This window comes from Microtus oregoni, unplaced genomic scaffold, assembly GCF_018167655.1.
Source record: "Microtus oregoni isolate MIOR12 unplaced genomic scaffold, Mior012 000160F_ref0000428, whole genome shotgun sequence".
Lineage (NCBI taxonomy): Eukaryota > Metazoa > Chordata > Mammalia > Rodentia > Cricetidae > Microtus > Microtus oregoni.
In genome coordinates, this window is record NW_024544815.1 from 433,841 (window position 1) to 713,783 (window position 279,943).

The 279,943-nt window shown below is 41.0% G+C and overlaps 9 protein-coding genes and 1 non-coding gene across 19 annotated transcripts; 4 read left to right on the forward strand and 6 right to left on the reverse strand.

Moving 5' to 3' along the window:
* Positions 1-22,754: 22,754 nt before the first annotated feature.
* LOC121445111 (protein FAM117B) lies at positions 22,755-74,329 on the forward strand. The gene is made up of 8 exons (XM_041647106.1): positions 22,755-23,644; positions 55,087-55,238; positions 56,756-56,848; positions 58,030-58,143; positions 62,604-62,747; positions 64,203-64,428; positions 68,505-68,625; positions 70,500-74,329. Exons 1-8 carry the CDS (start codon positions 23,029-23,031, stop codon positions 70,816-70,818), a joined length of 1,785 nt encoding a protein of 594 aa, XP_041503040.1. The 5' UTR covers positions 22,755-23,028; the 3' UTR covers positions 70,819-74,329.
* Positions 74,330-79,290: 4,961 nt separating this feature from the next.
* On the reverse strand, positions 79,291-127,051 carry LOC121445123 (islet cell autoantigen 1-like protein). 9 transcript variants are annotated; one of them, XM_041647121.1, is made up of 13 exons: positions 126,596-126,907; positions 126,130-126,213; positions 111,157-111,335; positions 107,838-107,910; positions 105,058-105,181; positions 103,378-103,576; positions 101,390-101,515; positions 98,702-98,800; positions 96,241-96,326; positions 93,903-93,946; positions 87,185-87,427; positions 85,264-85,338; positions 79,291-80,378 (listed from the first exon to the last, which is right to left on the reverse strand). In XM_041647121.1, the coding sequence occupies exons 3-13, from the start codon at positions 111,316-111,318 to the stop codon at positions 80,263-80,265; spliced, it is 1,347 nt and encodes a 448-aa protein (XP_041503055.1). In that variant the 5' UTR covers positions 111,319-111,335; positions 126,130-126,213; positions 126,596-126,907; the 3' UTR covers positions 79,291-80,262. The 9 variants fall into 9 exon arrangements, with proteins under 9 accessions (XP_041503055.1, XP_041503059.1, XP_041503062.1 ...); XM_041647125.1 differs by lacking the exons at positions 126,130-126,213; positions 126,596-126,907 and adding an exon at positions 126,998-127,051 and having other exon boundaries at positions 111,157-111,325; XM_041647128.1 differs by lacking the exons at positions 126,130-126,213; positions 126,596-126,907 and adding an exon at positions 126,998-127,051 and having other exon boundaries at positions 107,838-107,892.
* Positions 127,052-130,280: 3,229 nt separating this feature from the next.
* Positions 130,281-152,881, reverse strand: LOC121445124 (ribosome biogenesis protein WDR12). Of its 2 annotated transcripts, none has more exons than XM_041647130.1 (14): positions 152,536-152,881; positions 151,925-152,123; positions 149,569-149,663; positions 147,143-147,237; positions 145,119-145,225; positions 142,761-142,876; positions 141,747-141,901; positions 139,494-139,539; positions 137,526-137,611; positions 134,141-134,281; positions 133,943-134,048; positions 133,698-133,830; positions 132,957-133,029; positions 130,281-130,803 (listed from the first exon to the last, which is right to left on the reverse strand). In XM_041647130.1, exons 2-14 carry the CDS (start codon positions 151,963-151,965, stop codon positions 130,726-130,728), a joined length of 1,272 nt encoding a protein of 423 aa, XP_041503064.1. In that variant the 5' UTR covers positions 151,966-152,123; positions 152,536-152,881; the 3' UTR covers positions 130,281-130,725. The 2 variants fall into 2 exon arrangements, with proteins under 2 accessions (XP_041503064.1, XP_041503065.1); XM_041647131.1 differs by lacking the exon at positions 152,536-152,881 and adding an exon at positions 152,260-152,503.
* Positions 152,882-157,017: 4,136 nt separating this feature from the next.
* LOC121445125 (calcium-responsive transcription factor-like) lies at positions 157,018-187,154 on the forward strand. Its single transcript, XM_041647133.1, has 16 exons — positions 157,018-157,101; positions 158,759-158,861; positions 162,401-162,519; positions 163,701-163,907; positions 164,483-164,603; positions 165,643-165,772; positions 170,394-170,478; positions 171,811-172,000; positions 173,308-173,428; positions 175,586-175,729; positions 177,158-177,385; positions 179,985-180,147; positions 182,221-182,284; positions 182,572-182,687; positions 183,071-183,437; positions 186,397-187,154. The coding sequence occupies exons 3-16, from the start codon at positions 162,445-162,447 to the stop codon at positions 186,513-186,515; spliced, it is 2,130 nt and encodes a 709-aa protein (XP_041503067.1). The 5' UTR covers positions 157,018-157,101; positions 158,759-158,861; positions 162,401-162,444; the 3' UTR covers positions 186,516-187,154.
* Positions 187,155-191,936: 4,782 nt separating this feature from the next.
* On the reverse strand, positions 191,937-206,721 carry LOC121445105 (signal-regulatory protein beta-1-like). Its single transcript, XM_041647101.1, has 4 exons — positions 206,649-206,721; positions 199,324-199,674; positions 197,091-197,205; positions 191,937-192,169 (listed from the first exon to the last, which is right to left on the reverse strand). The coding sequence occupies exons 1-3, from the start codon at positions 206,719-206,721 to the stop codon at positions 197,093-197,095; spliced, it is 537 nt and encodes a 178-aa protein (XP_041503035.1). The 3' UTR covers positions 191,937-192,169; positions 197,091-197,092.
* An 18,693-nt stretch (positions 206,722-225,414) lies between these two features.
* LOC121445158 lies at positions 225,415-225,521 on the forward strand. Its single transcript, XR_005973886.1, has one exon. It is a non-coding gene; the product is annotated as a U6 spliceosomal RNA (small nuclear RNA).
* Positions 225,522-236,658: 11,137 nt separating this feature from the next.
* Positions 236,659-237,498, reverse strand: LOC121445113 (olfactory receptor 8H1-like). Its single transcript, XM_041647110.1, has one exon. The coding sequence runs from the start codon at positions 237,496-237,498 to the stop codon at positions 236,659-236,661; it is 840 nt and encodes a 279-aa protein (XP_041503044.1).
* Positions 237,499-246,932: 9,434 nt separating this feature from the next.
* Positions 246,933-247,859, reverse strand: LOC121445139 (olfactory receptor 8H1-like). Its single transcript, XM_041647146.1, has one exon. It carries the CDS (start codon positions 247,857-247,859, stop codon positions 246,933-246,935), a length of 927 nt encoding a protein of 308 aa, XP_041503080.1.
* A 15,266-nt stretch (positions 247,860-263,125) lies between these two features.
* LOC121445114 (olfactory receptor 1102-like) lies at positions 263,126-264,112 on the forward strand. The gene is given in 1 exon segment (XM_041647111.1): positions 263,126-264,112. A coding segment is annotated over 1 exon segment (987 nt).
* Positions 264,113-272,078: 7,966 nt separating this feature from the next.
* Positions 272,079-273,011, reverse strand: LOC121445148 (olfactory receptor 8I2-like). Its single transcript, XM_041647158.1, has one exon. The coding sequence runs from the start codon at positions 273,009-273,011 to the stop codon at positions 272,079-272,081; it is 933 nt and encodes a 310-aa protein (XP_041503092.1).
* Positions 273,012-279,943: the final 6,932 nt, after the last annotated feature.

The window sequence follows — 279,943 nt, forward strand, 5'->3', positions numbered from 1 at the left end:
GCTGGAATGGGATGGGCTGTACCCGTAAGGTCTCTCAGCAGTAACCCACTTTCTCCACGCAAATGTTGGAACACTTGGGCCTCTAGGGGACAGTTTGCATACAAACTGTGTTACCCCTTAAGAGTCATTCGGGGGCTGGAGAGAGCTCAGCAGTTAACACTGACCACCTTTCCGGAGGACCCGGGTTTGATTCCCAGCACACACAGCAGCTCACAACCATCTGTAGCTGCGGGTCCAGGGGATTGAACACACTCTTCTGAGGACTGCACGTGTGTGGTATGCACACATACATGCAGGCAAAGCGGCCACACACATAAAAATAAGTTGGTTTTTAAGTTGTATCTTTCCACTTCTAGAAAAGTGATTTTGAAAGAACAGCTGTGGCGGCTGCAGGCCTATAATCCTAACACTTGGGAGACTGAAGCAGGGGGATAGCAAGTTTAGGATAACCTGGAAAAATTAGCAAAAGATTTGCTCTCTTAACACCAGATTGAAGCTCAGGGGAACAAGATTCACTTCAGGAATGATGAATTGACTGTAATATCAGCACAGGCAATGTCTGTAGGGTGGTAGGAGGCCTCACCTGTCACCAGCTTGTGAAGAGGAAAAGGCAGGACGGTACCTTTGAGCATCTGAGTGGCTGTGGACATGTCTTCCTGCACAGCCTGTGTGAGTATGTGCCGGCTGAATTGTTTATTTTCTTGAAATGCTACTTTAGCAAAACTACTATGTCTGCAGTAACAAAAAGATACAAAAATATATAAAAACAACATTTATAAAGGGCTAAAATGGGATGATAGACTGCTTACCTAGAATTACGAATTTCTGGGTTCCCCCTCCCTAGTATTGAGGGTGGCGGGGGTAATGGAGATGGTGAGGAGGTGGGGTGATAAAAAAAAAAGATTTTTTTTGTCTATCTTTTTAACTTCTTTTTAAAGCTTTTTTTTTTTTTTTTTTTTTGAGACAGGGTTTCTCTGTGGCTTTGGTTCCTGTCCTGGAACTAGCTCTGTAGACTAGGCTGGTCTCGAACTCACAGAGATCTGCCTGCCTCTGCCTCCCGAGTGCTGGGATTAAAGGCATGCGCCACCACCGCCCGGCTAAAGTTTTTTTTTTTTTTTTTTTTTTAAGATAGGGTTTCTCTGTGTAGCTCTGAACTATATACATACATGCACATGTAAGTCAGCCATAGGTCTTAGGTCTTCTGAGTTTCTCTGAAAGCAACTTGGCTGCACGGCATCTGTGAGGCAGGCTGCAGGATGTGTGCATGTGGAGTTAAGCTGGGCAGAAGGAAGAGCGGGAGGGTGGGGAGTGTGGCTGCACCGCCCTCAGCCTCCATTCAGAAGAGTCTGTTGTCAGGTATTTTACACTTCTCTGTTACCATGCTTTTGCTCATCACCTTTAGTAAAATGAGAAATCATGCAACCTTCACGAATCTCCATGGATGTCGGAAAAGGAGGCTCTTCAGCTTGACGAGGAAATTTTATCAGCCTTGATGACGGGTCAATTGCAATTTTATCATCAGGCCAACACCCAGCCGTGCTCTGCAGAACCAGACGTCACCACTCCTGAGATAACTCATTCAAGCCGCAGTTACCCTGCAGGAGATGGTAACGAGCCAGAGCAGCACGTCCTTGAGCCACCTGGCCCCTAGGTGGCGCTCTGAGTTCATGTTCTAATTGCTGGATCGTTTTTTTTTTTTTTTTCCTTTCAAAGATTTGTCAAATTTTGCTTGTAATGTTTTCTCTGGGGATGGGTGTCCAAAACAGGGTTTCTTCCTTTGTTCCTCCTGGAACCATCTCTGTAGACCAGGCTGTCCTCGAACTCACAGAAACCCGCCTGCCTCTGCCTCTTGAGAGCCGCAACCACCTTTTTTATTATTACATTTATTTGTGAGTGTGCACACAGGTGTCATGCCTGTATATGGAAGTCAACAGACTACGTGTATGAGTTTGTTATTTACTCCTACCATGTGGGTCCCAGGATCCAACCACAGAATTGGAGGCAAGAGCCTTTGCCCCCAACCTTCTTACCGTTGTCCCCTAATGTTTTCATTTTGATTCCCCAGCTAGCAGGGCAGGCCCTGAGAGCACAGTGTACATTAGGTTCAGTGCTTTCCAGTGGCTGAAGGTTGAGCTCGCTGGAAAGTCTACACGGGTTGGCCCTCTCCAGAAGAGCATAGGCTAAAGCCAGATCTCTGGACGTCACTTGAGTTTTGCAAAGAAATGTAAATTACAATTTGTTTGTGTATGGGTGTGTGTACATCTGTGTGTGCTGGGCACATGCATGAAGGATATCGGTCCTTACCTTCCACTTCGAGGCAAGGTCTCGCACCTGCCCTACTACTCCAGGTGAGCTGGCCTTGGGGCTTCCTTTGTCTCTGCCTCCCTTTTTGCCTTGGGCAAACTAGAATTAGAAACAGACGTGTACCACAGAGTCTTGTAGACCAGGCTGGCCTCGAACTCACAGAGATCCGCCTGCCTCTGCCTCCCGAGTGCTGGGATTAAAGGTGTGCGCCACCAATGCCCAGCAAACCAAGACCCTTTAAGTGACAGGGTGTCTCCATTTGTGCCTGGCTCAGCAAACAGTGACCTCTGACCCATAAAGGAGGCTTCCCAAGAGGTTTACAAGGAAATGTTTTCTATTTCCCAACCCAAGGCTGCTTGAAGAATTCAGACAGGCTACCAGAGCTGGGACAGAATTATTTTAGAATTTCTGCAAATCATGTTTGTTCTAGAATCCTCCCCTCAATTACATTCATTTTCTGTGTCGTTTACACATGTGACAATTAAGAGCGAATACTCTCTAGGAAGATAGCAGTGTGGTGAGCACGGGGTGGACTGGCCAGCTGTGTTTTGTTTGGTCTATTTTTATGCGAATGCCTCCTACGTAGGATGGGGACTTTCCCCAGAGCAAGTAATCTTGAGTTACACTCTACAAGATTTATTCACTTATGTTACTTCCATGTCTTTGTAAGCTTTAGTTTGTACCTGCTCCAAGAACCTTTATTCCAGACAAAACACGAATACAAAGTCCGGAGGAAATGCTTGGCATTTTAAGTGCACTGGGGAGGAGAGCCAGCCGCCCACTTTGAAGCAGGACAGCTCGCTTGTTCTTTTCCTCATTAGCTGTGCTTTTCACAGGGTACCACTCTTGCCCTCTTCTCTGCTCTGCATTCTCTACAGCCTACATGTAAACAGGACTCAGTACTCATTCTTGAGAATTGACTACTACCTGTATTATCCTATCCCGAACTGGATTATCTTAAACCAAAATAATAAACATTCAGGCTGGAAATATACGGAGTGACTGTCTGGGAAGCGCAGACCTTGTGTTCGTTCCTAGCACCGTAAACAAGCAACAGAGAAGACTCCGTTCATTATGTGAGCATCACCAGCCATCACCAAGGGGCTCCAGCATTTGGGAGGCAGAGACAGGTGATCTCTGAGTTCGAGGCTAGCCTGGTCTACATAGTGAGTTCTAGAATAGCAAGGGCCACACAGACCCCATCACAAAACAAGCAAAAACCCAGCCCATTTGCAAAGTCCGCTTGGTTATTTTTTAAATTAATTTTATTTTATGTTCATTGGTGTTTTGCCTGCATTTCTGTCTGTGTGAGGGTGTAAGGTTCCCCTGGAACTGGAGGTACAGACAGTTGTGAGCTTCTTTGTAGTTGCTGGGAACTGAACCCAGATCCTCTGAAAGAGCACCTAGTGCTGTTAACCACCGAGCCATCTCACCACCCCCTACTTGGTTATTTTTTATAGAAACTGCTCAAAGTGTTAAAAAAGAAACATGCATAGAGAAAATTGTTCTGTGTTTTACTCTTTTCACTCTTGGGAGGGGCCACCACCTAGCTTCCAAATAAATCACACATGGAGGCTTATTCTTAGCGATGAATGTCCAGCCTTAGCTTGGCTTTTTTCTTGCCCGCTTTTCCTAAATTACCCCAACTGCCTTTCACTTCTGTACTTTTAGCTTTCCCTATTTCTGTCTGTGCACCTTTCTTTCTTCTTACTCTGTGGGTGGCTGCCCCCATGTCCTCTCCTTATTCTCTCTCTATATATATATTCTCTGCCTGACAGCCCCACCTGTCCTTGCTTGTACCTCATTATTGGCCGTTCGTCTCCTTATTAGGACCATCGGGTGTTTTAGGCAGGCCAAGAATCAGAGCTTTACAGTTAATCAAATGCGTCATAAACAAAAGTCACACACCTGAAAATAATAATCCCCTACAGAACATGGTCAAGAAAAGCAGAAAGGGAAGGTTGCTCTGTAGTGGGGAAAATGAGATACAGGGTTTCCAGTCAGCCTGGTGGAGAACCCATCTCTAGGTTAGCCACCGACTTTATGGTAAACCGAGTCACAGCAGTGTGGATCTCTGTGCTGCTGGCCTCCCAGACACTTGGCCTTCACCTTCACAGTTGAGACTCAGTAGTAGGGCTTCTCGCCCACAATTTCTTTCTGGTTGTGTCTCCGTGCTGTCTAGTTTATAGTTGCCTCTGCCAAAGAAAACAGTGACGGTAGGCTATTTTTAAAATTAGGGTGAAATCTCCCATACACTTTACCGTGAAATCCTTCTGTTCAGCCTCATCCTCACACAGGGTTTTTCTACACCGAAGCGTGAGGGGCTCCCGAGGGCGGGTCTTACATCCAGGTGTGCCCCTTTAAATATATCCGCTATCCAAAAACCTTAGCTGTCCACGTGGACACTGACTCTTCACCAATACGTTTAATAGGCTTTTCTGGTACAGATTGTGTCTTTCCACTGGAGCATTTAACATGCAAATAAGCACGCATTGGTGTAATGCGCGAGGGTGAGAAGAAAACTGAGCCACGCAGGGATGTGAGGGCAGCCGACTTCGTAGAAAGCAACAATGTGTCTAATGTCAGCTAATTCCACCACTCTGCCATCCTGCGGCTTTTTTTTTTTTTTTTTTTTTTTTTTGGTTTTTTTCAAGACAGGGTTTCTCTGTGGTTTTGGAGCCTGTCCTGGAACTAGCTCTTGTAGACCAGGCTGGTCTCGAACTCACAGAGATCCGCCTGCCTCTGCCTCCCGAGTGCTGGGCCATCCTGCGGCTTTTTAAAAATGTTTTGTGTCTGTGTCTGTGTGTGGGGTGTGTGTGTGTGTGGTCTGTGTGTCTGTGTGGTCTGAATGTGTGTGTGGTCTGTGTGTGTGCACACGTCCCATTCAGGCTTGTCAGAAAGCACTCTTACTTCTGAACCATCATGCATCTTTATTAATAAATACCGTGCAAGAGTAAAACAGAAAGGGTCCCCTTTATGATCCTGTATAGCCTATTCACCATCTCTCCAAACAGGTAGTGTGCAAACAAAGGAAATTAACTCTACCAGTTAAAAAAGGAAAAATTTACATTCTAATATTCTAGTATTATTTTCCTTTGTGTCCCAGAACTTTTAAAACACTTCAGACTTTGATATCTCTGAGAGAGAGAGAGGTGCCTGAAATTTACGAGGCTCAGAGCCCTGCTCCCCTTTGATTCCCAGAGCAGTCGAAGCTCCTTTTCAGGAACACTGTTACCCAGAGGTTAGAGAGGTAACACATAAGGAACTTACTGTCCAGGACACAGAGCAGGCTACTGTCACAGGGTCAAGGAAGGGGTGGGGTTGGACAGGCTGTCCACTCCATGGAAAACAAACTCTGCCAGACTTTCCCCCGGGGACTCCTCTCAAGGCCCAAGCCCCCATCCCCCAGCAGGCAGCGGTTCTATACCCATGTCTGGCAAGCGTGGGACCCTGCGTTTCTGAGACAAGTGGCTGGTTTCACAGAGTTTATTGGGTTCCCCCCGTGCCCCATCTCAAACCCAGGGCTCTCAGACATGCGATGGTTAACCCTATATCCTAGCCTGAGCGTTTCTAAATTGTTGGTTTGTGATTGTGACCAGGGTTAAACCTTGACTCTGTTACTGTGTTGTGGGTATGTTTGTCTTTAAAAATAAAAAGGAAATGTGTGTGTATGTGTGTGTGTGTGTGTGTGTATGTGTGTGTGTGTGTGTGTGTGAGAGAGAGAGAGAGAGAGAGAGAGAGAATTCATATGAAGTAAAGGACAACTCAAGGGCCTCCTTTTCCATTGTGTGGGTCCTGGGGATCAAACACGGGTCCTCAGGCTTGCTGGCAAGCATCCCGCCCACAGAGCTAGCTCACTGGCCTTAGTTATCCTTCTTGGAAAATACAGAGCTTGTACTACATGAGTTCCAAATGAGTTTCAGCATCATTCCTTCTTGAAATACTATGATTGTACCTTGAGAATTGGAAAGGATTTAACATTTTACCCCTTTAAAGTCAAAGTCACACCTACTGTCCCGTGAAGTTAGCACATCCTTTGGTGTTTGGTGAACGCGGATGAGCCTTTTCTGCTGCTGGACATAAGTGGAATGATTTGGCTTTCATTTCAAAGGTTTCAATGATTGTTTTCCATCTGCCATATGCCCAAGAAGCAATTGGCACAGTGGTTAATTATTGTTTCCCATTGGCCACGCTACCTAAGAAGTTACTGCAGCAAGGCTAAAGGCATTCTGTGACTCAGCTCCTTCAGGGCCCGTCCCAGGTCTCCTCCCTCTTACCGTTCATCTACATCTGATCTTCTTTTCTTCTTAGACAATTGGGAGAAGGGTCACAGGATCCTGAGGATCGGGGATGGGAAGCTGCCTGGAAGGGGGAAGGCTGACAGGGAGTAACTCTGATGAGACAGATGCCAGGGTTAGTTGATACCTCACCATCTCCCCCTGGGGTCCCTAAATTTGCGCTGTCTCTGCCAAGTCCCCTAGACACATCCCGGCAGCCTGTCTTTTCCTGCTTTCCATTGTATATGCCTACACACCCAAGAACGGAGAGTCAGGAGATCTGCTGTCTGGCTCCCACTAAAAGAATGAAGAGAAAGGATGTCTGTCTGTTTGTCAGAGGCAGAAACCTGCCTGGTTCTGAAAAGGACCCTGATGTGCAAATCTGTGGATTTCTGGATTACCTATTACCTGGACTTAAAGGAACATGAGCCAGCGTTGGGTCACTTTGTCCCTATCAGGCTTTTCTCTCGTCCCGTGGTTGCCAACACTCTCGGTCACTCAACAGCATTGTGAAGTACTTGCCTCAAGCATGAAGGGAAGGCTGAAGAGGAAGAAAAACCCTGATCTCTGCTATTAGGAGACTATAGAGTATGGAGAGATACCAAGTGCTATACAAACACACGCAGATTAACAAAATACAGAGGGTTTCCAGACATGTACAGGCATTAAGGGGCATGATCAACCCTTGGGTGGAGTTGTGGAAGATGTGTTGCAAGAATAGCTTCTGCAGATTTAATTGAATATACAAACCTTAGGGAAACAAGGACATTTTTTATTTATTATTATTATTATTAGTTTTTTTTTTTTAAAACAAGGATGCTCTGTGTAGCTTTGCCTGCCCTGGAAATTGCTCGTTAGGCCAGTCTGGCCTTGAACTTGGAGATCTACCTGCCTTTGCCTTCTGTCTGAGTTCTGGGATTAAAAGTGTGGGCCACCACCGCCTAATTTAAGGGCATTTTAAAAAGGCACAGTGAAGTTGAGTACTGTTCTTTCGAGGTCTGTGAGGAATTTTTCTGGAATTTTGATGGGCATTGCATTGAATCTGTAGATTGCTTTTGGTAAGATTGCTTTTGGTAAGATTGCCATTTTTACTATGTTAATTCTGCTGACCCAAGAGCATAAAGTGTCTTTTAGACATAAAGCAAAGAAAGCCTATAATTCACAATCCCAGAGAACATAGACAACAAAGAGGACCCTAAGAGAGACATACATGGATCTAATCTACATGGGAAGTAGAAAAAGACAAGATCTGAGAAAATTGGGAGCATGGGGACCATGGGAGGGGGTTGAAGGGAGAGGAGAGGAAGGGAGGGGAGCAGATAAAAATATATAGCTCAGTAAAAACAATAAAAAAAAATTGGGCTGGAGAAATGGCTCAGAGGTCAAGAGCACTGAGTGTTCTTCCTGAGGTCCTGAGTTCAGTTCCCAGCAACCACATGGTGGCTCACAACCATCTATAATGAGATCTGGTGCCCTCTCTGGTGAGTAGGCATATATGCAGACAAAACACTGTATACATAATAAATAAAAATCTAAAAAAATTAAAAACCCGAAAAAAAAGATGGACAGGCTGAGTTAAAAAAAAAAGGCATAATGATCTAAGAAAATCCTATTATGCCGTAGTCTAGAAAGACAAATGACAGAAACTAAAAAGGTACATGATAAATTAAATATGAAAAGAAAAAAGCCATGAGTGGAAAGAAATGACAAGGCTGACCCGTGGATGCTATGACACACACCCGGCCACAGCTAAGGTTTGTGGACTCGATCCTGGGGGCTCCTGAGCTTGGATGACATGCATTTATCTATGGAAGAGCCCCCTACCTACTGTGTGGAGACCACCAAGGGAAGATCAGCGTCCCAGCCTAAGTCAGAACAGCAGCTGTGGGTATGAAGCAGGGATCCAGGAGGCCTGGACCAGAGAGGCCAACATCACAGAGTGCTTACTCTGTGACAACCTTAACAGAACCCCGTAGGAAGCTGAGTAGCTGGCTCCAGATTGTGTGGTAAGTAAGGCAATGGCGTTGACCCCAGGCACTGTACCCATCTGAAGTCAAAGGGCATGGGTGGAGAGCCACTCGGTGTAGAGGCTGAGAGAGTGACCTCTAGACTCAGGCTTCCTGACAGTTTCTGACGTTTCCTATAAACCTGTGGACAATCCAGTTAAAAATAGACCTCTCCTCTTCCCCATCCATAAAAATGGTAAAGACAGTGGCCTGTGGGATTGCTGTGATGTCCAGGAGTGGAATGCAAGTATCAATAAATGTGAACTACCTGCAGGACGGTCAGTGTCGTCCTGTCTCAGAGGCTGGAGTCCAGGCAGTGTGGTTTTATAACTCAGAAGGGAGCCAGGTGTGGTGGTGCCTGCCTGGGCTCCCAGCACTCAGGAGGCACAAAAGGGCCGGAAGTTCAGGGCCATTCTCAGCTACATGCTGAGTTTGAGAGCAGCCTATGGTATAGGAGACCACCCCGAAACAAACATACCCTAAACATATGCATATATAACATATCTATGTGTTATGTATATTTGTACGTATTTATGTATCCAACAGTAAGATGAGTGATTGACATCATTTCTAGGTCAGAGGACCACAAGGCTTCTACTCCATTGATCTCTCTAAAGAGCTTCAAGATAGGTCTTTTTTTTTTTTTTTTTTGGTTTTTCGAGACAGGGTTTCTCTGTGGTTTTGGAGCTCTCAATGAGCAGCATAAATGGGAGCTAAGGTATACCCTAACCCTAGCTCATCTAGCGGGGCTGCGGTTTGGCACTCTGCCCTTCGAATTCATTCTGCGTTCTGATGAAGTGATATTAAGTGAAGACAATACATGGTCGAGGCATGGTGGCATTCCTTGTCCTCACAGCAGGGGCAGGAAGATCGCTACAAGATCAAGGCCAGCCTGGTCTACATAGCTGGTTCCAAGCCAGCCAGGGCTGCATAGTGAAAGTCTGTCTTTAAAATAATAAATAGTTCTAATCATTATCGATGTAATCACATTAGTGCTCTGAATATCCTCCGCTCACACGTACTTATGATGTGAAGAACACGGTGCATTACAGAAGCTCAAATGTTGAACCGCACATGTGCTAGCACACAGTATTTAACTGCACAGCAAAATTCTTCTGCCATCTACAGGGTAAAAGGATCAGGGAGGAGGGACGAATTAGGTGCTTTGAGCTTGGGTGTGGTTTCTCGCTTCTGCTTCCCACTGTTAAGTGGTCCCAGCTCCCATTAGGCCACGGTGAAACAGTTGCTCTAGCGCAGCAATGACGGGTGTCTGGGAGCTCTCGTTGAGTGGCTGCTACAGAATTTGAAAGGGCAAGGCGTATTTATTCCATAGACTAGTCCTCAGCTATCTCCATCAAACTGTCGCCATAGAGACGGGAAACTTAAAGACTTCCTTCTAATCATTTTGGAAGCGAAATGTCTATTTCTGGCTGAGGCTTGGCCTCTCTGGAGTTTATAAAGAATTTCTTACTGTCTGCTATGTAGTGTGGAATTTAAGACAAATCTGGAGTAACCTTTTGGGGGTGAGATGAGTAGCCGCTTTTAAAAAGGAAAAACCCACTCACTGGTTGGGTGAGGTTGGCCAGGTCAGCTAGGGTGCCTACTGCCCTCTCATGACCTCCAGGGCAGCCGTCGCCCTGAGGGCAATCCCTGTAAACAGGTCAGTCATAAACGCAGATATCAGTTACCAAAGGTCGTGTGGTTTGAGGAACTTTTTTAGTTGTCAATCCCATAGGTTCATACAGATAAATACAACAAAGCACTTCTCTGTAGGTTTCCTTTTTTTAAATTTTTGCCTCTGCCACAGTACCAATGAAATGTCTTTTTGTTCCGATGATAATCTAATGTTTTCTAGAAAGATAAAGAATTTGGCCTTTCAAATAACAGATGCTAACACTAATTTCAAAGCCAAGCAGGATACACGAAGAAACCGAATTTATTTCAGTCAATTTTTGTCTCTTGGAACATTGATTCCGTCCATAAAATAGCACTTCAACTGGGCGGTGGTGGCCCACGTCTTTAATCCCAGCACTTGGGAGGCAGAGGCAGGTGGATCTCTGTGAGTTCGAGACCAGCCTGGTCTATGGAGTGAGTTCCAGGACAGCCAGGGCTACACAGAGAAACCCTGTCTTGAAAAACAAAACAAACAAACAAAGAAAAAAGAGTACTTTATTAAATTATATTAACATTTAAAGCTCAAAAATAGTGTTCTTCTGGTTCTTTTCAACCACACTAAACTTTTCCTGTAGATGCTTCCAAAATTGCGTTGGAACCCACCAGCTTTGAAAACGCATACTCATCCATGGGAGCCACAATTTCATCTCAAGGAATTTCTTCCAGAAAAATATTCACATCAAGTTGAGTCCACCTTGAGGGCTTGAGGGGCTCAGCCTAGTTCCTGCACTCAGTTCCAAGAACACTAGGCAGGAAGTTGGAAGGGAGGCTAAGCACACCTGAGCATTCAGCATAGCGTTCAGCTCTTGTGTGGGAGTCGCTTGACATCTGAGGAATGTGTTTATCAGGGAAGCAGATACCAAAACAAAGGAATTCTGAGAAAGTCCGTGATCTCCACGGCGGGCGTACAGAGGGCAGTGGAACACCAGGAGGATGGCTCCCTGGGGTGGGTAAGGCCACCAAGACTGACGGCCTGCGTTCATTCCCCAGGTCTCTTGTGGTGGAACTGACATGCGCAAACGTGCACACACAATAAGTAAATAAAGAGACAAATGTAACGGCTCCACCCGGTCAAACATTGCAAAAACAAAGTAAATGGGGGTTTTCAGGAGCTGGAGGGAGTGGGATGGGGCGTTTCAGTGTTGCCGGGTTGTTCTGGAGAGGATTGTATAGACAGTCATGGAAAACAGCACTGAACTATGGACAAGGTGTCCCAGCATCAAAGTCAAAGCCCTACACATGCTGGGCAAGCATTCTCTCTCTGAGATATCTCCTTTGCCCTAAGGTAATATATGTTATATTATAAATACATTACAAATATAAATATTACACATATATCGAATATATAACAAATTATAACAAATGTTATATTGTATTGTGTATATATGCATATACATTATATTATAATAATAAATTACATCAATCATATTATATAATTAATTAATAATATAACATTTAATATATTAACACAATGTGATAATTATATTACTATATTAATATATTATATTGTCTGGTGACTAGCGACAAGGAGAAGCCATTGCATCTGAAGGGCCAAAGGGGAAAAGGTCGTGTAGACCGAGTCCAGTCAGAAGGAAGGGGTCGTGTAGACTGAGTCCACTCAGAAAGGGGTCCTGTAAACTGGGTGCAGTCAGAAGGAAGCCTTTGTATTGGCTACAAAATCCCTGACCAGAAGCAATTGAAGGAAGAAAGGGTTTATTTTGACTCGTGACCCAAGGTGACCCCTGCCATCATGGAGGCTGACAGCAGAAGCAGGAAGTGGTTAGCTGCATTGCATCCACAGTCGGGAAGCAAAGGTGATGAACATTACTGCTGATTTTAGCTTTCTCCTTTGGACCCAATGTGTGTGGCGCCACACACATGTTCAGATGCGTCTTCCCACCTCAGTGAACTAAAACTAGGCAATTGTACACGGGCATGCCCAGAGGCTAACCTGATTATATAATCCTCCTCACATTGACAGTCTAGAGCTCCCCAGCCTCTTGCTTTGAGATGAAGCTAGGGCCGGTAGATGTGACCGACACCAGGAAGAAGGGCTGGACTAGTCAGAAAACAGCAGGCAAGGCAGGGGATGTGACAGTCTGTAGTCCACAGGGTCATTTGCAGGACAGGGAAGGGCAGTATGTGACAGGAAATAAATTATCAAGGAATAATACAATAACATTTTCCCACCAGGAAAGCATCTGGTGTTCATCCCAGAAAATTAGCGCAAAGAAAAAGTCATATATAAGGCATAACATACATGTCTAAAAAAAAAGTTAACAAAAGATACTAAAAACTTACAGGGAGGACAAAAAAGATTATACATTGATCAGAAATGGGAACAGCATCAGATTAACCGATAGCAGCTAAGGATTCTGTGTGGCAGGGGAGCCGTTCCTTCAACTGCCTGAGAAACATTATTTCCAAACCAAATCAATCAGCTGCAGGCAGAACAAAGACGTCTGCAAACATTCAGTGCCTTCAAACTTTGACCTGCAAAGTTTGACTTTCTTAGGAATCAATTACGGAACAGAGATGCGAACAGATAGACAGGCAAGGACGGTCCTGGGCTGAGGAAGAACAGGATACAGGCTCAGCCAAGAAACGAAGGGAAGTCCAGGCTGACAGCTGTGCAGATGTCCTAGAACATGGGGTGGGGAGGCTCCGGTAGGACGCCCTGAGGAAAAAACAAACCACTAATCATTTTCAGAAGGTTCAACAATTCTTGAGGGATTTTGAGGGCAATAAAAACAAAGCATATGTCTATTTTTAAAAATTAGCTATCTCCCCCCCCCCTTCCCTTGTGAATGGAGGACATGATCCAGGGTTGCTCGGGTGCCAGGGAAGTGTCCTGCTATTTTCCCACATTCCCAGGCCCAAATCAGCCTTCTAGCTGTATCTGGTTTTCTTTTTTTCTGAAGATTTATTTCTTTTTTTTTTTTTTTTTTTGGATTTTTCGAGACAGGGTTTCTCTGTAGCTTTTGGTTCCTGTCCTGGAACTAGCTCTTGTAGACCAGGCTGGCCTCGAACTCACAGAGATCCGCCTGCCTCTGCCTCCCGAGTGCCAACGCCCGGCTCTGAAGATTTATTTCTGTGTGTGTGTGTGTCTTTGTGTCTGTGTGTGTTGTGTGTGTATGTGTCTGTGTGTGTGTGTATGTGTTGTGTGTGTCTTTGTGTCTGTGTGTGTTGTGTGTGTATGTGTCTCTGTGTGTGTATGTGTTGTGTGTGTCTGTGTGTGTTGTGTGTGTGTGTCTCTGTGTGTGTATGTGTTGTGTGTGTCTGTGTGTGTTGTGTGTGTGTGTCTCTGCGTGTCTGTATGTGTTGTGTGTGTCTGTGTCTCTGTGTGTCCATATGTGTTGTGTGTGTCTGTGTCTCTGCATGTCCATGTGTTGTGTGTGTCTCTGTGTGTCGTGTGTGTCTCTGCGTGTCCGTATGTGTTGTGTGTGTCTGTGTCTCTGCGTGTCCGTGTGTTGTATGTGTCTGTGTGTCCGTATGTGTTGTGTGTGTCTTTGTGTGTCCATGTGTGTGTTGTGTGTCTTTGTGTGTGTATGTGTCTGTGTGTCCGTATGTGTTGTGTGTGTGTCTTTGTGTGTCCATGTGTGTGTTGTGTGTATGTCTTTGTGTGTTGTGTGTATGTCTGTGTGTCCGTATGTGTTGTGTGTCTGTGTGTTGTTGTGTGTGTATGTATCTCTGTGTGTCCGTGTGTGTATGTCTCTGTGCGTCCATATGTGTTGTGTGTGTCTTTGTGTGTCCGTGTGTGTGTTGCGTGTGTGTGTGTCTTGCATGCATGCACACGAGTGAAGGTATTTGTGGAGGTCAGAAGAGCTGGTAGAGTTGCAGAAGGTTGTGAGCCAGACTCTGTTGAGAATCACACTTGCAAGAGTGAAAGCTTGTAAGGAGAGGGCAAAGATTGAATTCAAGTGTCAGGCAAGCCTCCCTCCAGGCCTCAGACATGTTAGGCAAGTATTCTACCCAGAATCACACCCCACCCCCAGTCTTTATTCACAAGGTGGTGATGGTCATGTGCTTGTCTTACCAAGTTTTCAAAAAGTAGCTTTTCTGAACGGGTTACCAGCTCATGGAAAAAACAATTTGGTTTTAGATTCTAACACTTGTGGGTTTGGTGTGAGAAGTCCTTCTGTATATGTGTTGCTTTTATTGGTTAATGAATAAGGAAACTGCTTTCGGCCAGTGGCTTAACAGAATATAGCCAGGCTGGAAAAGATATATACAGAGAGTAGGCAGAGTCAGTGAGACGCCATGGAGCCTCCAGAGGGGAAAGACGTGAGATTCCAGCTGGAACTTGGCTAGTAGGCCATGAGCCTTGTGGTAAAATATAAAATAATGGAAACGGGTTAATTCTAGATGTAAGAGTTAGCTAGCAATATGCTTAAACTATTGGTCAAACAGTATTGCAAATAGTATAGTTTTTATGTGGGGCCAGCCTGGTCTGCAGAGTGAGTTCCAGGGCAGCCCAGTGCTGTTACACAGAGAAACCCTGTCTGGAAAAGACAGACGAGTCTAGGTTGTGATAAGGATGGATAACTTTGAAATATGTCTTGTGATTCATGCAAAGAAATACCCCTTTGTGCTCACACACTTCAGTAAATGTCAGGTTGCTTTTTGTTTCTATTTTTGGTGTCTGTTGTTGCTTTCAAATTAGATATTCTGCTCATTTAGGCAATATTTTGTTACCACAGTATTTGGAATATAATCTGACTTTCTGGCATGTACCTGTAATCCCAGGACTTTGAGGGCTGAATCAGGAGGATTAAGAGTTTTCGAGCAGCAGGCTTAGGAGTTGGCTCAGTAGTTAAAGCCTTTCCCATGCAAATGTGAGGCCTAGAATTTGGATTCCCAGAACCCACTTAAGTACTGGGTGGATGTGTTGACCTGCCTGTAATTCCAGAACCCAGAAGGTGGAGATGAGGGATCCTCGGGACAAACTGGGTAGTTAAACTAGCTTTATCTTGAATTCTCCACTCAGAGATTCTGCCTCAGTGAATAGGTGGAAAGCCGTGGAAAAGACTCCCAACACTTCCTCTTGCCTACACACCTGGGCATAAGCAGACATGAACTCTCACTTGTATTTGCCCACACATCACATATATAAACACAAATGTTTATATACCACATATACATATGCTTTAAAAAGCATAAAAGGAGCTGGGCAGTGGTGGAACACACGCCTTTAATCAAATCTCTGTGAGTTCAAGGCCAGCTTGGTCTACAAGAGCTAGTTCCAGGGCAGGCTCCAAAACTACAGAGAAACCCTGTCTCTAAAAGTCAAAAACAAAAACAAAAAAAACCCAAAAGTACCCCCTTCCAAAAAAGCCTAAAAGCCTGGGTTACCTAGTGAGTTTGAGGCCAACCTAGGCTACATAGCAAGACCCTGTCTCAAATGACAAAGCAAGTATATTAAAGGAGTTAAGTTTGAATTCCTTACTAGGGTATACAAACTTCTTCCGAGTCTTCCCTCTGAAGTACCCTTGCTTTCCAGATGCTGGCCTTCTTCAGCAGCTTCTGCTGCTGCCTCCTCCTCCTCTTCTTCTTTTTTTTTTATAAATTTATTTTATGTTTATTGGTTTTTTTGCCATGGGTGTCAGATCCCCTGGAACTGGAGTTACAGACAGTTGTGAGCTACCATGTGGGTGCTGGGAATTGAACCCAGGTCCTCTGAAAGAGCAGCCATTGTCTCTTAACCGCTGAGTTATTTCTCCAGCAATTCTTTTGTTTTTTTCGAGACAGCGTTTCTCTGAGTAGCCCTGGTTGTCCTAGAACTCACTGGCCCAGGCTGGCCTCAAACTTAGAGATCAATTAAGACTGGACAGGTGACAAGAGAATGGAGCGTCTCCAAGCAGAGGAAACAGTAAGTGTGAAGGGCTCAGATGAAGATACCCGGAATTTGGGGAAATGAAAGAATATCGGTGTGTCTGGAACCTACTGAGGAAGAGTTAGGCAGAGAGGGGCCAGGACAGGTGTGGAAAGCCTTAGCATTGGTCGGCATCTGAAGAGAGACAGAAAGCTGTGCGGTGGAGTGAGCTGGTTTTGTGTGGGTTTTTTCTGCTTGTCACTCTGCTCCTGAAATAGGGAAAGTGCAGGCTGGCTTACAGAGCAGGCTCCTGAACAGTCAAAGCTACACAATAGAGAGACTGCCTCAAACAAACAAAATAAGACAAAGGAAAGGAAGACACACGAACAACGTGGGTAGGTGGAAGGGATAAACTGGGGGGAGGGTAGGAAATTTGGAGAAGCGGGGTGCTTGGAAAAGTAGCCATGTAGAGATTGTCTAGGAAGACTGGCTAGGTGAATTCAGGGTAACAGGTCTATTTAAAGGGGTGGAAGTGTAGAGAATGTTCCTTTCACATGAGTTTCAGGAAGTCAGATAATAAGGCAGAACGGTTTACTGGTTTTCTTGTAGGCTAAGATGACCTCTGGAGTTTTGATTCAGACCACGGAGTGTCATTTACTGCAAGAGGAGCTATCTAACGGCAGGCAAGTGTCCAGGAGTGGATGAGCCCTGTGTGGCCTGGGTTGGAGACAGATACAAGATCTACAGGAGAGGCTGGACAGGCAGCTAAACAGCCGTCAGTGTGATGAACTGTTTGAATCTAGGCACAGATATCACTGTTCCGACTGAGAGGCCCGGTGGACCGGTCCTGAGGTTCTTCCCTTCAGGATCAGAGTACACAAGCCATTGAGCCTTGAGGATCTAAGGTAAACAAGCAGTAGGTTTTCAGTAGAGACCATCGATCAGCAGTTTAAGCTTTGATAACCCTCTTCTTAAATAGGAAATAGAATTCATATTTCTTGGAGAAAATAACACCCAATAAATCCTATCTTAAAAATTTTATTCTATTATCATGTATGTATGTATGTATGTATGTATGTATGTATTTATGTTTTCAAGACAGGGTTTCTCCGTGTGGTCCTGGCTGTCCTGGAATTTGCACTCTTGACCAGGTTGGCTTCGAACTCATAGAGATCCACCTGCCTCTGCCTTCCGAGTGCTGAGACTAAAGGTGTGCGCCACCACCGCCCTACATATCTACTTATTTTTCCTTCTAGTATTTTATGTTCATATTTTGCATTGCTGTATATAATGTAAGACGATTTCCAATTCTTTCATTTTCTTTTATTTTTTTCCCCTTTTATTTATTTCTCCCACTTTAAAATGGAAAGAATTTATGGTCATACTGATCAATTTAGTGGTATATAAGTTCTGTTCAATCACTTTTTAGAAGCACTTGAAGGATGGAAATGGTTCTATTAAAATTAAAGGAGTTTTAAAAAAAAACTACAGAAAAAATAAGACTCATAAAAACCCATTTCAGTCTGACAATTTTTGTAGAGAAACCTAGTATTTTGAGAGTTCCGAGCAACTCTCCCAGGACAGCGTCAGAGGCCCTGGCAACCTCCAGGAGTGGCAAGTGATAACAGCGGCTTCCAGTGGTGGCTTCCACAAGCTATCTTAAGAAGTTCCTATGGGAACGAGCACCTATGCCCCAGCCAGGATACCCTGCTGCCACAGTGACCACTGGAACCTCTCAACCTCACCTATACCTAGAGGAACAACCACCAGAACTGTGGTACTGCCTCAACTTGGAGGAGTGACCGCCGGAGCTGTGGCCCCACATGCACCTCGAGGAGCAACCATCTGAGCCTTGGGCCATCTTGCTCCTGTAGGAGCCATCACTGTTCTGCTTATACCTGAAGGAGCATTCAACAGAGCCACAGCCCCAACTACACCAAGTGGAGAAAGAGGGACTCCCTGAAACACAGGCTCCATCTATACCAATTGGAGGAAGAGATGGGTAGACAACAAGGTAAGAAACACTCAACAACATAAAGAGCGATACGCACCACCGGAAACTAGTGGTTTACAACAAGACCTGAACACCTCAACACAGATGAAGCAGAAGAAAACGACCTTAAAAATAACTTTATGAAGACGATTGAGGCCCTTAAAGAGGAAATGAAACATTCCCTTAAGGAAGTGGAGGAAAAGACAAAGAAAAAATTTGAAGAAATCAACAAATCTCTTAAAGAAAACCAAGAAAAAGCAATCAAACAGGTGAAGGAAATGATTCAAGACTTGAAAACGGAAACAGGAGAGATAAAGAAAACACAAACCCAGGGAATTCTGAAAGTAGAATATTTGGGTAAATGATCAGGTCGCACAAATGCAAGCATAAACATCAGAATACAAGAGATAGAAGACTCTCAGGCATTGAAGATACTGTTGGGACCATTTGGCGTCCTGGCCTCCAGCTGCTCTTCCCTGCCAGAGATCTTTCCTTCTGATTTGAGTTACTTAAAGCTGTGTCTAGTTGTTTACCAGCTCTGCTTCACTAGCTTGTGTTGCCATGGCCTTGAGGATCAGAGGATGAGGTTTTCACCTGTTGGCCCACCTGACTGTGTTGGGTATTTAAGCCTTCAGGGTGGTATTGAATAAGGGGCTTCTTACCAGTGACTAGAGGTCCGTGTCTCTGTCTGTGTGTCTTTGTGTGTTTCAATCTCCAGCCCCTTGCCTGAGGCTCATGAACTGTATGGTAGCGCATACAGCGCAGACGGGTGTTGTGTGCTGCAGATACCATAGAGGAAATAGATTCTTTGGTTAAAGAAAATGTTAAATCCAACAAATGCTTAACACAAAATATCCAGGAAACCTGGGATACCATGAAAAGACCAAACTTAAGAATGATAGGGATAGAAGAAGTCCAACTCAAAGGCACAGAAAATATATTCAGCAAAAAATCATAGGAAAAAAACTTTTCCAACTTAAAGAAGGACATGTCTATGAAGGTACAAGAAGCTTACAGAACACCAAATAGACAGAACCAAAAAAAAAGTTCCCTTGTCACATAATAATCAAAACATTAAACATTCAGGATAAATAAAAAATATTAAGAACTGCAAAGGAAAAAGGCCAACTAACATATAAAGGCAAACCTATTAGAATTATATCCTACTTCTTAATGGAAATAATGAAAAGCCACACATTATGCAGATACTAAGAGACCACGGTTGCCAGCCCAGCAAAACTTACCCAGCAAAACCTTCAATCACCATAGATGGAGAAAATAAGATATTCTATGACAAAACCAGATTTCAACAATACCTATCCACAAAGCCATCCCTAAAGAAAGTGCTAGAAGAAAAACTCCAACCCAATGAAGTTAGCTACATCTACAAAACCTCAGGCAATATATGATCTCACAGCAACAAATCCCAAAGAAGGGAACTAACAGATGCCATGACTCAAATGGACTTAAGAGACATCTATAGAGCATTCCACCCAAACACAAAAGAATATACTATCTTCTCAGTACCTCATGGAGCCTTCTTAAAAATTGACCACAATCCAATCTCTCTCATGAACATTGATGCAAAAAATACAATAAAATACTGGCAAACTGAATCCAAGAACACATCAGAAACATCATCCATTATGATCAAGTAGGCTTCATCTTAGAGATGCAGGGCTGGTTCAACATATGAAAATCTGTCAGTGTAATCCACCATATAAGCCACATGATCATCTCATTAGATGCTGAAAAGCCTTTGGCAAAATACAACATCCCTTCATGATAAAGGTCGTGGAGAAATCAGGGATACAAGGAACATTCCTAAACATAATAAAGGCAATATACAGCAAGTCAACAGCCAACATCAAACTAAATGGAGAAAAACTCAAAATGATTCCGCTGGAATCAGGAACAAGACAAAACTGTCCACTCTCTCCATATCTATTCAATATAGTACTCAAAATCCTAACTAGAGCAATAAGACAACAAAAGGAGATCAGGGGATACAAATTGGAAAGGAATAATTCAAACTTTTTCTATTTGCTGATGATAGGTTAGTTTGCATAAGTGACCCCAAAAGTTTTACAGCAATAAACACCTTCAGTAATGTGGCAGGATACAATATTAACTTGAAAAAAAATCAGTAACTTTCCTTTATACAGATAATAAATGGTCTGAGAAAGAAATCAGAGAAATTTCACCCTTCACAATAACTACAAACAACATAAAAACACAATAACACAAACAACTCCAACTAAACATGTGAAAGATCTGTACGACAAGAATTTTAAGTCTTTGAAGAAAGAAATTGAGCAGGATATCAGAAAATGGAAAAATCTCCCATACATATGGAGAAGTAGGATTAACAGCGTAACAATGGAAATCTTACCAACAGCAATCAATGCAATACCCATCAAAATCCCAGGACAATTCTTCATAGACCTCGAAAGAATAGTACTAAATTTCATATGGAGAAACAAAAAAAATCCAGGATAATCAAAACAATCCTGTACAATAAAGGAACTTCTGGAGGCATCACAATCCCTAACTTCAAGCTCTATTACAGAGCTACAGTAATGGAAATAGCTTGGTATTGGCATAAAAATAGACATGTGGACAAATGGAATCGAATTAACAACCCTGATATTAACCCACACACCTATGCACACCTTATTTTTGACAAAGAAGCTAAAAATATAAAATGGAAGAAAGAAAGCACTTCAACAAGTGGTGCTGGCATTACTGGATGGAGGTCAACATGTAGAAGATTGCAAAGACACCTCACCATAAATCCATCCACACTGAACCCATAGAAGAGAAAGTGGGAAGTAGCCTTGAATGCACTGGCACAGTAGACGACTTCCTAAATATAATACCAGTAGCACAGACACTGAAACAATTAATAAATGGAACCTCCTGAAACTGAGAAGCTTCTGTAAAGCAAGGGACACAGTCAGTAAGACAAAATGTCTGCCTACAGAATGGGAAAAGATCTTCATCAGCCCCGCATCAGACAGAGGATTGATCTCCAAAATATACAAATAATCCAAGAAACTAGACATCAAATTACTAAATAATCCAATTAAAAAATAGGCTACAGATCTAAATAGAGAATTCTGAACAAATGAATCTCAAATGGCCAAAAGACACTTAAGAAAATGCTCAACAGCCTTAGTCATCAGGGAAATGCAAATCAAAACAACTCTGAGATATCATCCTACACCTGTTAGAATGGTTTAGAAAAAAAAACACTGATGAAACAGCTTATGCTGGAGAAGTGGAATAAGGGGAACACTCCTCCATTGCTGGTGGGAATGCAAACTGGTACAGTATGGCGATTTCTCATAAAATTAGGAATCAATCGACCTCAAGACCCAGCAATACCACTTTTGGGTTTATACCCAAAGGAGGCAACCCTCACACCACTAGGACTTGTGCTCAACTACATTCATAGCAGCATTATTTGTAATAGCCAGAACCTGGAAACAACCTAGATTCCCCTCACCCTAAGAATGGATAAAGAAAATGTGGTACATTTACACAATGGAGTACTGCTTAGTGTTAAAAAGCAATGGCGTGCCTGGTGGTGGTGGAGGAAACCTTTAATCCCTGCACTCATGAGGCAGAGGCAGGTGGATCTCTGTGAGTTTGAGGCCAGCCTGGTCTATAAGAACTAGTTCCAGGACAGCTGGGGCTGTTATACAGAGAAACCCTGTCTCGACCCGCCCCCCTCCCCCAACCCAACCAACCAACCAAACAAGAAAAAGACAAAAAACAAAAACCAATGGCATCTTTAAATTTGCAGGCAAATGGATCGAACTAGAAAGCAAATCATAATCAGCTGTCCTCTGACCTCCACATGTGTGCATGCGCGTATACACATACCAAATGCATAAATGTAATAAACAAATAAAACATGGGTGTACCCAGCTCTTTCAAATAGTTTGGAGCAAACAGAGGCCTAAGCACTTTATAAACTTGCAAGCTAATAGCCATCTTTTTCAGGTGTAAGGGAAGCCTGAACTAATTGATTCAATGCTTGATTACTTTAAATCTATATAGGAGGGTAGTTAGCACCATTTGATAACTTCATAGATACCATCTAACGTGTATTCTAATCTGCAAATGTAACCTTTCTGAGATTTGGATCTTTGTACAGTTAAAAAAAAAAAAACCAAAATAAGCAAACAAACCAAAAACAGAAAGGATGTAAAATGCCAGTAAGACTAAATTTCTTTTATTTTCCAGCCCTGCCTATAGGTAGATGGAATTAGGATAGAACAACAAAAAAATTGGGGCCCCCAGAGAGACGTGAATACGTGTTAACTCACAGCTGGAACTGTGGTAAGGAAATGAGTTAGGGGTGGGGGGAAAAGGCTCAGATCAGAGCCGACCATCCCAGGGGACGCCTCGGTCCCGTACAGCCCGTCCCTCTGGCCATATTCCAGCCTCGGGTCCCAGAGGCTTCCTCCAGCGGGAAGCAGGGACGCGCGTGTCCGGGCGCGCGCCTACGCGTGCACTCACGTGTATACACACACACACTCGCACGCACACACACTCGCACGCACGCACGCCCGCCCCGCCACGGCCAGCTTCCTCCGCCGCCCGCCCCCTCGGGGGCGGGGCTCTTTCTCTTTAAAGAGCCGACGCAGCCTCGGGAGCCGAGCGGCGCGCAGCCAATGAGCGAGGCCGAGCGGCTCGAGCGCGCTGACGCCGCACCAATCAGCGGCGGCGGGGGGCGGGGACACCGGAGGCGACACTATTGTTGATGAGGAGCCGCGGCGGCGGCTGCACCACCTCGTCGCTGGCCGCCGCTGCCCGCGCGCCCCCCGTCCCCGAAGTCAGGCTTCGTCAGCCGCCGGCTCAGGCCTTCCCTCGGGCCTCGCGCAGCCGGGCCCCGCAGCCCAACACCCTCCCCACGGCTCTCGCGGGCCGCTTTCTCCGGGGCGGGGGGGGACCATGTCCCAGCGGGTGAGGCGCAATGGGTCTCCCACGCCCGCGGGCGCCCTCGCGGGTGGCGCGGTCGGCCCGGCCGGGGGCCCCGGGAGCCGCCTGCAGCCCATGAGGGCGACCGTGCCGTTCCAGTTGAAGCAGCAGCAGCAACATGGCAGCCCCACGCGGGGTGGTGGCGGCGGCGGTGGCGGCGGCGGTGGCGGCGGCAACAACGGCGGCGGAGGCGCTTCAGGCCCCTCGGGTGGCGGCAGCGGCGCCGGCCTGCGCACCGCCTCGCGCAGCATCAGCCCCACGCGCGGCGGCGGCGGCAGCGGGAGCGCGGCCGCGCGCACCAGCCCCACCGTGGCCACGCAGACGGGCGCGTCCGCGACGTCCACGCGCGGTACCAGCCCCACGCGCGGCACGGCGCCTGCGGCCCGAAGCAGCCCTCCGCGACCGCAGCCGCCGCCGCCCCTGCTGGGCACCGTGTCGTCGCCCAGCTCGTCGCCCACCCACCTGTGGCCCGGCGGCGAGGTGAGTGCGGCCCCACCCCCCGCCCGCGTCCGCCACCGGAGGAGGTCCCCCGAGCAGGGCCGGCCCTCGGCGGAGAAGAGGAGCCCCAGCGCCCCGGTGTGCAAAGCAGGTACGTGGAGGGCAGGGGTCCCGCGGCGCGGAGCAGGGATTGCAGCAGGGCTCCATCGGGGCGGGGCTGGGCGTGCGGTCCGCCACCCCCGCGTCGTGCCAGCGCGGGTAACCGCGGTAGAGGTGGTGCCGCCGCTAACCTTGGGCCTGAGCCCATTTGTGGAAATCATAAACCCTGGGATCTGGCCTTGCGTCGCTCCTGCTCACACTCACTCGAGGGTGAGGCTAGGGCTGGTCTGTCACTTTTGTTTTAGTGACGTGGTTAAGGCTTGCAAATAGCCCACGAGTGCTGCTCAGTGTTTTCTGTTCCAGAAAACAGTTTCGGATCTGGAGGAATGAGTGCCACAGCAAAGGCGGATTTGGATCATTGAAGAGTTGTGGAGCTGGGAGTGGTTTTTGCATTTCATAAGACTTAATGAGTAGCAAGAAGGGAGAAGTTAAGCAAGATTGTTTTGGGGTGTGTGCATAGGTATATGTATATATACGTATGCTCACCTGCAATTACATATATATGTAAATGATAAATAGCTAGCCTGAGGGTCTGGGTGTCTTTCTGAGATAATGGTTTTATTTCTCTCGTATTGTTTGTTTGCTTTTTCCCTTTTTGAAACAGAGTCTCACTTGCCCTGGCTGGCCTGGGACTCGCTGTGGAGCCTCTGCTAGTCTTGACCAGTCGCTCAGTCTGCCTCTGCCTCCCTGCAGCTGGGATTAAAGCTGTACCGGTCATGACCGGCCCCGTCTTGTTGATTGTACCTGACAGTTTTCTTGGGGAAGATTCTGGATGGAGGCATTGGTTTCCAGTGGAGTCAGTTCAGAAAGGGTAATTCAAAGGAATATTTAAAATAATAATTGGGAGTTTCAGGAGATTAATACCCATTTCCTAACTAAGTCAGTAAGAAGAAGTGATTTAAGAAATATAGAATGTGACTCGTTCGTACTTTTTTTCATGAAAGGCTTAAAAGTTTTTATTGTATTTTATTTCGTGTGTGAGCGTGCGTGCATTTCCATGGCCTGTGAGTGGAGGTCAGAGGACAGTTTGGAGGTGTTGGGTCTTTCCTTCCATGATGTGGGGTCCAGGGCATCCGACTCTGGTTTCAGACTTGATGGCAAACACCTTTACCTGATGAGCCATTTCACCAGGCCTGTGAAGGATTTTAGATTTTAGACAATATCTCTTTAAGAAAGATTGCCTAGAAAAATGTTAGGTAGTGTTGTCTACACTACCAGAGAACAGTTCTAAACCTTTTGGGGATACAAAATGCTTCTGGGTCTTTTATTTTTGTTTTTGTTTTTGTAGATAGGCTGGCCTCACCAACTGCCTCTGTCTCCCGAAAGCTGGGATTAAAGGGGGCACTACTTTACCTAGCCACAAATTGTTTTAAAAAAAACATTGTTAAGAGGACTCTAGGTTGCAGCAGTGGGCAGGTGGTTTTCATACAGAACCTCGTTCTAGCTTTCACACTGGCCTCTCTACAGGTTGAGAACAAGTGGTGGCAGGTGAGATTTGACTCAGCTTGCACGCCACAAAGAACATGCCTTCAAATTATATCAGGGAGCTTCTAATACATAAGAGAAGGTCTGGGAAATGCATTGCACACCAAAATTACATGTATGTAGTTAATGAATCTGAACAAGATTCCTGCAGTCTGCTTTTGGGTTTCTGGAGCCAGGATAGCGCATCTTGTGTGTGCTGCTTAAGTGGGCAGTAGACGTGGAGGAAGGGGCAGGGTCCCTCAGTCTGATGACAGAGTGTGTTGCTCTTTAAAAGTGTATCCTGAGTAGAACTCAGGTCAAATAGTCAGAATGTGAAGGAGAGTGCCCCTTTATGTTGATTTCTAGGGTTCCAGGCTCCTTGTGTGCTCATTCTTACTTTCCAAAGCTCTCCGCGCTCCCCCCTCCCCAAAGAACCAAAACCCCAGAAAAACGAGTAGTTAACTCTTTAGGTGTGAGGGGTATTGCTTGTTGTTAGGTCTTTCAGTCTTCCTCAAGCACAGATGTCTGATGGCTTCTTTTTGGGATATATTCTTTTACACTCTAGTTACATCTGTTCAAAGTGGGGAGAATGTTTTCAGTTCAGCTTTTTGTAGCACAGATCCCCTTTTTGATTAGATTCCCACCAGTTTGCAGGCTTCATGAAATGTAAAAGTTTTCACTGTAGAAACGAAGGTGCTTTTTTGTGTAGGTCTGTCACCTCATGTGACTAAGGTGCTTGGGTTCATCTCCATGAGGTTGCTGGTTTCTGGGTGTCTTACGGGTGGGCAGACTGTCCCATCTGCACCAGGGCTCCAGTATTACAGAGTTCCCAAGTTGGAGACCTTGGGATCTCCAGCTGGTTGATTCTCTGGAATATCTGATCAAGAATGTCTTTCTCGCCGGGCGGTGGTGGCGCACGCCTTTAATCCCAGCACTCGGGAGGCAGAGGCAGGCGGATCTCTGTGAGTTCGAGACCAGCCTGGTCTACAAGAGCTAGTTCTAGGACAGGCTCCAAAACCACAGAGAAACCCTGTCTCCAAAAACCAAAAAAAAAAAAAAAAAAAAAAAAAGTCTTTCTCTTGACTATGATGAGGGCACCCAAGCACCCATTGATGGTAGCTATTTAAATGGCCGACTCAGAGCCTGCTGTTTTCTTAGCAAAGCGGTTTGTCTGGGTAGGGTACTTTCAGAAGGTAAGTAGGCAGCGGGGCTAATGTTGAAGTTTTTTTGTGCTTTCCCTTTTACTTGACTTTATCTAATTTAGCATAAGAACCGTCACGATAAGCTTTGGGTAGACTCCGGCTTTTGTGCCTGTGTTCAGTCACTTAACGATCACGTGGTATGGAGAAGCGAGTAACATGTTAGTGATAGCGTCCATGTTGTGTGAAATTTATTTATTTTTACATTGTATATGTGAGTTGTGTGTATACGTTGGTACATACGTGATAGGGTCACGTATGTGATGGTCCAGGTGGCATTCTGCTGGAGTCTGTCCACTTTTTCTACCCTTGGTTCCGGAGGATTGAACTCGGATCATCAGGCATGGTGATTTACCTGCTAGTAGCTTTAGTTATTTAAAAATTGTAATTATATTTTATTTTATTCTGTGTGTGTTCATCCACATGGATGCCAGGGTTCATGTTGCATTTATCTAATTCTTTATGAATAAATAGTCAGGAGTCAGATATTGGGATAAGAACCTGAATGGCTGGAGAAGTCACAGAGAAACTAACTACCTGTGACCTGTGTCTTCAGTTCCTCCATCCAAAAAAGACTGAGATCTCTCTAAGGATTACCTCCTTATTCCTGTCTCTCTGTCCTCAGTCCTCCAAAACCTTTATGGTTAATTTTGCTCAGCTAGTAGCTTCCTCCACCCTTTGATTCAAAGCAAACTTTATTGCCAGAATGCGATCAAAATATCACACAACAGGTTCATGTGTGGAGGTCAGAGGACAGCCTTCAGCCTTCGGGAACTGACTCTCTTTCCACCATGAGGATCTCCGGGATCAAACTCATGTTGTTAGGCTGGGTGGCAGGCACCTTTACCTGCTGAGCCATCTCTGTCCCCCTCTTTTTATTTTTAATTGACTAATAATTGTTTATGAGACATTTGTTTTCTATACATAGATTTTTTTTTTTTTTTTTGTAGCCTGTTCTGGAACTAGCTCCTGAATGCTGGGATTAAAGGCCTGCATCACAGTCTGTTTTGGAAATTTAAGCTTACTGTAGTAGCCGCAGAAGGTGTCTGCTGCATTATCACAGCAATGCAATCATGCCATAGTTAACTGTATGTAGTTAGGATTTAACACTGCATCCTCATTGTTATTTACATTTCTCTTGAGAATAGAGCCATGCTTGGTGTTTGCATGTGTAGGCTTTGACAAATGTTACCTTTTAATATAGGTTTATGTGTGATTTACAGTGGTGATGAAGCAGACTATTGTCACTTTCAGGCAATAGTAAAACATGGGATACACATATTTTATGCATTTATGATATGAGCTAGCATTTAAACTATTTCTAGGCTATGCAGTGTTTCTGCGAGCTTTTTCAAATTTTAGCAGTCTCCACCAAAATCCTTATGTCAATGGACTGGAGCAGTTCAGACCTGTGTTCTTCCGTGTCAGCTGTAGCCACCTATGAATCTGCCATCTGGCTGTGCCTTGTGTCCTTTGTAACAAATTGGTAATACGTGTAAATGAATTTTCTGGGTTCTGTAAACACTCCAGACTATTACTAAACCTTAGAAGGTCTTCTCGGGAACTTGTGATCTGTTGCTGTTTGGTCAGAAGTCCAGGACTTGCATCTGAAGAGGAGGGGGCAGTCTCCTGAGGTCAGGCTCTTCTTATGGCTTAAATGTTAATGTCCCCACATGCTCCTGAACTTTAGGAGGAGGGATCTAGCTGGAGGAGAGTTACCTTGAGGGGGTCATTTGTGTTGTGTCTTACCCTGATCTCCTGTATTCCATTTTCTCTGCTTGTTGGCTGCCATGATACGGAATAATGTGCTCTGTCATGCCCTCCTTGCCATAATTAGGATTGATATCTCTGAAACTGGGAGCTAAAACAAGTATTTCCTTCAGTTGTTTCTGTCAGGTATTTTTTTTTGCTACAATGATAGGAAAAGAAACTTGGACAGCCCTGAAGCTGTGGCTGGTATCTGCCCTAGCTCAGGGTAGTTAGAATCAGAATTGGACTCTTAAATTTCCAATTGGTGACCACAGAATTGGTTGGTGCTTGAAAACACCCCAGGGTGCTTGTTAAAAGTCAGTATTGCTGCCTGCACTCCTTTAATACCAGCACTCGGGAGGCAGAAGCAGGTGGATTTCTGTGAGTTCGAGGCTAGCCTAGTCTACAGAGCAAGTTCCAGGATTGACTCCATAGCTATTGAGAAACCCTGTCTTGAAAAACAAACCCGAAAAACAACAACAACAAAAGAGTCAGTGTCTGGGTCTAATTTTAGGTCTTGAAAGTCCCTCCTAGTAGTGCAGAGCCTTCAAAGACCTGGCTTGAAAACCGTGGGGGGAAAAATCAATTTAGTATTTATGTGATTTTTGTGCTGTGACTGATGTTGTTGATAACAAGATGTGTATTGTTTTGTTTTTTTGTAACAGGATTGTCTATGTATAATCCTGGCTGTCCTGGAACCCTCTGTCTGTAGACCAGGCTGGCCTTGAACTCAGAGATCCCCCTGCCTTTGCTTCCCAAGTACTGGGATTAATGGCATGAACCACTACACTGGGTTTAAACCATTTTTTTAAAAGATGTATTTTCTTTTACGTTATGTGCCTTATATGAATATGGCCATTAATTGGGGTGGGAAAGTGCCAAGAAAAGATGTAGTACATCCTTTAAAAAATGCATATTTTAAATTGTATATGTATGTGTTTAAGCATTCTTGTGTCAACGTGAAGTAGGTGCCTGGGAGGTCTGAATAGGATGTTGGCTCCTCCGGGAGCTGGAGCTACATGTGGGTTGTGAGCAGCATGGTGTTGGGTGCTGGGATCTGAATGCATCTTCTGGGAGGATAATATGTGCTTTTAATCCTGAGCCATCTTTACAGCTCCAGGAGATGCACTTCTTTGAACTGGTAGGCATACTCAAGTAGGGCATCAAAACTCCTTATTTGTGGCAAGTTTGAGGTCTGTTTTGTAGTACTTACTGAAATAACTCTGAAAATCCAGCATCTCTCTAACATTTGGAGGATAGTTGCTGATCTCACACTTTCAGGGGAATCATTTTGGCTTGTAATGTATTTTTTATAATTAAAGATGAAGCATCGTAAAATATTAGTTCTACATTTTGGCTTGTGTAATTTTCACTTAAGTTCAGTTCTGCATATTTGGTTGAACTAACTACTGTTACTGTGCAGTACAAACATATTTTAAAAAAACTAAAATCCTTTACAGACAACAGTTAAAAACAAAACAAAAACCACAGTGCTCCAGAGATTCAAATTAACCAGGCAGGACAGGAGCATGAAACATAAGTATATATGTATAATGATTGCTAGTGTTTAGAGTGAATAATTCTTCAAGCATGGGTATAGAAGTTGTCTCCGAGAAGGTGGCTTTTGATGATTGGAAAGGGAAGAACTGTACTTGGCTGTTGTCTTAGAGCAGTGACAGTACATGCCATGCTTAGTCATGTATCACTTAAAATATACAATCTAGGGGGATATTGGAGTAGGAAAAGAGTAGAAGACGTATTTCAGAATATCCCTGAGTAGAATAATATGAACTACTTCAATTTGGACTAAAATGAATCAGAATATTTTCCATAGTTAATAATACTTGTTCTGGAGCCAGACGGCCATGGTTCACATCTGCCGTTGACATTTACTGACCAGCTCTTAACTTAGGTAAGTTTACTGCTTGCAAAAAGGAATACTCCATAATACTTAACTCTAATAGAAGATTGTCGTTAGAATACAATCCTTGTAATCTGGGTGTGGTGGTGCCAGCAATCAGATCAGACTGGTCTCCATAGGGAGTTCAGGACAGCCAAGGCTACATAGTGAGACTTTGCCTCACAAACAAAAACTTACTAAAAAAAAATCTTTGTTAACTGACAATAGGATATAAGTCTTCTTAGTGTTAAGTATTTCTGTATAATCTTTGCCATCTTATCAAGGTAAATGCTAATTTATTTATATTCTTAGACTAAGGTATGGGTTCTAGTGTAGGTTTACGATGAATGAAGTAAGAATTTTGAGATGGGAGACTATGGAGGTTAGTAATTTACAAAAGTATCAAACACCTGAATTGAGATGTGGGCATGGCACCCGCGGGAATGATCAACGACCTTTTGATGTCATGTATTGGATGTGGGATTGAGAAGAGGAGTTGAGAATGGTAGTGGAATTGATTCTAATTGGTAGACAAGCAAATTTAGAGTAGAGAAACAAGCCGAAATCTTAGACATCTTTTGTGCCTTCTGAAAATCTATGTAATTTTCTATAATATGGCTAATAACACTTTTAGAACTCATGAATGAAGTTTGAAAGGGGGTTAAAAGGGGCTGGAGAGATGACCCAGAGGTTAAGAGTACCGACTGCTCTTCCAGAGGTCCTGAGTGGTGGTGACATGGTGGCCGACAGCCATCTGTAGTGAGATCTGGTGCCCTCTTCTGGCATGCAGGCATACACACAGACAGAACACTGTATACATAACAAATAAATCTTTATAAAAAAGCACTTGGGAGGCAGAGGCAGGTGGATCTCTGAGTTCGAGGCCAGCCTGGTCTACAAGAGCTAGTTCCAGGACAGGCTCCAAAGCTACAGAGAAACCCTGGCTCAAAAAACCAAAAAAAGAAAAAGAAAAGGGGGCAAGAAATTGGGACTCAACTCACCTCAATTCAGAATGCATCTGTTAAACACTTTTTGCTGTTTGTATATGGACACACCTAAAAGGATCAGTTGCTGGAGTGTATGTGATGATGGAGAAAACAAGCGTGTCAGGGTGTTTTGTTTTTGTTTGTGACAGCTTGGTGGAGATTGCAGGTGTGCCAGAGAGGAACTCTGAGAACTCAATAGGAGGAGAAATAGATTGGTACTGAGAAAGTACAAGAAAGCCTGCATTTAAGGGAGGCGGTGTTAAAGATTCGTTTAGATTCTGTGAAGAGAACAGTTAGTCTGAGTTGATAGAACAGGCTTTTGAATTGGCGTGTCTCAGTCAGTTGATGGTGGCTGAAAGTGTGCTATCAGCATGCTGGGCCACAGATCAGACCAGAGTACCGAGGGAGGGAATAGTGTTTGTTATTTTTGTTGTTACCGTGTTGTAATATCACAGCATTTTAAGAACAGGTTTATTTTTGTTTTCTTTTTCTGGTTGTATGATCCCCCCCCCCCCCCCGCTTGTTTTTTGGTTCATAGTTTGAGGGTATGATCCGTTGTGGTGGGGAAATTTTATGGTCTCAGGAGTGTGAGGAAGCTGGTCACATTGTGTAGTCAGGGAACGTAAAGATAGAAGGAAGCACAGACAGGAACACCACTGATGCTCAACCCCTTTTCTCCTTTTTATTCAGTTCAGGATCCCAGCCTATAGAATGATGCTGCTTATATTTACAGTGGGTCTCTCTACTTCAGTTAACTGGGTCTAGAAACTCCCTCATAGACATGCCCAGAGGCTTAATTTCTTGAGTGATTCTAGAGCCAAGTCGACTATGCTGTCATGAATCCACCCCATCAATCTGCCACCCAGAGATCACTTTTAAGATATAATCCCCCACCCCTCGTTTCCATAGACTCTTGGCTATCTCTTAATGTAAAACAAATTCCATCTGACTTCCAGCGTCCCCGTAGTCTTCCAAAAGACTGTCCAGAACTGTCCAGAAGAGTTAAGTGCAGAGCATCTTCTGAGATGCAGCAGACCCCTCTCTCTCTCCCTTCTCCTCCCTCTCTCCATCCATTCATCTATTTATTTATTGACTTTTCTAGACAGGGTTTCTCTTGTGTAGCCTTGGCTGTCCTGGAACTCGTTCTTCTGCCTCTCAAGTGCTGGAATTAAAGGTGTGCACCACCACTACCTGGCTCCCCACACTCATAAATCTTTAATGTCTGCAAAACCAGTAGCATGTTCATGGCACTCTGAGTTCTGCTTGAACCCCCTTGCATTAACTTTTGACCGTATTACAGACTGACTTTGGGGAAACACTTCCCTAGGCACGGTGTTGCTGGCAGCACACCTCTTCTTCAGTGGTATTCTCAGTTTAGGTACTCAAGTGAACGTCACAAGGTGGAACCATCATTAGGTAGAGTCTCCGGCAGGGCACCTTTCCTGATATCCCAGGTGGCTAGCATCATTTCTTTTTAGTGGGGCGTAAGCTCTTCAACAAGACAGCTGCTTTCAAAACTGCCTTGTCTGTAACTTTGTAGGCACACTCTTTTTCTTGCCATATTGTGTATTTTCTTATCTTTCCGCTGTGCCTGTTGCTCCCTTTCACTGTGGACCTGAATAGGGAGTAGTGACAGCTGTGGCCAAAGCCTGAATGCCACTCGGGTTCTTAGGACGTGGGCTGAGTGGAGCCAGGTGTCGGGTTCTTAGGACGTGGGCTGAGTGGAGCCAGGTGTCGGGTTCTTAGGACGTGGGCTGAGTGGAGCCAGGTGTCGGGTTCTTAGGACGTGGGCTGAGTGGAGCCAGGTGTCGGGTTCTTAGGACGTGGGCTGAGTGGAGCCAGGTGTCGGGTTCTTAGGACGTGGGCTGAGTGGAGCCAGGTGTTTTGCCGACACCCCACCTGAACGAACTCTAGCCCAAATCCTAGTAGAGTCCTCTCTCTCCTTTGAAACCTCGTGGGTCAGGCCCTCCTTGCCCATGTTTATCTGAGTATTGTCTTTCGGGTTCCCACCAGAATGGCTGATTGGGGCTTTCTGCTTAGAATTTGGAAGTCTTACGGCCCGAGGTTCTAAACTCTTCCACATTCCTAAGAGCCTGAGTCAGGTTGACCAAGGACCCTCCACAGCCACCCCCAGGCCACCCCTGTCTTTGTGTCACATTCCTGTCTTAGACAGAATCCCTGACAGACGCAGTTTAAGGGTGGGGTTGCTCTGTCTCACAGTCGAGGTACAGTCTGATATGGTGGAGCAGTGCTGGTGGCAGGAGGGTCAAGCGGATGGTGAGATGGGCCTGCTTTAAAGAAGGAGAAAGGTAAGTGCTAGCGTCACTCAGTCCACACCCATGGAATGGTGTGACCCTCAGTTGGGGTCGATCTCTTCCCACCCCAGTTAACCCAGTCTAGACCCTGTCTCATAGCGCGCTCGCTCACTGGCTTGATAACTAACAGTGGGTATTAGCCAATTAACAGTGGGTATTAGCCAATTAACAGTGGGTATTAGCCAGTTAACAGTGGGTATTAGCCAGTTAACAGAGGGTATTAACCAGCTAACAGAGGGTATTAACCAGCTAACAGAGGGTATTAACCAGCTAACAGTGGGTATTAACCAGTTAACAGTGGGCATTAACCAGTTAACAGAGGGTATTAACCAGTTAACAGAGGGTATTAACCAGTTAACAGAGGGTATTAACTAGCTAACAGTGGGTATTAACCAGCTAACAGTGGGTATTAACCAGTTAACAGGGTATTAACCAGCTAACAGAGGGTATTAACCAGCTAACAGAGGGTATTAACCAGTAAACAGAGGGTATTAACCAGTTAACAGAGGGTATTAACCAGCTAACAGTGGGTATTAACCAGCTAACAGAGGGTATTAACCAGCTAACAGAGGGTATTAACTAGCTAACAGTGGGTATTAACCAGTTAACAGGGTATTAACCAGTTAACAGAGGGTGTTAACCGTCTTATGTTGCTGTGATATCAGTGGAAGGAAGCAGGCTGACAAAGCGCTGTGCTAGGAGGGTCCATTTATTCCAGGATGAGGAAGATTTCAGCATGTTTGTTGTTTCAGTAAAACAGGGAAAAGTGCAGGTCATGGGATGATGGCCGTGAAAGATGGACAGGTGTTGGCGCTAGCACCTGGTCTGGAAGTCTCAGAAACCACTGACAACGCCTCTTTTATCTACTAAGGAGGGAAATGGGCTTGGGTGTGGTGCAAGATGACAGATAGCAATAGAAGGGAAGGAAGTTGAGAAAGGCAGCTACTTCTGTCTTTAAACTACTGGGGGAGGGGGAATACCACGCTCGTCTTAATGCTATGTTTTTAAAATTAACTTTTTAATCAGACTACTTGTAAATAATTAAAAATTACAAAAGTGGTATACTTATAATCAAATCTCTTTTATTCTCACTCCTGCAGCCCTTAGAACAGTAATTTTCAACTCTTAGCACTTTTTCTATGTTTAATATTCATATATGCATATAATGTGCTGATCAAATCTGCCTCCCATTTCCTCTTCTTGGGGCTTGTTTTTGGTACTTACTTATTGCTGCTTTAAGGTTTTTTTTCCGCCTCAGTTTTATTTATTGTAATGATTTATTCCTACAGAAAATTCAGGCTTACCAGTGGTCTTAGGGTTTTATTGCTGTGAAGAGACACCATGACCACTGCAACTCTTACAAAGAAAAACGTTTCATTGGGGCTGCCTTATATTTCAGAGGTTTAGTGCATTGTCATCATGGTGGGAAGCATGTCAGCATACAGGCAGACATGGTGCTGGAGAGAAGCTAAGAGTTCTGCATCCGGATCCACAGGCAGCAGGAGAGAGTGCTACACTTGGCTTGAGCATCTGAGACCTCAAAGCCCACCCCCAGTGACACACTTCCTCTAACAACGCCACACCTTCTTATAGTGCAACTCCCTATGAGCCTGTGGGGCCGTTTTCTCTCAAACCATCACACACCAGTAGTTGTTATTCATTGTTAATGTTTAAATCCGATTATGTAAGTACTGTTTGTATCAGATCCTTGTGGTGTGCTATAGTTGTGTTTCCTTCCTTGATAATGTTTTACGTTCCTTTTTGCTTGCTTGCTTTTGAGACAAAATTTCTCTGTAATAGCCTGGCTATCCCAGAACTCACTTTGTAGGCCAGGCTGGCCTCAAACTCACAGAGATCCACCTGCCTCTGCCTCCCAAGTGCTGGGATTAAAGGCATGAGCCACCACCACCCTGATTTTCGTTCTTTTGTTTTAGTTTTATATTCCTTGAGGTGAAAATCACTTTGTTGGTTTTTTTTTTGTCATTTTCTGTGTATTTTAACATAAATTTATTCTGAAACTTTTGATAATAGAAACTTTCAAATATTTAAAAATATATCAGGTTTGCACCTGTCTTAGTCACTGTTCTATTGTGAAGTGACATCATGACCAAGGCAACCTATAAAAGAAAGCATTTAATTTTGGGGCCTTGCTTCCAGTTCAAAGGCTTACTCCATTATCATTGTGTCAGGGAGCATGGCAGCAGGCAAGAGGTAGCTGAGAGCTGCATTTGTTCCACAAGCAGAGTCTGGCGTGGGCTTTTGAAACCTCAGCACCCACTCCCAGACACAGACTTCTTCCAACAAGGCCACACCTTGCAGTCCTCCAATACTGCCGCCTCTGATGATTCAGCATTCAAATGTATGAGCCTGTGGGGGTCATTCTTATTGAAACCACACCAGCACAGCACAGCACAGCACTCATTCTGTTCTAAGCTGACCTGCGGATCTGCTCTGTGCCATGGTTGTTACCCGGAACTTCCCTGAGAACTGTCTTTGTGTATTGTTTCCATACTCTTAAATTTTGGCCAGTACTGCAGTTACACCACTCACGGCTTATATGTTGTTAGGGATCAGACTCAGGCAAGCACTCTCTCAGTTGAGTTACCCTCCGAGCCTTCGAATACTCTTTCACATTAAAGTTTTGCTGTGCATTCATTGAGCTAAATCTCTACCTGTAGCTTATTAAAAGGTGATTTTTTTTTTTTTCGGTTTTTGAGACAGGGCTTCTCTGTAGTCCTGGAACCAGCTCTTGCAAACCAGGCTGGGCTTGAACTCACAGAGATCCGCCTGCCTCTGCCTCCTGAGTGCTAGGATTAAAGGCCTGCGCCACCACTGCCTGGCTAGAAGTGTGATATTTTTAGTTGGCCCATTTTTATTTGTGATCTTAAAGTAATATTTTTGGGTGGGAGGATAAAATGTTTTTGGAGCCCTTGCCTTCAGAGAGCTAACTGTAATTCTGCAGTTTAACTGCTTGGCAAAATGTGTCCTTCTCATTTCTTCTACCCCCTTTCTTCCTTTGCAGTTATATGACTGTGTTAACGTCTAAATAGTAAAGAATACAAGCATTTACTGATGTTTAAGTTCTAGATCATATCATAGAAATCCAGTTGACCATTGTTATAAAAAACAACTTTGTGTATTTCTGCATTTGTATAAATGTGATTGCCACATAAATTTATTACAGACTAAAGATGAAGGTGAACATTTTCATCATTTTCTACCTTCTAATTACAAAATAGGAGTTGCAGTGTAATGTTCTCATACACGCCATCGTATTCACATTTCACCCTTCTCCCAGATAACTTGCCTTCTGCTTTCATGGTGTATGTTTCCCAGTAGCACCCACAGGGTCTCAGCATTCTCTGACCTCAGACTTACTGTATGGTTAAGGATGGTCTTGAACTCCTTATGCTTCCGCCTTCTAGTGCTGGGATTGGGAGGTGTGTGTACTATGTTTATGCACTAGGAAGCCCTTTATCAACCGAGCTACACCTCCAGCCCACTCCCCACTTAAGACAGGTTCTCAAGTAGCCTAGGCTAGCCTTGAGCTTATTAGGTCGCCTTTGCTTCCCAAGTGTGTTTTTTTTTTTAATTTATTATGTATACAGTATTCTCAGTATTCTGTCTGCATGTATGCCTACAGTCCAGAAGAGGGCACGAGATCTCACTACAGATGGTTGTGAGCCACCATGTGGTTGCTGGGAATTGAACTCAGGACCTTTGGAAGAGCAGGCAGTGCTCTTAACCACTGAGCCATCTCTCCAGTTCCCCCCCACCCAAGTGTTGAGAGTACATGCCCAGCATTATTGCCTCTCTTGTGCTCCAGAGCTTTCTCCTTTCTCTCCTTTGTGCTTCTGTGTCGTGTGTGTGTGTGTTCCTTAATGCTCTCAGGCTTGGCTTATTATTTTTTTTAAACCTAGAGGTACATCATTATGTCATTCATTTTTATTACACTGGATTTTTAGTGTAAGGGCTCATAGTAATAAACGTTCCTCTTAGAAGTGTATTAGCTATATTCCAAGGGTTCTGCTAAGATGCACTTGTACTTTTCATTCGATTGTAGGAATTTTAAATTTTTTGTCCTGATTTTCTCAGTAGCCATTGGTCATTCTAAAGTGTACTGTTTAGGCTCTTGAATTAGTTTTATTCTGCTATGGTCCAATACTTGTCCATACTGGGTGTCATGGTCTAAGCTGATGAGGACCACTGAGTGATGACAGAAGACTGGGACCTTGGGTATGACAGTAACAAAGCACCTAGGACTGCCCAGGGTGGGAACACCTGGAGAACTGCCACAGAAGCGCTGCCCGTGATGCTTGAGCATTGCCGGGGCATCAGTGATGATGGTGGTCTAATAAGGTACCAGAAAAGATTTAGATTCTTTTGTATTTGTTAAAACTTACTTTGTTATCTGAGGTGTGGTCTATCTTAGAAAAGTTTCCTTGGGCTACGGAGAAGAGTGCATTCTACTTTCGTTGAGGGAGTACTACATAGTTAGGTTCATTTGATCTGTGGTGAGTTCAACTTTGAAGTTTGTTGATTTCGTTTGTTCGAATACCCAGTTGAAGACGACAGGGGTATCAAAATCATCTATAAATTACTGCATTAGTATCTGTTAGACTTTTAATGCCCATTAGTGTTTGTTATATTTAATTAGGAGCCCTAGTATCTGGCACATGTTAAATTTATATTTTTGTATTAATATACAGTGACCTTTATCTGATTAATTTTGTTTTGAAGTCTGTCTTTTCATATATAAGAATAGTTGTGTCAGTTTCTTCCACCTCCCAAGTGCTGGGATTAAAGGCGTGTGCCACCACTGCCCAGCTAGTTTTTGATCTTGTCAGGCAATCTACATGCTTTATTGATGAGTTAAGACTGTTTGCTTTTTAAGGTTCTTGGGACATAACTACTAATTTCTGTAATTGGGTCTTAGCTGGGTTCTTTTCTTTCTCCCTGATTTGCTTGTACTATGTTGGGCGTGATTATTAGTTCTCACTTGTTTATGTGTTCCTCTCTTTTCTGTGCTCTTCAAGACTGAACAGTATTCCTTCCAGGATCTCCAGCAGTACTGGCTTTCATGGTCACGAACTGCTTTAGCTTGTTCTTGTCATGAAATGTCCTTACTCCCAATTTAAAGATTCATTTATTGTATGCGTCACAGTAAATCAGAGGATAACTTGCAGGAATCTTTCTTTACTTTCATCATAGGGGTGCTAGGGTCAATCTCAGGTTGTCACGTAGGCACCTTAGCCCACCGTGAGCTTTCTCAGCAACTCCCTTCCCTTAATTTTAAAAGACACTTTGCTGGAGGTGAATTGTACAAAGTAAGCAGCCATCTGACCTCACAAGATAGTTTAGGGAATTTAAGTTCAGTTGTCTAGTTTAAAAGATATTCTTGCTGTCATAGCTTGTGTTTAGTTTCTGGAGTATCTGGAGGTAATGACTGGTGACAGCTGAGCCACAGAGAAAGAATATTGGGGGACATTTCATAGTGATTGCATGGAGGGGCAAGTAGAGTGTTGTCAGAAGTAAAATTTCTGTTGTATCTTCATATGTATGTTCACCAAGATGGTTCTGTTTTTTCTTTTGGAGAAACATTATCTATCTTAGGGTTCTCTGAGTTTGAGGCCAGCATGGTCTACAGAGTGAGTTCTAGGATAGCCAGAACTGCAGGAAAGATTGTGTCTCAGAAAATAAAGCACTGCTTACTCTAGCAGGGGTGGGAAATATTTTGTCTTTCAGAAAAAAAAAAAAAGTACTTGTGGTCTTAGGGTTTCTATTACTATGAAGGAAAACCATGACCACGGCAACTCTTAGAAGGAAAACATTTAATTGGGGTGGCTTACAGTTTCAGAGGTTTAGTCCATCATGGTGGAACTTCGTGGGGTGCAGGCAGACATGGTGCTGGAAAAGTAGCTGCGAGTTCTACATCTTGATCCTGTAGGCAGCAGAAGACTGTCCCACACTGGGCATAGCTTGAGCATATATGATCTCAAAATTTGCCCCCACAGTGACACACTTCCTCCAATAAGGCCACATCTCCTAATAGTACCCCTCCCTATGGGCCATGACCTATGGGGTTCTTCTTCTTCAAACCACCACGTCTGCCTTTCCATACCAGTTATGTCATCTGCATGGGTGGGTCTTCATCTTAGTGCCACATAGTGCAGAACTGTTCTGTTTTATTCTCAGGAAATACCTTAAGAAATACTAGCGTCGAAAAAAAACAAGAGGATAAAATTTGCTGCTGCCCAGTGTGTTTCTGGGATAAAAACAAAAGATGTCTTCCTCCTAAATTCTCCAATTTGTTGTTTTCTGGAAGCTATTCTGTTGACCAAATCAATTTGAATTATAAAAAAATTATTCCTGGAGATATTTTGGCAAAAACGGAACATAACTAAGAAAAAAGTTCTTTATATTGTTTTAGATGGAATTTTTAGGTACGTCATTGTGAAAGTATTTCCTTCAATCATCCTCCAGAAAGAAAGAAACCAACCAGCCGACCCCAAACTGGATGAACATTGCCTTTTTGGTAGTTGTAGAGAAGATAGGGTGGGTGTTGGTGGTGTCTAGCTCTGAAGCCCATGCTGGCCTTGACCTCATCATCCTCGTGACTTTCAGGTGAAGGGATCACTAGCGCACGCTGCTTGGTCTGCTTCCCTCCCTCAGTCTTTGAAATCTTTAACCTTTGAAAGCTTTATTGGGCCCCATACCAAAGCAGTGTTAAAGCAATTGCTTCGTGTGATTTTTGATTTTTTTTTTGTTTGTTTGTTTACTAAGGTGGTGGTTCTCCAGGTCTGAGGTATTTGTGTAAACTGTCAAGATGTTCAGTTGTGGTTTCTACAGTGTTTAGTTGTAAAGATTCTACAATGAAAACAATAGACATTTGAGTGTAAATAGAAAATTATATTAAGTATACATTCGTGCTCTAGAAAATATTCCCCTGCTACGACTCAGCTCGTAGATTACTAAGATGATAGGAGAACTGTTAAAAGACAGAAAGCAGCCATGAGTGATACAGCTGTGTCTGCAGTGCCTCCCAAAGGCACATGGGTGACTACATGTGCACATTGTGTGCATACACAAAAGAAATAAATATTATTTTAAAACTTAAAGGGCTAGCAAGATGATTCAGTGGGTAAAGGTGCCAGCCACCAAGCCTGGCAACCTGAGTTTGATCCCCAGGTCGCACATGGTAGGAGGAGAGAAATGACTCCTGCAAGTTTTCCTCTGACCTTCATACATGTGCTGAGGTAAGCATGCTCTCTCATGTGCACACACACAAGTAAATGCATTTAATACTTTTAAGTCCTGTAAAATTTAAACATGATTTGAAACACATGTAAGGTTGTCTATATACACTCTGTAATAGGCAGGTTCCAAACAGCAATCAAATCTAGTGAGTCTTAAGGAAGGAGAAGTACAGACTGCCTGGAAACTCAAGTGTCTTCAAAGCTGAGACTTGAAGAACTGACATGAATGAATTATTTGGGAGGTGAAGCAGAGTGTACCAAAGGGTAGAGGCAGAAAAGAACACCAAATAGATCAGAATATGGGCAGTATGATCATCCTCAGACAGGAGAAATGTACATTCCCATTTTCTGTACCACAGTGCTAACAGTACAGCCATCTACATCTGAGGCCTCTGTACAGACTTCTTTTTATTTCATCGGTGACAAAACCTTTTTCCATTCTATTCACATTGGCCAGGTGTAGTGGTCTTACCTACACTTCCAGCTTTAGGAGCAGAGGCAGTAGAATCAGGAGTGGGAGGCTAGCCTTGGCTGCATAGCAAGCTAGAGGCCAGCATGGTAATCTGTACTTATTTATGACGGCTTTCTTGCTACAAATAGCAGAGGTAGTTATAGAGACGATAAATTAATTAAAATTAAAAATATTTACTGTTGGGGACTGGAAAGATGGCTCCGTGGTTAAGAGCACTGACTGCTGTTTGAGAAGAACCAGGTTCAGTTCCCAGCACCCACATGATTGCTAACAACTGTCTGACTCTTTCACACGGACGTACGTGCAAGCAAAACATTGATAAACATGAAATAAAATAAAATACATTAATTAAAAAATATTTACTATTGAGCTGGAGAGTTGTGGCGCAGGCCTTTACAGGCAAATCTCGGTGAGTTCAAGGCCAGCCTGGCCTACAGAACTAGTTCCAGGACACAGAAAAACTCTGTCTTGGAAAACAAAACAAAAAACCCAAAACAAAAAAGCTCTACTATCATGTCCTTTCCAGGGAAGAGTTTGCTTTTTTTATTTGTTGGCTTTTCAAGACAGTTTCTCTGCTTTCCCCTGACTATCCTGGAATTCATTCTGTAGACTAGGCTAGCCTTAAACTCAGAGATCCAATTTCCTCTGCCTCCTGTGTGCTAAAATTAAAAGCGTTTGCCACTATGCCTGACTGAACTTTTAAAAATTTCAATAGGATGATATACTGTTTACAAAATTGCACACTTTTTGATGAATGTAGGTCCATGTGTTTATGTATAGTTGCATGTTTGTGTTGATGCTCATGTGCATGTGTGGAGGATAGAGGACCTTTCTCCTCTCCCATGCTCCCCATGCTCCCTGTTTACTCAGGAGATCTTGTCTTTTTCTACTTCCCATGTAGATTATATCCATGTAAGTCTGTCTTTGTTATCTAGGTTCTCTGGGGTTGTGGACTGTAGGCTGGTTTTCTTTGTTTTATATCTAAAAGTCACTTATGAGTAAGTACATATATTTGTCTTTCTGGGTCTGGGTTACCTCACTCAATATGATGTTTTCTAGATCCATCCATTTGCCTGCAAATTTCAAGATGTCATTTTTTTTTTGTGTGTGTGTTTTTTTTTTTTTCGCGTTGTAGTACTCCGTTGTGTGAATGTACCACATTTTCCTTATCCATTCTTTGGTTGAGGGGCATTTAGGTTGTTTCCAGGTTCTGGTTATGACAAACAGTGCTGCTATGAACATGGTTGAGCACATGTCCTTGTGGCATGATTGAGCATCCTTTGGATATATACCCCAAAAGTGGTATTGCTGGGTCTTGAGGAAGGTTGTTTCCTAATTTTCTGAGAAATCGCCATACTGATACCCCACATCCTCTCTAGCATAAGTTGTCATCAGTGTTTTTGACCATGCTTTTAGGTGTTAAAGTGGAATCTGAGTTGTTTTGATTTGCATTTCTCTGATGACTAAGGATGTTGAGCATTTCCTTAAGTGTCTTTCAGTCATTTTAGATTCCAGAGGACGTTTCTTCTTGATTGTGCTTAGAAACGCCATCCAGTGTGGCCTACAGCTCAGTAATCAGACTAGCCAATGAGTTAACGATCCTCCTCCCTCTGCCTCCCCAGTGGTTGGATTACAAGCTGTGCCACCATGCTTAGCATTTTTACATGGTTACCTGGGGTCCAGTTTAAGCTCTCATGCCCGTAAGGAAAGCACATTTTTCACCTGAGCTGTCTTCCTGTCCCTCAACTTTAGTTGAGTTTGGAGTGCGGTTTTTTTTTTTTTTTAAACGTAGAGCTCCTTCTTTGGGATGAGTTGTATTTACCCCCCCCCCCCCCCCAAACCCCTCGTGTGTGTTCACAAGCCTGCTTGTGGAAGCCAGAAGTTAATGTCAGGAATCATCCATGAGGCAGGGTTTGTTTATGAAAACCAGAGCTCTCCAATATGGCTAGTCTTGAAACCATGTGCTCTCGGAATTCTGCCTTTACCTTCTGAGGCTGGACTGTGTGGTCATTTACGTGAGTTCTGGGGACGCCAGCTCGTCCTCATGCTTGCATGGCAAGCGCTTTAACCACCGAGTCATCTTCCCAGCCTGTTTTACTTGTTGAGATAATAAACTTATAAGAGCAAACTATTAGTTTTTGATCAAATTATGTTCTCTATATAAGTATCATGATTGAACACTTAAATATATAAGAAAGAGGTGACAAGAGATGAGAGAGGTAATTACTTTTTGTGCTATTGCAGAGACAATTCTAATTTTCTTAAAGATGTTTATTTTATTGCTTATTTGTTTATTATATATGCATATGTCTGTAAGCACCCTCAGGGCGTTGATCCCCTTGGTGACAGACTTACAGGTGATGGTAAATCATCTGATTTGGGTGCTGGGAACCGAGCTCCAGTCCTGAAAGACCAGCATGCCCCTTAACTACTAAGTCATCTCTCATTACCTAATTGTATTTGTGTGTGTGTAGGGGGACATGCCATGGTGTGCTTGTGGAAATGAAAAGACAGTTTTGGAATCTGTTTTCGTCTCCCTTCTTATGGGTTGGAGGGATCAAATAAGTTGTCAGACGTGTGCAACAAATGCCTTGACCTGCTGAGCCATCTCCCCAGCACCTACGTTTTGGTTTAATTCAAATTTTTGCATGGTTGCTCAAAGCTGTACTCTTTTCCAGGACAGTCTGGTCCACTTAGTGAGTTCCAAACTAGCTTGTGCCACAAGGTGAGACCCTGTCTCAGTCAAACAAAAAATCCTAAGAATCCAAAAGAAAGGACTGCTGTAACACTTTCATTTTATAGAGAAGGAAGTTGATAATGCAGAGATAAGCCGCACACCCAAAGCCAAGAACTTGCATTCAGTAATTAGCAGGTTGGGGAATTTTTCTTTTTCTTTCCTCTCCCTTTAATTCTTTTTTTTTTTGGTTATTTTTGATGTCTGTCATGTAGCCTAGATTGGCTTTGAGCTCATTCCTTCTGGCATGTCCTGCTGTACGTAGCCAGCTCAGGATTTTAATTCATCTGGTGGTGGAGCCTGTGTTTGCACCATTGTATTTTACTGCCTGTTTGTGGGCATAACAAGGGGTGAGGTGGGAAAATTGGTCAAGGTTCAGATGCTATATTAACATAAATCACTTTTAAAAAGAGAAATACAGGCCAGGTGGTGGTGGTGCTCACTTTTAATCCCAGCACTTGGAAGGCAGAGGCATGCGGATCTCTGTAAGTTCTGGTCTACAAGAGCTAGTTCTAGGACAGGCCCCAAAGCTATAGAGAAACTCTGTCGAGAGAGAGAGAGAGAGAGAGAGAGAGAGAGAGAGGAAAGAGAAGAGAGAGAGACAGAGAAATAGGTTATTTTCCTATAGTTATTCCACAGCATATAGTTTACAAACTATTTTTGTCAGGAAAAGGTAAAACCTGTAAGAGTAACCCGAGCTGTGAACCTCTGAGCCATCTCTTCAGCCCCACCTTAAATCTTGTTGATTGCCATGGTTGTGGGAAACAAAGTATTAGATGGTGTTTAATATTCCGGGAGTGCCCTCCCTCAGGCTCCTCGGTTCTCTCTCCAGCTCAACCAGTCTTCAGTTACTTCAGCCTCTGTGTGTTCTGCTCCTCAGTCCTTTCAGAGGTTACCTTGTCCAAGCTTCTGCAACATGTTTTGTGTGTTAGCACCGGGGGTATTTGTTGGCTTTGGGTGCCTTACTTGCTCTGTTAAAGCAGCTTTCCAACCTCAGAAACCCTTTTCTCTTCTTCATTTCCGTATCTGTAATAGATGCTCAGTGAATGAAGGCAGCCCTGAAGGGCCAGCTGGGGGGGTTGGTCCAGAAGGAACTCACTTTTTTCGATTATAAGGCAGGCAGTTCTAAATACAGGTCACATAGAAGTAGGAGAGAGACTTGAAGCAAAAGATGTGGGCATCAGCATGCACAGTGTCATGTGTATATTGGCTGCCTAATTCTGAAAGTGCCTTCTGAAGTCTGAAACTTAAAAGTTTGGTTGAAATTGTGTATACCTTTTGTATTTTGTTCCTTTACTATCTCTCTTTGAAAACGAATGTTAATACACAGGTTTTTTTTTTGAATGCTTATGGATCTGCTAATTTTAGTGTGTGAGTGCTTTAAATCTTATTTTTAATTCTTTGTAAGCTAGAACACAGAAAGAGGCCCTGGCATAAACTAGGGTAGTGTACACTCTGATTATATAGTTGGCTGAAGCTGTGCCTGATAGAGGGCTAAGTCCGTACTTCATTGTAAAGCATTTCTTCTTACTATTTGCTTTGCATCTTAATGTAATGAGAAAAGCATTGCCGGTGCTGGTTGTACAGTGATGAATTAAGGGCCAGTCTTTCTAGGTGTGGCATACCGTGGTAGTTTCTTCTATGGCTGAGGCAGGAGGATCACAAGTTTAAGGCCAGTCTGAGCTACGTAGTACCTTGGGAGCTAGCACCAATTTTTTTTTTTTTAAAGTCAGGTTGGGTAGCTTACACCTGTGAAGCCCAGCACTTGAGAAGCTGAGGCTGGAGGATTACAGCAAGTTCCAGGCAAAACCTGGCCTACATGTAAATTTCAGACTAGTCAGAGCCGCATAGCTAGACCATAGGTCCAATATTATATATATATATATACATATATATATACATATATATATACATATACATACATACACATACATGTATATATATAAAACCCACTAAGCCGAAACAGTACAGGGCTGGTCATTGCAGAGTTTTTAAAGGCTTTGCTTCATTTCTTTCTCTTCATAAGCAACCTTAAAAAGATTGTCTTCTTTTTCTTTGCCCTTCAGACTATCTATCCAGTGAGATTTCTACCTGATCACTTTATTTACATTTATCTGGAAAGGAAGTATAATGCTCTCTACATGTTAGGAGTTTCTCATCTATTTGTATGTGCACACATATGTCACATATATACGTGGAACATCTTTTATTTATTCTTTGACAATTTCATACATGTAAACAATACATCTTGGTCATATTCATCCCAACCCCTTTCTCTCCCACTTCATTCCCTCCAGAAACTTCCAGCACACCCTTCCTTTCATGTTCTCTCTCTTTTTTGGGGGTAACTTAGTGAGTGTTGCCTGCTTGTGTGCAGGTAACGACAGCTGTAATGAGTTCATGAGCACAAGGCTGTGTCGTGTCCAGAAGATGGCATTTCACAACACTCCCAATTTCTGCCCCCTCCCCCAGGATGTTCTAGGGTGTGTGTGTTCTTGATACAGACGTCCCAGTTAGGGCTGAACACCCAGGAGTCACTTACTGGGTAACTGGATCTCTCAAGTCTCTCCGTGAGCTGCTGACACTGCAGAATTTTAAAGCCTCCACAAGCTTGAGGATATCTCTAATCTATATTTTGAACCATAAATATTTAGAAGACAGTTTGACAGCTTGTCTATTTAACAACAGCAGAGGAGACAGAAGCTGAGACGCAGTCTGAGGATTTAGCAGACGTAAAAGGTCTCTCTTGTAGCACAACTATTATAAACCCAGAGACAGATATTGGGGCTCAAACTGAACATCAGAAAAGCAGAACAGCCAAGCAACTTGAGAGTTTTAACCTCTACCAAGGCTCAGACAAACAAAGGGGCGATCCTGTCCTCAGTGTGACTGCAAACTGCAATGCTCTCTACCAAACCTCAGACTGCAATGAGCCCTTGTCTCCTCCTGCCTTAAATACCCCTCTGCCCAGCCATATCACTACCATCTCCACCTCCCTGGTGCTGGGATTAAAGGTGTGTGACTTCTGAGTGTTGGATCACCTTTGTGTGAGGTCTATTTCTTTTTTAGACAGCTGCAATCTCGTAGCCCAGGGTGGCCTTGAGTCCTGAAATTAAAGAGGTGTTTGCCACCACTCCCTGGCCTCTAGTGGCTTATCTCTGCACATTGATCTTCAGGCAAGCTTTATTTATTAAAACACAAATAAAATATTACTATACTCTCTAGTGGCTGCCTGCTCTGCTTCTCTGATCTCTCAGCTTTCACCCCCTTAATACCTTACTCTGGGTTTTTATTATTAAGAACAATTAGAATTTGTTCTACAGTTTCTGTTTTGTTTTTGTTTTGTTTTATATAGGGTCTCTGTGTGTAGTCCTGTCTGTCCTGGAATTCACTCTGTAGCCCAGGCTGACCTCAAACTTACAAAGATCCTTTTGCCTCTGCCTCCAAATGCTGGAATTAAAGATGTGAGCCACTGTACCCAGTTTCAAGCAGTTTTTAACTGCGGTTCCCTCTTTACCTGGTGGCTTTAGGTTGTGTCAAGTTGACAATAAAAGCTAAGACAAGAGGTAATCTCTAATTCAAGGTCTCATTGTAAGATTTAAAGGAAGTAATGTATAGAGAACTGTCAGTGCTCAGCAAATGTTAATTGCTCAGTGTTGGTTGTATTCACTATTTGTTTTGCTCTTTATTATATAGTCCTTGACTCAACAAATAAAACAATTCCTGGAGAGATTTGTGTATAATTTCAGGTGACAAATTGTAAGTCAGTTGAAGCTGAAGTATGAGTACGTGGACATGAAGATACTTTTGTTTCTGGTTCTGATGCTAACACTGTCTCTCCTAAGGCAAACGGAGAAAATGGGACAAAAGATAGGAAGCAGCTGTTAGTTTGGGAGTGTACAAAGCAGCTTACTGCAGAGAAAAATGGAGCCTGCTGGGAAGAGACCTCTCTGAAGGGCTGAGAGGTGGTGGTGGTGGTGGCAGTGCCCAGAGAGAGCGTTGTGCCAGCCCACACGCTAGGGTAAGCTTACACGGTTGCTTATCACATAGCAAACGTGTGGGAACGTGATTTCTGACAGACTTCCTGTGTGCACACAGGGGCATCTCAGAACGTGGTGCCTGATTAGATTGGTGGGATAGAAATAGGCGGATAGAAATAGGCTTGAGGGAGGTTGCATTGACCGGAAAGAGTTAGTCCTGGTTTCACAGAGGAAGGATTTACATAAAAAAGACAAAACTTCAGAGTCTCCTTCTGTCTTTGCTTAAAGGAGTTATGTAGAACTTGCTTATCAAGAAGCTCCCTCAAGGCTGGACAAGGAATGACCCGAGAACAGTTTTTAAACAGAACGTGTTTAAACACTGGCCAGACAGAGTGATATTTTGATCTTTCACATGTTTAGTAGAGTCTCTAGAAGGATCATACCTTGATAGTAGGGCTAAATTCTAGAGAAAGGGTTATTCTCATTATTTTTTTTTTCTTAAAGTAAGATCAAAACAAGCTTTAAAGGATCAAGCTGATCTATAGATTTTGTAACTGACTTTCAAAATAAAGCCCAATAATTTTCAAAGGACGATAGAAAAATCCAAGTACTTGAACATTGTCATAGTATCTGGAATCTAATAAAGCAATTTATTCAATGCAAGAATATGTGAACTGTAATGAAGAGATGGTAGAATCCAAGAAATAAGTGAAATTGGCAAGTTTTATTTAGGGTTTGTGTGTGTGTGTGTGAGCGAGAGAATATGAGAAGATTTTGTGTGTGGCCATGTGTGTGGATCTCAGAGGACAACTTTGTGGGGACTGATTTTAGAAATCATTGAACTTGAAAGCATAATGATAGAAACTACCTAAAAAACACAGAATAAAGACTCCAACAATATAGATGGAATTGTACTTCCAGAAATAAAGGTGGAGAAAAGAGAATCTTAAAAAAGACTGTTGAAAATTTTCACCTTTATAAAAATCTAACCTAATTGGTTGAAGTTCAGTTAATCCTGAGAAGAATAAACTCATAGGAGATTATTTAAGGCAGATTGTAACCAAACAACTGAGAACTTGTGTTGGATAAAAATAGCTGAGAAAATGTTATTGAGGAACAACAAAAGAAGAAAGATTTCTTGGCAAAACCAAAGTAAGGCAGAAAACAGAATGGAATATTTTGAAATGGTAGGAGGTAAATTGTAAAACCAATTACCACACACAGCCAAAATGTCCTTTAAAGGCTATATGTACTTTCCATATATGGGAAATTGTCCTACCGGGAGTAAAGGTGGCTCTTTGTGGGGAAGGGAAATGATATCAGATGGAAACTTACCTTTACAAAGGAATCGACGGCACCAGAGGCAGCAGACGAGTGAGATAAACACATTTTTATTATTATTTGATTTCTTTACAGGATGATTGCTTTATTACAGAATTATAACACACTGTGGCTCTATAATGTATGCATAAGATCTGTGACCACAATGATACAAAGGACAGAAGCAGTAGTGGAAATAGTCTTAAGTTGTATGTAAAATGGTATAACCTAATTTGAAGACATGCTATGATACGGTAAATGTGCATATGGTTAAAAGCCCTTAGAATAATTGAGCAAAACTTAAAAGAAAAATATAGTTAGTGTGTCTGTAGATGTTTAACTAGTCAAAGTTTGGAAAAGGGGAGAAAGAACAGACGGTTGGGACAGGGAAGAAATAAATAGCAAGATGGTAGATCGGTGTGATTGCATTGGTTGGTGTAAACATTTCAGTGTGTGGTGATGCACACTTGCTATCCTAGCTCTCAGTAGCTGGAGGCCTGAGGGTGACACAGCTCAAGGCCAGCCACTGTTAGTGAGTTTGAAGGCAGCCAGAACTACAGGACCCTGTCAAAGGAAGGAAAGAACAGACTTTAAGAATATCACTAAGGAGAAAGAGGATCATTTCTGCTGTGTGATCCCCCAAATGCCCTATATTAGGGGTTCAGTCCTAGATCCAGCATGTTTGTTATGTGTGCCACTTGTAGAGAGAGGTCAGAAGAGGGCATTGGGTCCTCTGGGACTGGAGGTAAAGGTGCTTGTGAGCCACCTTGTGGTTGCTGGGAATTGAACCCAGATCCTCTGGAAGAGCAGAAACTACTGAGCTATCACTAGAGGATGGCCTTTTGAAAATTTGTGGGAGTAGGGTGGACTTTGTTAGGTTTGCTTACAGTCTTTTCATTTTTACACTTGAAAAGTTTCCTCCCTTTCCCAATAACTACCTTTTCTACTTGTTGATTTTGTGGATAATAGAAGTTCTACAGGTATGCAGATATAACACAACATAGCAAGGGCCACAGACCTTGTACAAAGGAATATCTAGCGGTCAAGATTTCAGATGCTCTGCTAGTGTCATTGACGTTTACAGAGAACCAGTTTGTCTGGAACTGGGAGTTGGAGCTCTGAATTCCAGAGCTCAAGGCATTGATTGAAAATTTCAGTGTTACGACTTGCTGTGCATAGTCTTTTCATAGACTTTGTTTTTTAAAGAACAAGTTAAGCATGTTTGAGCCATTGTTTGGATTTACTTTGAGCAGAAAAGTGTCTGAATTTATTGCACATACCTGTTAATAGAAGACACACCAGAAGACATTTTCTTCTCTGCATATCAAATCTGCCACATTTGGGATAAGTGATGATTTTTCCTCATAACTAAGGACATTAATGTTTCCCCTGTTGGCCATTTACAGAGACGCTTTTATATATCAGGTATCTTAACAGTGGAACGAAGCAGACTTGCTTTTTACTCTGTTGCTCTGTTTAAGAAGCACGGGACTTTTTCCTTGACTCACTTCTGCCTCAGCACATGGGAGTGGGGAGCTTTTGTTTCTTGGGTATGGGCAGCTGTTGAAGGAAAATTTCTAGAGGAATGACTTCATAAATTAGCCAAACTAAAGAAAGGGATATGAGGGTGATCTAAGCAGAGAAAAACAGACCTGGAGACTTGGCACACACTGGAGACTGCTGTTGACAAGATTCTAGAGGGATTGAGACTGAAGATAATCTGCCAGGTCATAATCTGTCAGCTATCAGGGGCTCTTCCTCGGACTTCTTATAAATACAGCCTTTGTTCACTGAGGCTGGGGATCTTTGAGATTCCCTCCCCACCAACCTCTTCATAATTAATTAAGGCAATAAATTTGTCAGTTTTCAAAACTTGGATTGAAAGAGAATAATGCCAGGGTAGGGGTATAAACTGTTGTGAGCAGGCTGCGACTTACTCTGTTTTCCAGGTTGACCATTGCACTATAGGCTTTAGAAAATGTGTGGTTTAAGGGAAGGGGTGGGGTTCTACAGAAAATGTTCAATATTTTTAAAGTTTTAAAGGAAGATTTATTTTTATCATTTTATCTTATGTATATATTTGTGTGTCTGTGTGAGGAAGATTTATTTTTATCATTTTATATATATATATATATTTGTGTGTGAGGAAGTTATATCTTTATCATTATATATATAAATTTGTGTGTCTGTGTGGGGTCTGTGCACACACATATGTGCAGATTCCTGAGGGTCCAGATCCTCCTAGAGCCAGAGTTAGAGACGCCAGAGGTCCAGGATGTGCTTTTAACTACTGAGCCACCTCTCCAGCCCCTTTTAAAGTTAGTTTTTTTTCATTGTATTTCTTTACGTGTGTGTGTGTGTGTGTGTGTGTGTGTGTGTGTGCGCGCGTGCATGCGTGCATGTCAGTCAGAGGACAGATGGGAGTCAATTCTTGCCTTCTACCTTGTGGGGACTTGGGATCAAACTCAGATCATTAGACTTGGTAGCAAGCGCCTTTACAGGCTGAGTCATCCTTTGGCCACAAGGAAACGTTTAGGATTTTACTTGGGACTGTATGTAACTCTTCCTTTCTCTGAGTCATTATAAAAATAATAGTCCCAACAGTCTGAGGGTGGGGTTGGTAGAGGTTACTTCTTGGGCAATCGGAAGTCCTTGACATGAAATCAGGCCCATTTGTGAGGTTTGTTTGATTAATGTTCTAACAGGAACTGAAGCAGTGACCGTTGTTGTTGGTGAAGTGTGCCAGACAACTTTACCTGTTCAACTTTCCACGAATATGCACAGGTTTGCTTAATTGTGGATGTTCTTTTTGTCCCCAATGAGACGGCTGTCTTGCAGCTATCCCAGGTGGTGATTATTTAGTTAGAACATGTATGATCATGTATATTGCTTTTCATTTCTCACAGTAAATCGGGTACACATTTTCTTGAATTTATGAATTTGACATTTCTATTCTGTTAAATCAAAACATGCTGTATGAAGAAGCTGTAGGTACATGGAGAGATAGGGATAGTTCTTTTGGTTTTTTTTTTGTTCTGTTTTTTGTTTTTCTTTTTTGAGACCAGGTTTCTCTGATAGCTTTTTACAACAGGCATTGCTTTAATGAAATAGTTGCCTTTGTGAAAGCAAATTATTATATGAGACATATGTGTTGAAGTACCTCTTGGGACAAGCACCAACGCAGCTGCTGTGTTATATATAGTCATGTTTTGTTAGTGGATATGAGTCTGGTAACTAAACCTTTTTTTTAAATATTTATTTATTTATTTATTTATTATTCATACAGTATTCTGTGTGTATGCCTGCAGGCCAGCAGAGGGCACCAGACCTCATTACAGATGGTTGTGAGCCACCATGTGGTTGTTGGGAATTGAACTCAGGACCTTTGGAAGAGCAGTCAGTGCTCTTACCCTCTGAGCCATCTCTCCAGCCCCCGGTAACTAAACTTTTATACTTAGTATTCTCACACATACATGGCCTTAAGAAGAGCAAGGTGCTGGCCATTATGTAAATCTAGAATGATAATATTGTTCATACAGTCTTCTTTGTGCCTGTTTGTATGTGTACACACGCACATAAGTGCATATAGGGAGTTATTCTTAGTTACTCTCAACTTATTTTCTGAGACCATGTCTCTCACTGAACCTGGAACCCATTGTTTGGCTAGCTTGGGGCCAGCACTCCACAAAATTCTTCCTGTCTCCTTTGTAGCAGTGGGATTACACGCACACGCTACCATACCAGTTTTTTACGTGGTGATGGAACTCAGGTCTTCATACTGAATGGCAAGTGCTTTACCGACAGCCATCTACCTCACTAGCCCTTTACTTACTGTTTTTTAGCCTGAGTTTGACCTGCATCATTGATCTCAATAGTTGAGAAGCTGAAGCCGGAGGAGGGTAGCTTGAACCAGAAGTTGAGGCCTGCTTGGGCAATATCATAGCAAAAAGAAAAAAATAAAATAAAGCCCATGTTAGAATTAAACTTAAGCATAAATTAACCATGCTTACACTTACCTGACTTCCTTCTCCCCCAAAAATAAAAACAGTGAGTGCGGTTTCTTCTGGTGTGTATAGTGAATGCATTTGTACATGTTTAAGAGTGTGCGTGTGTGTGGCCGGGCAGTGGTGGCGCACGCCTTTAATTAACCAGCACTCAGGAGGCAGAGGCAGGTGGATCTCTGTGAGTTTGAGGCCAGCCTGGTCTACAAAGGGAGTTCCAGGACAGGCTTCAGAGCTACAGAGAAACCCTGTCTCGAAAAACAAAACAAACAAACAAAAAAAAACAAAAACAACAACCAAAAAAAAACAAAAAAAGTGTGTGTGTGTATGTGTGAGTGCCCACACATGCATGCGGAGGCCAGAGGTTGAAATTGGTGTCTTTTTTTTTTTTTTTTGAGACAGGGTTTCTCTGTAGCTTTTGGTTCCTGTCCTGGAACTAGCTCTTGTAGACCAGGCTGGCCTCGAACTCCCAGAGATCCGCCTGCCTCTGCCTCTCGAGTGCTAGGATTAAAGGTGCGCACCACCACTGCCCGGCTTGAAATTGGTGTCTTTGAGAAAGATTTTATTGGGTACCAGGAAAATAATCAGTTCTGTAGAAAACTTCTAGGCTCACTCCCTAGAGATTTCGATTTGGTAGTTTTAGCTTAGGGTCCAGGAATGTGTATTTGTGGAAAGAACCTAAGAAACCTCAATTCAGATCTTAATATTACAGCAGGTAGCTGTCTACTAGGCAACCCCCACTCCCACTCTCTTGTCCCTCTGCCCCATGCCTACCATGGTTTTTCAGATGGGGAGAACGCCTGCTTAACTGGTGATGCATAAATGATACACAGATGTGAAGAAAAAGGGTTTAATGATTAAATTGGGGCTGGATTTCTATAATCCCTTTGATACTCTGATTGCTTTGTATTTACATCTTAAAGTGATATGCTTTCCTTCTCTTTCCTCTTTTAGTAGTTAATGTCTTCCTTCTGTAGTGCTCCTTCCCATTAGCACCTGTGATGTCATTCTTCGGTCTGCCTTCTCCTCGCTCTGGTTATGGAGAGAGCCTTATGATCCTGAAGAAACCCTAGCTTTGGTCACACCATGGTCAAGGGCGTTCAGGAGATAAAAGCAGCTGAGTTGTTGGGGCCAACAAGCATTGGGGGAGATTGACCATGAAGTAGCGTTTGAAGCTGAATATTGGCACGTGCTTACTTGGAGAGCCGGCGACAAGAGTTCAGCTCTCCAGGCTGAATCCCGTGCTTTTCTTCATTCCAGTCACCCCTCATCCTAATTCTCATATTGTCATCTAGTGTTTTGGTTCGATTCTGATTTTAAGATCTCTGAATTAATAGCTGCTGTTGGGTAAATGCCTTTTTTACTGTATCTTGAATTCTAATTGGTCTTAGTAAGAAAAACCTGGAGTCAGATTTAGGGGTAAACCCCTAAACATTAGAGATTCAGAGCAGCTAGCCACTAGAAAGACTTCTTACCTCTACCGAATCCTCAGACTGAATGGGCTAAGCTCTCTCTGCAAGTCCTCAGCCTGGATGCCCTGAGCTCCTGTCTCCTCCCGTCATTCATTCTTCTCTCCGCCCAGCCTGTTTCCACCACTCTAGTGCTGGGATTAAAGGTTTGCGCCACCACTGCCCGGCCTCTGGCAGACTAGCGACTTGGCTGCTAGCGACTTGGCTGCGCACTCTGTTCTTCAGGCAAGCTTCATTTGTTAGACCACAAACAAAATATCCCCGCGTTTTACAAAGCGTACTGCTCAGCAGTTCGCTGCTAAAGAAAAATGCTAGGCTGAAGGGTAAAGGTTCTGATCTAAGAGCATTTACCTATTTTAGAGCATACCCCATAAATGAAATTATAGTATATAGCGATTTGGAGTCAACTGTGAGTTGTGTTATCAATACCTGTTCCTTCTGTTTTTGTGGTAGGGTTTTGGCCTGAGCCTGGGCTTTGCATATTAGTTTGTTCCTGTTTGTTTACTTTTATAAAATGTAACACTTAGTTTCTTCTTTTCCTCCTAAACTTTTTTTTTTTTTTAAGTAAATACTTTTGCTTTATACCTAGGTGACAAAACTCGCCCACCTTCCTCAAGCCCCTCCAGTATTATCCGGCGCACTTCCTCCCTGGATACGCTTGCTGCTCCTTATCTTGCTGGGCACTGGCCCCGAGATAGTCGTGGGCAAGCAGCACCCTGCATGAGGGACAAAGCCACACAGGTAGGTTTCTTTTACTTGTTCTATCTACTCTTAGGCACATCAGAATTTCCTCAGAAGTGTTTCTGAGGTTCAGGTTCCCTGGCTGAGCTTCCAGATACTCTCCTGAATTGTGTTTCCTTGGAATGGAATGTACTTTTCAAGAAGGTTTCAGAAGTAATTCCCTTACAGACAGATAGGTAATGGTGGGTGTACTTTTACCCATTTGTTACTTAGAAGTTAGGGTAGAATTTTACAATATTTTCATATCTGGAATTTGGGTTTGAATATTTGTAATAGTAGGTTTACTCTGCATAGTATTTAACATTTTTGTGTCAAAAACTTCATATACTGGGAAATTGTATTATATCACTAGTACTCTTTAATTATTGTGTGTCTGCATGCCTTTGCCATAGAGTGTGTATGGAGTCAGTTCTCCCTTTCCCCGTTACATGAGCTCTGAGCTTGAAACACAGGTCGTCGGCAGTGCACCTTCATAAGCTCCATCACAGGCCCCATTGCTAACGGATCCATGAGTGTAAACGTCTCAGAAATGGAAGTTCCATACTTTTACATTTATAAAACTGATTAATTAAAGGAATTTTAGAAAGTTCATTCATATAATGATTCATATTCATAGTTAAAGAATTGAAGTTCAATAATGTGCAGGCTTTTCATGATTGCATGCTAGTTTGGAGTTTCTTTTTATAGTATTACCACATTGTAATTAATTAAATATTTGTATAATCCTTTTTTAAAGACTACATAGATTTGTCTGGAGGGAAAGAAAAGATTCCTGTTTTTTTTTTTTTTTTTTTTTTTTTGGTTTTTCGAGACAGGGTTTCTCTGTGGTTTTGGAGCCTATCCTGGCACTCTTGTAGACCAGGCTGGCCTCGAACTCACAGAGATCCGCCTGCCTCTGCCTCCCAAGTGCTGGGATTAAAGGCGTGCGCCACCACCGCCTGGCTTCCTGTTAATTTTGAAGATAAGAAACTATGACAGTGAGAAGTTATATAAGGTACATAGGTTCTCAAGGCTAGGAAGCAGAAAAGTCTTAGAAATAAACTTGACCCCAAAGCCATAACCTTAACCTGGTGCTGGGATTAAAAGTCTGTGCTCCCACACCTCGCCTGAGAGCACAGGAATACTAACTACTGCTACCGTTCCTCTCTATACTCTGCTAACAGCCTACACCATATTAGTAATGGACATGAAAGGGAGGTTAAAGTATTTATAATTAGCTAGTGCTAAGGCACCTTTGGAGAGCTTGTGGCATTTGAAATGTGCTGGAGAAGTGGCTCAGTGCTCAAGATCATTTCTCTTGCACCCGCATGGTGGCTCTCAGTCATCTATAGGCACACAAGGTGTACATACATGCATGCAGGCAAAACATTATACACATAAACAATAAAATGTTAAAAGACTAAAATTTGTTCTAATAATACTTCTGACTTTAGCTACATTATTTAACAGAATAAAGTCCCGATGCTATATTGTTAACTACTTCTTATTAAAGTAACTTTTCTCTCCCCTCTACATAGACCGAGAGTGCGTGGGCTGAAGAATATGCCGAGAAGAAGAAAGGGTCTCATAAGCGCTCAGCGTCCTGGGGCAGCACAGAGCAGCTTAAAGAGGTCAGCAGTGTCCTGTGGCCAGTTCCTCTCCTGGCCAGGGAGGGCACACATGTGTCCGTGCTCATGTGTGAAGGGTGTATGTGTGTCTGTGCATGAACATGTGGAGACCAGAGATCTGTGTCACTCGACCTTTTGAGATAGGTCTTTGACCAAACCTCTTGCTGTACAGTTGTTTTGAGCGGCCCCATCAAATGAGAGTAAAGACTCACACCCAGATTCCTTGGTCAAATAAGCAAGTGTTATTTTCTGTCAGACAGGGCTCTCTCTCCTAAGCAGGGTTTGGGAATATAGCATTGACCATAGAGAAAAGTGGGACTTACATAGCCCTCCAAAATGGCAAGACCTACAGGGTTTTCAAGAGGAATTTCAGAATTGACCAAAAGCAGCTTTTTTTTGTTAGTTTTTTTTAAAGGATTTTCTGGGCTTAAGGTGAAAGAGAGGGAGGAGAGGGAGAGGATGAAAATGGAAGCAGGAACAGGCTTCATATTTCATCAAAACATAGAAAGCCGAGAGGATAGAAAGTGGTGGAGTAAGTTCAAAGCCTCCCCCAGTGATGTATTTCCTCCAGGAAGGCTCACCTCCAAAAGGTTCCCTTCTCCTCAGACAGCATCATCTGGTGGGACCAAGAGTTCAAGCACATGAACCTGTGGAGGACAGTTCTTACTGAAACTAACACCCTTGACTTGATTTGTAAATATCAGTTAATTTTTGTATTGGTTTGAAACTCGTCAAGTGGTGGAGCCTTCTTCCTTTAATCCCAGCTGAGTTTGGGACCAACCTGGTCTACAGTAGAGCGAGTTCCGGGACAGCCATAGCAGTTACACAGAGAAATTCTATCTCAAAAAACAAAACAAAACATTTTTGAAACTCAATAAAGAAATCTAAATAAAAGTTGATAAATGGTAAAGGCAACAAGGGAATAAGTTATTTCTAAGCACAATTTAGAAAACTCTTTAGTACTTGAGAAGCTTCAAGATTAAGAACAGTGTTGAGTACACTTCCGTTTCTCTTTAAAGGAAATATATACATGTATGTGTGAATATATATATTCAATTAGATTTTGTAATATGGTTTAAAATTTCAAAGTGTTAAGGGTGAATTTTACTGGTTCTTATTAAGCAAGAATGTGTTTATTTGGTATGGAAAACACTTTTGATTCTGCCTGTTTTCCTTCTTTTCAGATTGCAAAATTACGCCAGCAATTGCAGAGAAGCAAACACAGCAGTCGTCATCATCGAGATAAAGAGAGGCAGTCTCCATTCCACGGCAACCATGCAGCTATTAACCAGAGCCAGGTAAGGAAAGAAATGGCTTTTCTTGTAAGTGGTTTCCAATTGTTTAGGGCAGAATGTCCAAAGCCATGTGAGTAGTAATGACAGAGACTGATACAGAAAGCCTAAATTACAGTTTGGTCCTTTATATAAAAAAGTTTTCTATTTTGAGTTGATAAATTCTCGTGATTATTAGTTTATATAGGTTGTATGCAATAGAAAATGAGTAAAGGAATATTTTTTGAAATATTTTGAATGTTGTAAACCTATAGTTTGATTCTAGCTCCTAGTAGGTTTTTCCCAAGTATAATACTATACTTAAAAAACGTGATTGAGGGGGTTGTAGTTAAATAGAATTTATTACTCTAGCAGAAGAATGCCCAACTTATATCTCCAGCTCTGGGGAATCCAATTCTTACCCTCTCCCTAGGCATCTGTATTCACATGCACAGACACACACAGATGTACAAATACACAATTAATTACAAAGTAAATCTTAAAAAATAGAAGTATTATTGGATGTTATTGTTTGTGAGAATCTGAAATGTTAACTGTCAACAAAGATATAAACGTTAATATGGAATAACTGTCGTCATTGGAATAGTAACGGAAAATCACCATCTTTCCATTCAAAGGGCTAGAAACTCATGATTTTACTGTTCTCATCCTTTCTAATTAACTCGAATAACTGTTAATTTCTTTAAAAGTAAGACTGCTCTGTATTCCCGATTGTATTTTCTTTCCAGGTCAATTTAGGGTTAAGATTGAATTTTACCAAATTAAATGGTGCATTATAAGAGGTGATCGGGCTTTGAAGTGATTTTTGAATACCATTTTATTAAGCCGGGCGGTGGTGGTGCACACCTTTAATCCCAGCACTCGGGAGGCAGAGACAGGTGGATCTCTGTGAGTTCGAGGCCAGCCTGGTCTACAAGAGCTAGTTCCAGGACAGGCTCCAAAGCTCTACAGAGAAACCCTTTCTCAAAAGAATACCATTTTATTTAATGTGAAAAATTTTAGCTAGGTATACTGACAGAAACCTGTAATCTTAGTATTTGGGGAGGCTGAGACAGTTATATGTAGCAAGAGTTTCTCCTAAAAACCAAAAAGCAACAACAATAACAAAATCATAATTTTTTTTTTTTCTGGGAGACAGGGTCTCTCTAATTTAGTCCTTGCTGTCCTGGAACTCGCTCTGTAGACCAGGCTGGCATTGAACTCTGAGATCCTCCCACCTCTGCCTCCTGAGTGCTGGGTTCAATGAAGTGTACCACCACCATCCAACTAAAAGTTGATTTTTCTTAATAAAAGTTAACCAAGCTTAGTCTTGTAAAATGGCTCAGAGTACAGCATGCTTCCAAGCCTGAAAACACCCATATTTAGTTACAGAGCTCACATGGTAGAAGAAGACAATTGACTCTCTGTAAGTTCTCTCTGCTCTTCACTCGTGAGTGGTGCATGTACGTGCACACCCGACACACACACTATTAAAGAAAAAAGATGAGTTTGGTGGTGCATGCCTTTAATTCCAGCACTCAGGAGGCAAGAGGATATCTGAGGTGGAAGACAGCCAGGCTGTCTAGGGAGTTCCAGACCACCCAGGGTTACATAGTGAGACCTTGTCTCAAAAAGCCACACCCATATAAACCAAAAAAGAAAATTTATCTAGCTTGAGTTTTTATACTTAACAAATAAAATACTTGTCTTGTGTATTAGCTAACCCCAAATCAGGCAAATCCTGACTGTTCTATTGCTCATAATGTTGTTTAATTGAAACTCTCAGACTATAAACATATTAAGTTATTGATACGGTGTTGCTGAGGTAGGTTCTTTCTCTAGAGGAAAAAAAATAATTGAAGCCATTCAAACTTCCGAACAGTTTATTAAATTTGTTGGCATTGTAGTACTCATTAGGAAAAATGGCAGTAAAGAAATAATCTCATTTTGAAGGGATGTAAGTAAATAGTTCATCATAATGCTGACAGGATGAAGTCACCGTGCCAGGGTCTCTCTCTGAACTGACGGTGAGTCCTTCTGAAAGGCGTCTTAGAGAACGTGTTGTCTGGTTGGAGTTAGCCCATCTTCAGAGGTAGATAAAGTCATGGCCACAGTAGGGGTAGCAGCAAAAGATTGGGAGAGGTAGACCAGGAAGCCTGGAAGGTTTCAGACTCGTTATTAGCACAGTGGCTTTGTTCTCCTGTACCAGGGAACATGTTTTCTAGTGTTGGAATAAAGCTCATGATCTCAGGCGCGTTTTGTAGTGACCATTGTAGGCTTGGAGGGCATGGTATGATGGCTCAGGAGAAGACAAACACGCAAGTCGGGAAATCATTAAAGAACTCGTAATGTGAGTAACGTGAACCTGGTCATAGACTAGGAAATTGAGACCCTGAGAGAGCTTACGGGACAAGTTTGGGTTCTAACCTAGACATTCTGACATGAGGTTCTGAGTTTTTATGTTTGCTGACTGATGGCTGCTAAATAGGTAATGATGAGAGATGAATAAAAGATGAAGCCAATTTTAGCCTCTGAAGTACAATTTAAGTCAGGGTCACGTCTACCAAAAAGTTACCTTCTGGGCATGGCATAGGTCTTGGCTTCGGAACTCACTACACTGGTTCTCAGCAGAAAGCCTGCGTGAGGCTGTTGCCCATCAACATTTCGTTATCAGCGTGGAGGGGCCCATGAGGCCCCCATACCTCACTGAGGCTCTATTGGCAATAATGGTGATGGGAGGAAGGGGCAGCATTTCCTTGAGTGGTGTGGCCACTGATTAATAAACTGTGGGTCATACACAAAAGAAAACATGGATTCGGGGATGGGGACTTGCTGAGTAGAAAGGGTTGCAGTGGAGAGGGGAGTGGGTGAGAGGAGAAAATGGGGGTGGCGTGAGAACCTCTAAAATTCATTGTATGAATGTATGAGACCATCAGACAGGGGTGGGAAGCGAGTCAGAATGGATGGGTACCGCGCACCGCACCCCCGTGTCTGCGCTCTGGCACCCAGTTCGCGAGCTTCGGGCATGGGTGCTGGAGGTTAAAATACAGACACACATAGACAGAGAGACAGCGACATGGGTCATCCTTGATATAGAGATAGCCACGCCCCAGCCAAACCCACCAGAAACCACTCTCCTGCCATCAGAACTCCTGAAGGTCTCGTGCTCAGAGCAGCTGTAGGCACTCAGATCAGGGGAAAACAAGAAATTCAGGATCTGAGGTCTCGCTGCTCCCAACAGATGGGAGACCTACAAGAGCCACAGCTGAGAGTGGGTCGAAGAAGCAGGGCCACAGTGCAGTTCTGGGTTAGCTGTGTCTCCCAGAACACAACAGCAGAAGCCACTAATTAGAAGATTTGTTTCATTTACTTTTTTAATCACAATAAGAAAATATGTCTCCCAAGCTGTTTTTTTGTAGTTCTGTTCCTGAGGATCCAAGGAGTACTGTTTGGTGGGAAGAATAAGTGGCTAGGAGCCACTTGAACGTAGATTTCCTGTTTCCCAAGGATTCTTGTACTCTGTTTTGTTTTGTTTTGTTGTTTATGTTAAAGATGATCAGAAGTAAAAGATAAGAAATAAAACCTCATGCTAAGTTTGTGTCAATGAGGTGAATGACTGGAGACCTGCTAGCGTTTGTCTCTTTGGCCACCTCCCTGTCAGACACATCGCTGTCGGGAACTCGGAAGATACCCCCAGGAACTCTGCACTGTGTTCTATTTTGAGCATCTTGTTAGGATGCTAGGCAATATTTTAAATTATTTAATATTCTGTAATTATTTAATGTTACCTATTTTTTAAAAAGTTACACTGTGACAATGAAAATACTACTAGTAAGAGAAAATCAGAAATGAATTTCATAGAAAAGAAAATTTTATTTATTTGTTTATTGGTTTTTAAAGACAGGAGTCTCTGTGTAGCCCTGGCTGTCCTAGAACTAGCTCTTGTAGACCAGGCTGGCCTCAAACTCCCAGAGATCCACCTGCCTCTGCCTCCCGAGTGCTGGGATTAAAGGCATGCGCCACCACCGCCCAACTTGAATTTTATTTGTTTCCTGAGCAGAACATATTAAAGCCTATACAGTATTGGTGTAAAGAAAGTTGTTTGCAGTTATATCCTCCTATTGTATGGACAGATTCTGGAAGGGGCTCTGCCATGCGTATCCTGGGAGTTAAACTTCCTTGTCAGGCTTGGTGGCGAGCACCTTTACACTCAGCCACCTCACTGGCCCATGAAAGTGTTTCTGAGGTTGATGTTATTGCAGTATTTGCCATTTTCATAATGGCCTTTCTAGTGTATGACAGGTGTGGGCAAATCTCTTGAGAGTCGGTCTTCGCTGCCTGGGGGGTTTGAGCTCGAAAGACATCTCATATATCCTAAGATGCAAATCTGGTTGCTTTCAAGTTCTGGAGGTCTGTGGGAGTTGTCTGCACTTGATTCTGAGTTATGGCCCCTTGAAAATTCTTTGTCCCTCTTCACCCTTGCTTAGGCTCCTGCTCCAAAGAGCACGCTTACTCCCGCCGGCCCCATCACCAAGTCGACAGGCTCTCGGTTCCGGAACAGCGTGGAAGGACTGAACCAGGAGATCGAGATCATAATTAAGGAAACCGGGGAGAAGGAAGAGCAGCTTGTTGTAAGTAGTCTTCATCCTCAGAGGGGCCCACTGTGAGCACCAGAGCACTGAGACAGGTGCCATTTTTGCTACACTTTTATGGAGGGTGGGCAAACTGTTTGTAAGAAGCCTTTCTGCTCCCTGATTGTCGTGACTCTCTGGTTTGATTGCTAGTCTGCATCTTCATGAAGTGCACTTAGAAATAATCTACTTGGCCATTTCACACAGAAAAATTGATATTTAAACTTAAAAAAAAAAGTATTAGAATGTATTTATCCCAGCATCTGTTCTTTAGTGAGGAGGGAATTAGTTTGAAGAAATACTTCACTATTGCAGAAAACTATTTTAACTGTGTAAAGATATATTACATTCTTTTATGTTGCATTTGTCTGACTCTGAAGCTGTGTTACTTTGCCTGTCTAAAGCACCTGATTGGTCTAATAAAGAGCTGAACAGCCAATAGCTAGACAGGAGAAAGGATAGGCGGGGCTGCCAGGCAAGGAGAATAGATAGGAGGAAGGCAAATAGAGTGTAGAGCCAGAAGAGGGGATGAGAGTCCTCCAGGTGCCAGCCACCCAGCAAAAGTGGAGTTAGAAGAAAAGAAAGATAATAAAGGTAAAAGCCCAGAGGCAAAATGTAGTTGAAGAGAAAAGGGATCATTTAAGTTAGAAAAGCTGTCTAGAAACAAGCCAAGCTAAGGCCAGGCATCCATAAGCAAGAATAAGTCTGTTTATATTTATTTGTGACCTGGCTGGTGGGCCCCCAATGAGCATATAAAATTCTCCTTGAAGGTGAAGACAGCTGGGTGTGGGTCCCCTGTAGTCCCAGGTACAAGGTTTCCAGCTGGCTTATATAACTGAAATCATATCTCAGACAAACAGAAAGGTAAAAGCTTGAAGTTTGAAAACACTCGACTCCGTGGGATGGAGCAGGCCTCTCCTCACTAACTCCCTCTCACTAGAGAGAACGGCTGTGATTAACCCTTCACTCACGAGGAGGTGGCTTTGGGGGGAACTGGCCAAGGGCCCAGCTAGCGTGGCTGACTGTCAGTTTCACCTTCGCCTCTGCTGGGAACCTTGTGGCACACCGAAATTCCTCCTTTTCTGTGATAAATTTTTATAGTAGTTTTATAAGTGACAGTGCATGATATCATTTGGGGCAGCAGACGTTGCCGTCTTGTGTGCCATGCCCTCAGAAGACAAATATGTCACAGTCGGATCAGCGTGGAAGCCACTAATGAGAAAGGGAAAGGCCCAGTAATAGAAGGGTGGATGCTTGCTTGCTTGTTTTTGAAATGTTGTTTTGCTATGTAGCCCCACTATCCTGAGAATCAAAACCCCCCTGTTTCACCCTCCCAAGTGCTGGGCACATTTGTGGCTTAGAATTTGATTGTTGAGTTTCTGACTGCAGAGGAATGTGACATTGGGTACATTGCTGGTCAATTTCAAAAACATGTATTTTTAAATTTCGTAACAGCCCCAAGACATCCCCGACGGTCACCGTGCTCCTCCGCCCCTCGCCCAGAGGAGCAGCAGCACCCGCAGTATTGACACCCAGACCCCGGGGGGCGCAGACAAGGGGAGCAACAACAGCAGCCGCTCGCAGTCTGTGTCCCCCACATCCTTCCTCACCATCTCTAATGAGGGCAGCGAGGAGAGCCCCTGCTCCGCTGATGACCTGCTTGCTGATCCCAGGGATAAAGGTATGATGGGGTGCAGTTGCCTCGGGGGGTGACAACAGGGTACTTCCTGTCTGAGCCTACGGCTCTGTTGCTTCTCTGCGGGACACACGTGTCATTCTCTGTGGGACACACACGTCATTCTCTGTGGGACACATACATCGCTCTCTGTGGGACACACGTCATTCTCTGTGGTACACACGTCATTCTCTGTGGGACACATACGTCACTGTGGGACACACACGTCACTGTCTGTGGGACACATACGTCATTCTCTCTGCGGGACACACACGTCATTCTCTCTATGGGACACACACGTCATTCTCTCTGTGGGACACACACGTCGCTCTCTATGGGACACATACGTCATTCTCTCTGTGGGAGACACACGTCATTCTCTTTGTGGGACACATACGTCATTCTCTCTGTGGGACACATACGTCATTCTCTCTGTGGGACACACATGTACTCTGTGGGACACACGTCAGGAATTTTGGTCAGCAGGAGCTCAGAACAATTGGAGCACATCTGCCTTCGCTGAGGTGCTCGGATGGTGGTCTAGTTAGACTTTTGTTTGTATCTTTATTTTGCAGAATTTATGGTGAATATGGCTTCCTTATTATTGTGTAGCCCAGTGATTCTCAACCTTCCTAACACTGCGACCCTTTGATACAGTTCCTCGTGCTGTGATGACTCCCAGCCATAAAATTGTAATTTTGCTGCTGTTAGGAGTCGTAATGGAAATATTTTTGGAACTAGAGGTTCATTAGGGGTTGTGACCCTCAGGTTGAGAACTGCTGGACTAGAGGATTATTTTCCTGGAAAGAACTTTGTTCTTGATCATTTGACTCATTGGAATTTTATTACCTTAATATTTTTTAATTAAATGTGAAGCCTTCAATTTAGTGCTTTTTATAGGATACTTCTAGCAAGGATTAACTTGCTTTATCTCAAAACAAAATGTTTAAAGCAAACTGTCAGTCAAGGCTGGAAAGGTGGTCCAGTGGTTCAGAGCCTTGCATGCAGAGGATCACAGTTCAGTTCCCAGCACCTACATCATCTCTAATAACTCCAGTGGCAGGGGATGTAGGTACACAGGCAAGCAATTGGGCAACCCATACGTGTGAGAATTTTAAAAAAAATTTAAAGTAGGAGGTACTAATACATAAAAATAACCTAAAACCAGAAGCAATTTGAATATTAAGTACAAAATCTTACCTTTTAAAAGAAACATGTGTGCTCTTCTAGAGGACCCAGGTTCCATTCCCAGCAAACCACTTGGTGGCTCACAACCATCTGTAGTGAGATCTGGTGCCCTCTTCTGGCCTGCAGGCATGCATACAGGCAGAACACTGTATACATAATTTTAAAAAGGCTCAGTCGATAATGCACCTAGTATACGAACAAGAAAACCCAGTTTGGATCCAGAGCGCCGTGTAAAGGCTGCACCTCTGTTAATATGAACATTCACTTCCCACACACGTGTGCAAGGATCAGCCTTGCTGAATTTCTTCTGTTGAAGATGATGTAAAGCGTTTCCTGCATTTTTGAGAGTTGATTGTTACTCTGAGTATATAATTGTCAATGCTTTGCATAAGAGCATAGTATACAATAGTAGAAGTGTGTGTGTGTGTGGCCATTTCAGAAATAGTGTGAAGTTGGGGCTGGAGAGATGGCTCAGTGGTTAAGAGCACTTGGCTGTTGTTCTAGAGGACCTGGGTTCAGTTCCCAGCATCCACATGGCAGCTCACAGCTGCCTGCAACTCCACTTCCAGAGGATCTAATACCTTTACACTAGTGCACATAAAATAAAGTTAAATAAAATTTTTTTAAAAAGAAATAGTGGGGCTGGAGAGATGGCTCAGAGGTTAAGAGCATTGCCTGCTCTTCCAAAGGTCCTGAGTTCAATTCCCAGCAACCACATGGTGGCTCACAACCATCTGTAATGAGGTCTGGTGCCCTCTTCTGGCCTACAGACATACACACAGACAGAATATTGTATACATAATAAATAAATAAATATTTAAAAAAAAAAAGAAATAGTGGAAGTTTTGTCCTAATCTTCAACCAGTGTCATTTTTTAAAGTGAAACTGAATTCAGAGACACAAACATCACTTTTCAAAATCAAACACTTAAACACAGTACTTAGAGGGGTACTCTTGAATACCGCATCTTGAGGAATTGTAAAATTTGGATGTAAGCATCTTTTCCACAGTAAAAACACTGGCTCATACCTGAGAGTCATGACTCTAAGCTGGAGTGTTCATGTGGTCTGATGGCGTGTGCAATGAGGAGTGCGCGTGTTGTGTGACGGCGTGTGTGCAATGCAGAGTGTGCATGTAGTCTGACGGCGTGTTGTGTGACGGTGTGTGCGCAATGCGGAGTGTGCGTGTAGTCTGACGGCGTGTGTGCAATGCGGAGTGTGCACAATGTGGAGTGTGCATGTAGTCTGACGGCGTGTTGTGTGACGGCGTGTGTGCAATGCGGAGTGTGCGTGTAGTCTGACGGCGTGTGTGCAATGCGGAGTGTGCGTGTGGTCTGATGGCGTGTGCAATGCGGAGTGTGCATGTGGTCTGATGGCGTGTGCAATGCAGAGTGCGTGTGGTCTGATGGCGTGTGCAATGCAGAGTGCGTGTGGTCTGATGGCGTGTGCAATGCAGAGTGTGTGTGGTCTGATGGCGTGTGCAATGCGGAGTGCTGTGGTCTGATGGCGTGTGCAATGCAAAGTGCGTGTGGTCTGATGACGTGTGCAGTGTGGAGTGCGTGTTGTCTGATGATGTGTGCAGTGTGGAGTGCGTGTGGTCTGATGGCGTGTGCAGTGTGGAGTGCGTGCTGTGTTCTAAGCCCAGGCCGCTGTGCTACAGGGTAAGGGACTGCGACTCCTGGGATTCCATATGTGTTTGATGTTTTGGGTTCTGCACTAAGAAACCTTTTATTCTTGCCAGCTTTTCTGTAACCCACATTGAATTATGGGGCACCCTATGGGGTCACAACCCATAGCTTCATCAGTTGAGTTGTAAAACAGGCTGTGATCGCAAACGCCTACAATCTCAGCACTTGGGAGGTGGAAGATAAAGGGCTGTTTTAGGTCATCTTTCGCTATATGGTGAGTTCAAGGCCAGTCTGAAGTATTTGTCAAGAAAAAAAGCAGGCTGGATTTTAAACCACATTTGTAGACTGTTGCTAATTAAGACTTCAAAAAAAAATTGTTAAACTTGATGGTGGTGATGGTGCACGCCTTTGATCCCAGCACTCAGGAGGCAGAGGCACGAGGATCTCTGAGTTTGAGGCCAGCCTGGTCTACACAGAGAAACCCTGTCTCAAAAAAATCTAAAAAAATTTTTTAAAAAATGTTGATTCTATGTTTGATTGATAGTATCTGTTAAAATCTGCCCCTTAAACCCATCCTTTCTTCTTTAGCTGTCCTAGAAATAATTGTGTTTTCTGGTGCCTTTGATTTTTAGAGAAGAGTGACTGATGGCACCTACGAATTTCTTTTATTAAAAAATACGGTCACAGCATTATTTCCAGTCAGAAATTTATAGTTTAGATGACAGGTTGAATTTTAGAATACTTATATAACATACCAAGAAATTTAAATGACTGTGGTATGAACTGAGGACATGAGCACTGAGCACAAGCGTGAACTGGGAGTGAGTTCAGAAAATGAGTAGGATTTATCTCTTGTAGATGATGGCAGGTGTGGGCAGAAGGAAGTGTCTGGTGTACTCTGAGACCTACCAGAGGAAGAGCAAGGTGAGGCTGGGAAATTGGCAGGGCAGGCCAAGAGTTAATAGCAGGCAACCATTGAAGAGTCATTTCAAATACACGTGCTAGGGAAAGTAGATACTGCTTGAGTGTATTCAGAGAGTACATGGCATATAAATCAGGCAGCCAGATGTGTGTGCAGTCCAAGGTGAGTGATGAGGCCTTGTCAGGAATGCAGTAGATGCTAGGGTGGAGTTAGTGGAGAAAGCATTCTCCCTCCCTGCCTTCAGACAGTTCCTGTGCACAAGTCCAGGATTATTACTTACAGTATCAGTATGCATTTTATAATGGTGTCTTTAATAACTCAATGTCTTTTTTTTTTTTTTTACAGAGAATGGAAACAACTCTCCTTTGCCAAAATATGCAACCTCACCAAAACCTAATAACAGTTACATGTTCAAAAGGGAACCTCCAGAGGGCTGCGAAAGGGTCAAAGTCTTTGAGGAGTGCTCGTAAGTACCCCACATAAACACACACACTCGTAAGTTAGAGTTTTCAAACAGGTTGAAAGAGTAGTGTAGCAGTCACAGGTCTGCCACAGATTACATAATTGTTAGCATTCTCTGAAATGTTTGCTGAAAATAGCCCCAGAATTCTAGTAACGTGTGTATTAGCATTCTAAAGAGCGATGCTTAATATCTGCCAGCATTCAGTCATTTCAGTTCTGTGTGTGTGTGTATGTGTGTGCGCGAAGTGAGTGAGAGCTCTCTCCTAGCAGGGGGTCCTGAGGCTTGAGCTCAGGTTGTCAGGCATGGGTGAGCCGGCTCCCCTGACTCCCTAGAGTCCCTTCTGTGACTTTCTGCATCTCAACCCAATCACTTATCTGTTTACTTACGATTTCACCTTCATCCATCTTGTCAGCTGAGAACAGTATTGTTGTGTTGTTATCAACTTTTACAATTTTTAAATTTTTATGGAATATCATCAAGACCAAAAATATTTGTGGGTGGGGGAATAATTTTTGGAAGACCTGGCAACAAGGAAGAATTTTGCTTCAATTATAACTTTAAAGACGAACTGCAAAGATGGTTCAGAGGTTAAGAGCACTGGCTGCTCTTCCAGAGGTTCTGGTTTCAATTCCCAGCACCCACTTGGTGGCTCATAACCATCCGTAATGAGATCTGGTGCCCTCTTCTGGTGTGCAAGCAGAACACTGTGTACATAGTAACTTTTGTTGTTGTTTTTTGAGACAGGGTTTCTCAGTGTAGCCTTGGCTGTCCTGGAACTCACAGAGATCCACCTGCCTCTGCCTCCCTAGTGCTGGGATTAAAGGCACAAATCACTACTGCGCAGCCATAATAGGTCTTGAAAAAGAGAGCACTGACTGACTGCTCTTCCAAATGACCTGGTTCCATTCCCACCATCCATGTAGCAACTCACAACTGTCTATAATTCCAGAGGACCCGACGGCGACACCCATGGCAAAACACCAGTGCACACTTAAAAAACAAACAGGGCTGGAGAGATGGCTCAGAGGTTAAGAGCACTGACTGCTCTTCCAGAGTTCCTGAGTTCAATTCCCAACAAACACATGGTGGCTCACAGCCATCTGTAATGAGATCTGGTACCCTCTTCTGGCCTGCAAACAGACAGACAGAACACTGTATACAAAATAAATAAATAATTCTTTAAAAAAAACTTCAAAGACTGAGATATAGCTAACAGTTTAAGGCTCCTGGGTGGTTCCATCCCCAACATCACAAAAAACTGAAGCAAGCTTTCTGTTGTTTTGATTTCACGTTTTCCTTCTTTTTATCTAAAAATCTTTTTTTTTGGCTTTTCGAGACAGGGTTTCTCTGTGGCTTTGGAGCCTGTCCTGGAACTAGCTCTGTAGACCAGGCTGGTCTCGAACTCACAGAGATCGCCTGCCTCTGCCTCCCGAGTGCTGGGATTAAAGGCGTGCGCCACCATCGCCCGGCTTTATCTAAAAATCTTAATAGTTGGTTCAGAAGAATACCTTTTAAATTTTTAATTATACTTGAAAAAACTGGTGTGGAAGTGCAAGCTTTAACCCTAGCACTGTAGAGGCAGAAACAAAAACCCAGAACCAGCAAGCAAGCAAGCACACTTGGAAACCACTGCTCTTCAAGGGGTAGCCCTGTGGGGTTACACACTCTTGGTGTCGTCGGTGTCTTTGGTGTCTCTCTTCAGAGTCTTGGAACAATTATGTTGGAAAACATATTTGTCTCCTAGCATGTGGCCTTTCTTTTGCTTAAGTAAATGCTTATCTTACGGACCTGTTTTTAAAAAATGTGTCTGTGTCTTAAAAATGATATTATTTCCAGTATTCAGTGGCTTACAGGATTGGTTGTCTGTTTGTATCCAGGCCAAAACAACTTCATGAAATTCCAGCCTTTTACTGTCCTGACAAAAACAAGGTGAATTTCATTCCTAAGAGTGGCTCTGCTTTCTGCCTGGTGAGCATCCTCAAGCCGCTTCTTCCCACACCAGATCTTACCCTCAAGGGCTCTGGCCACAGCCTGACAGTCACCACCGGCATGACGACCACTCTGCTTCAGCCCATCTCCATGGCCTCCCTGTCAGCAAACACAGAGCAGGACAGGGTGTCTCGAGGAACCAGTACAGTCCTGCCCTCGGCCTCCCTCCATGCACCCCCAGAACCCATCGAAGAAGCCGAAGGATAGGTTCTGGGAACTGAGACCCCCGCGGATCATGTGACTGTGATGGTATTGTGTCCTCCCGGTTGGCTGTGAAGTGCTTTGGCTTTCCAGTGATGTGTGACCACGAGGCCACTGGAGAACGCGTCCCCTGTGAGTGCTCTGCCCCACGCATGAAGGCCGCCGACAGTACTCGCCTCTGTTCTGGAAGCACTGGCTGAAACATGGAAGGAACAGATCACATTTTCATTTGTTTTCAAATTAGACTTGTTTAAAAACAAAACAGACATAAAACCTAATCCCTACAAACACGATTTCTGAAGGGAGATGTGATTGATGCTGCAAGAAAACCATCTTTTATATGAAAATGACTATTTTATAATACCAATGTCACATTGTCTGAGTATCAAACAGGACGTTCAAAGGGTTCTTTGGTGGCTTCTGTTTCTTCTTTCCCTTTTCTAGATGTTGCTTTTCTCGGCTGTTTTCAGCGTTGGGACCAAAGGGATTGTTGACGTTTCCCCAGCAATGTCAATCTCTTGACTGTGTTCTTCCAAATAAGAATTGATAGGTAAATGCATTGAACCAAGTATATATAAAAAGATAAAAAGCAATATTCGTACATTATGTGATTTATGTTTTTTGATGTCAGAAGTTTGTGCTTTGGGTGAAGTATTTGTGAAACTGCTGTTTTCTGCACTGTCCTGCTCACATCACCGTGTGTGGTCAGCGAAGTGAGTCTGAAGACAGATGCTTTAACACGAGTCAGCGAGCCAAAAGAAACTGAAGTGTGGATCGTTAGCTAGGAGTGTGGCGCTCTCTGGTCTTCTGTGAACTGTGTGTCACGTGGTTCCCTCCTTTGCCGGGTGTCACTACCTTGAATCAACCCTGTATCATAGCCCCAAGAGACCCTGAAATGGCTGTGCATGGATTTCCTCCTCTGCTTTCGTGGTGGTGTTGTCTTGTGGATTTGGTCAGGGTTAGTAGTTTGCCGGGAGTAATCCATTGAGTAGCATTGGTAGCTGAAGAATCCTGAGGACTGACTTTTTCTTTATGGTGGTTGGCACTGAGATTTGTTTGCCTACACATTTTGCCAGTCTCTTCTCCGACATTCTACACACCGGAGGAATAGACAAGAGGTTTGGCGCTTAAACGGCTGGTACCTTCGGGAAATTTTACACAGTTTTGGATTTAGGCTCCTCTGATAACCATTGCCAGTGTCCTATGACAGTATTTAATTTCTGGGGTGTGGTAATAAAATGAAGGAGTCGCTGTTTGGAAGTGAATCCTGTCAGTGTTGGTGAAGCACGGTTTGAACCCCGTCACACACTACAAAGTTTTAAAGCCTGCAAGAGTGGACTGCCACGTGGAAGGCTAATTCCACACACTGGTCCAGTCTTTCCAGAAAGACCTCGAGGTACTAGCTGTGCATTTCCTGCCAGGTGTCAGTTACCTGGCACTTTGACTAGTCTCTCCTTAATTTTAAATGAGGATATTTTAGGTTAATCAGATAACTTTGAGCATCTATGTGAATCCATCAATTTTTGGTTACGAAGACTGATAAATTTTGTTACTTTTGCCACCCAAAACTTAACTTTCTGGGCATAGCAAATCGTTGTTTCTAAGTCAGAACCTCAGTTGTTTGGGGTATAGACTTTTTGGTTGGTTGGGGTTTGTTTGTTTTGTCATTCCTGTTGACTTTACTATTTTATCAGTATCAGAAGTACAGAAGAAAGGCTCATGGCAGTCAGTTGAGTTGATCTGAACGGAGAATGAGGTGTTTAAAAGCAAGAGCTTTGTTTTATGTAGACCTAGCTGGTCTGGAACTTGCTACGTGGACCAGGTTGACCTGGAACTCAGATCCACCAACCTCTCTGCCTCCCGAGTGCTGGGATTCGAGGTGTGTGCCACCATGCCCTGCTTGTCATCTTTCTGATCCTGTGGGTTTCTCCCACTTGAATTCTATTATATTTATGTTTTATTATTTTGTTGTTGTGCACCACCACTGTCTCAGTTTTCAGAGTGTTAGTGTGTAATCGATTTCTCCCTGCCGTGCCGTGCTTGTTGGGCAGGCGAGCCCTGCAGTCATGCGTACCCTCACGTAACACAGTGGACACAGGTCTCGGGTCAGTCTGCTCTTGGAACTCTGAAGTTTGGCTGGAAGAATATTGTGAATTTACAAGTAAATGAATTGTACGGCAGCCAAACACTTTGAGTTTTAGAGAAATAGAACCTGAGACCTGAAGAAAAAGAAAGGTCTAGGTCCCCCAAAAAACTCTGAACTGCCAGGGCCAAAGGGCTAATTTTTAAGCACATGAGCTTTATTGAAGTCTTAAAATATGTTAACCATAGGTCCACCTAGCTATTTTACTTAATTCTTAATTTCCAGGTGGTTGGTCTTAAAAATGGGTCTACTCTCCATAGAGTTCACAGACCCTACTCCATCATGAGGGTTATTCTGTAGAAACTGTACAGCCGTAGAGACAGTGGAAATACAGTTTTTTCCAGTGCTGGGGATTAAACCCAGGGCCTCGTGCATGCCAAGCAAATGCCGTCACTGGCTTATGTCCCCAGTCCCTAATTTAAATTTTTAACTAAAGAAGTTTACTTCCATTGCAGTAAAAGTGGGTGGCATGTATTCTCCCCCCTTTGGCCAAAGGAGCTGTCCCCTAGTTATTTGTCTATCTACCCACCCTCAAGCAGTTTCTGCCCTGCCATGATAACACAGGTTTACTGCCTCTGAGGTGGTAAGTCTGTTACTTACCATTGCTTTATGGGCAATCGTGTTTATTAAAATAATAGTTTTGCTTTCTTGGGTTAAATATGATAAGAATGTCAAAATTCTTTCTTGAACAGATTCTTCCTTTTGTTTACTGTGTTTCTTAGACCCTAGGACCATAGCCAGACCTGCCTCTGAGAAGATGCTGTTGTTCACTGGGGTGAATCTGGCAACAGGGAAAGGCTGCTTGTCTTTATTTTTTATTGTTTATGTTTTGATTAAAGAAACAGTTGGCTTTTCCTAAAAGTTGTTCTAAAAGAAAATGGCAGAGTGTATAGCCGTCTCTGGGATTAGAACTGAGGCGCTAAGGTTTTCCTTCAAGGAAACTAAATTCAAATTGTCATTACTAAATTTGTAAAGTTGAGATTCATTCCTTAATGTTGGATTTGGGGCATGTCAAAACTGGACCAATGGAAGTGCTGAATTTGCAAAACAAAGCCAAGATACGTAACTGCACTTTAAGGTTTCTGGGTAACTCTGCCTTCATTCGCGACCCGCAGAGCGGCTCTGAACAGTATTTTGTTTATACAGTCCTGTTGGAGATATATAATTTATGTTTTTTAAACTCTGCATCTTTGTCTCTGTTGATGTAAATCTTTTTTAATGCAATTTTTTAAAGTTATAACAAAATTCTCCCCCGAAAACAGCATTTCCAGCTATAATAAGTATTGTTGTGGACTGTGTCCCTGCAGCTGAGCACTTCCTGCTGCCTCACAGGGGATCGAACTCCTATGTCCAAATAAAGTCTGTTGTTCTTGAGTTCCCGTGTGTTTTTATGAATATTGCCACAAACTCACATTTCATTTATTTATTTATTTATTTATTTATTTATTTTTGTGACACATATTCTAATAGTTCTTAATAAGAACCCAGAGTCAGATATCAGGGGGTGAAAGCTGAGAGATCAGAGAAGCAGAGCGGCCAGCCACTAGAGACCTTTTACTCCCTCAGACCAAAAGGGGTGATCCTGTCCTCTGACTGGACTGAACTCCCGTCTCCACCTCCCTAGTGCTGGGATCACCTTTGTGTGAGCTCTGTTTCTCTTTTAGACAGATCCCTCTTGCCTCCTGAGTCTTGGGATTTAAAGGTTTGGCCACCGCTCCTTCATGGCTTAGCTCTGCACTCTGATCTACAGGCAAGTTTTATTTGTTAAACAGTATCACACGTTTTTAGCATTTCTAGCCTGATGGAGCATTTGTGTAGTGTGTTCTCGTCCACAGGTTGGCCGCTTCTCCCGGCTCTGGAAGTGGATGTAACCTATCCTCGTGGTAAGTACAAAGCAGACGTGACCACACACAAGCACACAGACTTGGGTTCAGTCACAAGTAACCCACTAAGTCCATGTTTGCTGCAGCGCATTTAGCTGGGGAAGTCAGTAGTCTGTAGTACATGGAGGAGGCTTTTTCTTTTAATTGCTGCAAGATTGTTTGATCTCAGCAGTGTTGAGTCTGTGTCTACGGAGTAGAGCTGGCCAGGTTCGACCAGTGAAGGAGGAGGCGTGTTTATAAGTGAAAGATTTGTTAAAATTAGTAAAGTACATATTTCTTTTCTTTTTTTTTTTTTTTGGTTTTTCGAGACAGGGTTTCTCTGTGGTTTTGGAGCCTGTCCTGGAACTAGCTCTTGTAGACCAGGCTGGTCTCGAACTCACAGAGATCCGCCTGTCTCTGCCTCCGGAGTGCTGGGATTAAAGGCGTGCGCCACCACCGGCCCGGCCTAAAGTACATATTTCTGAGCCAGGAATGCTGAGGTAGGAGGCTTACAAGTTCAAGGCCAGCCTCTGCTGTGTTTGTGAGATTGTTTCAAAAGAGAAGCCTGGTTGTTAGGAACACTAGCTGCTCTTCCAGAGGGCCTGGGTTGGGTTCCCAGCCCCACATAGTGCAGCTTCCAACCATACTAAAACCTTGTAAACCTATTAAGGACCTCTTACTAAATTCCAGCACTTGGGAGGCAGAGGCAGGTGGATCCCTTGAGTTCGAGGTCAGCCTGGTCTACAGATGGAGTTCCAGGACAGCAAGGGCTACACAGAGAAACCCTATCTTGAGGCAAAACAAAAAGGTAAGTACAAAATAAATGTGCTGTTTGTGTATATTGTATGTACCACACACACATCCACATATACTACCTCTTAACTGTAACTCACCCCACCCCTACCCCTGCTTTTTTGAGACAGTACTTACTCCTAAATTGCCCAAGCTAGCCTCAGACTCATTATGCAGATTAGGCTGACCTCAAACTCATGATCCTTCTGCCTTTGCTTCCTGTATGTTTGGGATTACAGATGTGTGCTGCTACGCCCATGTCAAAATACCGTTTAATTTTCTAATGTGGTGTAATACCATTGGGCCAATGGATAGTCTTTGTATCTCTTTGGTTCAGTGTTTTTAAACAATGGTCTAGACTTGAATTAAATAATTCAGCCTAGCAGAATAGAAAAGTTTTCTCCAGTGTAGACAGTTGAGCTCTGGCTGTGTAGGTGCTAGGGGAGCTGTCTACCACCTCATAAAATAGTTATACCTCATAAAACTGCCAGAGGTACCCAGCAGGGTATAATGCAAAACTGTTTCTTACTGAAGAGTACGATAAAAACAGCAAAAATTACTGCATTAGATGCAACTTCCGTGTGGTTTTTGGGGGTTGCTAATGATAACCGAAAGCATTTAATGGGGGGCTGAGAATGTTGGAGAGGAACAGACGGATCTGGCACTGGCGCATAGTAGCTGAGCGCTTCACGTCCTGATCTGCTGGCCGCAGGCAGATGCTAAACCCACCACAGTGACCCATCTCTGACAAGGTCACACCTCCCAATCCTTCCCAGACTCTGCTACTGCCTTGTGATTAACCACAGTTGGTTTGATTTTAGTCCATTTGAAACACACAGGATTGGAGAAATGGCTCAGTGGTTGAGAGCACTGGCTGTTCTTCTGAGGTCCTGAGTTCAATTCCTAGCACCACATGGTGGCTCACAGTCTCTATGATGAGATCTGGCATCCTTGTCAGGCCTGCAGGCATACACATAGACAAAACACTGTACATAATAAATCTTAAGGAAAAAAGAAAACACATAGTAAAAAGGTTTGTTGTAGCCAAGTGGCGGTGGCACACGCCTTAAATCCCAGCACTCAGGAGGCAGAGTGGATTTCTGTGAGTTCCGAGGTTAGCCTAGTCTTCAGATTGAATTCCCGGTCAGGCTCCAAAAACTACAGAGAAACCATCTTGAAAAACAAAGATTTGTCATGAATGTTCTTATGAGTAAAAACGAGTGTTTGTCTCCACCTGCCTGGGGCAGCCTTGCTGGAGAGGCCTCAGGTGGTCTGGGGGGGTTAGTGCTGCCTCTGCTGTTTAGTGGCCATGGAACTTGGAGCCTGAAGTCACCGTTCTGAACTTAAGGAGCTGCTGTCCCTTGATTAGGTTATTAAGAGACGAGAGAACTGGAAGAGAACATCTTCCCTTTTTTGTCAGGTAAGCGTAATCATAAAGAAGAAGGATGAGGGGTCGGTGATGGAAATGGTCTCAAATTCACTGTAGTGCCCACGGTATAGTCAAAAGACGCAGCCCAGACCTGTTGTCAGACACTGTTACTTCACTCTTTGTGGTCTCCCCAAGAAGCAAGGGACTGATGCGCAGATAACAAAATAGGAATGAAGTAGCCAACCCAGGTCACGCCTGCGAAGTGTCAGTCTCCAGAATTTTCTCTAGAACGAGCAGCCGTGTGGCACTCACCTGTACCGGCAACACTAAGGCATCCGGCAGCGGTTGCCGGTCACAGCCTTGTCCTTGTGGGCTCCGCCAACTCAGCGCACCGAAGGAAGGACGCCGCGGAGATACCAGGTCGTGACCTAAGAAGTTGGTAACACATGCGCTCTGGTTTCTGATTTTGCTACATCTGCAGAAGTGAAAAATGTTTTTCTCTAATCTGGGGAACTTTCCTTTTAGAGAATCTGAAATTAGCTCCCATCGTGTGTAATCTTGTTGAGATACTGCTGCTTGCTGGCACCGTGCTGTGGAGGGGGTGCAGCCCCTGAGCGCTCTAGACAAGTACTCAGCAATATCCCCCAGCACCCGGGAGTTCAAGGACAGCCAGGGCTGTACAGAAATCCAGTTATAATAAACACTTCAAAAGCCTGACTAATGGCATCAAGCAGGTCTTTTACTTTGAGTTAAAAAAAAAAAAAAAGATTTATTTTGTATACAACATTCTGCCTGCAGGCCAGAAGAGGGCACCAGATCTCACTATAGGGTGGTTGCTGGGAATTGAACCTCTGAGCCATCTCTCCAGCCCCGTTTTGACTTTGTGTTTACTCTTTTGGCCAGTGAGTGAGTGGCGGAGTATGTGCTGACTGATGGCTCAGAGGCCCCATCCATGGTGCATGGAGTTTTCACTGCACTTTGTAGCTTTTGGAATGGTGCAGAGGCCACGGAGAGGTATAATCCACTTTAACCTCCATTTTCTCCTCAGCCTGATCATGGCACATTTAAACTCCTGTCTGTGATATGTCTTAATGCATTATTTCTAGTACAATTGGACTAATGTTTTTAGTTTGATTTTCCTCCTAGTTTCTTTATCCCAAGAGCCAAGTCTATTTCAGTGCTCAAAGTGTAGCCCTGCCACTTTACACTTTATCCTTTTATTTTTTATTGAAAAAAGATATATATATATATATATTCCTTGTTCTTTTACTTGTTTTGATTTTCATATTTTGGGAGGTTTTGTTGGTGTTGTTTGATACAGGGTTTGTCTGTGTATCCCTGGCTGTTCTGGAACTCACTCTCTCACTATGTAGAGCAGGTTGGTCTTGAACTCACAGAGATCCACCCGCCTCTGCCTTCCAAGTGTAGGGATTAAAGGCGGAGCCACCACTGCCCAGCTTGTGTTTGGGAATTTCTTTCTGTTCTTGTCTTCAACAGATCAGGCTAAATGCCATGGCATTTCATGGGTTATTATTTCTAGTTCTATTTCAGATTTTGATATTTGATTGAATTCATTATGGAAAACAGATCATTCTTTTCTTGTACCTTGGATTGAGCTCTTCTGTGCAAATTGTTCTTTTTTTTTTATTTGAGACAGGGTTTATCTGTAGCCCTGGCTGTCCTGGAACTTAACTTTGTAGATGGAGTTGGCCTCGAACTCAGAGATCCCCCTCCCACCTCTGCCTCCACACCTGGTTATTCTTTTATTTTTAAGGATTTGTGTATGAGAGACAGACATATGGCAGAAGATTGAGACCAAAGGTCAGCATGGTGTGTCTACCTGTGGTTCTCCATCTTTATTTCACATTGTGTATGTGTGCAGATGTTCGTGGGTTCTGGAAGAGGGTGTCGTGAGTCATCTGACGTGGATGTTATGAGCCAAAATGAAACAGAACCTAACATTGGACCGTCTCTCCAACACCTTTACCTTAATTTTTAAGATGGTGTCTTTCACTGAGCCTAGAGCTCACTGGACTGGCTGGCCAGTGAGTCCCCAGGATTTGCCGTCTCCACATCCAAATGCTGGGTGACTGAACAACCATCACTTCACCCATGAGCCAGCTAGTCCTTAGGGCGTCTGTAGCAGCATCTCATGCTCTTTGGCAGAGGGAGGTCCAGAAGTAAATCTCAGATTTTTTTTTCATATTTATTTATTTATTATGTATACAATATTCTGTCTGTGTATGTGTCTGCAGGCCAGAAGAGGGCACCAGATTTCATTACAGATGGTTGTGAGCCACCATGTGGTTGCCGGGAATTGAACTCAGAACCTTTGGAAGAGCAGGCAATGCTCTTAACCACTGAGCCATCTCTCCAGCCCCCTAAATCTCAGATTTTTAAATAGGAAAATAGTGTGAACTTAGATTGAACACTTTAGAGAACACATTGCTTTATGCCATCTGTAATCTGTATTAAAAGCAGCTCAGAAAGAGAGCACGTTTAAACTGACTTTGTCCTAATACTGTAAGCCTTGTGTATTTCTAGATCTATAAAATAGGGAATATGGCTGGGTGTGGTGGTGCACACCTTTAATCCCAGCGCTCAGGAGGCAGACGCAGGTGGATCTCTGTGAGTTCAAGATGCGGTGTTAGGAACTGCTCCTGTTGGTGATGTGGAAGTTCCTGGAGGTTTCACATCACTGCAGCAGTCTAAAACTGTCGGGTCTGTCTTTGCTCCATTTCCATCCTGCTATTAATGACGGAACGAGGTGTCTCTATGATCGTGTGTGAGCGAACGGAACATCGCATTTATCTTCCAAATGCAGAAAAGCACAAGTTTCTCTAATTTCAGTAAAGCGGACTGAATTCGCTCATTCTACGTTGTAATCAGGGAAAAAGCTTTCTATTCTGTTGCTATTCCCCTGAACAGAAAACACCGCCAGCATCAAAAAACTAACCCCAAATGATCGCCGCTTTATATCCTATTAACCCACTCACAGCAAACTGACTTGAATGTAAAACACTTCCCAAAGAAACACGCCATGCTCCTGAGATTCAGACGTAAGTTTGGTTTCTCAGTATTGCAAACTCGGGAGTTTCTAAAAATTTCCACATACAATCAACAGCTTTCACGTCCAGCACAATAAATACACGGGCTTCTCAGACACCAGACCCTCTGTCCTGTCCTGAACACATGTGTCTGTGTGTGGTGGTAGTGAGACTCCTCTCCACAAAGGCCAGTGCTGCACAGTTGCTGCCTTGAGACCCCTGAACCTGGGGCCCCAATCAGGCATTGAGAAGTCCGTCATCTGAGTGTCCGATGGCGTCTGGGTTGGAGAGCGGATCCAGGTCTGCAAATAGATTGAACCAGGCTGACATGTCTTGGTTACCATTGTTGGGGGCTAGTGAAAAAGAAAGACATTGAAGAGATTCAGCTTTTGGCAATAATATTTTTGTACTACGTTAGTGATTTTTGACGCAGATGCTCCTTAATAATAAAGTTGGCTGACATCGATTCACTGTGTTCCCTTAAAGACAAATTGAAAATGCAGGAAATGTGTGCTTTGCTGAGCCTGAATTCAGTGTCTCGGGGATGGTGACAAGGATCATGTGAGAAACAATCTCAGGTGATTTATAGAAGGCTCTCAGGTAAGGTTGCAAGTTACAGTAACTTCCTCCTGAGAAAACTTGAACTCTGCTAAAGGCCTCTTTATTGGGGCTGGAGTGATGGCTCAGTGGTTAAAAGCACTGGATGCTCTTCCAGAGGAACCAGGTTCAGTTCCAAGGACCCACATGGCAGCTCACAGCTGTCTGTAACTCCAGTTCCAGGTAATCTGACTTCCTCACACAGACATACATGCAGGCAAAACACCAATGCACATAAAATATTTAGCCTTGCGGTGATGGCGCAGGTCTTTAATCCCAGGAGGCAGAGGCAGGTAGATCTGAGTTCAAGGCCAGCTTGATCTACACAGCCAGTTCCAGGACAGCCAGGGCTATACAGATAAGCCTTGTCTCAAAAAAACCTAAATAAATAATGTCATACTTGAAAAATGTTAGACATAAAGGAAAAAAACTCTAATTTTTATTTCTCTTTTGAGGCAGGCTCTTGCTGTGTAGCTCAGGCTGGCTGCAGATTTGTGATCCTCTAGATTACAGGTATGTTCCATCATGCCCAGTGCTTGTCAAAACATTTGCTAGCAAGGGCTGGGGAGATGGCTCAGCAGCTACATACATTACATACATGCCAAGTTTGATCCCCAGGGCGCACATAGTAGAAGGAGAGAAACACACATGTTTTTCCCTCTCTAAAGGTAACTTTAAAAAGGTAAAAAAAAAAAAAAAAGAAACAAAACAAAACGGCTGGGTGGTGGTAGCACATGCCTTTAATCCTAGCACTCAGGAGGCAGAAGCAGGTAGATCTGAGTTTGAGGCCAACCTGATCTACAGAGTGAGTTCCAGGACAGGCTCCAAACCACAGAGAAACCCTGTCTTAACCCCCACCCCCCAAAAAAGTTAACACATTTTGATAAGAACATTTGATAAGAAATCCAAGTGGTTTTCTTGTATGTTTTTGCGTGTGCTAGTTTGAATGTAATTGGCCCCCATAATCTCATTGGAAGTAGCACTATTAGGAGGATGGCTTGGTTGAAGTGTGTATGGCCTTGGTATGGCCTTGTTGGAGGAAGTATGTCACTGTGGCTGGGCTTTGAGGTTTCTTATGCTCAAGATACTACCTAGTGTGTCGGATGACTGCAAGATGTAGGACTCTGAGCTACTCCTCCAGCATGTCAGCCTGCACGCCACAACACTCCCTGCCGTGATGATGGACTGAACTCTGAAACTGGAAGTAAGCTCCCCCCATTAATTTTTTTTTTTTTTATGAGTTGTCATGGTCATAGTGTCTCTTCACAGCAATGGAAACCCTAAGACAGCTTGGTTTTGGTTTTTTGAGACAGGGTTTCTCTGTATAGACTTGGCTGTCCTGGAACTAACTCTGTAGACCTGGCTGGCCTTGAACTCACAAAGATCCGTCTGCCTCTGTCTCCCGAGTGCTGGGATTAAAGGTGTGCACCACCACTGTCCTGCGGTAGGTCATTTCCAAAGGCCCTTGTCTTTGGGGTACTGTATTCAAACACCATGACCAAAAGCAGCTTGGGGAGGAAGTTAGGACAGAGGCTGAAACAGGGCAGGAACCTGGAGGCAGATCTGATGCAGAGGCTGTTTACTGGCTTGTTTCCATGGCCTGCTCCATCTGCTTTCTTATCAGTCCAGAGATGGAACTACCCACAACGGGCTGAGCTATCCCCCATCAATTACTATTTAAGAAAATGCCCTATAGGCTTGCCTACTGCCTGGTCTTAGGGAGGAAATTTCCCAATTGAGTCTCCCTTCTCTTTCATTCTGGCCCATCCTTGTGAATATGGGTATTTTCTTCTCATTGTAGCCACAGTATTGCATTCTTATTTTTTTTTTTATGTGTTTTGTTGGGGCTGTCTTGTTGCTATTTTTGTTTCTGTAACAGTCTTGCTACGCAGCCCAGGCTGGCCTGGCTCATCCTGTTACAATGTTTGAGTACTGGCATCTGGGGATTAGAAGTATGTGTCATGGCTGGTGCACATGTCAGGTTTACATTGTTTCAATTATGTGATAGACTGAGTCCACTCTGTACTTGATGGATGAACACTCTACTTCTCAGCTGTCTCTGGGTCCTGGATTTCAGTTTCAGCTTGCATTTACATTAACACTTAATGAGTTAATTTTTTCTCCCTTTTTGTTTGTTTGAGACAGGGTTTCTCTGGGTAGCCCTGGTGGTCCTAAAACTTGCTCTGTAGACCAGGCTGGATCCGCCTGCCTCTGCCTCCCAAGTAAGTGCTGGGTTTAAAGGTGTGTGCCATCACTGCTTAGCATGAGTTAGTTTTTTTATTTTTTTGGTTTTTTGAGACAGAGTTTCTCTGTAGCTTTGGAGTCTGTCCTGGAACTCGCTCTGTAGACCAGGCTGGCCTCAAGCTCACAAAGATCTGCCTGTCTCTGCCTCCCAAGAGCTGGGATTATAAGCATGCGTCACCACCGCCTGGCTGTGTTAATTTCTAAGTTACAGATTTTTCAGTATTACTATTTACCCAGAGTTGACACCGCCTTTTCCCTACTCTTCCTTCCCTGACAAAGCAAAGCAGCCTCCGACATACAGGTAAACAGTGTCTTTCTCACGACCTCTGCTTGTTTTTGTTTGAGACTGAGACTCACTATATGGCCTAGGCTGGTCTTGAAATCATAAAGATCCACGGGCCTCCACACCCCGAGGGCTGGATTAAAGCCTGTGCCACTATGCCCGGTAGTGTCTTCACTTTTTGTGTTTGGTGAGCCATGACTGTCTTCCACAAGTCCACGGTAGTGTCTTCTTTTTTTAATATTTATTTATTGTGTATACAATATTCTGTCTGTGTATATGCCTGCAGGCCAGAAGAGGGCACCAGACCTCACTGCAGATGGTTGTGAGCCACCATATGATTGCTGGGAATTGAACTCAGGACCTTTGGAAGAGCAGGCAATACTCTTAACCTCTGAGCCATCTCTCCAGCCCCCATGTGTCTTCACTTTTTGTGTTTGGTGAGTCATAACTGTCTGCCACAAGTCCACATGCACTGTTTGTCCTCCGCCATCTGCACTGGAGCAGGCTGAGGAACAGGTACAGCTCCTAGCACGTCCAGGCCAGCACCACACACACAACCTATAGCTACATAACCGGGGGCCACTGGGACTGCAACCTTTGCTCCCTTTTTGGTTATTGGCTTCTGTGAGGTAAACAGGCCTCCTTCAAGTCCCGGCCATGATATACTCTGTTGCCACATGTGCAGAAGCAGTGACCAACTGACCACAGACTAAAGCTCCTAAACCATGAGCCACAATACAGCAGAATGCTAGTGTACAGAGAGAGGAAACAGATCACGGTCCAGGCGCTGAGGATGCAGCGAGCAGGTTGTCTAGCATGTAAGGCCCTAGGTTCTATACCCAGCACCACAGAGGAGGAGGGAGGAGGACCGGGAAGAAGGAAGCAGGGAGAAAAAAATTATGATTCAACAACTATAATAAACATTATGTAAAATTACTAATGATTGATATTATAGGCCTTCACCTATAATCCTAGTTCTCAGGACGTTGAGGCTGGAAAATCAAGAGTTCAAGGCCAGCCTGGCTACACAGTGAGGTCCCTGTCTGCCATTTAAATTATTTCAGTTCAGAGCTGGGTAGTGGTGGCTCATGCCTTTAATCCCAGAATGTGGGAGGCAGAAGCAGGAGGATCTCTGTGAATTCAATGCCAGCCTGGACTACAGAGCGAGTTCCAGGACAGGCTCTTAAAGCTACAGAGAAACCCTGTTTTGAAAAACCAAAACAAAACAAGAAACAACAACAAAAAAATTCAGAACACACAAAATACAGAACCAGGTGTGGTTTGCAGGGATTATGGTTGCCAAGTGTGGCAATGTTCTGAAAAACCAAACACTACATAGGGATACTTTATTTTTTCATTTTTTTAAAAATATTTATTTATTATGTATACAATATTCTGTCTGTGTTTATGCCTGCAGGCCAGAAGAGGGCACCAGACCCCATTACAGATGGCTGTGAGCCACCATGTGGTTGCTGGGAATTGAACTCAGGACCTTTGGAAGAGCAGGCAATGCTCTTAACCTCTGAGCCATCTCTCCAGCCCAATTTTTTTGTTTTTCTATAATGCTAAATTTGTTGAAAAAATTTAAAGTATTGCTATCATAAGAATTTTGAAAGTCTGCCCAACACTTGAACAATTTGAGCAAAAAATGATTAGGTTATAGTGATTATAAACTACAAAAAATAATTCAAATGAATAAGAGATTATGCATGGGAAGAGACAAGCCAGTTTAGAGCAGTGTAGACCAATCGTGTGTTCAGGAGGATACCACCTATCCTTACGTGGCAATCATCAGGCCAAATGATGTGCCCTGTCACCAAAACACAAAGCCTGTCCTTCCAGTGACAATTGGAGCATCTGAAGCAATGAGATCGGCGGATGGGGAAGCTGGATGGCAGCCCATGTCGGTACACAGCGCTAATCCCACAGATTTGAGGTTGTATCCGAGGTGCCTGGGTCATTCCTATCCAAGTCATCTTCTGAGCTGGGTGGCTAAGTGATGGAGCACATGCCTACCACGGATTATGCATGGCTTTTTCACACTATGAGGCAAAGTGGTCCTTTTCTAAATTCTCCTGAATTTTACTATTAATGAATGCAAAGAAATGACTTACATTTTAATTTCTTTGGACGCTGTGAAGGCAGTGGCAGGGTATCTGGGTGTTCTGATCCCTCTTGGGAGCCCCAGCCTTTGGGGGAGGACAGACAGAGAAACAAGGGTCAACAGCGAGATCCTCCTGTCTGTGCCAGAGAAGCTCTTGATTGGCCAAGCCCTCTCCTTAGTGTGTAGCTTAATAGAGAGTGAAGTGTGTTTATAGCTAAGGATATTGAGAGAGGTTTGCAGTTTCTACACTTTTTCTGATTTGTTGGATTACTGTTTTTCCTTCCTTTCCGTATTTGATATTAAGGATTGCTCGTTTACTGTGCTAGACATGATGGGCTAATAATGCCCATTTTTACTTTTAGGATATTAACAAATCCTTTAATCACTTTGCATATGCCTGTGGTTTGCCTTTAGATTCAGTGTGAACAGAAGCGTTTTACTATAAAGCACAGACATTGACTGCTGCTGGATGTAATGGAAGTTTTTCAGGACACAGTATCTGGGGGACGAGATACAAGGATATAAGAGAAACTACACAGCTATGAAAACAGGAACCAAGTCACTTCAGTCCCAGAGGATGTGAACACCACTGCCGTGTGTGTTAGAAAGTTCAAGGATTGGATTAGAAGACGTGAGTCTGAGATCACGTGAAGACCGAACGGGAGCTGAAGGAACAATAGTGGCCTTTTAATCCCAGCACTCTGTGAGTTACAGCCCAGCCTGGTCTACAGAGTGAGTTCCAAGACAGCCAGAGCTACACAGAGAAACCTTGTCTCAAAAATCCAAAAAAGGAGAAGGAGCAGAAGAAAGCAGCTGCTGCCGCCATGGTTCCCTCAGGGATCTGGAAGTACTTGGTGGGGCTGGAGAGATGGCTCAGAGGTTAAGAGCACTGACTGCTCTTCCAGAGGTCCTGAGTTCAAATCCCAGCAACCACTTGGTGGCTCACAACCATCTGTAATGGTCTGCTGCCCTCTTCTGGCCTGCAAGTGTACATGCAAACAGAAAACTGTACACATAATAAATAAAGAAAACATTTTTAAAAAAAGTACTTGGTGGTGGAAAATGGTATTTTGCAGTGAGTTGGAGGTGAGAGAGAAGATGCAGACATATTTATCCCAAAGGCCCCGCTGACACCAGAAGTGTGGAGGGGGAGCTGAGGGGTTGATGATGGATTCTTGCAGCAACACAGGCAACCGTGTGAAGTTCTGAGTGGACTGGAGCCAGACTGGGCTCAGTGTGACAACAACAGCCCAGGTCCAGGGGCAGACGACTCCCAACGTGTGGCCATGGACACAGGGCAGTGGGATTGCTGGTGACTCCTCCTCTAGACAGCCCTCTGCCCATATCCCCACCTACTCCAACTCCAGTGTCCTCCACTCCGGCTGCCCCCACCTCTTTTTCTCATTCTGAATCTTTTTTTTTTATATAGCTCTGCTTGGAGTCTGAGCAGTTATTTATTTTATTTATTATTATGTATACAGTGTTCTGCCTACACACCAGAAGAGGGCGCCAGATCTCATTACAGATGGCTGTGAGCCACCAAGTGGTTGCTGGGAATTGAACTCAGGACCTCTGGATGAGCAGCCAGTGCTCTTAACCTCTGAGCCATCTCTCCAGCTCCTCATTCTGAATCTTGTAGGTAAAAATATACACCAAATTTTTCTAGGGGTGGTGGTGGCATCATCTGACCCAGGAGTGGGGAACACATGGGTTTGGAGGAGGCAGCGAGGACACAGCCCTTGTTTCAGACTTCTTGATAACCACAGTGCTCTTTGGATTTGATGTTTTTTTCCTGTTGACTGCTGTAACTGCAGATTTTATCTTGTAGTGGTGAAGTTAAAATCAATTTCCCTTGATTCTAGCATCAATAACCGCAATAGTTTTGCTTAGCAAACACAAAGCACGCGTCCAAATGTCTCGTCAACACTTACTTTTGGAAGCTCCTTCCGCATGAAGGCCGAGGTCCAAGAGCTGTGAAGGGAGGAACTGGGAGGATCCCACCGGAGGCTCCTGGGCTGTGAGGCCAGCACTGGGGCTCCCGCAGGCTGTCTGGCATTCCTGGGTAAGCTCACTAGCACTCGAAGAAGTGGGGCTCAGGAGGCTGTTCAGAAATGCGAATTCCTTCTCAAAGTCATCTCCTTCCAGCGAGTCTCTAGGCAGAGCTTTTGCCACTGCTGGTTGAGAACAGAAAGAGGAAATGAGAGGAGGATGTAGAAGAACTAATTCTGCTTTTCCCTTATGGCATTAACATGATTTTAAACAACTATATTTGCACGGACGTTGGTGGCTCACTTTTAATCCCAGCATTTGGGAGGCAGAGGCAGGTGAATCTCCGAGTTTGAGGCCAGCCTGGTCTACAGAGAGGGAGTTCCAGAATAACCAGGTCTAAAGTCTCAATAAAACCAACCAAACAAAAACCCTTTCCTATACTCTTCCTCCTTCCTTGATGGCAGTCTCAAATTTGGCTCAGATTGTTCATCCTGTTACCAGTTTATCAAGAGATTTTAAAATTATAGTTGGATTGAGTCTGCGGTCTTTTCCCAGGGGTCACAAACTATGTAACAGTTCCCTTCTTACACCCAATGTGGTTCCTGGGCAATGAACTCAGTCATCAGGTTTGCTGGCAAGAGCCATTCCACCCACCCCCAACCAGACGTTTTGGATGGGTGTTGGGGATCCAAACTCAGGCCCTTGTGGACATCTGCGCAATCCCTGCCTTGTTTTCATATTATTTTATATGTATAGTGTTTTGCCTGCATGTATGTACATGTACCAGTGAGCATGGTTGTTGTCCATAGAGGACAAAGAGGGTGTCAGATCACATGGACCTGGAGTTACAGATGGTTGTGAGCCACCAAGTGGGTACTGGGAATCCAACCTGGGTCCTCTGGAAGAGCAACCAGCATTTTTAACCACTGAGCCATCTTTTCAGCTCCACTATTAATATTTTTTAGAGATTTATTTATTTATGTATATGGGTGCTTTTGTCTGCATGTACATCTGTACACTAGAAGGGGCACTGGAATTCATGAAACTATAATTCTAGAGAGTTGTGAGCCACTATGTGGCTCCTTGGAATTAACTCAGGACCCATTAAACACTGAGCCATCTCTCCAGCCTTCTGCTTGCTGTGGGATAATGTTTTTTGTACACTGTAAAGATTTATCACTCATATTGGTTTAATAAAACATAGATTGGCCAGTAGCCAGGCAGGAAGTATACACGGGGCAACCAAATAGAATTCTGGGAAGTCAGTCACCAGCCAGACACAGAGGAAGCAAGAGAGAATGCCTCACTGATAGAAGGTGCCAAGTCATGTGGATAAACATAGAATTAAGGGTTAACTTAAGTTGTAAGAGCTAGTTAATAAAATGTCTGAGATAGGGCAGGAGAGATAGCTCAGTGGTTAAGAGCATTGCCTGGTCTTCCAAAGGTCCTGAGTTCAATTCCCGACAACCACATGGTGGCTCAAAACCATCTGTACTAAGGCTTGGAGCCCTCTTCTGGCCTGCAGGCATACACAGAGACAGAATATTGTATACATAATAAATTTTTTAAAATGTCTGAGATAATAGGGCAAACAATTTGTAATTAATATAACCTGTGTGCTTTGGGACTGAACAGCAGTAAGACAGAAACCTCCATCTATACTCCTCTTAATATTTTTGTGTGTGTGGTTTCTTTTGTTTCTCAATACAGATTTCCTCTGTGTATCTTTGGCTGTCCTGGAACTCATTTTGTAGACCAGGCTGGTCTCAAACTCAACAGGGATTCACCTACCTCTGCCTCTCAAGTGCTAGGATTAAAGGTGTGCACCACCATGCCCAACCTCCTCTTAATAATTTTAATAAGAGGGGCTGGAGAGATGGCTCAGAGGTTAAGAGCACTGGATGCTCTCCCAGAGGTCCTGAGTTCAATTCCCAGCAACCACATGATGGCTCACAACCATCTCTAATGAGATCTGTCGCTCTCTTCTGACGTGCGGGCATACATGGAGACAATGTTGTATGCATAATAAATAAATAAATCTTTAATAAGAGTGCAATTCTGCTTCTTACTACCTAGCTCTGGAATTCTTTTCTCAAGCCATAAATCTTGGGTTTTCCTGAGTTGAGGTCCCCAAAACATTTAGGGGGCCTGTCTCTTCAGGGTGCTGGAGGTGACAATAGAGTTGTTCTTCTGTCCCTTATCACTGCAGAGAAAATGGTAGTTTCAAGCCAAGAGCACCTAAGGTCCAGCTACCTCTCCTCACAAGCACTCAGTTTCGAAGGGGCCACTCAGAGGTCAACCATCAAACAGAACAGGATTCATAACCCTCTTGCTGTACAGAATTCAACCCTAAGAACATTCTCAGAGATAGAGAAGCTGTGCTAAGAGCCCCAGGAAAAAGTCAGTCTTGCCAGACATATAGGCTAAACCATAGCCAGCTACTTTGCCTGAAAGAACCAGGGGGAAAAGCTCAAGATAGCCTCAAACTGGTGGCAATCCTACTGTTTCAACCTTAGAGTGCTGAGATTTCAGGTGTCAGTCACTGTGCCCCAGGGTGGAAACCTGAGGCAAACGTGGACGCAGGGCGCCATCTAGTGGTGAAGCAGTGGAAGTGTCCACTGGCTCAGAGAAATCACGCGGGGCGCCATCTAGTGGTGAACCAGTGGAAGTGTCCACTGGCTCAGAAATCACGCGGGTCGCCATCTAGTGGTCAACCAGTGGAAGTGTCCACTGGCTCAGAGAAATCACGCGGTGCGCCGTCTAGTGGTGAAACAGTGGAAGTGTCCACTGACTCAGAAATCACGCTGGTCGCCATCTAGTGGTGAAACAGTGGAAGTGTCCACTGGCTCAGAGAAATCACGCTGGTCGCCATCTAGTGGTGAACCAGTGGAAGTGTCCACTGGCTCAGAGAAATCACGCGGGGCGCCATCTAGTGGTGAACCAGTGGAAGTGTCCACTGGCTCAGAGAAATCACTCTGGTCGCCATCTAGTGGTGAAACAGTGGAAGTGTTCACTGGCTCAGAATTCACACGGTGCGCCATCTAGTGGTGAAACAGTGGAAGTGTCCACTGGCCCAGGAAATCAAAACTGACATTTTGGAAGGGCAGCCACAAAGTCTTCAATGTGAAAACACAGTTTGTGGATTAAAAGCCAGGCAACTGGAGTAGAAAATATGAAACTGGGGAAACAAGAAATGCAGCACAGCACTAAGGAGTCAACATCCAGTCATTGTAGTTCAAGAGGGAGGTGAGAAGGTCAAATAACCAGAGACTTCCCAGACCTAGAGGGGGCTATGAAGGCACAGGAAAGTCAGAGGAGGATATTCAGTAAACTCCCCAGTGTTAAAGCAAGTGTACAGGAAAGTCAGAGGAGGATATTCAGTAAACTCCCCAGTGTTAAAGCAAGTGTACATAAAGCCGTCTGGTTCTGCTTGGAGCAGCCTATGCCACAGAATACTCACAGCTCAGGAGATGGTGTGAGGTGTTCACGGTATCCATGGAAACTGGTAGCCAAGAATACCAGACCCAGAAAAGCTGTCTTGTAAAAATGAAAAAGCAAGCGAGGCGCTAGTGGCACACACGCCTTTTATCCCAGTATTCGGGAGGCAGAGGCAGGTGGATTGCTGTGAGTCCGAGGCCAGCCTGGTGTACAGAGCGAGTTCCAGGACATCTAGGACAACACAGAACCCTTGTCTTGAAAAGGGGGAAGGGGAAGCTAGCGAGGAAAGCAGTACACACATAACCCAGAAGGCATAAAACTCACATATTTTACAATTCTGTAATACAAACATGATGCATACGCTATGCGTGCCATTAGCAATGGCCTAACCAACAGATAGTGAAAACAACAGTAACTACATTGTTAAGAGAAAGGTGTAAGATGAGTCCAGCAGATATGGCACTTGCTGCCCAACAGACAAACATTTGATCCTGTGGACAAGCAGTAGGAGAAGGGAGTCAACTCTCACCTCTGCACGTGGACCGCGGCGTGCGAGCATCCACATACACAGTCCCACACTCAAATAAATGTAACTTTTTTTTGTCTTGTTTTTTTTTTTCAGGACAGGGCTTCCCTGTGAAACCCTGACTCCTAGAATTCTCTCTGGAGACTAGGTTGGCCTCAAACTCAGAACTCAGAACTTGGCGGCCTGCCTCTGCCTCCCAAATTCTGGGATTAAAGGCATGCACCACCACCAATTGCAATAAATGCAATTCTAAATAATCAAAAACAAAGACTGAAGCCAGGTACGGTGACATATATATATATATATATATATATATATATATATATATATATATATATATATATATTTAGGTTTTTCGAGACAGGGTTTCTCTGTGGTTTTGGAGCCTGTCCTGGAACTAGCACTTGTAGACCAGGCTGGTCTCGAACTCACAGAGATCCGCCTGCCTCTGCCTCCCGAGTGCTGGGATTAAAGGCGTGTGCCACCACCGCCCGGCCTGACATATACTTTTAATCTCAGCCGGGAAGCAGAGGCTGATGAACTGGATCTCTGAGTTCAAGATCACTCTGGTCCAAAGAGCAAGTTCCAGGACAGCTGGAGCTGTGTACAAGCAAGAACCTGTCTTGAAAACAAAACAAAACCCAAAGGTTGGGCACTATGGTGCACACCTTTGATTCCAGTACTTGGGAGGCAGAGGCTGGTGGATCTGTGCTAGTTTGAGGCCAGCCTGGTCTAAACAGAGATCCTAGCTCAAAAAATTAGGATATAAATTGAGACATCAAAAATTCAAAATAGGCCTGAGGGTGTAGCTCAGTTGATAGTGTCTTGCTGGGCATGTACAAGGCCCTGGGTTCAGACCCTAGAACTACATAAGATAGGTATGTTGGCACACCTCTATAATTTCAGCTCTCTGGAAGCAATGTAAAGAGGATCTTAAGTTCAGTGTCATCTTTAGCCAGTTTGAGGCCATCTTGGGCTACAAGAGATTCCACAAATGTAGACGGTTTTCGATTTTTTTGTTTGTTTGTTTTTCAAGACAGGGTTTCTCTGTGTTGCTCTGGCTGTCCTGGAACTCATTTTGAAAGAGATCTGCCTGCCTCCCTGAGTCCTGGGATTAATTGTGCACCACCACTGCCTGGCTGGGATTTCATATTTTTAATATTTATGTATATGAATGTTTTGCCTAATATGTGTGTGTGCGTGTGTGCATGCGTGCACCATATGTATATCTGGTTCCTTGATCTGTGAGCTGCCATGTTGGGTATTGGAAACCAAACCCAGGTCCTCTGAAAGAATCAGCAAGTGCTCTTAAAACTTCTGAGCCACCTCTCCAGCTTCTAGAAGATTTTTTGAAACTAGTATTTTCACTCTTTGTGATCAGTGTTGAGTTGTGACTATTACAATATTGCATCTTTTAAACATAAGTCTTAAGATAATCCACAACGCAAAGACTGCAGCTGACAAACCAAAACTGAAAGGACTCAAAGCACACTCTGCCCCTCAATGGAAGAATGGATAAAGAAAGTGTAGAACATCTACACATTAGAGTACTACTCAGCGGTAAAAAAAAAAAACAATGACATCTTGAATTTTGCATGCAAATGGATGGAAATAAGAAACGCTATCCTGAGTGAGATAACCCAGACCCAAAAATATGAATATGGTATGTACTCACTCATTAGTGGATTTTAACTATAAACAAAGGACATTGAGCCTATAGTTCACGATCCTAGAAAAGTTAATAGGGTGAACCCAAAGAAAAACATCTATAGATCCTCCTGGAAATTGGAAGCAGACAAGATTGCTGGGCAAAAGTTGGGAGCATGGGAGTGGGTTGGGAGGAAGGGGAGAGAGAAGGGAGAAGAGGAGGGTTGGGGAGAGCTTGCAGGAGTGGGATGGTTGAGACGGAGGAAGGGCGGATATGGGAGCAGGGAAGGAGAGATCTTAATTGACAGAGCCATTTTGGTGTTGGCAAGAGACTTGGCTCTAGAGGGGATCCCAGGTATTCACGGTTATGTCCCCAGCTAGGACCCTGGGCGGTGGAGGAGAGGGTGCCTGAACTGGCCTTGTCCTGTAATCAGACTGATGACTATCTTGAATATCACCATAGAACCTTTGTCCGGCGACAGTTGGAGATAGAGACAGAGACCCACATCAGAGCACTGGACTGAGCTCCCAAGGTCCAGTTGAAGGGCGGAAGGAGGGAGAATATGACCAAGGAAGTTAGGACAACGAGGGTTGATCCACCCACTGAGACAGTGTGCCTGATCTAATGGGAGCTCACCAAATCCAGCTGGACTGGAACTGAACGAGCATGGGATCAAACTGTACTCTCTGAATGTGGCTGACAATTGGGGCAGACTGAGAAGCCAATGATAATGGCACTGGGATTTATCTCTACTGCATGTACTGGCTTTTTCAGATCCTATTCTATTTGGATGCACACCTTCCAAGGCCTGGATGGAGCGGGGAGGGCCTTGGACTTCCCACAGGGCAGGGTATCCTGCCCTCTCTTAGGACTGGAGGGGGAGGGAATGGGGGAACAGGAGGGAAGTGGGAGGAGGGGAGGAAGTAGAAATTTTAAATGGTATTATTTATAAAGTAATAAAAAATAAAACTTTTGGAAAAAGAAAAAGTGACAAATTATTTTGACATTAAAATATAGCCATTTCAGGTGAAGGCGTCTGCCATCTTACCTGGTTCTCTCTCACCGCTTTCTTCCTCTTCTGACAAAGCTACCCTACAGTAAAAACAGAGACATTAGTTAAAATACGTTTGAGGATCATAGCTCTCAGGTTCATGTAATTATAATTTTAATTCAGGAGGTACATAAAACTTGTCTGGTAGGTCAAGTCTGTAACAGAGTATGCCCTATTTCTATAGATTTTATATATCTGTACAGACTGTAAAAAGCTTTATTCTTACCTTCTTTTTCCTTTGTTATGGGGGGGGGATTTCAAGACAGGGTTTCTCTGTAGCCCTGGCTGTCCTTGAACTCACTCTGTAGACCAGGCTGGCCTCAAACTCAGATCCACCTGCCTCTGCTAGGATTAGAGACCCGCACCACCACCGTCTGGCTCCTTGTTCTGGTTTCCTACCCCTTATTTCAGGAAACACTAACTCAGTCTTTATCAGGATTTTAGGCACTGGACCAAAACAAGGCTGAAAATTCCTTATTTGGAAATTTGAACTCCAGAATGTCCACAGCCTTTTGAACACCAAGATGATAGGAGAAATGGAAAACTTCGTTACCACGAGGCTTGTTTTATGAACACACGATTTAAAGGAGAGTAACATTGCCTCAGGTCACACATAACTCACACCAGTTCCTTTCCTGTCTACCATCTCTTCTTTTTAGTAAGGACATCTAAAAGAGCAGGGAACATGTGTAGAATTATGCGGAAATTTCTGGAGTCTTTGCTCTCACTGAAGAAACCACTGCATGCCAGCAAGCTGACTTTACTGTGTTTTAGAGTATTGCCTATAGACTTTGAACCTTATTATTTGAATTAAAATTATCCTAATCAATTAAAAATATATAAGAAAGCATAAATAAATTTTATGTTTAGACTTGGATCCTATACCTAAGATATCTCAGTATGTTTATGCAAATATACCAAAATTCTTTTTTAAAGTCTGAGAGTTGGAACACTTGTACAAACACCTCGGGTAAGCGCCCTTGCTCTGTGTATCCCAGAGCTTCTGGCTGCAGAGCGTGGTGTTCCATTTTAAACCACTGGGGCCTGGGGTGGCCTTTACTTAACTTGTAGGAACTAAAATAGAGGAGACAAACACCCCACTTTGTGGCATTCTACTTTAAATAATAAAGTGATATTTGCCAAAGAAGATAAGACAAGCTAGCTGATGACATCCCTAGTCAATGGTCACTTCAGTAGGTATCTAATATGCTGAGTTAGAACGCCCTGTAACAGGAGTGGAGCATAGAAACAGGAGAGATTGAGCTGTTCTTCCTGGGCATGGCTTTGCAGCTGTCAGTACCGAAGGCTTTTAATACGTCTTAAAAGACACTTAAAGACTAATACAGTAGCAACTTTAAAAAATACTAAGAACAGGGGAGCTGAAGAGATGGCTCAGTGGTTAAGAGCACAGACTGCTCTTCCTGAGGTCCTGAGTTCAATTCCCAGCAACCACATGGTGGCTCACAACCATCTGTAATGAGGTCTGGTGCCCTCTTCTGGCCTGCGGGCATACATGGAGGCTGAACACTGTGTACATAATAAATCTTTAAAAAAATACTAAGAACAAAAACAAAAAAATCCTTTCAAAGTAAATAGAAACTTAGGATTTGGAATGAAGTTTCCAATGATAGTATACATATATGATATGTTTAAACAACTTGGATGAAAATGTTTGGGACTTTGCTTGATTGATAAAAGAATAGCTTTATACTATTGAAGATGCATAAGATTTTCAATAAAGCTTCTCTGTGAGAATAAAAAAACTCCATTCAACTATTTAGTCCTGACTTATTGTTGTTTTGTTTTTGTTTTTTGAGACAGGATCTCACTGTGTAGCTCTGATTGACCTGAAACGCACTCTGTAGGCCATGCTGGTCTCCAACTCACAGAGATCCACCTGCCTCTGCTTCCTGAGTGCTGGGATTAAAGCTATGCACCACTACTTGGCCTCATTCATGATTTCAAATGTCAACATGGAATCAAGGTAAGCTTAAATTATATGTTTTATACATACAGACATTTAGTTTGGATTCCCCAAAGAGAAATAATATGGTTGGGAATCACCACTCAACAGTACCTGTCACTACCAGCAGAGTTTGGCGCTGTCTTGGGCAGCAGAAGAACATGGCCGAGCACAGGGAAGCGGGCAGAGTAAGGCCTTAGCCCCTAGTCTCAGCTGTGTCCTTGGAGATGGGCTTCTCTAAGTGGCTAAGCTGGGCCCTGCCCCTGCTCCTGCTGTCCCTTCCAGGCTCCCCAGTGGAACTCAGTTCTCGGCACAGTGCACAGCCCTCCTCGTGAGAGTCTGGAGTCGTCACCACAGCGTTCGCTGACTTACTTGTTGAGGTTTGCAGTAAGACAGCTGCCTTCTGCGTCTTCTTCCTTGCTGTCTGCAGTGACATTGCCTGGTTTGTCTTGTAGTCGCTAAGGATATAAAATGTAATAAGTAGATTGAAAAAAAAAATCTATTCCTTTTTTCAAACAAAAGGAGCGTAAAAACGTTAGACAACCGTATAAAATAGAAATAGTTCTGAATAGAGAGCCACGAGAATGTGGTTGGTGTAATTTGCACTGAGCCCCTTGCACACCGTTCTTCATCCTGGCAACCTGTGGTGGGTTCAAGGAAAACACACTGCGCTGTTGGCCTGCACTGCAGTCCTCAGCACATAGCTAAACATGTTCCACTTCCATTCTGAGGAGAAATCAGCCACATAATTTTGCCTAAATAACATACTATCAACTGAAGCATTTATTATATAAAAATTTAAAAAGCAACTTTAGCAGGGCAGTGGTGGCGCACGCCTTTAATCCAAGCACTCGGGAGGCAGAAGCAGGCTGATCTCTGTGAGTCTGAGACCAGCCTGGTCGAGCTATTTTCAGGACAGGCTCCAAAAACTACAGAGAAACCCTGTCTTGAAAAATCAAAAAAAAAATTGCAACAAACAAACAAACAACCTTTAATCAAGGGCAGCCTTGGGGCTGAAAGGTGTTATCTTGTCAAAAGACTTTTAAAAATGAGTGGGCTATGGTGGTTTGTGCCTTTAATCCCAGTGTAAGTCCTCTATGAGTTCAAGGCCACAGTAAGACCCTGTCTCAAAAAAGGAAAAACTTAAAAGATGTAGTGACATTTCATTTGTATTTTAATGAATAAAGCGTGCCTGAAGATCAGACAGTAAAACAGCCCCACTGGTCAGCAGTGGTGGCACACACCTTTAATCCCAGTTGCCACACTAGTTTGCCACAGAAGCCAGGCGGTAGTGGTGCACACCCTTAATCCCAGCACTAGAGAGGAATATAAAACAGGAGGAGACAGGTCTCAGACATGGTCTCATTCTGAGATTCCTGGAGGCAGGATCGCCATTCTGGACTGAGGTAAAGGTAAGAGCCAGTGGCTGGCTGCTTTGCTTTTCTGACCTTCAGGCTGAACCCCAATATCTGTCTCTGGTTTTTTATTGATCATGCTAAAAAAGGAGAATGAAGAAATGAATCAGCAGTTCAGAACACATGCTGTCTTTCCAGAGGACCCAAGTTCAATTCCCAGCACCCACATAAGGCGGCTTGCAACCACCTCTAACTCCAGTTCCAGAGTGATCAGACACCTCTAACGTTTGCAGGCACCCGTGTACGCGCATACACATGCATGCGCGCGCACACACAGACACTTCATCCAGCTGAAGCAAGAATGGCAAGTTAAAAGGCACTTAAAGCTGGCCCATCAGAACGGAAGGAGTGACCATCACAGCATGACCTTGTTGAATAGCACACGTGACTGGGCGCTGTGAAATACGGAGAAACTAATCACGTGTGAGCACACTTTTCACATATCCTCTTTTGTTTCTCTGTGAACCTGCAGTGGCACCATGCCAGGGCCACGCTGTGTGATGTGAGCGCCAGGAACCTCAACTGTGACATCAGGGTAAAGGCAAGAAGGAAATCTGCCTTAAACTTCTGAAACTGACAGGCAGGTAACCTGGCCTGCCTTTCTATCCCTTGTTACTTCAATTGTTTTCCTTTTTGTAGATTTTGATAGCCCCTGTGTATTTTCAGTGTTTTGTTTGTTTGTTTGGGTTTTTGACACAGGGTTTTCTCTGTGTAAAGTTGGCTGTCCTGGAACTCGCTCTGTAGGCCAGGCTGGCCTCAAACTCACAGAGATCCACCTGCCTCTGCCTCCCAAGTGTTGGGATTAAAGGCGTGCGCCACCACCGCCCAGCATATTTAATTTTTTTTAGTAAATTTCATTCTATACATCTTTTTAAGAAAGACTTATTCTTAATTGTGTGTGCAGATGCCACAGAGCCTAGAAGAATATGATGTCAGGCCCCAAAGCTGCTGGAGTTATAGGAAGCTGTGAGCCACCCAACATGGATGCTGGGAACCAAACTTGGGTCCTCTGCAAGAGCTGAACTCTTTTCTTTTCTTTTCTTTTCTTTTCTTTTCTTTTCTTTCTTTCCTTCCTTTCTCTCTTTCTTTTCTCTTTTCTTCCCTCCCTTTCTTCTTCTTTCTTTCCTTCCCTCCCTTCCTTCCATATATATATTACTGAGTCACTGCCTCCAGCCCCGCGTCTCCTGTGTTTCTACTCTCCTTCCCTCTCCTGTCACACCAGTACCTCAGCGTGCAAGGTCCCTGTGTATTTTAGTGCAACTGGTGACTTCAGAACCTAGAGGGTACAGATCCTAAAGAGAGGGGAAAATGTTTCCCAAGGTTTCATGAATTTGGAACTTAGCTTAGCTAAGGGCAGTTTCGGTGTTATTACCTAATAAAGTGTGATACAGCTGAAGAAGTGAACCCAGGAGACATACCTTGAGAGCGACGAAGTCATATGGATGAAAGTCAGCATAGGCCTCCTGGATTTGGGACATCATTTGAGCTGTTTTCTCCCAGAACCCAAGCAATGTTCTCTGCGGAAAAAGGAAAGAGAACACTACAGTCCTGCCCCTTCTGAGACTGTTTGAGGCTATAGTGTTCAACAGCAGACAGGAACTGATCAAACTGCCCAAGTATGGGGAACAGAAGGAACTATGGCTCACAGTTCTCCACTAAGGTTAGCACCCGAGTCTGCATAGACATATACCAGAGAAGGACTATAGCTCATAATAAGAGAAAGAAAACCAATGTACTCCAAAGGCATAAGAAAATGAATCTCCATGTGTGTAATCTTTATGTTAGCATATATAAGCATTTATGTGTGTGTGCTTACAGAGGTCAGAGAACACCTTGAGGGAGTTGGTTCTCCCCTACCATGTGGGTCCCAGGGATCAAATTCAGGTCATCATGCCTGAGAGCAAGCATCTTCACATGTTGGGCCATCTTGGCCCATGAGAATCTTTTTTTTTTTGAATGTTTTGTTTTGGTTTGTGAGACAGGGTCTTACTATGTAACCTTGACTGGCCTGGAACTAGCTCTATAGACCAGGCTGGTCTAGAACTCGGAGATCCACCTGCCTCTGTCTCCTGAGGGCTAGTATTAAAGGTGTTTGCCACCTATAAGAATCTTTTCATTACAGAGAATATTTCCTACTGAATTTGGCCTTTCATTAAGGCTTCAAGAAAGACTTGACCCTTCAAAATGTGTTACTTAGCTAACTCAGGTAATTTGTAATCTTTCTTGTTGCTTCAAGATTCCTGTCTCAAGACAAAGGCTGAATAGCGAGAACAGAGAAGCACCGAGCTATTAGCTGTTGAACTACAGATCGTCAAGGCTTTCGTTTCACCTCATCTTTTCTTGAGTCTTGAATTCCACAGCACTAAATGGAATTAAGCATATTGCTTTAAGACAGCAATGAATAACCACCTCCTTCCACTATTCCTTCCTTATTCAAATACAGTTTCTACTTGCTGTTTTCAAATACACAGCAACCTCAGCAACTACTACTTGTAAATAGCCAGCATTCATAGTAGATTATTCACGTGACTTTAGGGCAACATAATTCACGTTGGGGTATTTGTTTAACAATGCAAAGATGTGTTGCATTTGTTTATGTTGTGGAATATTTGTTTAATTATGTAAATATGTCTTGTATTTGCTTAACCATGCAAAGATGTGTTACATTTGTTTATGTTTAGAATATTTGTTTAACTATGTAAAGATGTATTGCATTTGTTTAATATATAAAGATGTGTTACATTTGTTTAACTATATAAAGATGTGTTGCATTTGTTTAACAACCTTGCCTGTCTAAGTCACCTGATTGGTCTAATAAAAAGCACAATGACCAATAGCAAGGGAAGAGATATAGGTGGGACTTCTGGGCAGGGAGAGTAAGTAGGAGGAGTTTAGGCTCAGGGGAAGAAAGAAAAAGAGATGGCAGGGGCCAGACAGACAGACATGGAAGAAGCAGGAAAAGCAGGATATACAGAATGAAAGAAAGGTAAAAGCCCCGAGGCAAAACATAGATGAATAGAAAGAGGTTAAATTAAGTTAAAGGAGCAGGTGGAGCAAGCCTAAAGCTGAGCCTTCCTAATTAATATTAAGTCTCTGTCTTTATTTGGGAGCTGGTTGGCCGCCTAAGGAAAATTTCGCTACAGGTGAGACTTGAGAATTTAGTCACGTCGGACGGCAGATCAAAGGAGTACATGATCTCGACTGGGCTAACTTAGGTTTTTAAGCCCAAATTATCATTTACTTAATTGTCATTGGTTTCATTTTATTTATCTATCTATCTGTTTATTTATTTAGGTTTGTTGAGACAGGGTTTCTCTGTGTAACAGCTCTGGCTGCCCTAGAATTTGCTTTGTGGACCAGGTTAGCTGCAAACTCAGAGATTCGCCTGCCTCTGTCTCCTGAAATTAAAGGCGTGAGCCATCACAAATGAACCTTGCTTCATTTTCTTTACTTGATACAAAAGTTTTCAACCTTTTTGGACTATGGTGTTCTTTTTGCTTTTTTGTTTAGTTTGGTGACGGAGTCTGGATGTGAACCCTCAGTCCTCCTGCCTGTGCTCTGGAACGCTAAGATTACCTGGCTGCCCCTACAGCTGGCTGCACCTACATTATCACTGCCTCAAACAAAAGTATATGTAACCAGAGTTTATGAGCCTTAAATTTCACCTCCTCACCATTTTTCCTTTCTTTTCCTTTTTTAAATTTTTTTTTTAATTTTAATTTAATTTTCTTTTTTTGAGACAGGGTTTCTCTGTGTGGCCCCAGCTGTCCTGGAACTCAATTTATAGACCAGGTTGGTCACTAACTCAGAGATTGGTCTGCCTCTACCTCCCAAGTGCTGGGATTAAAGACTTGCGCCACCACTGCCTGGTTTACCGTGCCCACTTTCGACCTCAGAAAGTCTCTAAGTCTTTCTGCTAGGACCCCAAAGAGGACAGTGTCTCTCGCAGTCAGAGCCTTATGGTTGGTTCTCTGTCTCATTTACAACTGTCACTGGAACCTGACCAATGACATCAATTTTCTTGTACCATTAGAGAACTTGTAAAAAGGAATCCCACTACTTCTCCTCTGCGAGAACGTGCTGACCATGAGTGTGTGGGGGGTTACCTGGTAAGTAGTGAGAGAATGAGACAGCATATTGCAGCGACTGGCTCCAAGCAGATCCACTTTCTGACAGACATCCATCTTTAACTTGTCAAAAGAACCTTTGCTATTTCTCACTTGGATCTGTACCTGCAATCACAAAAATGTCCATTATTACCAGTACCAAAAAATGGAAATCTAATGGGCCTGAAATTAGTTTCTCCAGAACACGGGATTGTAACAGTTTCTTTCTCTGTCATTATCATTCCGTGATTAGTGAGAGAGACTTTAGCTACTTTTTGACAATTGTAGGCAATTCTTTCTTATATTTATCTTTTATATATTTGCTCATTTGTGTAGCAGGGGGCATGTGTGTGTGGAGGTCAGAGAACAGCATGTGGGAGTTTGTTTGTCTCCTTTCACTATGTGGGTTCTGAGGATGGAATTCAAGTTCTCAGACTTGGAGGTGGGCGCTCCAACCCTCAGAGTCACTTCCCTGGCATCCGATAGCTAACTACTGGAAAATCATTTGGTTAAGAAGAAAACAAGTGCCCCAGATAAAAATAGATGCTTGAGATGTTTAGGATATGTACTGTATATAGTAAGAGTAGAAACAAAATTTGGAAGGGCTAAGGAGGTGGCTCAGTGGGTAAACGCACTTGCCACCAAGCCTGGTGACTTGAGTTTGGTCCTCGGGACCCACACAGTAGAAGGAGAGAACCAACTCCCAGTTGTCCTATGTCAATGACATGTATGCTGTGGCATGTGTTCTCACACATACAACATAAATGAATAAATGTAATAAAAAGTTTTAGGGAAAAGCATATTCTAGTGATATATGTGCATTTCACAAGCAATAAATAAAATAATAAATTTAGAAGAAGAAGTAGAAGATATGGTCAAATGTTGGGAGGCATTACTATTTCTAAATCATTGAGGTATTTATAGATTTAAATTGTTTCTTAATAAATGTCATCGGACAACATAAACACTGACTTTGAAATGTTTATTCATTGACTTAACTAAAATTTACAAGTTGTCCAGTATATGAAGCACCATTCTGAAAACTGAGCTTTGGTGACAAACAAAACATGTGTTCACCTCACCGCTGTCAGGCAGGGAGGGGCAGAGAAAAGGGAAATCTCTGCAGGAGGGACTCTGAGCCTGGAAACATACTGAAGACGTGAACAGAATTTGAACGACCATTGAACCACCAGGAAGGCCCTTGGCGAGCTGGGGTAAAGTTTGCACAGGAAGGAGGGGACAGCTACACTAAGACTCTTGGGGCGAGTGGCCCAGGACAAGGGGCAAGGCTCAGAGGAGCAGGGCCTTGGTGAGAGGGGTCAAGTGTCGGAAAGCTGTGCGGGGGATGAAGGGCCAGACCTCTGCAGGATTCGGAAAGGGGACAGACAGGAATCTGTACTTTTGTCTTATGTACATGTAACAGTCTGAAAATACGGAATTCAGCGCTCCAGAGCTTTCTCAGTGCTGTCCAGACACGCTCAGGAACTAAATGCTGTCGTCAAGGGTTACCAGGGAGTAGGACTAGAGGCTGCTCTGGCTGCAGGAGGAGCACTTATTTCACAGGACTGCTGACAGGAGCCAGTGAGCTGTGCTTGCTAGAGTTATGTCATCGTTTACAGCTGAGAACACACCACCACCACCACCACCACCCTATCGCGTGCAGTGTGTACACCTGTAGTCTCGGCTCTCGGGAAACTAGGCAGGAGTGTGCATTCCTGCCCAGCCTGGGTTAGACAATGAGATCTTATTTTTTAAAAAAAGGCTAATATTTTATTATCACTGTTAAATTATTCTGCATTAGTTCTCTATGTTAGTGTCAAGAAAAGGAGGGCTGGAGAGATGGCTGCTCTGCTCTTCTGGAGGCCGCACAGCCATCTCTAATGGGATCCAGTGCCCTCTTCCGGTGTGCAGACACGCAAACAGAAGCACCCACATACAAAAGAGACATGAAGAGACCCAAAAGAAAGGAAAGGGATACATTTTCTTACTTTTCTAAACTTTTCCATTTGTTTTAAGGTGTCTGGGTCGAGCTCCTGGGATGCATCCTTCATCCACAGCAGGGCTCCTCTGTATTCCGTGCGAGCCTGCTCCATACGATTAATGGTCATCAAAGTGTCAGAAACGGCCCTCTGGCTGAACGTTGCTACTTCTTGCTTAAGACGAGACAGGGGAGTGCACAAGGCCAATCTAATAGTAGAGAGGTAAAGATCAGAGGATTGCACATCTGTAAACAAAATTCTAGACACATTGCAACATGTATTTACCACGATGATGAGTCACAAGCATGCCTACAAGATTGAGAAAGCAGACTGAGTTTCTAGGAGAGATGTTCCTACAGGTCCACCCCTTTTAACTTTAGGAAATATGACTTGGTAGCATTGCGGGTGTTGATCCAGATAAATAACCCAGCAGGCACGCTACCATCTAAAAAGAGTTCTGAGACCACAAAGGACTCCTCACAGAGCGCTCAGTTGGCAAGTGTAGGGAGAAGCAGGGCTTTAAAGGTTATATTAAAATGCTAAGAGAACTGAGGAGGATACAGTTCTTGACAGCTGAGGACATGAACACAGGTGTGTAAGGAGCACAAATCAAACCCAGCTATGCTAAGGCTGCTTTCAATACAGTGGCTCAATTCTTTTAAGGAGGATTTCTACACTAATACAGCACTGCAGAATAAAGTTGGGCCAGACATCACACTGCAGAACCCGATGAGGTCAGTGTTCTCATTCTTTCTGTATTACAAGGATTTGAGCTGTATCTAGAGAATGTGTGTGTGTGTGTGTGTGTGTGTGTGTGTGTGTGTGTGTGTATGAGGTAGTCTTTGTAATACAGATCTTTATGCTAAACACAGTGAAATAATAAGTAGAAAGCATATAGTTAAGAAAGAAGAAAAACCAGGCTGGGTTTGGTGGGACAGGTCTTTAATCCAAGCACACGGGGAGGCAGAGGCAGATGAGTATTTATGAGTTCAAGGCTAGCCTGGGATACATAGTGACCTTTTCTAAAAAAAAAAATAATAATTAAATTGAAACTTTTTAAATTTTTTTTTATCATAGATAGTATATGTCAACAAAAGTGACTTGAGGGGCTGGAGAGATGGCTCAGAGGATAAGAGCATTGCCTGCTCTTCCAAAGGTCCTGAGTTCAATTCCCAACATCCACACGGTGGCTCACAACCATCTGTTATGGGGTCTGGTGCCCTCTTCTGGTCTGCAGGCATACACACAGACAGAATATTGTATACATAATAGATATATATATATATTTTTTTAAAAGTGACTTGAGGAAGGTGTAGTGCAAGGTTCCTGTGTCCACTGGGCTGCATGAGGCCCGGGGGTGACTGTCAGCATCCCAGAAAACAGAAAGGGAAAAAACAGTAACACGTATTTTAAATATTAACCATTCTGTGACTCTATTATAGTAAACCATTTGAGAAATAGAAAGGTAGCTCTAAATGCTGCTTTTAGGGATCAGGCAACGAAGAACATTAATTTTTAAGTAATTCTTTTGAGTGCAAATGAATAATTAAAAGCTAGGCATAAAATATATCTCCCCAAACACATTTCTCGTGAATGCCTTATTACAAGCTCTCTTTGCTAACTGTGGGAACTGAGCACACGCGTCACAAGCAGATGCGACGACAGTGAAGGAGGAAAAGCCGGGTGAACCTTTGCTTGGCTGAAGAGCACAGAGCCTTGCCAGCTGCGTTCATCATTTTACCAGCTTGAGTGGTGTCCCGTTCTGCTTGGAACTTTAAAAAGAGCCCGAGTTCATTTTCTTCCTCTGATATAACTAGAGAAAAAAAAATCACAGTTTAGTTCATTGCTTCGTTTCATCGTTTTCTTAAAACATACACTAGGCAGGAGACACGATTCTACAGGTAAAGGGGCCACCAATGCTGACGGCTTGAGTTCAATCCTTGGGACCCACATGTGGAAGGAGAGAACTGACCCTGCACACACGTGCTATGGCAGACACACACACGCGTGCACACACACACATATACACACACACACACACACACACATACACACCACAGGATGGTTGCTTTTTTTATACAAAGTATTTGTTTCTTGTTTGAAATTGAATTGTCTTGGTTCCCACTCTGGTTTTTTTCCCAGTGCTCCCGATCTTAGACCCACAAACATCTACAGTCCTGATGTCACCTGGTGCATTACCACCCAGCATGGACCATGAAGGGATGGTCCAGAGTGTGCTGCTTGATGTGAGAAGAGATGGAGGAAAAACAGACTTTGACTAATCTGACTACTTTCATATCTGTCATAGCTAACAAAAAACAAAAACAGCGGGGCCGGGCTAAGAGTGGGTGGAACTCGAAACATGTGTTCTGCACACGTGAGGCCCCATGTGTACACAGAAGTAAGCTTAGGTTTTGGTTTTTTTGGATTTGTTTTTGCTTTTGAGACAGGGTTTCTCTGTGTAGCCCTGGCTGTCCTGGAACTCACTCTATAGACCTCGTTAGCTTTGAATTCACAGACGTCCGCCTGCTTCTGCCCAGTGAGTGCTAGAAATTAAATGTACACACCACCATCGCCTGGCTCTGAGACAGGGTCTTAGTATGCATAGGATAGCCTTGGCTCCCTGTGTAGCCCAGGTTGGCCTCCAGGTCGTGATCTTCCTGCCTCAGTCTTTTAAGCACTGGGATTGCCTGGCTTGCATGTTGTTTCTAGGAATACATTTTTGTTTGTTTTTGAGACAGTCTCCCCTACAGAACCCTGGCTTTCCTGGAACTCAGAGATCCACCTGCCTCTGCCTCCCAAGTGCTGGAATTAAAGGTGTGCACCACTATACCCAGCCTGGAACTCATTATTATTACACTTTACAAAAGTGTCAGACTACATTGTTCCTCACCACAGAGTGGATCCAGATGTAGAACTCTCAGCTCCCTCTCCAGCACCATACTTTCATGCCACCATACTTTCTGTTTGTTTTTTTTTTCTTTTTTCTTTTTCTTTTTTCTTTCGAGACAGGGTTTCTCCGTAGCTTTTGGTTCCTGCCCTGGAACTATCTCTTGTAGACCAGGCTGGCCTCGAACTCACAGAGATCCGCCTGCCTCTGCCTCCCGAGTGCTGGGATTAAAGGCGTGCGCCACCACTGCCCGGCGCCACCATACTTTCTGCCATGATGGTAATAGACTTAAATTTTGAACTGTAAACCAGTCCCCCCCGCTCCATTTAAACATTTTTTCTTTATAAGAGTTGTCATGGTGTCTCTTCACAGCAATAAAACCCTAAGACAGCATCCAGTGTAGGCAGTACTGCATTATCAGATCCAGCACAGTGGCTCAGTGGGTAATGGCACTTACCACCAAGCCTGTGACCTGAGCTTTGGTCCCCAGAGTCCACATGATGGAAAGAAAGAATTGGCTCTCACAAAGTGTCCTCTGACTGCATGCCCTGACATGTGTATAACATAACCTCAAGCAAGAAGTAATTAGTAAATAATAGGAAAGTTAAAAGAAGAGCACATTCTAGGTGTAAAAAGAAGCAATAGAGAGAATATACAGAATGCTGAATATTATAAGAGCACAGGGGAGTTATAAAGGAGAGGGAATTTGAATTTAGGTATGGGGATTAAGGGAAGGCCTCGTCAAAACGATGGCCTTTGAGGAAAGTCTAAGGAAAGTTAGGGAGCATATGATGCAGATATGCCTGTCGTAAAAGAGAGCGACACAATTCAGTGAAAGGGTTTCAGGACATGAGATCAGAGAGGTAGCCACATCTAGTAAGCCACTATAATTGAAGTAGAGAAAGAAATTCAATGGCCAAGTTCCAATCGGAAGTGGTCGGGGACAGAGAAGAGCCTGCCAAAGGCAGGATGCTGAATGAAGTTGAAGAGGAAGACCACAGCGGGGTGGGCTTGTGGGAGCGGAATAAAGGAGGGGAACTGAGGAGGGGGTAATCAGCCATGGGGATGAGAACTGGCTTTTCCTTCCTGTGACCTTGACAAGAGATGCTGGAGGAGAGGAAAGAGCAGAAGGAAAAAAGACAAGTGCGGGGGGATCTGCCTGGAAACTGAGCGGTCAGGAAGGCGGAGGCAGGAGGATTCCAGGCCAGCTTGGGCTACAGAGCATACAAACAACATTATCAAACGTTCCTGTGAGAGAAAAAAAAGAATGAGGTACTGATTGTAAAATCTACAGGGGCCAAAAGAGGTTTTGAAAGATGGAACAAACCTTAAAGTTCACCAAGAGTAAAACCAGAGTAGAAAGTGAGTCTGGGTTAAGGGATTTAATGAAGTAAAAAGGAAAAGATGGACACTGGGGATTTGAGAACAGGTCACTGTCAGTATTCATATTTTTTTTTAAATAAAACCTCACTAAATAGCTTGATAAACAACTACTTTACCATTAAGTGCTCATTTTCAAAAATGCATACCAACAATCATTATTTTAAATGGGAATTATCGGATAGCTATGATGTCATACCATTGAGTCTTAGCTGATATTTCTCAACTATCTTCAGAAGTTCATTGCATGTCTCCTGGATGGAGTGAAAAACCTTGAAAAATAAATTTTATTAGGACAATTTAAAGAGCAATAAACAAATACAACTTTTAGCACTTCAAAATGAGAACATTTGCATAAAAGTATCTATTGGGTTTACTTCATAAATTATGTCAATTTATCAATATAGAGGCTGTGATGTACCTCTCTTAAACATATGTTAATTATGTCCATTTCATAAATACCATGTCTATTTTTATTGACTGGGATGTACTTCAGGCTTAGTTTTATCATTGATATAGAAAGCACATGGATAAAAAGAGATAAATGTGTGGAATTTATCTATAGAATTTGTTCTCCCTTCTGCTCCCAATTATCTGAACATGAGAAAGTTATATACAATATAAACAATTTCAACAACACAGGAAAAAGAGAGTACTTTAGAAACAGGTGATGCTCAATATGAGGCTTTTTCTAATAGTGTCAAAGCAAAACAGTCCAATAAGTTTATTACAAAAAAAAAAAAAAGATGTAGCCGGGCGATGGTAGTGCACGCCCAGCACTCGGGAGGCAGAGGCAGGCGGATCTCTGTGAGTTCGAGACCAGCCTGGTCTACAGAGCTAGTTCCAGGACAGGCTCCAAAGCCACAGAGAAACCCTGCCTCGGAAAAAAAAAAAAAAGGATGTATTGGGCTGGGCAGTGGTGGCAGATGCTTTTAATCCCAGCACTACAGAGGCAGAGGCAGCCTGGTCTACTGAGTGAGTTCCAGGACAGCCAGGGCAACAAAGAGAAACCCTGTCTCAAAAAAAAAAAAAAAAAAAAAACAACCCAGAAACAAAACGACGGTAACAAAAAGAATGTATGGGACAGGCGTAGTGGTACAGCCTGTGATGGCAGCAGAGGGGGAGGAGCCCTATACTGTGGTCACGCATAGCCACCACACGTAAAGCAGCACATGCAAGTTTATAGAATTCTAAAAGTTTAACTTCTGCTGTGCTTTGAGTCAAGATGACACAATGTGGTATAAATTCTAAAAGTGGCAAGAATTCTGGAAGTTCTCACCGTAAAGAAACACCACATGTTTGAGCTGTGTAACTAAAACATTAACTATCAGATATATGGATTGAAGGTTTCATGGTATCCACTTTATAAAAAGATTTATCTTTATTTTTATGTGTTATGTGTTTTGCCTGAAGGTGTGTCTCTAACCACATGCTTGTCTGGTGCTGCTGCAGGCCACAAGAGGGTGTCTGATCCCGAGACTGTGGGTGCTGGTAATCAAACCTGGGTCCTCTGTAAAGCAGCCGGTGCTCTTAACTGCTGAGTTTTCTCCAGCCCTCTCTCCATTAAACTCTTATGTTTTAATGTATCAGTTAAACTGAGTTAAGAATAAAAAGAATATCATGACACCAAATACAAACTGCTTTTGGAAAAGGCTGGGATGTGGCTTAGTGGTTGAGCACTTGCCTCCCATGCATGGGTTCAACCCAGAACTGCCAAAGAAAATTATTTGAAAATAAATTATTAAAACTACAAAAGCTTGCTTTTGGGTTATTTTTGTTTGGAATTTCCCCTCTTTGCTACTGTAGTTAATCAGAAACAGAAAATTAAGAAAATATCTGGTGAACTCTGACTTCAAAGTTAAGCCCACAAGATGAAGCCATATACCTGGTGCAACTCTTCATACATAAACTTTCCTATGTGGATTTCAGAGTGATCTCCTCTTACCCGGTCTTAAGCTGAAGAAATTCCGTGAACTGTCCAAAGGACCCTGACGTTTCTAGATGGGAAGTTCCACCCTCAGATTATTACGTTCTCAACATCACTAGGGAGCGTCACTGCTAATGTATGATTAAACCTGGGGAGTATTTATAAGAGTCGCTGGAGGAATAATAATAACTTTAGATGTGCTTGATAATGAATTAGATTTGGCATCTGGTCATGGCCATATAAAACTCAGTTTTTGGGGCTGGAGAGATGGCTCAGAGGTTAAGAGCATTGCCTGCTCTTCCAGAGGTCCTGAGTTCAATTCCCAGCAACCACATGGTGGCTCACAACCATCTGTAATGAGGTCTGGTGCCCTCTTCTGGCCTGCAGGCATACACACAGAAAGAATATTGTATACATAATAAATAAATAATAATAATAATAAAAAGCTTTGTAACAAAAACCCTCAGTTTTCAGGGGCTGGAGAGATGGCTCAGCAGTTGAAAACAAATAAAAAAACTGGCTGCTTTTCTAGAGGACCCGGTTCACCTCCCAGCACCATCTGTAACTTCAGTTCCAGGGGATCTGACGCCCTCTTCTGGCTTCCCCAGGCATGTGGTGCAAAGACACACATGGAGGCAAAACACTTACCATACATGTAAACTAAATAAAAAACAAAAATCAAATTTCAATGCATGAAAGATTACAAAATGATACAAACAGACTGCCCATCAAGATGAGGTGATTACGGCAGGAGGTTCCCACAGTCCTGCAAGACTTCCTACTACTGTATGTTATTTTCATGACGAATTTTACTTTTTACTTATGTTTTTTGGAGATGGGGGAGGGGTCTTATGCAGCCCAGGATGGCCTTGAGCTCACTAGATAGCTGAGGATGACCTTAAGTTCCTCATCCTCCTGCCTCCAACTCCCAAGTGCTAGGATTATATATGAGCCATCAAGCCTAGAATTTTTTCAGTTTTTAAGAAAAATAGTATAAATATGGAAGAACATAGCTGATTGCCAATATGTGTAATGGTCAGCATTACAATAAAATGTTATAGAGTGCCTAACCATATAAAACAACACAGAAATAGTTCCTTCTGTGGGATTGTGTGTGTAAACAGTTCTGAGTGTTGCTACAGCGGTCTGCTCACATCCCCACACATGAATCACAAGGATTACTCTGCAACACAAATAAATAGCAAATGCTTCTTTTCATTTCCTGCTTTTTCAAGACAGGACTTCTCCACTGTGGGTGGAGCCATCCCTGGGCTGGCAGTCCTGAATTCTGTAGGAAAGCTGGCTGAGCAAGCTATGGGGAACAAGCCAGTAAGTAGCTCGGCCTGAGGACCCTTCCCTGTCTGGGTTTCTGTTCTGACTTCCTTCAATGACGGACTACAGATGTGGAAGAGAATAACGGAAGTCTAAGTCAAATCTCTCCTCCCCAACTTGCTCTTGGTCATGGTGTTTCATCACAGCAGCAGCAACCCTAAGACGCTCCTTAAACTCCTTGGTGTGCATGTTTGCGATAATCTCCCTTGGAGTCCCAGATAATAACCAGTTCCACACAATACACAGTCTTCACATTTACCTCAAGCTTAGCATCCAGTTCTGCATCAGATGCAACCACATGCTCGTCTTCCTTCTTTCCTGTGGCTTTGATAAAGACCTGTTTAGTCTTCCAGTACTTCTTCTGCATTCTGTTCATCACCGACTGCTTATCTTCTGCTCTGAGCTGCCCACAGGAATCCATGGAGTAACTAAAACACACTAAGATTAAGCTTCTTTTAAAAACTTACCAACAGACTAAAAAATTACATTTAAAAACTTACAAGACTGACACCTAGCTGGCTTGTCAGTATTTAATTGACAAACCAAAATTGATATCAAATATAAACATGATAATGCTTGCTTTATATGATCTAGGTTTTTTCTATAATTACAACTATAGAAAGAGAGAGATAAAAAGATTAATATTACTTGTACTTTTGTTATGAAGCAAAAGTGTTAAAATTGTTATTCTATAGTTATGACTGGAAAGAATTCTATTTAATCAATATCTAATAGCAAACATTTCTTAGTTTATTACTCCCTCTAATTTTTAATTTTTGCAGCATACTGAAGAATGAAATTTGCATACATATATACATTTTAAATATATTTACAAAAGATGTTAGATGAATATAACTTAACATTTTAGATATGTAGAGATTCAGATACATGCACATCTTTAAATATTAAATAAATACTGTAATATCCATAAGACAACAGAAATGAAAACCTTAGATATGGAGGAGACATGTTATTAAGAAAGGGACAGACACTGTAAGCCATCATCATAAACTTGATGGGTGGTTGCTTTAACAGAGATGACACAGCTACATTTAAGAAAATGAAATGTGAAAAGCATTTTGTAAAGATGTTTAAAAGAGAGACAATAATAATTGCTTGATACTAAAGCCCAAAGTATTCCTGTGGGCCGGGGGAACAGAGCGGAGATGTCCGTGACTCAGTCGCTTGTCCTTGTCAGCAAAGAAACAGACTCGCTTCCCTTTCATTTGGAAACACTTACTAATTAAGTTAAAAGTAGTCTAATGTCTAAACTCCCAGGGCCAACAAGAGCAAGAAAGCCTACCACAACACAAAAGCTAGGGAGAAAAGAGGAAGGCAGCCTGACAGACAGCAGACCCCAATTTACTAGAGTAGGATTGCAATATTTAAAATCATATACAGGGGCTGGAGAGAGGGCTCAGTGGTTAAGAGCATTGTCTGCTCTTCCAAAAGTCCTGAGTTCAATTCCCAGCAACCACATGGTGGCTCACAACCATCTGTAAAGAGGTCTGGCGCCTCTTCTGACCTTCAGGCATACAGACAGAATATTGTATACATAATAAATAAATAAATAAATATTAAAAAAAATAAAATCATATACAAACTTCCTTTTAAGCACTAAAAATCCAAAGTCATAAAAAAGGCTAGAACGCAGGGTTAGAGTATTTGCCTGACATGTTTGAGGCCCTGACTTTAATCCCCACTAGTCCAGAATCAAACCCAATTAAAAATAAAGTCCTGAAAAACTAAAAACTACAATCCACAACCCAACCACCCATTTTAGGTGATGTGACATTCTCCTCAAACAAAATGACACAAAAGGTAAAAAAAAAAAATGTGTCAAAAGTAGATCTTACCAATGTATACCAAGAGTTAACATGTGGTATATATCAATAAATCATAGAAAATATTGAAACAAGTCAGAGATTCCAGTTACAAACTTCAAGTAGTCTAATTAAAAATCAACTACATGGGGGCTAAAAAAAATGGCTCAGGAAGAGCACTGGCTACTCTTCCAGAGGACCTAGGTTTAATTCCCAGCACCCACAGGACAGTTCTCAACCATATATAACTCCAGTCCCAGAGGAGTCAATTTCCTCTTCTGGTCTCTGTGGGCACCAGGCATGCACATGGCATACGTGTACACGGACATACATGCTGTCAAAACACCCATACAAATTTTAAAAAAATGAGTAGAGGGGATAGAGAGATTTCCCGGTGGTTAAGAGCACTGGCTGCTCTTCACAGGGTTCAGGTTCAATTCCCAGCATCCACATGGTGGCTCATGATTGCCTGTGTATACCTCCAGTCCCAGGGGAATCTGATGCCCTCTTCTGACCTCCGGGGGCACTAGGCATGTATGTGATGCATATAAAAATATACAGACACACATGGTGCACATAATACGTGCAGGCAAAACATCTACACATAAAATAATAAATATTTAAAACAGGGGTTAGATAGCCAGTGTGGTACACACCTCTATAATCCCAGTACTTGGGAGACTTGGGCAGACCTAGGATACACAGTGAGACTCTGTCTAAATAAAAAGACAGATAAATCTGGCTGAAATCACGTATGGACAGAAGGAATACAACAAAAGTGGACTCAAAATGAAACTATAAAAATGATCAGATTTAAGGAGAGACAAGTAGGTATTGGGAAGAGAAAAGCTATAAGAAAAAGACAAGATAGAGTGGGACAGAAAACACCCAGAGAAATACAATACCCCTCAAACTTGTGGATGACAGTCATGATGTATAAATGCAATGAGCTGGATAAACCTAGGTAGGATAACACAAATAACACAAATAAAATCTTAAGTAGGTACATCATAGACAAGCTGTTTAGATCCAAAGATGGAAAAACACTTTCAAAGCACAGAAAAATGTTTAATCATTCTTATTATTCTTTATTATTATTATTATTATTATTATTATTTTGAGATAGAGATTTTCACTCTAGCTCAGGCTGATCACTAATTGACCAAGTTGGCCTTTAACTCATGGTGATGCTCCTGCCTCAACATCCTGAGTGATGAGATAACAGACAGAAGCCACTGGGCCTGGATAAGAAAATCTATCTTGAGGGCTGGAGAGATGGCTCAGTGGTTAAGAGCACTGCCTGCTTTCTAAAGGTCCTGAATTGAATTCCCGGTAACCACAGGGTGGCTCACACCCATCTGTAATGAGATCTGGTGCCCTCTTCTGGCCTGCAGGCGTGCATGCAGGCAGAATACTGCATAATAAATAAATAAATAAATAAATAAATAAATATTTTAAAGAAAAAAAGAAAATTTATCTTGAAAAACAATGAAACAAAAATACAGATGAGAGCTAAGTTTTCAATAAAATAGCAAATTTAAGTAAAATAGAAAGCTAAACTTAAGATATTTGAAGGAAAAACCACATTGACGCGTAATTCTATATTTACGAAACCATCCATTAAAAATAAGCTATTGTGGGAGTGTATACCGAAATCAAAGAACAAAAGAGGTTGAGGCAGGAATACCATAAGTTCCAGGCTATCCTGGGCTACACAGTGGGACACTATCTTAAAATAAGAAAAAAGCAAAGATGCAAACAAAAATGAAGGCATTTTCAGATACAAAACTCAGAGAATTAATGGTTAAGGTATTTCAGAAATGCCACCATCTGGCTAGATTATAGCTTCAGCGTTTGCCCATCACTCCTGTTGCGTGAGTTCAATCCCCAACATGGCTAACAACAGGAATAGCATATGTTTGGGCACACACGATAGCGCTGGTATTGTTGTCACTTCTGGATGGCGAACTTTGTCATCAGAAATGTATGGTCACGGCGTGATATCTCAGGATAGAGTTCAATTCCAGAACTCACACCCGCCTCCTGAAAGTTGTTCCCCCATCATGGTACATGCATGCACACACCAATAAGTTTAAAAATGTAAAATGCCAATAGTTCAGCCAGGCCAAGTGGCTCAGGCCTTTAATACCAGCACTTGGGAGGCAGAGGCAGAGGTAGGGGGATCTTTTTAACTTTGAGGCCAGCCTGGTCAACAAAGAGAGTTCCAGAAGAGCCAGGGCTATTACACAGAGAAACAAACCCTGCCTTGGAAAAAAAAAAAAAACAAGCAAAGAAACCAAAATGTCATCAGTTCATCGTTAATTGATGGGAAAAGAAAATGTGGCATATTTACGTAATAAATATTACTCAGTCATAAGAGAGTTACTGACAATGTGTCTGGACATGCTGAGTGGAGTAAGTGGGGACCCAGAACACAAAAACAGCAATACAGCACCCTTCAACCTGCTTCTGCCGCCATATTGCCTTCTCTTCCTCCCCTCTCTGCATTTGAAGGATCCTTGTGATTACATCTAAGCTACCCAGACAACCTGTTTCTACCTCATGAGTCCTACCAACCTGAGAAGTCACTTTTGCCACAGAAGGTAACAGCTCTCTGGAATCCAAGACCCTGGTGACTAGATGTTATCCCAAGTTTTTATCCTTGTTTAGCAAAAGAAAAGGCTCAGGTAATTCACTTGGGAAAGGTACCTGGAAGTCTTAAAATGGCTTCGTTCTGATTTCATACAAGAGAACTGGAGAAGGGTCTTTTCCAATGTTTGTAATACTGGTTTATTGATGCCAGTTTTCATGTGAGTCTGTTTATTGTTCCGGAAGGGCAGACTATGTTTTCTAGAGGCTTTCATGGTCGACCCTTTATTTCACAATGATAGCTATAGATTTCCTCTGAGGCAAATTCAGATTACACTTCATTATGTTCATGGAATTTCTTGGCCACAGCTGGGAGGGGTGCAGAGATGGTGTCACCTGAACATCCGAGTGCTGCCAACACTCGGAACTCTCATTCCGTGAATTCTGGGGCCTGTGCTCCTGCGGGAGGGAGGGAGCCAGTGTACCCCATCCTGTGCGTCACAACATTTACAGCAGGGCAGGTCTGCTCTGAGAGCCATCGTCCCATGAGCGAGCCTCAAAGCACTTGTTCACTTCTCTTCTGGCAACTTTGTTACCCTGTTTATTGTGCCTGGTGTGTGTGTGTGGGGGGGGGGGGGAGGGAACACATGGAGGTCAGAAGACAACTTACAGGAGTTGGTTCTCTGTGTTTCTAAGGATGCAATTTAGGTTCTTAGGCTTGGAGTCACACCCCTCCCTGCTGAGTTATCTCTTTTCCCCTTGCCTGAGGGGGACCATCAGCTATTCTTTTGACATGCTATTGGGTGTGTGTAGGAAAGTGACTAATTACCATTATTAGTCCATAGACCTGGGGAAACAGACTACATGACTTACAGCAGCTTGTATGTGAATATTCTACCTGTTCTCTATTTTGCTTTAATGTCCAACATTTTTATTGTTATTTTGTCTTCCAAGAATACTAAGATCCCTCATGTACCCAGAGTGCCTTCTGGTGTTTTGTTGGCCGCACACACACGTGTTGTTTGCTTTGATTATGTGCTTGCCTTAGTATCATCCTAAAGACTAGTAAGGAAGAACGGGAGGCAAAGTGTATTGATCCTGCCATTTTAAAATACAAAGTTTATTATTTATACTTTTGGCAGTTAGTCACCCTCCCCACCGTCCTTCTGGAATGCTTGTGTTACACGTAGGAGCCTTTCTGGTGCATATCCCCAAGCCTTGTCTCATATGCTTTGCTTGTCTTTGGTTCCTTTTCCTATGTCCTCTCCATATGGCGGCTTACAGCAGAACCCACATAAATGCTGGGCTTGGTGGCCTGTACCTGTAACCCCAGATCTGGGGTGGGAACAGGGTAGACTAATCCCAATGGTTCACTAGCCAGCTAGTCTGGTCAAAATGACAAGCTCCAGATTCAGTGAGACCCCTGTCGTGAAAAGGTGGACAGTGGTAGAGGAGGACCCTCAGCTTTGACCTCTGGCTGCCACATATAAACATACAGGCAAGTCAGAGCACACTCACGTGTGTATGCGCGCGCGCACACACACACACACACACAGACACAGACACACACAAAAACACACTCACACTCTCAAACATCAAGAGCAAAACAGTAAGCAATTCACAAAAGAACTTTAAAAGTTCAATGAATATACAAAATTATATTCCACCAATAGCTAAAGAAATACAAACAACCCAGGTAAAAGAGGTGGAATTCCAAGCCAAACAAAGAAATACAGTGTAATCCTGTCTCAAAAGAGAGAGGAGAAAATGTCAGATGAGCTATTACTTCAAAGTACTTAAAGCTTTGGGGAAAAGTGAAATAATAGTTTACATAACTCTTTTCTCTAAAATTAAAATATCTCAGATGCAAAATTCCATATCTTAAAGTTCTGATGTCAATAAATAAATGTCAGATATAATGATGAAATACAATCAATTTTAAGGAGACACTCATGTCCGATAAGCATGTGCTCTAATCTCATATAGATCCATTTTTGGCAACTTGAGTGAGCTCTGAAAAGCTCACTTCTAACTTGCCGAATCCTTGAAGCCAGAGCCAATCACAGGACAGCAGAACAGACAACTGAAAAAATGGGAACATATTTATGGTGGCTACAGTTCTTTACAGTTTTTCTGGGCTTCGCCTGTGAGAACCTGACTGAAGAATTTATAAATGGCCCTCATTCCTCAGTGGTGTAGAACTAATTCAGCAAGACCTAAAGTTGGGGAATCAGTTCTCAGACCTTTAACCACCTTTAGATAGGTGGAAGTCTGGGAGCTCTTCTGTAGATACTTTGTTTGCAGAACTTCCCTAAGGTCTGCATGGAACACAGCACTCAGGAGACCCCTGACACCACACATCAGCACCTCCCTTGACGAGAGAGCTGATTTTTTTTTTAGATTTATTTATTATGTACACAGAGTTCAGCCTCCATGCCTGCAGGCCAGAAGAGGACACCAGATCTCATTACAGATGGTTGTGAGCCACCATGTGGTTGCTGGGAATTGAACTCAGGACCTTTGGAAGAGCAGTCAGTGCTCTTAACCTCTGAGCCATCTCTCCAGCCCGAGAGAGCTGATTTTTAAAATGTCTGTCCTTTGACTTTAACTGCAGGATTAAAAAGGCAAGCAAGGTAGGCGCCCGAAAACCCACAACAGCTTGTGGAACATTAAAAAAAAAATTCTTGCCTAGACACAAGGCATGGTTACGTAGAAAAGAATCAGGGCACACATCAGACTGAAGTAAACCCATCATCCCTCAGCCTTGCTGGCCTCAAGAACCAACGGAAACCGCCGTACAAGCAATCAGTTACAGCAGCACTGAGTTACAGCAGCACTAAGCAGTCAGTTACAGCAGCACTAGTCAGTTACAGCAGCACTAAGTCAGCCAGCTACAGCAGCACTAAGTCAGCCAGCTACAGCAGCACTAAGTCAGCCAGCTACAGCAGCACTAAGTCAGCCAGCTACAGCAGCACTAAGTCAGCCAGCTACAGCAGCACTAAGTCAGTCAGCTACAGCAGCACTAAGCAGTCAGCTACAGCAGCACTAAGTCAGTCAGCTACAGCAGCACTAAGTCAGTCAGCTACAGCAGCACTAAGTCAGTCAGCTACAGCAGCACTAAGTCAGTCAGCTACAGCAGCACTAAGTCAGTCAGCTACAGCAGCACTAAGCAGTCAGCTACAGCAGCACTAAGTCAGTCAGCTACAGCAGCACTAAGTCAGTCAGCTACAGCAGCACTAAGTCAGTCAGCTACAGCAGCACTAAGTCAGTCAGCTACAGCAGCACTAAGTCAGTCAGCTACAGCAGCACTAAGTCAGTCAGCTACAGCAGCACTAAGTCAGTCAGCTACAGCAGCACTAAGTCAGTCAGCTACAGCAGCACTAAGTCAGTCAGCTACAGCAGCACTAAGTCAGTCACAGCAGCACTAAGTCAGTCAGCTACAGCAGCACTAAGTCAGTCAGCTACAGCAGCACTAAGTCAGTCAGCTACAGCAGCACTAAGTCAGTCAGCTACAGCAGCACTAAGTCAGTCAGCTACAGCAGCACTAAGCAGTCAGCTACAGCAGCACTAAGCAGTCAGCTACAGCAGCACTAAGCAGTCAGCTACAGCAGCACTAAGTCAGTCAGCTACAGCAGCACTAAGTCAGTCAGCTACAGCAGCACTAAGTCAGTCACAGCAGCACTAAGTCAGTCAGCTACAGCAGCACTAAGCAGTCAGCTACAGCAGCACTAAGTCAGTCAGTTACAGCAGCACTAAGTCAGTCAGCTACAGCAGCACTAAGCAGTCAGCTAGAGCAGCACTAAGTCAGTCAGCTACAGCAGCACTAAGTCAGTCAGCTACAGCAGCACTAAGCAGTCAGCTACAGCAGCACTAAGCAGTCAGCTACAGCAGCACTAAGTCAGTCAGTCACAGCAGCACTAAGTCAGTCAGCTACAGCAGCACTAAGTCAGTCAGCTACAGCAGCACTAAGTCAGTCAGCTAGAGCAGCACTAAGCAGTCAGCTACAGCAAACCCTCCTAACATCAGCACCCAGAGCCCAAAGACTACAACAGCCAGGTGAACCGGGAGGGCCTATGGTGCTCTGCTTGCATCACTTTCAAGCAAAGATCAGGCTAGAACAGAACAGCTCCATCCAGCAATAACTAATTACAAAACAAATAACAAGGAAGAGCAGCACTCTGTGCAAGAAAAAGGAGAAACTGCCATAACAGAAAAAAAAAAATAGGAAAAAAAAACCCAGTTGAAATTAGTTCCGTAAAACAGAGGTTTGAAAAGCTTTGGAGACAAAAAACAAGATACCCCCATACAACTGATCGTAAGAACTGAAAGCACCAAGAGTTAAGAAAAAACAGCTGGGACTGGAGAGATGGCTCAGAGGTTAAGAGCACTGACTGCTCTTCCAGAGGTCCTGAGTTCAATTCCCAGCAACCACATGGTGGCTCACAGCCATCTATAATGAGATCTGGTGCCCTCTTCTGGTATGCAGGCATACATGGAAAGAATGTCGTATACAAAATAAATAAACCTTTAAAAAATATGTACTGAATTTTGAACTACATTACCAATAACTACAGGCAGAAGGGCTGTCTGGAGCAGCAGTTTGGGGAGATTTAAATATGAAAAGTCCAAGGTGATGTCGCTTGAAACAGCATAGTCAGTCAAAATAAGGATGACTGATCTAATGCATACAGTAATTCTCGACAGAGAAATACTGATACTTGGAATAGCCAAAGTAAGAGGGATGTAAAACTAAAATTAAAAGGCTTTACCATGCTCCCGGAAAAACTAATTATGATCCAGACTGTCTCATGAATATTATTCAAGTTCAAAGGAAAATAGAGTGCTCTCAGCACTTGGACAGAAAAATCGGTGCCACCTCCAAATTAAGTAATTTATACTGGTTCAGACACCCACTCTCAACATAAGGTGGGGAAGTGACAGTTAAGGGTTAACTCTTTGGCATGTCACTGTGAGGATCCAGCACCACAGGGAGAGAAAGTAAGTACTGTGTCAGGTACTGAGGGACAAAGTACCACACGGAATTGTCTACTAGCTAGGATATATAGGAATAGGTACATAACACTCCGTTGTGTGTGTTATTGATGGATATACATTGTTTTCAAACTTGGCATTATCTCAGACAATACGAGGAACATTTAAAAGATATACAAGCATGTTTATTAGATACGTTCCCAGAAGCATAAAGGCATAGGTGTATTTTGAGGTGTTAAGGTTTTGCAACGCTATCCTCCATGTTGTACCAACCAGCACCATTTCCCAACGGCATGGGTTTATGTTGTACTGTGTCACATTTTGGTGAATTTCAGTATTTCAAATTTTTCATTATTGTCTTATGGTATTACGGGATGTTGTTCTTCTTGTCATCAGTACAACTATGATTACCTTACAAGAAATCCTCACAGGATTAGCTCTGCTAATATTCTCTTCTGGAAATGGGGGGCAGCGTTCGACGGGTTCATGAGGCACAGAGACGAACACAGGGGCTCACAAGGCAACACACACACTCGTGAGCCCCCCCCCCCTCCTCAAGGTATAAAAGCAGTTACTTCTGAATGGGAAGCTGCTGTCTGGTGGGTAGTGCCTATAAATAACCTCGGTCAAACTCTGGGTCACTGAGCTAGACTTGGGCCGAATCACTCAGTTTCTGTCATCAGTGTCCTATGTAGGGTGAGTCACACAGCACATGGTGACCTTTGATGCTGTAATTATAAGTAGTTTGGGGGGCAATGACCCCTTACATAGCTAACGGAGTAAATGGACGTGTTCGAACTGCCCAATCCATCAGCTACTCCTCCATTTCATTCCCTTTCCCTGAGGGCAAACACTATTGAAATTAGGTCAGCTGATAACACTGTAGTGGCCTCTACCTGTTTAAGTAAACGAAGAACGGCGTATCTCTCACTTTAAACTAGAAATTAAGGTGGAAAAGCTAAGCTGAGAGCTACAACAGGCTGAAGGACGGATCCCTACATTAAACACGGAGCCTGATTGTGAATGAAAGCGGTATTGGCATTCCATTTGTATTTTAATAAATAAAGTTTGCCTGAGGATCAGAAAAGCAAAGCAGCCAGCCACTGGCTCTTACCTTGACCTCAGTCTGAAAAGGGTGATCCTGCCTCCAGGAATCTCATAATGAGACCGAGAGCTGTCTTTTCCCATTTTATATTCCTCTCTAGTTCTGGGATTAAGGGTGTGCACCACTACTGCCTGGTTTCTATGGCAAGCTAGTGTGGCTACTGGGACTAAATGTGTGTGTCATTGCTGCCTGGTCTGTAAGGCTGGCCAATGTGGTGGTTTTACTTTTCTGGTCCTCAGGCAACCTTTATTTATTAAAATGCAGATGAAATGCCACTACAGAAAGCAGACACTCGAAGTAAAATCAAAGTGCCACCCCAGAACACACGTGTAATGAGGAAGCAAACCAGGATTACAGAAAGATCTGGTGGTTTGGACAGATCATGGCAGCTAAGCATCTAATCCAGAACATCTAATCTCTTCAATTTGATAAAGTTACAATTTATCTGAGAGAGCTACAGGGCAAAGTCTGTAGTTAACAGAGTCTGGGTCATGAGACAGTTTTGTTTAAGTGTGGAGTTTTTGGTGTTTCATTTTTTGAGACAGGGTCTTGCTTTCTTCATTAGCCTGGTTGAAAATTCTCTGGCCTCACTCTACTGGGTACTGGGAACACTGGCGTATGGTATAGCACCCAGCTCTGATTCATGAGGAATAAGGTACAGATATCCATGCCACCTCTATAACACTGCCCTGATTAGTTTCAACTGTAAACTTGATACAACCTAGAGTCACCTGGAAAGAGGGAACTTCAGTTTAAGGACTGCCTCCATCTGCTGGGTATTGTGGCGCACACCTTTAATCCCAGCATTCATGAGGCAGAGGCAGGCAGATCATCCGAGTCTGAGGCCAGCCTGGTCTACAGAGCGTTCCATAAGCAATGTTTCTCTTCTATGGCTTCTGCTTAACTTTTCACTTGTGTTCTGCCCTGGCTTCCTTCAGGGATGAACTGTGACCTGGAAGTGTGAGCCAAAGAAACCCTCCCCTTCCCGGAGTTGCTTTGGTCATGGTGTTTATCGTGGCAACAGGAAGCAACCAGGGCAGGCATGAAGTGCAAGGTGAAACAGGCAGTGCTGGTGCATAAGCCGCAAGCTGCCAGAAGGTCCAGCTGAGACTGTTGAGGAAGTAGACACACACCAAACAACAGGTTTAAAGGGAGCTGAGAAAGCCTTCTGTTGAAGAAGACCCAGCTGGAACTTTCACAGACAGAAGCCAGTGCCCGGCTTTGTCCAAGGACAGGATGACTCCCTTGTTCGGGGCTTAATATGACTGATGACTAAGTTGAAGCCAGTGCTTCTCGGTCATTTAAGAATCAGTCAATAAAAGGCTAGTTCCTGGACAGCTAGGGCTGTTGCTGAGAAACCCTGTCTTGAAAATCAAAAAAAAAAAAAAAAAAATAGAAGTTAAGCTGGGCCGGTGGTGGCACATGCCTTGAGTCCCAGCACTAGGGAGGCAGAGGCAGGTGGATCTTTGAGTTCTAGGACAGCTTGGGCCATGAAGAGAGCCTATCTAGAAACTGCCACCCCCCTCACACATAAGTCAGAGTAATCATCTACTACCTCTGGTTCTTCCAATCTCTCCACTTCTGCAGTGACCCCAGAGCTGAAGTGGTGGATAACTAGAAGGAAAGAGTGTCTTCTGTGCACAGAAGGAGAGTTGCACAAGTGATCTCCCAGAGGTTGTGACAGCATGCACAGCTTCTGCCCAAGCTCACACAAGACAGTCCCAGCATAGAGAGGAGAGATAGGTACAAAGTTGCATCCTCCACGTTCCTGTGGATGGACACACATCCAAGGGCAAACAGGCAGCACAGTAGTATTTCCTGTTGTCTCGGGTGCTGAGGCAGGAGGATTGCTTGAGCCTGAGTAACATGGTGACATACCATGTTATATTTATACTTAAAAAAACTTTTTCTAGGGGGCTGGAGAGATGGCTCAGAGGTTAAGAGCATTGTCTGCTCTTCCAAAGGTCCTGAGTTCAATTCCCAGCAACCACATAGTGGCTCACAACCATCTGTAATGGGGTCTGGTGCCCTCTTCTGGCCTGCAGTCATACACACAGACAGAATACTGTATAAATAAATAAATAAATAAATAAATAAATAAATAAATAAGTAAACCTTTTCTACTGGTCATTGGCAACACACCTAGTCCCCCAAGAGCTCTAATGGAGATTTACAATGAAATTAATGTTGCTTTCATGTCTGCAAATATAGAAGACCCAGGAATCACTTCAACTTTTAAACCTTATTATTAAAGAAATGCACTTTACAAATCTGTAGCATCCATTCCCATTACAGACTGAGGAAATTATGTAATGACATTTTTGAAAGAAGTTGGCACTTTAGATGTTTTGATTCATGATTTATGAGAAGAGATCAAAGTATTAATATTAACAGGTGTCTCAGATGACGTTGAGGGGTTCAAGGCTTCAACAGAAGTGACTGCAGATGTGGTAGAAGCAGCAAGAAAGTGCGGAGCCTAAGGATGTAGCTGGATTACTGTGACCTCGTGATAAAACAGCAGATGAGGAGTGGCTGTTCTGTTTTTTTGGAGACAGGGTTTCTCTATAGCTTTGGAGCCTGTTCTAGAACTCACTCTGTAGACTAGGCTGGCCTCGACTCCCAGAGATCTGCCTGTCTCTGCCTCCTGAGTGCTGGGATTAAAGGCGTGCGCCACCACTGCCTGGCCGAGGAGTGGCTTCTTGAGATACAACCTGTATAGTGACAACGAAAGATTTAGACTATTACAGAAGCTTAGCTGATCCATGGCTGGAAGGGAGCAGCTCCATTGGAAGAAGTGCTATGCTACCAAGCAGTATTAGTATTTCAAGCTACAGACGATCATTCCTAAAAGTTAATCACTGATGTTAAAAACAACAACAAAAAAAAAACAAAATAAAACAAAACTGTTACAGCCACTCCAATCTTCAGCAACTCAGCAAGACTTCTTCCAGGAAAACAGCCACACTGGATAAAGGGGCAGATATAGCACTATTTAGCTTTTAATAATGTATTTTTTAAATAAAAAAATCTATGTAATTCTTTTAGACTTAAGCTACTGCACACTTAACAGAGTATACATTTAAAGAATGTAAAAATAAAAATTTAAAGAAGACAGTGAGTGTTAAAGCAAAAAATGATTTTACTCAATGTATAATTTTTGTTTATTAATTAAGTTTAGATTGGCTGGGGTGTGTGCCTGTAAACCTGGCATTTAGGAGGTAGAGGCAGGAGGATCAGGAGTTCCTGTCTTGGAAACAAAATTTTTATATGCATTGGAAAACTACAGGATTATATATCTCACTTTATTGTGGCAGTTTAAAACTGAATCAACAATATATCTAAACTGCTTGGCCAATGTTGAACTGGGGCCATAATCTCAAATTACAATTCCAAATGCCATTAGCAAGAATGCTGAACTCCTGAAATGTCAGTCCCCAAGGTCTACATGATACAAAAAACATATTTGGAGTGGGTACAAAGCTAGGTATGCGTGGAAGCCAGCACCCTAAATAAGATTTTAAAAAATTAAAAATAGTAAACTGGGAAAAAGGGCAAAATTTAAGTGATAAATAAAAAAGGCCAAACAACAAAAATAAAAATGATATTTAACAAAAGCCACTTCACATAAAGAAAATTAATTTCCAGTTTTAGAAACATTTTAAAGTTCTTTACACATACCATCTGGTTTTTTTTTTTAAATTTTGTTTTGTTTTTCGAGACAGGGTTTCTTTATGGAACCTTGGCTGTCCTGGAATTCACTCTGTAGACCAGGCAGCCTTGAACTCAGAGAGATCTGCCTGCCTCTGTCTCCCAAGTGCTAGGAGTAAAGGTGTGTGCCACCACCGCTTGGCCCCATTTGTTTTAAAGAATATAAAAATAATAAAAATTTAAAGAAGACATAGTATTCGTGTAAAGAAAATATTTTACTCAACGTATATATTATAGAGAACCAGAGTTTGTTATTATTAGTATGAAACATTATAGTATATTATGTTTCACATTTTGATATTTGCTCTTACTTTTGTCACTGAAATTAATTTTTATGACAAACATCTATGTAGTGATATTTTGTTATGTTTTAGCAAATACAGTTTGCCTGAAGATCAGAGTGTTGCGTTAAACCACTAGAGGTCAGGCGGTGGTGGCTCACACTTTTAATCCCAAAATTTGGAAATCCTATGCCTTTAATCCCAGAACTAGGGAGGTGGAGACAGGGCTGTAAGGGCCGAAGAGACAGAGCTTGGTGCGGGCTGAGGTGCAGTCTGAAGCAGTCAAAGGACGCAGTCCGAGTAGGCAGTCCGTCTGAGGACTCCTTAGAGGTAAAAGGTCTCTCTAGTGGCTCACTGCACTGCTTCTCAGATCTCTCAGCTTTCACTCTCTAATATCCTACTCCGGGTTATTATTAAGAACAATTAGAATTCGTACTACACATCTACAATGAAAATACGACTTCCTGCTTTTCCTATCAGTCTCAAGTTTAGAGTTTTGCTGTCTGAACTGGGATCTCAGCACCCTTCTAATTCTAGGATTATAATGATTTACCTAGCAATTACAGCTGCTGGTAATTAGATAGTGCTCTGCCCATAACAGCTTCCAATAGCTACGTAATCAACCATTTTGCACTGTTAAGTAAAAAGAGTTCAAAGAAAACTGGGAATGTTATACACCGATAATAAATATAAGATGATTTTTAAACTTCGGTCATATAAAAATATATACGTACCAGTAGGAGATGTTTGCTTGGCCAATAAATGTGTAACTGTAGTATATAATTAAGTCCCACTGAAGAATGAGGTACCTGTGGCTGCTAATTGTGATGTGGAGACGATTAAAGTAATACCACTTTACAAAACATCGCTTGAGCCAGAATCAAATCAATCAGTACCTGAATACTTAGAACCCAAACCACAGAGAAACATTTCCCCACAAATTATTTCAGGGACCTACAGCTGCCAACAGTTATATGTTTTGTGCATGAAAAACATAGATTACATGAAGCGCCCCCACCCCCCACCCGGGTGGCAAGCCCACAGCCTCACGGGTAGGATGCCAAGCAGGATTATTTTTCCCTTCTCCATCTTTCCTAGAGCATCAGGTTTCGGTCGCCCGCATCGTCGCCCAGGTGAGGTCAGTGGTCAGAGACACCTGGCCTGCTTTCCCCTAGCGGAATCCGAGGCTGGGGTCCCCACCTGGGAGAGGAGGCGACGCGTCTCGCACTTTGCCCTAAAGCACAGCAATGCTCAGGTTCTGCTTTCACCGTGTCCACCGAGCAATGAGGCTGTCAGCAAGGCGTCCCGTAAGGGAACAATAATCAAATCAATTAAGCACGACGTACAAAGGCGGCCAGCGGGACAGGCTGTGAGCAACTGCCCCAGCGGAAGCATCCAGGCCGGCCTCAGGCCGCGGCTTCTCCCGCAGGCGGCGAGGGAGAAGGGGCCGGGTCCGCCCAAGCCGCCGCCTGAGGCCGGCCCGCCGAGAGCGTCGGCACCGGGCGAGCCCCCGCGCCCCCGCCCGCCGTTGTCATGGGAACCAGGTCTGTCCGCCGCCGCCGCCCTAAGGGAGCGGCGGCCCCGAGAGCCCCGGACGCTCACCGCGCCGCCGGAGCCGCGCTGCGCCGCTCCTCGCCGCCCGGGCCGCGCTCTGCCGCTCCGAGCTCCTCCGCGCGCCGCCCCAGCCGCCGCCCGCGAGCTCCCGCCCGCTCGCCCGCCGCGCGGGTGCGCCGAGGTGCGGGCTTCGGCGGCGGGAGATTTAAAGCCACGCCCGGCGAGCTCCGGAGTTATCGGTCTCAGCTGGCGAACTCCGCCCGCCCTGGAGGAGTTCGCGGAGGTGACAGCCACGGTGGGCGCGTGGAAGCCCGGGCCGCCCTCGCCTCCCAGCCCCCGCCTTCCCCGCGCCGCCTGTGCGCCTCGGTCGCCACTCAGTGCTGGTGCTCAGCGCGCGCAAAGGCTTCGCGTGGGACTTTAAACCCTCATTTTTAAAAGGTGTAAAGAGGGGCAACTGTTAATAACTGACTTCAAAAGGCCCTATACAAAATTGTAGTGCCGCGTGTGACAGTGAATGATAAACCAGTTTTCAGAGTAAAAAGCAAATTCTGAGCCTGAAAATCTCAGAAAAGAATGGAAATGAGCGGTGGCGGGGAGGAGGCAGATATCCTTAATAAATAAATAAATTTAAAAAAAAAAGAATGGAAATGAGGCAAAAGGAAAATTGTTTTGATAGGGAATAATAAACTCAAAATGCTCCCCTTTTCAAGTTTGACACCCAAGTTCACCTTTCCTATAGGGTACAGTACACAAGTTCATTGTGTATAAGATACACAGGCTAGCAAGAAAAACACCCAAAGCTTACACTTGGGATAAATAGTCTTGAGGAATTATGGAGAACTACGTGAGGTAAAGGTCCAGGTAAAATATTAATTACGAAGCGCTCGCTGTAAAATCAGAAAAAGAGATACCTTTTCTATAAAAGGCTGATTTGGACCAAAACTTTTCAGTTGAATTGAGATCCTTACCCAGATATTTGAATTTCAAATAATGGGCAAATACTTGAAGCTATATACATTTTTTGCCACCCGCTCCCCCCACCCCCAATGTGTCAGTAGCATTTCTTGCTGTTAAAGTCCAAATCCTTGAAGGATTACGGATTAGCAGGTGGCAGACATAGTTAATTAACTGTATGTCCTCGGATCTTTCCTAGGCCATATAGAGATGGGTAGGTGGGTCCCCAGTTTTTTCTAAGGCTACAAAGAGTTCTAAACAGCCAGGTGCCCAGGGCAAGGAGTTAAAATGGCAGCCATTGCAATCTATTGAATGAATCCAGCTGTCAGCAAAACACAAGGTGAGCAAAATGAAAAAAAGACTCAAGCTGGGCAAAAACTGATGTGGGAGGTCACTTAGTACAACCAAAGCTGTATAGCCCGCAGTGCTGACCATCTGTGTAATGGAGGCCCCTGTGATTTAAGCTAGAAAGGTCCTATGGACAGATGGCCCTGCAGGAAGACTGGAATAACCTACCTCCACCACACCCTTAGCAGCTGCAGGCTGACAAACTCATGGCAGCCTTTTAACTCCCGCAGGATAGGAAAGCAACCCACCCGCTTGATTCAATTTAGGTTGCTCAATGTTCTTCCCCTCCAGCTCCAGGTTAACCCCACTTTAGGCATTAAATTTTGTTTTGAAGACAGGTCTCACTGTGGAGCTCTGGCTGTCCTGGAACTATGTAGAGCAGGCTTGCCTTTGTCTTCCGAGTGTTGGCATTAAAGGCATGGGTTACTAAGCCGGGCTTTCATGCATTATTTGTAGGTACACACACAGATTCAGTCCACGAGGGCTGCCTGGCTCTCTTAACAGAGCAGACAAGGCCTCCAGTTTTGGCATTGTTCTTCAGAGGAAGAGAACTAGACTCTGGTGGAGTCAGCCAGCTCCTATATGCTCTCGAAGAATACTATCTTCAAGGAGACAGACCGTTGGGAGGTTTGCCATGCTCCAGCCTCCAGGACTTGCAGCTGCGAAGAGGAAGGACGTGTGTGTGTGTGTGGTGGTGGTGGTGGGGGGGAAGCACGGAGTGGGAGGATCTGAACCTTTCCTGTCCCAGTCTTTCCATACTTTGGTGGTAGATGGAAATTCATTCTTGCAGCTGCCTCCAATCTGAGACTCCGCCAGCGACTTTTAAGTCTAGCCTCTGATATCTGCCTTAATTTCATTAGTGACCTGCTGTCTGCAGACCGCACAGAGCAGAGCCAGTCCCTCAGTTGACATTCCACTGTCACCAAGACTCTCAATTGCTACTTTCCTGTTTGAATTGTTCCCGCATGGCAATTAAGTTTCCTTTAGGTATACACCCACTCCATTCCAGGGAGGGCAAGACAAGAACTCATAGAACAGACGGTCCCAATATTGTTTGGGATCCCTTCTAACCAGCTTATTTGGCCTCTTAACACCTCGTGTAGGTTTCCTCAGAATTCAAATGTGTCAGTGCAGTGCCTGCAGAGGCACAGGGAGAGGAGTTTGGGCGCTGTCGCTCACGCTGGAGTAGACCTGTCATTGTGTCACCATGCTCCTAAAGTATGTCTGATAAACTCAGGCTTCACTAAGCTGGTGGAATCCTCTTTGGTCCACTGTCTACAGTGAACAGATGTGTTCGTCTCCCCAGGAAGTTACACAGAACATGTGTATCATGTTTATGTACCAGTCTGTTCTTTCCCTTAGATGCTTCACTGTTCCAGTCTCATGTATTTCTGCAGACTTGCCTACTAGCACTTTGCCTAATGCATCATTAGGTCCCTTTATTCCCATCTTTATTCTAATGAATGAAGCAAAACAAAGTTGCCTAACGGTGAGCTGACAGGTATTATAATTTTTTTTCTAGACAGGGTTTCTCTGTATGTATCCCTGGCTATCCTGGAACTGGGCCTAATTTTAAATTTAGGAAGTTGCTGAGTGGTGTTAGTAGTAGTTCATCCTGATTCTGATTTTGAACTAGTTATGAAGCCAGTCATGATTTGGAAGTCCTAAAGCTCTTGCTTCCAGTAAGTACTGGGGTTACAAGCATGTGCAATGATGGTTTTCTGAAACAAGGTTTCTCTGCGTAGCTCTCTGGCTGTTTTGGAGCTCACTTCGTAGACCAGGCTGGCCTCAAACTCAGAGGTTCACCTGCCTCTGCCTCCCGAGTGCTGGGATTAAAGGCGTGTACCACCACTGCCTGGTGCAATATTAGTCTTTTCTAGGTTTTTCTTCAAATAGAAAAAAGAAGGGACAAAGTTACTTACTGTATTTGTAATATATCCTTTTATAACAGTTCAAAGGCAAATTTTAATTTCAAACCAGTATTTTTAAAAGTGTACTTTAAAACTCAATTAAATTTTTGGGGTCTGCATAGGGTAAACAATTCAGACCACACATTTATTGTGTTTTATAAAAAGGAAAGACAAAGAGTAAAATGCAGCTATTATGAAAGATGAACCATTATACACATATTAAAGGGCTGCTTCCTATCTCTGCATTGACAGTGGTATTGGAGGACTAGCCACTGACTTCTTTCTCTTTGAGACACTCATGCAATTCTGGCTGCCTAAGATTAGTTCACTATACAGTGGGGTGTGGATGACCTTGAACTTCTGATTCTCTTGCTGCTAACCTCCCAGGTCCTGGGATTACAGGAATGCCCTACCACACCGACTTTCTTTCCACGTGTTAGAGACAGGACTCAGGGCTGAGCTATATCCCCAGTCCTCTCCAATTTCATTCACAGTCTATGACACAACGGTAAGACACGGAAGACAAAACAAAACCCAACAATGTTTGTGAACAATCCTTCCTGTTCAAGCCCCTACATGGGAAGTAGTAGGTGAGTATCTGTAGGAATACAATTTGTTGTCTGCTCCTCCACTCAGAAGTAGCTGTGTGAAAAGAGAGAAAAGTAAATATAAGTATACAGTAGCTAGACATGATTAAATACGACTTTCATTTTGTTTTTTTTGAGAGAGGATCTGTGTAGCCATAGCTGTTCTAGAACTTACTCTGTATACCAGGCTATCCTCAAACTCACAGAGATCTGCCTGCCTCTGCCTCCAAATGCTGAGATTAAAGGCACATGCCACCACTGCTTGGCAAGACATTGCCCACACGAAGTGTGCATATGAATATATATACAAGATATGTATGTATATGTGTATATATATCTTGTATTCTGACCATATTTTCTATCTATACCCAAACAGTTTTGCTTCTTCTTTGATGTCATATACATAACACAAACGATTTGATGTATGTTAAACTGCACAGCTTGAAACAGTATTTAAGGGGACATATTAAAACAAACATCTCCGCTACTAGGTTGATCATCCCCAAATCAAAGGTCTGCAGTGTAGGTTGGAGATGTAGCTCACAGGTAGAGCACATGCTGATACACACAAGGCTTTGGGCCAATTTCAACGATGTAAAGATGCGTTGCTTTGCCTGCCTAAGGCACCTGGTTGGTCTAATTAAAAAACCAAATGGCCAATAGCTAGGCAGCAGAATCAAAAGGAAGTTCACATTTAGGTTTGGGACCCATTCTAAGATATCTCATAAATGTGCAAATATTCCAAAATCTGAAAAGCTGCACATCCAAAGCATTTCCGATAAGGAACACTCAATCTACATCACTATACAGTGTACAAAATATTAAAAACAATCAATTATTTTGGTTGAGACACATCATGTTATTTTACTTCCAATGAAGTATTTGCCAAGGTATATAATAAACTAAAATAGTTTTAGACTTAAAAAAAAAAAAAAACAACAACAGGGGGCTGGAGAGATGGCTCAGTGGTTAAGAGCATTGCCTGCTCTTCCAAAGGTCCTGAGTTCAATTCCCAGCAACCACATGGTGGCTCACAACCATCTGTAAAGAGGTCTGGCGCCCTCTTCTGGCCTGCAGGCATACAGACAAAATATTGTATACATAATAAATAAATATTAAACAACAACAACAACAACAACAACAAAGGCTCCGTTTGCTTTTTGAAGATAGGTTTTTACACTATAGCCTAAGCTGGCCTCAAATTTGCAGCAATGTTCTTGCTTCAGCCTCCCTAGAACTGAGATTACAGGTGTGAGCTACCACATTTAGAAATAATCACGTTGTAAAAGAGTATATTATTTTCAGGCAAATGTACACTGCAGATTATATCAAGTAGCTCTAGGACCTACATTCTGAAAGAATTCTTGGACAAGAGATAACACATGCACATAAAAATGATTATAAATTTTTTTTTTTTTTTTGTTTTTTGAGACAGGGTTTCTCTGTAGCTTTGGAGCCTGTCCTGGAACTCACTCTGTAGACCAGGCTGGCCTCAAATTCACAGAGATCCTCCTGCCTCTGCCTCCTAAGTGCTGGGGTTAAAGGTGTGCACCACCATTGCATGGCTGATTATAATTCTTGAAGTACATTTTTTAATCCATTTCTATTATGTAGAATTAATTATGTAAACTACACATGCAATTCCAGCACTCGGGAGGATGAGGTAGGGGAGGCTGCTGTTAGCTTGAGGTCAGCCAGGACTACATATCAAGACCTGGTCTCATCACAAAAAACCTTCTAAAACAGGTATTTCAAACTAGAAATACTGTGATACAATCAATTTGAAGTAGTGAATTTATGGACCATATGGGATTTGGATATATAGCCAAGTAGTAGCCCACTTGCCTAGCATAGGTGAACCCCTGGGGGTTCAGTTCCCAGAACTGCCAAAAGAAACAAAATGATATATTAGGTGGGGAAAAAAAGACTTGCTTTAAAACTTCAACTTTTGTTACTCTTAAAGAGCAAATCTGTTTTCAGTTTTTTGGTATGAGATGTAAAAACAATTTTTTTGTAGCACAAGCCTGTAATCCCAGCACTCAGGGGGCAGACACAGGCGGAGCTCAGAGTCTGAAGTCAGCAGTGTCTACACGGGGAGTTCTAGACAGCCAGAGAAAGACCAGATCAGATCAGACCAACCAGAAAGATCCTGTTAACTTTAAGCATAAGGTCTATCCTTTCTTCACCAAGTAATTTGTAAGTTCTTACCCCTGTGTCTGTCCAGTCCACACTTAGAACTTTGTCTTCATGAGCAGCTAGATCATAGAGAGGAGCCTTACAACTAAAGATGAAAATACACACGTTACATGCATGCAGTGTTTCAATACAAACATACAATTAGTAATACTTCTCATTTATTATAACAAACACTCAAGAAAAATGCTATTTAAATACAAAAATTTATTCACAATAAGGTCAATTTCACACTTTTATACTTTATATTTCTATCCCAAATCTTTTCCTTAAGTTTGGTATGTTTATATTCCTAAATACATAAAAGCCAGATGGGCAACAGACACAATCAAATCAAAACTCTCAAATTTCCCTCATAAACCTATTTTTCTAAAATATAAAAACAACCACTTAATTATTTTGTGCATGGGGTTTGCTGTGCACCATACACTCATGCCGTGCCACAGCGGTCAGAGTTCCAGATTTCGGCTCCCATTACCATCCAGTCCTGCAGGGGGATCCAGATAAAGGATAAAGTCCCCAGTGCTAAGACTACCAGCATGCCCAACACCATTCACGTTGTTTATCTAGGTTCCAGGGTCCTCATGTGTGCAAGGCCAATGCTCTACTTACTAAGCTATGCCTACAGCCCAATCCTGGGACTTTTTTTGAGTATTAGTATTTGTCACACGAGGTAGTATGAACCAAACCTGGGTCTTCTGGAAAAACAGCAAGCGCTCTTAATTGCTGAACCATGCTCCAAGTCCCAACATTTACCTTCTTGTGTCCCACAGCTTGACAATGTTATCTAGAGAGCCTGAAATCAGCTGCTGTTCATGGGTAGGAGACCACTTCACTGATGTTACCCAGCCTGTATGTGAGGTGAGGGACAGCGACACCAAAGAACCATCTGGATGAAGACGAAGAAAATGCAGTGGTTTTAGGAAAGAGAAGCAGAAGACACCGAAAGAATTTTCATAGAAACTTATCCTTTTAAATATTCCCCACTGGATACAACATACCTTTAGTTCGGGGATCCCACAGTCTAATATGCCTATCTGTGCTTCCAGAGGCCAAACGTTTACAGAGGGGAGAATAGGAAATACAATTAAACACTTTATTTCCTGTCTGAAAATAAAAGGAAAGAACATTTAACCAAAGAGAAATTTATTACTGACAAGCTCAATGTTAACTAGAGGAACACCAAAATTAAGTCTTACCAAAGTTGACTTAAGGCCACCAGACTCAACATCCCACACTCTAATTGTGTGATCCCAAGATGCACTGCAGATTTCTTCAGTATCGGACCAAAGCACCGAGGAAACTGCTTCAGTGTGGCCAGAGAGGGTCACCAAGGGAGTCTAGAAATAAAAGGCCCCCAGAAGAGAAAAATATCTTCACCACAGAGTAACTGAAACAAGAGTAGATTTTAGGGTCAGGTGTGATGATGTACTCAGGAGGCAGGGGGATCTCTTGTGTTCCAGGCCAGCCAGGGATACATAATGATACCCTGCCAAAATAAAAGAGATGTCAATGTCTAAAGTAGATAGGCCAGATTTTTCCCCAGTGGATTATTGTTTTTATAGTAATTCTCCAAGATAGACATTTCTCTCTTTGTCTTATATATGAAGGGGCTCAGTGGATAAGTGTCAGCTGTCAAGACTGATGAACTAAGTTTAACCAAGGGACCCAAATGGTGGAAGGAGAATCAATTCCCAAAAATTGTTTTCTGACCTTACACATATGACATCACACACAGTAACATATACCACATAAACTAAAAATTGAAAAAGAAAATCTTGAAACTACTGGTTTCTACATATAAACAAGCTAAAAATATGACCAGGGATTTCACAATTCAGTATCAAAGCACTAACTAGGGCTTAAATTATATTCTACTGTATTTAAACAAAAACAAAAGTACAGTGCTACATAATTTCTTGTCTATTTTCAGACAATGTTTCATATAGCCAATGCTGGCCCCAACTCACTATGTAATTGAAGTTGGTCTTGAATTCCCAGTTCTCCTGCCTCTACCTCCCTAGTGCTGGGATCATAGGCATGTGGCAGTATGCCCAGCTCTAAATGATACACTTTATTTAAAGTCAGGGGATAGAAAGATGGCTCAGCAGTTAAGAGCATTGGCTATTCTTCCAGAGGACCTGGATTCAATTCTCAGTCACTCACATGACAGTCCCAGAGGATCTGATGCCTTCTTCTGGCCTCTTCAGGCAACAGAATGCATACAATATAGAGACATACACTCATACTCATAAAAATAAATACATTTTAAAATAAATTTATATATAAGTTAGTACATAGCTAGATGCAGTGAGGCAAGCGCTGTAGTTCTGGGTACTGGAGAGGTTCCAGCAAAAGGACTGGTTGAGCCCAGAAATTTTAGGACAGCTTGGGCTACACAGGAGCTCTTCTTGCTTTCAAAGAGGCATACATTAAGTATGTTAGATAATGTCAGCCAGTTATAGCTCTAAAAAAAAGTCATTATCTCAAGTACTTGTAGGCACGTGGAACCCAAAGTTGGGAAACTTACAACACCTAACATTCAACAACAAGGAACACCTGCACAGCATCTGTCTAGCATACACGAGGCGCTAAATTCAATCCTTTCCTTAAAGTTCTAATTTGTAAGCATGTGTCTTCATTCATAGCTTTTAAAAATGTTTTTATTAATTGATTGATACTTGTTTCTTTAAGACAGGGTTTCTCTGTGTAGCTCTGGCTGTCCTGGAACTCACTCTATAGACCAGGCAGGTTGGCCTTGAACTCTCAGAGATCCACCTGTCTCTGCCTTCCGAGTGCTGGGATTAAAGGCGTGCAGCACCACTGCCCAGTACGCTTAAGCTTCTTAATGTATGTTAAACTTTAATTAAGAGCAAACAAACATAAAACCAAAACTACTGATTTCAGTGAGAAAATCTGTGTATAGGGTTTCTGTCTGCATTGTCACCATGTGCACGCCTGATGCAAGAGGAGGCCAGAAGGGGGCATTAGATCCCCTGGATCTGCAGTTACAGGAAATTGTGAGCTGTCATTCAGAAATGAGAAATCAGCCTGGGTCCTCTGGAGCTAGTGGTCTATTCTGCTGAGTCATTACTCTGTCCCATCTTAGTTTCAACAGTTTTATATTTATGTTAGTGATGACTATAATAACTAATGTATGATCATACGCTCAATGGCACAGCTGACTCACCATTCTCCTTTCCATTAAATAAACAAGGTTAGATAGCATAACAAACACCTTTATATCAAAACGGGATCAAAGTCAAGCTCATACAAGCAGACAGTAGTCATCGCCAGATTTGGTAGAAATGGGAAGATATCAGTCAAAGAGCACAAACTTTGTTATAAAAAACTGAAGAGCTAGTGCACTGTGGGAGGTGATGGACATAGTAATTTGAATATGATAATCACTATGTAAGTGTATCTAATTACATCAAATATATTCAATCACGATTTAAGGTGGAAGAAAAAAAGTCAGGTATAGTGACACATTCTTGAGTCCCAGCAACCAGGAAGCTGGAGAACTACTGTAGTTTGAGACCAGTCCAAGCCAGTGAGTTCCACATTAGCCTAAGCAAGAGTCCGTCTCAAACTAAACAAACTCTGTTTAATGAGATCTAACTGCTAAACAACAGAATTAAACTTCACATTAATGACTTCTAGTGATTCAGGATACAACTAGCAGCTCTAAAATGGATTTTATCTTCAGTATATGAAATAAATAGTATTAGACAGTCAGATAATTACTGCCAATCAAGAGTTAATGATAAAAATGTACCATGATAACCCTATCACTCTGTAAGCTTGATTCAGATGTTACACTATCCAAATTCTCAGAAAAAAAACCAGTACATACTGAAGGAAAGCATAACCATGGTTGAAGCAACAAGATAAAGGAGAATACAGGCAAAACAAGGAGGTGGGTGGAGAGCTAGCTCAGCAGTTAACAGCACTGACTGCTCCTCAGAGGACCAGGGTTCAATTCCCAGGACCCACATGGTGGCTCACAACTGTCTGTAACTATAGTTCCAGGGGATCCAACACCCGTACACAGGCAAAATACCAATGCACATAAAAATAAAAATAATTTAAAAAAAAAAGATTTGCTGAATTATCATAATTTCATCAAACAGACCAAAGCCAAATATAGTCAATGCTCACAAATACTTTAACAGACAGACTATTACAGAAAACGACAATTAGTCAAATGCAGAAAATAACTGATCATGGGATGCCCAGCTCCAATGGATACATCTACAACACAACTTGATTGTTAAAAGCCTGAGGACCATGAAATCTGAGATTGTCTCTCTTAAAAATGACAGGGAAGCTTCATCAATGACAGCCTCAGCAGTAGGGCTGCCTAACTAAGACTGGACAAGGACTCTATCACTAGCCATGCTAACACAGAGGGAGGAAATCTCATGGGGCCTCACACTATGGAACTAAGGATGAGAATGATAGAAATATTTTCTTCCAGAGATGAGCTTCTTAAGGATGTATACATGGAAGGAGTTGGAGGTTGGCTAGGAAAGGGAGAAAATGATGTGATTATTATTTTAATTAAAACAAAAACAAACTTACCCTTGTTAGCCCCAATTGCTCTGTTTTCTGCTTTTTTCTTGGCCGATTTGTGGATTCTTCTATTTCATCTTCTTCATCTGTAGGAACTACATCATAGAAAATAGTATTTAATATTGAAAAATTTAGTTATTATTAATGGTAAACTTCAAGAATGTCCTACATTTTGGGTATACAGTTTTCTTTTTTGACTAATTAGGGAATGTATATTCCTTGTTGTTTTGGTTAACACAAACTGTATATAAACATTCTCTCTGACCACTGGGGACTGTAGCAATGTTAAGCACCTGAGCAGCACACACGCGGTCCTAGACTCAATTCTTAGTAGCAGCAAAAGTAAAAACATTTCCTGGATTGGCAATCAAATATGGAAAAGACTGTTTTTTTTTAAAAAGCATATTAAAAAAACTCAAAATTAAACTGTTTGAAATCTTACTGTTTTTATGCTCATTGTTAAGAATATGGACCATTTTATCAGAATGATGAAAAGCTGCTTCCTGTTCAATTTAGACTAAGTTACTATGGCCATATTATACTTATGCCATGCAGAAAATAACGTAAACACAGGTTAGAAGATGTACTTTAGCCATGCTTAATCTCACTATTTCCTTTTTTAAAAAATAAAAATGCTTCATAGTTGTTTTGTAGTGCTAGAGATCCACGCTAGCGCCAGGCAAGTACTTTATCAATGAGTTATTTATGTCCAGGTCCTTGGATAATTCTTAATTCTTTTTTTATTTGGAAAGATCTTTGTTATAAACATCATTTAGTCAGGGAGAATACTAAGACTGAAAACTATAGATTTTAATATTTTGTAACTTTCATGAATATTGATTTATTTTTCCTAACTAGATTATAAATCCCTTAACAGTAATAGCTGTACCAAACAGTATCTCATTACCTGATACTATCAAAGAATAAGACATTTCATAAAAGGAAAACAATTGAAACTAAACTACATTCTTTTTCAAAAATTGTTTGCTTTAAGTATTTTTATAACATCTACTAATATGTATATTTTCTGCCATATTACACATAATTATTTAAAGTTGATTAAACTGGTTCTGAACTCATTAACTACTTTGAGATTTAATTGGGGTCTGAACTGTAAACAGCAATTCCACCAGAAGTAATGGGGTCTTTTGATCTTTTTACATATACAGCTGTTAGGTCTCAAAGTTTAAGAAGGTGTGTGGGTTTATCCCCATTCCTTTTGTTCCCATCAGCATTTCCTAACTTCTTTTAAGAATCTGTCCTCTCCTTCATCTGTATTTTCAAAATAAGCTGGTATGGTGGTGCATGATTGTAATCCCAGCATGAGGAACACCGAGGCAAGAGGATTACAAGTTTGAAGCCAGGATGTTTTATATGGCGAGTGCCAGGCTTCAGGACAGTGAGGGATCTATAAAAAGATCCTGCCTCAAACAGAAAATTTCAAAGACATTTTTATATGTATGCATGTTTTGTCTGTATTTATGTGTGTATACCACATGTGCCTGGTGCCCAGGAGCCAGAAGAGGGTGTCAGATCCTCTGACACTAGAGTTGAGGATAGCTGTGAGCTGCTATGTGAATGTGTGAGCTAATCTGGGTCCTCTGCAAGAGCAGCAAGTGCTCTTAATCACTAAACCATCTTTTCAGTCACTCAAAACTCATTTTTAAGTGACTTAAGATGAGTTAAAACTACTCAAAAAATAACTTCCAGGTTTTTTTTTTAATTAAGTGCATTCTCAGATATATATATATATATATATATATATATGTAGCAATCAGTGACTTTCAAATAAAAAGGTGGTAGAGTTCAAAAAGAATCAAAAAACTTAAAACAAATATAATTTGTCTTCATACTATACTTCTTTTTGTATATACTAAAATACTTTGGTCTATTTTTACAGCAAATATGAGAAGTAAAAGTTTCACTAAAATTCTAGAAACATGATTAATAAGTCAAAGTACAAAAAAATATTTATACCTGTAGACCAGATCTTTAGCATCTTATCCCAGGAGCCACTGCAAAACTAGATACATATGAAGGAGAAAGCATATGTAATAACTTACATTATTTGCCCCTTGCCCCCATTTTTACTTTCCAAATTTTGCTTTGCCTGTTTCATCTCTGTACACAGGCTCTGTAATCGTTACTACTCGATAATCATACTTGGCTTCCCAGTCTTCTGGAAGCTGTGGCCTTGATCTCCATGATAACCAGCTGCCATGCTTATAAGCGCCCGTGTCCCACACAGCTGCTTAGATCAGAGTGGGCAACTAACCTATACTGAGCACCTTTACAAATAAATCCTGAGAAATAAAGTTGGACATTTTCTAGGGGAAAGAAAACACATTTCCCTGCAAGGGACAAGGGATAAAACTAGAAGTATTTCATGTAGAGAACACCGGAATATGGCTCAAATCGAACACAAGTGACTTGGGAACACACAAAGGGTTGAGGTATGCCCGCTACATTTAGCTCTCATTTCAGAGCTTTGAGGCCCAAATGCATTATCACCTTCTTGTTCTGACTTGTTCGTTCTTTCTTTGGCTATTACAACTTTTCTTTTGTGTTTTTAACAAACTGAAGATGAGTTTCTGCCCATGTATAAGTAAAATATAGGTCTAACTTCCTAGTCAAAAGACAAGAATGGTTAATTCATGTAAATCTGTACTCAACAACATATAATCTCTGTGACTCAAGATAAATCATAAACCTTTATCATTGAGTGCATCAAACATTCTTTGTTACTCAAAGTTGCAGAACACTCATTTATTTATTTATTTGTTTGTTTGTTTATTATTTATACAGTTAGTCAGAAGAGGGTACCAGACCTCATTACAGATGGTTGTGGGCCACCATGTGGTTGCTGGGAATTGAACTCAGACCTTTGGAAGAGCGGGCAATGCTCTTAACCGCTGAGCCATCTCTCCAGCCCTTGCAGAACACTCTTTTTTTTTTTTAAATAAAATATTTCTTTATTTATTATGTATACAATACTGTATATGCCTGCAGGCCAGAAGAGGGCAGCAGATCCCATTACAGATGGTTGTGAGCCACCACGTGGTTGCTGGGAATTGAACTCAGGACCTTTAGAAGAGGAGGCAATGCTCTTAACCTTTGAGCCGTCTCTCCAGCCCCCCGCAGAACACTCTTAAATCTGAGATTCTCCAATGCAGCAAAGGGAACTTTCAAATAAAAGAGGGTCTGTAACCCTTCATAAGGCAATGAGATCATTACTTTTTGGTTTGTATCCATTTTGTTATAATAAAGAATAGGCCAGGCTGGGCAATGGTGGCTCATGCCTGTAATCCCAGTATTCGGAAGGAGGCTGAAGCAGGCCAGTCAAAAGGGATATGAGGCCAGACTGGACCACATAAGTAGAATTCCAGGACAACCTGGGCTACAGTGTTCTTTGATGCAGTGAGAACCTGCATCAAAGAACAAAAACAACAGACTGAGGATTTAGTTTCAGGTCAAGTATAAGATGTATGTTAACACTAATAATAAAATAAGCCGTTAACATTAGCCTTAGTGTGCTAAGGCTTGGGTATCATCTAGATGTTTAATAGATGACAGAGCACTTTAAGAGAATTTGATAAGGGCAGGAGAGATGGCTCAGAAGTTAAGAGCACTGACTGCTTTTCCAGGGATCCTGATTTCAATTCCCAGCAACCACACGGTGGCTCATGAGATCTGGTGCCCTCTTCTGGCCTGCAGGCATACATATAGGCAGAACACTGCACACATAATAAATAAATCTTAAAAAAAAAAAAGAATTTGATAAATTAAAAAAATTGTCAATGACTATTATTTAAGGTTATCTAAAGAAATTACTAGTTTACTTGGTAGGTCTCTCTCTCTCTCTCTTTCTGTAACCCTGGTTGTCCTGAACTCACCCTGTAGACCAGGTTGGCCTCAAACTCTGAGATCTGCCTGCCTCTGCCTCCCGAGTGCTGGGATTAAAGGTGTGTACCAACACCGCCGGGCTTATTCCAATTTTTAAAATGTAACTTATAGAATATAATAAAGACAGATATCTAGAAGAAGTAAATCTAATAAATATATCTATCTTATTGTATTTACTTTAGATATAAAGTCTTGCTATTTTTTAGGCTCTGATTGTTATGGAAGTTAGAAAATCATTAGGACTATATATGTATGTATATATAAAATGTTTACTCAGCTGCTTACATTCTAACTCAACACAATAGTGGCAACACACTGGCTACTCACTTTAGTTCCTGAGCTGTTGACTGCTATGGAGTCCACACTCCCAGCATGACCTCTGCAGCAGTGTAGGGCTTTCACTTTGTTCTTCTCCACATTCCATTCCCATAAGAGAACCGTCTGATCCATTGAGGCACTCAGTAGCAAGCAGGACAAACTGTCTGAAGAAAAGAGAAAACAAGAAACAAGTTAGTACAAAATCTTAACTGCATCTTATTTTGTAATCACTCAGCATCTTTGTGACTGTTTTAATAATAATCAGATGGACTGATTTTGAAAGAGAGTTATCATAGTAAGGAGGAAAATGCACCTGCAATCCCAGCCCTCAGGAGGCCGAGGCAGAAGGGTGGCAGTTCCAGGCCAGCCTGGTCTGTACAGTGAGATCCTGTGACCATACCACCCCCTGCTGTCGCCAAAAAGAAAAGATTCTTTAAAAGTAGGAAAAATGCGTTCAATATACTTAATAACTAGAACATGTACAGATAATTTTAGTAATGATTTACTTCTGTAAATTCCTGGATTTGAAGCTAGTAACAAGCCTCAACAGCAGTGTGCTTGCCCAGCACGCACAAAATCCTGGGTTCAGATTCCAGGATCAGGCAGAAACAAACAGCAATCTATGGATTTAAAAATTATTAATTCTTGCTGGATGGCGGTGATACACGCCTTTAATCCCAGCCCTTAGGAAGTAGGGGCAGGTGGATCTCTGTGAATTTGAGGCCATTCTGGACAGCCAGAGCTACACAAAAAACTAAAACCATAGAAACACACACACAAGTGCTTCTTTTTTTTTTTGGTATTTCTCCTTCCTTCCTTCCTTCCTTCCTTCCTTCCTTCCTTCCTGTGTTGTGTCCCCCTCCCCCCCCCAGGGTTTCTCTGTACACCCAATCACTCTTTAACTAGACTAAAATAAGTTCAATTTTAACTCTTAGGACTCCTTTTACGTATAATCCTACCTTTTTACTAGACTAAAATTAGTTCAATTTTAAGTCTTAGGGTTCCTCTTACGTATAATCCTACCTTTTTTCACCCAAGCCACATCTTTCACAACATCTGTATGTCCCGCAATTGTCATTATTGACTTTCCTTCCAAGGACCAGATCCGAGAGGTCTTATCATAAGAACCAGACAGGATCCTACAATGGGAAGAAATACTATGAAATACAATAAGATGATGACCAATTGTTTCTATGGTAATGGCAAAGTAAACTCCTCTTTAACATGAAGAACAAGATGTCAAAGCAGCAGCTCAGATGTTACACTAATTTTCTGAACCACTGAAACAATGAGATTTCACTTTTATTGTTGAAAATGCTATAAATTTCAAAGCAATACAAACTGCTTGTAAAGCCTAACATTCCTTAATTAACCACTGAATACTATTCAAAAGAAAAACAGGGAGGGCATATAGCTCAGTGGTCAGCACTTGTCCAGTAAGCAGAAGCCTCTCAATCTGATGTCCAGCACCACAGACATACACACCCCCTACAATACCAAAGCAAAAAGGAAAATCATGAAGAATAAAGAAAAACCAAGCCATGCATGGTGGCACACCTTTAATCCCGACACTTGGAAGACAGAAGCAGGAAGATCTCTCTGCTCTTGAGGCCAGCCTGATCTATATAGGAAGACACGCACGCACGCACCCTAAAACAAAACACTTAATAATAAATAAAAATAAAATGGCCCCGAAAAAGGAAAGATGGAAGTAAGGTACTCCTTTGATCAACTCCTAAGGTATTTTTCTTTTTTTTTTTTAAATATTTATTTATTTATTATGTATACAACAGTCTGTCTGCAGGCCAGAAGAGGGCACCAGACCCCATTACAGATGGTTGTGAGCCACCATGTGGTTGCTGGGAATTGAACTTAGGACCTCTGGAAGAGCAGGCAATGCTCTTAACCACTGAGCCATCTCTCCAGCTCTTTAAGGTATTTTTCTTTAAAGCCAGTAGGATTAGGATCAGTAGTAGCCATTTGCTTTAAGACAGTGGTTCTCTGGGCTGTGGTGGCGCACACCTTTAATCCCAGCACTTGGGAGGCAGAGGCAGGCAGATCTCTGTGAGTTCAAGGCCAGCCTGGTCTACAAAGTGAGTTCCAGGACAGGCTCCAAAGCTATAGAAAAACACTGTCTCAAAAAAAACAAAAAAAAAACAAAAAAAAAAGAAAAAGTCTCTCTCTAGTGGCTGGCTGCTCTACTTCTCTGATCTTTCAGCAAGATAGTGGTTCTTGCCAGGTGGTGGTGGTGGGTGGTGGTGCATGCCGTTAATCCCAGCACTCGGGAGGCAGAGGCAGGAGGATCTCTGTGAGTTTGAGGCCAGCCTGGTCTGCAGAGCAAGTTCCAGGACAGGATCCAAAGCTACAGAGAAACTCTGTCTTGAAAAACCAAACCAAACCAAACCAAACCAAACAAACAAACAACCCCCCCCAAAAACAAACAAACAGAAAAGAAAAAAAGACAATGGTTCTTAACCCATGGGTCAAGACTCCTTTGGGGGTCACATATCTGATATTCTGCATATCAGATATTTCCAATTCAAAACACTAATAAAATTACAATTATGAAGTAGCAATGAAATAATTTTATGGTTGGGGTCACCACAACATGAAGAACTATATTAAAGGGTCACAGCATTAGGAAGATTGAGAACCGGTGCTCTAAGACATTCATCCATACCTCCTTGACTTCAGGCTGCCCATGTTAGCCCTACAGTAGCATGCCTGAATCTTCATGGTGGTAGGTTAGGGGGATCTGCAGCCCTAATTTTTTTCTCCTCTATGAAGCAGTGTGTATCTCTGGTCTTAAGTATCAACGACTGCTGACTTATATAAATACAAATATCACAACATTTTGAAACAAAGAAAATCTAATAATAAACACTTTTTTCTTCTTCAATGCACTGACTGCAAATGCCTGTTTGGCATGGTCGCCAATACACACAGCACAAAGTTGCTTTTATGAAAAAAAGGAATCAGAGAGAAACAGTCACATTGTGGATGACAAAGACTGAAGAATGTACATAAGAAAAAAGAATCGGGCTGCAGAGATGGCTCGGGTTAGGAGCACTGATTAGAGGTTAGGCTCACAACCATCTATAATGAGATCTGGTGCCCTCTCCTGACATGCAGGCAGAACACTGTATACATAATCATGAATAAATCTTGAGAGAGAGCCGGGCGGTGGTGGCGCACGCCTTTAATCCCAGCACTCGGGAGGCAGAGGCAGGCGGATCTCTGTGAGTTCGAGACCAGCCTGGTCTACAAGAGCTAGTTCCAGGACAGGCTCCAAAACCACAGAGAAACCCTGTCTCGAAAAAAAACCAAAAAAAAAAAAAAAAATCTTGAGAGAGAAAACAAAAAGCACACCCCCGGGCATACCATTCTTCTGTCCCTTCAATCGAGCTGATCCAGTCATCATGGAACATACACTGCTCTGGCTGGGGTGCGGTGTATTTTTCCACATATTCTAGTTCCACAACCTCTTCCTAGTCACACAGAGAACAGAAAATAAATCAGGGGGCAGTTTCAAAATATTACTTTGAAGACAGAAAATTTGGGAGCCACTTAAAAAGTCAAGGTTTTCTTTGGCCTCAGATTCGGCTAAGAATATAAAAATTAGTAGCCTCAGAAAACTTACGTTGAAAGTGGGAATAAAAGGGGAGCTTTAGAAAACATTTAGTTTTATCTTTAATTATGTGTATGTGCATGGGCACATGTGCATGAGGACGGGTGGAGAAGAGAAGCACTGTATCCCTTTGGAGCTGGAATCAGAGGCAGCTGTCAGCTGCCCAATGTGGGTACTGAACTCAGGTCCCCTGGAAGAACAGCAAGCACTCTTAACCACTGAGCCTTCTCTCTAGCCCCCAAAAGAGAGATTTTATGTAAGAAAATATTTAGATAAACAAAAATAAAAGCATATTTCTCAGTGAGGAGAGAACTCTGTTCAGGATGATGAAAGAGTTCAGGAAATGGGCAGTGGTGATAGTTGCACAGTACCATACTTCACATTACTGAACTGCACACTTAAAAATGGATAAAATGACAAGTTTGCTCTTACATATTTTATAACATTTTGAAGTCACAAAATATAGGAGAACTTACAAATTATATTGTAAACAATTTTATTACATTCATTTATCTTGTGTGAGTGTGCATCCATGCATTCCACAGTGCACACGGAGGTCAGAGGACAACTTGTAGGAATTGGTTCTCTCTTTCCACCAGGTGGGTCCTGGGGATGAACTCAGGTCATCAGGCTTTGTGGCCACTGCCTTTACTCAGTCAGACCATCTTGCTGATTCCAAATATTCCTTTTGTTTTTCTTGTTCCAGACAGGATCTCACTATATAACCCTGGTTAGTTTAGAACTCATATGGAGACCAGGCTAGTGAACTTACAGAGACCTGACTACCTCTGCCTCCTGAGTGCTGGGATTAAAGGTATGCACCATTACTCTTGGCTGTATTCCTTTTGTTTTAGATTTATTTTTATTTTGTATCTTGCCTGCATGTATATGCAGTGCCCAAGCAAGCCAGAAGAGGGAGTTAGATCTCCTGAGACTGAGTTACTGACAGTTGTGAGCCACCATGTGGGTGCTGGGAATTGAACACAGATCCACTGAAGAGTAGTTAGTGCTTTTAACCACTTAGCTATCTGTCCAGCTCCTGGTGATAGTCTTAGTTATAAAAACAACATTAAAGAAAGTTTGCTGGGTGGTGGGGCACACCTTTAATCCCAGCACTTGGGAAGCAGAGGCAGGCAGATCTCTGTGAGTGTGGGACCAGTCTGATCTACAGAGTTAATTCCAAGACAGCCAGGGCTGTCTTGAAAAACAAAACAAAACCAAAACCAACCAAACAAACAAACAAAAAAACAAAAGAAAGTTTAAAAATTATAGGGTATCACAATCACTATAACCTAACCCACATTTTCTGAGATATGTACAATGATGCTGTACTCCTGCACTTGCTAGCAGGCCTGAGGTCGTAAACTCAATCCCTGGGACCCACAGAAGAGCACTGACTCCCACTCTCACACTAACTGTTCTCCACCTTCACATGCAGGCTGTGGCACCTACACACACCATATAATATGTAAATAAGTAAATGTGATTTAAAAACGTTTTCTGAGACACTTAAAAAAAGTCAAAAGGCCAGGTGGTGATGGCGCACGCCTTTAATCACAGAACTCTGGAAGCAGAGGCCAGCCTGGTCTGCAGAGCAAGTTCCGGAATAGACAGGAGTACACAGAGAAGCCCTGTCTTGAAAAACAAACAAAAAACAACCAAAAAAAGAGGGCAAAATAATTTTGGGTGTTGAAAACAATTGAAGCTGATTCTATAAGCAGTTACTTAAAATATTTAGTAATATATTAAATCGAATATAAGCAGTACTTGGATTTACCGATGAAATATTTTCCAGTTCCATGTGTTTGACCAAGGGCATTCGAAGAAACTGGCCCTTGATAAGGAAATCGAACTCGACATGTTTGTGGAGCTCTGCAAAAGAGTAAGGGTTTTAAGAATATCAGCGTCACATGTTTGGGAGCCCCAAAGCAATCACGTCTGCAGTACCCATTGCTGTCCAGTTGTTCCACAACTTCTCAGGGCTCATGTAGCATACCGAATGACTTGTTTTTGTTAAGACAAGGTCTCTCTGTGTAACAGCTCTGGTTGTCTTGGAACTCACTCTGTAGACCAGGCTGGCCTCGAATTCACAGAGATCTGCCTGCCTGTCTCCCGAGCACTGGGATTACAGATGTGCACCACCACTGCCTGGCTGATTTCTGGCTTTTTGAGACAGGGTCTTTGGAACTCACTATGTAGACCTGGCTAGCCTTGAACTCACAGAGGTCCACCTGACTGTGCCATCATGGTGCTGGGATCGAAGGTGCGCACCACCATGCCACTTGGCTACATGATTTCTAAAGAACCAATATACTTTTCTCTTAACTTATACTTGGTTTTAAGGTGGTGTAATTATTTTAGGAGCCTGGGTTCAAACCCAGGTATATGTATGCTAAGCACACGTTCTAACACTCAATTAACTCATCTAACACCCTATTAATCTCATCTTTTTGTTTTAAAAGAATGGTTTATTGAGTACACAAGAGGTCAACAGACTAGAAAATAGCTTGAATACCACCTGAAGCCCATTCTTTGAGTTTTAAAAAGATTCCGTTATACAGAAATGTACAACATACATAAAAATATAAATAACCGTGAACACATACATCCTGCTTTAATACTAAACAACTCATCAATAATTTCTATTCCTGTCTCCATTCTCTTTTAAAGCAACCTCAGAAACCATACCATTTTGTTTGTAAATGGCTTTATTATGTGTCTCTAAAATATAAAAACTTAAAACACAATGTTAAATATTAACTATGGCCAGGCAGTAGTGGCGCACACCTTTAATAACAGCACTTGAGAGGCAGAGGCAGGTGGATCGCAGTCAGTTCGAGGCCAGCCTGGTCTTCTATGAAGAGACTTTCAGGACAGCCAAGACTGTTACACAAAGAAACCCTGTCTCAAAAAACAAAACAAACAGAAATTAGCCATGTTATTATCAAATACTCAGGTCATTATTCATGAGGGTTTTTTTTCTAATTAATGTAACTTATATTTTGAAACTGGGTCTTACTGTGTAGCCCACACTGGTTTCATACATACATAGCCCAGGCTAGCCTCTAGAGGCTAGACAGATAAATAGGGCTATCTCAGACTCATTGTCAGTCTCTAGAGCACTGTAACTGCAGGTGTGTATCATCAGGCACAGCTGTTCATTTTGTGTAGTAGGCTTTTGAAAGCTGGCACCTAACTGGTTAATGTGTTTACTCAATCTTTAAAACTCCCCCTCCTTTTTCTTGTCATTTCCTCACTGAGAAAAGCAGGTCAACATCTTGTATTTCTTACATTCTGGGCTTGGTTAATTACATCTCCAAAGTGTCTTTCTATTTTTTATTTTTATTATTGTGTATGCATGATGTGTGTTTGTGGGCGTGTACGCCATGGCACCCATGTGGTGGTCAGAAGACAACTTCGTGGAGTTGGGTCTCTCCACTTTTACTTGGGTTGTGAGGATTAAACTCAGGTCACCAGGCTTGCACCACTGGACAGCAAGCCTTTAGCTAGCTGAGCTATGTTGTGGCTCTACAGAGTGTCTTGTGTTCCTCTATCCTCTACTATATCATGTAAACCAGTGAGCCTTAAATGATTGGTAAGACTTCAGTTTCAACCACATCAAAACAAAGGCATTAACCAATTGTGTCTTCTTTTTTACATATGTGCGTGTGAGCATACGTTTGAGTGCATGAGTGTGTAAGTTCAAGGCTAATGTTGAATGTCACTCACCACCTTAAATATTAAGGCAAGGTCTCACTGAACCCAGAGCTTGATGTTGGGCTAGTCTGGCTGGCCAGCTCACTATGGAGACCACCTCTACTCCCAGTGTGCTGAGATTATAGGCGGGTTCACACCAGCCTGTCCTAGAGATCTGGACACTGGTCTTCATGCTTCCACAGAAACACTTCCATTCACTGAGCTATCTCTCCAGACCTTATTTTTTTCTTATAATTTATTTTTATTTTGTGTGCATTGGTCTTTTGCCTGTATGTACGTCTGTGTGAGGGTATTGGATTTTGAAATTACATATAGTTATGAGCAGAGATAGGTGAATCTCTTAGTTTGAGGTCAGCCTGGTCTACAGAGCAAGTTCCAGGACAGCCAGGGTTCTACAGGGGAAATCCTGTGTCAAAACAAAATTGTATTTATGTGTAGTTGGTGGCACTGTGTCCTCTCCTAACTTCTTGGAGCATATATACCTACCATTTTTGGTCCCCAGCAATTTATTGATGATGTTACTAAGGTCAGCAACTTCAGAGGCAGCGGGGATTGAGAAAGGAACATCATCTACGGCATAGCTATAAAAGGGAAATGATATGTCAGTATTATGTCTACACATATTTTGGCAAATCTCAATTTCTTCATTCAATAACTATTTACTGGGTCCTTCATGCCAGACATTTGCTACAAGGCAAAACCAAAATGATGTAAAGTGTCTTTATTCTCAAAGAATCAAGCAGGCACTTGGGAGGAAGAAGCAGATGGATCTCTGTGAGTTCAAGCCCAGCCTGGTCCACAGTGGAGTTACAGGACAGCCAGGCCTACACAGAAAAACAAACCAAAGCCGGGGGGTGGTGGCGCACGCCTTTAATCCCTCCCAGAGGCAGACCAAAGGAACTTACTCCTATTTCAGGCAGTGATTTTACTTTAAGAAGTGTTCAAAGATGAGACTAAAGGTACATAGTGTTTTAAATCCCATATACTATGAAATAGTTTTTAATTCTTTGTGTAGGCAACAAGGAACCACTGTAGCAGTCCAAGTTAAAGAATAACAGCAGTACTTTAGTTAGATCTTCATAGCTGTGCAAACTAAATTAGAATAATTTATGACCGGAGGCAGAATAAAAGACCCAAAAAGAAATAACATTTGCAAATCATTTATCTGGTAAGGAATTTGTATGCACAATATATAAAGAACATTCAGTAATGAAGTCTTTTTTAACAGGCAAGGGATTTGAATAGATGGTTTCCTAGTGAAAGAGCAAGGACCAACAGGCACAGAACCAAACCACAATGAATATCACTTTGTACCCATTATTGTGCAAATAAAGTGTTGGTGAAGATACATACAGAGAAAGAGGAACCCTCATTCACTGATGGTGGTAATGTAAAATGGAGTAGTTACTGTGGAAAAGAGTGTGCCAATAGCTCTAAGTTAAATGTGGACTTGCCATTTGACCCCAGAACAACACTCTGGGCATGGTGGCATAGGCCTTTATCCCAGCATTTGGAAGGCTAAGGCCAGTAGATCAGTGGGTAGGCCAGCCTTCGGTCACAGTGAGTTCCAGGCCAGCGAGGGCTGCACATAAAAGTGTACATAAATACTTGCACAGCCACTATTCACAATAGCCAAAAAACTGAAACAGCCTAAATGTCTAACAGGACAATAAGAGAAAACGAGCCATACAATGGGCTATTTAGCCATAAAATAAATGAAGTATTATGATAGTCTGCCTTATGTTTAAACTATAAAAAACACAGTAAGTGAACGATGCCAGCCACAAAAGACCACAGTTTGTATAATCTCATTACACAAAATGTCCAGCATGTACACATACACAGAGATGGGACGGCCTGTGGGTAAGTGGATGACAGAGGTGGGGCGTGTTTAAGGGACTGAGTGGGAACTAAAGAGTGGTGAACTTTTTATAAATGAATTGTGTTGATGGTTGCACAATTCTACTACTATGATGCACCTGAATCTCACCCATGCTCCGTATGTATCACTAGTGAATCTGCCATCTATATGGCTTATTTATATATAAACACATAAATACACACAAATAAACATATACGTGCACACTGTCCTGGTTAGTTTTGTCAATGTGACAGAAGCTACGGTCATCTAAGAGGGAACTTCAATTAAGAAAATGCCTCAATGAGATTGGCCTGAAGGCAAGTCTGTGGGGACATTTTCTAAATTAATGACCAATGTAGGGAGAACCAGCCCACTGTGGGAAGTGCCACTGGGGCACACACACCTAATCAAGTCGGTAACTTCACAGATCCAATTCCTAATATGGTTGAGAAGAGCAAATGAAGCCGTGCTTTCAGAAACCATGAGACACCATTAGCGGACAGCCTGTAAACAGAACTGTCACTATTCACCCCTCAAATTATGAAGTAGTGTGTGCATCATTCCGAAAGCAAACTCGAAGCCCGGTTCCTTCCACACACATTCAAATTATAAAGCGTTCACGAAGGTGGGTGGAAAAACGGAGATCCAGGAAGCCAGCTAAATCGTGTCCACCGCTTCCAAACGGGACGACATAGGGCAGAAGTGAGGGGTACGGGAAGGGGAGGGCGAATGAAGTCTTTTTTATTTTTATTCTATCCGGCACTCAGGTTATCTTATTTGCATTAAATCCTTCTAATTCCGGCCAGATACTTATTAAACTCCTTTCAGCTTTGATTTACTAAACCTTGTCTGTTTCTTTTAACGTATATTCCCAGTCAAAACCGCAAGGACTACCAGTGACTACAGGGTCCAAACCCAACGGGGTCTTAAAGCCAGATCGGCTCCGGGAAGGCAGGGGCAAACGCCGAGACGCATACTTACTTCTTGTTCTCGGTGTAGAACCGTGCCTGGAGTTGTGCCATGGCGGAAAGTGCACACGAGACTCCTCCACAAAGATCTGTGCGTTGACAGTCAGCACGCGGCAAGAGCCTTGGAAGGTAGGATCTGCTACCTTCAGCTTCCTCAGACCATACCACGAGGTTCTCGTTGCGCAGGCGCCCAGCCCGCACACATCAACTACCTATCCCGAGATTCAGGAAACATCGATCAGTCAAGCACAGTCTTGAGAGCAGCCAGTCCCCTAAACACTTCTATGTTTGCGCTATCAGACCCGTAATCGATTAGGAAGACAGACAGGGAAAAGAACTAGCTCGAACCTGATTTTTTTTAGAGGGTGTCTTTAGGCCGGATACTTCGGCCTCAGCGCCCAGATACTACAAACCCCAGAAGGGAGCGCTCTGAACGCCGGGAGTGGAGGTTTTATTTATTTAGCCACACGGAACTCAGGTTCTCTTATTTGCCTTTAAAACTCCCTTCTCCGGTCAGACATTCCATTTCCTGCTCCCTAACCCTGGGTGACAAAGGTCCCCCGGTCTGTTTTTTATGCGTCGTTACAGCAACAGCCGGACTCAGCCCAGACCATGTGTTCTTACCTCAGGCTGCAGAGCGGAAGTGCTGGGCAGGAAAACGACTCGGAAGGGACCGGGGCGACGGTGGCCGAGAAGGGCCCAACCTTAAGGGCCTGAATTGCGCCTCCCGGAGGGGAGCGCGTGCGCAGTGCGCTGGTCTCCATGGCAGGGCCTCGGAGCCAAGACGAGGTTGAGTAAACTCGTTTTGAATTTTCTCCCTTCTGCTCCGGCGGACTCCCCTCTCGCGTTGCGGGGCTCACTGCGGCGGCAGGCTTGGGGGAGCGGGAGGTCTGGCAGAGCTGTCTGCGCCCACGGACCGGACACTCCCTCCCGACCTCCCCTTCTTCCTCCTGCCTCCGCCTCCTCCCATCACCTCCTGAGCCTCCCGGGCGGGGAGCAACCGCCGCCCCCGCCCCCGCCTCCGCCCCCGGCTGCCGCGGCCTCGCTGCCTGTAGTCCCGGCGCCTCGCCGGCCTCCCGGGAGGGGACCCGCGGCCGGGGGGAAGGCAGGCGGCAGCAGGGGGAGGCTAGGTGTCCTGCGGAGGGGGCTGAGTCCGAGAGCACCTGCCGGAGAGGGGCCGCTCCCCTGCTTTCTCAGCCTGAAGTTTAGAAAGGCTTCCTCTGCACCTCTCCCCTGCTTTCGGACTGTTTTTGCTTTTGAATTGAACTCACTCAAAGGCCTGTGTCGGTCTCAATGGTCCTGATTGTTACTTTAATTATTTTCCCGAGTGGAGAATAGATGGGGATACTTTAAGATCCCAAAGTCACATTCTAAGGCATTTGCCCAAAAACCTCCAAGGAGTGCGGCGGGTGGAGCGGTTGGCACTCCGGGACAATAATTGAGAGTCAGGCAGAACTGGATTGCAAAATGTGTGGGCTAAGCGGTATGTGTGCAGGTGAAAACAACGGAAGCCTTTCTTTTTTTTTTAAATATGTTGCCTAATATTTAAATCATCTGTAGAAAATTAGAAGTGATCTAAACAATTAAAGGCAAAAAACAACCATTTGTTAAGTGAGCAATGACAGTAAAAGCATGACAGTTTCAGTGTATCCACCTTACAGAATTGCATGCCCTGTAACAGGAATGCCTGCATTTGATTCTACCTGTGCTACATAACCTTTGTGTCACACTTTGATCAACTGCGAGAATTAAATGTCACATAAGAAGCACTCTAAATGTTAACTATTGACTTCGTAAGAGCTAGCAGTACAAGTTTTAAATAGAAACGTCACTGATGTAGGTGGAGGCATAAAATGAGAAAACCTCTGCCCAAGCTCCAGAAAGAAATCACTTTGATAAGACTTTACATGTAAGCCATTACAATGTTGAGGATTTACATTAAATAATCTGCGACAGCTGAAACTTGAAATTCCTAACTTGAAGTGTGACTATTGAATTCTTACTTACTGATAGCATATGATTGATTAATTAGCCTTTTAAACTTTCTTTAATTTGAACTTTATCAAGTTACCAATAGTTAAAAGTCAATACTTTTTATTTAATGGAGCTATGATTAGGAAGATGTAGAACCTGAATTACTCAAGGAAAAGACGTCAATTTGCAAAGCAGAAATCTTGGATTCACTAAAAGATGTTTTTATTTGGCTAAGATGTTTAGTTAAGGAAAAACTAGTTATTAGTTTTGCAAAATGCAGAATACCCAGCATGATTTTTTTCTTCCGTCAGTAACTTGGATGTCTTCATTGTATCCAGGCAGTGCTTGGGATAGCATCACTAATGCTTTTGTGTCTTGGTTTCCTAAAAGTTTAGTTAATATCAACTGAAAAACCTTTGGGATTCATTTACTTTGGTCCTCATGAAGACTCACTGTTATCTGGAAGACCCCCAACAGGGAAAAATATTTCTTTGTGTTTCAATCTTTTGTTTTGAGACAGGGTCTCAGTCTTTCTATGTAGTCAGGATGGATTTGAATTCACTGTGTTTTCCTAGATTGGCTTTGAACTTGAGATCCCCCTGCCCCTACTTCCTGAATACTAGAATTATATATGCCTGCTACCACACTTGACTGTTGTTTGTTTTGAACCTGAATCTAAAGTTCTGGAATTAGGGTTTTATGTGTTCCAGGCAAGCACTCTCCTCCTAGCTATATCGTAGCTCAAGTTATGGGTTCTTAGGAGAATTACCATAGTTCCCTTTTATTCATGGTTTTGTGTTCCCCAGTCTCAGTTACCTGCTGTCAATATTAAATGGAAGGCCTAGAAATAACTCATGAGTTTTAGATTGTATGTCTTTCTCAGTAAGTAACATAATGTCTTACACTGTGCTATCAGGGATATCATGTCCAGGGACAGTATCCACTCCACTGCCCACCTGTTGGTAATAATAACCTTTTTGGATATTAAGTCAGTAACAATTAATTAATTAATTAAGTCTGTGTTTCAGTAAGTGCAAAGGTGATGACAGTGGCAGCTCACATATGCCAAAGAGAAGTTTTAAAGTGTTCTACGTCAAATGATGGAATTTTTAATTTGGGAAGAAAAGCTGTAGGCTAGTTTAGTAACATCTACAATCAACAAGCTATTTCAGAGACCACATCATGGAAGTTTTACTAAAGTATATCGTTAAGACCTTCTCTCTCTCTCTCTCTCTCTCTCTCTCTCTCTCTCTCTCCTTAATTATAAAATCATTTGTTTGTGCTCGCTTTAGGGATCCTGGTTCCAGGTATTCTCATGGGCTCAGACTGTGCCCCCAAGGATAAGAGGGTGGGCACCACTGTGTTTGGCTTACCCTTAAACAGATAATAAAGTCACTTTGGAATCTGTGTAAAATTAAATTAAATTAAGCTCTCAAAGAGCAAGGAAATAAAAAGGTGTGTGTGTGTGTGTGTGTGTGTGTGTGTGCGCAGGTCAAGAGCTGTAGAAATCACAATTATAGGTAAAAGTGGTAAACATGATCCTTAACTTTTCTACTAGAAAGTAAAATGTTTAAGTTGGAGCTGCCTGCCTCTGCCTCTTCAATACTGAGATTAAAGACATGCACCATCACACCTGGTTTAGGTTATTAGTTTTAAAGGATATGTTTTCATCCAGAAAGGTTAGGGGAGCAATACAAGATTAATGGTGACAGTTTTCCAGGAAGTACACCTGAGAAATTACTCTTAAAGCCTTGGACACATAAACTTGCTGTTGATCAAAGTCGAAGATCCATATCCTAAGTAATAACATTTATAAAGAAACATCCGTGTCTGGACTAGTCTCCAGCCTTCTGCCATGCATTTAGCATGTGTAAACAGTCAAACAGCTGTTAGAAAGTGAAAACACAGAAGCCGTAAGTTTCTTACCAAACTTTATTTTTTTAAAAAATTCATTTTTAGTAGTTTGTATATGTATGTGCCTTGTTTGTAGTTTATAAACTTGAGTACAGACCCACAAGGCCAGAGGAAAGTGTGGCATCCCCATGTGGAGCCACTGCACATGGGTGTTGGGAACTGAACCTTGGTCCTCTGCAAAAGCAGTATGTGTTCTTAACTACTGAACAATCTCTCCAGCCTGGAAACCTATACTTTTGATACAGAATAAAATCCAGTTCTGTAAAGTGATAGGAACATCCTAGAAGGCCATTTCCCAGAAAAAGAAAAGCAAGCTCTCCAAAATTTACTAAAAATAGACTCCAGCCTGGCGGTGGTGGTGCATGCCTTTAATCCCAGCACTTGGGAGGCAGAGGCAGGCGGATCTCTGTGAGTTCGAGACCAGCCTGGTCTACAAGAGCTAGTTCCAGGACAGGCTCCAAAACCACAGAGAAACCCTGTCTCGAACCCCCCCCCCCAAAAAAAAATAAATAAAATAAATAAGTAAAAATAGACTCCATCATTTAAAAAACTAATGTATTTTTACTTAATGTCCAATGGTGTTTTTGTGTGTGTACATTTGTATGACACAAACATGAGCCACCATGTGGATACTAGGAATTGAACCCAGGGCCCCTGGAAGAGCAGCCAGTGCTCTTAACTGCTGAGCCATCTCTCTAACCCCCAAAGATTCTATCTTTAATGCTTCTTTCTGTTCCCTAGTCCTGGTACTTCATGCTTACAAGATACATTTGTCAGCTCTAGGATTGGAGGTTGTAGGTATAGAAACTTTATTTTCAGCTCGTGGCTTCCAAAGATGCTCTACTGGTAATTACTTTCATTGAGGTGAAAAAATATGTGGCTACAGAAATCTTTGTTTCAGTGATTATTATAGAATGTTGGGCCTAAAATAAATGTCTAATTGTAGATAAGGAAGCAGGACAAGGGTTAAGTTGCCTCTTCTAGGACATAAGTGGTGTCAGACTTTAGCTCTTTCAAATGAGCAGAATAATGTTCTACCATGTTAGCCTGTCAATAAACAAAACATATACCGTGAAATGTAGTAGTTTTATTTGTGTGTAGAAGAGTAAAATATACATTGACTATTATTTCCTTGCAGAGAGCATGCTACTGTGAAGACATAATTACAGTTTTCACATGAACAAAGCTAGCACTGTTGTAATTTAGTGCCCCAAAGGAAGACTGTCAATGCCTATAAAAGGACATTTCTGAGGCTAACAGAATGTAGGAATCCGAGCTTGAAACCTGAGCCACTGCCCGAAGGTAATAACTTTTTAAACTTTTTTTTGGTTTTTCGAGACAGGGTTTCTCTGTAGCTTTGGTGCCCGTCCTGGAACTAGCTCTTGTAGACCAGGTTGGCCTCGAACTCCCAGAGATCCGCCTGCCTCTGCCTCCCGAGTGCTGGGATTAAAGGCGTGCGCCACCACCGCAAGGCCTAAACTTTTTTTTTCAATTCATTAGTTGTCTTTTTGTTTTTTACATTTTTTTAAAAAAATATTTATTTATTTATTTATGTGTTATGTATACAATATTCTGTCTGTGTGTATGCCTACAGACCAGAAGAGGGCACCAGACCTCATTACAGATGATTGTGAGCCACCATGTGGTTGCTGGGAATTGAACTCAGGACCTTTGGAAGAGCAGGCAATGCTCTTAACCACTGAGCCATCTCTCCAGCCCGTTTTTTACATTTTTTATGTTTTAATAGTATAAATTACCAAATCCATCCACTGTTCCTGTCCCCTCCCTCCATTCCAACTTCTCACCCCCTGGTCACTCTCAACTTCATGTGCCTTTTTTTTTTTTTAACCCACTGAGTCATCTCAGTGCTGCCAGTGTGTACAGGGGTCATTAATGCGGGGCCATCTACTGGAGCCTGAGTAACCTCTCAAGGTCGAATCCCTGAGGAAAGTAATTGTGCCTCCTCTCACAGGAGCCGTCAGCTGCCAGCTATCCCCAGTTGGGGTGGAACTTCGTGACTCTCACTTCTTTCTGATCCTGTCTTATGTGTGCAGTCATAGCTGCTGTGAATTGATGTATCTGGCAGAGGGCTGGTATCTGGAATACACAAATGACTCAAAAAAATAAACACAAGAAAATAAACCCCAAACAATCCAATTAAACTGTCTCAGAGTGGAACTAAACAGAGCTCACAAGGGAAAAAAATTACTAAGATTTTTTTCTTTTTAATGTTCAACAAGCATCTTGAGCTATCAGGAGATTTTATATTACTCTCGTCAGAATGGTTAAAGTCAAACAAATGCTGGCAGAGATACATGAAAAGGAGAAAGATTATTTGTTTATCGATATTATTTGTCTGAAGTTAAAAATCATTGAAAAATGAGTGTCTATTGCTTAAAGATTAAAGAACACTCTTTGAGTCCTTTGAAACCTAATAGGTATAAGGAAGAGTTTTAGATGGATGAAGGGAGATATCAGCCTGTTTTATCAATATGCAGAAGCTGGAATAAGAATATCTGTTCTATCTGTGGTCACAGTGACCTTACTGTGGGCACCAGAAACTCTAAGTTGAAAATGGTTCCAAGGAATCAGCTAAGTGCTCTTAATTGTTTAGCTGTTTTTTTTTTTCAGCCCAATTTTAGAGATTTTAATATTTAAATTTTTTATTTATTTACTGACTTATTTAGTGTGATCATGCATGTATGTGCACACATGTGCATGCTTGTGCTTATTCAAGCACACACTACTGTGCACATGTGGAAGCCAGAGAACAACTTGCAGGACTTGGCTCTCTCCTTCCACCATCTGGGTTCCAGGACTCAAATATGAACCACGAGGCTTGGCAGCAAGCACCTTTACCAGCTATCTCCTAAGCCCAATCAGAGCAGAGTTTGTTCACTGTGATTATATTTGGGTGTTTTCCATTCATATGCATAATTATGGTTTACTTTTCATTTAGGTATGGTGAGACCAACAGACGAAGAGAAGATAATCTGTTATTCACAGTTCTCAAAAGGAGTGGGCATGCTGTACCCCAGAGAACCACACAGTGTGACCCCGAGGTTGGTGGCAGGAACACGTGGGTGCAGAAGACTGCAGAAGAACCTTGCTTGTGGTTTTTGAGAGAAAAAATGGGCAGAGAAGCCTAAGCAGACTAAGCTGGCTTGAGATCAGGAAGTTTGAACAAACTTATTGGACTATGGCTTGTATTGTATTGTATTGGTCTTAGGGAAGTTAAAGCTGGGTGTGCTGTCCCAGAGGGTCAGAGAGCCTATAATGAAGCTAGCTGTGGGAGCCTAGTATTTGGACTTGTTTGCATAGGGAGATTAGTTTTGCCAGAGCATCTTTTATATCTCTAGTCCTTCCCTGGTCAGTGAGATTCCAAAGATGCTGAAGGGTCATAACAAAAACTAGGAAACATGATTAATATAAAATTGAAATTAGTTTTAAATTTTCTTCCTTTGTGCTCTTTCCTTATAGAAGGAATTAGGAGCAGTCCCTCTTTAGTCTCGAAGAGCTGATGCAAGATTATAGTTGCTTGGTTTCTAAAAATGTCCTTATATAATGTCTTGCCTTGATACTCATTTTGTGGGAAGATTTTTCACTTCCAACGTTTTTAAACATGTATAGGACTGTTCAACCTTTATAGTTCTAGAATTTATTTTGGTAAGTTTTCTTTTTTTCTAGGAACTTCCCATCATGTCTTTGCCTTAATGTCGACTTTAGGTAGTCCCTTTTTTATTCCTGATATTAATTTGATTTGTGTTTTTTCCCTATTCTTTAAAAAATAATTATTAATTAATTAATTTGCTTTTTCGAGGCAGAGTTCCTCAATATAACAGATCTGACTGTCCTGGAACTTTATTTGTAAGTCAGGTTGGTCTCAAACTCACAAAAATCTGCCTTTCTTGCCTCCCTAGTGCTGGGATTAAAGGTGTACACCATCACCACCTGGCAAAAAAATGCTTATTTTTCAATTATATGTATATGGGTGTTTTGGCTACATCTGTACATGTATATTATGGTCATGCTTGGTGCCTATGGAGGTCAGAAGAGGGCGTTGCATCACCTGGAACTGGAGCTACAGTTTGTGAGCTGCCATGTGGGTGCTGGGAACTGAAGTAAGAGCCAAGTGCTCCTAACCATAGAGATCACCTGCCTCCACCTCTACCTCTTGAGTGCTGCGATTAAAGACGTGCACCACCATGTCTGGTTTCTCTCACTCTTTCTTGATGAGTGTTTTCTTTCCCTAGAGAACTACTTGTAATATTGATTTGTTATTGTCTTCACTGTTTATTTTAATAATATTTAGTATGAGTTTAATATATATTTCTTCTATGTTTACCATTTTTAACTTTATTCCTTAGATACTTACTGTTTCCTTTTTCAAAGATTTTTATTCATTGACAAAAATTGTATTTATTTATAAAGGGGAACATATTTGATATGTATACATGGTGTGGTTAAATCAAATGAATGAACATTTTCATGACTTTTACTCTCTCTCTCTCTCTCTCTCTCTCTGTGTGTGTGTGTGTGTGTGTGTGTGTGTGTGTGTGAGACAGATGGGGGGGAGAGAGAGAGAGAGAGAGGAGATATTCTGAAGACTGTTCCAAGAACTTTATGCATGCTAAGCAAGTGTTCTACCACTCACTGAGCCATGCCTCATCCCAATTACCAGTTTGGTTTTTTTGTTAATGGTATATCTTGGCTGGGCGGTGGTGGTGCATGCCTTTAATCCCAGCATTCGGGAGGTAGAGGCAGGTGAGTTTGAGGCCAGCCTGGATTGCAAAGCAAGTTCCAAGACAGCCAAGGCTATACAGAGAAACCCTGTCTCAAAAAAGAAAAAAGAAAAAAAAAACACAAAAGAATGGTATATCTTTTTTAAATTAATTTCATTTTTAATGCTCTCTCTCTCTCTCTCTCTCTATATATATATATATATATATATGTGTGTGTGTGTGTGTGTGTGTGTGTAAAACAACCATATATTTGTGTCAGGAACCCTTAGAGACCAAAGGCATCAGATTCCTTGGAGCTTGTGTTATAGATGGTTGTGGGCCACCCACTGTGGGTGCTGGGAGTCAAAATCAGGTCCTCTGGGAGAGCAGCCATCTCTCCAGTCCTTATCAGTCTTTTCGTTTTAGGGATATTTAAGGGGCCAGAGAGATGAATCAGCAGTTGCGAGCTCTGGCTGCTCTTCCAGAGGACCCAGATTCAGTTCTTAGCACTCACATGGCAGCTCACAACTTATAACTCCAGTTCCAGCACCCTCATAAGACATACATGCAGGCAAAACACCCATGCTCATGAAATAAAGGAGAGAATGCTTAATTAAGATCTACTCTCAACAGCTTTCAGGTATCCAACATTGTAGTCACTGTGAGATACGATAGCTCTTTTGAACTTGTCTATACTGAAATTCTGAGAGCCCCAACATTGCAGTTTTATTCGGTTGCACCTGTGGCCTAAGACTCTGATGTTTGTGCCGACTCACAGCCAGTACCTGTGACCTAAGACTCTGATGTTTATGCCGACTCATGGCCAGTACCTGTGACCTAAGACTCTGATGTTCATGCCAACTCATGGCCAGTACTTGTGACCTAAGACTCTGATGTTCATGCCGACTCACAGCCAGTACCTGTGACCTAAGACTCTGATGTTCATGCCAACTCATGGCCAGTACTTGTGACCTAAGACTCTGATGTTCATGCCGACTCACGGCCAGTACCTGTGACCTAAGACTCTGATGTTCATGCCGACTCACGGCCAGTACCTGTGACCTAAGACTCTGATGTTCATGCCGACTCATGGCCAGTACTTGAAGATCTGGATCTCTAATCATTCGGAGTAGTATTGGTTTTTATTGTTTGTTGTTTTCATTTTTGGTACAGGGTCACATATAACTGAATGTGGCCTTGAATTAATTATGTACTTGAGGCTGATCATGGACCTATCTGTCTCAGCTTCACAAATACTGAGATTATAGGTTTACACCACAATTTCTGGCTGGAATGGAGTTCTAAGTATATCTGTAAATCAAGTTTGCTTGGGGTTTTGTTTTTTTCTTGTTTTCATGTTTGATGACTTGATGTGAGGTAGTATGATGAAGTCTTGCTTTGGGATAATGGCTTTGCCAGTTTGGCTCCAGATTCTATCCAGTTTTTGTAAGTTACTAAGGGAAATTTCAAAATAATAGCAGTTGTATAGCGACACAAAGCCATTTATGAGTGCTTTCATTGCCATCTCCAGGCCGACCTTGTTTTATGTGTAACTCTGTCTGACTGTACTCCTTTCTCTCAGACTTTGAATGTGACATAACTTTATATCACAAATTCAGTTTTAATGAGCCAATATAGAGTGTAATTAAGAACAGAATGAGGGAACTATGTAATCCTAACATTTTTATTTGCCTTAAATATATTATGGTGCCTTGGCAAGTTAATTAATAAAAACAGTAATTTCTATCTATAGAATGGAAATTATTTTGCCTATATTGTGTAAGGTACCATGGTTATGGAAGACGAAAGATTTATTTGGGATTAACACCCCCATCAAAATGTTAGTACTACAGTTGATGACCAGATGTTTACCCTTTCAGCTGTTAACTAATAGGAGAAAAATGAGACTGAATATGAAGCCAGCATGGAACAGCAGCGTTTGTTAGGAGCCAGCTGTAGCGATGGGAAAGAGTCCGAAAGAGGAGCTCAGGAATCCGAGGTAGGGATTCAACTGCAAGGGTTTCTGGTCTTACAAAGAACACCATGCATTTAACAACTTTTCATGCTTGAAAATAGTCTTTTACTCAGTGATACAAGATTTTTAATACACCAAGGATGGTGGTACACACTTGTTTTCCAGGCATCCAAGAGGCACAGCTCAGGGCCAAGAGTTGAAGGTCAGGCCTGGGGTGCGTATTTGAGACTCTGTTTCAAAAAGGTTTTGATACATATCTCTCATATATTTAATTTTTAACATAGAATTTTTAAATAATGCTTAGATATAACCATAAAATTTTTGTACTCTCTCTATATATATTGAATTATATTTAATCATTTCCATATGTATCCCTGGGAAAATAAAAAGTTAAAACATGTGGAAGTCAATGCTTTCACTCAACACAGTGGTTCTCAACCTGAGGGTCATAGCCCTGTTTGGAATTGAGTGACCCTTTTGATAGGGGTCACCTAAGACCATCCAAAACCACAGATATTTATGATTCATAAAAATAGCTAAATTACAGTTACGATGTAGCAATGAAAATAATTTTATGGTTGGGGTTCACCATAACATGAGGAATAGTATTAAAGGGCCGCAGATTTGGGGAAGGTTGAGAACCTTAAGAAATACTTTGGGCTGCAATGTAGCTCAGTGGTAAATTGTTGCCTAGCATGTAGAAGGTCCTGTGTTCAATACCCATCACTAAGAATACCCAAACTCTGCAGGCATAGCGGTGCACATCTTTAATATCAGCACTCAGGAGGGTTTGAGGCCACACACGGTCTACATATCTCCAGAAGAGCCAGGATTATATAGTGAGACCCTGTCTAAAAACAAAACAAAATAAAAACTCTTGTAGTAAAATGAATAATGAACTGAAATATAAATGTCCTTCTATGTTTATTATCAGTCTTTTTAAAAACTGTAAAAATAGACCAAGTAGTGGTGGCACACTCCTTTAAACCTAGCACTAGGGAGGCAGAGACACTGAGTTTGAGGCCAGCCTGGTCCACAGAGCAAGTTCCATGGCCAGGGTGGTTACACAGAGAAAGCCTGTCTCAAAAAATCAAAAACAAAACAAAACAACAATGACAACAAGAAAACCTTTGTAAGAATATGGTATATTTTTCAAAGGCATTGTCATTTTTTAATTAAAAATTTATTTTTTGACTTTTCAAAAGCATATAACCTGTATGGACTCTGGGGATCCTTCCTTTGGACAGAATGAGCCCCCCACCATTTTGCCTGTTACTGCTGAAACAGATGATCCCCTCACATCACAGGATCTTCCAGAGACACTGACTGATACACAGGCCCTTTGTGCAGAGCAGTTCCATCTTTTAGACCCAAATGGGCAGCCTCTTCAATATGACCTCCACTCACAAATGGTGAGTATATTTTATAGCTAATGAGTGTTATGGTATTTAATAATATCTATTAATCATACTAAATGACCTTAGTTTCTTGATACTACTAGCTTATACTTTATATTGAAAATATTCTTTCTATGACTTTTTTTAAATATGGGTATTTTTGCTTTTAGGAGTGCAAAGACTACAAATAGTATTTAAAGCAGTCCTTCCTCTCGTGTCAGGCACACTGGTGTGGTCTATAGCTAGTGCTTAGATACTCAAGTTTGCTTGTAAGTTACTTTTTGTTTTTGGGGACAAGATTTTGTATAGCCTAACCTGTCTTTGCCCTCTCTGTGTTATTATTAAACTTCATGCATGTGCTATCATGATTAAGACCATAGGTGCTTAAGACCATAGGCGATAGTGAAACTGATTGATTTGAATCTTAGCTTCAACACTTGTCCACTATGGGACCTTTGGAGAAATTGGCAGACTCAGTGCTGTGTCTGTGGAGTGAAGTAATAAGGCCATCCTAGAAGTAGGTGTCCGCTTCAGTAACCTAGTAGCCCTGGTAAATCAGAATGGCATATCGTTTCTTTAATGTCTCCAAGACGATCACTACCAGCCCTTCAGAAAATAAACAGGTGCTTCATGTAATCCCACCTACCCAGACAGGAATGGCGCAGGTGACCATACCTCGGGAGCCGCTGGTGGATGCAACTAGTCCCCAAGGTGAGTCAGTATGGGATGGGAGCAGGCATTGACCGTGCTTTAAAGATTAGGGTGATAGTCTAGAAAATTTCCTATGGACATCCATATTAAAGTTCATCTCTTTAGGTAACATTGTGAATTAAGTAATTAGAAAACATTTTTTTTTACTTTTTTTTATTTTTATTTTTTTTTTAGTTTAGCCCTAATAAATCTTAAGTTCGTTTTTGAACTCCTGTCTAGGTTAACTGTCTATTTGATTTTGGAATTCTGTGAAGCTGGTTGACTCTTGCTTCCTCCCAAATAACCAGTGAGCATAAGATAAATTCTTCTTAATTATAGAAACAACAATGAAATTGCAACAATAGCACAAATATAGTACCTAGCGACAGGAGATTTTTATATTTGTATTTTATTGATTTTTTTGCTAGCTTTGTGACCCATTCTTTTTTTTAGTGTGTTATTTGACTCTTCTCCTCCTCCCCCATTCCTTTGTTTCACATTAAGAAGAGAATCAGGCTTCCATTCACCCATTTTTTTTGCCCGTTTGGTAGAATCCCTATTAATTTTTTCCTTCCCTTTGCAATATAGTTGAATCTCTTTTTGACGTCATTGCTACACTATTTTGTTGCTCTTTTATACATAGTTCTTTTTGACTTTATGATTTGTTGTCTTTATTAATAGTCATTAAAAGTTAAAACAAAAACATGATTTACAGGAACATTATAAACACAATGTATAAGTAAGTTTTTGTTTTTGTATTACATGTGAAACTCTTTAATATAACAATTATTTTGGCTATTTCAAAATCATAACTTAAATATAAGTATAAAAAGTTAACTACAAAATTTCATAGCCATGCAATTTAAATTGCATTTTAAAATTTTAAATAAAATGCAATTTAAAAGTAATTAAGTTTATCAGTGACAGTCTCAATAAATTATTTAAAGTTTTTTTAACTTCAGAACAAGTCTTCTTTTTCCTATTTAAGTGATTTAATTTTAGTTAAGTAATCGTCATAATGTTATTCAAGATACTGATGTTTCTTATTTTTGTTGTTAAGATGCCTCTGAAGAGAAACCCATTGACAGAAGCTTACCAACTGTAAGAGCAGATACTCTAGAAGCCAGTGCCAGTAACTGTATTCTTCATTCACAAGCATCCCTTGTGCTACCCAGAAAGTCAGGGACCAGGTGAATCATGGGAAAGAGGAGCTTGTCTTTGGGGTCACGATGGAAGTCTGTTTTTAAGTGATCATATCTAAAGCTGGCAGACAATAGAAAACATCAGAAGTTCACAGAGAGGAGGCATTCATCACATGTGTTTCCCTTTAGTTCACAGAGAGGAAGCGTTCACCACATGTGTCTCCCTTTATTTTAGTGCATCTTGGCAAGGACATATTCCTGTTTTTTTTTTTTTTTTTGAGAAATGTTAAATGCCAATAGTACATTTCAGAATAAAGACATTCATTCTAGTTCCTAAGATTTTTAAATGGTTTAACAGCGTTTATATAGATATAATTCCTATATGGTAAAGTGCAATTTTTTTTTTGATTTTTTTCAAGACAGGGTTTCTCTGTAGTTTTTTGGAGCCTGTCCTGGAACTAGCTCTTATAGACCAGGCTGGCCTTGAACTCACAGAGATCCGAATGCCTCTGCCTCCCAAGTGCTGGGATTAAAGGTGAGCGCCACCACTGCCCGGCTGCAATTTTTTTTATTAGCATTGTGTGTGTGTGTGTGTGTGTGTGTGTGTGTGTGTATGTTAGTTCTGGAAATTGAGCACAGGGTCTTTCTTGGGCATGCTAGGCAAATATTTTCCACACAGTTACAAAAACATAGCCTGTCTTTTGCTAAAATCTATTTGGTTTTATCTTTTTTCCTAAAAATAACATTTTTCATGATGATTCTAGGAAAATATTGATAATATCCCTATTAATTTTCTTCCTTCCGTTTGCAAAACTTCTTGTTTTTGGAATTTATTTTAATTCTATGTGTATGGGTATTTAGCCTGTATGTCTATGCACCATATGTGCAGTGCCCTTGGAGGCCAGAAGAGGGCATTAGGTCCCTGGGACTGGAGTTACAGTTGTTTTTAAATTTATTTTATGTGAATTGGTGTTTTGCCTACATGTATGTCTGTGAGGGGTGTTGGATCCCCTGGAACAGGAGTTATAGACAGTTGTGAGCTGCCATGTGGGTACTGGGAATAGAATCTGGGTCCCCTGGAAGAACAGTCAGAGCCCTTAACCACTGAACCACTTCTCCAGCCCCTCCCTTGAAGTATCGTTTTACGTGTTTATATTGCTTTAATTGTTCTATGAAAATATTTTGGCTGGGTGGTGGTTGTGCACACCTTTAATCCCAGCATTTGGGAGGGAGAGGCAGGTGGATCTCTGTGAGTTAGAGACCAGCCTAGTCTGGCTCCAAAGCTACAGAAAAACCCTGTCTCAAAAGAACAGAACAAAACAAAAACCAAACCAAAACAAAAAAGAAAGAAAGAAAACATGTGAACCATTTGTTTATATTTTTGTTTTTTTTCATCATGTCTAGGAATTTTTTCCTTCTTGATTTCTTCAATGACCCAGTCATCATTCAACAATGTATTGCTTAATCTCCATGAGTTTGTAAATTTTTTGAAGTTTCTATTGCTGTTAATTTCTGGCTTTATGCCAGGCAGTTGTAGCCCATACCTTCAATCCCAGCACTTGGGAAGCAGAGGCAGGAGGATCTCTGTGAGTTCAAGGCCAGCCTGGTCTACAGAGGGAGTTCTAGGAGAGCCGGGGCTACACAGAGAAAACTCTTTTTTTCAAAAACCAAAATATTGAATAATAATAATAACAATTCTGGATTTATTCATCATAATCAGCAAGAATACAGGATGTTGTTTCAACTTTCCTACATTTGTTGAGACTTGCTTTGTGTTTTAATGCATGAGCTATTTTAGAGACAGTTCCATGGGTTGTTGAGAAGAGCGTGTATCCTCCTTGTTTGGGCAGAATGTTTTGTAGCTGTCAGTTGGGCCCGTCAGTTAGTTTGGTCTGTAATGATGTTTAATTTCAGTGTTTCTTTATTCATTTTTTGTGCAGTTGAGTTGTCCAGTAGTGAGAATGGGGTATTGCGGTCACACACTATTACTGTTTGGTGGTTATCTGTGATTTAAAATCTTGTAGTATTTGTTTTACAAAAATACAAAAATGAGTCTGTATTTGGTGGACATGATGCTTTGAGAAAGGTCATCCATGGTTCATCTTTTCTAACACAGTGGTCCCCAGTAGTGTCCTTGTCTGTGGAGATCATAGGACTTTGCAGGAAGAAGTAGTCACTGGGGGCAGGTGTGGAGGGTTTGGAACCTTGCCCCACTTCCTGCTGTCTCTCTCTGCTTCCTGTGTGACTTCTCTGCCATGAGGGACTCTCTCTCTCTGGAACTGTAAGTCAAAGTAAACCCTGTCTTCTATCATTTGCTAAGGTGAGTATAGTTATCGCAGTGGGCATATAGACAAAGTCATACCCTGACCCATAATGCGCAGCACAGGCAAGATGATCTCTGTGGTGGCATGACTTGGGTGGACCTTTGGTACTAGCTAAACAGTCGTGGTGTTTCCAGGAATGAAATAAATAAGAAGCCTACTGTGTTTTTGTTTGATCTGTATAAGCAAACATATTCTCAGACTAATGAAAGTCTACATTGGATGGTGGCAAGAAGGAATCTCAGTCACTAAACCAGTTTTTAGATATGATTAAGTTTGCAGATACAAAACCCCTTGAATGAAAAGAAGAACAGATTCCCCTTAGGAAAGGACCTTGCTAAAATACCTAAGAATTTTGCTATTAGCCTTTCTCCTACATTTCCCCAGAGAGACTTCCCCTGTTTTTTTTTTTTTTTTTTTTTTTTTTTTTTTTTTTTTTTAACCAGGCTAAGTGTACACTGTGGAAGTAATTAGACCTTCCAGGGTCTTTTGGATACTGGTTCTGAATTGATACTGATTCTATTAAATCCCAAGAGCATTGTAGTCCTTCAGTTAAAGGAGGGGCTTCTGGAGGTCAAGTTGATTAATGGAGTTTTAGTGAAGTCTGTCTCACAGTAGAACCAGTGGGTCCCTGAACTCATCCTATGGCTATTTCCCCAGATCTAGAATGTATAATTGGGATGTAAGATAGACTTAGAAGTTGGCAGAATTCCTACAGCTCTTGACTCTGGCTAGCCCCACTGTTTTGCCTGTGCATGACCACCAACTCGACCACTCTTCTGCCAATATGGCTTTTTTTTTTGTTTTTTTTTTTTTGGTTTTTCGAGACAGGGTTTCTCTGTGGCTTTGGAGCCTGTCCTGGAACTAGCTTTGTAGACCAGGCTGGTCTCGAACTCACAGAGATCCACCTGCCTCTGCCTCCCAAGTGCTGGGATTAAAGGCGTGCACCACCACCGCCCGGCTTGCTTCTTTAAAGGAACACTTTACAAATACTTCACGGTTTTAGACGTACGTGTGTCCTTGATGATCTGGGCAGTTCCCTGGGTATTTTAAAAATGAACTCAAGATCTGAGCCTCTTGATTGACACGATTCTGTACGGTTTTCTGAATGAAGAGAGTGGCTTGGATGCACACCTTCCTAGACCTGGATGGAGGGAGGAGGGCCTTGGACTTCCCACAGCGCAGGGCACCCTGACTTCTCTTAGGACTGGAGAGAGAGGGGGAGGATGGGAGGAGGTGGAAATTTTTAATAAATAAATTAAAAAAAGAGAGTGGTGAACATTTTCATAGGTCACCTCTGGCCATATCTAAGAAGAGTTTATTGCTTTATCCTTTAGCCCCATCAGGAACTATAATGTAGATTATCAATAAAAAAGTTACTGTGGCAGGAGAGACTGCTCAGCAATTAAGAGGTCGTTGATATGATCCTTTGTGAAAAGGAAGAAATTGTTTCTAAAGGTTTTATAGAAAAAAAAAAGAGATTCCTAGAATAAACCAGAAAAACATAAATCAATGGCATGGAATACATCTAGCATTAAATACATGTACAGAAATTTTTGTTTGTTTTTAAAAAGGAGTCAGAGGCTGGAGAGATGGTTCTGTGCTTAAGAGTACCTGTTCTTGTAGAGGACCTAGGTATGGTTCCTATCACTCATACAGTGGGTTACAGTTCCCATAATTCCAGTTCCAGGGGATACAATGCCCACTCTGACCCCAGTCACATGTGGTGGTGTGTTAACTTACATGCAGGTTAACTATGAAGATACATAAAATATTTTTTTAAAGATGTGGGGAGATGGCTTAGTTAGTAAAGCATTCGGCACGAAGTACAAGGTTCTGTGTTCAAAACCAGGTGTAGTAGTTCTTGTCTGTGGCCTCTGGGAAGTGGGCCCAAAGGAAGACTGAGCCCTTGAGTTCACTAGCCAGCCAGTTTGCAGAGTTAGTGAGCTCCAGGTTTAGTGAGAAACCCAGTCTTAAACAAGGTGAGCCAGATGGTGTGGTGGTGGCGCACGCCTTTAATCCCAGCGCTTGGGAGGCAGAGGCAGGCGGATCTCTGTGAGTTCAAGTCCATACTGATCTACAGAGCAAGTTCCAGGACAGTCAGGGCTACACAGAGAGACCCTGTCTGAAAACAAAACAAACAAACAAAAAACCTGAAAAGTTAAGGGTGACTATGGAAAATATCTAATGTCAACCTCTGGTTTTGATATACATACGCACACATGTATATGCACATGTGTGCCCATATATTACAGTATCACACACACATTACGAAGTAAAGAAAAACAAAGCAGTTAAATGTTTTGTGTGTGCATGACTGTGTATTTACATCTACTCTTCTCTCCCAGACTGCTCGAGGAATCTTTGCCGTCTCCTCTGCAGCCACTTTCTTCTAACACACCTATATGGGCCTGCCATCTTAGGAGTTGTGAGGTGGGTTTCATTTACCTGGTTATGGCAACATTTCATCCCTGACTGAACATTTTTGCATACAAATAGTAAGTCGCTATCTGTCATATTCTGTATGCATTTATGCTTAATCTAAGCTCGCTTGTTGTTTCATTCTTTAAAGATAAAGGCTCTGGTAAAGCGGGAGTTTTGCCTATTGTGTGGTGCCTGCCTGTACTCCCAGCACTTGGGAGGTGGTGGCCGGAGAATCAAGAGTTTAGAATGTTCCTTGGCTACATGAGTTTGAGACCAGCTTGGGCTACATGAAGCCCTGTCCCTGAAATACAGACTGGAACAAGAGAAAAAGCGGCAGTCATATAAAGCTCTTCTGGCTCTACTCTCATTTCTTCTCTGTGGCTGACTTTCCTTGTTATCATTCCTTTCTACTTTTGCTTTGAATTACCTCCTGCCTCCCTCCCTCCCTCTTTCTCTCTCTGTTTTCATTTGTTTCTTTTTATAGTCTCACTATAACTTCCTCAAGATTTGCTTTTGACCTTGTCTTCACTTTATCTTTTGAAGGATTTTACCTATTTTGTTGACTTTCAACTATAAAATATTTTGTTTGTTTTATTTATTTATTTTTAAATATTTATTTAATTTTATTATGCATACAATATTCTGTCTGTGTGTATGTCTGCAGGCCAGAAGAGGGCACCAGACCTCATAACAGATGGTTGTGAGCCACCATGTGGTTGCCTGGAATTGAACTCATGACCTTTGGAAGAGCAGGCAATGCTCCTAACCGCTGAGCCACCTCTCCAGCCCCCTATAAAATATTTTGCAAACCTGTATCACCAGTTCTGTAATTCTTACTGTTGTCCCAGACCTTCAGCGTCTTTTTGGAAGTTTTATTTAGAGTTTACCTTATATTCACTGCAACCATATCAGTTCTGCTTCCTAAATTCTTTGCCTGTTCCATTAATAAACACCGTTTCCTTAGATATCCAGACTCAAAGTTTTAGACTGATTTCTTTGTTTCATTCAGATACTTAGCTGGCTTTTGTTGTTATTGTTTTGACTGTGTGTTTGTTGGAGATGATCTCACAATGTAGCCATAGCTGGCCTGATACTCACTATGCAGACAAAGCTAGCTTTAAACTTGTATTAGTTGATCTGGGGGTAGAATTTTAGATACCCAAGAGAATGGTATATTACATATTCTTCAAGCTTTCTTTTCTAACTTACATCTGTTTGACGATAGCACTTGAGTTCAGATCAGACCCCACTGGTTGTACAGGCCAGTGGTGAGGAAGTGAACTGATGCTGTTTTATGTTAGGAAACTGTCTTGTTAAACTAACTGTTCCCTCCCTTTACAGAAAATTGGAGACTCCTACCGTGGCTACTGTGTGAGTGAGACTGAATTGGAAAGCATCCTAACTTTTCACAAGCAGCAAACCCAGAGTGTCTGGGGCACACGCCAGTCTCCAAGCCCAGCCAAACCTGCCACGCGCTTGATGTGGAAGTCCCAGTATGTCCCCTATGACGGAATCCCGTTTGTCAATGCAGGTACTTCTCATCAGTTACTTATAGCTCCCCAGCAGCTGTGCTTTTTGTGAACATGTGATTTCTCTGTGACAGGATACATTTCATTTTGGTAGGTAAGAATTTAATTTTATTTGCTGGAAATGAATATTAAACTAAAAAGAAGACAGCAAATATAACTAATTTATGTCATAAAATTAGTTTTACTCTATGACACTGAATAAATAATACTTCATAAATAGAACTTTCAATTGCAAGTAGATCTATAGACAACATTACCTAATCAAAAGCAATTCTTTATAGTCTCACTAACAAAAATAAATCATCTCTCAGATAGATAGATGATAGATATATGGACAGACATATAAAATTTCATTGTTTAGAACAGATTCTACAGCCAGATAAGTTCCAGAAGCTTTGTTTTTTGAGGTTTTTAGGCTTCAGATTTACTCATAAAGAATTGATGTGCTAGGGGGAGAAGAGTGGGGGTGGGAAATGGGAGGCAGGGAGGAGGCGGAAATTTTTAATTAAAAAAAAAAGAGGAAAGAATTGATGTGCTGTGGGGGTTGGGGGGGGCTGGAGAGAAGGCTCAGAGAGAGGTTAAGAGCACTGGCTGTTCTTCCAGAGGTCCTGAGTTCAATTCCCAGCAACTACGTGGTGGCTCACAACCATCTGTAATGAGATCTGGTGCCCTCTTCTGGTGTGTAGGCAGAACACTGTATACATAATAAAAGATAAATTAAAAAAAGAATTAATGTGCTGATTTTTACTTCTGTTGACAATGTTATAAACTTCTCTACATGCAATCCCTGGCTTAGTATTTCCAGACTTTAAAAAAATATCCATGTTAGGCCGGGCATAGTGGCATATACCTTTAATCCCAGCATTCAGAAGGCAGAGATAGGAATATCTCTGAGTTTGAGGCCAGTCTGATTTATGTAGTAAGTTCCAGGACGACCAAGGCTATATATAAACAAAACAAAACAAACAAACAAAAAACTCATTCAGAAGTACTGGGCACAACTTTATAATCCAGCACTCAGGGAAGCAGAGGTAGAAGGCTCTGTAGGAGTTCAAAGCCAGCCAAGGCTACTTAGTGGACCCTGTATCAAAAAAGAAAAAGAAAATTATGGGAATTTTCATATGTATCAAAAATAGAGGTAAGAATATAAAAACTGTCTGCATTTTTAGTAAGAAATACTGATGTTTTGCTCCATAAGATTATGTAATTAATACTATAGATTTTGAAATTGCCACAACCAAGTTGTTAAAGATCTGCCTAGAATATATGAGCACCTAAATTACTGTCATTGGTTGGTTTTGGGCTACAGGTAGTCGAGCTGTGGTAATGGAGTGTCAGTATGGACCAAGGAGAAAAGGTTTCCAGTTACAGAGACTCAGTGAACAAGGAAGCAGGTCTTGTCATCTCTACAGAGCTACGTGCCCAGCCAGGTAAGCTATTTTATCTTACTTTATGTTTTTACATTGAAGTTTTAATTTTGAATAGCAAATAGAAGCATTTCTATTAAGTTTAAACAGTTCAGTTATGTAAGTTGTAAGTTCTTTTTTCCACTACTGTTTTGTATCTTTCTCATTAAAGCTTCAACTCTCTTTTTAAAAGATTTTATTTATTTATTAAGTGTCCAATATTCTGCCTGCACGTGTGCCCACGCCAGAGGAGGGCACCAAATATTACTATAGGTGGTTGTGAGCTACCATGTGGTTGCTGGGAGTTGAACTCAGGAACTCTGGAAGAGCAGCCAGCGCTCTTAACCTCTGAGCCATCTCTCCAGCCCAAAGCCTCAACTCTTAACATTTTTTTTTGTCTCATCTTACAAAGATTTTCTGTATATGGATGTGTATGTGTATGAATATACACATATCCTCTTCTACCCTAAAAGGTCAGTAAAGCCTGCTAATATTTTCTTTCCTTAAACTGAGGTAATAGTATTCCCTCTTTTCTGCTGCCTGAAAAGACTATAGTGAATATTTATCTTAGTTAGGGTTTCTATGGCTATGAGGAGACACCATGACCATGGCAACTTTTTTATCTATCTATCTATCTATCTATCTATCTATCTATCTATCTATCATCTATCTACCTACCTATCTACCTATCTATCTAATTTATTTATCTATATATTTATTTATTTGTTTGTTTGTTCATTCACTCATTTATTTTACATACAGTGTCCTGAGTGCACGAGGGCACCAGATCTCATTACAGATAGCTGTGAGCCACCATGTGGTTGCTGGGAATTGAACTCAGGTCCTCTGGAAGACCATATAGTGCTCTTAACCTCTGAGCCATCTCTCCAACCTGACCATGGCAACTGTTACAAAGGAAAAACATTTAATTGGGTGATTTATAGTTCCGAGGTTCAGTCCATTATCATGGTGGGATGTGGCGGCATGCAGGCAGACGTAGTGCTGGAGAGGGAGCTGAGAGTCTACATCTTGCACAGATGACAAGAAGTAGTCTGAGACACTGGGCATGACTTGAGTATATATGAGACCTCAAAGCAGGCTAGCTTCATATACACTGTGTGGCCAAGGGTGGCCTTGAATTTCTCATCCTCCTGCCTCTGCTTCTTTAATTCTGGGATTTACAGATGTTTACCAATATACCTAGTGACAAACTCTGTATTAGATCAAAACCACAATCAATAACCTCATTTCAGTTTATTAGTAGGATAAATAAGTATAATGGTAATTGTCAGGGAAAGGTTATAATTTTTAAAATGTTGACAAGGAAAAAAAATGCTTCTGAGAGATTTTACCAATTTACACTAATACCAGAAATGTATAAGAGCCATAGTAATTTTTAGGCAGAGGACTAGGTTGTCATTGCTCTGGGTGAGAATAAAAAATATGAATCAATGAAGGATTTTTTCTTAATATTCTATACTCTCTTAGACATTGAAACTGTTCAAAATTATTAGTAAAATGAATAGTGTTAAAGGCATATTGGGCTGGGGGATAGGAAAGTGGTACAGGTAGCCCAGGTGTGTAGCTGTCCTGGAACTTGCTATGTAGATCAGGCTGGCCGTGAACTCATAAAGATCCTCCTCTCTTTGATTAAAGGCATGCATCACCATGAGTGGCTTAATTTATGTGTTGTTGTTGGCCAGGCAGTGGTGCTCACCTTTAATCCCAGTACTGGGGGATTGAGCAGAGGCAGGTGGATTGCTGTGAGTTCAATGTCTCCCTAGTACACAGAATGAGTTCCAGGATAGGCAGAGATATGCAGAGAAACCCTGTCTTGAAAAAAAAGAAAAAAAATTTACACATCTTTGTTGTATGAATGAATTTAGGTAATGAGAGTTTCAAGGCGATCATCTTGGAAGAAGATCCATAAAATAAACCAAATGCAAATTATGGCTTCCAGGACAGGGAAGGAGAAAAAGGTTAAAAAAGTCTATATTTAGATATTTATACTCAGTTTGTGATCATTGTTGATTTTCTAAGCATCATGCACTCAATATGACAGCTTTTGTAAGCTTCTGAATACTAAGTTCAATGTTCTCTAACTTTTCTTTTGAGTTCTTTATTGATGTTAGGTATTTCTTGAGATTATAATGAAGAGTTTCTTCTTTGTATTGCACAAAGGATTTACATTAAAAAGGTACAGAAGTTCCCTGAATATAGAGTGCCTACAGACCCGCAGATGGACAGGAAGATGATCAGAGTGGAACAGGAGAAAGCCTTCAGCATGCTGAAGGAGAACCGGGTGGATGCTGGGGGTGTTCTTCGGTATGATACTCAGACAGTATGTTTTCAGTTGTTTCTTCGAGGACTGGCTTTATAAGTTAGATACCTCACCAGTATTAAACTTATTTACTATTGTATATGTTATTAAGTTTATTACCTAAAAATTGTGTATAACTCAAAGCATACGTTGTTGATTACTATGACAGCCATCTGTGAATTTTAAGCCCTAAGTAAAATTTTATTTTATGCTTCATGTTTTAGATAGAAGGAACTATAATATTTCTGGCTTACTGTTCTTTATTTGTTAATCCAGGTGAAGAATTTATTATTGCATGAGGTCAAATATAAGGAAAACTTTTATATGATCGTTTATAAAAATTTAAAAAATGAAGTCAATAATTAGGCCCTTCAATTTTTAAAATATGCAGCTCTAATATTTTTATTTTAAAAATATCATTAGATTTTAAATTTTTATTTTGTGTTTAAGAGGTTTTCCTGGATGTATATATGTGCATCGTGTACATTTTGATGCCATGGAGGTCAGAAAAGGGCATTGGATCCCCTAGGACATGAGTTAGAGATGGTTGTGAATCACCATGTGTGTGCTGGGAATCAAACCTGGGATCTCTGAAAGTATACCAAATACTCTTAACAACTGAGTTATCTCTCCAGCTCCATACTATACAACTTGCTCTCTTTTGTTCTTATCGGTTTATATCAAGCAGAAGTACAGGGGGTCAGTGGGATAGCTCAGTGAGTTCACTCTCCAGGGTCCACATGATAAAAGGCAAGAACTGACTCCTTCAAGTTGTTCTCTGACCTCTACATATGCATGCTGACACATAGGTGTCCCCACATATACACATACACAAATAATAAATGTAAAAGACTATCCAAGTGCTTCACCAAAAGTTAAATCGCCTCCCTCCCTCCCTCCCTCCCTCCCTCCCTCCCTCTCCTCTCCTCTTCTCTTCTTCTTCTTCTTCTTCTTCTTCTTCTTCTTCTTCTTCTTCTTCTCTCTCTCTCTCTCTCTCTCTCTCTCTCTCTCTCTCTCTCTCTCTGTGTGTATCATGTGCATGCCTGGTACCTATGTAAATTGGAAAAGAGCTTTGGGTCCCTGGAGCTGGAGTTACAGATGTCTGTAAGCTACCATGTGGATCAGCAAGTGCTCTTAACTTCTGAGCAATCTCTCTACCCTCATATATGTGTAAATCCTTGCATTGCCTTAACACAGGGTCATAGTAAAAGTTAATGAAGTTACCTCTTTGAGTATAAAGTCAATCTTAGAGGAGTTGAACATAAGACATTTTAAATTTTGTTCTACATAGCATAATCATATGTGATTTTTGTTTAAAAGATTATTCCTTTTCTTGATGCATATTAGCCTAAGTAATATGATTTCCACTTTTGTCTGAATTATCAAATTTTAATATTTAAATTTTAATAATTTCAAATGTTTTCTCTTATCAGATGGTATGTGCAGTTACCTACACAGCAAGCTCATCAGTATCATGAATTAGAGACTCGTGGCCTCTCTCCATCTCCTTTTCCTATGTCTTCTCTTGAAGAAGAGGAAACTGTAGTCAGAGATGAGAACTGTGCGTTGCCCTCACGTCTCCACCCACAAGTAGCGCATAAGATTCAGGAATTAGTGTCTCAGGGAGTAGGACAAGTGTATGCAGTGAGGAAGCAGCTCAGGTACAGGAGAAGCAGCGTTTTCTTTTACACTGGTTGCCTAGGTGATACACTAAGCATTGATTTTCCAGGACATATGCATCTCATCTGTGAACATTGTTTTCAGCCAATGCTTGGCAAGCTTCATATGGTATTTCTTAATAAATTCTAAATGCTTATTTGAGACACTAAATCTTTGGCAGATTAGACTATTTCTACGTGATGAATTTATTTTATTTTACTAGCTAAGGTCTTCCTGGCCTTTAATTCACTTATAAAGCCCAGGTTGGCTTCCAGTTTTCAGCAATCTCAGGAAACTAAGTGCTGGTATTAGAGGTGTGAGTCACTATTCCTGAAATGAATTGAATTACATGATACATATTTTTGACATAAAAATGTGTAGAATCAGAAAATTAAAAACCTAAATTAAAGTAATTATTTTAGATTATTTGAAATTAAATAGAATTTTATTGTAATGGGGAATGAATATAATCAAAATAGAATATATACATGTATGATGTTCTCAAAAATTAAAATATTTGATTTTTAAAAAGATAAGTTAAACTATTTACTATAACTGTGTTATATTCGATTATAAATATGTATCACAACAACATTAATTAAGTATCTTGAGTACCATTAAAGATACGTCAAAATACTACAAATACAAGTTCCATTAGGCTGGAGGTGATGGCACACACCTTTGATCCCAGCACTCAGGAAGCAGAAGCAAGTGGATCTCTATGAGTTCAAGGCCAGCCTGGTCGTCAGAGCTAGTTCTAGGACAGGCATGGCTACACAGAGAAACCCTGTCTTGAAAAAAGAAAGAAAAGGCTTTTCATTAGATGAATAACTATCCAGATAAACTACAATGATAATTATTGTAATAAGGTGATTGATATATGTATATCACATATTCTGCCAAACCTTTAACTATATCATTTTACACATGAAAAAATAGAAATTAAAAATTGCTAAGTAATTGCCTTGAAAGACAGTGTCAGAACTGAAACCTGGATCTGGCTCTATAGCCTGTGGGTAATGTTATGATACTTTGTTCCTTTTGTTTACTGTGTACTGAAATCTGAATAAGAAAATGAGAATTATAAGAATTAGTTTTTGTTTGTTTGAGATTGGGTCTCACTGTATAGCCCTGGCTAAATTGGAACTCACTATGTAGACCAGGTGTCATAGAGATCTACTGGCCTCTGCATCCTGAGTGCTGGGATTCAAAGTGTGCACAGCTACAGTGAGCAGACACCATATAACCTTTCTGTTTTCAGAAATAAAGATTTGTTTTCATTGAGTTGCCTACAGAACAAAGCCAAAATTTAGTAAAGCCATCCACTATTTACTAAAATTTGGCTTATTCTACTTATTTCAAATTTTTACAATTCTTATTCTACTTATTTAAAAAGAGGTTCAATGAGAAAGAAAAGTAATAAATCTCTGCAGGTCTAATAAATGTAATATATAAAGCACAAATGTATTAAACATGTAATTGTGTAGCAATGCTACTTTTCTTACACCATCTTGCCTTCCGAAATCTTATTTTCTCACAATATTCGAACCATCAAGTTTCATGTAGTATTAATTGGTGCCTTTAGAAGCAGTGTAACATTGTGTTTACATATACAAATTGGAAATAGGTCCATGTTTTCTTACTTATTAAACAGGTATATAATTCAGGGCAACTTCAACTTGTGCAGCCTTCAACTCCCTCATCTGTAAGGTGGAATTGATTCTTGCACCGGGTCACATGGTCACAGTAATAGTTGAAGGAAATATCTGTAGTGTGTTCAGAATTGTGTCTGATATGGTAAGCACTTAAAAACATTATAATGTTCAAATTGAGGATTGTGGTCCAAGTTTAATTCATAAAAATGTCCAAGCTCAGTTGGATGGTGGTGGCACACACTTTTAATCCCAGCGCTTGGAAGGCAGAGGCTGGTGCATCTCTGTGAGTTTGAGCCAGCCTGATTTACAGAGTGAGTTCCAGGACAGCCTGTGCTGTTTACACATAGAAACCCTGTCTTGAAACAAGCAAACAAACAAAATAAAATGCTAAAGCTCTGTAATAGTGTGATTTGAACCAATTAAAATAGCACCTTTTGCTGGGCAGCGGTGGTGTAAGCTTTTAATCCTAGCACTTGGAAGGCAGAGACAGAGAAACTACAGAGAAACCCTGTCTTGAAAAACAAAACAAAACAAAACAAAAAACAAACAAACAAAAAATAGCATCTTTCTTTAACCTTTGGTTTGTTTTTTCTTTTCTTTTCTTTTCTTTTGAGATAGGATTTCTCTCTGTAGTTTTAGAGCCTGTCCTGGAACTCTCTCTGTAGACCAGGCTGACCTCGAACTCACAGAGATCTGCCTGCCTCTGTCTCCTGAGTGCTGGGATTAAAGGCGTGGGCTACCACCACCTGGCAAATTCTATGTTTTAATGAATAGAAAGAAATCTAAAATGGCTAATATTTTATTATTTACAGAATTATTTACATACATATGAATTATTTATAGAAATATGAATCATACTTTATAAAAGCTTATATTGAAAGAGAAACTTTCAGTCAGTCCATAAGGGCATCATTACAGTTATATTTTTATTTTATATCCTCCACAGAAAATTTGTGGAAAGAGAGCTGTTCAAACCTGATGAGGTACCTGAAAGACATAATTTGTCCTTTTTTCCAACTGTAAATGATATAAAAAATCATATCCATGAGGTACGGAAATCCTTGAGGACGGGAGATATGGTATCTAATCCAGAGATTATTCCAGCAACGGTACGATCACACCCATTTCTTTGTTTCATTAGAGTCCTTCCAGCTCCCATTAATGCATTAGCGAGTCTCTAGTTCTGGTAATACTTAATAGAAAAGGCTACTGTTACACCATCTCAATTGCTATGATTTAAGGAAATACATTAGGTAATTTTCTAAAATATGAATTCCACAAGCTCTCAGATAATGACTTAACTGCATATTTCTTACTACCCTCACAAGGAACAGAAACAACAGTAGATTTCCAAATCTAAGTATAACAGAGAAGAATCAATATTTTTTCTTTATGAGAACTACTTTTTATTCAGTTTACAGACATTTATTGAGCACATACTGAGTATATCCCTTGCTCATTTTAAAAAATAGATGGTCAAGGTCAAGTAGTTCAGTTTCAGGTGCACAAAGTGAGCTCTCCATGCCATATATGAATATCAGTGTTTACCTCATATTTTATATCGTCATTTCTCTGTCAATATTAGTAATTTCTGAGATATTTTTACCATAGTTATCCAGAAATTAGTGATTACAGTAGAAGTAGTGACTAATTTAGGAATTAAAATCTGAGTAGCTTTAACTTTTGCCTTCTTGACTTTTTACTTTCCAAGTTTTACTATCTGAACATTTTTGAATTGTACTTATTTCTTATGTATGTGGATGTTTTGCTTGCATGCCTGGGTCCCATGGAGGCCAGAAGAGGGTGTCGGATTCCCTGAACGTGTGGTAATAGGTGGTTGTGAGTCATCATGATGGGCTCTGGGAATCAAACCTAGGTCTTCTGGAAGATCAGCTGGTGCTTCACTGCCGGGCATCTCTTCAGTCCTAGTACTTGGATATTTCAAATGCTAGACCTGCTGGATGGTTTCTCTTTGTTTATTGTGTATCTAAACTTATTATTATTCTACCAAATTCAAGAAATAAAATATTTTCCTTCTACACTTCCTATCCAAATTGCTGATATCTGAGTTCATAGACCCTAACATAGTGGGACATACTTGTGCTTTGAGAATGTAGACAAGTAGAGAGTGATTACAGAAAAAAAACACGAGTGTAGTGAAAATAAAACAGGAAGCTGGGGGAGAGCTCATTCTGTAAAGTGCTTGCTGCACAAACATGCTGGTCTAAGTGGGATCCCCTAGGACTCACATAAAAATGCTGAGCGTGGTAGGCGTGAACTTCCAGTCCCAGTGCTGGGGGGTGGGGGCAGGATGGAACTAGCTGTCTAATTGGTGAGCTCCAGGCCAATAAAAGATGCCATCTCAAAGGAAACAGACTTAGTGCTGTCTTCTGGATCCATATGCATACATGCACAGGCGTGCATGCGCGCGCGCACACACACACACACACACACACACAGTGAGAGAGAGGGAAGAAGGGAGGGAGGGAGAGTAAAAAAAGAAAATAGAGGGCTGTAGAGTTGGCTCAGAGGTTAGGAGTGGCTGTTCTTCTAGAGGTCCTGAGTTCAATTCCCAACAACCACATGGTGGCTCACAACCATCTAAAATGAGATCTGGTTCCTTCTTCTGAAGGCAGAACATTGTATGCATAATAAATAAATACATCCTAAAAAGAAAGAAAAAGAAAGAAAGAAAAGAAAGAAAGAAAGCAGACTGAGCAAGCCATAAAGAGCAAGCCAGTAAGCATCACTCTTCTGTGGCCTCTACATCAGCTCCTGCTTAAAAGAAAAAGAAAAGGAAAATAGAGTTGGCTAGATGATTCAGTAGGTAACAGTGCTTGCCATTTCCAAAAGTTGTTCTCTGTTTTCCACATGTATGCCAAACCATGTGTGTACACGAGACACAAAATAAGTAAAAGAGGCCAGGCGGTGGTGGCGCACGCCTTTAATCCCAGCACTTGGGAGGCAGAGGCAGGTGGGTCTCTGTGAGTTCGAGGCCAACCTGGTCTACAAGAGCTAGTTCCAAGACAGGCTCAAAAACCACAGAGAAACCCTGTCTCGAAAAACCAAAAAAAAAAAAAAGTGTACATTTTTAAAAGAAAATACGATGGTTGTATTAATGTCTTAAGATTATTTTCAGTATAACTCCGTTGCTTTTGCTGAAACAAATGTTCTCACTTCAGCTTCAGTGGACTACAGATAGCGGGAATATTCTCAGAGAGACTGTAACAGTTACATTTGCAGAAGGTAGGTTGTTTCTGGATATTTTTTATAACATAGAAATCAATTGGTGTTATATCTGGAAAGAAGTTAACTATCTCATATAATCATTAAAAAAAAATCTCTGCATGCTCCTGTGTCCCGGTGTGTGTGTGTGTGCTGCTGGTCCTCCTTCGTGCACTGCCAGAGTTCAGGGATATATGCGTTTGCTACCTTGCCTAGCTTACTGATGATTTTTTGAAGTCCTCGATTCTGATAGTAATGATTGTTATAAAATTCAAGAGAAATAACTGTACATCTCCTGTTCAACTCAGGAAATTCACTGGGAGAACCAGTTACCAGCAGAGTGGGGGCAAGTAGGTCCCCAGAGCCGTTCCACTTGCTCTCCCCACTTCCTTCATTTCAGCCCAAAATCTCTTCACACTTACAGGTAGGCACCCATTAAACGCTAAGTTTAATCTTATTCTTCTTTCATGATTCCTCTTTTAAGGACTTCAGAGAATTGCTGTAAAATTACAATAATGGCCATATATTTCTTTATTATTTATTAATTCTTGAATCCTTTATGCCGCGATTGAAGGTGATAATTTGGATATTATGTTCTGAAAAGTTTGAGGGAGACTCTGACTGCAGTACAGTTTGCTGTATTGCTTTTCCTTGGTCCTTGTTTCTGTCTTCATGCATTGTTTGTTATTAACTACATACCTATTACCTTGTGTTCCAATTATTTTTTTTTGTTGTCAAAGAATATCCATGAGTATGTCATACTCAGTAAATCCAAACATTGTGATATAACTCTTTTCTCTTTAGAAGGGTTTGAAGTTACAGCCAAGACTCTCCTCTCTTGATGGATCCCAAGCTCTGGTATCAGAAAATGGCCACCCTTCCTCCGGTCCTTCAGGACTTCTGGATACAGCAGGAAATGCTGTAGTGAATAATCATTCTCTACTGCTTGGTCAGAGTCAGAACCTTCGAACAGACACATGCCTAACGCAAAACAGCAGCGCTGCCTCTGCCATGGGAAACCTCCCAGAGTCAGTTCACAATCTCGAAATGGGTCTGCTGGTGGAAGCTGAAGCTGTTGAGGAAACAGGGAATCTGGAGGGAAGTGTAAACAGGGTTCTGTTGGGAGATGTGCAAACCGTTCCGGTACTTGTTGTAGGCAGCCATCCAGCTCTGAGTAAGTGACCGTCAGTTTACAGTTGCCTGGTATCACCCCACCAAACAAGGGAAAAAGCATTCATTTCTACCCAGTGGGATTATAGTATTGTAAAGTTCAAATAAAATTATGAGAGGAAGATATTTCATTAACCTAATATTTTTTCTTATTATGTCTAATTATTTAATCCCAGTGAAATTATTCGTTGTCTATCCCAGCACTTTAAAGGCTTAGGCAGAAAGATTGCAAGTTCAAGGCCAGCCTGGTCTACAAAACAAGTTCTATATCAGCCTGAGCAACTTATCAAGACCCTGTCTCAAAATAAAAAGAGAGCTGGATGGGAGAGTAATTTATTGCTTAGCAGGTCCTAAGAACTGGGTTCAGTCGTCAGTGCAGACAGGAAAAGAAGGAAAGAGGAAACTATTCATTTTGAATAATTTATTTTTATTTATTTATTTTTTGAAACAGAGTCTCACTGGCTGTCCTGGAACTCACTATATAGACCAGGCTGGCCTCAAACTCATGTGACCACCATGCTTAGCTGGATTTATTTAATTTATTTTGCATACAAGGGTTTTGCCTGTGTGTATGGTATGTATGTGCAGAACATGTGTTCCCGGTGCCCAGGGCCCTAGGGCAGAAGAAGGCCTTGGTTATCCTGGAACTGGAGCTATGGATGGTTGTGGATCATCATATGGGTGCTAGCAACCGAGCCCAGGTGCTCTAACCTCTGAGCTATTTCCCTAGCCTCATAGCTCGTTTCTTGATTACCTGCTTTTCCATGGAAAGTCTATGGTGATGTAAAACTAGCAAAATTATTTTAGAATACATAAAATGTGTTAGAATGCATAGAATGTACTAGAAGCAAGTCATGTAAGGAAAACTACTTTAGGGCAAAGATTATGGAGAGATGACTCAGAGGTTAAGAGCAGTGTCTGTTCTTCCAGAGGTCCTGAGTTCGATTCCCAGCAATCACATGATGGCTCACCACCATCTGTAATGAGATCTGGTACCCCCTCTGGCCTGTAGGCAGGCATGCAGGCAGAACACTGTATATAACATAAATAAATAACATTGATAAATGTACATGGAAAGGATGGGAGTAAGTAGCCAATAAAGAGTTAGTAATAAGAAGTTGGGTTATACACTTAAATATTGAGTTTTGTGGACATTTACAAAAAATCAGTAAGATTTGAGCACATGAGTTTGTTTGAAGACCTTGTTATCTTTTGTTGTTGCTAACCCAGTCGTCATAGTGATAAAGCGTGTTCGCTCCCACCTGACCTCACCACATTACTTTCACACAGTTTCTATGGGAAGAGATCAGTATGCATTTTACTTTGAAGTATAAACATCTTCACGGAAATTATCCTTACAACATGTATTTGCTCTATCTTAATCACCATTCTTTTGGTAAATACAACTGAATAGTTTCTTTTAGAAAGGGTTACAGCCTTTTAAATTTATAGGGAAACACAGTTGTATGAAATTCACAGAAATCTTTTATAACTACAGAGTAACATTACAGGTGAGGAGAAAAATGAGTATATGAAAATATATTGTCGTAACACCATTCGAAAGTTAGCTGTATTCTCATTCTACAGATAGAGAAACCAAGGCTCAGGGAAGTTAATTGCCTAGTGCTCACATTTAGTCAGTGATAGAGGAGAGGACTAAGCCCAACTATTTTAATCCTTACCTCTAAGGCTTGCTTTCTCCCTCTGTGTTGTCACATAGGATTTCTGGGAGCATTAATCCAAACTGCTTTCAAAGAAACCCCTTTTAATCCAAATTTGTATGATTTATCTAGTGAGGTCGTAATCTGGGGGGTTATTTCACCAGGATTGTGGGGTCCTCTTTCCTTCTTGGCTCGTTGGCTGTCAGGCTGAGAGGGGAAAGAGGTTAAGGGTTTGACAGGAAGGTTTGTAGGCGATCCGTGAAAAGTGGATGGAAGGAAGGGGGCACCCATGACACAGACATCGGTGAGAGAGTACAAGGAATATGTAGGACTGGGGAGCCTGGGGACAAACCCTATCAGAAGGCTTATCCTGGGGCAGAACAGCACATCTCTCCTATAGCAGAGCCCCTAGCACGAATCTTCTGAGCAGATAAGGTCAGTCCCCCAACCAGGGACATTCCCCAGACAAAGACAGGTAGAGAGCTGGAAGCTCTGCTGGTGGGAGGGAGCTCCATGCTTCCCAGCTAATGAGAAGATGCCAGGCCATGGCAGACTGCGACCTCTAACTAGCCAGCAATGTATTCCTCCAGGATGTGAGCCGTTGGGTTCCCCATGTTGCTGACTGAACTGCAGTATAAAGTCCAGTATACCTCTAACAATATGCATGTGGCCAGCATATCAGTAAGCAGGTCGCCGTCCCTCTACCCTCTGCTCTCTAAGAGCAACTGAGCAGAGGTTCTTGATAGAGAATGATGATCCGAGGCAAGGTGTGGTGGTGCCTGCCTTTAATCCCAGCACTTGGTCTCTAGGTTCAAGGCCAGCATGGTCTATATAATGTGAACTTGTCCCCAAAACAAAACAAAAGAACAAGTGAAGATGCATTGTATTGGCCAGTTGACAGTGTGCTGGCTCTCCATTCATGTGGTTGTAAGCATGGTGGAAGGTGCTCAGGTGTTCTGAAGTGTTCTAGTTCAGCAGACATAGCTCACACAGCTGAGACAGGGCCATCATTTTAAGATGTGCTGCTGTGTTTTCTAATATGCCAAATATTTTTTTTTCAATTTTACCATGACCCTTTTCTAAACTGTGGTTTATTTGAGTTTATTCTAGGTTCAGATTGTTTTTATTTTTTAAAGATAAAGTCTCATGTATACCTGAATTCCTGATCCTCTGCTTTCAACACTCCAGTGCTGGCATTACAGGTGTACACCATCATGTCTGGCTTTAATTTGTATACTTTTAAAGAGACCACAGTGTAATAAAATATACTAACCATTTTGTGTCTTTTGTTTGGTTTTAAAGTTGAAGAAAGTCTAGAAGATACTCTGTCTGTGAACCAAGTTAAACAAGAACCCAAAGAGTCAACACTGTCTATAGGATCAAAAACTTTTCTGGACTGTAAAAAATTATCTGCTACATAAAATGCTTAAAGCTTTTCAAATTCTACAGCTCTGGTTCTGATGTCTTAAAAGGTGAAGATTGACGGGCATGGCATGTCAATCATTGGACCAGAACACAGTGATGAGCAGCTTTGACTTAAAACTTGAATATTTGTTGTCAATTCCATATTTGTATTTCTCTCAAGAAGTATCTTGCTTTATTTTGTATTCGTATTTTTTTTTTTAATTATCCAGTAAGACAAGTGTTAAAAGATCATCTGAACTTCACAGTAATTTAGTGTGAACAAAAATAGTTATCTCACTCCTGGAAATACCTAGTATTGGTTCTTATAAGACAAAAAAGACCAACAGTCAGAGTGTGTGAGTGTGTGGGGCATGTGTTGTGTGCTCAGAAATTTAAAATTGTGTGGAGAGTTTCGATTAGCTAACAGGTTAGAGAATTTGTTATGTGTCTTATTTGAAAAGATAGAGCAATAGACTTATATGAAAGCACAGAGCTGCCAGTCACATTCCTGTAGATTTGCAAAGTGGCCCCCAGCCACCAATCCCATTCCTATACGTTTGCATAGTAGCCGACAGACACCAGTCACATCCCTGTAGATTTGCATAGTAGCACACAGCCACCAATCACACTTCTGTAGATTTGCATAGTAGCACACAGCCACCAATCACATTTCTGTAGATTTGCATAGTAGCACACAGCCATCAATCACATTTCTGTAGATTTGCATAGTAGCACACAGCTACCAATCACATCCTTGTAGATTTGCATAGTAGCACACAGCTGCCAATCACATCCCTGGACACTGCATTTGTGGTTTATTCTCTAGGCTTTATACCTTTAACTATAAATGAATGGTACTAATGGTCTTCTGTCAGAAAGTTAAATGACTTGGTAAATATTGAAAAGTTTAAGTTGAATTAATCAGATTAATAACACAAATAAATGAATTTTATATGAGATTAGAAGTAAATCCCTATTTAGGAATAGAAAGATGAAAAATTCAGAGAATGGGGGAAATATAATTCTCTACTGTTTACAGATCAGTTAAGGGAGCTTGGTGGTAGCAAAATCTTGTTGTTTTTTAAATATTCAGTTTTTGGCTAGAAAATAATTTAAGTGATATTTACATTTTTCTATACTAGAGTTCTTACTGAATTGATAGTATTACAATGTATATATTTCAAGGTATAAAACTATATATAGTTTAAAATTTAGTCCATATTTAAAACTTGAAAATGTTCAATCTGATATTTGCTTATTAAATATGTATATTTATATCTAGTACCAAATAACTAATAATCAGTACATTCATTATAAGTTCTTTTTTTGAAAGATTGGGTAACTAGTAATTTCAAATATAACTGTCATGAAATTAACTGAGCTAAACGCAGTGGTGCTCATCTGTGATCCCAGCACTCAGGAGGCAGAGACAGGCCAATCTCTGTGAGCTCAAGACCAACCTGGACTACATAGACAGATCCTACTAAGAAAGAAAGAAGGAATCAACCTATATTCATTTATGAGTGTATTTAAATTTTAATTCTTTACTAAAATAAGAATTTCAAGTGGATATTAAAGTTTACTATTCAAAGCATGAACAGTATACTATGAAATTTGACCTCAGTACTTGACATGGGTATCCATCACCTTTGGCTTTTCTGTTGTGTCTCCCATTCTCATTCATGTTTTAGGTACATGGCCTGTATCTAAGTATAAAACACTGTTCTTTAGAAGTAGGTAGAACTCTTAGATTCATTATCTTTACAACTATATCTAGTCAACATAAAGTTTATTATTTATCTTATCGAATGCAAATTTCATATCTAATTATATGTACATTGTTAGTAAGAACTGCTTTTTCTTTCCTAAAAAAATGAAGATATCTAGTGACAGCATTTATAGAGGCAGGTTGCTCAATCTGAATATATTATGCTAAGTTCAACACAATTCATAGTCACTTCAAAACCCGAGTTTCCTTAGTCTGTACTTATGAGGAATGAGATCATATTAGTATGTATTTACAACTGTATGATAGGTAATACTTTTTGTTATCCTTGTTATAGAAACTGTTTTTCCAGAACTAATAGGTTTTCACCTTCCAATGATGATTAAGGTTTATTATTAAATATCTCATTCATTGAGCTGTATTCTTTGGGAGACATTCCTTTTTGATGTTGAATTGTTAGGGAGCGATGCTTGTTAAGAAATAAGCCAGTTTCCTGTGAGGATTCAGAGCTTAATGTTTAATCAGGAACAAACAGTTAAAATATATTTCCAAGTCAGGCAGTGGTGCTGCACACCTTTAATCTCAGTACTCAGAGGCAGAGACAGGCCAATCTCTGTGAGTTCAAGGCCAGCCTGGTCTTGTAGTGAATTCCAGGACAGCCAGAGCTACACAGAGAAAACAACAACAATAACAACAAATATATATATATAGTTGTATATATACACACACACATATATACATATATATTTATATTCCTGTCACTCCATTCTAGCAATGGTGCACATCTCTAATTCCAGTGGATCTCTGTGAGTTCGAGGCCAGCCTGGTCTACATAGCAGGTTTCAGAACAGCTAGAGCTACAAAGTGAGACCCTGTCTTCAAAAAAATAAAAAAAAATATAAAATTTATGCCACTTCATTCTGTATGAATAGGTCTTCTGTTAATATTTTTTATTATTAAATACAAGGAAAGAAGGCTACATATATTCTTCCTGCAACACAAAACAGAAAACTGACCACTTAAATACCCAATTGTATGTCCTTTTTTTTTTTTTAGGAGAAACTGCAACTATTAACATTTTTGTGAGTAGTTATTCCACGAAATGGTCTCTAAATGTGTGTAAAAATCATTTGCCTTCTAAACGCCTGTATAGTTGCAGCATGCCAGTGCTGGCCAGTTCCCATGTTCAAGTGTTTAATTCTCTCTAAATGTACCAGATCTTAAAAACAAGTATAAAAATTTCAGTATCTGTATTTGGCATTCCCTTAACAACTCCACAGCAGAGTTTGGCAAGCGTTCCTTGGATCATGTGTTACAAGGTGTGGCATCTGCAGTAGTAGGCTGGACATTTAAAATAAGCAGTTAGAAACTCACAATCACAGGCTGGCTTCTTTGAAACCTGCAAGCAGACTTTGTATATACAGCAGTAAATTACCGATAAACAGCCACAACACACTTTCTCAGTAGTCATTTTCTGTTAGCAGCTAGTGTGCTTAAACCTTAACATCTTACGCAAACTAAATGTTTCCTAGCCACCACAGAAGTGCTAGGAACATAAGCTTTGGGGCCCACCAGTGTGTGCTTCCTCTTCTTTATATCCTGTCAGACTATGACTTAATCAGTGAGTATGAGACTGTTTTCTTTATAACAGGTTTGTAAAGAGATTTCAAAATGTATGTATATATTGTAACCTAATGTACAGTGCTCCTGTAATAATGTAATTTTTTCATTAAAAATTCTGTTTTTTTCTTATGTGTTAGTTTTTGAAAATATTCTTCTCCTAGAGATAATGAAAATTTTGTTAATCTTAAATAAGATGCTGATAAGTGCTTTAGTACCTGAGAATTTTAAATAGAGATTTATGTCAGTTTGAAGCCTGATAGTTTTTAAGGATTAACTGCCATCAGCATATATGTATATGCTACATATGTATATATATGTATATGCTAGTAGATATATCTGTATCTATGAATATGTATATCTACATATATACTAGTAGATATATCTATATCTATTTATGAATATGTATATCTATGTATATACTAGTAGATGTATCTGTATCTATCTATGAATGTGTATATCTACATATATGCTAGTAGATATATCTATATCTATTTATGAATATGTATATCTACATATATACTACTAGTAGATATATCTGTATCAATCTGTGGATATGTATATCTACATATATACTAGTAGATATATCTATCTATCTATGAATGTGTATATCTACGTATATGCTAGTAGGTATATCTATATCTGTCTATTTATGAAATGACTTGGTGGGTAAAGGTTCAACTGTGATGTCCTGAGTTCAATCCCCCCAAATAGATGTAAAAGTGGAAGAAAGCAAGCCAACTCCACAGTGTTGTCCTATGACCTCCACACATGCATCCCACACAATAATAATTTACAAACAAAAATTTAAAGGCTAGCAATATGACTCAGCAGCTAACTCCACTTGCCATTAAGCCTGATCACACTAATTTAGATTCTTTGACCCAGGAGGGAGAGTACTGACTGCTTCTGGTTGTTCTCTGAGCACCTCTAGCCATGCAGGAGGGGTCAGGGGTCTTCCCTTGGTATGGAGGGCCTAGAGAGTGGGGTGTCATGCCTGGTGGGTGGTCACTTATCTCTTGGTACTCTGTGTAGTAGCAGGCTGTGTGTCAGAGTTCCACTGAGGTTGCCCAAATTTTTATATTGTGGTGTGAGAAAAGATTGATGGCAAAATGGCACTGAGCAGAGATAAAAAAGAAGAGAGAAAATGAACTAGTAAAATATATTGGAAGAAGCAGAAGGGTCATTATATTTAACCTAGTTTTCCATCATATTCTGATAGCTAAAATTGGAGCAGGTAGATGCTGTAGAATCTGTCTTTGATCCTGTGGTAGGGTTGAGGGGCAGAGGACTTGAGTCATGTTCATGTTGTATGCTAAGTGCAGTGGTGTGTAGGTACAGGTTGGCCCAGCCTGTGAGAAATTATTTTCGTTGTCCATCCAGAGTTTAAAATTCTGGTTACTTGAGACTGACCTTGATGAGAGTCATCACATGATGGAATGTCACAAGCACTACAAATCAACCCTTTCTCCCTTTCTCCTCTTTTCAGAGACAAATTTTAAATATTTCTCATCTTAAAGGTAGTCATACTTATTTTAAACTCATCATTGTGTGTAGGTAAGTGAATAAAGAAAAAAGAAAAATGACTCATACTCTGAAATTTCACAGCATTTGTACCATAAACAGAAGGGATAAGAAAAAAAGGTGACTCTGTGTCTAAACTTTTTCTCATTAATTGATATACTATCCATTTCATTCCTAGAATTCTCCCTACTCAGTGTAGTTCCTGCATGCTATGTTGAGTTTCAGTTGGGTCTGTCTATCCCAGGGTGGCCAGATCAGACTTTTCCTTTTTTCTTTTTTTTTTCTGTCTCTTTCATTTGGATTTTGGACACTGGATAAATCTAAGTATAACTTTTCTGATACTTTAGGCTCCTTTACTTTTTCTAGAAATGCCCCATTTTTCATGTGTCAGTTTGTTTATCATATGTCTGACCTCCATACCTGCTTAAATAGCATGAGTGTATTTTTCCCTTTACCTCTCCATTGTCCTCCTCTGTGTGATTGCTGAGTTGCATACTTGCATGAGCTTGAAATATTCCCTCATAACTTGAACAGATTATCTTTGGACTTTCACTTGAGTACATTTTTAAACTTTTTTATTAATGAGATTGAGAACCCCCAAAATATTATCCAATAACGGAAGCATCATAGCTCTGAGCTATCAATACTTGTGCAGAGGAACATTAGGGAATTCTGAGTTGGAGGTGTCCTTTAATGGAGACATTTGTGGCAGATTTTCACAGCTTCTCACCAGTTTTTTCTAGTCTCAGTCTCTCCAAGAAAGGTGATGTCAGACATTCAGGATCCAATGTGGCAGAAGATCTATGGAAAATGACCACTTACACATTGTATCTTAGTGCTGCAATGTCCCTGGTAACTGCTCTCCTCCTGTCCTGAGTTGATGAGGTGCCCATGCCATAACAGTGTTATCTAAACCTAGTCCCTGAGTCATACGGTCTTTCTGAGTCTCTTCTTTATGATCACTGAGAGACCAAAGCAGACACAGTCCTTATTACAGGTCTCTAATTATAAAAATTGGTCCATAACATAGATTACTGTTTCCCGTGATCTTTGCCTTCCACTTTCTATGGTGACCTCCAACAGGAGCAGTGAGACCAGTACCCCACATCCTACCAGAGGCCCCATGTCCTTCACATCCTTTAGGCCTCTTTGAAGACCTTTATTGACCCTGAGTGAACCCTTACTTGGGATGTCTCAAAGGGTTGTAAGAGTTTCCTGAGAAATTCTCAACAACATGTCATCAGCACAGATCCTAAATCTGTTTGGCAAATGCCTTGGCCTTCCTCCTGATCCTGCCTCTAGACTGCAGTTCCCGTGGTGCTTTTAATAAAAAATGCTCACAGACCACTGGGGGGAGAAGGTGAGCAGTAGTGAGGGTGGCCACACCAGCCTGCTGAGAGGAAATGCTTAAGCAGCAAAGCTACAGGCTGGACAAGGCCAGACCACAGGAAGGAGAATCATGAGAAACAGCTAGCTGAGCCAAGCTAGGATGCTGGGAGGAGAAGTATAAGCAGCAATGTAACAGGCTAGTCCAGGCCAGGCTGCTGGGAGGAAAAACGTGAGCAGTAGCACAGAGGGCCAAGCCAGGCCAGGCCAGGCTGCTGGGAGGAGAAACACGAGCAGTAGCAGAGAGGGTCAGGCCAGGTTGCTGGGAGGAGAAGAATGAGCATAGTGTGTTGTACTGGGACAGACCACTGGGAAGAAAAGTGGGAGCAACAATGCAGTGGGCCATGATGGTAGCAGTGGCCTCCAGACATTATCTGACCACTGAGCTTCAGCATCAACCCTGCCAACACCAGGAGGAATGATCATCTGAGCCTCGGGCCCATAGGCACCTGGAGGAGCAATGACCAAAGGCTTTCTTCTGCCCACTCCTGAAGAAGCAATCAACAGAGCAACCCCCCAACTATACCATTTGGATAAAATGGACCCCCTGAAACACAGACTCTACCTGTTCTGATTGGAGGAAGAGATGTGTAGACAACAGGGTAAGAATACACTCAACAACATAAAGAGCAAGACAACACCACTGTACACTAGTAGTTCTACAACAGCAAGGCCTGAACATCACAATGCAGATGAAGCAGAAGAAAATTACCTTAAAAATAACTTTATGAAGATGATTGAGGTCTTTAAAGAGGAAATAAAAATTAAAGAAATGGAGGAAAAGACAAACAAAAAATTGGAAGAAATCAACAAATTCCTTAAAGAAAACCAAGAAAAAGCAGTCAAAGAAGTGAAAGAAATAGTTCACGACTTGAAAACTGAAATAGAGTCAATAAAAAATAAACACAATTTAAAGGAAAATGGAGATAGAAAATCTGAATAAATGATCAGAAACTACAAATGTAAGCGTAAACAACAGAATAGAAAAGATAGAAGAGAGAATCATAGGCCTTGAAGACATGATAGAGGAAAGAGATTCATAAGTCAAAGAAAAATGCTAAATCCAACAAATTCTTAAGACAAAATACCAGGAAATATGGGACACCATAAAAAGAATAAGGAATTGAATAAAAAAGAATAAAAATAATAGGAATTGAAGAAAATTCAGCTCAAAGGCACAGAAAATATATTCAACAAAGTCAAATGAAAAAGTGTTCATAACCAAAAAGGGTCAAACCTATAAAAATGCAAGAAGCTTACAGAACATCAAATAGACTGAACCAAAAAAGAAATTCCCCTCACCTCATAATAAAAACACTAAAAATACAGAATAAAGAAAGAATATTAAGAGCTACAAAGAAAAAAAAAAAGCCAAGTAACATATAAAGGACGACCTATCAGTATTACTCCTGACTGCTCAGTAGATACAATATAAGTCAGAAGGTGAGGCTAAAAGATCGTGGATGCCATCCAGACTAATATTCCCAGCTAATCTTTCATTCAACATAGATAGAGAAAACAATATATTCCATGATGAAACCAGATTTAATCAATACCTCTCCACAAATCCAGCCCTACAAAATGTACTAGAAGGAAATACAAGAAGAGATACAAGGAACATACCTAAACATAAAAAAGGAATATACAGAAAATCAACAGCCAACCTCAAACTAAATGGCAAGAAACTCAAAGTGATCCTTCTTAAATCAGAAACAAGAAAGGACTCTCTCCATATCTATTCAGTATAGTACTTGAAGTTATAGGTTATCGCTACAGCAATATGACAAAAAATGAAGATCAAGGAATTCAAATTACAAAAGAAAAAGTCAAACTTTCATTGTTTGCTGATGATATTATACATAAGTGACCCCGAAAATAACACCAGGGAACTCCTACAATTGATAAGCACCTTAATTAGTAGCCCTCCTATATATAGATGATAAGTGGTCTGAGAGAGAAATCAGAGAAACATCATCTTTTTTTGTTTGTTTGTTTGGTTTTCTTTTGTTTTGTTTTTTGTTTTTCGAGACAGGGTTTCTCTGTAGCTTTGGAGCCTGTCCTGGAACTAGCTCTTGTAGACCAGGCTGGCCTAGAACTCACAGAGATCCGCCTGCCTCTGCCTCCCGAGTGCTGGGATTAAAGGCATGTACCACCACCGCCTGGCTAAACATCATCTTTTTAATAGCTACAAATGACATAAATTATCTTGGGGTAACTTTAAGAAAACAAGTGAAAAACCTGTATGACGAGAACTTTACATCTTTGAAGAAAGAAATTGAGAACACACCAGAAAATGGAAAAATCTCCCATGTTCTTAAATAGGTAAAATTAAATAGCAAAAATGGCAATCCTGCCGGTGGTGGCACATGCCTTTAATCCCAGTACTTGGGAGGCAGAGGCAGAGGCAGAGGATCTCTGTGAGTTCGAGGCCAGCCTGGTCTAGAAGAGCTAGTTCCAGGACAGGAACCAAAAAGCTGCGGAGAAACCCTGTCTCAAAAATCAAAATAAATAAACGAATAAATAAAAACAAACAAACAAACAAACAAACGGCAATCTTACCAAAAGCAATCTATAGATTCAATGCAATACACATCAAAATCCCAGCAAAATTCTACACATACCTCAAAAACATTACTTCATATAGAAAAACAAAAACCCAGGATAGCCAAAACAATCCAGTATAATAAAGTAACTTCTGGAGGCATCACTGACTTCAAACTTTAGTATAGAGCTACAGTAATGAAAACCACTTGGTATTAGCAGAAAAACAGATAGGAGAACCAATGGAATCAAACTGAAGGCCTGGATATCAATCTATACACCTATGAACATATAAGTTATGACAAAGAAGCTAAAATTATACAATGGAAAAAAAAGAAAGCATCTTCAACAAATGGTGCTGATATGACTGGATATAGACTCGTAGAATCCCCATGCTCAAAACTCAAGTCCAAATGGATCAAAGACCTGAACACAAAACAAACCACACTGAACCTCATAGAAGAGAAAGTGGGAAGGAACCTTGAACACATAGGCACAGGAAACCACTTCTTAAATATAACCCCAGAAGCACAGGCACTGAGAGAAACAATTAAGAAATGGGAACTCCTGAAACTGAAAGCTCTGTACAGCAAAGGACATGATCAATAAGACAAAACGGCAGCCTACAGAATGGGAAAAGATATTCACAAACCCCACATCAGACAAAGGGCTGATCTCCAAAATACACAAAGAACTCAAGAGACTAGATATCAAAAAAATAAAAAAATCCAATTAAAAAAAAGAGTACAGACCTAAACAGAGAACTCTCAACATAGGAATCTCAAATGGCTGAAAGACATTTAAGGAAATATCAACATCCTTATCCATCAGAGAAATGCAAATCAAAACAACTCTGAGATACCATCTTACACCTGTCAGAATGGCCAAGAACAAAAGTACTGATGAGAAGTTATGCTGGAGTGGTTGTGGAATTAGGAAACACTCCTCCATTGCTGCTAGGAGTGCAAACTGGTACAATCAGTTTGGAAACCAGTATGAAATTTCTCAGAAAATTAGAAATCATTCTATCTCAAGACCCAGAAATACCACTCTTAGGCGTATACTCAAAAGATGCTCAATCATACAACAAGGACATTTGCTCAACCATGTTTATAGCAACATTATTCGTAATGTCCAGACCTGGAAACAGTCTCAATGCTCCTCTATTGAAGAATGGATAAGGATACATTTACGCATAAGTTGTTTTAGACATAAAACAAAGAATAACCAGCCTACAATCCCCAACCTCAGAGAACCTAGACAACAAAGAAAATCCTAAGAGAGAAATACATGGATTTGACTGGGAAGGAGAAAAAGACAAGATCTCCTAAGTCAGCTGTGAGAATGGGGGTCAGAGGGGGAGAGCAGAGCAGAGAGAGGAGGAAGGAGAGTAGGGAATATATATGTAGCCCAATTAAAAATAATAAAATATAAACAATATTTCAAAGCCAAGTGCCTATGAGCTTGAGATAGATATATTTGTTTTTCAGTCAGTGTTACTTTTTGGTGGGGTTTAGGCAGTGTAGCACTTCCAGAGAAAGTATGTTAAGGAGGTGAGCTGTGATATTAAAAAGACTTGTCACACTTCCAGTTTATCCTTTATGTTTCATGCTCCCCACTGAGGATGTGAGCTCTCTACTCCCTGATCTGCTTCCACTCTTCTCAGGCTTGATGGACTCATGCTGCTGGACCAGTGAGACCATAGAAACCCTTTATTCTGTAAGTTGTTTTCATCGTGCTGTGTTGTCATGTCAAGAGATAGTAACTAACACCCCCTCCATCCCTCCTAACTTACAGTCAGGCCTTCTGCTTCTTGTACATGTAGATCGCAGAGGCACCAATTACCAGTAGCATTTTGGGTACAAGAAGCACAGCCACAAGGATTTCAGCAGTATCTGATGTCTTCAGTTCTGGAAATCAAGTGGTAGGAGGAACCATTAGAGAGGACACAAGGAGTTTATCATCAGAGATCTTTACCTGGGTCATCTATGCACTCAAGCCCGCCAAAACTCTGAGGAGTTTGAATCTCTGCCCTTACCTTCCTAATGCTGCAACCCTTTATTCCTCATGTGGTTGTGACCATCAACCATAAAATTACTTTTGTTACTGCTTCATAACTGTAATTTTACTACTTTTATAAATCATAATATAAATATCTGATATGAAACTGCTTTTCTGTTCAACCAGCAGACAGGTTGTGAACCACAGGCTGAGAAACACTGTTCTGTACTCTGACATCCTCCTCTTTCTTAGGGATCTTCTTACTAAGTTGTCCAGTGGTTTTTACAGCACAATCATGACTGCAAGCACTTCCTCCAGAAGGGCTAATTTTAGAGAGCAGATGAGCATGAGAAGGTTGAAGGACACAGCTCAGCAACATACTGTGCCATTAAGTAGAGTTCTCAGTGAAAGAGAAACGTCAGGCCTCAGAGATTGTTCCTCTGCAGCCCTGTGCAATATATGAGTTGTGCCTGAGATTGGAGTTGAAAAGTGTTCTGCCTTGGTTGGATCTTGGGGACCCTGGGGTCTCCTCCCTCAGAAATGTTCCTGGCATTTCTCATAAGAGAAATATTCATAAGAAATACCAGTTACTTGATCTTTAGGGTATTTTGTGCAGCATGGTGAGCACTGCTATTCTGAAGCGTAAGGGTTGGTTCTTCCTCAGCTTGGTGACGTAACAGGTCTATCAAGGGACTAATCACAAATATCTCATGTTGTTTCATAAAATGTATCTGAGAATAATTTAAACCCAAGCTGCATATTAGAACATTCTTGAGACATTTAATAATTTAAAATGCCAAAACCCATATCACATCAAATACAGAAACATGGATCTTAGATTTATCTATGTTTCCCACATTATTCCAAAGAAAAGAGAAAAACCAGGTTGAGAATCACCAACCCACACCCTCAACTTAATTGATAACTAAGGCCTGGAGCGGGAAAGTAAGTGTCCAAGGTCACATGACTTCTGAGTAACAAAGCTCACATTGATGAGACATTTCCTACAAGTCAGTAGTTTCTCTAAATGTATTATATGACTTCACTCCTCCAGTATAGCAGACCTATATACTGCGCTTGCAGGGAGAGTCTGTGAAGTGAGTACCCCCTGTGGACTCGCTCTACATGGAGACCAAATCCAGGACTGTGATTGGAGATCATCTACATGGAGACTAACTCCAGGACTGTGATTGGAGATCATCTACATGGAGACCAACTCCAGGACTGTGATTGGAGATCATCTACATGGAGACTAACTCCAGGACTGTCACTGGGGATCATTTACATGGAGACTAACTCCAGGACTGTCACTGGGGATCATTTACATGGAGACTAACTCCAGGACTTAAGTCTCCATTGCCCAGAACCTCCAGTGCCTGTGCAGGTAGGACGCAAAATGTTTCCAGAGAGACCCAGAACAAAGATGTAAACCAGGGGTGAGAGATTCCACAGTGAATGTGGGCTCATACCAATGGATCTCAGTGTGCTGTGGACAAAGAACAAGTAAGAAAACCATACTGTGCCCTGGGCTTTTCACTTTTTGCCTTGATTTGTTTTCTTCGTGGTGGGGAGGAGACTCACATCTTTGGGAAAGAGCTCATGCTTGCCTGCTTCTCGCTGTTTGACATCTAGAACGGAACCTGGCATACACTAGGCTCAGGTTGTCTGGCAGAAAGAGAAGTCTTAATTGGGTGAGGTAATACACTCTGGACACAGTAGGCCAGGTTTGTCCCTGTCCCTGAACATGGCATCAGCTGTCTTTATGTAGCCACTAGGCTGGGACGGATTAAGAAAGGTAGATATTGTGATGCAGACAAGGGTATGAGTCTACCCCCAATTACCAGGAATGGAACCGCTAGCACATAGCATGTCCTCTCCTCAGCTTCCTTGGCCTTCAGCTGGGTAAAGTCACCCTATGAACATGAGGGTCACTTACAGGCTTGCTTCTTCATTGTTGATCACACAATCTTGGACGCATTTTGACTTGTTGGCAATATGAGGGGTGAGGAGGACAATGCAGTACTTACCAAGCACATACAGCACTGTGCCTCCCTCTGACTGAATCTCCTTGTCAGAGTCTGTTCTGATGATCTTCACACAGTAGTAGGTACCAGCATCATCAGTTGTGACATCACTGATGCGGATGGAAAAGTCCAGGTTGTTTCTCTTTGTAACATCTGTAACATTTGTGACTCTGGGAAACTTCTCTCCTGTGAAACTATATATTAGTTTCCGACACTGTCCTGTGCCCCTGAACCACAACATGGGCCCCACTGGGAGCAGGGAAGTCACAGTGCAGTGCAGAGTGGCTGACTCTCCAGCAAGGACAGAAACTGCTTTCTCAGGCTGAATCACCTTCAGATCCCGTGAAGCTGCTCCTGCAGGAAACATCAGTTAGTGCTCATCATGACGAGAACCCACAACCTACAGGCTCCTCTAGATTGTCATCAAATACTGCAACTTTCTAGACCTCAGCATGGGGTGATCACAGTTCCCCTCACTTGGGCCTCTTAGCAAACAAATGTAAGAGAGGAAGAAATGAGTCTCAGAGACAATGAGTCTTTGGCAGTATTTTTGTGAAGACCCAATATTGTTTGACATTCTCATGCCAGTATTACTTGGTTTTCATTTTCTGTGCACATGGCATGTTGCACTTCTTATACAATAGTACTGGATGTGATTACATGACTCTTTGAGACCAGTGATGTAAATGTTAAGTTTGAGGTATAGTTAGTGAAATGTACATTTGATTACCAGATTCTAGGGGAGGTCCCAAGTCAGGGGGGTTGCTTTACCAAGTGGAGTGATAATTTCATAGATATTTCCCAACATGCAATAACATGCACATTAATTAGAGAAATAAAGGCCCGGTTTAAGTTACCAGTTTGGTGTCACAGACCTTAGAACTGAAGTTATACTAGTTATAAGTCACCATGTGGGTGCTCAGACTGAAACCTGGGTCCCATGGAAGAATAGCAAGTGGTCTTAACTCCCAAACCATCTCTGTCTGGTCCCAACATTATATTAACTTCCAGGGTGACATAATAGATTCCTACAAAGGTAATGGTTTGACACAACAGAAAAGTTTTATGTCACGCTTTGGAAGTCAGAAGTTCTAGTTTGGTGTGACACGGCTGCTACCAAGGGGTCACAGTGCCCCGCCCTCCAGGAGGCCCTGTTTGTTCCCTTGCACTTGGTGTGGTCATCTGGGGACACTCTCTCTTGTCGCCTTTTTTCTCATCACAGCACCCTATTTACCCATTTACTCTTAAGTCCCATAGCTGACACATCTGTCTCCTTCTTGCCTGAACTTGGTGATCTTGTAGGACTGCATTGTGCTGCACTGTCCTATACTACTGGACCAAGACTGTGCAACATTCATTTAAGATATGAAAAGAGCAAAAGGAAAGTAAGGAAAAGTACTAAAGAAATGAAGAGTCTGAATAGCAAAGTATAACATCAAATGGAGAGAAACTATGAGAAGGAACTGAATGATATTGAGAAGTTGATATAGAATTATAATATAATTATAATATATTATTATAATAATAAATACAATATTTATTATTCCAATGGACAGTCTCCACAGAGGATTTAGCCGGTTGCAAAAAACATCTAAAATCATGGAAATATGTATCATAACATTACTTAGGCAGCACTGCAGGGGCAGAGGTACAACAAATAAAAAAAAATTTTGGTATTTGGAGTGTAGTGACAAGATTATTGGAAAACCACTGTTGTCTAAAGCTTTCCTGATTTATTAAAATATAAGAACTATAAGTCCAACAAACTGACTAATTCAGTGTGAAATAAACTCAGAGACACACACCAGCAGACGCTAGAATCCAACAGACAAAAGCAGAGTAGTAAGAGTATGCTGAGTGCTGTCTGGATGAAGCATGACTCATCTCGTCCTGCTAAATGATAGGATCACAGCTCTTATCAGAAGTGCTAACATCCAGGAGGCCATGAGACAGTGTGTGTACTCACAGTTCTAAAAGAGAAAACACATCCAGAATTTAAATAAAACCCAAGATTCCACACAGTGCAACACTAGGGAACCAAAACAAGAGAGAAAACAGGCTTTGTAGCTAAAAATCTGAGTTTATTACAATGATTCCTGTTTGGAGATATCAATACCTGTCCTTCAGGAAATGCTAATGGGTTTCCCTTGTGTTGAAATAAAGAATCCCAGAGAATAAAGCCTAGTTTAGAAGACAATACAACTCTGAGTGTACTCTGAATTTTAAAATTTCATAAAGCATCCCGAGCTCCCAACTTATATTTAGGCTTTTTGACAATGGTGATTCTAATCTTCCATCTGTGGTTCTCATTAATAGCCTGAGGGAAGGCCATACACCTGGAGCTGCTAGGAAGGATGGGAGACACTGCTAGGTCTCAAACAAGAATGTCTGATGTGGAAAATCTGCTTCCCTTGATAACTGAAGCCAAAAGCAAAGGGCAACTTTGTGAAATTAAAACTTGAGTAATGAGTAATAACAAATCTAGCAAGCATGTTGATAGTCTTATAATACTTACTAATTAAAAATGAAATATGGGAAAAATAATGGGAATGGGGTAGACCATATGAGCCTATACAATAATTTACATTTTGGCATAGCTATGTGCAAAATTATATAAATAATTTTCTCAAAGTTCCATAATTTGTTGAACTGGAAATCCTAAATTCTTTGACCAAATGTTTTAAGAAAAAATTTAGAAAAATCATAAAGATTAAAAAGACCTAATTAGTTTTTGTATTAAGATAAGGTTAAGTCCAGAATTTGAAAAATGTAGCAACTATCAAAACGTCGTGAACTGATTTAATATTGTATTTAAAAACAAAGTTGTAATTTGAAATTTTATTGAGCAATGGGACCTATAATGTAGAGACAGAGATGAAACAAAAAGTATAGAAACAGTATGTATGGCTTGCTTTTCCAATAGACATGCTTAAACACGACACACGAGTAGTAGCCAGTCCTCTGCAACATTTCTTATTAGCAGTGATACTCTAACATACTTAATAGAAACTAAAGTAAAATAATGTCTTTGATCCTTACAAAGTAATTTGATTCTATAAAAGTAAAATGGTAAATATGAGGAGATTTAAAAGTCAATGTCATGTGCCCGGGACCCACCTCATCTTTCACAAAGAACTGAAGCAGTAGCCAGCTGCTCCTTGAGTCAACCAACTATGAGAGAGAGAGAGAGAGAGAGAGAGAGAGAGAGAGAGAGAGAGAGAAGGAAGTCATCAAGTGAGTGCTAGGACCTTGTGTTTCTGGGAGGAGAGAACAGAAAACTGAACTAATTATCCTGACACCTGTGAAATCTGGTTTGAAGAGTGGATTTGAGAATCTCATCAAATTTTGTTTGCGTGGATGAAGATGATCCCAGCTAGAAGAAGCATCCAGTCCTTCCCGGCTTTAGCCTATTTAGGGAGAACTAGAGTCTGCACAGCAGCTTTGCTTGGGAGAAACTCCATCCTTCTTCTCTGTCCCATCTCTAGAGTCCAGGCTGCTCTAACTGTGTACATCTAAGCAAGGGAAGAGTGTTGTAATAGGGAGCGGCGGGCTGCGTCCCCGGCACCCGGCCGCCCCCACGGCTAGCTTTACCCGAAATAATTACACGGAAACTGCATTCTTTTAAACACTGCTTGGCCCATTTCTATCTAGCCTCTTCTAGGCTAGCTCTCGTACCTGGACTAGCCCATTTCTAATAATCTGCTGTAGCCCACGAGCTGGCTTACCAGGAGTGATCTTAACCTGCCTCTGTCTGGAGTGTGAGAATCATGACGACTCACTGACTCAGCTTCTTTCTCCCAGCTTTCTGTTCTATTTACTCCACCCACCTAAGGGTGGGCCTATCAAATGGGCCTAGCAGTTTCTTTATTGCTTAACCAATGAAATCAACAGATTGATATATGACACTCCCACATCAGAAGAGTTTCTGACTTTACCAAGTTAGGGTTGTGGAAGGTAGAGTCCTTTATACCCTCATCCGTAAGTACACAGAAATCCCAGAACACTACCACAGGGGGTGCAGCCTCAGTATTCAATGTATCCAGGGGAACAGCAACAACAGCCAACCTCAAGCCTGTCAAGTGCCATGGGATGCAGGGGAAAATTGTTTCAGCAAAGAAAAGAGCACTTTACACAACAGTAAAAGTGAAGGATAGTTGATAAGTTTTGTCCACAGTCTCTACTTCATAGTCAGGACTCAACAAATTCTCCCGTACATGTGATTTGCTCAGTGTGCATCTTCCCATGTGACTCACACTCATTTGAAATTGCTGATTGATGTAGAAATAGAAACCTTGTTTCCCATGTGAATGACATTTTCAAATAAAAACTGTTTGCATGTAAGGAGGAAGCTGAAGAGCACAGGAGCAGAGACCCACAGACCCTGTGCCCATTTCACCAGCTAAAGCTCATGGAATAGAAGAAAGTCTCTGGGAGGAGTGATGGATAATCCTATGACCTCAGTCAATCAAACTGAATTCAAACCAGAGCTCTAGACATTGCCGTCAGGGTTGTTTGTGCTTCTTCTTCTGTGCTGTGGCAGTGTGACAAGAGCATTAACCTGACATGTAGGCCCACATGAGGTAGAACAGCGGAGTACATTCTACAGTAGTTGGGACATGGCGAGTGCTCACGCACATGGCATTGAAAAGTAATTTCTCAGATAATTTTCTAGGTCATGGATCTTTCACTGACACTGGGTATCTGCATGGTGTCATGGAGCTTGGTCCAGATTATGGAGCTGTATCTAGCTCTAGGTATAGATGTACATCTGGTGATAGTTATGGCTTGCTAAATTATCTTTCTATTGATTTGAAAAATAATGGAGGGTGCAAATAAATAATATTACATCTGACTCCATGTTTCAGACAGTTCAGGGATCACAGTGCTGACTGTCTCCATTGCTGTGGTCTCAGGGGAGGCAAAACTTCCTCACGAAGACAGAGTATAATGGGGTTCATGTCCACCTTACTTTCTAACACCCAATCATCTCTCACAGTAGTTCCATCAGCTGGGAACAAAGGCTTTAATACACGAATTTTTGGGTATATTTCATACTCCAAGTATGACATTTGTACTAGACAACTTCACAATACTGAAGTAAATTCCTAAGATAAATTAGCCAATAAAAGCCAAAGTTGTACTAAATATCACATTTTAGAAATTTCAGTCTGCTGGCTATTTTGTTGCATTGGAGACTGTAGGAAAACAGATGATTATGGTATGGAGACAGGAATAACGCAAGCAAGGCTGAAATGTGAATATAAAGACAGAGCAAGGACACACAATGTCTGTCAGTGAAAAATATTTTCCTTTAATGCTGTCATGTGTATTGGTGTTGTCCTTGTTCCTGTAACAGTATATAGACTGAGCAAATTGTTTTTATATATTTAGGAATGTGTGTGTTTGTGTGTGTGTGTGTTTGAAAGAGAGACAAAAACAGAGATACAGAGGAGATATGCATATGAAGTGAGTGAGGGAGAAAAAGAAAGTGAGAACAGTTAAAGAAACAGAGTCAATGAATAAGAGAATGGGACTAGGGAAAAAAGATGTAATTATATATTAATTTGAGATATTAAAAAACAAAAGTTTCAGAAAGTGCTAAAATCTCCAGAAGGTCTTATCAATCATTGCTAGTATCAGCTGCAGTCAGAGTACAGTGAGGACAGATTAAAAGTTTGACTTCTATTATCAGATGACACAATAGATCCCCTAACCAAAGTGGGGACCTGAGGGCTGATAAGCCCTGACCTGAAGTCATCAAGTTTTTCTAACGGACAAAGAAGGAACTGAGGACAAACAACCTTTGAGAATCATGGCAGGGACCACTCAGAGTGTCAATAATTCTTATTGATGAAGGGAAACAAAGCTCCCTGGAGAATATCAACAAGATCAGGGATGTGTGAGTACCTGGTATAGATGAATTGCTTACACTCTACATAGCAAAGCCATAGCCCAGTACCTCATAATGTGACTATATTTGAAACAGGGTCTTTGAAGGAGTAAAAGTCAATTAAGGTGGATCTTAACCCAATGTGACTGCTTTCATTTCAAAAAACAAAAGATCCACAGAGATAGTCTGAAGTGAGATCCTGTGTGGAGAGAAGAAGAAGGTAGGATTCACAATAGGAGAGGCATCACGGAAAAAAGTATCTTAGTGGGCATCTTGACCCTGGGTTTCCAGCCTTCAGTACTGCGACAAAATGAATGACTATTGATTGTATTGATTACCAGTCTGTGGTACAACGCTGTGGCCACCCTACCAATAAAACACAGGCAAGAGTAAGACAGCAGCACTCGGTGAGAAGTTTGTGGTCAGATGAAGGAACTGGGGGACAGAATGAGGAAACTTAGTGGGAAGGATGGTGGCTGAGCACTGCCAGAGACACTTCCCTCTAGATGAGGAAGGAACTGGAGGACAGAATGAGGAAACTTAGTGAGAAGGATGATGATGGCTGAGTACTGCCAGAGACACTTCCCTCTAGCCATGTCACTGCCCTGACTCAGGAAGGGAGCAGAGAGTGCCGAGTGTGGAGACAGGCCATCCACTGCTTTGGAACTGACATGCTGTCTCTGATGGAACTCAGAGTTCCATGGATTTAAGTGAGATTCTACTAAAGTAAATTTGTCAGCTATAATATTAGAAAAAATTTAATTATTATTTTTTAATGATTTCCAGATAGAATGTTTCTGGTCACATGTTGGAACCCATGGACTCACAGAGTAGTACTTCAGATGTTGCCTCTAGAAAATGAACAATGTTCTGTTGTTCACCTGGAACCCTTCAGTTCTATTCATAGTGAAGGGGACACTAGCCCACTGGAGCATGTAGCTCTAACAGATATTGACCTTCTCCCCAGTTCTTTCTGCTGTGCTAATAACCATCAGATTACATTCCTGAAGCTAGTCCCCTAAGGTCTGTTCCAGTATTTGGACAATCCCTTTTCCTGAGGTTGACTGCCAACGTTCTGTTATCAATGTATTAAAATCCAGCAATCAAAAGCCTTCTTGGGCTCACCTAATTAACATGCCCAATTAAGCACCTCTTTCTAACACAGGGTTTCCTATTTTTCCTTTATAAAATGACATTTTCCTATGTGCCATGTCTGTCTCCTCTCTATCCAGAGGCAGTACTTTGTTTTTCCAGGACAAATATACCAACTCCCTTTCCCTGGTTCCCTTCCCCTCTTTCTCTGCTTCCTGTCACTGTCTCTCTGGGGTAAATAAATCTTTGTCCTGAAAACTGGGTCTGAGAACTTGACCTTGGGAGTCCTGAGTCAATACTTTCCCCTTCACACAGGAAGTATGGTTGTACTCCTAAGCATGCTTACCTGGGAGTCCCAGCAGTATGGTCAGCAGCAGGACACCGTGAGGAGTGTGAGGCCAGGAGTCCAGGTCAAGCATGTTGAGAACGAAGGACTTACTCAGTGCAGTGTCTGTGCTGGCGAGATTTCGGGTGCTAATCTGCAGATACTAGGTTCTAATCTGGTATATTTTATTTTGCATAAGGGGTGTGACTGTATTGTGCTGAAACAGGAACCATACTGGCTATTTTGAAATAGATACATAGTCTTGCAAGCCGATGGAATAGAGGAGTTATTTATCATGCATTGTAGAGGGACTGAGATATGCCTAGGAAAAGAAATCTTTTCTCCTCCTATAGAAATTATAGAATAATAAATACAAGTCACAGAGTTAGCATAGCACACCTTCTCATAGTTACTTTCTATGTATAGGTGTGTGATAGAGAGGACAAAATCTATTCTCTTAGCATATCTCTAATGTGGTACAGTATTGTGTTAGTGGGAATCCTTGTGAAAAGTCTATGTCTACAGAGGTTGTTGAATAAAATTCAATGACCTTGTAGGGTTTGGAATGTTGCAGGTCCAGAGTCCTATTATCTCATGCTGTCATTAGTTCCTAAAGATGTATTCTTCGCCCACTTTGTGGTGTGGGAGCTAATACCCTAATGAACAGATTAAAAACACTAACTTTGGAGTGTATTAACAAAATCAACCAAAGGTCCAATGAATGCTATCAGATAGCATCTGAGACTTGTAGCTGAGATCCCTCCCTGCCCATACCCATCTCTCTGGTGAGCCTAGCCTTGAATGACTAAGTTATCTCTCCAGCCCCATCAATGCAGTTTTTCCAAATGCCTTGTTTTGTGACTTTCATTGTTCTGTAACTGTAGACACCTCACAAACAGCCTCCACATTGGAACATAGAATTTGGGATAACCTAAATTTGTGTGTCTGGGCCATGATGACTCAGATTTGCCTCCTGAATAAACTGACTCTCATTCGTGAGAGCTGCGATCTTACACGGACAGTTTTTAGCTACAGTCGTCATCTTGTGCTTTAGAGATCTAGGCTTTCCACTTAGTTGCACCTTATGCCCTTTGACCAACACCACCCCTGGCAATTGTGTATTTGAGTTCTTTAGATTTTACCTGTGAGATCACATAAAAGATATTTTTCTAGCTTATTACACTTAAGGCAATGTCCTCCACTTTCATCCGTAACGAAAAAAGAAAAAAAAATAAAAACAAGGAAGCAAGCAAGCAAAGCAGCATTTGGATGTATAGTCAGACTGGTCTCAAACTTGTGAGTCTCCTGCCTCAGCCTTCCAAGGTATGGGATTATAAAACCTGCTTTCTCATTTTTGTTTCATGAGTAAATGAAATTCTCATAGATGACAGTTTCCTTACTCTCTTGACACTTATGTTGCTTCCATGGCTTGACTCTTGGATGAACATGGAGTCAGACACTATTAAGGTTTTGACTTTACTTTCTTTGACTATACACACTCAGTGGATTTGCTAGATCATCTGGTAGTTCTAATTTATTCTAAAGATTTGCTTACATATTTTAAAATTACTTGTGCATATGTGTGTCTGTGCATATGAGTGAAGGCTACAGTCCAAAGAGAGTGTCAGTCACTCTGTAGCTAGAGTTAGGCTGTTTGTGAGTCACCCAGTGTGGGTGCTGGGCATCGAAGTTGGTAAGAACACTGTGCACTCTTATCCACTGAGTCATATCTCCCGTCCTCCTATTTTTAGTTCTTGAGAAAGCTCTGTGCTGTTTTCCATAATTCCTATACTAATTTTATATTCTCACCAACCAATACAAGATCAACAACAACAACAACAAAATAGTCACTGAAGGGCCCAGCCATGACAAGTTCAATAGAGACCTAAATTTTATTTTACCCTAATGCAACACCTGATTCCAAGAAAGACCACTCATGCACCACCCTGGAACAGACCATCCAAGAGAAAATACCTAACATTCCACAGCCTCCATGCACCCACCCATCCCCCTTTCACCAGGACACCATGAGTGAAATAACTAATTAAAGCCTGCTGCAGAAGACAGAAATTTAAAAAAAGCCTTGAGAAAAATTTGAGAACTTCACATTGAAAAAGTAGGAAAACAATTAGTAGTCACAGGGATAAGGCCCTGCTTCAGTTAGGGAGCTAGGGGGGGCAGCTCCCACTCTGGAATAAATGAAACCTGGGTGAACCTGGACCAGATCTACAAGGAGGAATGGAGAAGTGAGGGTCAAAAGCAGAACAAGAACCCAAACTCCAGGAGGAAATTACCACAGTGGAGCACTTTGTCTGAATTCCCCGTGACTTACACCAAGGCAATGTGAGCACACAGCCTTTGAGCCGCCCTAGCCTCTGGAGACAAAACATGGGTCCTCCCATTTTCCTAGCCACCCAGTGCACATGGTACCAGCAAATGCTGCTGAGTCCTGTGGGAAAATAAACGCTGATTTTCAGGGTCTGACTTATCCTGGAATACCCTCCCAATACTGTCCTATGTTTTCTGTCTTATTATTTTTATTCATCTTTATATTCCTAACTTTTTATTTCTTCCCAGACAGCTTTCTGGTTTGGTTTTGTTTGTGGAGACAGAGTGCCAAGAAGCCCAGACTACCCTTGAACTCCTGAAGCTGCCGCTTTAGCCTCCCAGAGTCATGATTATAGTCATGAGGCTCCTGCCTGGCTGACTTACAGTGGTGGATCTTTCCTCTCCTTCTCTCCAAAAACATCAATGGAATTTGTGCTTTTATCTTTTTTCCTAGAATAATCTAAGCTTTCATTCAGAAGACCTAGGTATCCCCATACCAATATCCAGGTGTGTAAGATCTAAACACTTTGTGATGGAAACATGGCAGAGAGTCAAAGCATTCTGTGGGCTTGTCTGACACTGGATTGCTTCTACTTGGTTTTCTTTTGACACTTGCAACAAAGTTGTTTGAAGTAAACCTAAAGAAAATTGGCCTTCCTAATACAAACTGATACATGCATTAAAAAATTTAAGGGCCATTTTCACCAATTCCTTTTTTCCAATACCTGGTGCTGACTGAGAAATAAAATGGGTAGCCAAGACTATGGCTCCTGTGGTCTCTTGGAACCGATTTTTAAAAAAATGTCTGGATTTTCATCAGCTAGCTGTGTAATCTCTTGAAGTTTGTCAAAATTAACTACTTTTTCTGATACCAGTTTCATGGCAAAGAACCATGATGTCCCGCCTCTGTCAGCGCTTTGGCCAGGTTTGTAATCCTAGTGTGGTTCTCTGGCCAGCATGGCCACTTCCCCATACGGACTGTACTGTCTACCAAACGAGTCTGGTCTGCATATTGTCTCAGTGCTTCCTGAATTCTACGTGGCTCCTCAGGAGTGAGAGTAGAAGCTTGGAGGATGTAGTAGTCATGCCAGACTAGAACATAGGTCTGGGACAGATAACAAAACTCTTTAATATAAGCAGAAGGATTAGTAGAAAAGAAAGACAGCCACTTTTTTATCTGAGAGATATTCGGAAGAGAAAAGGGAATATGGACTTTTATTGCGCCATTGACTCCCACCACTTCCTGAAGAGGGCAGAGAAGAACAGAATTATAGTGGGATCTGGTATAGGAGGAGACAGGGGAGGATTGGGAGGGGCTAGCTCAGTGTGAACAGGGGATCCAAGGATTGGAAGTTGTGGTAGGAGGGGGAGGTAGGGAAGGAGGGGGGAAAGGAAGAAGTTGACCTTCAACTTCAGGTTCGCTAGGGAGGCGGTAGGTGAGGGTGGGGAAGGAGAGAAATGTGGAGAACATTGCTCGCATGTGGGGTGGGTAGTGAGGGTTTGAGGGAGTGGGGGAGGGGCAAGTGCCTCTGGCTGCATGGTCCAATTGGAATTATCAGGGTCCCAATTCCCAGTAGACCGGGAATTTGGAGGTGCCGCAGTCCTAGCATCCCAGACCAGTGCTGCAAGACACTGGCTACTGAGGGAGGGCCAGGAATGCAGAGCATGCAGAGCCCCAAAGTCATGGATAGTGGAGAGCTCTATTTGTCCCCACAGTGACAAAATTTTCTAGGTCTTGAAGGATGGTAAGCTCAAGGCTTCCCTCTGGTGGCCAATGTGTCCCATTATCAATATCTTATTGAGGCCAAATCTTAGTGCACAGGGAAATTAGCCATTAGGGAAAGTTTGTATCAGACAGTTCCAATATGTAAAGATTTTGTAAGAGACATCCCAGGAGGATAGCGAATTTGGCTTCGAATTGCAAGCTCCCATTTTAAAAGTCTATGCCCAACTGTGTGGCTCAAGACTATTACAGCTCATCTGCCCAGATAGATAGCTCTTAGGCCAGAATGGGACTGTGAAGATTGAGTGCTAAGTGTCCCTAAAATAAACAAAATTCACCTAGATGAAAGTCTGTTTTCACCGCTAGGATCAGGCTCTTGGTGCGGACTGTGTCTTCCACAAAACCCTGGTAATCAACAAAAGTAAACATGAATGGGTCTCCCAAAACCCTATAGCATGGACAAGAAAAAGGAACTCATCAGGACACAGCCGCTGTAGTCCAGGATCCGGTTTTAGCCTGGCATGGATTTCTTTGCTTCTGGCCACCTTGATCTCAAACTCTGAATGTAGCCCTAAAAAACACTTTATCTAATTTCCGTCTTTAGTCTTTTTCTGAATTTTGGTGATCTTTTAAAATGAATCACACTGATTCTTAGCTTATTCAAATCTCTAGACAACAGCTGCCAACATCAGTTTCTACCTCAGTTTACCATACTGTTTCCATGATTGCAATGCAATATTTCTAAGTTAATTTCCAACTTCAGAATTAGATAGTTGAGGGGGTGGTGTTCAGTGGTATAGCACAAACTTAACACGTATGAGGGCTTGAGTTCAATCCCCAAAACCAAAAAGGAGAAGAAGGAACTGGTTCTCAATTTAAGGGTCCTTGGATCTTAAATCTGCAACAAATGACTGAGGCGCCTATTTAACATATCAAAGCCGACCTGGCTGCCAGGTTGTCCCAGCATCCTTCAGTCCCTACGTGTTCCATGTTGCCCCACCCAACCCTACCCTGAAAGTTTCCCTCTCTCCCTTTCCCCCCTTTCCTCACACAGCCCAGCTCAGTCGGGTGGTCATGTACACCCTGGACTCTGTCATATGCATCTGGCTGTTTGTCTGTCCTCTCCCTCAGATCTACAGTAAACCTTCTTCTCCACCATACCTAGGTGCAATCGTGTTCTCCTTTTATTTCTGAGTGGCTCCTAGTAGGTCAAACACTGCAATGATGGCAATATACCCAAAGATGTATAGGTAATTAACTCAATGGCTCGAGAGAGAAAATACAAAACTGAACAGTTCTGGAATCGGATGTGGATCTAGGAGGCGAATAACCAATTCCCTACTTACTCAACAACTTAATGGGTGGGCACTGTCCCTAAAGTTATGATTTCTGACACAATCCGACCTCCTTTACTATCTTGAAGTGTAGAGGAGTCGATGAGTCTACACTCAATTACACCGTAATTCCTCATCACAGGCTTTCCTTATCTCCAGCGCAATTCTGCAATGGTCTTTAGCAATTGCACTGTAAAGCAGAGACACACAACCCACTTCAAATCACTGCAGCAGCTCCCGGCCTCCCCCGGGGCCATACACTGGACTCGCGCTCCATACCAGTAGATACTTTTACTTCCCCTTCTAGAAAACCAGGAGGGATGGGAGGGCAGAAGTAAAGGCAAACTCTTCCAGCCTCCAGTGGGGCGCAGGGTGATGTCATCGGATCTGCACCCACAGGCCACAAGGCCTAAATCCTTGCTAAGCTGAGTGCTGCAGCCCAGCAGTGGGTGACAAAAGACCATTATGGATGCTACTTGAGCTGATTTGGAACCCAGGGTGGGGCCTTGCTGGGGCTAGCTAGCATTCCCTCTGTATCAAGAAACAGGTTAGGTTTTTGATCTCACACTTCCTCTTAGATTGTTTTATAGATCATTAATTTCTTCTGCATTTTTCTGTTTGGTTTGGTGCTTGTAAGAGTAAAGATTTCTCTTTGGGAATTTAAATTACCAATAATCGGTTTACCTGGTAAGTGAAGCCACCAGTGGTGCCACTGTCACCTGAATGTTCTTTGCTCTGCCTGTCTCTGCATTTTCTTTTGTGAACCCCGGAGCGGGCTTAAGTCCCTATGAAAGTGACACCATTGAGAAAAAGTGTAGCTGAGATATTGGAGGATTTGGGGAATAGGAAGACCAAGGGTAGAGGGTGAAAGGTGAAGAGCAAGTAAGAAGATGATTAGTAATGGCCTGGCAGAAGGAGAAACTGAAGTAAATAACGAATTGGCAAATAGAATATCTTTGTTTTATGCTGAGGCCACCCCAGTGCTGAAAACCCTGAGTGAGGCAACAAATAAATTTGTATCAGAGAATAAAAACTTATCAATAGAAAACAACACGGATTATTTAAGCCCTATGTCAAGTATATGTCATGCTAGAGACACTAGAATACAGAAGCAGATTTATCAATGAAGAGACAGTACCGTTCTGCTTGAGGGTAATGGTGGGTGTCATAATATTCTATGACCATATCCATCCAGGGGGAGCATTTGCCAAAACTTCCAAAACTGATATGAAAGGTCGTTTCAAAGTTCTTAAGAACGTCTTCTCAGGGCTCCCAGGTACAGCAAAACATTTGATTGATGAGACTACTTCCACGGAAATTAGGTCTGTGCTGCAGTAAGAGCGGTGCAGGAAGCCCTGGGCAGTTGGGGCAGTGTTCTTCAGTGACAGAGAATGCAGTATTTAGTAATTGCCTGTGCAGATGGAGCAGTGTTCTTCAGTGACTGAGAATACAGTCTAGTCATTGCCTGTGCAGATGGAGCAGTGTTCTTCAGTGACCGAGAATACAGTCTAGTGATTGCCTGTGCAGATGGGGCAGTGTTTTTCAGTGACAGAGAATGCAGTCTTTAGTGATTGCCTGTGCAGACGGGGCAGTGTTTTTCAGTGACTGAGAATACAGTCTAGTGATTGCCTGTGCAGATGGAGCAGTGTTTTTCAGTGACTGAGAATGCAGCCTTTAATGGCTGCCTGTGCAGATGGAGCAGTGTTCTTCAGTGACCGAGAATACAGTCTAGTGATTGCCTGTGCAGATGGAGCAGTGTTCTTCAGTGACAGAGAATGCAGTCTTTAGTGATTGCCTGTGCAGATGGGGCAGTGTTCTTCAGTGACTGAGAATGCAGTCTTTAGTGATTGCCTGTGCAGATGGGGCAGTGTTTTTCAGTGACTGAGAATGCAGTCTTTAGTGATTGCCTGTGCAGATGGGTCAGTGTTCTTCAGTGACAGAGAATGCAGTCTTTAGTGATTGCCTGTGCAGATGGGTCAGTGTTCTTCAGTGACAGAGAATGCAGTCTTTAGTGATTGCCTGTGCAGATGGGGCAGTGTTCTTCTGTAATGGCGTAAACGAATGCAGACAGATTTTAACAATATATATATAGTTTAATGTCTAAATAGACTTACAGAACCACCGTTCCAGCGGAGACCAGGAAAGCAGAAGCGGCAGCTGGGAGCATGCTCGCCAAATTTATAGGCAGACATTAGCCCGAGGCGAACACGCCCCCCCAAGGGGCGGGACTTATCCCTACATCTCCCCTTTTTGTGTAAATAAGACAGAACCAAACCAAATACAACTATATACAATAACAACAAATAATAAATATAACAAACAATATTGAGAACAAAAGCTTTGCTAAACATTCTATCTCAAGGAATCCAAATAATGTAGAGAGTAACTACAATTATATAATCTTCAACTCCGTCAAAGATCTGAGAAGGGAATAAACACTACTCAACAAACGAGATATATCCAAAATGTGCAACAATTGACAGAGACAACTGACTACCTGGGCAATCACCCAAAGTCTCATTTGCAATGTTGAGTCAACCAATTTTGGCTAAGGCCTAACATAACTGACATACCATTATTAAAGGCAAGGAACTTTTCAAAACTATCTTACCCTGTCTTGGCAGGATATGACAGTCCTGTTTTATCCATTGATGCACGCTCTGTATCTCTGTCAGTGGTTGAGGTATGGGCATTTCTTTGCCCAAAGGCCAGTTCTGCCAAATAGAAAGGCTCCAGGTGGAGTGTCTTTGGTGCTCAACATTCTCTCGGGAATAGAGCGGTGTTGCCAGGAGCAATTGTGTCTCACTATCACGAAACTCTGAGTTAGATTAAAGGCCATTTTCTACAGCTCTTTGAAGAGATCGAAGATTATCTATCTATACTGAGTATAATCTCTATATATCTAAAGAACCTGATTAGTCTAATTATAAATGACAAACTTAGATGACTATTTATCTATATAATTCTCAATATCTATCTAACTTAAAGACTAAGACAATAAACAACTGTGTAACAAATGAGGATAATGACCTCCAAATATAAACACTGTACAAAATATACATTGCAATATGGTAAATATATATCAATACACAAACATTATATAAGTATCTTAATCAGAGGTAGAAATGTACACTGCAATATGGTAAATATATACAATATATATATCAATACAATATATGTCAATACATAAAAAATGTTTTAAACAGAGATAGAAACATGCATGCATACAATAGTCAATATAATTTAACTTTGTATCAATATACAAGAATCGATACCAATATATTTGTCTAAAAGCAGTAACTCACAATTATAAATCTATTATCCCATCATTCCCTTTCTTTTTTTTAAAATGATCCCTGAGCTTATAAAATTCCTTCCCCAACCTCCCAACCCCTAAATGATGTCCCTAAACCCAGGGGCAAACTTTACTGGGAGAGGGGACATTGTCCTCTAGAATTACTTCCAGCTGTCATGGGGGCGACGTTCTTTCTGGGGGATTCAGTGATAGTAAAATGATGGTTAAATTTCAAGATCAATGTCTTTTAAAATTGCAAATAGTCTCTGAGTATTTTGTGGAGGTCTGGCCAGAATGTTGTACAAGATGTGCACCATTTCAGCTAACCAAGTCGGGATTGTCTTGTGCAGCTGGTACCCAAAACAGGTCTTGTAGTAGCGCTATCAGCATCATGACATCATATCAACCAGGTAGAGTTGTTGTTGTGGGGCCCCATCTTCTACCTGGAAACTTCAAATGTCACTTCAAGAAAAACTCATTGTTCATTGTGAAAAACTTAAACATTAATCATATAGACATATATAGACATACATATATATATCCAATGAAAGGCATGATAGATATATTCAATGAAAAGTATGATAGATATGAAGAAAAGCAAAGATGTTTTCTAAACTCATATTTCTTTCTGTCCCATATCATTGCTCTTGACATGAGACAGAAAGTCCAGAAACTCTGGGTTTTTCTCTTACTAACAGGCTTGGAATTGGAGAGGGACTGAGCTAGAGTCCAACTTCAAAACCAGCTCTACATATTTATAAAGAAATGTTTAATAAAACATATATATATATATATAAAATTAATACTTACAAAATGTGTCCATCCATCAGTAATTAAATATTCAGGGTCCCTTAATTTCTTTGAAGATGAGTATTTTCCTGTGGAGATAAGAAAAGAACCCTGCCTCCAACCTATCTGTATTTCTTACCATCAGTATGCTCGCCATCCTTATGAAAGAATTGTTATTTATATTTTCCAAGTGGCTTCTCTTCTTCAAACCGAATCTTTATTAATTTTGACGGTATCCACAATTTTTCCTCACCTGTGGAGATAGAGCAAAACCCCTTCCCCAACGTAGCACATCCCCTGGCTTCCATTGTGAGGTCAGCACATCCTTGAAATAAACTGGTTGATTTAGTTCAGTAGACTTTTCCATTATCCAATGTCTTTCTGCAGCCGTTCAAGTCTGTTCAAGGTATCCATGTTTGAATTGGATAACAAAATGTCGTCCATGTAATGGTATACTATAGATTTGGGAAATTTCTTGCGTATTATTTGCAATGGTTGGTTCACAAAATATTGGCACAGGGAGGGGCTATTTAGCATACCCTGGGGGAGGACGGCCTAGTGGTACCTCCTCGAAGGTTGAGAATTGTTATAAGTAGGCACTGTGAAGGCAAATTTTTCTCTATCTTCTTTTTGCAAAGGTATAGTGAAAAAACAATCCTTTAAATCAATAACTATGAGAGGCCATCCTTTTGGTAGTAAAGAAGGCAAAGGAATTCCAGATTGCAGAGGGCCCATAGGTTGAATAACCTTGTTGATGGCCCTGAGATCTGTCACCATTCTCCATTTACCTGATTTTTTCTTAACCACAAATACAGGAGAATTCCAAGGGCCGGTAGATTCTTCTATATGTCCAGCATCTAATTGTTCTTGTACCAGCTGTTCTAAAGCCTGTAACTTTTCCTCAGCTAAAGGCCATTGCTTTGTCCATATTGGTTTCTCAGTCAACCATTTTAGAGGCAAGGCTGTTGGTATCTCTGAAGGGACATCAATTGCTTGTTCTTGTACAGCCCGAATGGCCGGTTTTCTCCGTTTGTAATATCTTTTAATATTATTCTCAGAAATATAGGCTCTAGAAGTAGCAGGAATGTTAATTTCGGTATTCCATTGTTGTAATAGGTCACGACCCCATAAATTCATTGTGATATTGGCTACATATGGCCTTAATTTTCCTATTTGTCCCTCTGGCCCTATACATTCAACCCATCTCATGCTCTGCCTTACTCGAGATAGGGTTCCAATTCCCAGGAGCTGAACATTTACATTCTGAAGAGGCCAATATGGATGCCAAGATTCTGGGGTAATGATACTTACATCAGCACCTGTGTCCAGCAGGTCAGTAATAAAAATGCCATTTACACACACTCTCAGTTTAGGTCTTTGATCATTTATAGAAGTTTGCCAAAACACATGTAACTTATCTTTCTGATCATCATTGCTTGTAACAGTAGGCATGGGGCTTCCTAATTGTCCTGACAAGGCATGTTCTCTGCAGAAACTGGAAATGAGTGAACCATGTTTGCCATGGGGGCCTGTGAGGCCCCCCTCTCACGTTTCCCATCTGTATCAGGTTGCCTTGTCTATCTCTTGTAGACCTGCATTCATTTGTCCAATGTCTGCCCTTTCCACATCTTCTACATAAACCTGAAGGCTGAGTCCTCCTATTTCTGTTATTTCTAGGAGATGCATTATTATTATTATTATTTCTGAAAGATGCATTATTATTATTATTATTTCTGAAAATCCGTTGTCTACAATTCCTTTTCATATGACCCATTTTGCCACAATTAAAACATTTGGTATTCTGGTGTCTCCTTTTACCATTGGAAATTGCTTCTTCTACCCATGCTTCAGTGCCATAATCAAATGTATCAACATTGAGTGTATGCAAGACCCATTCTTCCAAGGGCGCTGATCTGAGCTTTAAAGGACCCAAAATCCTTTTGCATTCCACATTTGCATTTTCATAAGCCAAAGACTCGATCATTATACGTCTTGCTTCTAGGTCAGATATCCCTATTTGTACAGCCTTAGTTAATCTTTGTAAAAAGTCACTAAAGGGTTCTCTCTGACCCCGTTTAACTCTGACAAATGATTCCATTCTCTGTCCTGGATCTTGTACCCTGTCCCAAGCCCTTAAGGCTGCTGTAGTACACATAGAGAGTGTGTTTTCATCCAAATTAGCTTGTTCCTGAGGATCGGAAAAGAGCCCTTTACCTAGAATTTGATCTAGGGAAATGTCAATTCCCTTCGCTTTTTCCTGCTGTTCTAAGAGTCTAGCCTCTTGCCTGAATAAGCATTTCCATTTCAATTGCGGTCCACTCTCCAGTACCGCAGAGCTCAGCTGGAGCCAGTCTGAGGGGGTTGCTCTGCTTGTCGTGGCCCAAGATCTTAGCATCTCTTTAACAAAAGAGGCTTGCATCCCAAAAGTCATGACAGCCTGTTTTATTTCCTTGAGATCATTCATACGGACAGGCTGCCATGTATCCTCCTTGATGACCCTAGGGTTTTTGGAACCAATCACCTTCTCTGTTGTTATTACTGGAAAGGCAGGTAGAGCTGTACGTAGAGCTTTGTGGAAATTGTCCCGGAGAGACTTACCCACAGATGTAGTTAAAATTTGCCTTTCTACCCTTTGCTCTTCTTCATCAGAATTTAGAAATTCCTCAATCTTTTCAATTCTATTCACCATTGCCTTCTGCAATGTCTGAATCTCCTGTCCAGAATTATGTTCCAAAGCCTTCATTGAGGATTCTAAAGTATGAAGTTTGTCCGTTAGAGATAACATCTCATCTTTGGACATAATTTTTATGGCATAAACCGTGCCTTCTTGTATTGACAATCTTTCTGCCAATCTGTCATAAGCTTTAGACAAAATCTGATTGTCACATTTAGCAGTTTTGATTCTCTCAGTTAATGTTTCATTTCCTACAGAAAGGGACTGAATCTTATTGTCCAAATCAGCTGTTCCCTCTTCCATAGTAATGAATTTCTCCTTAATATCAGCCACTAATGTTTCAGCTTCTACAGAAAGGGACTGAAGCTTGCGATCCAGATCAGCTGTTCCCTCTTCCATAGTAATGAATTTCTCCTTAATATCAGCCACTAATGTTTCAGCTCCTACAGAAAGGGACTGAAGCTTGTGATCCAGATCAGCTGTTCCCTCTTCCATAGTAATGAATTTCTCCTTAACATTAGCCTGGAGAATTTCAAACTGATTCTTGAGAAGATTGTTATCAGCCTGGAGAACTTCAAACTGATTCTTGAGAAGATTGTTGTCATTCTCAATTGTTTTTAAGCGTTCAATCTCTGCCTTAAGAATCCTGGATTCATCTCGTAAAGACTTTATCATATTTCTATTATCAAACCATTTGGTGCCGATGAAAACTACAAATCCCAGAAGGATCCATAGATGTGGGGTGATAGACACCTCTTGTAAAATCTCCCACATGGTACAATTAAAAAAACTGTTAAATTCTTGAATACTAATGTGTTCAGACATTTTATTTATAAAAGAAAAATTTTTTTACCTGCAATGATTGGTTTCTGCCAGTGGTGGTCTCTGTGTTTTTGGAGCCTGTCCTAGAACTAGCTCTGTAAACCAGGCTGGCCTCGAACTCCCAGAGATCCGCCTGTCTCTGCCTCCCGAGTGCTGAGATCAAAGGCATGTGCACCACTACCGCCTGGCCGGCCTCAAACTCACAGAGATCCGCCTGCCTTTGCCTCCCAAGTGCTGGTATCAAAGGCGTGCGCCACCACTGCCCGGCCAAGTCACTTTGTATCAGAACAAATCTGCCGCTGTGGCAGCTTTTGTTGCAAAACCGCAGGTACTTGAGTTTCTGCTAATTCAGGCAGTGGGGTTCCGCTGCAAACTTAGCCAAGGCAGGCACAATGGGCCTGTGTGGCCGAGTAGGTCTTGGACTCTGCACTGGGGCCGGAGTCACGGAGTCACGAACTAAAAAACAGCACCCGGGAGGGTGCTGTGTTAGCTAGCGGGCTACCCGCTTGAGTTGGGGGCAAAAATAGCCCACGTTGGACGCCAAAATGTAACGGTGTAAACGAATGCAGACAGATTGTAACAATATATATATAGTTTAATGTCGAAATAGACTTACAGAACCACCATTCCAGTGGAGACCAGGAAAGCAGAAGCGGGGGCTGGGAGCACACTCGCCAAATTTATAGGCAGACATTAGGCCGAGGCGAACACGCCCTCCAAGGGGCAGGACTTATCCCTACATTCTTCAGTGACTGAGAATGCAGTCTTTAGTGATTGCCTGTGCAGATGGGGCAGTGTTCTTCAGTGACTGAGAATGCAGTCTTTAGTGATTGCCTGTGCAGATGGAGCAGTGTTCTTCAGTGACTGAGAATGCAGTCTTTAGTGATTGCCTGTGCAGATGGAGCAGTGTTCTTCAGTGACTGAGAATGCAGTCTTTAGTGATTCCTGTGCAGATGGAGCAGTGTTCTTCAGTGACTGAGAATGCAGTCTTTAGTGATTGCCTGCGCAGATGGAGCAGTGTTCTTCAGTGACTGAGAATACAGTCTTTAGTGATTGCCTCTGCAGATGGAGCAGTGTTCTTCAGTGACTGAGAATGCAGTCTTTAGTGATTGCCTGTGCAGACGGAGCAGTGTTCTTCAGTGACCTAGAAATCAGTCTAGTGATTGCCTGTGCAGACGGAGCAGTGTTCTTCAGTGACCTAGAAATCAGTCTAGTGATTGCCTCTGCAGATGGAGCAGTGTTCTTCAGTGACTGAGAATGCAGTCTTTAGTGATTGCCTGTGCAGATGGAGCAGTGTTCTTCAGTGACAGAGAATGCAGTCTTTAGTCATTGCCTGTGCAGATGGAGCAGTGTTCTTCAGTGACTGAGAATGCAGTCTTTAGTGATTCCTGTGCAGATGGAGCAGTGTTCTTCAGTGACTGAGAATGCAGCTTAGTGATTGCCTGTGCAGATGGGGCAGTGTTCTTCAGTGACCGAGAATACAGTCTAGTGATTGCCTGTGCAGATGGAGCAGTGTTCTTCAGTGACAGAGAATGCAGTCTTTAGTGATTGCCTGTGCAGATGGAGCAGTGTTCTTCAGTGACTGAGAATGCAGTCTTTAGTGATTGCCTGTGCAGATGGAGCAGTGTTCTTCAGTGACTGAGAATGCAGTCTAGTGATTGCCTGTGCAGATGGAGCAGTGTTCTTCAGTGACTGAGAATGCAGCCTAGTGATTGCCTGTGCAGATGGAGCAGTGTTCTTCAGTGACTGAGAATGCAGTCTAGTGATTGCCTGTGCAGATGGAGCAGTGTTCTTCAGTGACTGAGAATGCAGTCTAGTGATTGCCTGTGCAGATGGAGCAGTGTTCTTCAGTGACAGAGAATGCAGTCTAGTGATTGCCTGTGCAGATGGCGCAGTGTTCTTCAGTGACAGAGAATGCAGTCTAGTCATTGCCATTAAATCTCCTCATGCTTGGTTTCTTTCTTTTCTGTTCCTCTTCCCACTTTTTAATCATGTCCTTGTTCTTTAAGACTTCTTTTCTGTGCCAAAATCAGTAAAGTTATAATTCGAAAGGGATTTTTGTCTTTTCATAACAGTCCTTCTAAGGCAGCTAATTAAGCATTGCATTGAGGTCTCTACTGAGGAAAGTTCTGTGACTACAACTAAACATTTTAAAATATGAATTTTTAAAGTAGTATTTAATATTGCCTCTCCTGAATGGCAAAACTGCCTATTCTGCTATTTAAAACCCTCATGAATTTATTTCCTACTGCTGCTTTTTCAATTCCAGTCAAATGAATTGTTTTAGTTAATTGTGTTGTACAAATAATAAACAACTCAAACATTTTTTAAAAATTACTAAGATTTTTGTTTTAAAGGTTTAAGTTGACATTTTGACTTCTTTTGGTAAGGATGTATGTTGTGTGTTTAACCTTTCTTAACTAACATTAAAAAACTGTGATATGTGCATAGAATATTATATATGCATGTTCATGTTTAAGAATGGCTGTCGATAAAATAAAAATCAGGTTTCCTTTTTTTTTATTTTTTATTTCAGGTTTCCTTTTTATAAAAAGTAAAAGAAAAGGAAAGTAGAAGTAAGAGCAATAAAGTAGAGTTTTCCCAAGACACTGTCCTGGAATTCTCATCTTTCTTGAGCTTTTTAATGATGATTAATTCAACTTTGTGTCAAAATTATACAAATAAATCCCTTTCTAAATTTAGATTTGAAACACTCCAGATTATATTGAATCTGAAGTTCAAATACCAAGTTTATGATATCTTCAGAATTGTCTCTGCCCTCTTACAACTGAATACTACTAATAATTATATAATAAAAATAATCAATCATACCTATTTTGCCTTATATGCCTACCTAACTGACTTTTCACAGGTATGTTCACAGTCCCATACTTTACCACCCATGTTCAAGTCTCAACAAACCCAATTAGAGTCAGAAAGTAATTTGCTCTTCATTCCTCTAAGAGCAGCCTGAGTTAAAATACCAGCATCTTAGTTAGCGTTACTACAGTTGTGATGGAACCATAACCATAGCTACTTAGGAAAGAAAGGGTTTATTCAACTTATGCTTCCACATCATAGTTCATCATAAAAGGAATTCAGGACAGGAACTCAGACAACGCAGGAACCTGGAGCCAGGAGCTGAAACCAAGGCCAAAAATGGGTGCTGCTTACTTGCTGGTGAGTGTAATAATCATCAAGGAAACTTGGCTCTCTGCTAGAAGTGTTCTATAGTTTTTTTAAAGATTTATTTATTATGTATACAACATTCTGCCTCCATGTATACCTGCATGCCAGAAGAGGGCGTCATATCTCATTGCCTGCTCTTCCTGAGTTCAATTCCCAGCAACCACATGGTGGCTCACAACCATCTTTAATGGAGTCTGGTGACCTCTTCTGGCCTGCAGGCATACAGACAGAATATTGTATACATAATAAATAAATAAATATTTAAAAAGAGATAAAATAATTTAAAAAAGCAAATACACAGAAGGGTAGCATTTTCCTTGTTCAAAACAATATGTTTAAAAATTTAATCCTTTAAGAATTAGTCCTTGTTTTTATAATGTGTAAATTTAAATGCTTTGAAAGAGGGAACATTAAGCTAGGAAAATTTTCTATAATGAGTCAGACAGTTATTATCTAAAGCTTGCATGCTCATTTGTAGACTATTTTTTCCTCCATTCCTTCTTTCTGTTTTTAGCTCTTTACTATTTCCTCCCTGATTTTTGTGAGTGTGTATGTGTGTGTGTGTGTGTGTGTGAGAGAGAGAGAGAGAGAGAGAGAGAGAGAGAGAGAGAGGAGAGAGAGAGAGAAAGGAGAGAGAGAGGAAAAAGAGAGAGAAAGGAGAGAGAGAGGAGAGAGAGGAAAGAGAGATGGGAGAGAGATTAGAGAGAGAGAAAGGAGAGAGTAGAGAGAGAGAGGAGAGAGAAAGGAGAGAGAGAGGAGAGAGAAAGGAGAGAGAGAAGAGAGAGAAGAGAGAGATGAGAGAGAGAGGAGAGAGAAAGAGGAGAGAAAAGAGAGAGGAAAGACAGAGAGGAGAGAGAAAGGAGAGAGAGTAGAGAGAGAGGAGAGAGAGAGAAAGGAGAGAGAGAAGAGAGAGAGGAAAGAGAGAGAGGAGAGAGAGAGAAAGGAGAGAGAGAAGAGAGAGATATGAGAGAGACAGAAAGAAGAGAGAGAAGAGAGAGAGAGGAGAGAGGAGGAGGAGGAGATCGAGGAAAGAGAAAGAGGAGAGAGAGATGAGAAAGGAGAGAGAGAAGAGAGAGGAGAGAGAAAGAGATAGAGAGACATCTGTGTCTCTGCACATAGGTGTGGTTGTTTCAGGAGTCTGGGCAGCCAGGAAATGAACAAGAGGCCTCTTACAACATAGTGAAGGTCAACCCATTGCAATGGATTCCAAACACCCAGATGTACTCAAAAAGGGACTCTTCATATTTTCAAGAGTATATCAGAACAATTTCCAGACCTGAGATTAAGACTATATCACAAGAATAAGTAACAGTCTGGGCTGGCTGAATTATTCTACAGGCCTGTTTGTTGCCATAAAGATATTGTGGGTGAAAGATAAACATGGGCAGCATGGGTCCTCACAGTTCAGGTTGGCTGAAGACACCTTCATGTTCTGCCATATGAGGAGGTGCCAGTTTAGTAAGCAAAGACATGATGGACAAATTGTAGAGGAAGTAAAGCAGAACAGTTCATGTGCCGTGGAAAAAAGCAGATTGAAAAAGCAAAGACCATGATGAGGACCTGGCTGATGTGGGTGGGCTGCTTGTTACCTGGGGTCAGGGTGATTCATTATCCAGACTGTGTTGAGGACCACGTCTGGGTCCTGTGGTCCTACTGCAGCCAGTGTCTGTGTTGACACTCATAACCCATATTGCCACGAAAGACCACAAGGATTTCAGGAGTCTTGTCTGCCACCTGTGACCATTTTTGTGTTTAAAGATCATTCTGCCACTGTGGTCATGCTGATCTGAATGACCTGTGCTGCTACCAAGTGCCATGTAGGCCCAAGCCGTGGCATGGAGACATGTCTAGGTCTGTGGCCCCACTACAGCCGGAGTCTGTGTTGATGTCTGTGGCTCCTGAATCCATTGAAGGTCATGCCAATGCTTGGGGTTCTGGGATGGTACCTGGGGCCATGTTGCTGTTCAAGGGCCACGCAACCACTTGAGTGGTGCCAATCTGAGTGTCCTTCTGGGGCCATGGTGATATCCAGGCTCAGACTGCTGCCAAGGACAAGTCTGGGCCCATGTTATTACCACAGCCAGGGTCTATGTTGGTATGCATGGACCATGTTGCCACCAAAGGCCACATGGATGTCTGAGTATAGACCATAACCTGTGGTTATGTTGGAGTCTAGGGCCTGTCCTGCCGTAGGGGCCATGGCGATCTGAGTGACTTCTGCTGCTACATGGGGCCATGGTTGCCCAAGTCTGGGCTGCTGTCAAGAGTCATGTCTGACTCCATGTCTCTACAGAAGGCAGGATCTGAGTTGATGTCTGTGGCTCCTGTTACCACCTAAGGGCATGAGGATGAGACTATGTTGGTGTCTGTGTGGAAAGCTGCTTCTGTGGTCACCTTGATCTGTGTGGCATTTGGTTAATTAATTTTGCATGGTTTTCTTTTGTGGCGGAATTCTGCAAGGGTGATGGGCAGGTATGGACACATTGGGAAGTGAGCAGAATTGGGTGCATGATGTGAAATTCCCATAGAATCAATCAAAAATTATGGAGAGATAGATAGATAGATAGATAGATAGAGAAGGCGTTGAAACTGAACAGATTATTTAGAGAAGATGACTTCTAAGAAATTAGTTTCTGCTCGCTTCAGCAGCACATATACTAAAATTGGAACGATACAGAGAAGATTAGCATGGCCCCTGCACAAGGATGACATGCAAATTCATGAAGTGTTCCTTATTTTATATTTTAAATGTTATTATTTACAAAGCAATAAAAAACAATAAAAAACAAAATTATAGGTTGAAGGGAGATATTTACTCTTAGGACAGACTTTTCTAAATTCTTTTTATTTCAGAATTTATTCATCAATAAATTATTTAGTAGAATTAAGAAAATCGGATGGTATATTAAAGTAGGCTAGCAAATAATAGCAATACAATTTCAAGTGTTTATAGGCATGAATTATTCCACATACTTAAAGTTATTTGCTTTGGGCCTTGTGGAACTGTAATTAAGTTCTACATTTTTACTTTTGGAAATGTGATGAAAAGAACATTTAATAAATAACTTAAAAATACTAGTTTATTCTTTTTCTAGAAGCCCAAAGTGGCCTTGGGGCACCTTGTTCTTTCCAAAAACAGAGAGAGCAAAAGTATTTGGAGACTCTGATCCTTATCTCATTCCTAAATGGTTTTAGGGTTATAATTTAGAGTAGCTAAAGAGGTCCATTAAAGAGAGCTCATGATTAAGTGAACAGATACTGTGGCCTGGGTGGAGACCCAGGGTTCTAGGTGGGCAGTGTCCATCACCTATTCATAGGACCCTCTAAAGTCACAACAAAGGATAGGGAGAATAATTATTCCTAGAGAGGCATGATGGTGCAGCACACATCCAATCCCTGGACTCTGGAAGCAGAGACAAGAAGATCTTAATGACCCTTGCCTACATAGCAATATACAGGACTGTCAACACTATGTAGTAAGACTCTGTGTCTAAACTTTTTCTCATTAATTGATATATTATCCATTTCATTCCTAGAATTCTCCCTACCCAGTGTGGTTCCTCATGCTTTGTTGAGTTTCAGTTGGGTCTGTCTATCCCAGGGTGGCCAGATCAGACAATCCCCCCCCTTTTTTTATTCTGTCTCTTTCATTTGGATTTTGGACACTGGACGAATCTAAGTATAACTTTTCTGATACTTTAGGCTTCTTTACTTTTTCTCGAAATGCTCCATTTTTAAAAAATATTTATTTATTTATTTATTATGTATACAATATTCTTCCTGCATTTTGCCTGAAGGCCAGAGGAGGGCACCAGACCTCATTACAGATGGTTGTGAGCCACCATGTGGTTGCTGGGAATTGAACTCAGAACCTTTGGAAGAATAGGCAATGATCTTTACCTCTGAGCCAACTCTACAGCCCGAAATGCCCCATTTTTCATGTGTCAGTTTGTTTATCATATGTCTGACCTCCATACCTGCTTAAACAGCATGAGTGTATTTCTCCCTTTACCCCTCTATTGTCCTCCTCTGTGATTGCTGAGTTGCATACTTGCATGAGCTTGAAATATTCCCTCATAACTTGAGCAGATTATCTTTGGACTTTCAGTTGAGTACATTTTTAAACTTTTTTATCAATGAGATTAAGAACCCAAAATATATTATCCAATAACAGAAGCATCATAGCTCTGAGCTATCAATGTTTTTTATGCAGAAAAACAATAGGGAATTCTGAATTGGAGGTGTCTTTTAATGGAGACATTTGTGGCAGATTTTCACTGCTTCTCACCAGTTTTTTCTAGTCTCAGTCTCTCTCCAAGAAAGGTGATGTCAGACATTCAGGATCCAATGTGGCAGAAGATGAAGAGAAGATCTGTGGAAAATGACTACTTACACATTGTATCTTAGTGCTGAGATGTCCCTGGTACTGATCTCCTCCTGTCCTGAGTTATGAGGTGCCCATGCCATAAAAGTGTCATCTAAGCCTAGTCTCTGAGTCCTACGGTCTTTCTGAGTCTCTTCTTTATGATCACTTAGAGACCAAAGCAGACACTGTCCTTATTACAGGTCTCCAATTATAAAAATTTGTCCATAATGTAGATTACTATTTCCCATGATCTTTGCTTTCCACTTTCTATGGTGACTTCCAACAGGAGCAGTGATGCCAATACCCCACATCCTACCCAGGGTCCATGTCCTTCACATTCTTTAGGCCTCTTTGAATACCTTTATTGACCCTGAGTGAACCCTTACTTGGTTTCCTGAGAAATCCTCAACAACATGTCATCAGCACAGATCCTAAATCTGTTTGGCAAATGCCTTGTCCTTACTCCTGATCCTGCTTCTTCTATGTTAGTTCATAGACTGATTTTCCCCTGGTGCTTTGAATAAAAAATATTCTGACAGACCACTGGGAGGAGAAGGTGAGCAGTAGTTTGGGTGGCCACACCAGCCTGCTGAGAGGCAATGCTTAAGCAGCAATGCAACAGGCTGGACAAGGCCAGACCACAGGAAGGAGAAGCGTGAGAAACAGCTAGCTGAGCCAAGCTAGGATTCTGAGAGGAGAAGTATAAGCAGCAATGTAACAGGCTAGTCCAGGCCAGGCTGCTGGGAGGAGAAACATGAGCAGTAGCACAGAGGGCCAGGCCAGGCCAGGTTGCTGGGAGGAGAAACATGAGCAGTAGCAGAGAGGGCCAGGCCAGGCCAGGCCAGGCTACTGGGAGGAGAAACGTGAGCAGTAGCAGAGAGGGTCAGGCCAGGCTGCTGGGAGGAGAAGCATAGGCATCAGCATGAAGGGCCAGACTGGGTCAGGCTGCTGGGAGAAGAATGAGCATAGTGTGTTGTACTGGGACAGACTACTGGGAAGAAAAGCAGGAGCAGCAATGCAGTGGGCCATGATGGTAGCAGTGGCCTCCAGACATTATCTGACCACTGGAGCATCAACCCTGCCAACACCAGGAGGAATGATCATCTGAGCTTCGGGCCCATAGGCACCTGGAGGAGCAATGACCAAAGGCTCTCCTCTGCCCACACCAGAAGAAGCAATCAACAGAGCAACAGCCCCCAAGTATACCAATTGGATAAAATGGACCCCCTTAAACACAGACTCTACCTATTCTGATTGGAGGAAGAGATGTGTAGACAACAGGGTAAGAATACACTCAACAATATAAAGAGCAAGACATGCCACCGGACATTAGTAACGGTTCTACAACAGCAAGGTGTGAACATTCCAATGCAGATGAAACAGAAGAAAATAACATTAAAGATAACTTTATGAAGATGATTGAGGTCTTTAAAGAGGAAATAAAAATTAAAGAAATGGAGGAAAAGACAAACAAAAAATTGGAACAAATCAACAAATTCCTTAAAGAAAACCAAGAAAAAGCAGTCAAACGAGTGAAAGAAATAGTTCACGACTTGAAAACTGAACTAGAGTCAATAAAAAATAAACACAAACCAAAGGAAATATGGAGATAGAAAATCTGAATAAACAATCAGGAACTACAAATGTAAACATAAACAACAGAATATAATAGATAGAATCTTAGGCTTTGAAGACATGATAGAGGAAAGAGATTCATAAGTCAAAGAAAAATGCTAAATCCAACAAATTCTTAAGACAAAATACCAGGAAATATGGTACACCATAAAAAGACCAAACCTAAAAATAATAGGAATTGAAGAATATTCAGCTCAAAGGCATGGAAAATATATTCAACAAAGTCAAATGAGAAAGTGTTCATAATCTAAAAGGGGTCAAACCTATAAAAATGCAAGAAGCTTACAGAACACCAAGTAGACTGAACCAAAAATGAAAGTCCCCTCACCTCGTAATTAAAATACTAAAAATACAGATTAAAGAAAGCATATTAAGAGCTACAAAGAAAGAAAAAGCCAAGTAACATATAAAGAACGACCTATCAGAATTACACCTGACTGCTCAGTAGAAACAATGAAAGTCAGAAGGTCAGGCTAAAAGACCATGGATGCCATCCAGACTATTATATCCAGCAAAGCTTTCATTCAACATAGATGGAAAAGACAATATATTCCATGATGATCCAGATTTAATCAATACCTATCCACAAATCCAGCCCTACACAATGTACTTTAAGGAAATACAAGAAGGGATACAAGAAACATACCTAAACATAATAAAGGCAATATACAGAAAAATCAACAGCCAACCTCAAACTAAACGTCAAGAGACTCAAAGTAATCCTACTGAAATCAGGAACAAGAAAGGACTCTCTCCATATCTATTCAGTATAGTACTTGAAGTTATAGCTTATAGCTACAGCAATAAGACAAAAATTGAAGATCAAGGGAATTCAAATTCGAAAAGAAAAAGTCAAACTTTCATTGTTTGCTGATGATATTATACATAAGTGACCCTGAAAATAACACCAGGGAACTCCTACAATTGATAAACACATTAATCAGTAGCCCTTCTATATATAGATAATAAATGTTCTGAGAGAGAAACCAGAGAAACATCATCTTTTTAATAGCTACAAATGACATAAATTATCTTGGGGTAACTTTAAGAAAACAAGTTAAAAAACCCGTATGACAAGAACTTTACATCTTTGAAGAAAGAAATTGAAGAAGATTCCAGAAAATGGAAAATTCTCCCATGTTCTTGGATAGGTAAAATTAAATAGTAAAAACGGCAATCTCACCAAAAGCAATCTATAGATTCAATGCAATACACATCAAAATCCCAGCAAAATTCTACAAATACCTCAAAAACATTATTCAACTTCATATAGAAAAACAAAAACCCCAGATAGCCAAAGCAATCCAGTATAATTAAATAACTGCTAGAGGCATCACTGACTTCAAATTTTAATAGAGAGCTACAGTAATGAAAACTACTTGGTATTGGCAGAAAAGCAGACAGGAGAACCAATGGAATTGAATTGAAGGCCCGTATATCAATCTACACACTTATGATCATATGATTTTTGACAAAGAAGCTAAAATTATACAATGGAAAAAAGAAAGCATCTTCAACAAATGGTGCTAATATGACTGGATATTGACTTGTAGAATCCCCATGCAAAACTCAAGTCCAAATGGATAAAAGACCTCAACATAAAACCAACCACACTGAACCTCATAGAAGAGAAAGTGAACACATAGGCACAGGAAACCACTTCCTAAATATAACCCCAGAAGCACAGACAATGAAAGAATTAATAAGTGGGAACTCCTGAAATTGAAAAGCTTCTGTACAGCAAAGGACATGATCAATAAGACAAAATGGCAGCCTACAGAACGGGAAAACATATTCACTAACCCCACATCAGACAGAGGGCTGATCTCCAAAATACACAAAGAACTCAAGAGACTAGATAGCAAAAAAACAAAAACAAAAAACAAAAAACAGGCCAGACGCACAGAGGCGCAGCGGCGGCGGCGCCAGAAGCACAGAGGCGCAGCAGCGGCGGCGGCGCCTGACGCACAGAGGCGCAGCAGCGGCGGCGGCGCCAGACGCGGAGAGGCGGCCAGACCCAAGCGGCTGGGACAGGCGTGCAATAAGGAGAGCAGATCGCCCTACTACAATTGAATCAAAGAGGTAGGCCTTTGGTTGACCAGGTCACTGGCACAAGGGGAGCCTGGTCCTGTCCTGAAGATCCTTCGGAGGGGTGAGAGGGTTCTTGGCCTGCAGCAGGAACCACGAAAGAGAGTGAGGGCATTTTGTAAGCGGAGCCCTTGGCCAGCAGGGAAACCTGATGCGGTTTCTAAAGGATCCATTGGATAGGATCAATAGGAGGAGATGGGCAGGCGCCAAGGCAAGAACTCACCCAATAATCCGAAAAACAACATGAAAACATCAGAACCCAATGATCTTACAACAGAAGTATTTGAACAACCTAACACAGAAGAAGTGGAAAAAATCGACTTTATGAAGATAATAGAGTCCCTTAAACAACATGTAAAAAATGCCCTTATAGAAATGGATGAGAAGTATAACAAAAAGTTTGAAGAAATGAGTAAATACGTACATGATACCCTGGGAAACCAAGAAAAAACCATCAAACAGGTAATGGAAACAGTTCAAGAATTGAAAACTGAAATGAAGGCAAAGAAGAAAATACGAACTGAGGACCAGCTGGATATGGAAAATATAGGCCAACGAGCAGAGTCTACAGAAACAAGCATAATCAATAGAATACAAGAGCTAGAAGAAAGACTCTCAGATGCTGAGGACACCATAGAGAAAATAAACGAACAGATCAAAGAAAACAGCAAAGCCAACAAATTCTCAACACAAAACATTCAGGAACTATGGGACACAATAAAAAAACCAAACCTAAGAATAATAGGAATAGAAGAAGGAGAAGAGTCACAGCTCAAAGGCTCAGAAAATATTTTCAACAAAATTATGGAAGAAAACTTTCCCAACTTAAAGAAAGATATTCATTTAAATATTCAAGAAGCATACAGAACACCAAACAGACTGGATCAAAGAAAAACATCTCCTCGCCATATAATAATCAAAACACAAAATATACAGGTTAAAGAAAGAATATTAAGAGCTGCAAAAGAAAAAGGGCAAGTAACTTATAAAGGTAAACCGATCAGACTTACACCTGACTTCTCGATGGAAACTATGAAAGCCAGAAGGTCCTGGATAGAGGTTCTGCAGAAGCTAAGAGACCATGGATGCAAACCCAAACTACTATACCCAGCCAAGCTATCGTTCACTATCAACGGAGAAAACAAGACATTCCAGGATAAGAACAAATTTAAACAATACGTAGCCACAAATCCAGCCCTACAGAAAGTAATAGAAGGAAAATCGCAACCCAAGGAATCCAACACTGCCAACACTGCCTACAATAACCCAGGCATCTAATGACCCTTCACGAGCACATCTCAAAGAAAGGAGACACACAATCTCTACTACCAAAAGCAATAAGAATAACCGGAGTAAACAACCACTGGTCATTAATATCACTTAATATTAATGGGCTCAATTCACCTATAAAAAGGCACAGGCTAAAAGATTGGATACGAAAACAGGATCCAACATTCTGCTGTTTGCAAGAAACACATCTCAACCACAAAGACAGGCACCTACTCAGAGTAAAGGGTTGGGAAAAGGTGTTTCAAGCAAATGGTCCTAAGAAAAAAGCAGGTGTGGCCATACTAATTTCTAACAAAACTGACTTCAAACTAAAATCAATCAGAAGAGACAGAGACGGTCACTTTATACTCATAACAGGAACAATTCATCAGGAGGACGTCTCAATCCTGAATATATACGCCCCCAATATAAAAGCACCTACTTATGTAAAAGAAATATTACTAGAACTCAAGGCAGACATCAAACCACACACACTAGTAGTAGGAGACTTCAACACACCTCTCTCTCCAAGGGACAGGTCAATCAGACAGAAACCTAATAGAGAATTAAGAGAATTATTGGAGGTAATGAAGCAAATGGACTTAACAGACATCTATAGAACATTCCACCCAAATAGGAAAGAATATACCTTCTTCTCTGCAGCTCATGGAACCTTCTCAAAAATTGACCACATACTCGGAAACAAAGGAAACCTCCACAGATACAAAAAAATATCAGTGTCCACCTGTGTCTTATCAGATCATCACGGATTAAAGTTAGAAGGCAACAACCACGCTGCCCCCAAAAAACCGACAAACTCATGGAAACTGAACAGTCAACTACTGAACCACACCTGGGTCAAGGAAGAAATCAAGAAAGAAATTAAAGTCTTCCTTGAATTTAATGAAAATAAAGGGACAACATACTCAAACCTATGGGACACAATGAAAGCAGTGCTAAGAGGAAAGTTCATAGCACTAAGTGCCCACTTAAAGAAAACGGAGAATGCATACATTGGGGACTTAAAAACACACCTGAAAGCTCTAGAAAAAAAGAAGCAGACGCGCCCAGGAGAAGTAGAAGACTGGAAATAATAAAACTGAGGGCTGAAATCAACAAAATAGAAACACAGAAAACAGTCCAAAGAATCAATGAAACAAAAAGCTGGTTCTTGGAGAAAATCAACAAGATCGACAAACCCCTATCCAAACTAATTAAACGACAGAGAGAGAACACGCAAATAAATAAGATCAGAAATGAAAAGGGGGACATAACCACAGACACAGAGGAAATTCAGAGAATCATTAGATCTTACTACAAAAGCCTGTATGCCACAAAACTGGAAAATACAAAAGAAATGGACATTTTTTTAAATAAGTATCATATACCAAAGCTAAACCAAGACCAGGTGAATGATCTAAATCGACCGGTTTCTCGCGAAGAATTAGAAATGGTTATCAAAAATCTCCCTTCGAAAAAAAGCCCAGGACCAGATGGTTTCAATGCAGAATTCTACCAGAACTTCCAAGAAGAATTAATACCTATACTCCTTAAGGTATTTCACAATATAGAATCAGAAGAGTCATTGCCAAATTCCTTTTATGAAGCTACAGTTACCCTGATACCAAAACCACAAAAAGACCCAACCAAGAAAGAGAATTACAGACCGATCTCACTCATGAACATCGACGCAAAAATCTTCAATAAAATACTGGCAAACCGAATCCAAGAACACATAAGAAAAATTATCCATTATGATCAAGTAGGCTTCATCCCAGAGATGCAGGGCTGGTTCAACATACGCAAATCTATCAATGTAATCCACCATATAAATAAACTGAAAGAAAAAAACCATATGATCATTTCACTAGATGCGGAAAAAGCATTCGACAAAATTCAACACCCCTTTATGATAAAGGTCTTGGAGAGAATAGGGATACAAGGGTCCTACCTAAATATAATAAAAGCTATTTACAGCAAGCCAACAGCTAACATTAAATTAAACGGAGAAAAACTCAAAGCCATCCCACTAAAATCAGGAACACGACAAGGATGTCCACTCTCGCCATACCTCTTCAATATAGTGCTTGAAATTCTAGCAATAGCAATAAGACAACATAAGGAGATCAAGGGGATTCGTATTGGAAAGGAAGAAGTTAAGCTTTCGTTATTTGCAGATGATATGATAGTGTACATAAGCGACCCCAAAAATTCTACCAAAGAACTCCTACAGCTGATAAACAGCTTTAGTAACGTGGCAGGATACAAGATCAACTCCAAAAAATCAGTTGCCTTCCTATACACCAAGGATAAGGAAGCAGAGAGGGAAATCAGAGAAGCATCACCTTTCACGATAGCCACAAATAGCATAAAATACCTTGGGGTAACCCTGACCAAGGAAGTGAAAGATCTACTTGACAAGAACTATAAGTCTTTGAAGAAAGAAATTGAAGAAGACACCAGAAAATGGAAAGACCTCCCTTGCTCTTGGATTGGGAGGACCAACATAGTAAAAATGGCAATTCTACCAAAAGCAATCTATAGATTCAATGCAATCCCCATCAAAATCCCATCAAAATTCTTCACAGATCTGGAGAAGACAATAATCAACTTTATATGGAAAAACAAAAAACCCAGGATAGCCAAAACAATCTTATACAATAAAGGTTTGTCTGGAGGCATTACCATCCCTGACTTCAAACTCTATTACAGAGCTACAGTATTGAAAACAGCTTGGTATTGGCATAAAAACAGAGAAGTCGACCAATGGAATCGAATAGAAGACCCTGACATTAACCCACAAACCTATGAACACCTGATCTTCAATAAAGGAGCTTAAAGTATACAATGGAAAAAAGAGAGCATCTTCAACAAATGGTGCTGGCAAAACTGGATGTCAATCTGTAGAAGAATGAAAATAGATCCATATCTATCACCATGCACAAAACTCAAATCCAAATGGATTAAAGACCTCAATATCAGTCCGAACACACTGAACCTGATAGAAGAGAAAGTGGGAAGTACTCTACAGCACATGGGCACAGGAGACCACTTCCTATGTATAACCCCAGCAGCACAGACACTAAGGGCATCATTGAATAAATGGGACTTCCTGAGGCTGAGAAGCTTCTGTAAAGCAAAGGACACTGTCACTAAGACAAAAAGACAACCCACTGACTGGGAGAAGATCTTCACCAACCCTGCAACTGACAAAGGTTTGATCTCCAAAATATATAAAGAACTCAAGAAACTAGACCGTAAAAGGCTAATCAACACAATTATAAAATGGGGCACTGATCTGAACAGAGAATTCTCAACAGAAGAACTTCAAATGGCCAAAAGACACTTAAGGTCATGCTCAACTTCCTTAGCGATCAGGGAAATGCAAATCAAGACAACTTTAAGATACCACCTTACACCTGTCAGAATGGCTAAAATAAAAAACACCAATGATAGCCTTTGCTGGAGAGGTTGTGGAGAAAGGGGTACACTCACCCATTGCTGGTGGGAATGCAAACTTGTGCAACCACTCTGGAAAGCAGTGTTTCGGTTTCTCAGGAAATTCGGGATCAACCTACCCCTGGATCCAGCAATACCACTCTTGGGAATATACCCAAGAGAGGCCCTATCATACAACAAAAGTATATGCTCAACTATGTTCATGGCAGCATTGTTTGTAATAGCCAGAACCTGGAAACAACCTAGATGCCCTTCAACGGAAGAATGGATGAAGAAAGTATGGAATATATACATATTAGAGTATTACTCAGCAGTAAAAAACAAGGACTTCTTGAATTTTGCATACAAATGGATGGAAATAGAAAACACTATCCTGAGTGAGGTAAGCCAGACCCAAAAAGAGGAACATGGGATGTACTCACTCATATTTGGTTTCTAGCCATAAATAAAGGACATTGAGCCTATAATTCATGTTCCTAGAGAAGCTAAATAAGGTGAATCCAAAGACAAACACATAGGCATCCTCAGGAATATTAACCTTCATCAGGCGATGAAAGGAGACAGAGACAGAGACCCACACGGGAGCACCGGACAGAAATCTCAAGGTCCAAATCAGGAGCAGAAGGAGACGGAGCACGAGCAAGGAACTCAGGACCACGAGGGGTGCACCCACACACTAAGACAATGGGGATGTTCTATTGGGATCTCACCAAGGCCAGCTGGCCTAGGTCTGAAAAAGCATGGGATAAATCCGGACTAGCTGAACATAGCGGACAATGAGGAATACTGAGAATTCAAGAACAATTGCAGTGGGTTTTTGATCCTACTGCACGTACTGGCTTTGTGGGAGCCTAGGCAGTTTGAATGCTCACCTTACGAGACTTGGATAGAGGTGGGCAGTCCTTGGGCTTCCCACAGGTCAGGGAACCCTGATTGCTCTTCGAGCAGATGAGGGGGGGGGACTTGATCGGGGGAGGGGGAGGGAAATGGGAAGCGGTTGTGGGGACGAGGCAGAAATCCTTAATGAATAAATAAATTAAAAAAAAAAGAAAAGCTGAAATCATGAAAAAAAAAACACAGAAGCCACTTGATCCTTTCCCAAGGAGGATTTATTTGACTTTAAATGAGTAAAGATAATGGTACTATAAAACATGGTGACTGCCAGGATATGAGAGGCACAAGTTGAGAAGGCTTTTTGTTTCCCTGAAGTGGAATTGATCTTCAAAATAGTAGAAAGAATGGACATGTAAGAGGCAGATATTGTGATAAGGGACAACAGTAGTGTGAAACCCGCAAAAATGAATATAATGAATTCAATATCATTTGTGTTGCTGCAAGACAAGGCTATAAGTGGGGATGCATCACAAAAAAAGTCCTGGATGACATTAGAGTTGCAGAAATCCAATGTAGCCATACATAACATATTGACAGTGGCATCCAGAGCTCCAAGCACATATGACCCACCAAGAAGGGTACTGCAGAATCGGCTAGACATAACGACTGAATAGTGCAGAGGGTTACAGATAGCTACGTACCGATCATAGGCCATGGAAGACAGAAGGAAACACTCAGTAGCAGCCAAAAGGACGAAAAAGTACATTTGAGTGAAGCAGCCCACGTAGGAAATATTCTTAGAAGAAGTCAGCAGGTTCTCTAATGTTTTAGGTGTGATGGCAGTTGAATAACTGAGGTCAAGGAATGACAGGTGGGTGAGAAAAAAATACATTGGAGTGTGAAGCTGGACATCTAGACGAATGATCAGTATCATGCCTATGTTCCCCAGCACAGTGAGCAGGTATATCAGGAGAAAAATCACAGAGATGACCAGCTGGATCTCCTTGGAATCTGTCAGCCCCATGAGGATGAAATCAGGCTTACGTGTATAATTCCAGGTATTCATTGTGAGCTACTGTAAACTGTTCAGGAATTAAAAGTGATACTTATGTTGAATGAATGTCAATAAAATATTTTATGTATGTTTTAAAATCAATAATTGATGTATGTTGCTTCAAATATGATATAGCTTTTTATGGTGATGCTTTTTAAAAGAAATTTCAAAAAGATAAGCATAATATTTGTTAATTATGCAATAAAGATAATGGATTTCTTTATGTTTTCAATGAAACTCATCCCATTTGTAATAAAGAACAAAGTGCAGAATATTAAATAACTAAAATAACTACTGAGGATTTGGTTCAAATGCTCTTAGTTATCTGTATGTATTCTGACTACAGGACATGCTTGTCATTCTCCTTTGTTCTTTACACTTTGTGTTTAAGAACTAAACTCTTCTTTAATCCCAGCACTTGGGAGGCAGAGGCAGGCGGATCTTTGTGAGTTCGAGACCAGCCTGATCTACAAGAGCTAGTTCCAGGACAGGCTCCAAAACCACAGAGAAACCCTGTCTCGAAAAATCAAAAAAAAAAAAACAAAAAAAACCCTAAACTCTTGACTATATAATAAACAAAGGCAGAAAACCATTTCAAGGTGTTATTTGCTCTTCATATTCTTAAAACATGAATCATCTCTCATTACTAATAAATCTTCCTATTATCCTATTTCCAGAAGTTTTTTGACTGAAATGAGACGTAGGACTATTCATGAAAAGATTATCTGCCCAAGCAGTTCAAAATCCAAAGTTCTGCTGAAAGTATAGTTTCAAAATATGATGCTTACTTTTAGAATATCATATCATTAGCTGTATATGTTTTGTCAGAAATCCTGACAGCCTTGTGAAAGTCCCAATCTTAATGTGTTGAAACAGTGTTACAGTAAACACCTTGTTTTATTTTAACAGTTCTAAGTTCTTATAAATGCCACAATACTTACTGAGAGACAAGTTGTTGAGAAACAACCACAGACAGAATTTGCAATATGATATGCCTAAAATTCTGACAACTTTCAAATTTTCCTTGATATTTCCAAATATCTGTAGATCCATTTTCTTTAAAGGGTAAGGGAAGTCAGTCAAACCGTCTTATTCATTCTTGTTGAACTAGAACACTCACACTATGAACAACATGAGTGCTAGAATCTCTGATGAGCCTCAGTAGAGCAGTCTGTGCCCTTCCTCTCTACCCAATAACCATACAGAAATTTATAGAAGGGTATTGACCATCATGTAGCTCATGGTTGTCCTCAGGGGCCAATCCAATTTTTCAGCAAGTTTGGCATGCCTTTGAGAAAGAAAGCTCATCGAGTAATTGAGCCAAAGTTTGTATTTTCTCTAGAAGCTCCACAGTGAATAATGCAAGCAATTCTTCCCTCTAATGATACATTTGCAATGTAGAGTGGTCATATTCATTCATTTTTTTATTAATTCAGAAGAGAGAGATGTTCACAGTTATAGGAGTTTATCAGATTGATTCTATAAAAATAATTTGTGTTTATTAAAAACAATAAGCTATACAATATAATATCAGCATGCCTCACTTCTACAGCCTGCTTAATATTTATTTTCATTTCATTAAACATGACCGATTAGACACAAAAATTAAAAATTACTAACAATTCAAAAAACACATAGTGGTGAAAAACTTACTAAATTTGTATGGGATCATGTTATATACTATCTTAAAAGAGAATAAACTGATTTAAAATATGATTTTAATAAAGCTAAATAAATTTTGAAGAAGTTATTGGGTTGTCTTTAGGAGTGTTAGCAGGCAGTGTGAAGTATGTTGCCTGTAGTCGTTAGGCCCACTCTGACCTCTGTTAAAGCTGCTAGGACTGTGGGACTTGTATGGAAACCAAGGGAAGATACAGTCTGGAATTGATGGGTGGGGCTTAAAGTGGTTTAGTATACAGTGGGTATATTCTTACCTGGGGTGCCCAGGACCAGCCTAGCCTCCCATAAGTATGCAGGTTATGATGCCTCGTTGGGAGCCCAGGAAAGGAAGTCAATTTATTTTATTTTATGTGTGAGTATTTACATAAGTTTATATGTACCATGAGTTTACAGTACCCAAGAAGAATAGAAGAGGGTGTTAGATCCCTTGGAAATATAGTTATGTACAGTTGTGAGTAGACAAGTACATGCTAAGAATCAAGGCCAGGTTTGTTGCAAAACCAGCAAGCACTTTTATCTGCTGAATCGTTCCAAACCTTAATTTAATTGTAGACTCCGTGACCCTTGTTTATGGCTAGAAACCAATTATGAGTGAGTACATCCCATATTCTTCTTTTTGGGTCTGGGTTACCTCACTCAGGATAGTGTTTTCTATTTCCATCCATTTGCATGCAAAATTTTAAAAGTCATTGTTTTTTACCGCAGCGTAGTACTCTAATGTGTAGATATTCCACACTTTCTTCATCCATTCTTCCATTGAAGGGCATCTAGGTTGTTTCCAGGCTCTGGCTATTACAAATATTACTGCTATGAACATAGTTGAACAAATGCTCTTGTCATATGATACGGCATCTCTTGGGTATATTCCCAGGAGTGGAATTGCTGGGTCCAGGGGTAGGTTGATCCCGAATTTCCTGAGAAACCGAAACACTGATTTCCAAAGTGGTTGCACAAGATTGCATTCCCACCAGCAATGGATGAGGGTACCCCTTCCTCCACAGCCTCTCCAGCAAAGGCTATCATTGGAGTTTTTTATTTTAGCCATTCTGACAGGTGTAAGATGATATCTCAAAGTTGTTTTGATTTGCATTTCCCTGATCGCTAAGGAGGTTGAGCATGACCTTAAGTGTCTTTTGGCCATTTGAACTTCCTCTGCTGAGAATTTTCCGTTCAGTTCAGTGCCCCATTTTTTAATTGGGTTAATTAGCATTTTAAAGTCTAGTTTCCTGAGTTCTCTATATATTTTGGAGATCAGACCTTTGTCTGTTGCGGGGTTGGTGAAGATCTTCTCCCAGTCAGTAGGTTGCCTTTTTGTCTTGGTGACAGTGTCCTTTGCTTTACAGAAGCTTCTCAGTTTTAGTAGGTCCCATTTATTCAATGTTGCCCTTAATGTCTGTGTCACAAAGTCTACAATTGGTGATCCCAAAGAAGCTAAGTAAGAAGGTGAACCAAAGGAAAAACATATAGTTGTCCTCTTGGCTATGGGAAGTAGACAAAATTGCCGGGGAGAAAATTGAGATCTTGGGGGTGGGGTGGGATGGGGGTAAGGGGAGATGGGGAGAGAAAAGGGAGAAGGGAAGAATGGGGGGAACTTGGGGAAAAAGGAGGATTGGAATAAAGGAAGGTTGGATAGGGGAGCACGGAAACACAATTCTTATTTAAGAGAGCCACCTTAGGGTTGGCAAGAGACTTGAACCTAGAGTGGCTCTCAGATGCCCAAGCCAAGGTCCCCAGTTAGTTCCTTGGGCAGCTGAGGATAGGGAACCTGAAATGACCCTATCCTAGCTTACTTTCTGTGTGTAAGAAAGTACTATCTATTTATATTTGTCACATCTAAGATGTTACTGTGAAATTCACACTACCTCTTGCCAGCACATCAGAGAATATTTGACATTAACATAGACTTCTCAGACCCTGCCGTTTTTAATAGTTATTTGATGTTTTATTTAATATAAACCAGAAATGAATTTGTAGACTGCCAGATGATCATGTGCACAAAAGCTACATGATATATCTGTGATCAATATGCTAGAATTAAAATATGAGGCATTTTGTAACTGGTAGTTTAATAGTGATCATGTTATTTATTCTCTGTCTGAAGCAGACTCATCAGTATAAGAGGCCCTCTTAACACAGCTAGTGAGATGCTGCACTGAGCCTGAAGAACAAATATGGTCACTTACTTAATCACACTAAAATAAAGAAAACACTAAACATAAAACATACAAATAATACAGCTAATAACTTCTGTGAAATAGAAATTAATCACAAAAGGGGGATGTCTACCATCAGATACCACTTCAAATATACCAAGGAAGAAAGATTTTATTAATAGAAGAAACAATATTTTCAATTATTTCCATAAAGCAATATTCAATAGAGAAATAAAAAGAAAAATATCCAATAAATATTTGGACTAACCTTTAGAGAGAAATTACAAGACTTCCTACCTTCAAACTCACATGGCATGACACATTTAATAGATGAGTTTTGGGCGAAGACATCATGTTTTACTGATTGTCAGTTATAAAGATTGGGGAGTTACTCTACATGTAAACAAAATATTTATATCATTTTTAATAAGTTATAAAGCAGGGTCCAAATTTATTCTCAGGGAAAAGCAATTTAAGCTCACAGAATTGTTAAAAAATTGCTATATAAAACAGTTTCAAGAAGATTATCAAGACTTAGTGTGAACAACTGTATATGATTACAGAAGCCTGCAAACCCAGCATTTGGAAGATGAAGGACTCAATATCAAAATTTCAAGGTCATGTTGGCAACACAGGTGGGACCACCCTCACCTATAGGGACCTGTATCAAAACACAAATTAAATCTGCTCTTGCTCATGTGGCATGTAGTGTGTTGGATTCATTTAGTCTTATTCCACTTAAGAAAACTTGTCTTCTTTCTCTCAGTAAGTGTAATTTGTGAACAGCTTCTTGGATATTTTATTTTCATTTGCTTTATTTTAAGAAACAACAAGAACATCAAGTTTGGTAAATAGGAAAAGGTCAGCTCTAGGGGGAGTTTTAGAAAAATTAGAATGATAAAATATGTTATATGAAATTCTCAGATAATAAATAACAATGAAGAAATGAAAAGACAAAGCCAAACTTATCAAGAAATAAATGACTGAGCTCGACAAATAAAATTGTAATTAATTAGGACTTTTTGTTTGTTTGTTTTTCTATTTCTCAGCTGCCACGTTCTCAGAACAAAGATTTTTCTGCCCCAGAGTAACCCAGGGCAGGGATATGGAACAAACCCAGGAGACGGAAGATAAGAAGGAAAGAGAAGGGGAAGGGAACAAAAAAAAAAAAGGGTGCAGGAATATTTTTGTTGGAAGAGAGGCAAAATTATGCAAAGAACTACCTAAGAATAGAGGAGGAGACAGACACATCCCATGGGCAACTGGTGTATAAAGGTAAAATGTGAACCCATGTGTTGGAATGAGGGGTTTAATTGGAATTGCCAAAGGACACATTTTATCGCTGAATGTTAATACTTAGCTGAACCTTAGTAATCAGCTTCAAGAGGAGAAGTAGCCAAATTATGGGTGCACGTGGACGGGTATTTGGAATGGGATGAATAAACAGAGAAGATGAGGGAAGAGGGGATGAGTGAAAGAACACAGGGAGAGATGCCTGAACAAAAGATTTACAGAGGTATTTAGAAACCTTCTAGAGTAGACACTCCTTAACATATATACACACATGAATGGAATCGTCAAATAACAGACAGAAGGGAGAAATCCCAAGTTAAATATAATTCACCAACAAGTAAAATATCCAGTAACATAAATGAACCATGTCTAGTTAAGTCTTTGACCTAAGTGGCCACATGGAAACTCCCAAATGACTCAGCTATTGCCAAGACTGTTGGTTGCTCTCCACAAGCTGACAGCAAGGCTCTATTACTGAAGAAAACACCCATGCATCTAATTGCAACAATGGAGTCAAGCTAGTGTCTAGCTAGAGACTTCACACCTACCATCTAGTGTTTATGGTACTTGAATGTACTATGCATGCTACCAGAGGACAATGGCAAACACCAACTGAGCTGCAAGCCCTTCTATCTGCAATGGTGACACAGTGCCATAGTGGCACAAAAATTGTAGGCAGAACCATCCACTGTCTGATTGGATTTAAGGGTTGCTCCATGAGAGGGAATCCATCCATGGCTCGGCTCCAGTGGCAAAGTTCTTGACATTTAATAGGACAGGGACTTAGGAGAACAGCAAATACTATTGTTCTGAGGAACAGAGCAATAAAAGTTACTTCTAATGAAATTCTTCTGTACCCACATATTAATGTCTTACAAATTCATCAGAGAATCTTCCTCATATAGCAAATGGGAACAAATTCAGAGACCCCAAACTGAAAAATTTACAGAAAAAAAAACACCTTGGAATACTCAATTCTAAACAGGATGATTTCTTCACTGAATCCTATAATTTGATTTCACCCTTAGGTGCCACAGTAGAGACAGAAGATCACCATGAGGCCTTCATTTTCCAAAGTAGCAGAGAGATTTAGTTTTCTTGGAAAAGATTGACACCCAACAAGATCATTTCTGTTACTTTATTAAAACATATACAAGGTTAATTTGGGTTGGGAAAGATTCTAGCTATCAAAGACCTTTTGCTCTTGCTGCCTTTAAGAGCAGACAGCTGACAAAACCTCATTACCTTTTGGTTAAACCCAACCATAATCGAATGTAAGAATTCTAGGTTTGCAGGAAGGGGTGTCTTAGAACCAAGGTCAGCACAGCTATAAACACTCATAATACCAAGTGCATATGCCCAGAAAAACATTTCTTCAAAGTTTAAACATTCTGGAAACAGTTTCTCAGCCTCTACTGATTAATCCAACATAGCACAGGCTTTTCTGAAATATTTCACTCAAACCAATCCCAAAGACTTTACTACAAATTACACTCAAAGCCTGACACAAAGTCTTTATTTTACATATCACTACATTGTCCCTTTTTTTGTTTTAGGGATTCTTAGGGATGGCGTTTATGTCCAAGACTATGAAGTTATACAGTAAATATGGCCTTTTGTCTAGTTGTAGTACAGTTTCATGAAAATAAATCAATATGCATTTCAAAGCCAATAAAGCTTTCCTAACAAAGAGATTTATAAAACCCACAAGAACAAGGAACTTATCAAAAAGCTTCATGGGATTAAATAAAGCTACAATATCTTCAAGACATTCTACAACATCCATCCCTATTACATCAGGCTCTCTCAACCACTATTTTCTATCAATCTTATTTTGTTGAGTTCAAAGTTCAGGAGAAAATATATGCTACTCTTTAATAAATTCATCAGTTTGCATTTCTTTTCGAAGAACAGCTCCAGCTGAGGTAGTAGTAGCAATTAATAAAATGATTCCCAGGACCACAGCAATTATCAATGCATTGAGTTTTTCTTAATATTCTTTCAGGAACTCCTGCACTAGCATCAAGCAGATGAGTCTTGACATGGTCATAACAACTTTATAGGTATCCAGACTGCTGGTCTTGTTCTGAGAAAATAGATTTTCAAATTTCACATCTAAACACACACTAGCATCGACACAAGTATGAAGAGTACATCATACTAAAATAATGCGATAATTATTAGAGTACCATTGCAAAAGTCTTTCAGTAACAAATAAGGTTGTGGTATACAAGCCACAAAGGAATAAATATTATCTAAATTAAAGGAAAAATGAAATTTTTCATAATCAAAGCTTGAATTTCTGTTCCTTTCTTTAAGTGTGTGGAAAGCACTTGTCAGTTTCCACAAATTAGTCTGAATGGTTTACCAAATTGTAACACAGAGCTCAATATTCCAAGTTCATGCCACTCAAAAGTTTCTAATAAAAGGAGAGGCAAATTCCATAGTTTTATTTGAATTCGATCATTGATAAAACAATACTAAGTAAGAATATAGTTCTTGAGTGGCATCATAAAGGTTTCAATCAATGAATTTTCCTTGGGATATATTAACAGGGACCTGAAGATTCTTAACTATACATTGCTGCCTATGTATCAGATTCCCTGTTAGTGGCCACAATTTGCAAGATGTAAATTTATAGAAGTAATGGCATTAAGTTTTTGTTCCTCAAATCTAAATACACTAAACATAGCAAGTTTTCTATAAGAATTCTTGGTGCTCTTATCATTAATTATATATAAAATTTCAGACATTGTATTTAAACAATGATTTTCATTACCAGTACAAAGAGGGATTCCTTTTATTACCACAATATAATTTATAATTTCCCTACCCTTCTCCGCAAGTTGAGTTGAAGCACAATAGTCCTAGGACCCTGTAGAAAAGCATATTCTTTGACCACCACAAGAATACCAATGTCTCTCCAACTTACGCCTATATTAATTAGAGGATTGAGAATATAAGCATAATAAGTATGATTAGTCCCTGCTACCTCTACAGATCCCATCACATCAGGATTCTGAGAATTTTATGGAAATAGAAACATAAAGATTTTAAGAGCCAGTGGAAATGTAAGACATCAAGAACACAAGACACAGCAGAACAGATGTACATATGAATTCACAGAGATTGTGGCAGCAAGCACATGGCCTGCAAATGTCTAAGTCAGGTAGGGTCCCAGATCTCAGACGGTAAATGGGCACAAATTTCATTCTTAAGTGAGAAGCTATCTCGAACTGGCAAAAACACTATCTTCAAAGGAAAATTAAATCTCTTTAACAGAGTTTCGATTGCCATCGAACCACACTTACAAGCCTGTCCCCTGTCCACCAAAAGATGACAAACACAAAGTAAACTCAACTATATTTTTAGAGGTATTTTGTATCATGGTGTTTAATCTGGACATTTTTGTTTTTTACCTTACTGGTCTTTTGCTTATGTATTGTGATTTCTGATTTTCTATATGAATCAATGCATGTGTCTCAGTGCTATCTATAATGCTACAGATACTGTTCACCTGTGTGGCAAACACAGGCACTAGAAGTTTTGTAATTATAGAAACAAAAATACATGAAAAAAAGGTAAAACCAAAGTTAAGTGAATGGAAAAAAAGAAAAAGGCCATAAAACCTGAAATGTTATATGACAGACTCAGGGTCAAAAATGACAAAAAACCAGTAAATGAGTAACCTACAAATGTTTGCAAATCACTACTTCTAATAACAAAATTAAGCTAGTTGTAATGTAATAAAGATTCTAGAAAGCACAGAGAGCAGAAGATAAATAAAACATGAACTCCTTTCATAGTACTTATATATAATACAGCCAGTACATGGAATAGCTTCTGAAATTAGGGGCATTGCATACACATTAGGAGATTTTAAATGAAGAAAATTTTAATTCTATGTCTAGTAAAGACTACATAATTCATGAAAATAGAAATTTATTGTTAAATATATGTCTTAGTGTGTCATCTTTTTTGAATGTGAAACTGGAGGATTACACAACTGATAAGTTTAGAGTGTAATCTGTTTTGAATTTGAAACTGGAGGCTTACACAACTGATAAGTTCCTGCAACAAAAGCATAAGGATGTGAGTTTAGGTCCCAGACCAACGTAAGTATCCTAGCAGATAAACAGATCTGAAAGCCTAGTGCCAGCTAGCAGTGACAGTCACATCCCAAAAGGCTCTGAGCAGCCAGTCTAGCAAGAGGTGAGTACTGGCTTCAATAAAACAACCTGCCTCAAAAGCTAATGTGGAGAACAAGATGGTAGGAAACAATGTGACTCACCGCTTACCCTCATTCAGCTTTCTGAATCCTTATCTTGTCTTCACTAATCTAACAACAGCACCTTTCACTTCTTTGTTCCTGAGACTATAAATGAGTGGGTTCAGCAAGGGGATCACAATTGTATAGAAAACAGAAGCTACTTGATCCTTTCCCAGGGAGTAGGACTTACTTGGTTTTAAATAAGTAAAGATCAGAGAACTGTAAAAGACAGTGACTCCAATGAGGTGAGAGGCACAGGTGGAGAAGGCTTTTTGCTTTCCTGAAGTGGAATTGATCTTCAAAATAGTAGAAAGAATAGACACATAGGATACAGATATTGTGATAAGGGAACCCAGAATGGTGGAACCTGCAAAAATGAAAATAATTATTTCAACACTATTTGTGTCACTGCAGGACAGAGATAAAAGTGGAGATGTATCACAATAAAAATGGTAGATGACGTTGGATTTGCAGAAATGTAGTGTATTCATGGCAAGCACACCAACAGAGGAATCCACAGTTCCAATCATGTAGGATCCAGTGAGCAAGACAAGACAGCATTGTGAAGACATAATGATAGGATAATGTAAAGGTTTGCAGATAGCTATGTAGCGATCATAGGCCATTGAGCAAAGCAGAAGACATTCAGTAGCTGCCAAGAGGATGAAAATGTACAGTTGGGTGAAACATCCTATAAAGGAAATGCTCTTGTTTGAAGTCAGCAGGTTCTCTAAGGTTTTAGGTGTGATGGCAGTCGAGTAACTGAGGTCAACAAATGACAGATGGATGAGGAAGAAATACATTGGGGTGTGAAGGTGGCTATCAACACAAATGATAAGCATCATGCCTGTGTTCCCTAGCACAGTGACCATGTATATCAGGAGAAACAGCACAGAGAGGACTAGCTGGATCTCTTTGGAATCTGTCAGTCCCAAGAGGATGAAGTCAGGTTTATTTGTCCGATTCCAGATGTTCATAGTGAATATCCCTAAATGACAAGAAATCAAAGATAATCTATTGTTTTTAGGATGGCATAGAGATTCTTGTGCATTTTGCTATTGTAGTTTTTTTACCTATAGCATATAACAGCAAATAATTCAATTACCAATTATAAGTACAAAGTGGCATTTGATAATGTTATCATCTGTAATAAAATGTGCTATAATTTAAAAACTTGATACTAGTTTAAATAATATCCTTTTATGAATTTAATACACAGGAAATGTTATTATGTATGTGATAATAATTATCCCCTTATTTTATAAGCATATAAGAGGCAAAAATTCAGTTAATTTTTGTGAATAGAGAAGAATTCATTTAGAGTTTTGGATCATTGTAAAAATGTAAGATACCAAAGATGTTAGTCATAATCTTTTTCCAGTTAAGTCTAAATGAAATGTCACACATTTAGTGAACAAAGATAGAAATCAACTTTGATACATCATTTCCTGCTTTTTCCAATATCATTTAAGTCTAATTGATTTTTACAGAATTTCAATAGCCTGCATTAATAAAAATAATTATCAATAAAAATGGAGTAAGTTTTGAATATTCAAAACAGTTTTAAAATAATATTATTCATGAAGTATGAATCATATCCGGGGTTCTCTCTTTCCACCTATTCTGTTTGACACAATCCTGATGTTACCTTTAAAAGCACCAAATGGCATGTATACTTATATTTTTAATATAATCTTTATTTTAATTACTTTAAGTCTTTACAGTTTTAAAAATACTTACTCTGAATACCAACCTTGATAGAAAAAAATGAAGTCAAAATACTTCCTATAGCATTTGACTGGAAATATTCAATTCCCAAATTTTCTTACAAATTAAAGAGAAAATTTATTTAAGGATTTGAATATGGTAGTCTTAGAGCTTTTGTTTTCCCTTTGACTATTTTTTCCATTTTTTTCTAAACTCATTTTTAGAACTTCAGAAGTAAATTAGGTTATTCTTGATATTTTCCTCAGGTCTTTGCCAAAATCAGGTTTCATTAGAATTTATGGCCCAAATTTATTCCATGAACAATTGTGAATCTGAGCAGCGCAATATATGCCTTTTGTCTCTAATTATTAACTCCAGGACAACTCATATAGTGTTATGAGCATCATATAATGTGGTCATTCTCAGGAGGAAATTTCTTTTTTTTTTTTTTTTTAATTTTTTTTATTAAGAAAAGAAGAAAAAAAACATAAACAAAAAACAAGTTTCCACCTCCTCCCAGCCTCCCATTTCCCTCCCCCTCCTCCCACCCTTCTCCCCCTACTCCCACCCTTCTACCCCTCCCCCCACTCCTCTCCCCCTCCCTCTCCAGTCCACAGAGCAGTCCGGGTTCCCGGCCCTGTGGTAAGTCCTAGGTCCTCCCCCCTCCGTCCATATCTAGGAAGGTGAACATCCAAACTGGCTAGGCTTCCACAAAGCCAGCACATTAAGTAGGATCAAAACCCCATGCCATTGTCCTTGGCGTCTCATCAGCCCTCATTGTTCGCCATGTTCAGAGAGTCCGGTTTTATCCCATGCTTTTTCGGTCACAGTCCAGCTGGCCTTGGTGAGCTCCCAGTAGATCAGCTCCACTGTCTCAGTGGGTGGGTGCACGCCTCGTGGTCCCGACTTCTTTGCTCATGTTCTCCCTCCTTCTGCTCCTCATTGGGACCTTGGGAGCTCAGTCCAGTGCTCCAGTGTGGGTCTCTGTCTCCATCCATCACCAGATGAAGGTTCCCAATGCTGGGTCTCCTGGCGCCGAAAGATCAGGAAATTTCTAAGACAGATTTCTTGGCAAAGAGCAAAGGACAGAGGTCAAAGGACTAATTTAGAAAAGTTTTTCCTTTTCCCTGAGAGCCCACAAAGAAGAACATAAAGCTGTGTTATTTTTTCTGATGTACTACATTTATTTATATACCCATAAATACAATAAAAAATAAAAACTAAATGTCCTTCAACTGGCAGTGGATAATAAAATGTGATACATATTCAAAATGGGCTACAATTCATCAATAAGAAAATTAAATCATAAACTTTGCAGGTAAATGTCAGGAACAAGAAAAGATCATCTTGAGAAATGCAACAGAGACCCTCAAAGACCAATCCTTCATGTTCTTTCTCATCTGAGTCTACTAACTCCAAAACATTAGATAATAATACATATCTTTGACTAAATGAAAAAAAATGCTAGGGCTCCTCAACCGTGTTATGGTATTTTTTTTCTACTGCAAAGGGAAGTTCCTTGATGAGAAGAGAGAACCGCACTTATCAGTGAATATATGGAGACATTTTCTATTGTTTTTACAAAACATTTTAAGTCCAGCAGAATCACTTCTTCGATTTAAACTTTACTGTTCTATAATCACAGTCTCATTGTCAAAGTAAGCATTTTCAAATTAAAAATAATTTCCTCTAGCCACAGTTTTTAAAAATGCTCTGATGTGAATAGAGTGTTGTCTAAATGTATTTTAAATTTAGTTTATTTATGGGTATATAAAGAAAAAAATAAACTATTCAGAGTCTGGGGCAGTATGGAACTATAGAGAGGGAAATAGCAGGGAAAAGTAACCTATTGGGGGAAACAGGCTCTAACTGGGCACGTGTAAAAGGTAAATATTGAAGAAGAATAGGAAGGTAAAATAACAGATGGGTACTTAAAATGTCATAAGAAATCATACTTCTAAATATTTACCTAAAACACGTATATGATATGTAAACCTCTATAAATAAACATATATATTTAAAATTAATTTTTTTTCATCTTGGTAAAAAGGCTCCTTCCAATAGGCAAAGGTCATCTAGCAAAAATTACAACATCAAGCACAAGAAGTCACTTGACTTATTGATCAGAGTTTCCAGGTGACAATCATATATTAACATTTATTACTATCGCCATCAGTTTCCACTAATAGGGAAAGTCTCTATTGTCAAACAAACCATGCATTTCAGATACAGGACCAAGAAGTCAAGAACTAAAACTGACCAGAATGGCTTCTCACTGCATAGTAGGTTTTATGGTCCCATAAGTTTCATGCAAGTTTCCAATAAAAAGAAACTACCAAAACTCCTATATCACAAATGTTCAAAAAATAACAGAATCTTAAAATAAGCAATTCACAAATTATGAATGAGTAAAGCAAAATTCATATCATGTTGCTTAGTAGTATTAATTTACAGACCCTAAAAATAATGTGTTAGTACTTAAAAACCTATAGATTAATGGGAAAAAACTATAACCCGATGAATTACCATACATGAGTCCAAAACAAGCTAAGTGAAAAGTGCAGCATCTGTGGTAGTAATCCATTTAAAACATTTGAATAATTATGATGGAAAAGTTTAATGACTACATACATACATAATTAAATGACACATTGTATGTGAGTAGTGACTTGGACACAGGGTTACTTCTTTTTAAAACTAGAAATTGATAGGGTCAGGACCATTTTCAATAAGAAGAACAAGAATTATTCAGTTCCATAAAATATAAATTTCTGTGGCAAACATTGATTAAATATAAAGTAATGTAAGCAAAGAAAAATTTCTAGATAATATTCTTTGTGAAAACAGAATTAAAAGAAACAATCAGTGTTGAGTAAAATGAAGTAAATCTACTTTTTGATTATGATTTCCATGTAGATAATTATATTATTTCTAAAAACACTACTACAAAAAAATATAGAGTAAACATTTTAAATAGACATAAATTGCTATATAACCATAATTTCAATGGAGACATGTTTCCAAGTATTTCTTTTGTATGATTTTAGTTTGTGTTGTCACAGTTCAAGCAGGTCCTTCCGGAATGAGCATGAATCCACCTGTTAGACGGTCTTTGATGCTAATTCACGGAGCTGGTGAAGGAGAGGTGACATAACTGTGATCTTTAAGCACTGTGGACAGGAATGATCTCTGGGGTAACACTGCTCTATAGAGATTCTAAAGGCTAAGGGTCGGAGGCTAGGCTTAATCTCACTGATCAACCTACCAGAGAACTTCCATGGGACTGATCTTGGCTCTCTGCACATGTTATATTTCTTCAGCTTGTTCTTTTTGTGGAAGTCCTAACAGAGGAAGAATGGACTGTCTCTAACTCTTTCATCTACTTTCAGAACCCTTTCCTCCTAGTGTGTTGTTTTCTCCGACTCTAGTATTTATGTGGGCAGTTGTGGGGGTACCTACTCCTGCTGAGGCCTGGTGTGCCATAACTGGCTATTGTACAAGGAAGAACTGCACTTGGAAGAGGAAAGAGGAAGTGATGGATCTGGGGGACATTGGGGGAAGGAACTGCAGAAAGGGGAAGAGAAAAGCGGCTTAAAATAATGTCCTCCAAAGGCAGTATAAGACAAAATAATACAAAAACACCATTGAATTTGTAATGTGTTGGCTATCTAAAGCTGGGCATATGGCCTGCACTTAGTGTAGTTTATACATACACATGTACATAACACACACACACACACACACACACACACACACACATACATGCATGGAGACTCTGAGATTGGAGAAAACTAATATTGCCTTTGCAAGTGCTTGTTAACTGGAGATAGCTTCTTGGTTAAGGATGCAAGATTGTGCCCACTCGTCCCTCTAAGTGTTGAAAACACATCTAGTTTGAACCTGTGCAAGTCCAGTGAATGCTTTTACAGACTCTATGAGATCATATGGGCCCCAGTCCTATTGTGTCTCTAAGACACTATTTCTGTTTGACACCCAATGATCTCTCTCTGAAAAATATTTCTGTGTCCTCTTCTGCATGATTCCCTGAGCCCAAAGGTAAGGGGATTGATGAAGAGCTCCAATTTATGACTGAAATTCTTCCAATACCATCCACCACAGTGAAAGGAAACAAAGCATAAAATAAGCATTATATGAGCAACTTCAAAATTACATGTCTAACTGGAAAAACATTACGTTCTTCTCATTATATCCAAATACACTTTCCTATAACCTTTTAAGCTAGATGTGTTATCTCTACTCTTGACAAATTCCTCATTCCTTGTACTTCAAAGTGCCCTTCCCTCTTCATTGTGAAAATGAGGCACACATCCTGTTTATTACTACAAGAATAAATTATAGAATTAAGATATTTTCTTTGTTGTGTCCCACATGTGGTTACACTGACTTAGGCAGAGCTCTGTATAAACAAGATTTCAGTAAATATATTTTAGTCACCTTTTTAATAGGCAGTAATTAATAATTGTCCTCCATGTTTAATAATGAAGCTGTCTAGTGCAAAACAGCATATTTTACATTTAGGTTTCTTAAAATGTTCTATGCCTAAGCCTAAAAATCAACCTTACCTGTGGAAGATCAAATACAGGTTTAATTGCACGACACAAATGGTTCACTGAAAATTATATATATGCTGACTTTGCTGTGAAGCCCACAGGAAATTCTCCTGGGTGGATGGTTCTAATTATTTTCTGCTTCAGTAAGCAAAGTTATCACTTGTCAATAGAACCTAAGTGGCTGGAAACAATGCAGCACATGCTGATTAGTATATATGCCATGAGGAGAAAACATTAATGATCAAAAATGATGAACTAGAAAAACAAGCAATGAGATAAGAGATAAGAGATCTTAAAATACAAGACTAAAATCTTACAGCACATCTTTGATATGGAGTTATATTATAAGTTTTATGGTGCGAGGGCAAGGCTGTTTATATTGTGATAAGTCAATGCTTATGATACAGTGCAGTAATATATAATCACAAAATATCTTCCAAAGGACGGAAGAGATGACCAAAATCATTCAGGCCCTTTACACACTATTCTTGTCCGTTTAAGCTCTTATTTTAAAATGAACAAAGAACAAAATTTGAGAGTATCAGGGGATTATTATTTACAAATAAGATACAAATAAATTCTAGTTGCAGGGTAGTGGTGGTGCACACCTGTAATCCCAGCACTTGGGAGGCAGAGTCAGACAGATTTCGTATGAGTTAGAAGTCACCTTGGTCTATAGAGTGAGTATCCAAACATCTAGGGCTACACAGAGTATCCCTATCTAAAAAGCAAAGAGCAAAACCAGAGAAATGCTAGCAATATTGAGGAGACAAAATCAATCTTACACTCCTTAAGATTTTGTAGAGCTTGGTATGTTATGGATCATGACTATAACTTATAGAGTACTCATTTGAAATATGCTTGCAGAATCCCTCATACACATATATATGTATATGCTCCCATGAACAAATACCATCAGTGATTGACACACTAGCACATGGATGTAGAAAGAGAACACCATGCTCTTAGAGCTGTAATAGAAGAATTTGACATTTGTAAATTAGGAAAATATAATATTTTTTTTTCCAAAGCGAGGTATGGAGGTACACACCTAGAATCTTTGTGTTTGGGAAGTAGACATAGGTAGTACACATCTGCATGTGTTTCATGGGGCTGCATAAGTGAGAAGACAGACCAGCTGTCCTCTTGCTTTTAAGAGTCACAAATGATGGAGGAAGGTCATTGGCTAATAAAGGAACTGCCCTGGCCCATTTTATTGGTTAGAGGATAGGTGGGAGGAGTAAACAGAACAGAACGCTGGGAGGAAGAGGAAGTGAGCTCAGAGACTCCACAGCTCTCTCGGGAGCAGATGCCTCAGAGACGCCATGCCCCGCTCCCTGGATGAAGCTCTGACCCAGGATGGACTAGGCTAGAATCTCCCCGGTAAGCGCACCTTGGGGTGCTACACACAGATGATTAGAAATGGGCTAAATTAATATGTGAGAATTAGCCTAGAAGAGAATGGGCCAAGCAGTGATTAAATGAATACAGTTTGTGTGTTGTTATTTCGGGGCATAAGCTAGCTGAGCAGGCGGCTGGGGTGTTGGGGACGCAGCCCCGCCGCCACCCTTATTACTTCAAGTCACGGTCTCTCAGTGGCTTAGGACTCACTCAACCAGTAGGTCAGCTGCCCAACAAATCTCAAGATCTGATAGAATCCGCTTCCCAGTGCTGGGTTTACAAGCACATGTCACCCTCCTGGTAACATGTGTGCTATAGTCATCTGAGAGGATGAAACTTCAAATGAGGATTTGCCTCCAGAAGCTTGGGCTCTAAGAAGGCAAGCCTGCAAGGACTTTTCTTAATTCGTCATTGATGATGGAGATCCCAGCCCCTTGTACACGTTGCCACACTTGGGCTCTGGGTTCTGGAAGAAAGGAGGCTGAGTAAGGGATGATGAGCAAATAAGTAATAATACTTCTCCTAGGCTTCTGCAGCAGCACCTCCTACCATCTTCCTGCCCAGTTTCAGGATACATAAGCTAAATAAACCTTTTCCTCTGCAAGTAGCTTTTGGTTGTGGTGTTCTACTACAGCAATAGAAACAACTGGTACAAGAAATTCACAGTCCTTTATGTAAAGTACTGCTATTACTGGACCACAAGTAAAACTGGTCAACTTGGTTAAAAACTCATTATTTTCAAATCCTTTCATAATTTTGCATTCTCACAAGCTATACATGAAAGTCCATACTGTTTTACAATGTCAACATCAGCACATTACAGGTAGCATGGACTTGTTAGTTCTGATTATTATGCAGTGATATTTTTGCTATTTTAATTAGTATTTTATTACCCTCTGATATTTTAAACATATTTGTATGCACTTCTGTTTGTTTATGTCTTGTTGTGTTTTTTGTGGCATGGTCTGTCTGTGAAGCCTATTATAATCCCGAACTGTGTGTTTTCTTCTCTTAATTGCTCAAATGTTGTAGTTATAGTTCAGGGTTTTATGTTTGATTTCATGTGCCTTCGATTCTTCTGTACATCTTTTCTCTTAAGGTCTTCCAGGTTATAAGTTTCCATAAGTTTGTATTTTACTTATGAAGCTTATTTGCTCCTGTTAAGTTTTAAATGTTATGTTCTATGTTTTGGAATTCAGTCCCTTAACTACTATGCATTTTGCTAATAGTTATTTTCTGCTCTTTGAGTCTTGTTTTTTAGTTGGTAAATTTAAAAACTATTTTGTAACACTTGTTTTAGAGCCTATTCGGAATGGATATCAGCTCTACATCGACACCCTCTGAGGAAATGCTATGTCCTCCTCATCAGAGAATAGAATCCATATATGACCCTAGGTAGAAACTTGACAGTTTGAACTGGTTCTAAGATTGGAACAATACCTAACATTCTACCCTCTAAGAGTTAATCCAGCTTGGACCATCAATCCTCTGGCCATGAGATCCCATCAGGATGACTGATTTGACTAAAACTGTGGTAAGGAGATAGGAAGAATGTTAAAGGGGTAACATGCTTGTCTTTCCAGAAACCTTTCCTTCAGGGCAGCTGTTTATTGTGCCACCATCATTTAACTTTGCTAAGCCTGGCTACTTCCTCTCTTCATTTTCTTTTTTTTTTCAGATTTTTCTTCTCTTTTTATTTTTTTATATTTAAATTTATTTATTTATTTTTTTTTCTATTTTTTTATTAAGAAAAGGAAGAAAAAAAAGTTTCCACCTCCTCCCAGCAAGAGCAGTCAGGGTTCCCGGCCCTGTGGTAAGTCCTAGGTCCTCCCCCCTCTGTCCATATCTAGGAAGGTGAACATCCAAACTGGCTAGGCTTCCACAAAGCCAGCACATTATGTAGGATCAAAACGCCATGCCATTGTCCTTGGATTCTCATCAGCCCTCATTGTTCACCATGTTCAGAGAGTCCAGCTTTAACCCATGCTTTTTCAGTCACAGTCCAGCTGGCCTTGGTGAGCTCCCAGTAGATCAGCTCCACTGTCTCAATGGGTGGGTGCACCCCTCGTGGTCCTGACTTCTTTGCTCATGTTCTCCCTCCTTCTGCTCCTCATTGGGACCTTGGGAGCTCAGTCCGGTGTTCCAGTGTGGGTCTCTGTCTCTATCTCCATCCATCACCAGATGAAGGATCTATGATGATATGCAAGATATTCGTCAGTATTGCTCTAGGCTAGGGTCATTTCAGGTTCCCTATCCTCAGCTGCCCAAGGAACTAACTGGGGACCTCGGCTTGGGCTCCTGGGAGCCACTCTATGTTCAAGTCTCTTGCCAAACCTAAGGTGGCTCCCTTAACTAAGAATTGTGTTTCCGGGCTCCCCTATCCAACCTTCCTTTATCCCAATCCTCCTTTTTCCCCAAGTTCCCCCCATCCTCCCCTTCTCCCTTTTCTCTCCCCATCTCCCCTTACCCCCATCCCACCCCACCCCCAAGATCCCAATTTTCTTCCCGGCAATTTTGTCAACTTCCCATAGCCAAGAGGGTAACTATATGTTTTTCCTTTGGTTCACCTTCTTACTTAGCTTCTTTAGGTTCACCAATTGTAGGCTCCGTGACCCTTATTTATGGCTAGAAACCAATTATGAGTGAGTACATCCCATATTCATCTTTTTGGGTCTGTGTTACCTCACTCAGAATAGTGTTTTCTATTTCCATCCATTTGCATGCAAAATTCGAGAAGTCATTGTTTTTTACCGCAGCGTAGTACTCTAATGTGTAGATATTCCACACTTTCTTCATCCATTCTTCCTTTGAGGGGCATCTAGGTTGTTTCCAGGTTCTGGCTATTACAAATAATGCTGCAATGAACATGGTTGAACAAATGCTCTTGTCATATGATAGGGCATCTCTTGGGTATATTCCCAGGAGTGGTATTGCTGGGTCCAGGGGTAGGTTGATCCCGAATTTCCTGAGGAACCGAAACACTGATTTCCATAGTGGTTGCACAAGATTGCATTCCCACCAGCAATGGATGAGGGTACCCCTTCCTCCACAGCCTCTCCAGCAAAGGCTATCATTGGAGTTTTTTATTTTAGCCATTCTGACAGGTATAAGATGATATCTCAAAGTTGTTTTGATTTGCATTTCCCTGATCGCTAAGGAGGTTGAGCATGACCTTAAGTGTCTTTTGGCCATTTGAACTTCCTCTGCTGAGAATTCTCTGTTCAGTTCAGTGCCCCATTTTTTAATTGGGTTGATTAGCATTTTAAAGTCTAGTTTCCTGAGTTCTCTATATATTTTGGAGATCAGACCTTTGTCTGTTGCGGGGTTGGTGAAGATCTTCTCCCAGTCAGTAGGTTGCCTTTTTGTCTTGGTGACAGTGTCCTTTGCTTTACAGAAGCTTCTCAGTTTTAGTAGGTCCCATTTATTCAATGTTGCCCTTTATGTCTGTGATATTGGGGTTACACATAGGAAGCGATCTCCTGTGCCCATCTGTTGTAGGGTACTTCCCACTTTGTCTTCTATTAGATTCAATGTTTTCTGACTGATAGTGAGGTCTTTAATCCATTTGGACTTGAGTTTTGTGCATGGTGATAGATATGGGTCTATTTTCATTCTTCTACAGGTTGACATCCAGTTATACCAGCACCATTTGTTGAAGATGCTTTCTTTCTTCCATTGTATACTTTTGGCTCCTATATCAAAAATGAGGTGTTCATAGGTTTGTGGGTTAAAATTCGGGTCTTCTATACGATTCCATTGGTCGACTTCTCTGTTTTTATGCCAGTACCACACTGTTTTCATCACTGTTGCTCTGTAATAGAGTTTGAAGTCAGGGATGGTAATGCCTCCAGACAATCCTTTATTATATAGGATTGTTTTGGCTATCCTGGGTTTATTGACAGAATTTGTAATTGTCTGCTGTACTGAATCTCTCTGCAGATTTAAGATCTTTGCCTTGAGCCCCCTTACATGTCTGTTCCTTTGTTCTCATGACTAACCCAAAATAGGTAGCTCATATTTCTTCAGTAACATTAAAATAATATCCCTTGTATAAATAAAATACACAGATGGAAAGATTCACATTTGTAAGCAGTTGTGTGGCGGATGGGTGAAGGGCAGATCCTAAGAAGCCAAGAATAAGAAGAAAATGATGACAAGTCTTAAAAAAAATTCAAGATAAAAGGGAAACAAAAAAAATCTTTCTCATATGACTTAGAGATATATTTTTAAATTTACATGTTTAATTAATAATCTTTATTGAAAGGTTATATATTCTCTCATAAGAACATGAGCAAGAAATTCAGGACTGCAAGGGGTGCGGCCACCCACTGAGATGGTGGGGTTGATCCAATAAGAGCTCACCAAAGCCAGCTTTACTGGGATTGATGGAGCATATGATCAAACCAGACTCTCTGAGGGAAATTGGAGGGATATGGGAGGAGGGGAGGAGGTGGAAATTTTATTTTTAAGTAAAAATAAAATAAAACCATACTTATATAATATCTTTGTAGATGTTTACAGGATATTGAGAGATAAATATTTTTTTTCCAGAGAGGAAGTTGGATTTCTAAAGTTATTGAGTCCATGCATGATGCAGAACCAGAGCTATAATTATGTTTTAAATCATTACATTTATTTTTTCTGTTCTTAGCATATGCTCTTTGCATTGAGGGTTAATTGGTATCAATGTCTAATTTGCAGTCTTATAGGCATTTGTATCCCTCTATAATGAAATTTTATTTTTGAATGTTATTCACTTGCTTGCTGTGGGGGAAACAATGATGACACTTGGGTACTGTTCTGTCCCTAATGCCTTCAATGTGTTCTTCCTAGTGAAGTCCCTGAGGACTTTGGAGGAGCTCAAAGGCCTGGTATAAGGAGGGATAATGTAGTGTTTATACCTTGCCTCCCTCGACTGAGAAATTACAATCTGAAGGTAAGAAGAACAATTCCCTATTGCATGTTAAACATTTTGAAGACATGACCCTTCATATAAAATTGAAGTATGTGTGCTATCTTTGAAGTATAGATAGAGGGCTAAAGTAAGGAACTGTAGCCAAGCAGAAGGCAAGATGTCCCATATACATTGCTAGCACAGATATAAGTTAGAGATTTCCTTTGATACACTTGAGAAAGCATTGCAGAATAAGAGAAAGATATTAAAGGATATATGCATAATTTAGAGAAACAACAAACCAATCTTTGGTTTCTAGCCAGTGAGATTTTTAATATTATTTCTATTAATTGAGGACTTAAATCAAGTTTGAAGTTTTTGTCCAGTTGCAAAATAATTAAAATTTGTGGAAGTTTTATTTTATGCTGCTTCTAGTGAAATAATATTCCTATGTTATGAGAGGTTTAAGTGTAGTCATGGAAAAAATAGACATGATTCCTGACTTTGCTGTAAAATGTGTGGCCTTCTCAGGTTCTGTAACTAAGCCAGTCAAGTTTTTCTCAACTATTAAACCCTAATGAATCATTTCCTTAGCATGATTTTACCTAAATATATACATGAAAATGAATATTGCGCCGGGCGGTGGTGACACACGCCTTTAATCTCAGCACTCGGGAGACAGAGGCAGGAGGATCTCTGTGAGTTCGAGGGCAGCCTGGTCTAGAAGAGCTAGTTCCAGGACAGGAACCAAAAGCTACGGAGAAACCCTATCTCGAAAATAAAAAAAAAAATGAATATTGCATGTCTTTTCCTAGTGACAGTAACTGCTGTCATGACTTATCTCACTCTTGCATAATAGCATAGGAATACTGTCTTTTTTATGCCCAGTGTTTTCTGTTTTCTAATTCATCATATTTTGTAAAAAAAAATTCTCTAAAATCTTCATCATCAAACCATTTCTCAAAATGTCACACACACAGACACACACATACACACGTTCTAGCTTTTTAAAATATTTGGTAGAAACTTTTGTGTTTGTGTTTGGAGTTCATTGGAGAAGTACCTGAACTCCTCAATTATTACAGTCATGCCTCCCTCTGTTGCCTTACAATGGATTACATATTTGCTACAATATTACATAGTGCAGATTTCATAATAGTTACTTCTCTGAAAAGTAAAAATTAAAGACGACTGATACATTAAAAAGTTCTCCTCTTCATATCAATCAATATGTCCAAGAGTACTTTATAGAGATTCCCACCGATTAGTCACCTTTTAACTAAGGACACTTTTAAAAAACATACACATAGTTTATATTTTCATGTATTTTTATTCACCTAATGCATACTGTTCTGTATTCTCAAAAATATAAAATTCACATTTTTAAAACTATAGTGTTAAAAAGTATAAATTATTAAGAATAAATGCGATCTTCTTTAGAATGTTCTTTAAAAACACTCACATGCATGTACATACACACATGCATGCACAAACACACAAACCAATACATGTATTTAATTGATATCATGTAAGTTCTTTTATTAATATAAGCATTCAGGGATTGGAGAGATGTGTTTATTTTTAAGATTGATTACTGATATTACAGAGTTCAATTCATAATGCTAACACAAGTTAAAGCACAACCAGCTCCAACAGATCCAACTCTGGGATCCTGGTTGCCAGATCAGATCCGCTCAAAGATGTGTGTGTGTGTGTGTGTGTGTGTGTGTGTACATGTGCATATTTATTTAAAAATTATTTATATATGAGTACGTATAATGCATGAGTTTTCTTAATATTCAATGAAATTAGAATTTTGTTTACATTTTAAAGTTAAGAGCTCTGACAATCGATGAGAAATAATTAGTGCTTTATTTCTTCATTCATAACCCTACACTTATAAATCTATTGATTACATGTATTAGAAAAGTTATTAGAAAAATATTGTACAAAAGAAGTTCCTTTAGAAGCCAGGAATAAATTTCAATTGCTTTTTTAACTCTCTTCTTTTCCTTTTTAAGCCTCTGTGTGACAAAATACAGTATGTTTAGTATTAAATTAAATAGTATATATTTGGAATGAATAGTAGACAGTTTTTCTAGTAAATAAATGTAGGTGAGTATGTCTTGCTAAAAGAAAAATTCTGAACATTTCGTCATTGTTCCTTTTGACTTTCCTTTTTCAGAATTGGTGTTACCAAATTTGGTATCACAGAATGTAGCTAAAGTAGTCAAGTTCAGCTACCCATTCTAGAGAGCTAAATTAATAACAAAAAAAAAAACCCGGAAAAGGAAATGCATTCATTGTGGCCACACTGGGAAGAAAAACAAAGAGATGCTGTGACCCCTCCCTCCAACCTTCCTCAGAGTCCTGCATAACTTGAACAGAGAGCCAGAAGTACAGTCATGTCTAAGTTGTCTCCATAAGCTATGGTTATATCACTGTTAGGGCTGTAGGCTCATCCTACTGTGACAGGTTGTTAGCGATGAAAGAGATTGATTTCATGGTAACAGGTTCTCTCTTTAGCTGGTACATTTTCCTTTCCCAAGAACCAGTTCTTTGAGGTCCCTTGTTTTACTAGATTGATAGACTGAGAAACACAAATATCTCTGTAGTATAGCTTCTTTCTACCAGGAAAATCGTACTAGGAACTGAATCTGGGCTCCTGATTCCTGGCTAAACATTCTACCACTGATCTGCATTGTCATTCTTCATGTGAAAGTCTTGTTGGAAATGATGTGGGATTTAATAGCTTCATTCCAACATCAGACATATTCTCTTCAGAGAAGAGTGATTAACATTTCACTAGCAACATGTTTGTGCCATATATTTTGGTTTTCTTACCTCAAGAACAAATTACTATGTGTGAATAAATTCTCTTGGTATTTCTTGAGTAAATGATTATTCATAGTGTTTCAGAAACCCATCAAAGCCATATTTTTTTTGCGATGTGGCTGTGAATTAATTTTTAACACAAGTATTTCAAGGACTTTTCACTAATAATAATTAGCATATGAACCAATAAATCTGACATTAGTATTAATTTGAAAGACAGGATAAATTGTGATAACAACAATCTATAGCAAGGAACATTCAAAGAACATTCATTCTCTGTCCATCACTGAGCCTCCTGTGCTAAGGGGAGGAATAAGTGTAAGAAAACAACAGTGCAGATGCTTCAGTGAGAAAAGTGGCACAAACTACAGAAATGAGAATACACACTACTTCACTTCTAGTTAACCGAGAATAGTTACTAAATGATTCTCATTTTATTTTGTAAGTTAATCTCAACTCATTGCTATGATATAAAGGTCATTACCTTTCAAAAATAGGAATATTATGAAAATTCCCTCTATCAATCATATATGGTTATACCGAGGCTCTCTGAATTTTAATAAAATATAATGATGAAGCTGTTTGTATGGTGGAGACAATTGGAGTTCACAAAATTGCACTGGCTATTTTTTAACCTGATAAATTTATTCAATAAGAGAAAAATCACCTTCCTTCAATTTATTTAAACAAAGGAATGCATCTACTCAGACTCATTGTATTTAATAACTGTCTCAATTAAGACAAATGTCATTTCAAAATATGACCATGAGTGCATGATTTTGTTCACTTAAAATTTACAGGGTGTTGCTTTTAGAATCTGCAAGTCAAACCAGAAATGACAAGGACTCCATCAGATAAGAATGCAGAAAAAATTCAGATGAACAATGTGACTGAAATCACAGTGTTTATACTCCTTGGATTCACAGATGATTTTGACATGAAACTATTCTTATTTATATTATTTCTTGCAATATACCTTGTAACTTTGATGGGAAATCTGGGATTGGTTACATTGGTCATTGAGGATTCACGGCTCCACACCCCCATGTACTATTTTCTAACTGTTTTGTCATTGTTGGATGCTTGCTTTTCTACAGTACTGACTCCCAAAATGTTGGTAAATTTTTTTTCAAAAACTAAATACATTTCACTTGTCGGATGTGCAACACAGATGCTTCTTTTTGTTACCTTTGGAACCACAGAATGTTTCCTTTTGGCAGCAATGGCTTATGACCGCTACCTGGCAATCTACAACCCACTTCTGTATACAGTAAGGATGTCACCCAGGGTCTATGTGACACTCATTATCGCTTCATATGCTGGTGGAATTTTACATGCTACTATACACACAGTGGCTACTTTTAGCCTTTCTTTTTGTGGATCCAATGAGATTAGGCATGTCTTCTGAGATATTCCTCCATTACTCGCAATTTCTTGTTCTGACACTCACGTAAATCAACTTCTTCTCTTCTACTGTGCCGGCTCCATTGAGCTAGTCACCATCTTCATTATCCTAGTCTCATATGGTTTCATTCTGTTTGCCATTCTGAAGATTAATTCAGCTGAAGGGAGGAGGAAAGTTTTTTCTACATGTGGGGCTCACCTAACAGGAGTGTCCATTTTCCATGGGACAATCCTCTTTATGTATGTGAGACCAAGTTCCAATTACACCCTTGAACATGACATGATAGTGTCAATATTTTACACCATTGTGATTCCCATGCTGAATCCCATTATCTACAGCTTGAGAAACAAAGACGTAAAAGAGGCAATGAGAAAGTTGCTCAAGAGAAATTGCTTCATGAAAAAAAATATATTTTAAAAACTGATTTGAGCAAACCTAAAGCTCACATTGGCTTATATTTACATAATATATGAATGTACTTTGCCTTATATTCCTAACATTATCCCAAAAATGCATTAATTAATTTGAATATAACATGTAGGAATGTTCGCATATGATTTCTATATCTAACTATGTTTAAATTGAAATGTCAATTAATTATTGATATACTTAAGATCCTACTGATAGTCTTCAAATAACTCCACCTTTGCTGTATATGTCAGAAATTATTTACATTAGTGATATTTGGTTTGCAATTTCTCATATTGATTATTGAAACACAACATTGGCTTAATTTCTTTTTCTTTTTTCTTCCTAAGAAATGTTTGCTGCACTGGCATGATATTTTCTTGTATTCCTCAAACTCATCATGTGTGCATTATATTGTGCTATTGACTTTAAATTGTAGTTTTGTTCCTATAAAGTCTTTTCTTTTAACTCTTCAATCATAGAGATAGAATAGATACTCTAAAATATAACCGATACTATTTAGTGATGTTATTGAGATTTCTCTTTATATGCTATACAAATAAAGAATAGATGAAAAATAATAACCTTAAATTGACTTCTTTTATTTTTTGGCTTTTCAAGACAGGGTTTTTAAATTGTTTTCTGTAGAACGAATTGGCATTTGTTGATCTGTACAGTTGTAGTGCTTTAATGAACAATATTTCCTTATGCTCAAAGTTCTTGCTCAGTTCCCAATCCTATCATTTACTGTATGTATAAGAAATAATTGTGCTTTTACAATTCCACAAGGCACATTCATACTCAATAAAAAGCCCCGTAATATGGAGAAAATATTCACTTAAACTCAAGAATACACCTGCCATATTTATTTTGCTTTATTTATTTTTATTCCAAATTGGTTTACATAGTGAATTATTTTTTAAATTTACATTCTTATTGATTTTACATACCAATAAAAGTTTCCCCTCCCCGCTTCCACCTGCTTCTCCCATTCTTCCCCCATACCACCAACATCCACTTCTCATAAAGGTTACAGGGAGTCAAGAAGACCTGGCATATTCAATTGAAGTAGGACCAAGCTTTTCCTGCAGCATCAAGGCTGAGAAAGGCATTCCACCATATGGAATAGGTTTATAAAAAGTCTGTTCATGCACCAGATATAGATCATGGTCCCACTATAGGAGTCCCACAAACAGACTAAGCTACAAAACTGTGTCCGCCTGCAGTGGCCAGAGTCCAGATTCCTCCTCCAAGAAAGCCTGCCAAACAATGACTCTTCCCCAGGGAGGGTCAAGACCACTCCCACAGGCTATTTAAACTGCGCCCCAGAGAACAAACACATGGTCTTCTTTTTCCCCCTCTGGTGGTCTCCCCAGTTCTCAGTCCCCCTCACCGTGTTTTCTCAGAGGGCCAGCAAGGAGTGATGGCATCCATTAAACTGAAATTCATTTAATTTGGTTTGGTTTGGTCTGATTTGGATTATTCCATTGGTAGAGAAGCTTACCAGGCCAAAGGAAAAAAAAAAACTTAACAAATGCAAGAATCTATTTAATACAAGTTTGCAAACTTGGTATCTCCATGTGTCCTGTACTGGAATAATCAAAGAAACTTGAACTCAGTTAGAGTTGGGTTTTTATAGTAGTAAAGTTGGGGGTGAGGGATTTTATGGTTCAAGAGCCCAGATTGGCTGACATTTGTCTAGGGCTGTCCTGGTGAATGTTTGCTGGAGGGTGATCTTATGTACAACAGTTGGAATGTTAAGCATTTCCTTTGGATGGTCTGTTCTTGGATGATGCTCAGGTAATCTCAGGTTGTGATCCTTCCAAAAACCAGGTATTTTTCAGAGTAAACTACTGAAACTCAGGCCTCTCGTAAATTTATCATGGCTGAATCCTGCACTAGCAGGTAATAATGGTTGGAAGTAAAGAACATCCTTTTTGGAGGTCAGTTTCTATTCAGCTTATCATGGCTGGCTTGTACAGTCAGAAGCTGATGACTGGACATGCCTGCCAGCCAAGTGAAGCCCAGCTAAAACGGATATAGACGAGAGACAAACATTAAAATTTAGGAATTTAAAGGAAAAATTACAATGGAAACTCTCAGGGAAGGGACAAAGTCTCAAGAGAGGAAAAGGAGAGAAACATCCTTAGGAATAGGCAGGTAGGGAACTTTAGGTTGTACTTTCTGGAGTCTTTTTGATCTGTGAGAAGTGGATTTAAGTCTCAAGACTTTTTCTATAAAGTTTATATAAATTTTTTAACATTGTGAAAATATATGTTTTAGTCTTATTAATATCCCCCCTGTTTATAATCTGTACTGATATTTACATTGTAGAAATGGCAGAATATACTCTTGCCAGAAATGAATCTGGTTAAAAATTTTAAATTTTTTTCTTTGTCCAGAAAACTGTGACAGATGTTTTCTGCACAATGAAATGCATCTTTGAGGTCTATAGTTAGGAAACAGCCAAAGGGAATTTGAAATCTTGAGCTTGTGGCTATGATGATAGTGGTGGTACTCTGCCAGAGCTCAGTTAATAGCTTATCAGAATTCTGCCAATTAACGTTAAGACTAAGAAATTTTGGAGTCTTAATTATAACAGCAGCATAATGAGAGAAATCTTAAACATATTTTATTATTTTAAACATCTCAAATCACTTTTTTTAAATTTATTTATTTATTTTTTCATTGAGAAAAGAAAGAAAAAAAAACAAGTTTCCACCTCCTCCCAGCCTCCCATTTCCCTCCCCCTCCTCCCACCCTTCTCCCCCTCCTCCTACCCTTTCTCCCCCTCCTCCCACTCCTCTCCCCCTCCCTCTCCAGTCCAAAGAGCAGTCAGGGTTCTCTGCCCTGTGGTAAGTCCTAGGTCCTCCACCCTCTGTCCATATCTAGGAAGGTGAACATCCAAACTGGCTAGGCTCCCACAAAGCCAGCACATTGCGTAGGATCAAAACCCCGTGCCATTGCCCTTGGCTTCTCATCAGCCCTCCTGAGTGAGGTAACCCAGACCCAAAAAGATGAATATGGGATGTACTCACTCATAATTGGTTTCTAGCCATAAACAAGGGTCACGGAGTCTACAATTGGTGATCCCAAAGAAGCTAAGTAAGAAGGTGAACCAAAGGAAAAACATATAGTTGTCCTCTTGGCTATGGGAAGTAGACAAAATTGCCGGGGAGAAAATTGAGATCTTGGGGGTGGGGTGGGATGGGGGTAAGGGGAGATGGGGAGAGAAAAGGGAGAAGGGGAGAATGGGGAGAACTTGGGGAAAAAGGAGGATTGGGATAAAGGAAGGTTGGATAGGGGAGCACGGAAGCACAATCCTTAGTTAAGGGAGCCACCTTAGGGTTGGCAAGAGACTTGACCCTAGAGGGGCTCCCAGGTGTTCAAGCTGAGGTCCCCAGTTAGTTCCTTGGGCAGCTGAGGATAGGGAACCTGAAATGACCCTAGCCTAGAGCAATACTGACAAATATCTTGCATATCATCATAGAACCTTCATCTGGTGATGGATGGAGATAGAGACAGAAACCCACACTGGAGCACTGGACTGAGCTCCCAAGGTCCCAATGAGGAGCAGAAGGAGGGAGAACATGAGCAAAGAAGTCGGGACCACGAGGGGTGCACCCACCCACTGAGACAGTGGAGCTGATCTATTGGGAGCTCACCAAGGCCAGCTGGACTGTGACTGAAAAAGCATGGGATAAAACTGGACTCTCTGAGCATGGCAAACAATGAGGGCTGATGAGACACCAAGGACAATGGCACAGGGTTTTGAACCTACATAATGTGCTGGCTTTGTGGGAGCCTAGCCAGTTTGGATGTTCACCTTCTTAGAAATGGACGGAGAGGGGAGGACCTAGGACTTACCACAGGGCAGGGAACCCTGACTGTTCTTTGGACTGGAGAGGGAGGTTGAGAGGAGTGGGGGGAGGGGGAGAAGAGTGGGGGGAAGGGGAGAAGGGTGGGAGGAGGGGGAGAAGGGTGGGAGGAGGGGGAGGGAAATGGGAGGCTGGTGGGAGGTTCAAACTTGTTTTTTTTTCTCCTTTTCTCAATAAAAAAATGGAAAAAAAATTGAACTAAAAGTTGAAATACAATTGAAATGGTACAACATATAACTGTTCACCTAGTGAATTTATACATCTTTTCTCTTTTTTATGCTCTTTCTTTTCAATTACCTCATAACTATGAGGGGAAACAGTTTTCACATTATAAAGTCGAAAATTGTGAGCTCAGAAGTAAATCAATCACAAAAGATTATTTCATTCTCTAGACATTTAATATAGGACATATTTGTTTGTCAATGTGGTATATTAATTAAAGTTTCCATTGTTACTTTATGCTTATAAGTGTTTTGTGTGGATATAGTTTTATTTTATGCACCGTGTTAGTGCAGTTTGTGGGGAAGGGAGAGAAGTATGTCAGATCCTCTGAAACCGTAGTTACTGTTAGTTATGATCTGCTACGTGGATACTCTGAATTAAACTCAAGTTCGCGAGAAGAAGAACAACCAGTGTTCTTAACAACCAATCTATCACTTTATCTCTTTAATTAAAATCTTCATAAATACTTTTATGAAGCTAAAGCTAATAGTTTGAATTAAGCATTTTGAAGTATAAATATGATATATCCCAAAATTAGAAGAAATTTTTTGTTCACAGTGCTATCCTTGCTGATCAGTTTTAATATTCATGTATATGTGACACCACAAATATTATAGTTACCTACATGTTTCATTTTTTAAAAAAAATGGAGCTTAGAAAAGTTGCTTCAAGGAAGAACAATTAAAGCACTGTGATTCTTCCCAGATTCTTAACCAAGTACTTTATATCATTTTAAAGAAACCATAATCAGACTTGATAACTAATCAATAATAGTGGGTAACATTTATAGCATATAATTTAGCTCCTTTTTATTCACAAAACCATTGAACACATTATATATAAACTTCAATTTTCATTTAATTATTGTGGTAAATTAGAATTACAGATATTATAATACTTGACCAATCTAAACCTAATAAACTATACTACAATACATTTACATTGAGTGCAAACCCTAACTTTGACAACACTACATTTCTATTTTGCAAATACCAACGCTGTTCATTATAAGATCTAAATAAAATTTTCTAGAAACATCTAAACTTGAGGATACTTACTGTGAGTGAAGGATTGTCAGGATATGTCTTCCTCAACTATAGTTGAGAAATGTTTCAACATTAAAATTTTCTAGTGTATAAATTATAAAAGCTTTTAAATGCCTTGTACTTTTCCATAACATAATGTTTGTTTTTCTTGGAGTGGTTATTTTTAGATTTTTGTCCATTTATTTTAATTAAAAATTTTCAATGAAAACAACCTACAGTGAAATTTTGTTTTATTCCAGGCAAATGAAATTTTTAATTAGAAACTGGTCTTTAAGATATGTCAAATACTTAAACTCAGAATAGCATAATGCATTGCCTCTCATCCTGTTGTGACAAAGCACCTCATATAACCAACACAGAAGATCATTCAACAGGAGACTGTCCTTAGGGAACAATTTCCAGGGGAATGTGCTTGGCATACTTTCCATGTCAAAAGTTCAAGGGCAAATGAGCAATGGTTTGTTCTCTCAGAATCTCTATTATGAACTTCACTCTCTCTTGGTCTTCTTTCCTCATACTTTCAATCATAAAGTTAACTGATATAATAGAGTTTTTACATTGCATAATAAATAAGGTTCTTTTTTAGGATGAGAAGAAATGTTCTAGAAATAATTATTTTAAACTTCATGTAAAATAAATATAATTCTTTATTGTGAGGATTTAAAAGCATATTTTTTCTCATAAGAGTAGATACATTAATCAGAAAAAACTAAAGTACAAAAGATTTCTCAAAAGTAAGAAATTCAAATTCATTCCTGATATTTTTCTAACATAATTTTAATTTGCCTCAATTATTTTCTCTTTGTGGGTACATAATCCTAATGGAGCACACATTTATATATTTTCATAAATTTTTTGTTTGTTTTTCTTTCTTGAGACAGACTTTCTCTGTGTAATAGTCCTCCTGGCTGTCCTGGCATCTGCTTTGTTGACCATGCTGAGCTAGAACTCACAAAAATCTACCAGCGTCTGTATACCAAGTGCTGGGATAAAAGGCATATACCACCACCGCCTGGCTATTTACTTAATTTTATTATACTATAATCAATATTATAACCTCAATTTATATTTAAAATTACAAAAAATTAGTAAATATTGTAAAGAGTTTTGAATAGTACAGAATAATTTTGTATACAAAGTATGTGATATATACATTTATTTATATAGTAGGAAGCAGCTTCAATAGTATTGATAGATTAATATTTATATAGTAATCACTATAGTTAGGAGTAAGCAACTCGGGGCAACTATTATAGTCTTATACCTTTACCATTTCAATATGTCCTAAATTGCATTTAAATTTTTGCAATTTGGTAAGTTTTTTAATAGAAATGTAATATATGAATAATGCAAACTCCAAGAATATCTATGGCTAACAGCAACATCACTAAGTTATTCTACATCTATCACACTGAGTGGAAAAGTGGTATTGTTTTGAAGTTTGACACAACATCTTTTAAATTGAGTGTCTTTTCTCACTGTTCAACAACTAGAAGAAATCTAACATCCTAGTGGTGTGGCACACAGTGTAAATATTGTCATCTTCATCATCTAGTATGGGAAAGAGCAAGAGATGTGGAGTAGTAAAGCAAAAGAAGTGATTGTAATAGAAATAAACAAACTTGTGAAAGTACTGCAGGGTATAAAGGTAAAAAAAATGGAATACAAATGGCTGGAAAGTGCCTAAAGAAGCTAAATATCTTAAAAGACCATATATGGATATTTAAATATAATTTTGATAGTTAAAACATGTTACTCTCATGAATAGAAATAAAACAACAACGTCTTTCACTCCTGGGTACAGACAGATGGTATAATGTCAATCACAAGAAGCAGAATAATAGACATAGACATTTATTAATACACATTAATATTTGAAATTATTTGCACATGCAACAATACACATGAATACCAACATCTTTTTTATAAAAATGAAAATAAATTCTCTTTATGAGATACTCATTTGAAATATAATATTGCAATAACTACAAAAGAAATGTCTATAATTCATATGATAATCATAGCATATAATTATTTGTTCACACAATCCCTCATTATATTCCTTCACAGAGGAAGAACAAATTGAAGCTACAATGGCAGAAGAAATATATTTATATAGAGTTTTGCCAAATGCATTGCGTCAGTAAAGTATTTCAAGACTATCCTAGAAATGCAATTTTAACACAATTAAACAATGGTATAGAGGTCTATAATCATGCCAAATAAATATAAAAATAAATATAGGTAGAATTTTACTAAATGTACATCACTTTGCACAATAACAAAGTAGAAAGGTTGCAATTCAACTGAGTCTGTGACTGAAGCACAAGAATGTTTTATAGCTAAATGGAGAAAAACTATAACTGTTATGTTCAAATGGTCAAAATTTTGTTCCTCAAAGACACAGCATCCATATGGTAGCTCACAACCATCCGTAACTCCATTGCCTGGAGATGGGATGTCCTCCTCTGGCCTCCATGTGCACCAGGAACATATATGGTGGTGCACTTATACTCAAATAGGTAAAACACTTGCATATAAAATAATCTATAAAAAAGAAGGTTTATGCCTTAGTGTGATAGTGTGCTTACTGAAATATGTCTTTTAATCGCCTAATATATTTTTATTACATGAATAATTATGAGTTAAGTGACCTTCTGATGTATTTGGTATATCACATGAACAAATAAAATAATGATCCATATCACAAATTATAAGACTAATCTCTCAGTAAACTAATGTTATCTTTTGAAGTCACTCTACAATTTCCATTGAAGTAACTATTTCAAATGGCCAAGATCTTTTCTTATTTGCAATGCACATGATTTGTCATAGAAAAAGTTTCCTGTGGATGACTCTCAAGAGAGCATTTTTCACATCTTTGTTCCTCAAACTGTAGATCAGTGGATTTCGCATTGGAATTACAATAGTGTAGAATACAGAAGCCACCTGTGCCTGGGTGAGTGATGATGTGTTATCAGGTTGCAAATAGGTGAAAATCAAGGAGCCATAGAAGACAGTGACCCCTGTGAGGTGGGAGGCACAGGTAGAAAAGGCCTTCCACCTGCCAGCGGCTGACTGGATCCTCAGGATGGCTGAGATGATGATGAGGTACGTGGAAGCGATGATGAAGAGAGAACTGAGGAGTGTGAAACCAGCTAAAACAAAGATCACCATTTCTGTGCTGAAGGCATCTACACAGGACAGGGCTAAAAGAGCTGTGGTGTCACAGAAGAAATGATTGATGTAGGAATCACAGAACGGCAAACTGCTTATCACACAGATGGAGATCAGGGAATTTGTGAATCCAGTCACATATGGTATCAGCCCCAGCCAGTTACACACCTTCTGGGACATGATCACAGAATATAGCAAGGGACTGCAGATTGCTACATAGCGATCATAGGCCATGGAACCCAGAAGGAAACACTCACTGCACACCAAACCAACAAAGAAGTACATTTGAACAAAGCAGCCTACAAAGGAAATTGATTTCTGTGTGGATTGGAAATCGAATAGTGACTTTGGTGTTACCGTGGAGGAGTAAAATATGTCAATGAATGCTAAATTGCTGAGGAAAAAGTACATAGGCGTGTGAAGCTGAGAGTCAATCCTTATTAACAGGATTAGCCCAATATTGCCCAAGACAGTGAAGAGATAGATGAAGAGGAAAATTAAGAACAGACTGACTTGCAATTCTGGATGATCTGAAAATCCACTGAATATGAAGAGTGTCACTTCTGTGAAATTATTCTCTGCCATTTTTGACAACTTAACTATTGATTTACCTTGAATAAACAATAGGAAAATTTAAAGAAACATTCAAGACAGAAGGTCCTAGGATCAGTGTTATCTTCGCCTCCAGCATTGAGATCAAAATGAAAAGGTAGTAAATGTTGAAAGATGTTATGGTTTTGGTTATTTTTAATATATTTTAATTCATTATTTATGTGTGTATGTGCATGTATCTAACTAAATTAAGGTATCTGTAAAGTCCAGAAGGAAATGTCGGAAATGTGTGAATTGAAGAGCAGTCTAATATGGGTGACATTCACCAGTCTCCTCTGAAGGAGCAGAAGGTGCTCTTACCCTCTGAGCTCCATCTCTAGCCTTTGACTTATTTTAAAGCAAATGGAAAATGCTAATGGATATCCAAATGAAGGTTTATGTAGAGGTTTGAATGTTTTACTGCCTCATACCCATAATAGTTACAAGATACTCCTGTTAAATTTACTGTTTTCTATCAAACTCTATCACTGGGACAAAATTTTACCCCTAGCAATTTATTTATTGGAATCAATCATTAAATAGATTTATTTATTACAGTCTTAGCCTACTTTTAAAAATAAACTGTAATTCATGTACTTAATTATAATTTAACTTTTGGTTAATAAATTTTTAACGTTTAACTTACAACTTATGGACAAGATGAGCACACCTGATATTGTCTCAGACTCAGTACATTTCGGATAGCTTTCATGATGGAAAACTATAAACACCCAGTCCACATTTCATTTTCATAAAAAATTTGTTCATGCTTCTCTATTTTCTGTCATTATTTTTCCTGTTGATGATTTCAGAAGTGGCAGACTAGAATGTATAACATAGTTCCAATTCTTTCACCCAAGAATGTTGAGAGCGTAACTATATCCAGTTTACATTTACACATGACATCATGAAGTAACAAGTTCTTTGTTCGTGAGTAGTTACCAAAACAGTGATGAAAAATCTGAAAAAAAAAATTTAAACCAAAACATTGTAAGATGATCTCATGCAAGCAGGAGAAGCTTCTTTTTCAATTCACTGACAAATAAATAAGTAAAAGTGAAAGTCGCTTACCCAGTTAATGCCGATTTGTTTTTATATTTAACACAGCATGCCAAAGGGTCTTGATTCCTATTGCACCTACCTAATCATTTAATAATGCGCCTCCTTATCACAGTGTTCCTATGTATTTATTTGCTTATTTAGTATGAAGTTTTACAATGGCAGCATGTTTCTTGTCTGTCACTAAAATAACTTTCTTATATCTACTGAAACATGCAAATTTGTACAAGGAAAAAGCAATCCAGTGTGAGAAGAATAGGCATAATATAGCTATATCTACAGATATACTTGCCCAAGAATCTCATGGAAAAATTATGAAGCTTACATACACTTGCCCAAGAAATCTATTTCTCTTTCTGTACCCGTTCATTTACTTTTATATCCATTACTTTTACCTCCTTGGCTGTCTGCGTTCCAGGACTCATCAATGCAGTTCTTTGGGTCTGTGATTACTGGTCTTCGTGTGATTATTTCACACGAAGTTATTTTCATCAATTGTAAGCCCTTACACATGCCATGATATTTATAACTGCTAGTGCCTTTGATAATATAATATTTCTAATTGTTCTATTTATTTACCTTTCCCTGATGAAGAAGAAAAAAAAGCTAAATTAACTGTCATTTACTTTATATGACTTCCAGCAAATTAAAAGTTCTTAGTTTCCCTTAAACCTTTATTCATATTCCAAATGTTTTATTGGCAGCATATTTCTAAAAAAGGTTGTAAAAGGGCAGCAATCTGTGCTTCTGCTATGGAGACTTCTTATATACGGACCTTTTCAGATGCTTAAGCTCACATAATAAAGGAGCTTTCAATTTGCCACATTTGATCTCCTGAGGCTTATGTTTTAATTGCACTCTAAGGTCTGAACCTAAATCGAAGAAAATATGTTCAGTGGAGACATTATTACAACACTAGATTTTGGTGTCACTCATCTGTGGCATTTAAAAGTCAGGACTGAGCGACACTGAAATGTCACAACTCTATGCTTTTTTTTCTTTACAGTATGTTTATTATACTCAGAAATTAACCATTTTGTTAACATAAACATTTTTATATGGAAACTAAGCTGATAAAGATTATTTAATTATTTAGAAAACATGAATATGGACTTGTTTCGATTGGTATGCATTAACTTTGGGAGTATGTCTTATCCTCTCTGATCCATGTTGTGTATGATTGTCCTATGACAACATAGACAAATACCTTGCTTTTTAATGAAAATTACATTTGATGATATATCATAGATGAAGATTTAGCACAATGTTGTGACTAACACAGATATTTAATGACTATTCACTTCAATCCTTAATCTGATTTGTTTGTGAAATATTTTATACACACATGTATAAATATTTATACAGTTTTCTCCAAGTATGATATTTACTATCAGGAGAATCACAGTTTCTGTCAATTATAAAAGAAAGCAATGCAAAGATTTAATAATAATTTACTTTTCAGCTATATAACCAAACATAGTATTCTAAGACTCGAACCTATGACTTTCTACTGCATATCGCTATGAGTGAGTGGGGAAGTTTTTAATCATACTGGTATTGCTCCAAATAGTTTCCTTAAAACCACAAATGCATTATCACATACAGAATGCCACATTGCACAGGGCTCAAAGCTTAATTCTTAATTTTCTTACTAAAGAATATATCCTCATATCTTTGCATAGTATTAATATCCCAATATTTAAAAACTGTTACAAGTATTCCTTTCATGAATTGGCTACTTAAACATTTTTTAAAAATTATTATTCTCTCCTATAATACATCCCAACCACAGTTTCTTCTTCCTCCATTCCTATAACCTATAATGTTTTGAAAACTATATACTCATGCATGTAGGAATACATACATACATGTAACAAAATTTTAAAAATTATGAATTTGAAACAGAGCAAGGTGGAGTCTAAGGGAGAGTTTTGACGGAGGGGATGTATCAAGGTTTATTTTAGAGATAAGCCCATTAAACCTCTTAGGGTTCAGAAAGATTCACTATGGCAGGTGAAAACTGGCTGAGGAACGGGATCTGAGGGGTAGAACGAACTGACTGATTCGAGCACATCCTAGGTGTTTCTGTATTCCTTGGGAGAAAAAGGGAATGAAAGGAAGAAGTGAAGAAATAGAGGCCTTTCTCAAAAAAACTCTCAGTTTATAAAGGCATACAGACAAGTTAGCAATTCCACAGGAGGAAACATTCATATCAAGCATGCATTTGCACAGACACAGAAAACCAGTGGATCTGACAAGGAGTCACCTTATATCCCAGGGTGGGTGTGACTGTGAAGCTTCCCAATGGCTGGGAGCACAGCCTTCGTATCCATGGTGACCTATAGGCTTGGTGTATTAGTGTCCGATTGGTTGAGTGAAAGGGGATCTCTTTGGGGGATTTTTCTTTTGACTCCAGCAGAGTGCCCAAGTGACAATTTTTCTCTCTGATGCTAATTTTAGTGACTCAGGTTTTTTCCTGTATAAACAGTTAATTTCCTGGGTTATGATCTTATGTTAACTGAAACCAAGGTGAAGGGTATATACAGAATATTAGTAATTTGTTAAGTTAAAACAGAAGACCAGTAGATTACACCTTCCTGAGTTTGCTATTAGAGCAAATATACTCCCTCCTGTTTGGGGCTTCTTCCTTATCAGTGAGTACTGTCAATAAAGAAAGTTGTGGAAAACTAGTTTTATGTGGATTTGGTCTCTGAGAACAAAGGTTTGACTGCTCAAGTGCTTTCATGCCAGGGCTTCACTGTGTGGAAAAGGTACTCTGTTGCCCACATAAAAAGTCAGGTTTATAAACTGCTCGGATACTATAGAAGGAAGAAATGCCATGACTTCACAATATTTCTACAGAATTGACAATGACTTATCAAAAAAAAAAAACGGCGTTCCCACAGTTCTGCAAAACATGTTTCTCCATATGAAGTGTCCAAACTCCCGTGGATTAGTTCAATAGATCTGTCAACTGTTCATTTACTGAATAATACTTGTGCAGTAAATACTTGTGGGCTCACCACATAAATGGAAGGGAGAATAAAGTAATTATGTTATAATTTAAACATCAAAAGAAACAATTTAAAAGAAGATGAGAAGTTATTCCATATCACTGATTTCTTCAATAAAGAAATACTAAATACCTTTTATATGATGGAGATTTTCTTATAAATACAGGGACAATAGAGTTGAACAAGATAAAGTAATTTTATCACAATAATAAGTATCCAGAAATGGAGATAGAGGTGGAAAACCTGGCACCTCCTCTAATGTTCAAGGAACATCAGATAAAATAGAATGAAAAGACAAGGGTAGGAAGACAGAGAAGAGTACTACAGATTACTTCCTACCGGACATGACACAGTGCAGCAATCATGCACACGGAGAAGAAGCGGCAATCTGTGCAAAAATAGCACAAAATAGTTAGACAAGAAGAAATTTGGGAGAAGTTGAGAACAGTTGTAGGATTTTTGCAATAGAGTTAGTAATAGTGGTAGCCAATAAGTGAAAGTAATTAGGGAATTCATAAGATTACAATGAAGTCTATGCCTACATTAAACTGTTAAAGGTAAAAGGGGGGAATCTATTGTTTACTAAATATTGAAATTTCTATTGTTCTAAATGAGTGATGGCATAAAAATATAAAATACATGCTATTTATTAATGTTAAGTGGAAGAAGGCTTATTTATATGCATAAAACATTGTGTCTTTGATTTTCATCTGTCAGACTTCTGGAATGTTTGACCTGTGGTCTGTGCTCACATCCTTTGACTTGAGTTGTTTCATCTGTAAAATTGTCTAGCCATGAGGAGCTCTAATAAAGAAATATAAATACAGGTTACTTCTGAAATCAGTTCTTCTCAATGATGAATTTTTATATGATTTTTATTCTCCCCTTCAACTCTGTTCTTGAAGAAAAGTGACAATCCTATTTTAAAATAGCCAGTGCTGGAAAATGGAGTCAATCAATTATAGAGAATATCAGATGTTTCAGAACATCATTTAAGAATGAAATGTAGATACCATTGACAGGAAATTACTGAAGAGAGGATTTCTAAGATTCTTCAAAGGGGGAAAAAACTTGTTTGACTGTTCTTAGCTATATTAAAGGCCGAGTTTGTAAAAACAGGAATGGTGCTAATCCATTCTTTGTGGCATCTTCACTTAATGAAGGAGAGAAACTACCATGAGACTTTCCATGCGAGGTTTTATTGTTGTTAGAGAACAAGAAGCACAAGCTCAAGTCTTGAATAAAGCAAACACATTATTAGGTTCAATGTGTTGTGACTGATAGTGAGGTCTTTAATCCATTTGGACTTGAGTTTTGTGCATGGTGATAGATATGGGTCTATTTTCATTCTTCTACAGGTTGACATCCAGTTATGCCAGCACCCTTTGTTGAAGATGCTTTCTTTCTTCCATTGTATACTTTTGGCTCCTTTATCAAAAATGAGGTGTTCATAGGTTTGTGGGTTAAAATTCGGGTCTTCTTTATGATTCCCTTGGTCGACTTCTCTGTTTTTATGCCAGTACCACACTGTTTTCATCACTGTAGCTCTGTAATAGAGTTTGAAGTCAGGGATGGTAATGCCTCCAGACAATCCTTTATTGTATAGGATTGTTTTGGATATCCTAGGTTTTTTGTTTTTCCATATAAAGTTGATTATGGTCCTCTCCAGATCTGTGAAGAATTTTGAGGGACCTTGATGGGGATTGCATTTAATCTATAAATTGCCTTTGGTAGAATTGCCATTTTTAATATGTTGAAGTACCCTACAACAGATGGGCACAGGAGATCGCTTCCTATGTGTAACCCCAACAGCACAGACATTAAGGGCAACATTGAATAAATGGGACCTACTAAAACTGAGAAGCTTCTGTAAAGCAAAGGACACTGTCACCAAGACAAAAAGGCAACCTACTGACTGGGAGAAGATCTTCACCAAACCCACAAAAGACAAAGGTCTGATCTCCAAAATATATAGAGAACTCAGGAAACTAGACTTTAAAATATTAATTAACCCAATTAAAAAATGGGGCACTGAACTGAATAGAGAATTCTCAGCAGAGGAAGTTCAAATGGCCAAAAGACACTTAAGGTCATGTTCAACCTCCTTAGCGATCAGGGAAATGCAAATCAAAACAACTTTGAGATATCATCTTACACCTGTCAGAATGGCTAAAATCAAAAACACCAATGATATCCTTTGCTGGAGAGGCTGTGGAGGAAGGGGTACCCTCATCCATTGCTGGTGGAAATGCAATCTTGTGCAACCACTTTGGAAATCAGTGTTTCGGTTTCTCAGGAAATTAGGGATCAACCTACCCCTGGACCCAGCAATACCACTCCTGGGAATATACCCAAGAGATGCCCTATCATATGACAAGAGCATTTGTTCAACCATGTTCATAGCAGTATTATTTGTAATAGCCAGAAACTGGAAACAACCTAGATGCCCTTCCATGGAAGAATGAATGAAGAAAGTGTGGAATATCTACACATTAGAGTACTACGCTGCGGTAAAAAACAATGACTTCTCAAATTTTGCATGCAAATGGATGGAAATAGAAAACACTATCCTGAGTGAGGTAACCCAGACCCAAAAAGATGAATATGGGATGTACTCACTCATAATTGGTTTCTAGCCATAAATAAGGGTCACAGAGTCTACAATTGGTGATCCTGAAGAAGCTAAGTAAGAAGGTGAACCAAAGGAAAAACATATAGTTACCCTCTTGGCTATGGGAAGTTGACAAAATTGCCGGGGAGAAAATTGGGATCTTGGGGGTGGGGTGGGATGGGGGTAAGGGGAGATAGGGAGAGGAAAGGGAGAAGGGGTGGATGGGGGGAACTTGGGGAAAA

Bases quoted from the DNA above. Each gene is read 5' to 3' on its own strand.
- LOC121445111 (XM_041647106.1), top strand. From the start codon at position 23,029: ATGTCCCAGCGGGTGAGGCGCAATGGGTCTCCCACGCCCGCGGGCGCC. The intron at 23,645-55,086 runs GTACGTGGAGGG...CTTTATACCTAG, and splicing joins CGCCCCGGTGTGCAAAGCAG to GTGACAAAACTCGCCCACCT. The intron at 58,144-62,603 runs GTAAGGAAAGAA...ACCCTTGCTTAG, and splicing joins CAGCTATTAACCAGAGCCAG to GCTCCTGCTCCAAAGAGCAC.
- LOC121445123 (XM_041647125.1), bottom strand. From the start codon at position 111,318: ATGGATTCCTGTGGGCAGCTCAGAGCAGAAGATAAGCAGTCGGTGATG. The intron at 93,947-96,240 runs GTAAGTCAGCGA...TTTTTACTGTAG, and splicing joins CTTACTGCAAACCTCAACAA to GGTAGCTTTGTCAGAAGAGG. The intron at 80,379-85,263 runs GTAAGTCATTTC...CTTTTTCACTAG, and splicing joins GCGTCCAAAGAAATTAAAAT to CCCCCAACAATGGTAACCAA.
- LOC121445124 (XM_041647130.1), bottom strand. From the start codon at position 151,965: ATGGCACAACTCCAGGCACGGTTCTACACCGAGAACAAGAA. The intron at 142,877-145,118 runs GTATGCCCGGGG...TTCCCATTGTAG, and splicing joins ATTGAAGGGACAGAAGAATG to GATCCTGTCTGGTTCTTATG. The intron at 141,902-142,760 runs GTAGGATTATAC...TCTTTTCTTCAG, and splicing joins TGTGGCTTGGGTGAAAAAAG to ACAGTTTGTCCTGCTTGCTA.
- LOC121445125 (XM_041647133.1), top strand. From the start codon at position 162,445: ATGGAACAGCAGCGTTTGTTAGGAGCCAGCTGTAGCGATGGGAAAGAG. The intron at 165,773-170,393 runs GTGAATCATGGG...CTTCTCTCCCAG, and splicing joins CCCAGAAAGTCAGGGACCAG to ACTGCTCGAGGAATCTTTGC. The intron at 183,438-186,396 runs GTAAGTGACCGT...TTGGTTTTAAAG, and splicing joins AGGCAGCCATCCAGCTCTGA to TTGAAGAAAGTCTAGAAGAT.
- LOC121445105 (XM_041647101.1), bottom strand. From the start codon at position 206,721: ATGCTTGACCTGGACTCCTGGCCTCACACTCCTCACGGTGTCCTGCTG. The intron at 199,675-206,648 runs GTAAGCATGCTT...TGTTTCCTGCAG, and splicing joins CATACTGCTGGGACTCCCAG to GAGCAGCTTCACGGGATCTG. The intron at 197,206-199,323 runs GTAAGTACTGCA...CTTGATTTCCAG, and splicing joins CACAGTGCTGTATGTGCTTG to AACTGAAGACATCAGATACT.
- LOC121445113 (XM_041647110.1), bottom strand. From the start codon at position 237,498: ATGAATACCTGGAATTATACACGTAAGCCTGATTTCATCCTCATGGGG.
- LOC121445139 (XM_041647146.1), bottom strand. From the start codon at position 247,859: ATGAACATCTGGAATCGGACAAATAAACCTGACTTCATCCTCTTGGGA.
- LOC121445148 (XM_041647158.1), bottom strand. From the start codon at position 273,011: ATGGCAGAGAATAATTTCACAGAAGTGACACTCTTCATATTCAGTGGA.